The sequence below is a fragment of the Cavia porcellus genome, unplaced genomic scaffold (genome assembly GCF_034190915.1).
Source record: "Cavia porcellus strain 051 isolate PalLab524CR breed Dunkin Hartley unplaced genomic scaffold, mCavPor4.1 scaffold_4, whole genome shotgun sequence".
NCBI lineage: Eukaryota > Metazoa > Chordata > Mammalia > Rodentia > Caviidae > Cavia > Cavia porcellus.
Window position 1 is genome coordinate 77,463,770 of NW_026947487.1, and position 288,358 is coordinate 77,752,127.

The 288,358-nt window shown below is 36.5% G+C and overlaps 1 protein-coding gene across 18 annotated transcripts; it reads left to right on the top strand.

Annotated features, from left to right (window-relative positions):
- The first annotated feature begins 20,577 nt into the window (after window positions 1-20,577).
- Pdlim5 (PDZ and LIM domain 5) lies at window positions 20,578-235,938 on the top strand. 18 transcript variants are annotated; one of them, XM_063247282.1, is made up of 15 exons: window positions 20,578-20,708; window positions 23,673-23,804; window positions 101,114-101,265; window positions 151,292-151,334; window positions 152,765-153,183; window positions 158,972-158,986; window positions 161,123-161,140; window positions 161,404-161,576; window positions 161,913-161,949; window positions 189,800-189,987; window positions 210,982-211,156; window positions 227,204-227,384; window positions 228,478-228,598; window positions 231,761-231,876; window positions 232,753-235,938. In XM_063247282.1, the coding sequence occupies exons 2-15, from the start codon at window positions 23,709-23,711 to the stop codon at window positions 232,840-232,842; spliced, it is 1,824 nt and encodes a 607-aa protein (XP_063103352.1). In that variant the 5' UTR covers window positions 20,578-20,708; window positions 23,673-23,708; the 3' UTR covers window positions 232,843-235,938. The 18 variants fall into 18 exon arrangements, with proteins under 18 accessions (XP_063103352.1, XP_063103354.1, XP_013010257.1 ...); XM_063247284.1 differs by having other exon boundaries at window positions 153,092-153,183; XM_013154803.3 differs by lacking the exon at window positions 152,765-153,183 and adding an exon at window positions 155,729-155,745.
- Window positions 235,939-288,358: the final 52,420 nt, after the last annotated feature.

The window sequence follows — 288,358 nt, forward strand, 5'->3', positions numbered from 1 at the left end:
AGCATCTACGTAAAAGAATCTGATACTGAATTATTAATAAGAGTTGGTTTCCCTTTCCTAATTCTTCCTTAGCCTGAACAGACAGATAGAAAGATTGTTCTTTTTTCTTGAATTTAAAACATTTCCTGAATTCCTTTACTAGTCAAATTCTAGCCACTAGCGGGTAACCTTGGACAAACATCTTAATTTTTCTAAGCTTCAGTATTCTCATCAGTAATTGTGAATAAAACTGTAGCCAGCCACTTCATAGGGTAATGTGAAAATATGTATATAAAAAATTAGCCTAGTGCATTGAACGTAGTAGGTACACAGTGAAAAAGCAATTATTTTTGTTCTTTTTCATATGCCAAATATATAAAAACTGACAGTTACACTGAAAACCACATACATTTGCTTATTAAGTAAATATTTAATGAATATCAACTATGTAACTATCACTTGCAAAGAGCTAAGATGTGTTAGTGAATGAGAGAAATAAATTCTGCATTTATGTGCTTATGAGAGTCTAGAAGGTGAGAGTGGTATTACTAATTACTCAAATTACTATGTAATTATTGTCATGAGTAGGGCTATGAAGGAAGAGTAGAGGTGCCATAAAAATATTAATATAGTCCATGGAAGGAGTAATTTTCTCTGAAGAGTCAGAGTACAATGCAATAGTTAAGAGACATTTAAACTGAGATATCAAGTCAAAAAAAAAAGAACTGTAGGTAACTTTAAATGTATTAAAGACATGCAACACATTTCATTATAACTGAAGATGTGTTTATTAAAAATTGAAAAAAAACTAAGTATCCTTACACTTTGAAACTATTGTTGTAAGTTGTTAGATTTAATGTAAACTTAAAACATCATATTGAGTGGAATAAATTAAAATGGACTGATTTATTGGGCATTCAGATGTTGCATGTTTAAAGACCTAGACTTTAAAACTTATCCTTACTGAAGATGAAGTTTTTAATGATGTACTTACATGAAAATGGATAAGGTTTTATTTGCTTTGGAGAGTTTTCTGTTTGCTTGTATTTTTAGGCATCGTTGTGAAGTGGAAAGAACACTCAACCTGACGTCAGGCAGTCTGGGTCCTATTTCTGACTGTTAATGGCTTGCGAGGAACCAGAAGCGAGCATTTATTAAAGCGGATAATGCTTACCTGCATCACCGAAGCTGCATGGAGGAGCTCTGTGACCTCAGGAGACAACAGTGTGGATTGGGGTCAGCAGGTTCCTCAAACATTGTTTTTTCACTTGCGCACCTTTTTACTTTTTTTTTCAGTTTAACAACAATTTTTCTGTTTTGTCTTATTACCCTAAGATTGGAAGGAAAAGAGACAGAGAGAGAGAAAACACTAGTTAACCAGTATAGATAATAATGTACTAAATATGCAGAGCCAAAGTTGAGGGGAGAGAAGAGGATATGATGGGGATTATTTATCTCTTGAGTTACAAAACAGCCTTTTATCTTCTCAGTGGTGCTTGAGGTGCTGTTGCCTGAAATAATCACATTGGTACAGGAGCTAACCAAACTGTTCCTCACTTTCTTAGGATTTCATTTTCTCCATCTTGCTGTTTTTTATAAGCAACTACCTGCTTTCCCTCACCCCGGTCCTTTTATTTTATTTAGTTCCTTGACTATTGTCCTTTGTTTTCATCTTTTTTCTCCTACTCTTTTCATACTTATTCTACTTTCCTCTTTTGATTGTTTCATCTAAAATAATCATTAAACCCTTAATAAACAACTAACGCAAAAATGTGTATAATAAAAGCCTCAAGAATTATATTCAGGTGTTATAACAATATAGTAGAATAACAAATTTGCCAACAAATAACAGTCAAAGGTCATGTCTCCTGAACCCCAATACGAACAAAATTTCCGTTTGTAAGAAAACTATCCTATCACTCACATGTTGGGATTTACAATTTTTTAAGGTAGAAAGTATGAAGAATAATAAGCTCCATGTTCGTGTTCAATGTCTAGGGCACTAAGCTAAATATAGCATGTTCTCATATTGTTTGATATTTTATTTGTCATGTTGTAGGCAAACATTTCAAACAAATTGTTGTAATTAGGTAGAATAGAAAAACAGGTAAATAGATCTGAAAAAAAAGATGGCTCTAAGTTTTGTAGAGTAAACCAGGGCTTTTTGTAAGCTTAAATTTTTAAAAAATGAATTATGTTTAGTGAAATTATTTATGTACAACATTATATTTGTTTATAAGATAGCCACATCATTATTCACATGGCATTATTCACCGAGGCATGAATGCTACAACAATAAAATTTCTGTCCCCATTCTGTCACTGTCTTAGCCTAGCATCGCAGAACAAAGTGGCAGAGCACTAGGATCAAAATGTGCTGGCAACTAACAAATGTCTACGTAGCTGTCTTCCAATATTATCCTTTTAGTTGGAATTGATCTTGGACTTCAATCAGGACTGCAGCCCCCAAGTTGGTTCCTTAGCTTTTGAGAAAACAGCTGAACCAGAAAGAACTTTTTTAGCTCCCACCTTTTCTATGGATAAAAAAATTTTTCTGACCTTCCTCTAGAGGGTCACAAAACTCCTGCTGTGAGGCAGGCTTCTGGAGAGCCAGCAGAAAGGTGTTCTCATTTCCGAAGCCAGGTGAGGCAGGGCCGAGGCTTGCTGAGTTCCTCCAGCTGCTTACTGTTTGGTTTGTCCCATCAGATTTCTCTACAACTCTGCACTTTGTCATCAAACAGCATAAAAATACATAGGTTTCTTTGTTTCTTGATTCTTCCTTTTTGAAGGCTAGATCATAAAAAACTTGCATAAATTTGTGTGCTTTTGTGGTTGTTACTGTTGCTAATCTGTGTTTTATTATTGGTGCCTGGCCTATCACCCTAACAATAGGTGAGAGAAATAACCTTGTCTTCCCTACAACAAAATAGTTGCTCAAATTAAATATTTATGGATCTGCTAGGGTGACCTCTGGAATGGAAGCCTCTTAAAACAAATAAATGCAAATTCTGGCTCTGTTGAATTCCTCTCATTGTTCCTCAGTTCATTTAGTATGAGAGTGCTAATGAAAATGTTATTTATTTGAGAAGTCATGAGATGGCTTTAATTTTCCACTTTTTAATAAACAAGAGACCATACAGTAATAATAAATTAATAGCATATACACGTGCTAAGGGATAAAAAGAATCTTTTATTAATTATATAGAGAAACAGCTACTGAGTCATCAAGCTTACAAAAACACTGGAGTCTTTTCTCTGACATCTGGGAAACTGGAAAAATATGTGCTCGTGTTTTGCCAGTAGTCACATCTCAGTGACCTGAAGGATGGTAGATAGTACTCCCTGGGGAGAGGCAACCTTCTACATTGGTGTGGGAATGAATGTAAACCAGTGCAAGCACTCTGGAATTCAGAACGGAGGCTCCTCAAAACACTGAAACTAGAAATTTCATTTGATCCAGCTGTTCCCCTTTTAGGAAAGAGTTAAAGACATCATATTACAGTGGGCATGCTTACGCATGTTTAAAGCAGCACAACTGACAATAGCTAAATCTTGGAAGCAGTCTATATGTCCATCAACAGATGAATAGATATAGAAAATGTGGTATTTATATACTATGGAGAACTACTCTGCCACATGTAGAAAAAATGGATACACCTAGTAAAATAAGACATACAAACTTAAATATCATATGGTTTATCTTATATGAGGAACCCAAAGTGTAAATGCAAAATAAAAGACAGATAATAGGAAAAAAAAGAGGTAGATCTTTTTCAAAAGAGAAGGGGACCAAGAGATGGAGGCGGGAGGGGATTGAAAAAAAGATGTGTTATTACATGTATCAACTCCCCACAAGGAATGTAATTATTATGTTCTGCTTATGTGTACTAATAAGAAAATAAAAACTAAAAATAATAGCTGCTGAGCATGTTTCTTTCTGAAGTTTAGCAAGAGTTCTAGTAGTTTGCCTCAAAATGAAAGGCATTAGTTTAAATATGTCTCAGATTGTATAGCTTTGCAACAAAATGTTTTAGTCATAAAAAAAATTGTCATCCCTGATTTCTTCAAAAATATCCTTTTAATACAAGTTAACAAACTAAGTTCCTCGGTTTTTCATCAGCTCTTCTAGTAAGCTTTCTCATTAGCATGAATGAGTCCCAGAAAAGCTTTCCATTCCATAGTTGAAGTAACAAAAGTGAATACTCAGTCTTAATTGATGAAGAACTCATAAAGCTAGAAAACATTCTGTCAAGCATTTTTTTCTCCTAGTACAAGGGCTTGAATCCAATGCCCTTCTTTTTTCTTTTTTCTTTTTCTTTTCTTTTTTTTTTTTTTTTTTTGTTTTGAGACAAGGTCTTGCAAAGTCACTAAGTTACCCAAACTGGGCTCAAGCATCGTCTTTAGTAACTTCTTACAACGTGAATGAACTAAAAAATACACCTTTTTTAATTTCATTTGAAAAATAGTTTGTGAAATTTTGTCATGTATAGCACTTGGTTTTGGTTAAGACAACATGTAAGACTTTATTTTAGATAATATCACTGATTGCAATTAATTAATACTGCATAATGGATATAGCAAGTGGAGGGGCTCATTCTGTCATTTGATTTTGTGTCTGACACTTCCATTATAAAATGCAAAGTCAAATGTAAAACAAACAAAGATGGATTCAAAGAACTTTCTAATGTGATTTGTTCTCTGCCCAGATTTTCAGTGCATTTGTCTCCACAACAAGCAGCAGGGGAGCTCCAGTTACTGGGCTATCAGGTGTCTGGCTCTGTTGCCCGCCCTCTGCTGAGGCTCAGCCAGCAGGCGCTATATTTGGAACGGTGTGTAACAGTTGATACTTTGGCTCCAGCTGTAATGAACCCCTCATTGCTTTTCCAGGAGGCATGGATACTTGTTTGCTCCTGTTTATCCTATTAAAATAGCTGTGGGGAAAATTTTTCATTTTCTCTTGGTTGATTCTGTCCTCTTGATAAACGAAATAGTTTTCCTGGTATGCCTGGAGGTCCTTCAGTTTGCTTAGAGCATTTCTTGTTCAAAACTTTACATCTTCTTGTTTTTGGAAGAAACACTTCAGGGTACACAGTCCAAGTTCTAAAATAATAGCACATTGATCATACTGTATTGAACATAACAAGAATATAAGACTTTGTCAAGGAATCTTACCAGGTAGATATAAAAACAGTAACAGATACAGTCAGTTCTGTTTCCCTAAAGACAAAATCCTACACAGAGAGATTGGTCAGTCTCATACATTTCAATGAGGGAGATTTTTAATTGATGTTAATTTGGAAAATGTGATATTTTGCCTATGTTTTACATGTACAAAGTCAACCTTATATATCTTCAGTTTCCATATCCAAAGAAATTGACCAGTAACAGATTGAAGCATTATTTTAAAACGTGCTTGTACACTGAACACATATAGATGCCATCTTACCGTACAAGATTCCCTAAAAAATACGGCAAGACAGATGTTTACATAGTATTTACATGGTATTAGGAAAATCTAGAGATAATTTTCAAGTAATAGGAGAGTGTATATAGGAGAGTACTTGTAAATACTGTACCATTTCATAGGAGGGACTTGGCAGCTGTAGATTTTGGCATCCACGGGGGATCTGGAAACTAGTCTTCCTCAGATACTGAGAGATTGGACTTGTTTGCTATTTCTTTGACTAGTATGTTCAGATATTTGCTTAAGATTATCAAAATTGAATTTTAATATTTAAGATAATCATTTTAATTAAGACTGCTTAGGATTGATTTAAATGTCTGTATCAAATACATTGGTTAAATTTTTAAAAATCCAACAAAATGTTATCTATCAAACATGTAATAGTTTGGTTTTCCCTACGCCAAACTTGTGAATATTTTATTTTTCAGATTTGGTTTGGCTATTTTACATGTGTTGATGAAACAACCAAATATTTATTGTATATGTTCCCATATTTTCTTTTCTAGAAGAAGTTTACAAAAAAAAAAAAAAAAGAAGAAGAAGATAAAGGGAGAAAGACAACCATTGCGTGAGAGATTTTAATTTTTTTCATTCATTTTCTTATCTTGAAAAGTTATTATCACAGAGCTATTTTCTACAGGGAATACTATAAATCTCTTAACATCAATAGTGGTTTAAGGTTAAAATACTTGAAGAAAAAACTTTTACAACATGTTTAGAGATTTCCTTCTCAATCCTGAAATGACTTATTTGATCAATCTTTTTACCTTATTGCGGTTCTCCTAAACTTCTATGTCATTTATACAAAAGCATAAAGTCTTAAAGAATTTTATCATCCTGAATTACAATCACAAGAATGAAATTTTCATAAAAAGAAAGTTTCAGAGCTATACATCTCTATAGTATACACTCTGTAAAAGCAGCCACATATATGTTTGTCATGTTCAGAGTTAAGTGTCCTACAGTAGTGTCCCTCTGTGAGCCATTTTGTAACCTGAAGCAAGGTATATAACCTTGCCTTCCTTACTTGCAATCAGCTCATAGGACTGCTGTGAAGATGAAATAAATCAAGGAACAAGGACTCAGAAGAGAATTTAACTTATTTGGTGTTCAAGTGATGATTATTATTCCAAATGTCAATTGTTCTAAAAATATCTGTTATATGTACATATAAACTTATATAAAATATGTATGTCTTTAACATTAATTTCCAGTTTATCACAGAAGTTATTTTTATAGAAAAATTGAAAAGAACAGATACCAAATAGAAGTAGGATAGGATTGCTAGGTGTTGTGCACACATGCAATCTAAACACTCAGAGGTTGATTGCTGTGAGTTCCAGGCCAGTGTAGGCTACATAGCAAAACACTGTCTTAAAAAAAGGATAAAAAATACATTTATTTAACCACCCAGAGGCAACCACTGGTAACATTTATATCTAGACTTTTTCCAGAGTTGTGAAATGCAAGTTTTAATGTGTAAAGTAACTAAGAAAGATAGACTTTGTTATTTATACAAAGCAAAACCACAGTTATTTGGTCAATGCCTTTAAATTCTGAGAAGAAATGGGCATCAAACTTGAGTTCAGCTATTGTTTAAAATGTTTTGTCATGTAGAATAATAAAACCACAAAAATGTTTAAAGGTTTCAATTTCATATCTCATGGATTTTTCTTGAAAATCTTGTTTATTTCCTTTAGGAGTTAAGCTTGCATAGCTGAAAAGAAGTGGCTTTGAGGAATTTCCCAGAATTAATTTTATGAAATTAAGTGCCAGTAAGTGTGTATATTACAGAGCCTTTATATAATGTGTAAATTAGATTTTGGCAGTGCAGTGAATTTTAGTGTGGGTATACATTATTGATCTATATTTGTTTCTTCATATTATTATCTTAAAAGCCATCTATGCTAATCATATTTTGCTGAATTGATTTGTAAATCAGCACCACATCCTTTATATGCACCCAGAATGACATGCCTTTTTGCATTCCACTGTGACTACAATGTGAGAACTTTCCAACAAAAATATTGTTTCCTAGCTTTTCCCAGAATATATAAATGCATTTTTAAAATGCCAAGTAGAGGTAAATCTTTTGGACACAAAGTTTACTGTAAATAAAGCAAGTTATGATAAGATTTACTAAGGATCTTTCCAGTCCAAAATAACATTGTCTAACACCTGAATGTACAATAGTTTGGGCAATAATTATGTTTCCAAGCTCCACCCTTGAAAAGATGCCGTGGGAAAGCAGGAGAAGTCTTAAACACAGACTGCCTGGGTCCATCTAAGAAAAACTACCCCAAGAATCAATAGTGCTTAAGTAAGGGAAGGGAAAATTATACTTAAAGAAATTAAGATTTAAAAACTAATTAATTTAAAGCACTTCCTTTGGGTGCAAGGCAGGAGGCGACCCAGTTGGCAGCTGCTGAGAATCAGCCATGGTGGAACCCAGGCAGCTGAGCAAGAAAGCAACTTGCCCGCTGTCTTGGTAAGCCCTCCCTTGGGAGCGAGCCAGGAGGAGACCCAGTTGGCAGCTGAGCATCTCTTGGGAGGATGACTGCCATACAGCAAATATGGGGATTTCCTTCCATCTTCTGTTTGAAGGCAAAATTTTTTTTCACTGTTTTGTTTCACTACGATTAATTGTTTTACTCTTTTCAACCTTCTCTTTCCAATGGTTTTATAATGTTCTGTTTTTTTATTTGATTTCACTATCCCTAATAGACTGGACAACTGTTGTGAAGACAACAGTACTATGGTACTTATTACTGTTATCCCAGTATCCTGATGTGAAGTTCTGTACCAGTCTCACTGCATTGTCTCAATTGGCTTTGTTCTGTTGTATTTGTACTATCTTCAAAATAAAAATAAATAAATAAATAAAGAACCATTTGTTTCCTTTTCTCAAAGAAAAATAAAAACTAATTAACTTAAAATTCATTTGGAGCTAACAAAAATTTTATATTATAATGAATTTAGTCAATTCATTTAGTTTAATAATTTCTGTTACTGTATTCTGTTATATAATATGTATCCTTTAAAATACAAAATATAGAAAATTATAAAGTAAAAAATCAATGTCCTCAGAGTCTTGTCTCTAAGATATACAATATATACATATAAAACACACAGATGAGATCTAGAATAGAAAGTATTTTATTTGTGATTCAGAATAATCACATGTGCTACTTGCTCTTTTTATTGGTTAGAAAGTTAATCATTTTTAAATGACATTTATTTCTTTACAATTTTTTCATTAGTACGTATTTGCCATACTGATTGACCACATTCACCACAGAAATTTGTGCCTGTACATAATATATCTTTTTTGTTTTACTTTGTTTGTTTGTTTTGGTACCGGGGATCAAATTCACAACCTCACGTTTGCCAGGCAGGTACTTATGCCCCTGAGCTAAATCCCCAGCCTATGTAACATATCTTAATTCTTCTTTTTTCCCATTCTGCTCCCTTTCCTTCAACTCCTTCCCACTTATGAAATTTTTGTTTCTATTTTTCCCTTCCTTCCCTTTTCCCTCACCCTTCCTTTTTTCCCCTTCTCTTTTGAAAATGTTCTTGTTACTTTGTTATATCTATCTTCTGTTTTGGTCCTTATTTACCCTCTGAGTTTCTCACACAAGAGAAACAATGTGATATTTAAAATTGTGTCACTTAAAATTAGAGTCACTCTAGAAATGACTCAACTTTATCTTTCTTTATGGAAGAGTAGTACTTCATTGTATATAAATACTACATTTTCTTTATCCATTCATCTATTGATAGACATATGAGCTATTTCCAAGATTTAGTCATTACAAGTTATGCTGATATAATCATGGGTATGCATATATTGCTGTGGTATGATGCTTCTAACACTTTAAGGAAGATGCCTAAAAGGAGAATATCTGAATCAGATGGGTTCTCCAGTTTTAATTTATTAAGGAAATGCTAATTTCCATAGTGGTTGTACCAACTTACACTCTCACTAACAGCAGAGAAGGGTTCCTTTCCCCCCACAACATCAGCAGCACTTGTTATTGGTTGAATTATTTATGATAGCCATTCTTTCTGGGGTGACATGAAATCTCAGTGTTGTTTTGATTTGTATTTTTTGAATGAACAATGATGGTAAATATTATTTTCATATACTTATTTGTTGTACTTCTCCATTTGAGAAGTGTCTATTCATTTCAGATCCCATTTTTTGTTAGGGTCTTTAAATTTGGGAGATCTGCTTTTTTTAGTTCTTTATATATTCTTGATATTAGTCCTTTGAGGAGTGACTGATAAATTTTTTCCCACTCTGGATTTTCTCTTCACTCTGTTGGTGGTTTCTTTTGCTGTGCAAAAGCTTCTTCATTTCATATGATCCCAGTTGTTGATTCTTCGTGCCATTTTCTGTGCAGTCAGGGTTTTGTTCATGAAATCTTTGCCTACTCCTGTGTTTTCAAGATTTTTACCTATTTAATCTCCCAGCAGATTGTTTCTGTTTTTATATGTAGATATTTAGTCCATTTTGATTTTTGTTTAGTGCATGGCAAGAAAAATGTACCTAGGTTCAATCTTTGGCACGTAGATAGTCAGTTTTTCCAGCACCATTTATTAAAGAAGCAATCTTTCATCCAAAAAAACTCATATTTTTTCCAAATTCTAAGTGATAATGGATTGTATCACACTTTCCTCTTTCTATTCCCCTTTTTCTTCCTTCCTTCCTTCCTTTCTTCCTTCCTTCCTTCCTTCCTTCCTTCCTTTCTTTCTTCCTCTCTCTCTCTCTCTCTCTCTGCCTGTCTGTCTGTCTCTCTGTTTCTTTTGTCTCACTATGTAGTACAGGGTCATGTCAAACTTGCTATGTAGCCAGGCTGGCTTGGAACTCAAGATCTTCCTGCCTCATCCTCCTGAGTGCTGGGATTATAGCATGGACCAAGAAGCCCAGGGCCTATATCACTTTAATATAGGAGAAATGCTTTTAAAAATCTTAAAATGCCTAACTTTAAAAATTGTCAGTTCAAAATTCTATAAAACCAAAAATTGCAATATTCTACAAAAACATTCCTGTTAAGAATCTCTTATACTCACAGAGTATGGGGGCTCCCTAAATAAGAGTACACAACATTGTAGTGATGTATTCTTTTGTTCCACTTTTCCCTAGGATTAATTAGGGGTCTTAGAATAGCATTGCAACTTTCCTGTGTTTCCCTCTGGATTGCCAAATGTTCATCTATTAGAAAACAGTTAATGTTTCCTCTCCATTCTAGACTTTAAACATTAACTATTTATCCATATGTGTGGTTTATTCACTTTTCAGGAGTTGGACTTAAAAGTTAAATGACTTGGTAATGTAGAAACTTTTTATTAAAGACTGTCAGCTTATAGTTCATTGGATATAATTGTAGAAAGTTGTCAAGGCCATTCCACATTGTAATTAAAAGTTTCTGTTATTTTTGAAGTACTGCAAGAAGTTCTGAGTCATATTTTGGATAATAAAACGTTAAAACAAACATTTATACACTTAGGTAAATACTGTGCTTAGGTGGAATATTCTAAGAACTCTTCCTGCCAAGTCAGTTAATATTTTGATTTCTGTTTTTCTCTCCCTCTCTCTGTATGTCTCTGTCTCTGTCTCTATCTCTCTCTCTCTTTTTCCCTACTTTTCGTGTACTGATTTTGATGAAGTTTTGATGGTTTTCTTTATGATCAGTGTCTCATTGCTTAGCTTGGAAGGGTTAACAAGCCAAGGGTGGTGGCTTGACTTCCCAGTGAGTGAGTGGTCTTCCTGCTGGTCTGAAGTCATAAACTGTCCTTCAATTCGTTTCATAAGTGATGGGGAAGGGGAATGAACCAGAATGGTGCAGGAGTGATTCACTATAAAACAAGCTTAGGCACATGCTACACAGGAAGAAATTCAAGAATTTTATCTTTCTTCTTACACAGATAAGTTAGCATCCTTTTTAAAATATAATTTATTGCAAATTGTACTCTTCTGTCCCCAACAACTCTCCTTCCTCCCACTCTTCTACTGACTTGCTCCTCTCATTGTAACCGAGTTGCTTTTCTTCCTGGACTTACCATGGGCTACAGCTTGGTGAACCCATTGTAAGCTGCAAATATCACCAGTAGAAAATGCATTTAACACTCTTAACCTAGCAACTATCACAGCTTAGCAACATAGTACACTGTGGAAAGTTTGTGTAGTCTGGTGATTTCATGGTGTCTGAGTTACTTTTTACTCGTCCCTGAGACAAAATACCTGATAACCAAAGTTGGGAAAGGACAGATTTATTTCTTACAGATTTGGAGGTTTCAGTCCATACTCAGTTGGCTCCAAGGCAGGGTGGCATGCTGGGGCTGCAGTTAATGGTGGCTGCAAGCAACAAGGCAGAAACTGGCAAGAGAGAGAGACACACCTTCTTCCTGCTATCACCTTGTACGCTGGCTCCACCTTATGTGGGTGTAACACTGACACCATCAATCCAAACTCTAGATAATGAACCAATCATAAATGCATAATGCAAACGCTTGAGGCCTGGGGGCCACCGACATAAATGGTGACACATGGTTTTCAGGGAATTGTAGCTCCCGCCTGACTCCTCTCTAGCCTCTTCATAGCAGCACCTTGACAAAAGGCCAGAATTCAAAATCAGAGGCACCATTTCCCTAAATGAGTATCACTTGAAGCCCACTATTGTAATTTGTAATTTGTATCCTCTGTAGAAGTCAAAGAGCTCTACTCAGCACTGGAGACCCCACTGTGGTCTTTCTACTATATCCCCCCCCCCGAAGACCAGATTGTGCTCATTATTAAAAGACACAATTTAATTCAATCACTATTTATCATCAATTCTGAAGAAGGATAATTTCACTTTTATGGTCGTTAGACAAGACCTTTATAGGTAGTAGACCTGGATTGTCTCCAGATCTACCAGTATTTTGTCATCTGCATTTGAAAGTACCTGTACATGTTTTGAGTACATATTGTATATGAAGTGCATGTAGTGTTGTAGCAGGATTCTTGCAAAGAGAGACAGGACACCAAGACTTTTTCCCAGGAAATAGCAATTATTTGTGCCAGCATGAGCCTCAAACATGCTGGGGGTTTGCATTTTATACAATTTTTGTGTCTTTGTCTTCCATAAATGTTAACACACCAATACAGTACACCCCAGCTGGGTAGAGTCTATGTCACAGAACAGTGCTTAAGGACACTAACAGGGCTACACTGTCTTCTTGGTTCTAAAAAGGATCCCCTCTACTGTATTCCTTCTGGAGGGGCTGGCCACACTCCAAGGGGAAGGGTCCTGCCCCTGCAGAATGTCTATTTCCCACAGTTTTCCAGAATATTTCAGTTATTATTCAATGTTCTCTCAGTGGCAGGTCAGAAAACAACTCACAGAATTCCACATGTAAAAGGGCTTAGTTGGCTTATTGTGTGAGGATGCTGGTGTGAGCATCATGGCCGAGTTCTTGTGCCCTTGCAGATGCAACCCCAAAGGAAGAAAAAATGCCTTTTAGAAGAGAGAAAATGGGGGCTGGGGATTTAGCTCAGCGGCATAAGTGCCTACCTTGCAAGCAGGCAGTCGTGAGTTCGATCCCTGGTATGGATAAAACTGGTATGGATAAAAAGGAAAAAGACCAAAAAAAAAAAAAAGAAGAGAGAAAATGCTTGTGTTTTAGAAGGGCTGTCTTTTAGGTTGCACATATTAAAATGAATGAATGAATGAATGAATGAATGAATCCAAAGAGGGGCTTTAGGTGAATAGTTTAGGGCATGTCCCCACATTTTAATTCAATTGTAACAGGGCAAAATGCGGTAGTAATTGTCAATCTAAACAGACAAACTGACTATGTACTTGTTTTAGTTAGAGGGAAAGCAGCAGGGAAGCATGCAGGTGGAAATAGCACATACCATTATAAAGCAGAGCTCTTGTGCTCAATTCATACTTTGACTTAGCCAACCCTGCACAGTGTGATGTGACCAGATATGAAAGAGTAATGGAAAGGCCTAAGTGAATATTTTGCTAGTGATTATACTAATGCTTTGTAGCACGTTTAGTTGTTTGTCACTGTGTATTTATAGGGGCTTTATAATCTAAGGGTGGGTTTATTCTCCAGCCATACTGGCCTTATGGTAGTGCTTATCAAATTTTTTTGCTAATGTTTTCTGAAAGCTAAAAAAAATGATAATACAACTAGGAACTTAGGGAGACAAAAAATCATATTTATTTGAAAAATTTCATGTTTTATCTAAACATTCATTTGTATTCTTTCTCTCCCTTTAAACCAGATCACTTATTGAATTTGGCAAGAGAATGTTTTGTGATGAATAAAACATGATTTGTTTTAATTCTGTCACTAGTTAGTTGTGATTTATTTTATTTTTGAGATAGGGTCTCATGATATATTTCAGCCTGGCTTTGAACTCACCACGTAGTCCAGGTTAGCCTCAAACTCCTGGCAGTCCTCCTGCTTCAGCTGCCCACACGATGGAACTCTAGGCATGAGCCACCACACTTGGCCAGTTGTGATTAATATGAAATAGATACATTTCTTTTTAAATTTATTTTTTATTTTAAAGAGATTAGGAGGACATAACAAAGCAGATCAGAACAGAACAATTTAAGCAACACAATATTTCACCACAAGACAACCTGAAATAACAGTAGCTACCATAATGTCTCTTTCCCGGAAATTGTTGAGCATACTTTCATACACAATAGTATCAAACATAGCAAAATAGTATAAAATCATTAAAGAGGATGAATGTATTACAGGGCATTCAGAACCAAATAACAGAAAATGAACAATGGTTATTATATTTTCTCATTGTCCATATAAAATTTGTTTATACTACTACACATAATAAAATCCAGTAAGATACAACATGATAGAACCAATGGAAACAGACAAACAAAAGTATGGTAGGACTTCAAAACAAGATGATATTAAATCAGCACTGGCTATTATAATGTCTTGTTTTCTTCAAAATAGCTGTTTATACCATCACAGATAATGAAATCAAACAACCCAGTATTAAAACCATTCCAACTAATGAATGAAAACATTATAAGGCTTCAAAGCAATGTAATGGGGAATCATGATTGCCACAAACTTTTATGTACTCTTACCATTTCTTACACTAGGGTAAGACTATATGGTATTTATACATGTGAGTTTAATTTATTTCACTTATGAATATTGTCTCAATTTGCAACCATTTATTTATAAATATCTCAATGTGGTCATTCTTTATAGCTGAGTGGTACTCCATTGTATAAAAATACAACTTTTTATCCATTCCTCAGTTATTGGACACTTAGGTTGTTTCAAGATCTGGCTATTACAAATTGCGCTGCTATAAACACGGGTGCACATATATCCCTGTGGTATGATGTTTTCAGTTCTTCTAGGAATATGCCAGAAGCGGAATAGCTGGATCAAATGAGACTTTCTTGGTACATTTCTTCCAACATCAGACAAGATCAGGCACATTCAGGGTGGTATGGCCATAGACAATTGGTACATTTCTTAATCTCTAAATTTCTCCTTCTACTTTATAAAGTTATAAGAATGAGATAAAATGAATATACATAAAATATTAAGAATGTAGCCCTTACATCACAAATGTTGAAGTTCTCTACTTGTCTTTAATGACATATAAATCAATCAGCTGAGAGTTTCACATGATTACCATTTAACATCCACTTGGTGGTAAGCATGGTGTGTTTATATATATATTAACCCTTTGTATTTGATGGTTATATATTTTATATATGGTAATATATATTGTATGGGATATATATGGCAATATATTATATGTTACCCACCATAGGTGATGAAATATATATATCTGCTCCATATCTGAGGATTCTGTTAGAATGATTTAATCAAACATGAGTGAAAAATATTAGGAAAAACTGTAGTTATTTGGAACTTGTACAGATTTCCCCCACAATATAGGATAGTAACTATTTACATAGCCTTTACATCCCATTAGGTAAGAAATGATTTATACAGAAGGATGAATGTAGGTTATATGGAAACACAGCACCATTTTATACAAGAGGCTTGAGGGTTCAAAGATTTTGTTTTCTGATGGCAGTCCTGGAACCAATTCCCTATGGATGCTGAGGGACAACTGTGGTATTATTTCCATTCTTCATGAAAGTCCCACAAGGTTATTTATAACCATAATTTCCTTTAAGCTGAGGAAACCAAGATAAATTGCTGTTATCTGAAATATGTAGTTATCACCTAACCACTGTACACAGTATTTTGAGGATACAGAAATATTTTGGAGGGAGTAGTTTTTAACTGCAGGATGTAACACTGGACTACACCAACCTATCTCATACTTTTCTACTATAAATTTGTACTTTAGCTGTTTCTGAAGAATACAGGACGCAAACTGTGTGTTTGCCCACTCAGTATGACAAATGGCAAGATGTGTGCACACTATGTGGCTAAAACTGGGATTTTTAGCCATGTAATGCTCCATCTAACATATTTTTCATATGTTTCTCTGAGCATTACAGGAGGTAAAATACACCGACACCACTCCTCTGTTGTGTAAACATGTATTTTTAGCATAAGTATGGGTGTGACTCAAAGGCACTGTGCCTGGGGAAAGCAAAAACCCATCTGTGCATTCATCCACTTGACAGATAAATGGCAAGGTGTGCACAAGAGATTCAAAGCAGCAACAGATATCTGTGAAATGTTCATTTCTAAATATCTATGTATTTAGGACTTTTTTAAAATTAGGGTTTGTTCTTCAAAAAATTTTCCTTTTATTTTTTTGGTAGAAGTATCCCAATTCAGTATAATGGCATATGAAAAACCAGATTTGCAAGTTTTGGAGGAGGTTGAAAGTGAATCATCAGATCATTCATACATGGATGATGAGGATGATAATGACTTTGATGGTGGCTGTGTGAGCCAAAGTTCCCATGACAGTGTAATGGAGCAAGAACCAACTGATACAGACTCAGAGAAAGCAGACCTCCTTGATTCAGAAGACAAAGAAGACAGAAATCTGAGTATATATTTGACTAGTGTACAAAATGGTACAAAATGGCCACACAACCAAATGGAATGACCCAGTATTAACACTCGTTCTGAAAACATAGTGAAGATCTTGGTGGGGATGAAACATATTAGATAGAATGCCAACACTGGTATTCACTGTTGGAAATTGTTTGTAATAGATGAAATGCTCCACGATGTTGTGAAATACTTAAATGCTGAAATACAAGTAAAATGTTCATATTCAAACATGTATTTATTATGACATCTCACTAGTTGAACTGAAAACATTCATAAATCTGTTGTACTTAGCCAGGCTTTCTCATGGTAATTGCAGGAATGTTAGAGATTTATGGGAAAGTGATGGATGTGGGTGTGAGGTTTATAACATAATGACGATGCTGAGATTTGATTTCTTTCAAAACTTCCTGAGGTTTGATGACAAAACCACTGGCTAAGAAAAAGAAATGATAATCTGGCTTCTATTGCTCATTGTTTGACAGCTTTGTTTCAAGATGATGAGCAATTTATATACCATCTGAATACATGACTATTCATGAACAACTTGCAACATTTCGTGGTTGCTACATCTTCAGGCAGAATATACCAAAAAAAAAAAAAAAAAAAAAAACTCCTTCGAAATATGGCATAAAAATTGGTGCCCTTATAGATGCAATGACTTACTATGCTTTCAATTTAGACATTTATGGCAGAACTCAGCCATCAGGTCCTTACTCATATAGTAATAAACCAAATGATGTGAACAGTTGCTCCCATCTCCTGAACTAATGGGAATGTGACATTTAAGAATTAGTTTTTCAGTTTTCAGTTGAAGTTACATTTGCTAATAGAGCACAAGTTCACCAGGGTAGAAATTATATGAAGAAACAAAGTAAAAATTCCAAATAAAATGTTGCAATTTCAAAACAGAGAATTGTATAGTACAATCTTTGGATTTCATAAAGATATAAGGTTAGCATTATATATGGCAAAGAAAAATAAACTGATACTGTAGATGTCAGCATTGTACTATGATGCAAATAAGGATAAAGAAATCTTAACAAAAAGGAGTGGTAACTTTGTACAACAAAACCAAAGTCTGAGTAGATGATGTTGATGAGTTATGTAGTAACTATGATGTCACTCAAAATATAAAGTATTGGGACCGGGGATTTAGCTCAGTGGCATAGGCACATGCTTGCAAGCGCGTGGCTGTAAATTCAATCCCTGATACCAAAAACAAACAAACAAACAAACAAACAAAACCCACAAAGTGTTGGCTAATGGTTGTGTTTTACTCAATCCTAAACATGTGTGGCATAAACAGTTTAATAATTTACAAAGAAAATAAGAAATGCAAAATATCATAGAGAAATTTTCTTAGAAGATTAGGACTAGAGCTCATAAGGGATCATTTACAGTGGAAGAAAAACAAAATATTTCTGCCCAGGCAAATACACACAAAAAAATTGTGGCACACACTGGGGATCTGATGGGTGAATGGGGAGGTACAGCATTATAAAGATCTATGATGATAACAGGAAAACAAAAACAATGTCAGCTATGCCCTACATGAAAGGACAGGAAGACAAAATATAAATGCTATCAGTATAAACAATACTTGTGTATGGAACATGCAGTTGTCATGTGTGAAAACTGCCTTGCATGTAACAGTTGAAGCAAAGATTATTTCTGTGGTAGACTTTTATTTGTATTTACATTGTAGTTCATGTAAATTTTATTCCTGATGCTATCTTTTAAGTTTTGTAAGCAAGTACACAGTTGATATGAAAATGTTGATGTCTATTCTAAGTACTCATTATATATTTGATATTATGCTTTAATGATATCTTCTTTTCTTGCTAAGTGCACATTGTACAATATAGCAGGAAGCTCCTGGCAAAGCAGGTAAATGAGATGTGTACATGGAATACATAGTTGTCATTTGTGAAGACTGCCTTGGGTGTTACAACTGAAGTAAAAGTTCAAGACTGAAGTAGCATTCTATTGATATTTTCATTGTAGTCATATAGGAATTTCTATTGTTACTTTTTTTAGGTTTTGTACACCAAAAATCAGTTGATGTTGAAAATTTTGATATTTTTATAAACTCAATAAATATTAAAAATTCAATAATTCTGATTTTTTTCCTGTTAAGCACTCAGTTTAATGTAACATTCATAAAATTAATAATTCACTAATAGAAATGTTCAATAAATACACCCACAATAATTTGTCTCTATTACAAAATTGGTGTTATGTCCTTTGGGCTATTCAGTGATGACTGGGAGGTAGGATAGAGAGCCCTTGTTAAAAGCTGATTCTGGGGGCCTACATCCAAGGGCTCTAGGTTTGGATGGGACCAAGTAAAATGCAACTCTGACAAACTACTGAATCATTTGAATGCATTTACTTTAATTACCTTAATGCAGTTACCTTAATGCAAACTATCTTAATTTGGTTTATTTTCTTTGTGTTGCTAGGTGATGGATGGTGAACCTTACAACCCCTGCAGCACAGTCCACAGGCCTTATTTAATAAGAGGGGAAGTTTGGTGGCAGGTTTGTAAGGAGAGCTAAAATTTGATTTAGAGAAGTAACACGCTGCTTTCCCTCACCTCTTTCTCCTCACCTCGGAATGATTCTCTCAGGCAATACCTCTAAAGATTTCCTGCAGTTCTTGATGTGTTTAATGAACCTTCTTTGATCCATTTAACTTTCAGTAGCAAGCAAATGAGCAGAAGCTGAGAGGCAACTCTTGCAGACCGACTGCCTGGCCTTGTCAGACTGTTACAAATTATAAGGTCCTGTAACCTTGATTTTTTTCTATAAATGAAGTTGACATTTGTCTTATAAAATGATAGTAAGGCCTACCACTGCCTAGCACATGGTTAAATATCTGTAAATGGCACTGTTACTTTAAAACTTATTTTTGAGTGAGATGTCAGGCATTCTGTGAACCAGGTCTCATGCTAGCAAAAACTTTCCTCCAGATTATTATTATTATTATTATTATTTTGGAGAATGTAATGAAAGCTATAGACCAGCACTGTCCAATAAAAATATAATGTAAGCCACAAATATAATGTTGTCTAGTATCCACACTTTTAAAAGATGAGCTGAATTTTAATACTGTATTTTATTTAACCAAATATAAAAATAGAATTACAGCATACCAACATAAAAATTATGGGGTTTTTTTCATACTGTCTTTGAAGTCTACATTTTATATTTCCAATATATGTTAACTTGGGTACTAAAATTTCAGCAAGTGAAATGTCCTACCCAAAGTTGAGTTTAACGTAAATGTTATCCTTCCTCCTTTTAAAGTTAATGAAATTATATAAAACAACAACAAAAAATGGTCTCAGTCCCAGTGGCCATATTTTACTTTTGCCATATATAGCTAGGGGCTACTGTTTTGGACAGAGCAGACTTTAGTCTTTTCTTGAATTTTGTTTGGACTTCTAAGACCTCATGAAGTTCAATTGTGCTAACAAAGATCCTGTGGTTAGGAATTGTGGGTTTCATCCTTAACAAGCGAATTCACAGTGTGACAGTCTAGAAGCTCCTTTTCATGTGAACTCTGAACATTCACGTTTGCTAGTCAATCAGGCTACATGAGGCAACTTTTTTGAGCAGGGAAGTGGGCTACGGATTTGCGCTTCAGAGAAACCAGTGGAGAGGAGAGTGGCTTTATCACTTTTGATCACTGCTTTCTGTCACCATTTCTGGTGAGGACAGATTTATTTATTTAACCTGTATTAGGTTAGCCACTTTCACTTTCCTAACAAGCAAACTTCAGAGTTCGCACTTCTTAGAAGATGAAGGTCTCTCCCCAAACCCGGCAGGGATGTATCCAAAGCCCCTTTCTATTTTCAGCCAGGCCACCGCTCACCATCAGGTTTCCGGAGACAGAAACGCAGCCAGCCACAAAACAGATACTCAGAAGGCTGAACCTCTGTCTAGGACCGCGCGAAAACCCCTGGGGCCACTCCCGGCGAAACTCGCCAGCCAGCGTTTTCCGGGGTTGCCCGAGCTTGGCCCGCCCCATCCCCCCACCCAGCCCAAGCGCTCAGCATTCTGTGAGACGCCGGGTCGGTGGGCGTGGCCTGATGGGGGCGTGGTCGTGACGGGGGCGGGGCCGGGCGGGGTAGGAGGCGGAAGTTCCTTGGGCCTCCGGACCGCGCGCCTCGCGAGTCACTTGTCAGCGCTCGTCTGAGGCGGAGGCAGCGACGCTCGCGTCCGGAGGTGAGCGGCTGCCGGGCTAGGGAGTCTCGGCTTTCGGGCAGGGCTGGGAGGAGGGTAACGCGGGGCCGACGGCCGGCGAGGAGACGGAGGAGGGGCGCGCGGTGGCGCCTCAGGTGCGACGGCGGGGGCGCGGCTGGGCGTGCGGGCCCCCGGCTCAGGACCTGTGCGGAACCTGCGGGCTGCTGCGATGGCGCGTTCATGTGTTCTCGCGCGCGCTCGCGTTCTGAGAAGAGTAGGTGTACCCTCAAGACTCCCGGCGCTGGAACCTGTTTCAGGAAAACTTCATTGCGCCCGGAAATAAAGCTCTCTTTATAAGTCCGTCACGAATTCAGATTTAGGGTTCACGGGCGTGGGGCGAGTGTGAGACGGCGCCTTTGGGGCGCCTGACAGTCTGTGGGAGAGGGGAAGGAAGGGCGTGTGGACGGCGAAGCTCTGGAGCACAGGCGTAGCCGGCTGGGCAGGGCTCGTCGGGGTGCGCGCGACCCCAGATCCCTCAGGGCAGTCCGGGGTGTGCGTGACCCCAAGGCTCTCAGGGCAGGTCCGGGGAGTGCACCACCCTAAATCTTTCCCTAGCCTATCTTCCCATCCCGCTTCACAGTTTTATCTGGGACTAGGAGCGAGTCTGTGCTGGAAAACTGCTTGGCTGCCTCCTCCCTTGCCTGTGGCTTTAGCTCTTCGGCTCTGCCTCCATTCTCTGCGTGGGGAAAAAAAGACCATCTCTAGCTATTTCTCTGTAGTTTCAGGCCCTTCTTGTCACTCTGCACTTGGCTCATCAAGAGTTCGCTCCCTCCTCCCACCTGTCAGAGAAGTTGGGACGCAAGTGTGGGAAACACCAGGCTTCTCTCTCTAGTTCTAGAGCAAAGACAGTGAGACTTGACAACTACAGGAAGATCCACAAACACCCAGAAATTCCAGCGTGTTATATGTGTTTGAAAGGAGAAGAGACTGCTATTTCCTGCCTGTTTGGTATTTTAGGACAGGTTTGGCACTAATAATCAGATGAAGGAGACCCAGGAAAGGCCACTGCTTAGGGATCAGAATATTTTAAGACAAATGAATTCCAGGTGAAGCTGGCAGAAGGAGAATCTAGGAAAGAACCCACGCTAGTTTTGTAGTGTGTCTGTGACTTTTCCAGTAGTAGCAATTCTGATAACAAATGGGACACATCACGAAGGGAACACCAAGTTAAGTTACCTGTATGTGGGAATATACATTTTCATGTAGAGAAAAATGAGACTAGGAATTTATGCCTCTCACATTTTTTGCTTGTCACAAGTTGAAGATTAAAAAAAGAGGACAGTGGCCTGGGAAATACCACTTAGCTTTTAGACACTTCTGATTTGTATGTCAATACTAAAACTTTCTCTACTAGTTTCATGAAAGTCTCTCTTCATAGTGGGAAAGCAATTAACGTAACATGTTATTAGCTCTCAGATGTTTGGTTTTCACCGTGTAACAGTTTGACTCCTGATGTGGCCTTTGGATCTTGTCTGCTTTGTGTTTTACCATCCTGTCATTGGAAAAACCTATTTACTTTCTAGGTAGATAATATCTGCATCTGCTCCTATGAATTTGATGTGATGGGACAGAAATTTTGAATGGTTTTAAGAAATGAAAATAAATCTGAAGATGGTTAATAGCATAAGGTAGGGATTTGGTTTAAGAGCTCAGACTTTCTATGAGTCTTAAACAGCTTTGTTTTGAAAAGTGTCTTGAAATTATAATTTTATACACCTGGTGAAACTTTAATTTTTGTTTTTGAAGCAGGATCTCTGTGCAGTTCAGGCTTGGACTCACTTTGTAGCCCAAACTGGGCTCGAACTTGCAAGGCTCCTCCTGCCTCAGTCTCCTGAGTGCTGGGATTACTGGTGTGTGCCACTACATCCAGCAACTTAAGGGAGCTGTTATGTTTCTTAGTGTTACATTAAAAAAGACCCAAAACATCATTCCTCCCCCTATCTCCTACTGCTGTAACTACCCATGCGAAATTCCAAGTCAGACTTAAAAAAACATTTAAAAGTATTACCTTAGAGTCATCATAGCACATTTACAGCAAAACAGAAAAAGAAAAACACTGAGGCACTGGTTCTATTCTAAAGTTCCAGTTCGACTTCATGCATTAAGGTTAGTTTTGTACCTCTGCCATTTTTAGTCATTGTCTTTTTCACTGGGTGGTAAATGCTTACTGTACTTCGCCTAATGAGGTGCATGTGTACAACACAAAGCAGGCTGTGACTAATATATCTGCTGTGTTAAAGGCTTGCCTATTATTGCCCATTGGAAGGAAGAGCAAATATCTAAGTGTAGAAAACACTGTCCCTATACAAAGAAATATGAATTGTAGTTTATGATTGGGAACAGTAGTTTTGTGCATTAAAAGCCAAGTTTTCATTTTAAACAATTAAGTATTTAGAAAACATGGATGGGAATCTACTGATTTTTAGTCCTTCTCATGTGTTGTAATTTAAGTGAACTTAAAGGTCTCTTGCCAGTACAGGAAGTGTGAGACACAGGAAAAGGGAAAATAATTTTGAATAAGATCTGCTTGTTTTTGGACTGGAGCTGCGGCTTGGTGGTAGAGTGCTTGCCTAGCATGTGCAAGGCCCTGGGTTCAACCTCTAACCTGTCCTACCTCCCTCCCCCAGACCTTGTTCTTCTGTGCTTAACAGCATTGTAAAGTACATTAATTGAAGTTTGTATTCAAGAAACCTCAAAATTGGATTATAGCAACTTGTATCACAAAAAGTTTTTAGACTAAAATTGAGTGTAAAAGTTTTATATTGTTTAGATAATAGATTTCTCTTCCTAGACTAAAATCATGAAGAACTTAGTAGACTTAATCTTTCTATCCCTTACCTCTCCCCAGTACCGAACATAGTTTAGTTGGCTTTGTATTAAATACATTTAGATATAGAAGAAGGTTTCAGGGAAACATTTTTTGTTAACTATCTAATTTTTTTTCAGTTTCCTTCATTTCCTGGTGTTTGAGCCTTTGGAACCATGAGCAACTACAGCGTATCCTTGGTTGGCCCAGCTCCGTGGGGTTTCCGGCTGCAAGGTGGCAAGGATTTCAACATGCCTCTGACAATCTCTAGTGTAAGCAAACTTTACAGATTTTATTACAGATGTTCATTCAGTGCTCAGTCCTGTACCTTAGTCCTATACCTTAGAGCTGAGTTATGTGTTCTCTGTTGACTTGTACTATGTTTATTACAATTGTTTGTGGGATGTTTTCTTGGGAAATTTAGTTCTCTAATAAAGGATGGGGGAAAGGGAGTGGCAAAGATAATTTATTTCAGTTTAGCTTATTTTCAGATTTCTTTATGTCAGCAAAAAGTAAAATGGAAAGGCATTTAAGTAGGGAACAGAGTCTAAAATTTTGAGCTGCTCTCAATTTGGGGAATGCTTTGAGCCTTGATTTCTTCATATGTAACTTTATTAGTATGTGTTTGCAGTACATTATGTTTACATTGATTTGTTGTGGGGAGTTTGTGCATGTACATTACACATCTTAATGTTTTTTTGTTCCCTTTCCCTCCTGACTCTCCCCACTCCCACCAAGTCTTCTTCCCCTTTTAATCTGCAAAAGCTGTATTTCCTTTTTGTAACTCTTTAAAAAAATCTATTTTCTCTTTCTTCCCTAATTTCTCTCCTTCTGTCTCTTATTTCCATTCCAATTTGAAAAAGATTGTCCTACTTTTTAATATCTGATTTTTCTTTGGCTCTTTATACTTTGAATTTATGTTCTTTTTAGCTCCAAAATGGTTTGATTTAGAATTATTGATGAAATGAATAAAATGCCCATTTTTGGTATTATTTCCTCAGCTTACTTTCTGATGGATGTGATAGTCAACAATAAAATGGTCAAAACCTGCTTAACTTTGAAAAGAAAATGAAGAACTTAGATCTTCAACAAAATAGATTATGAATAACTGATTGGGCATTTTACTTGTTTGTGTATTTAATTGAATATATTCTGTGATATAAAGAATGTGTTTTCTTTTTTTTTTGTCTTTTTCCTTTTTATCGGTACCGGGGATTGAACTCATAACTGCCTGCTTGCAGGGCAGGCGCTTATGCCGCTGAGCTAAATCCCCAGCCCAAAGAATATGGTTTTCATGGTGATGTTACTGATGAGGGGAATAATTATCGCTTTTACTTATTGAGCCTAAACTGTTTGTCAGGCAGTCTCATTCATCATCAGTGGATAAGTATTTCTGTGAATTACTTGTGTAGCTGTTTAAAGATTTTGTGAATCGGATAAATATGAATTTCTTGTTTTGAATTTTTAATGTACATAAAAAAACTTTAGATCGTGCATATTAATGGAGTATCATACTATTTTGATACATGTATGTATTTCATAATTTTAAATTAAGGTAAAACAATTATCTCCACAGACATTTATCATTTATTTTTATTTATTTATTTTTTTGAGACAGAGTCTCGCTCTATAGTTTGGGCTGGCCTTGAACTTTGTAGCTCAAGCTAGCTTCAAACTCAGTGATCCTCCTTCCTTAACCTCCCAAGAGCTAGGATTATCACACCCAGCTACATTTATCATTTCTTGGTGGTTAAAACTCAAAATGTCTTCTGATAAGTATCAATTTCTCTTCTTTGCTTAGTCAAATAATGATATCTTATATGGGATTCTATACTTTGCTTTTTTTTTTTTCAACAAGCTACCATGGAAGAACTTTCCCTATTAATAAATAAGGAGGTTCTTTTTTGTGGAAGTATGTTTAATCCACTCTGGCTTTTGTGTTTCCAACTATCATCAACAGTGCCTTAGTAGATACCATGTATATGAATATATAGATCATTTTGAGAAATTGTACATTTGTGTTACGCATGAACATACCCATCCATGCTCCTTTTGTTCAAGTTCCAGTCTTACAAAGACTTCTTGGAATTTTTTGCCAAATGTTATGAATGTGTCATCTTACTTAATTTTTACAACAATCTGAAGTAGGGGTATTATTCCCCTTGTAGAGAAGTGCTATGAGCACATGGCTGCAAGAAGTTATGCTAGGCTGCCTCTAATAATTCACTTTATATTAAATTTAGTTAGACTTCTCTAATAAGATATATAGACCTATAAATATATATATACACATACATTCTCTGTACCTTCATGCCTCCTGTATATATTATCTTTCATATGATTTTGAATGATTAAAACTGTTTGTACCACCTTTCATATCTCAATTAAAATACTACAGGTACTCTTTTAACTAGTGCAGTTTTCATAATTTTTTGTAGATTTTCGAATAGTTATTTTTAATTTATCACCCATTCTGTCATGATTCTGGGTCATCAGATTTTGCAAGGAAATATTCTGTAAGTAAATTAGTCCTCAGTTTTAAGACCTTTTGTGGTTGGGTGAAATTTTAAATGAAAAATTTCCTTGTTAAAATATGTATTGTGATTTATTTCTGTTTGGGACAGGCAGTGTTTTTCTTCTATTGAAGATCTGTTATAAAGACAGAATAATGTCCTCTTTTGTTTTAGCATTATTTTATAGTAAGTAAAGAAAGGTATTGTGTAGTATAAAATATTACAGTTTTTGGCTAAAGAAAAGTCCAAAAACAAATTGATGCTTATCTGAAACAAGTGTAATTATTATTTTGTTTTTCAGCAGTAGAGATATAAGTGATTCATGTATGTTGTGTGATACCATGGGTTGAAACAGTTTCAGATGCTTTAGTTCCCTGGCAGAAAATTTGAGGAGCTAGTTCCATGTTGTGATGCTGATACAACAGAACACTGTGTACATACATATGTGCCCTTCCCTGGCACAGCAAAATGCTTTCCTTATGTAGACAGAGTGCTAATTAAAGGATTTTGAACCTACTGATTAAAACAGACTAAGGTAACAAAGCTGCTGAGTTATTTCTGTTCTCTTACAAAAGTCTCTGCCATGTACTGTGACCTTTTTGGGCCTCGTGCAGTGGGGCATGCAATTCATTCTGGACAGGAGAGGATTGAAAAAGGAGGGGGAGGAGAGAAGGGAATGTTGGCTCAATTGAGCTGCTAGGCTGTTGCCCTTTCAGTTTGGTTATTTTTAACCCCTAGTGTGGTTTAGTTTAAACATGCCTAGTAACATTGCTTAATGATGATTTGTGCCTAATAACTAATTTATATTGTGGTAAGATTATTAATGTTACACATTTTAAACTTTAATCTTAATTAATCTTCTGATTATATTCTGTTTTATTATGTCAAATTACTAGGCTGTATTTTAGTGGTCACCAGTTGCTTTAATTAACAGTATCAAGAAGCAGTTAACATCTAACGCATGCCTTAAAACATGTAATTTAGTGATTCTCTCATTTTAAAGATGCACGTGAAATTCTTAACAAGATTTGGCACACAGCATTTGCTACTTTTTAAAATAATACAAAGTTAAAAAAATTATTTACAAGTTGGAAACATTAAGTTCCCCATGTATGAAACATAGCATTTTTTTTAAACTTCTAGTTTGCTGAAATTTTAAAAGGAAAAAAATGTCAGATGTTTATGTTTAACTGGAAATCTGCATTTTTGTTTTTGGAATTCAGAAGTATGTTATTTTTCCTTTGATCAGGTATTTTGTGAACTCCAAAGGGCTATTTACATTCTTTTATAACATTGGAACTCTGGGGCATCAAGTTGTGTTTTGAGATAAATCACTGGCAAGGACTTGAACATTTCTGTTTTCTTGAGGTTTTTTTTGTACCTGCATATGATAACACTGAATAGCACTTGTTTTGTAATGAATATAAGCTATAAAATTTTACATGTCACTCATTTTTTGGTCAGATTGTATGAGTTTTACGTAGTATTTGGTGTGTGGATTTCTCAGATGGGGTGGGCAATTCCTCCTGTTTTGGGATACCCTTGGATCTGCATGATCTGAAGTACATGATCACATGTCCTTGTCTCTAATTTGCTGTCTTTAAAATGTGGTGCTGGCTACAGGAGTTTGCAGACTGTCTTTTTATGACCCTGTGTTTATGGGAATGTCTCTAAAGCCGTGGAATGCTGGGATGGGTCTTCCTGTAGCAATGTGGGTTTGTTGGTCTTTGCCAGTATATTTTATAAAAAGAAATAGAAGACTTGTTGCTCAGTTGAGGATATACTTTGGCAAGTTGATGTTCCTCATGATGAAATTACAAGGAAGATTATATATTTGTGAGTAACATCTTTTAAGTTCAACATCCTAAAGCTGAAATAGTTGGTTGTGTTATTTTCTGATGTATCTGTAACATTAAAGCTTTTTTTCTTCATTGTCAGTATTTTGATCTACAGAAGATACTTGAATTCTCTATAAACACATTTTGGATGTTTCTTTAGTAGAACAGAATGAAGTCAGATTTGATTCTTGAGTTAAGGGAGAGTAAATTGTTACAGGTACTGAAACTTTTTTTGTTGTTGAATTTGAGAAGCAGAAAAAGAAATTTCATTTCTTGGAGTATGGAGCCCTATTTGGGAATATAACAACAGAATAGAGTAAGACAAAATTGTGAAACACTTTGAATTTATTTATACAGTTAGTTTGGGAGTACTTCATGGATGCCACTAAAGGTTGGTAATAAAGAAATAAGCAAAGTACTATCATGCTAATCAGAGTCTTAGGGCCTGTCACAAGACAATATCTAATGAAATGATAGATAGAGTGTTTCTCACTTTCAGTAGTTATAAATTCTATGTGTAGGGATTTGCTTCCGTCAGAAGAAATTGATTGAAATGGTTCTTGAAAGAGGGAATTTGAACACCTGCACTTCAGCATTTTTCTATTTTAAGTGCATATAAAGGTGAAGACTTTGCTTTCCATTCTTTGAGTCTTAGTAAAGCTGTGAATATATTTGAATGATTCTCCAGACATGCCAGCTGCAGAGTTTTCCTTCTGGAGGACAGAAAGACTTTCAGTCCTTTCAAGCAGAAATGGGACAACTATCCTACCTTGAATAAATGGGCCCATTGTTAATTTTAAGCTGTGAGTATTTTCTTTTACATTCCCTCCCAAATACCCTGTCAATATGCCAAGTTGGCAAGTTAATTTAGTTTATGTAACTACATAATGTATATTTCATATGTATGTTCACTTTCCACTGTTAAAACTTAATTGCTTTTTGTATGTGGCTCAGAGACTTGTCTTTTCCCATGAGGTATAATTTTTTTTTTTATCACTAGTGGGCAGAAATGTCAAGAATTTCAAGATAATTCTGAAGATACTTTTAATGGTAAATAAAAACCTTATTGTGTTTTATTGAAAATTGGTTTTAGGAAAAAAGACTTAAATTTTAATGTTTGTCATTTGGAGAAGTTATATTTAGAGAAACTTTACTGATAGGTGGACCTTCATATTTGATGGAGAAAATAGTACAGGAAGGGTTGAGTAAAATAAGGATAGCAGTTTAGACCTGAGTAAAGAAGACCGTCATATAATCTGTTCACCTACTTATGAATTAAGGATAGTATCACTTAAACTGAGAATATAGATTGAAATAGTAGATTATTTTCTGTTACTTTTGACAACTTCTGAGAAAAAGAGTTTGTCTTTATGATGACCATGGGTCAGGGTGCCTGTGAGTGCACAGCTGGTTGTCTTCATCCACAACATCCTGTTTGCAGTAGTTCTTACCCAGACTCCCATATCCTTAGGACCAGTCATATCCTTTTATCCCTGTTACCACTGCAGAGAGGGGAAATCTGATATTATTTAGTTAATCTAGAAGCAGTATTGCTTTGGTTAGAAAAGGATTTGTACCTTTGGCATTTTATAAGGAGTTATTATGTTTTTCAGCTTTGGCAGGTGAGACTCTAGACATTTATTTTAGTTTTGAGATGCAGAAAATATACTGAGTATGCAATATAGAAAGAGACACTAGCATGTGAAATATCAGTATACCATTGTATATGCGTTTTCAATAAATGATATGATGGAATGAAAAGAGAAGATATTTGCTTCATTTACAGATGAGTACTGACTGTGGTAACAGTGGATTCTTGGAGTATTCTAGGTGCAGAGTCACTGCATAACCTTGTTGAGAAGAAAGGTTTGCATTTTGTTGTTGTTGTTGTTTTCTTTTAGAGTAGGAACATTCATTGGAGAAAAAAGAATGGGAGATAGGAATAGCTCCAGAGAGGAAAGACGATCCCGAACGGGTTGCCAAAGGTTTTTTTTTTTTTTTTGTCTCTTTCTTTTTTATCGGTATCGGGGATTGAACTCACGACTGCCTGCTTGCAAGGCAGGTGCTTATGCTGCTGAGCTAAATCCCCAGCCCAAAGGTTTGGTTTTTAATCAACAGAGAAAATCAGGATATTTTGTTAGGTGACAAATGCATTGACAAAATAGTATTAATGACAGTGAATTCATGAAATAGTATCATAGGAATATTTGAAGCTTGGTTTGGAGGAATTTTTTCTGATGTGTTTGACTGAAGTTTTTAAATCTTCCTCACCTTTTTTCCTGTTGAATAAGTGCAGTTAACTCACTTTTGGTAAATACTCAGATGACTTTTATAGCTCACATTTTTGTCGTCCTCACCCATTTCATGTGATAATTACCTGGACAAAGTTCACCAGCCTATTGGCATTTACAGCAGTTCTGAGAGGGCTGAGCAGGTGTAGTGAATGCTTCTGTTAGGCCTGAGTAGAGGATGAACTGGAAAAGTTAACCGGAGAGAACGAAAAAGGAAAGTTAGTTGTCAGGAGGAAAGGTCACTGTAGAAACAGTTATTTACTAAGTCAAACCTGGCATTTAATAAATCTTGCTTACTCTTTCACCCCACCTTGCTTTAAATGTTTCTTTAATTTGTTCATTAGGTAAGATACTTATATGGTTCTTTTCATTCATATTTTCCTACATAGCAAGTTTCAGTTCCTTCAGTATACTTCCAGAAATAATTCATATTAATATATGGATATAGACAGAGACACTTCTCATTTAACTCTCATCATAAACAGTATACTTAAAAAGAAAAAAACAAATTTATTTGTTGGAATTTTTCTTTTTCTTTTAATCCAACATTGTAAATATGTCTTTACTTTTTTAAAACAGCCACATTGTGTTTGGATTTGTCATAATTTATTTAACCAGTTCCTATTGATGAACATTACAGTTTTTTTCTATTTTGGTTTTACTGACACTACAGTGTAATTTTGCACATGTGCGTATATGTGAAGTATATTTGTCAGATAAAGTCAAAGCATTACATCCATTTGTACTTTAGATTTATATTGCCATTGTCTCTACAGTATAAAAATACCCACCCACAATATGAGAATACTTTTTAGCCTATCTGGACTAGCTATGAGTTTCATCAGACTTTGATCTTTTCAGTTGGGCCAGTTTGTGTCTATATTTGCTTTTCTCTTTCTCTCCCCATTTTCCTCTTCTTTTCTCCCTTTTTCTTTTTCATCTCTCTCTTTTTTTGTTTTGGCTGTCAGCCAAAGTTGCCAGAGACTGAGTTGTAGTTTGCAATCCTGCCTCAGCTTCCCACTGTGCTGGTATTACAGGTGTGAACTACCATACCTGGCTGTATCTCTTGTATAGGACTTAATCACAAGTATTCTATTAAGGATTCCTTGTGTTTTAATGTGGTTCACTGTTTTCTAATTTGTAGGAAAACATATAAAGTAAAAGAGTAGTGCTCCTCTTTAAATGATACGATTCAGTTCTTAGGGTTCTTTTAATCTCTTCATCCAGAACTTTTATCAGTAATTATCTTGATTTATTTATGTATTTTAAAAAGAATAAAAACAAGCAAAATAAAAGAGATGAAAGCCAATCATAACAAACTAGTGTAAGTAACACAGGACTTCAAAAACAGTACGAAATCAACAGTGTTATCATAATGCCTCTTATCTTTAAAAACAGCTGTAAGTACCTTCAGACATATAGAAATAAAAAAAAAATGGTACAGAATAGAACCAATTAAAAAAAACCCCAATAAATGCAATAAAGGATTTCAAAACAAGACAACGGTAAATCCAAAATGGCTACCATAATATATCTTGGTATTTTTGAAATAGCTGCCCATGCTATCATATATAACAAAATCAAACAAAACAGAACAATACAAAACAGTGAAACCCAACCCAACAAAACAGTGAAAATGACACAGGACTTCAAAACAAGATAATAGGGAATTAACAGTGGCTTTCATCTTTATAAGGAGATCCCCATAGATGCCAGACTGTTTACTTTTATCCTCTGAGTAGATGATCAGACCACCTGCCCTAGGACCTGCAAAGTTAGTGAAACACCAGACACCCCAAGCATCAAATTACATTTCACCTCAATAGCTATTGTTGCAGCCTGTGTTTCTTGAGATCAGCAGATGGCTTATAGGAGTGGAGGGGTAGCAATGGTTGTTGGCTCTTCTTGTTTCCTAGCCCTGGCACCAGAAGGGGCTGAGATCTGGCTATCCTCAGGCAGCAGCAGCCCATGCATGGCACCGGTTCACAGTGGGGACTTGATTCTTGTTGATTTCTTGTTCCTTTTCCCCACCATCCACAAACGACCTTGTTTGATAATATCAAAGGATTTTTTCTGTATGTTAACATATTATTCCCAATTACCTGGCCAAAATTTTTTTGTTTTCTTTTTTGGGGACTGCTTTTTGGCAAATCGTATTGTAGATTTCTTGAAAAATTAAGTAAATCATGTTATGTTTAAGGTTATTATCTCTGGAGCTTCTTCTCTCTAGCCAGGTATATTGTATGGTTTTACTCTAGGAGTTGACCATTATGAGGTGTCAGATACAGTTGTGGGATAGTAAATTCACCCTTATGAGACTTACTGTGATTTTATTATCAATGTTTATTAGTTAGTGAAGTTTTAACTGAAGCTACAAAGGTTTATAGAGCAAGTCAGATATGTGAAGGTACTACTAGTGTATGGCATAATATATGTCTTCATTTTAGCTGTGTAAGTAGTAAAGTGTATATTTTGGTAATAACAGAAAACGTAGAGATACCAAGGAAGAGTGTATTTTATGTGGTAAAGATGGATGAAGGAGGAATTTGTTTTTTAATATGTTGCTGTAGGTTTCTAAATGTGAAAAGAAGAGTTTCAAACTAGATAAAGGATTTAGATCATATCAGTGAATTATGAAACCCCTTTTGCTCCAACATCCAAAAATTGATTTAACAATAGTCACTATGTTTCATGATAATTATTCAGATAAATTTTGATGTACCAAAGAATAACTAGTTATTTTAATGATATTTAATGATTGAATCACATTTACCATTGACTGGATCAGGAATTTGAGTGTTGTGATTGAGCTCCTTTGGGAATTTGTCAGTCAGTATTCTGTTATTGTAGCAGATAGCTAAGATAATCAGCTTATAGGCAGAATTTTATTTTTGCTGTTTCCAAAGGCTGGCTTTTAGGCCTCTGTTTAGATGCTTGCACAGCATGGCAAGAGCACATGGCATGGCAAAATTGTTTACCTAGTGGCCTGGACATGAAAGTGAGGTAGAAAAGAGCCTGTGTTCCCGATCACATTTCAGGAATTGGAAGACCTTGCTGGGCCCCTTGTTATTTCCAGCAAGTAGTGCTAGTCTTTAAGGCATGGGCCTTTGAGATATGAAAGAGCCAAACTATAGCAGGATCTGATTAATAGCTCAGTATTTTTTTTTTTTTTTTTTTTGTCTTTTTCCTTTTTATTGGTACTGGGGATCAAACTCACGACTACTTGCTTGCAAGGCAGGCACTTATGCCGCTGAGCTAAACCTCCAGCCCCCAATAGCGCTTATGCCGCTGAGCTAAACCTCCAGCCCCCAATAGCTCAGTATTTTTCAAAGGATTTTCTGAAATACTAACTTCTAGAGATAATAAATGAAATGTAAAAAGCTAGAGATTGTTTTCAAAGTATTTCTTTCTTGAGAAAAGGTACAAGAGGAAAGTAAATACGCCTTAGGAGACAGATGCTTTATCTTGTACATAAGCTCCATTAGAGATGTTCTAGAAAAAGAAGTCTGTGTGTAAATACAGGCAGTTTACACAGGTAGGTTTGGCTATTTCCTTGAACTGTGTCTGTGCTAACTTTGAGGTATCCTACAAGTGGTTCTTTTGATCTTTTTTTATACTAGGCATTTTTACTTTATATGCACCTCTGTACATTTCAGAAAATTATAGTTACTTGATATTTATTACAGTCTCAGAATAGTACTTTGATATTTTAGCAGACAAGGATATTTCCAAAATCATGAATGCTTATCCCTTCCTTGGCCAGTTCCTTATCCTAAGACTGGCATTTTGTCCTGATAAGAACTTTAGAATCCTACATTTAATACCTTACTGTTACCTGTTAAATTACTGCTAAAACCCCTCTGCCTGACTTATTTAAAACAATCGAATTTATGATTCAAAATGCTAGTTTTGAACTCTGAAGTCTCTTTTTATTTTATTTTATTTTATTTTTTTGGTACTGGGGATTGAACTCACGAATTTGCGCTTGCTAGGCAGGTGCTTATATCACTGAGCTAAATTCCAGGCCTGAAGTAATTTTATTTTAAAGACAAAAAAAAAAATCAAAATAAGATAATAGGAAACATTGCATATTGCTATCTTTAAGTTAGTTACTCAGAATACAAGATACCTGCATTTAATTGTCCAAACTATTAGCATTAGAGCTTTCTTCTCAGAGAACTAAGAGAAAGTAGTATAACTATCTTAACTGTCATATATATGTATTTTGCTTTTTTCTTCCTTCTGTTCTCCATTTCCCCATCCCAGTTTCTCTTTCCTTTTGAAGTTTCTTCCCATTTTATAGTACCTTGTTGTATGTTTTGGATCTTATTTACTCTTTCAGCTTCTCATACTAGATAGACAATATGATGTTTACAGATATGCATCAGATTTGCTTCACTTACAAGTATGGTTTTGAGTTGTATACATTTGCCTATAAAAGTTTCAAGATTATTCTTTTTTAAGACTGAATAGTACCTAATTGTATAAAAAGACCACATCTTTTTTTTTTATCCATTCTTTGGTTGATTGGTATTTGGATTGTTTCTAAGATCTAGCTATTACAAGTTGTGCTGCTATAAACGTGAGTATACATATATTGCTGTGGTACAGTGTTTTTAATTCTTCTGGGAAGATACCCAGCAGGAGAATAGCAAGGGACTTCCAGTAATAGTTTTTGAGGAATCTCCATGCTGATTTCCACAGTGATTGCAGCAGTATACACTCCCACCAGCAGAGAATAACGTGAATTCTCAAGTGTTTAATGTCATCATTCTTTTTACATGTTATTTTTCTTTCTCCTTGTCCTACAGCTTGATCTGTTATTCAGGGAACATCTGTCAGGTGCTTTGTGAAATGTTTGACTATTGTAGCTCACTTTGGCTTCTTTCTTTTCTATGTTAACTAATGATGAAAATATGCTAACATTTATCGAACATTTGTCATTGTCTAGGATCTGTTCTAGATGTTTTGTACATATCTAATTATTTAATTCTTATAGCATCCCCATAGTGAAGTACGATTTTGAATCTCTGATTTATAGATGAAGAGTCTGAGGCACAGAAAAGTTCAATAATACGCCCCCAGTTATATCATGTTGTCTGTGCTCAGGATTTTAAACCAAATTTAGTAAGAATGCTCTTTACTTTTATAGTCTGTCTTCTAAAAATAGATGGCAAACTTGTTGACAGGTAGGTATGTGTGTGTGTGCGTGTGCATATGTGTATCTCTGTTCTTGAAGAATAGATACTATGAAATTGGAGACTTACATATATGGGAATAACTGAGAATAGTAAGAAAAAATTGTGACGAGTTTCCAGACTAGTTTTTCAGATCATCTGTGAGATTGTAAAATTTACGATTCTAGGAATTTGCCTTAGACTTTGAATTAAGGATGTTTAGGGATTCAATATTCTGTACTTTTAAAAATAATTTCTCAATGTTTCTTGTGGATCACTTGGGTTTCATTTTATATACTGATAATTGGAAACCACGTGTAGAATTATTTTTTCTAAGTTATTTTATTATAGAACTGTTGATACATCCCGTAAGCAAAAAACGTTAAGCAGGGCTAAATAACTTGAAATCAGAACTGCCATGGACTAAATAAATTGATGGACTTCCTTTTTCCCAACTACTAGTCTTTTCTTGACTTTTTAGAGCTCAGTTAGTATGTGTGAATTTCCTTCTGAAAACAAGTAGCATTCTTAATAAGCAGACTTAGTTATATGATATAAGCATCTTTTTGACAAAAGTGTTGGGGGACTTTAATGTGCTGCTTATAATATGATAATACTGTAAAATGTAATAGTGAATATTAATTGGTAAAAGAATTATGCAATGTTAATTTGCTATATTAAGTTTTATAATACAGCTTATGATTAAGCTAACGTACATGAAGTATAAAAAGACTGCTTATATTTTTTTAATGTTAATGCACAAGAGACATTTGTTCAAATTGGTCTCTTAGATTTCTAAGTAGTGGAAGTTAAGTACATAGTATTAAGACATGTATTTTGTTAAATCATGAGTTTAATTAGAAAACCTACAGTGAACCTTATTTATCCAGATTACATTAACATTCCCAGTGTAAGACCTAGTAACTAGTGATTTAAGGATCATAATTACTAAATAGAAGACAGATGGAAAGCTGGGTTGCGATCAGATTTCTTTTAGATTTGTTAATTTGCAAAATTGATAATTTAATGGATGATGAATTTAATGAAATATCCCTCTCTGTTTCTTTTTTTTTTTGAGACAGAGTCTTACTATGTAGTTAAGACTAGCCTTGAACTTGCTATAATGTAATTATGGCTGACCTCAAACTTGCAGCAGTCATCCTGCCTCAGCCTCCTGAGTGTTAAAATTATTGATATTAGAGCATGTGGAACATGAAATATGCGAAGGAGCTTGGAAGTGGGACAGAATGTACAGTTGATCCTCCATATCTACCTATACTGCATCTGTGGATTCAACCAGTCCAAAAAAAATACATCTGTACTGAACATGTACAGATTTTTGGGGGAATCATTCTGTAAATAATACAGTATAGCAAGTATTTTTGTGTCCTTTATGTTGTATTAGTTATTATATGCAATCAAGATGATTTAAAAGTGTACAGGAGAATATGTGTAAGTTATATGTAAATACTATGCCATTTTACATAAGGGACTTGAACATTTGCTGGTTTTTTGTTTTGTTTGTTTTGTTTGCTTTTTGAGCAATGGTAGTGCCAGTGCTCTGTAGGTACCTTGGAATGCCTGTATGCATAATCAGACTGGGAAAAGGAAAAAAGGATTGTTAACCCTACAGTCTGTGGGGGAGTCTAAATTACAACTTACAGAACCCATGGAGGACATGCAGAATTTGCAATACTGTATATTTGTACCTGTGGATGCAACTGTTTATTCAGTATCTTAATTGAGTGCTGATCAAAGGCTTGGTACTGAAAATACAGAGGTAAAGTAGAACAAAGTTTTGAACCTTAATTTCTAAAATACAGAGATAAGTAAAACAAAGGTTTGAACCTTTGTATTCCAGAAGTGATTGATACTTCAAAAGTATATCCATAAATAAGCAATGTAGCTCATAGAGTAATGTGCTAGAGACAGTAATTGGGGAAGGGATGTTGATGCTGGGGAGCAAGTTGTAATTTAGATTGGGCAGTCCAACTGAGGAACAACATTGACTATAGAAAAAAGAGCCAGTCATGAGAAAGAACAAAGGAAACTCACACAGGCACAGAAAATAGCAAGTATTGTACAATGCCTTGGGATAGGAAGGTTGGGTCAGAAGCATGAGGGAGGGAGAGTAGATGAGACTCGAGGGATAAGGTATGTCTAGCACTTGAGGTAGTGCAAGGGTACCATTGAGGGTGAGAGAAGGCAGCTTGGGAGATTTGATACAGGCTTGATGAGATCTGAGCCAGAGGAAGGAGGTTGCTGTTATTGTGACCATACCACATCTGCAGGCTGGCGTGTTTTGTAAATGACTTTTGATAGAAATTCCAGGGGGAAAATTCCAAAAGTGTTTTTTTAAGCAAAGGAACAACTGTGTTTGTCCTGTAATAGTCCAGGTGATTATTTGGAAGTAAAACAGTTATTTTAATATATGTTTGTTTAGAAAAATTATTTGTAGTTATAGCACATCTATGATAATTTTCATTATTTACACACTGATTACTTGTTTTATTTTGTGTTCTTTCAATTTTTTATTGTAAGAAGTAGCTTGTTTCCCAGATGGCTTCTGTTTTCATTTCCTTATGATGTTATGACCTTTTCTGCTCTTAATAAAGAAATGTTGCGTACACATTCAGAAGTTGTTTACAAATTGCACTGGGAGCACATTTGTTAGACTCTGCCTCAAAGACAAAATGAGCGTTAGGGTGTTTATTCTAGGTCAGGTCTTTTGAACTGAAAAAGACTTTAAAATTTGTCTATTTTTATAAAGAATGTTGATTTTGTATCGTCATGCTGTGAAATCCAGTAATGCTTTTGTTCTTCAGAGTAGTTTTAGTCTGTTGTGTATTGTTTAATTTCAATATACATGAAGATATTGGCAGCTGTTTTGAAGAGAATCAGAGACATTATGGTAGTCATTGTTGATTTTCCTATTGTCTGGTTCTGAAGGCCTTCATCACTCTGTTCAGTATTATACTATTTTGTTTTTTTTTGAATTTATTGTGTGTGAAGATACAGACAACTGTTTAGAAGAAAACAAGAGACATGGTAGCCACTGTAGATCTTCTGTTGTCTTGCTTTGAAATCTTTGTCGCTTACATTGTTTTCTTCTGATCTGCTTTGTTCTGTTTTGTTATGTTTAGTTTTATCCTCTTTAAATTTAAAAAAAAAAAGAATGTTTTGGTCTTTTGTTCAGTATCCCCAGTGACAAGACTTTCATTGTGTGATCTATTTGTTATTTCTAATGGAGACTCTTTATAAGATTTAATGAATTGTTTTACTTTTGAACTTTAATTTTTAATATTTCTATAAGTCTTACACTTTTATTTAAAAATGTTTATCAGTATATGTTTCCAGTTTATAAGGATTACATTGATTGTGGGGAGTTGGTAATTATATTTTTTTTCCCCTTCCCCTCCACCCCTATTTTTAAACTTTTTTGGCCAACATTAGGTTTATTTAAAGTCTTTCTTAAGTTAATAGTCATAAATACAGATTAGCAGCCAAACTAATAGGACCAAAACCATATAAAACACATAAACAATTATATTAAATCAAGGTACACTTTTAGATACATTAGAATCAAAGGGTTCTTTTTCCTCTGTTATCTTTTATTTTGTGCTTTATGTACTAAGTTTTTATATAAGAGGAATCATGTGATATTAAAGCCTGTGTATCTGATTTTTGTCATATAACAACATTGTGGTCTCAAGGTATACCCATTTTTGAACAGCATCTTTTACAGCAGAGTAGTGTTCCATTGTACACAGTATTTTTTTTTATCCATTATTTGTTGAGGGACATACAGGCTGCTACCAAGATTTAGCTGTTGTGAATTGTGCTGCTATAGACATGTGTCTACTTGTATCACTGTAACATGATGTCTTTAGGAAAGTTACATAAAAGGAAACTGTCTGGGTCCAATGGAATTTCTGTTTCAGGCTTTTTGAGAAATCTCCATACTGATTTCCATAATGGTTGTTGCAGTTTACACTCCAACCAGCAGTGAAGGAGGATTCCTTTTTCTGCACAGCCTTTCCAGCATTTGTTATTGTTTGATTTCTTGAATATAGCTGTTTTGTTCTGTGTTTTTTGATTTGTACATCTCAAATGGTCAGTGATGTTGAATATTTTTTTATGTATTTATTGGCCATTTGTACTTCTTTATTGGAGAAGTACATGCCCAGTTTTTTTATTGAGTGTTTAAATTTGAAGGGTCTAATGTTTTTGAGTTCTTCATATATTCTAGATATTAGTCCTATCAGAATTAGCTGGTAGCTCTTTTTTTCCCCCATTCTGTAGGTTGTCTCTTCATTCTGTTGATTGTTTCCTTTGTTGTCTTTTTTGTTTTTGCTTTTTATGGGTACCAGGGATCAAACTCACGACTGCCTGCTTCCAAGGCAGGCACTTATGCCCTGAGCTAAATCCCCAGCCCCCTGTTTCCTTTGTTGTGCACACTTTTTTTTTTTAATTGGATGCATTCTGTTTATTGATGCTTGGTATTATTTCTTACGCAGTCAAGAGTTCTGTTCAGAACCCTACACATATGCCTTCAAGAGTTTTATCTATTTTATCTTCCAGCAGAGTAACTGTTTCTCTTTTAATATGTAGATCTTTGATCAGTTTTTAGTTTAGTGCATAGTCTGGTTATGAGTCTAGTTTTTATGTATGTATCTATGTATGTATTTATTTATTGGTACCAGGGATTGAAATCATGGCTGCATACTTGGAAGGTAGGCACTTATGCCACTGAGCAAAATCCCAGGTCTATGAGTCTAGTTTTAATCTTCAGTATGTGGATAGTTTTCCCAGCACCATTTGTTAAGGGGGCTGTCTTTTACTTCGGAACTTTTAGAGAACTTCTTTGATTAATGTTAATACCTCATAGAAGACCGATGGATAGTTGGTACTTCAATAATTAATTTCTAAACTGAAAGTCTATTTTAGTGCTTATAATAATTTTATAATTTATAGTGATTTTATGATAAGTGGTCAGACATTTGTGACTGTTTTATCATAACTAATGCATTAGTATTATATTTTGTATTGATTTTCTCACAGTGATCTTGCAGTATTTATATTTCCTCCTAGCATTCCACTTTCAGATTATATTTTGTACTGGACTGTTTTCTACATGTCTTTGAGTGTACTCGTGGGACAGCTCTGGAGCAGAATGCTTATGTGAGACCTGGCTCCATGATTTACTAGCTGTATGTATTTGGGCAGCTGTACATTACTTAGCTATGCCTCAGGTCTACCTGTGAAATGCAAGTAAAAATTGTATTTATATCATTCGGTTTTTGAGAGATTAAATAAAATAAAATGTGTAAAGTCCTTAGGACAGTGCCTAACACCCAGTAAGTATTTAGTTAAAGTGACCTAATGACAGTAATAACAATAAAATTTACATTTTTTAAAAAACTACCCGAACCCAGGGTCTTGTACATACTAGGCAAGTATTCTGCCACTGAGCTACATCCCTACACATAGATAGTAAAGGAAACAATTATTAAAATGGTATTTCACTCTTAATTAGTATCTTTGAAATTCAGTTCTAATTTTTTTTCTTGAAGGATATGTTAGCAGCACTCTTCACAGTGTGTGCTCACAGGCACCTATGTGTCTCCCCTACCCCAAAGTTTTAGTGGAATTACTTCATAAAATGTCTTCTTTATAATGCATGCACATTAAATATTTGTTGAATGAATAATCCATTTCCTTCTTTCATTTGTTACAGACTGGACTGGCATAGACTCTCAACTTTTAAAGGAGAATTGGCACCTGTAATACCTGCAATTAGACATTCCACAGTGATTACTATTCACTGTAATATTTTTTGTTTTTTTTTTCCTTTTAAGGTAGCGTGATATACTATATCGCTGGTGAAAGGCACCTGCTTTTTTTCTCCAATGAAGGATATATTTGATTATAAGAGAAAATATATAAAGTGAACTGCGGACTAGACAAGCTAAGCAACACATCTATAGTTTGTGCTTTTGTTTTCCAGGGTTGTTTACAGTGCCCCTAGCCTTTGGGTGTAAGGTGCTATGCTCCTTACCTGCTATCCTGGCTATAGCCACCTGGATGTGGAATGGGTGCCTAACTCAGATGTACATTAAAGACAATGTTAGATCTCTGTGTGATTACACTCATTACAAGCTCTTTGAATTTTAGGAAGTATAAAGTTTAAAAAATCTGAACTTTAGCCTTAGTAATAAATGTAAATTAGTGTTTATTGATTTTGTTTAATTCTCCCTGCAAATATTTTTTGAACATTTGTGATATGATAAATACTGTCCTAGAAGCTGGAGACCTAGCACTAAAAAAGTCTGTTTTTTGCATCTGTTTTAAGGAGATGGCGAAGAGATACAAAAAGTTGGTTATAAAATGGTATTGACAAAACAAAAGGAGTATGGAGAAATTAGTGGTTGAATGAGGATTACTAATTTGTAGAAGGTGAGCAGATAAGCCTTGACAGACAGGATGACATTTGAGCAGAAACAAGGAATCAGGGGAAAGATATTCCAGACAAAGGGAGAGAGACTGCTTGTCTTGTCTCAGGAGGGGCAAGGTGTGAATGGCTTGAGTAGACAGAGAAGAGGAGAGTGGAGATGTGTTTAGATGATTGAAGGTAGTATCTTGTCAACATAAAATTTTGTTTGTTTCTGGTACACAGTAAGTATTTTCTCTTCAAGTTTGAAACATTTGCTGATGAAATGTTTTTTTTTTTAGGACTGTTGTTAATTATTAACAGTATTTGAAATTTCAAAGAAAAATTTGGTGTTTGCTTTCTGGTGCTGTTTATTTGAAGAAAGTGACTAAATGAGCAGAGAGGTCAGGTTATGTGTGTGAATCTAATAATATGTAGTTCAGTGGTAATAACTTTTATGAGTTGGCGACTGCTCATTTGTTTTCATTACCTTCATCCTAAAAATACGCACTTTAAAAATTAAGGTGAAATTATTTTTGTCTTTATTATAAGATTTTTTCTTTAGCCTTTTCATCTTGAAAGAGGAGGCCAAGAAATTTTAGTACCTGCTGAATAATCTCCAAACTAAGATTCAAATTATTAGTGGTATATTAGTATGTAAAGTATTTTAGGTTGTTTAGAGATTTGACAAATAACATCTGAAATTGCTTTTTACATTTTCTTTAAGACTATTTCCTGGGAAACTTTGGTCTCCATTCAGTGTGAATGCTAAAACTTTAACACCTGGGGCAAATGACCTTTTGAAGACAGCAAATTTACATAGTGAGCTGGAAAACATAGGTCATTTGTTTTGGCCTCTCTTACAGTTACTAAACTTCCTATTGAAATTTTAGGTGAAAAAATAGTGAAATATTTTCTTTGGGAGGGCAGTGTTTCCAAAATATTTTTGTTACCATCATTAAACCTCTGTTCCTTTTAAGATAAGTTTTCTTATTGCTAGATCTCAGTTACCTCAATTAAAAGCTTTGTAATCAGCTGTGCTGCTCTTTGCATCAATCCCTCCTCATTTTTATTTATTTATTTTTTTATGCCCAAAGAGGGGCAGGAGCAAGAAGTGTTAGAAATTTCTTGGAGGCTGCTGTATAAAGGAGATAGAGAGCTGTGTTTTCAGTTCATTTGGATGATAAAGACAACTGAATGCAGATGATATGCTTCTTCAGGGTTGGTAGTTGTTTTAAAACATAATATACAGTGATTTTCATGAAGCAGATAGTTTCTTCAACAAAATCTGAAAGTTGATGTAATAAGCTGTTTAAGGTTTCATAAGTTTTTTTTTCCCCCTCTAATTTAGTTTTGAGTTTCATAGTGAAGTTTGGCTTTCCCACAGATGATTATTTGCATTGGAACTAATTTTCCTTTTTTTTTTTTTTTTTTAATTGCTACTGAGGATCGAACTCATGACTGCCTGCTTGCAAGGCAGGTGCTTATGCCGCTGAGCTAAATCCCCAGCCCCATAATTTTCCTTTTTAACTTCACATCACAGTGTTTCTTTAAAAGCAAAGTAGAAATAAATCAATAGGAAAAAACCAAAATGATAGTTATCAGGGATAAAGGGCGGAGGAATAGGTTAGTGGATATAGTTTCAGTTGTGTAAGATGAAAAGTTCTGAATCTGTTGCATAACAATGAATATATTTGGGTCTACTGATGATGCACTTGAGGATTAAGGTGACTAAATGGAAAAAATATGAAAGATTTTTTTCTTGAAGCTGCCAAGAAAATTTATTTAAAAGTATTTAGTTAAGAATGAGCAGGCAGCAAATTATTACTGATTCATTAAATTGTGGGAACTAAAATTTTGCATCAGGTATTGATGTAGGAATGGTAATGTGATTTCTTAACTAAATTGAATAGATTTAGCAGGACATGGCCTCTCTTTTAAAAGACATTGTAAAGTTTGTTAGAATTGGAAAAAAATCATTCTCCAGTTCAGGAATTCTAAAGCAGTACAGTTCTGCCTTCTGTAGAAACACATATATAATACCATAAGTATTTGATATATGTTGCTTTCAGGTGATTGACATTATTAGATAACTCTTGAAGTTGTGTCATATCTAAACTAAAATTATGTCATAAATATACACATGTGTGTATTCCCTGGGTATACTTTATCATATGCCTATAAACCCTGCAGTCTGAGAGGCTGGAGCAGAAGGATTGCAAGTTTGAGCTCATCTGGGCTTAGTGACTTAGAGGGTCTGTCTCAAAATTAAACAGACAAGTAAGTAAGTGTACTAATGATATAAATCAGTACAGAGGCCCTGTGTTCAATCCGTAGTACTGTACTGCCAAAAAATTCTTAATCTATTAATTAAAGATTTCTGTTTCTCCCTTGGATGCACGCTTGTTGTTCTTTTTTGGTAAATAGTAATAATTGAGAAATCTTGTCAAGAAGAAATACTTTAATTTACTTTTAATTACAAAAAGCACACATATATTACAACTGAACTACACAGTAACAAAAATGCTCAAAACAAAACAAACCCACCCCACTGTGCCAGAAATTCAGCTTCTAAGAAAACTACTGTGCACATTTTCATGAATATTTTTAAGCATAGACAATTTACTGCCATTCTTTTTGTAATGATACATCTGGGGTCTTTCTCCAGCATAACTAGGTGAGGATCTTTACTTTTGTTTTAGTTGTATCCTATGCTATAGTATTGGTTTTGTACTTTAAAAAAATTTTTTTGATAGTTTAAAAGAAATAGGCATAATATTATAGCACTTAATAAGTCTGTGAACTCTGGAGCCAGCCATTGTAGGTTCAAATCTTGATAGTAATAGTTTCTTGCTGGGTGACTTTGACTAAGTTACAAAACTTCCCTGAGCCTGAGTTCCTTCACCTGTGCAGTGGAGTGACTAGCTATTTCTGCTACAGGCTTTCTGTGAAGGTTTAGTTCATATTTTCTAAGCACTTGAAACATTATTTGGTAGAGACTATATCCAGTATAAATGTAGATTATTTTTATTGTTCTTAAGGATGGTATAGTTGCTAATAGTTTGTGATAGAGCTATATTGCAAATGATTTTAGGCATTTAGTCCAAGAATCCTTATATAATCCTTCCCCAGCTCTCTTGTTTCTTTAGAAGTTTATGCATGATAGTGTTTAATGGCTGCTGGATGGAGATGGGCTGAGAGGAGGACCACAGAAAGGAGGTTTTGGTTTCAGAGACCTAGTTAGTTATCCAGGCAGTTATCCAGGTTTTTCTGGCCATATTGCCTCTGTTATATCTTGGGTGACCCAAGTATAGCTGCTCTAAGTAGTAGAGCCAACCTTTCTCTATCCTGGATGATGAGGAAAAGCTATTTAGCACAGGGCCAGTAAAAGACATGAAGTTAATGTGAGTTTGTAATGGGGTCCAGCACAGAGATGCAATCTGTAACTTCACTGGATATTTTTGATTCGTATGTGTTTTTTTAAAGCATTAAAAGTGGCTTGTGACCTGAGAGACCTTTTTATGGCTCTTTTGGCCAACTTTTTTATTTTTTAATTTTTTGGGTACTGGAGATTAAACTCAGGGCCTTTGTACTATGCTGTACCTTTCCCCTTTTTATTTTGAGATAGTTTCGCTAAGTTGACAAGGCTGGGCTTGAATTTGCAGTGCTCATCCCTCATCCTCTCAGAGTGTTGGGGTTAGAGGAATGTGCCATGTTTTTCATTTTAAAATGGTTTTAAAAAATGGTCAGGAGTAGGTAAAATGTAATGAAATAAAAAGTTTTAAGCACATTTGGCCTGTGATTATATATTTATAAAATATTAGTTTTCCATGAGTATTATGGTTTATATAAGTGTTCCCCAAGGGCCTCTGTATTAAAGACCTGGTCCCTAATCGGTGGCACTACTGGAAGATGATGGAACCTTTAAAAAAAAGGCCTAACAGCAGGTGTTGAGGTAATTGGGGCATGTCTTTAAGGAGGGGATCGTAGGCCCTCTTTTCTCTCTTTGGTTTATGGCCATGAGATGAATGATTTTGCTCAAAAGCAACTGATTATGGACTGACACTTCAAAACCGTGAGCCAAAATAATAACCCTTTTCTTTTTATAAATTCATTATCTCAGAGCATTTATTATAGTAATGAAAGGCTAACAATATTTATAACTTTTGGTATAGTCTTTCATGAATATCCTAAAAGATGAAAAAAAAACCATTTGTCAAACAAATCCATATTCTAATTATGGCTTCACTTCTTTCATAATATATATTTTAAATGTCTCATTTTATGACTCAGTTTTTATGTATTCTTATTTTGCTCTTAATAGCAAGTCAGGAAGATAAGAAGTGAAAGGAAGCTCCTGTGCCTGAAGAATGTGGTTTGGTGTGGATTGCAAGTACTTAGGTCACAGTGAAGCTCATTGGGCTTGATGTGTCAGCCCACTGTCTGCAACTTACAGGATCAGTGACTTCAAAAAACAGAGATGTCTTTCATTTTGTAAAACAACAAAGCTATTTTTCAATTTTTTTCCATTTTCCTTATTTAGTATCTTTCCTATTTTTGGTTAGTCAAAATGGCCTGTTGAAGGAGTTTCGCAAGATCTTGTATATTGGATTGTATTCAGGGAAAAAAAAAAACACAATATGCTAAAACTACTCTTGGATATTGTCTGATATGGAAATATAGATAAGACATAAATACGGATAAAAGCATCTTTTAAGTATATTTTTCACATTAAACCTATTTATTTGCACTCATAGTGTCATCTTTTTATGGATTTATCTTTGTTTTTGATTTTTTAAAATGTCAGATACTGGAAAAAATTGCTATAAGCTTAATTTTCAAACTTCTGTAAATACCATTTTCATTTTCTTTGTGGTGCTGGAGTTTGAAATCAGGGCCTTGTACAAATGAGGCAGGTACTCTGTCTGAGCTATATTTATCCAGCTTTTATTTTGCTTATTGAAAAATACTGGGGGAGAAAGGAAAAACTAAGAATTTAGAAGAGTCTAGACCTAATTTTCATTTAATAGTCACCAAATCAGCATCTCTCTATTTAATTTTTTTAATGTGTTAAAATAATTTCTCCATATGATCACTTTTAAAATAAATATGTGTGGGGCTGAGGATTTAGCCCAGCGGCATAAGTGCCTGCCTTGCAAGCAGGCAGTCGTGAGTTTGATCCCCGGTACCAATAAAAAGGAAAAAGACAAAAAAAAAAAAAAATGTGCATATGTTCTGCATCTTTTCTTGAAAACTGTCGTTAATGTCTTGCTTTGAGAACTAAAGGAGTCAGTGTCTGATTAGGAAAATGCAAACAGTCTTGTTTTTTGTGTTGTTGAGGATTGAACCCAAGAGAATGAGCTTCATTCATCCCTGGCCCTTTTTAGTTTTTATTTTGAGCAGGGTCTCATTAAATTGGCCCAGCTGGCTTCAAATTTGTGATTATCCTGCCTCAATGGGATTATAGGCATGTGCCACCATGGTAGGCACTGCAGATTATTTTAAACAGGAAATTTTAATATAAGGAATTGGTAAAGTAGGTTTTGGTAGAGCAGAGAAGCCAGACGGCATATTTAGTGAAGTAATCTAAAGATGAGCAGCACTGTCTTCTAAGGACCAGAAGAGATAAAAGATGGTGTGGTACTACCCAGGACCAGGATGCTGGGGCTACCTGGCAAGAATGAAAACTTCAGGGAGGGCATAGGTCCCGAGTTGGGACCATGGAGCCAGGGGTGTCTAATGAGAGGAGGAACCATGGGAAAGATTCAGAAAGGGGGAGATACAAGTGCTTCTTGCCTCCTACCCTTCAGGTCTTTTATTTATGATACCTGTGCAGAAGCCAGTGAGGAAGGGAGCCTGGAGAATGTAGCTTCCTACCACATAGAAAGGGCAAAGACAGGGTCCAGATCTGAGAGTAAAGAGGCAAGTAACCAGCTTAAGAAATACAATAAATGCTGGTTTTTCACCTACCTCTGCACTCCCAAAACTGATATTGTTAGTGCTTCAAGATTCCTTGTATGAGAAAAAAATAATTACAATATACTTGGTCTCAGTTTTCATGAATCCTTTCTATTAAAAGTATTTAAGTTTCAATTTTTATTTGCTGCATATATTTCTATTAGTCTCTTTTTATTCATATATTTTTAGCTTTATAGAAGTTTATCATTTTCATGCTGGAGGGTACTAAGTGGTAGAGTGCTTGTCCAGTATGTGCAAGGCCCTGAGTTCAATCCTGAGTACAACCAAAAAAACCCCAAAACAGTTTATTATTTTCATTTGTTAATATCTTTGTTCTTTTTTAAAAAGTATTTCTTTCAAGATTAGGAAGTAGTATTCTTTGAGAGCCTTAATATCTTTTTCTAGGTTCCAATATTTTAAAACTCAAATTTATCTGAAGTTAGTTTTGGTGTGAATTGTTACCTTATTTTAATGCTGCTTAAAATGATTTATTTTAGTTTTTGAAAATCTTGACTATAAAAAAATTTGACCATAAAACGTACCTCTATTTTAATTGTTTTTGAAAGCTATCCAAAAGTATTATATTTCCTTTTTAAAAAGTAAAAGGATGTCATGTTGTGACTTGAGCTTTTGATATTAACAAATAGCTACAATTCAGTATTGGTATGTACATATTCTGTTAATGTTTATATGCAGGTTTGGAGAGATCTATCATAATTCTCATTTTTTATTTACTTTATTCTTAGGGAAGAGTAAAGTTCGACTATTGAGTATTGAATTATGAGTTTTGAACTTGGTCTTTTAAATAAGAAGCTATAATCAGGATTGTTTTGGTAATTGTGGAGTGGAGCACTGTCTAAATTTAATGGACAGCAGCTCCCAAGATCTGGTCATGGTGGAACTTAGACAGCTGCACAAGAAAGCAATTTGCCCACTCTCTTGGTAAGAGCCTTCAGCGTGAGCCAAGAGGAGACCCAGACAGCGGCTCCTGAGATCAGGCCATGGTGGGAACTTAGGTGTCTGTACAAGAAAGCAATTCACCTGCCCTCTTGGAGCCAGGAAGAGAATCAGTCAGCATCTCCCATGAGCCTACCTGTATGCGGGCTGAGAATCAAACATCCCAACCCTCCTTCCACCCCCTCCCCTACTGTTAGTAACTGGAGACAGAGGTCTCCAGCATCTCTTGGGAGGATGACTATATGCAATACAGCAAATATGAGGGATCTCCTTCTATATTCTGTTTGAAGGCAAATGTTTTCACTGTTTCATTTTGTTATGATTGTTTTGCTCTATTCAATATTCTCTTTTGATTGCTTTTTTTAAATTTGTATTTAAAGAAAAACAGAAAATAAGTAGAAATAATACATTCAGAGAAAAAAAATACAGTAAGAAATCACTAGTTGATGTTTACATATTGTTGTTTTACAAATAGTTGTTCAAGATACAAAAATGGAACATGTAAAGTGGGAATTCAAAGCGAGACTGCAAACAATTCTGTTCAACTGTCCAACAGAAACTTAGTACCGTGGTTGTCAATCCTATACACTTAAACATACATGCAGTTATCCGTATCTTCATTTATGTTCAGATTAAACAAACTAAAGCAGGTTAAAATCATTCTGAACAAAGAATAATAGTATTGTCGGATCTCACATCATGACACTCCATGATCAGCACTGGGTACTGTAGTGTCTTTTTTTTTTTTTTAAGTTTAATTTAAAGAAAGACTAAACAAAACAGAAAACAGGTAGAAATAATACATAATTTCAAAGAAAAAAATAAACAGAAATCACTAGTTGATGATTATAGATTGTCTTCTTTTTCTTTTTTTTTCTTTTTTATCGGTACCGGGGATCGAATTCACGACCACACACTTGCAAGGCAGGCGCTTATGCCGCTGAGCTAAATCTCCAGCCCCATAGATTGTCTTCTTGAAATAGTTATTCAAGATACTAAAGTGGAGCATATAAAAGTGGGGATTCAAGCAGTGAGATTGCAAGCAGTTCTGTTCAACTATCCAACAAAAACTTAGAAATATGATTATCAATCCTATACACTTAAACATACATGCAGTTATCCATATCTTCAATTATGTTGAGATTGAATAAGCCCAAGCAGGCTAATATCATTCTGAACAAAGAATAATACTATTGCTGGGTTTCACATTATGACACTCCAGGATCATCACTGGGTATTTTAGTGTCTCTTTTTCTTCATAGTATCTATTCATTTTGTCATGTGTCATAAGATCAGTTCTCATAAAATGTTTATAGATACTACGCATGCATGAGTCTTAACATGTATTTCTATCCTTTCTATATTAGAGGGAGAAACAAAACAAAGCAAGGCGAAACAAAACATATTCCTATAAACACATGAGATGAAATAAACATATAAGATCATTGTACAAAGAGTTCTACCATGGTTCCTGTGTTGTCTCTTGTTATCTCCAATAGAATTGGCTGTATCATCAGATATAGTATAATTGAATATATCAGTGCATAATAGTATTAATAAAAACACAACTTTGTATATAGTATAGAACTTCAAAAACCGGCAGTTATCAAACCAGAATGTGTATTGTAGAGTCTTGTTACCTTCAGTGTAGTTGCCTACTCTCAGACTTGATACTATCAATCATATCAGTTTTATATGAAATCTTCTCTGCCTCATTTCTGTTATGTTCTTTTTTTGCCATCAGTTGTCTGCTTATCTTCTTCATTCTGTTTTCTGCTCCACTCATTGAGGCCTCTCTGCCACTGTTCCTGGAATCCTAGTACTTTTCTCTCTCTTTAGACTGCCCTGCAAGTATTCTCTGTATAGTTGGATTGGTGGTCGCGAATTTCTCAAGTTCCTGTTTGTCTTGGAAGCATCTTGTTTCTCCATTAATTTCTAGAGATAGTTTAGCAGGGTAAATCAATCTGGGCTGGAGGTTATTTTCTTTTAGGCCTTGGAATATTTCGCTCCAGGCTCTTCTTGACTTTATGGTTTGTGTCGAGAAGTCTGCCGTTATTCTGATGGGCCTTCTTCTATAGGTTATCTGTTTCTTGTCTCTAACAGCTTTTAATAGTCTGTTCTTATATTGAATTTCTGGGATCTTGATTATTATATGCCTGGGTGTAGGTCTGTTTCGGTTGTAGGTGGCCGGAGTTCTGTATGCCTCATATATCATTATGAGGCATTATGAGGCAATATCATTTCCTTTTTCTATGTTTGAGAAGTTTTCCTTAATTATTTCTGTGAATAACCTTTGTAGTTCCTTTGTTTGTACCCCAGCTTCTTCATTAACATTCTTTATTCTTAAGTTATAGATCCTTTTGTATCTTCTAGCCTTTGTATTGTTACTGCTTGTTTCCTTGTTATTTTTAAAAAGTTTTCCCTTTCATACTCCCACACTGCAAAATTGTCCTCCAATTTGGGTAACCTATCCTTAGCTTCTTTCAAGCTGATTTGCCATCTTTCCATAGAGTTTTTAATTTTCTGGTGATCTCTTTGAATCTGCTTCATGCATTCTATATTTTTTAATATTCTTCATCAAATGGTTCTCTCATGTGTTTGAGTTCCTCCCTTCTGTCTGTGTCTGCTTGAGGGTGCTTAGTATTTCTTTTATTAATCTTCTTATATCTTGCTTTATTTGGCTAAATATTTCACTTTTGAACTTGTCTATGAGGTCCCGAATATATCTCTTTATGTCCAGTGGCACTATGTATGATATTGCATATTTGCTGTTCTCATTCTCCTTTGTATTTACCTGTCCTGGGTCCATGTTTTCAGGGTTGGGACCTGGGGACTTTTTGTTGTTGCTTCCTCTTTCCATCTTTTTTACTTCTTCCAGTCGGCCCCAGTTTCTTTCTTTGTTGGTTACAATTCTTGTGAAACATACTGGCTAGATGACCCTTCACACTGCCCTGTGCTAGTGAGTTGCAGACAGGGACAGCATATGCTGGCTCCTCCCCTCTGGGTCAGTCAAGCTGCATTGGCCTGTATTGTATTACTTTGCCGCCTCCCCTCTGGATTGGCGGTGGTGGTGGAGGCAGTGTTGGTATTGGTGTTGGTGGTGGTGGCAGTGGCGGTTTTGGCAGGGCAGGGGTGAGGTAGCCGATGAGGGCTGAGTCATTCTGCTCTTCTAGCCTCTGGCAGGCCTGCAGCAACAGGTCTCGCTGGTGGCCCAGAGGTGCAAGAGGCTGTGGTGTTGGGATCAGTCAAGCTGCTGTGGTGTGCACTGTATTTCTTTGCACCACCTACCCTCCTGGTCAGTCAAGCTGCTGTGACCTGCACTGTCAGTCAAACTCCTTTTGATTGGTTTTATAATCTGTTTTTGATTTGGTTTCACTATACCTAACTGACTGGACAACTTTTGTGAAGATAACGAGATATACTATGCTATCTATCACTGTTATCCTGGTATCCTGCTGTGAAGTTCTGTACCAATTCACACTGCATTGTCTCGATTGGCTTTGTTCTGTCTTGTTGTGTTGTATTTTTACTATCTTCAAAATAAAATGTAAAAAACTAAATAAATTTAGTGGACAATGAAATAAAAGCCAAAGTGTCAAAAAAGGAAGATTTTTTATTAATTCTGTGTCTTTTCCTTAGTGAATTTATTGATTTGTTTGTGCATGTTGAAAGCTTTGAAAATATATAAACAGAGAGGGCATAGCTTTATATTTATTTTTTTTCATTTTGAATCAGGGTTTCACTATGCAGTTCAGGCTGGCCTTTCACTCACTTTGTAGCCCATGCTGGCCTCAAACTCACAGCAATTCTCCTGCCTCGGCCTCCCAGGTGCTGGGATTACAGGCCACCATGCCCAGCTCTGCATCACTTTCAATATTATTTCTTTATATCACATAGTATACTATTATGACAGAATTAGTATAGTGACTGAGTGGTTAAATAAGCCTTTTTGAAAAGTTGCATTGTGTAAGAAGATGAATGAGGACAGAGGATGTGTTTAAAAGTGAATGATTAGAAAATCTAGTCTTTCATATACTTTAAACATGAAAGATACTTGTTATTAATTCCTTTATGTTCAAAATTTTAAATTCTGTTTAAAAGTGGAAACTTTCAACGCATACAAAAATAGTTCCATTTTCAGTGGATCAATGAACTCATCTCTGATAGTACATGCTCAATTATTTTTACTTACTTTCATTGACTTCTCTACTTTCAGACTCTTTTGAGGCAAATTCTATTACATCATTTTATCAAATATTTTAATATATATCTCAGAAAGCAAGAACTCTAAAAATCAATTATAGCACCATTAGCACACCTGAAAAAGTTAACAGTATTTCCCCAGTATCAGTGTTCTTCCTTCTCTGGACTCATTTGTAAGTTTTTGCTCATGTGCGTGTATAATTACTGTTTTAACTGTAGTATTTATGTATGGTCTATATTTTGGGTTTGATTTGTAAATTTCTTAAATCCATTTTAATCTGTGAGTTCCTCTTCCATAATTATTTCTTATGATTTTATGTTAAGGAACCTGGTCATACGTTTCATGAAACATTTTGGAGGGATAACTTTATTATAGAAATACAGACATTACTCAACATCAGTGTTTCACAATTTGTCATTTGTTTACTATGCTCATGATTATTTCCATATCCCACATTTGTTGTTTGCTTGCTACTTTCATCATTATTGCCATTTTTAAAACAAATTCATGTATTTATATAATCATTGTAATCGTTTATATTTGCAGAATCTTGAATTTGATGCATTTATTTGTCTTAAACATGCGACTATGAAGCTTTAGCCCTTTGTGCATTGCCTAAAAAGATCCTGAATGCCACTTTTTAGGAAATACCATTTTAATATTCATGCCTTTTCTTATGCCTTGTACTCACCTCCTGTGTTGAAATCTAATCAGTTACCCCTGGAGGAACCATTTTGAAACCTTAATACATTGTTTGTATGTCTCCAGAAACGATACATTCTGTGCAAACTATGGTTTTATTGTCATACTGCCGGTGAGGTATGTTACCAGTCAGAGGATATGGTCTCACCTGCCCAGCATCTTTGTCTTTCAGGTTCAAATTCTATTCTATGTGGAATTTACAGACAAGGAAATTATAACAGGACCCTGATTCTGGGTTGTCATTGAAATCTTAAGTTTATTATTAATGCATGAAATTAAGTGAAGGTTAAAATACCTTTCTGTATTTCTGTTTTCCCTAAACAGAAACCTGTATTTCTGTTTAGGGAAAGTTAAATTTGAAAACAATAAAATGAAAATCAGTGATGTTTGTTATTTTAATGAAGTTTATTGGTATAGTTTAGAGATACATAATGATCACATTCATCATACAGTTTGTACTTGTGTGTGATACATCCTGATTCCTTTTTTTTTCATTTCTCCTTACTCCTTTCAGCCCCTTTTTTGCTCATTTACAAAGCTTTGTTTCCATTTTATCTTATTTTCCCCATTTTTGGTTTTTCTTACTTTCTTTCTCCCCTTCCCTCCTTAGTTCCCCATTCCTTTTGAACAATTTCTTCCTATTTCACAGTATTTATTATATATGTTACTTCTTTATACTTTCAGTTTTTCATATCAGAGACAATGCAGTATTTACAGATGTATCCAGTTTATTTTACTTGAGAGTATGGCCTGAAGATGAATTCACTTACCTGGAAATACCTCAAGTTTATCCTTTTTTATGACGGAGTAGTGCTCCATTACATAAAAAACCCACATCTTTTTTATCCGTTCATCAGTTGATGGCCATTTGAGTTGTTTCCAAGATTTAGCTATTACAGACTGTGCTGCTATAAACATGGGTGTGCATGTATCACTGGTACGGTGATTTTAATTCTTTCAGGAAGATACCCAGAAGGGGAACAGCGGAGTTTAATGAGACCTCTATTCTTAATTTTTTGAGGAATCTCTACACTGATTTCCACAGCGGTTGTACCACTATACAGTCCCACCAGCAGTGGGGAAGTGCTCCTTTTAACCCGCAGCCCTGTCAACATTTGTGATTGGTTGATTTCTTTTTTTTTTTCTGGAATGAGACTAAATCTCTGCATTGTTTCCAGTTGAATCTCTCAAATGAACAGGGATATTGAACATTGTTCCATATATTAGTTTTTGTTTTTTATCTTTTTCTAAGAAGACTGTATTAATCTCAGATGCTCATTTTTTGATTGGGTCTTTAAATTTGTGGGGGATGGACCTGATTATTTTCAGTTGCTTACATGTTCTACATATTAATTCTTTGATGAACAATTGGCTAAAAATGTTTTCCAACTCTGTAGGTTGTCTGCTGGTGATTTCTTTTGCAGTGCAAAAATTTTTTTTTTATAGGATGAGATTCATTTGTTGATTTTTGTAGTATTTCTGTGCAATTGGGTTTTATTCAGGAAGTCTTTGCCTACACCTATGTCTTGAAGAATTCTGCCTATTTTACCATCTAGCAGATGTAATTCTTCTGTTTTAATATATAAATCTTTGATCCATTTTGATTTTATTTTAGTGTAGAGTGAAACATGTATCTGGTTTTAGTCTTTGGCATATGGAAAGCTAGTTTTTCCAGCACTTTATTAAAGAGGCTATCTTTCTTTCAGTAAGGTGTTTAACCCCTTTGTCAAAGATTAGGTGGTGGGTTTGGAGTTGTTTCTGCATCTTTTAATCTGTTCCATTGATCCTCAGGTGTTCGTTTGTTTTTGCCAGTGCCATTTAAAAAAATTTTTTTTTAAAATTTTATTTATTATTATTATTTTAGGATTTCAGGGGCTGGGGATTTAGCTCAGCGGCATAAGCACCTGCCTTGCAAGCAGGCAGTCGTGAGTTCGATCCCCGGTACTGATAAAAATGAAAAAGACAAAAAAAAAAAAAAAAAAAAAAAAGAAAGAAAAAAAAAAGGATTTCAAAACAAGCTGATAGTAAATTAACAGTAGTCACTGGGGAAATACACACATACACACACACACACACACACACACACACACAGGATAGCTAAGATAATGGTACTGTTGATCCTATTTGTTCAGGGAAAGAAACTGTGATTGCTTATATTATTTGATCTGTTTTGAATGCCCATATCTTGTAGTATGAGTACTATTTTGAAGATAATTTTTTTAAATCATAGTAACTCTGTAGTATAATTTCATGTCAGGGATTGTTATCCATCCTGCCTTGCTTTGGTTGCCCAGAATTGCCTTTGGTATTCTAGGTTTCTTCTAGTTCTAAATGAATTTTAAGTTACTTTTCTCTAGTTCTGTGAGGTATTTTAATTGTATTTTGATTGAGATTGCATTAAATCTGTATAACAATATTGGGAGCATAGTGATTGTCACTATGTTGGTTCTTCTTCCCTAAGAGCAAGGAATATCATTCCATTTTCTGATATCTTCTTCAATCTCTTTTTTCAGAGTACTGTAGTTTTCTTTTCTTTCTTTCTTTCTTTTTTTTTTTTTTTTTTTTTTGGTACCAGAGATTGAATTCACGATCTTCCACTTGTCAGGCAGGCGCTTATGCCTCTGAGCTAGATCCCCAGCCCTGTAGTTTTCAATGTAGAGACCTTTTACTTCCTTTGTTATATGGATTCCTAGGTATTTCTTTTTTCTTTTCTTTTTTTGATGATATTGTGAAAGGTGTTGTTTCCTTAATTTCTCTCTTAGCAAGTTGTTAATTTGCATAAGGAAATGCTGTTGATTTTGAGTATTGGCTTTGTATGTAGCTATGTGACTGAATTTGGTTATTAAATCTACAAGTCTTCTGTGGAGGTTTTGGCATCCTCTCTTTAGAGTGTCATGTCATCTGCAAATAGTGATAATTTAACTTCTTCCTTTCCTGTATTTATTGCATTTACTTATTTCCCTGGCTAACGTTTCCAGGACTGTGTTGAATGGAGTGATGATAATGGACATCCTCATCTTGTGCTTGATTTTATTTATTTATTTATTTTTTGTCTTTTTCATTTTTACCGGTACCGGGGATTGAACTCACGACCGCCTGCTTGCAAGGCAGGTGCTTATGCCGCTGAGCTAAATCCCCAGCCCCTTGTGCTTGATTTTAGAGTGAAAACTTTCAATTTTTGTCTATTTAGTATGATGTTGGCTGTTGGTTTTTATCAGATGGAGATAGAGACCATCTATTTCAAGTTTTTTAAAAATTAAGAATGGAGGTTGAACTCTGTCAAATGCTTTTTATGCATTTATTGTGATGATCATGTGATTTTTGTCTTTGGCTCTGTTGATAGTATATTACATTTATTGATTTGTGTAAATTGAAACATTCCTGTATCCCAGTATGAATCCTGCTTGGTCATTGTGTGTAATCTTCTTGATGATTTGCTGCATTCTGTTTGCCAGTGTTTTACTGAGGAGTTTTGCACCTATGTTTATTAGAGAAAGTGGCCTGTAATTGTCTTTTTTAGTGGGCCCTTCTCTAAGTTGAGTATCAGGGTAATACTTGCTTCCATGATTGAGTTTGGGAGTATCAGGACCTGGACTTTTCTCTGTGGATAAGTTTTTAATTACATGTTTAATTTCATTGAATGATATTTAGAATTTTTATATCTTCTTAATTCAGCTTTGGTAATTCATATGTATCTAAGAATCTGTCTAATGTCTTCTGTGTTTTTCATCTTACCAGAGTAAAGGTTCTCAGACTAGATATTGATGATTTTGTGGATATCTGCAGGGTCCATTGTAATATCTGCAGAATCTGTTGTGATAATCACCCTTTTCATTCCTAACTGCATGAATTGAGTCTTTTCCTTTTTTGATAAGGTTGGATAAGGGTTGATCAATTTTATTTCATCTTGCAAAGAATCAACTCTTGGATTCATTGGGTATTTGTATTTTTTTATTCTCAGTTGCATTAATTTCCCCTTGATCTTTAAAATGTCTTCCTTTTTATGAGCTTTGGGCTTGACTTGTTCTTTTTCTAGAAGTTTGAGGTTCAAAGAAATTAGCTTCTGTTTTCCTGATTTGTGAATTCACTGCTGTAAAATTTTCCTTTTAGTACTGCTTTTATTGTGTCCCATAGGTTCCAGTATATTGTATCTGTGTTATCATTTATTTGTAAATACTGTTTACTTTTCTTCATTAATTTCATCTGTAACACACTGGTTATTCAGGAGGGTATCAGTTTCCATATATTTCCTGCAATTTTTTTTGTTTGTTTCTTTTGCCATTGATTTCTAGTTTCATTGCACTATGCCCCTGATAGTATGCATGGAATAGTTTCAGTTCCTTCACATTTACTTAAGCATGTTCTCTGGGCTAGTAAGTGGTCTATTTGGGGAATGTCCTAAGCACAGCTGAGAAGAATGTATATTCTGATGTTATGGCATGGAGCACTCTGTAGACATCTATGAAATCTATTTTGTTCACAGGTTTGATTCAGTTCTGATATTTCTTTGTTGATTTTTTTTTTTTTTTGATCTGTTTGATCTATCTGTGACGGTGGGGTATTAAAATATTCTATTACAACTGTGTTAGTGTTTATTTTATTTTTCATGTCCATTAATATTTGTTTTATATAGTTGGGTGCACTGATATTTGATGCATATTTATTTATGATTGCTACCTGCTGTTTTTAGAGTTTTCTCTTAGCAAGCATGTAGTGACTTTATCTCTTTTGACAGTCTTAGTTTGAAAGTCACAATGTCTACAAATAGAATAGCTACCCTTGCTTTTTTCTAGGTTCCTGTCACATGGAATATTGTTTTCCATCCTTTAACTCTGTCTGTGAATTTCTTTTTGAGTTAAATATGCTTGTTGAATGCATTATATTGTTGCATCTTGTTTCTTGATCCATCCTGCCAGTCTGTTTCCTTTGACTGATGAATTCAGACTTTATATTGATGGTTATAAGTGATACATATTGGCTTATCCTTACATTGTTTTCTTGCTGTTGGTTCCCCTTTTTTCTTCTCTGTTTAATTGCTGCCCTATCTGGTGGCGTTTTTCTCTACTGGTGTTCTTGGAATTGTGGTCTTTGCTATTCTTTCTAAAATATCTTTCAGAACATTTTGTTGAGCTGGTGTTTGTCCCTGAATTTTTTCAGTTGTTGCTAGTCCTGGAAGAACCTTTTTTCTCCATTGATTTTGAAAGGTAGTTTTGCAGATTACATCAGTCTGACTTGACAGTTGTTTACTTTCAGGGTCTGAAATACTTTACCCTAAGTTCTTCTTGACTTAGCAGTTTATGTTGAGAAGTCTGCTGTGATTCTGATGAGCTTTCCTTTATTGGTGATTTGTTCCTTTTCTCTGACAGATTCTAATATTTTGTTCTCATGCTGAATTTCTGGAATCTTGACTATTATATACATTGGTGTAGATTTATTTTGGTCAGGGCTACGTGGAGTTCTATATACCACACTTACTTGTATATCAAATTCTTTTTGCATGTTTGGGAAGTTTTCTGCCATTATTTCTCTGAACAGGTTTTTTTTGGCATTTATGTTGTCTCTGGCTTTCTCATGGACTCCATCAGTCTTAGGTTGTTTTTGTATTATCTTGCAGCTTTTGGATTGACTTGTCATGGTCCCTTGCTATTTTTTAGATATCTTTCTTTCGTGGTTGCTAACCACAATTCTGTCTTCTAGATCTGATATTCTGCCTTCACCGTCATTTAGTCAGTTGCATATATATTCTGTTTCTTTTATTTTAAAGACAATAAAACAAAACAATACAGAATAAAGCTAATCAGAACAGAACAATGCAAGTGATATAGAATTTCAAAACAAGATAACAGGAAATCAGCAATGGCTAGCATAATGTCTCTTATTTTTTTCAAAATAGCTTCCCATATCACCACACACAATAAAATCAAACAAAACACAGCAAAACCAATCTAAACAAAAAAATGAAAGCATTACAGAAATTCAAAAAAGATAACAAGAAATTAATAATGTCTACCATAATGTCTGTTGTTTTCTTCAAAATAGCTGTCCATACCATCACACAATAAAACCAAACCAAACAAAACACAACAAAACCAATCAAAATAAAAGAATGAAAACATTATAGGACTTCAAGACAAGATAATGGCAAATGAACATTGGCTACTATAATGTGTCTTCTTTAGAATAGCTGTCTATACTATCACACATAAAAATCAAAACAAAACAATAAAACCAATCATGATACAGGAATGAAAGCATTACAAGTCTTCAAAACAATATGATAGGAAATCAGTGGTGGCTACCATAATGTCTCATTTTCTTCCAAATAGCTGTCCATATCATCACACATAATAACATCAAAGTAAAACAGAATAAAACCAATCAAAACAAAAAAATGAAAGCTTTATAGGACTTCAAAACAAGATAATAGGAAGTCAACAATGGTTACCATAATATATCCCTTATCTTCAAAACAGCTACCCATTCCATCAGACACAGTAAAATCTAACAAAACAATAAATCCAAACCTAATGAAATTATGAAAACAAGAATTCAAAACGATATAATAGGAAATTAACAGTGTCCCTTTTTAGGCAGTTCTCCTATCACTTTCATAGTATCTGTTACGATTTTTGGATTGTACTAATTCCTGGTTTTTATGCTAGGGAGATAACTTGGTGTTCACCTGTATGAATCCAAACCATTTCATCCATGAGCATGATCTCCAGTTGCATCCATTTACCTACAAAAGCTTTGAGATTATCCTATTTTATACCTGGGTATCTTTGCATTGTATGTATTGCCATATCTTTCTTATCCATTCTGCAGTTGATGCGAAAGTTACCCTTGCTTTTTTCTGGTCTCCTGTCACATGGAACAATTATTTCCTCTCCTTTGATTTTTAGTCTGTGAATTTCAAGTTAAATGTGTTTCTTGTATACAGCATATTGATGCATCTTGTTTCTTGATCCGCTCTCTCTTTGTTTTTTATTGGTGAATTGAGGCCATCTACATTAATGGTTACAACTGGCATGCATTGATTCATCTCTGCCATGCTATCCTTTTGCTGTTGGCCCTTCACTTTTCCTCTTCATTTAATTGCCTGTCTTGTTTGGCAGTCTTTCTCTGCTGCTGCTCCTGGAATCATAGCCATCTTTCTTTCTCTCTAAGAACATACTTCAGCACTCTGTAGGGTTGGTTTAGTGGTCATGAATTCCTTCAGTTGTTCTTTATAGTGGAGTGTCTTATGTTTCCATCAATTTGGAAAGATAGTTTTTCAGGATAGATCAAGCTGGGTTGGAAGTTGTTTTCTTTCAGGATTTAAAACACTTCACTCCAAATTCTTCTTGACTTGATGGTTTGTGTTGAGAGGTCTGACCTGATTCGGTTTTCCTTTATAGTGATCTGTTTCTTTTCTCTTAATTCAGCATACGAATAAAATATTAAAAATTATTAAGAATTTCTGGAATCCCGACTATTACATGTCTGGATGTAGATTTATTCTTGTTATGGTTAGCAAGAGTTCTATATGCCTTACTTATCTGTATGCCAGATGTTTTTCCCATGTTTGGGAAGTTTTTTGCTGTTCTGTAAATGGTCTTGTTATTTAATTTGTGTTGACCCCTACTTCTTCACTAATACCTATCACTCTTAAATTATTTTTGTTTGTGTTGTCTTTCAGCTGTTGAATTGTTATTTCCTGGTTCCCTTTTATTTTTAAGAAATCTTTCCTTTCATGATTGCTGTCTTCAAGGTCTGAAAGTCTATCTTCAGTCTCTTTCAAGTCATTTTGCCAGCTTTCAGCTGACTTTTTAATTTCCTGAATATCTCTTTGACTCTGTTTCCTATATTGTTTATTCAAGATTTCCATTGTTTTCCTATTCTCTGTTTTTTTAAAGTCTGTGTCTTCTTTGATATGCTCTGCAGTTCTTTCATTATATTTGTGATTTCTTCTTTTACCTGAGACATTTTTTCTAATCTTTTACAGTCCCATGAAGTTATCTCTTTAACTTCAGTTGCTATCCTCTCAGATTTCAGGTGTGTGGCTTCCATTTTATTCCATGACTATCTCCCATACATGTTCTATGTGGGTTTGAGATCTGAGATTGCCTTTTGCTCTTTTGTCTTGCCATTCTTCTGGGTTTCTCCCAAAAAACCTGATTGTGGGGTCCCAGGAACTTTCCAGACTGGCTGCCCCTCCATAGTGTAGGGAAATGGGACAGGCCTCTAGGTTTCTCTGAACCCAAGGCTCCCAAGGAGGTAACAGGGTATAAGGTGGGTTTTTTCAGACCTATGCAGCTACTCTGAGGCTTCTTCAATGGCCAGGGGGGTGTGGTGGTGAGGCTACTGCTTTTCTCAGACTGCATATCTACATTAGAACTCCTCTGATGGTGACAGTTACACAGGAGTGCGCGTGTCTGTTTCTCCAAGGAAGCCAGGGTCTTCAGTAGTGGCCTGTGGTGTACTGGGCATATCTGGCTGTGTCTCCCTGCCTGCACTGGCTGCCTACAGGAAGCAAGCCTTCTAATGGCAGTAGTGGGCAAGTAGAGGTGGCTCTCTCTGTCCATGCTGGCTGCCCACAGGGGGTGTATATGTTTTCAGTGGAATTTTTAATCTCCTGGATATCTGTTTGAATCTATTTCATGGATTTTATATCTTTTCTATGTTAGATCTTCATGGTTTCCCTCATTGTCCTTAACTTCTTTCTTTTTAATCTATATCTACTCTAGATTCATTGACCAAGTCCTTTATTGTGGTTGTCGTTTCTTTTTTTTAATCTGATAGATTATTTTCTCTATTACCTCATTCATTTGGTTTTCTTTTTCTTTCCCTTTTTTTCTTTTAGTCTTCTACTGCTATCATTTTAGAATAATTGAGGTGGGTGGCTTTTGATTCCCTTGTTGTCCTCTGGACTTGTCCTGGGTGGGCTGGAGGTCTGGGGTGGCATTTTGTTTCTTCATCTAGTCATTTTCTATTTTTTAAAATTTTTGTTTTTGCGTTGATGCCTACAGATTTTTTATGGTCCATGACTTTATTACTAGTTTGGAGGTTTTCCTAGGAAATGTCTTTTCCTTAGGGAAAAGGCATAAGTGATTCTGTCCCAAATTCCTACCTTCCCAAATTAGGAAGGATGACATATTGCTATCTATTTGCCTCAGCACCCAGTCCTTTGGTACTGAACCATGGTGATAGTTATTGCCTCAGACAGATACAGTATGGTATACAATTGATTACAACAGATATCGTGTGCTGGCTGAAGTAATACAATTAGGAATAACAATAGCATCAAGAACAGCCTATCACTGTCTGAACAGGGGTCTAAATAGTGATTGAAAGGCATTCTTATATTTTCTAATTTCTTATATTCTTATATTTTCTAATTCAGTTTTTGTGAAGTCCCCTTTTCTATTGATTGGACACAGCAACTTAAAGCACCACATGGTTTCTTTAATATGAGAAACCCAAATTATAAAGAAAGAGTAAAATAAAAGACAATAGGTAGTAAAGCAGTAGATCTTTCTCAAGTTAGAAGGGGATCAAGCGATGGAGAAATGGGTGGGAAGGGAAGGGGATTGAAAAAAGGAATAAAGTGTGTTATGCCCATGTACTCATTCCACACGAGGAATGTAATTGCTGTGGACTAATAAAAAATTTACAAAAAGTAGTCTAATTAAAAAGAATAAATTAAGTTGAGAAATTAACCATTTTTTATCCATTCAGTGAACTTTCATAGAGCATGGGGATGAAAAATTTAAAAAATAAAAAATTTCATTTTCTTGAGTAGATCATGGTTGTTGGTGAAATAAACTTTAAAAACATAAAGGAGGGATGGATGTAGGAGTACAAGCCTTTAATCTGGCTGCTCCAGGGGCTGAGGCAGTTAAGATGGCAAAGTTGAAGCCAGCCTTGTCAACTTAGTGAGACCCTGCTTCAAAATAAAAAATAAAAAGGGTATGATACACAAATGAAGTATAGATACTCTGGGTTCAATCCTCACTCTTCCTTCTAAATTGTAGGAAACAAAAGTTTGATATAATTTGAACATCATATATCATCAAGAATCAAGTGAATCAAGACCATTATCCTCCTAAATTATAAATTGGAGAAAATCTTAGATCCAGATAGGGTCTTTCAGTTTGGTTTGTGTAGGGAGTGGCTCAGAATGGCTGCTGCTGCCCTGCTCCTCCCACCTGAGGGCATTTTGTGTGTCAGCCTACATTTCCCATGATCCTCACCTTGCCTACAGTGCGCATGACGTGAGCAACTTCCCGCTTCAGCCTACTTCTCCCATAATCCCATCTTGTTGACATCACGTCCGCTTACCTATGTGCCTACGTATGACTTCCTGCTAGTCTGATAGGCCCACTGCATATGAGAAGATCCAAGCTGGCCCATCCTGTAAGGCCACGTCCCCTTTGACTCTATATAAGCAATGTATACTTCCTGAATAAAGCAGACTCGATTGGAATCTCAACCTGTCTCCATCTCTCTTTTCTTTTGCCCTGCCCTTCATCCCCGTCCCTTCTCCAGGCAAGGCCTACGGACCGATCCACGGGACGGATCAGGTTTGTGTGTATTGTTTGCAGTTGTATGCCTCTTGTCATGTGGCCATTCCTTACAAGATGACAGATACTGACATGGATGGCATATTGCATGTATGCCATTAAAAAGCAAAAACTGTTTGGTTCTTCCAGATGTCAGCCTCTCTTTTCTTTGTTTAAAATACTCATTTGGAATAGATACTCCATAGGGTTTTTTGGTCACATACTTCAAAAATCCAAGTGTTGCTTTATAGACTTTGAATAACATGAAGTTGTGATGGGAATATTTAGGCTTTCCTGTGAGTACCTGTGTATAGGCTTGTGCCTCAGTCACTTTCTTGTTGCAGGTACATAATAACCAACACCCACAATTTAAAGAAGCAGAGATTTATTGTGGTATATGCTTTTAGTTGCTGGATCTAAGGCAGAAAGGCATGGTGGAATGATCTGGCAGTGGAAAGCTGCTCACATCATGGTAGACAAAAGGCAGAGAGTAAACTGAGAGGCCAGGGAAGGAAATACACCCTTCTAGGCACTCCTTCAGTGACCCATGTCTTCCAGGTGCTCCCCCCCCCCCCAATTCCAAGCAAGCTGTAGTGACAACTTCTTAACCCACTCACTTTCAAGAAGCACCAGGCTCTGAATGCAGGAGGCTTTACGGGACATCTAGACATAAACCATAACAATCTCTATCATTCTTTCTGGTTTTTGTTTTGTTTCGTTTTTTTTTGACACAGGGTCTCACTGTGCAGTTCAGGCTGACCTTAAACATTGTTCTCACAGAGATCTAACTCAGCCTCTTGAATACTGAAAGTACAGGCATGGGCCACCACTCCAGTAGCAGTCTGTCTCTTAAGAAATTTGAGAGGATATGGGAGACACTTTGGAGCTTGACTCACTTGGCTGTGTTAATTAGCTAGAACTCTTAATAAAAATAATAGATATCTGTGCCTTACTCAAGATTTACTACATTAGCATATATAGGTAGAAGTGAGAATCTGTATATCTAACAAGCAGTGCAGGTTATTTAAGGACAGTTTGAAAACACTGCCTTGGAGCATTCTTAGATCCTTAGCCTCGAGTGTGTGTTGTTTAAGCCTTGTTTTTTGCATTGCAGTACTGAATCAATATGTTGCTTCTGCTTTTTGGTGTTGATTTTGGTACATTCTACCTTGCTGAGTGGTGGTTCGATATGTGAAACCAATTTTTAGATTGTTGAGTGCTTTTGTGTGAGGAAAGTAGTTTTTAGTGGAGTAATTGGTGCTATTTTTTGGGAGCGGGTATGTGGAAACAATCTGGTTTCCTTCAAATGACCATGGAATAGCTTTTCCTTTAATGATGTTTAAGTGACTTGCCATGTTCATATTTTTTTCAGAAATTCTTGATAGTTTTGTTTTATTGGGAAAACTTTTCTTTTTTCATTGATAGATTCTTTTTAGTCATAAAATGAAAATAGAGCTTTTTTGAAATTAGAAAAGTATGTCATTCTTAAAATACCTTGATTTTACTTGGGTTAGTTTTGAAACTGATCCAGTTTTGATTAGTGATAACAGTAGTGTCATATGTATAATATGTCTTGCCTTTGCATGCATTCTGTTAGTAGCCATAAAACAACATCTTTTTTATGCAAAAATTTGGCTTTCAATTAAATACATAAGCAATTACTATTATATAATGGCAGTTTGGTTGGTGAGTGTTTTTGAGGGCCCCTATAATGTGCTTTGCATTGTTCTTTACCACCCTCTTTGTTTATTGGGTTATTTTATGTGTCATAAAATACTTTACTCTTTACTAAAGCAAATGCTATAAAGGATCTGCCTTAAGGGCAATTGCTTCTGCATGAGTAAGGTGAAGTAAGAGTGTGAAGGAAGTGAAATAAATAGCACAGCTCATTTCCTTTTGTGGAAAGTTTTTGCAGAAAGAGTAACTTTGTCACATAAAAGGGCATTTTCTGAAATACCTGACTATTCATGGCCATAAAGGTTTGTTTTCATCTGTTGATGAAGTGTAAGTAGACTTACAAGATTTGCCTGTGGGCTCTCTTTAGTCATAGAGGAATAGAAGGGTAGCTATCTTAGCAACTGTAAAACAGGCCTACATCAGTCTGGGATATTCTGTCCCTCATCTTGCCCAAGGAATGTCTGATTAATCATCTTGAGTTTAAAGTGTGTAAATCTTACTGGTGAATATTACAGTTTACGTGCAGATTTCAGTTAAAATTAATAAAAAATTTAAGTGACCTAAGCAGTTTTGTCAATAATAGCTATTTAAATATGGTAAACTGTATTTATTAATGTGCTTATGTATCCTTGATTGTGTATAAAATGGTATTCTAATGATTTTAGGTTGCATTTTTTAATACTATAACCCTTGATGCCAGTAAATATGCTTTCCATTCGTTTTTTTAATATCCTATAACTTTTTTCTGTACTTCATGTGAATGTAAATTTTATATTCTAACATAAATGACTATATAGCATTGTTTTTTGTATATCTACCTGTCAAAAGCTCTTTATGTTACACCTGTGCCATAAAGCAATTTAGTGGGAAGATTTACATGCTACTGTATACCTTGCTTGTTTGCAAGTAATCCTAATCTTTGCTTAAGGCTGTGATCACTGTTTCATTATGGAAACAAGTAGTGTTTATCACCATATTCAGAATAAAGCCAGAAACTGGTTCTGACTACTGAGGGGATTTATTTAACTGGCAACTGAGTATTTGTACTAAGATAAGAAACTTAACACTCTTCTAAGTTCCTGAAGTGTATTCAGGTTTTTGGGTAAGTTATTTTCTTGAAGAATTTAACTCTGATGTGGATTAGTATCTTTTTTTTTTTGGATACTGGGGATTGAACTCATGACTTTGTACTTGCCAGGCAGGCACTTAGGCTGCTGGGCTAAATACCTGGCCCCTCATATGATATTTTAGAGTTAATGTACCATATTACAGAACCTTTTACTATTTCCATTCATATTTAAATCTTAGAACAGTTTGCTTTTCATTTTAGACTAAAAACAAATTGGATATTGACTAATCTCTTTGGAATATGTCTTCAGGACCTGGATAACGTGCCATAATCAGAGAGAGGAAGTAATATCACTTTTATAATAAGATAGAGGTCTTTAACCTGTTTTAAAAATGTCCAGTGTATTCATCAATATTACTTGAATTGACAAATTATAGTTGTATACACTTGTGATATACAGTGTGATGTTTTGATAATCTAAAAACATGGAATGATTAATTCAATCTATTTATATCCAACACCTTGCTTATTATATTTTATAGTGAGACATTTGAATTTTTTTTTTTTATGAGATACGGTCAGGCTGGCTCAAACTTGGGCTCATGTGATCCTTCTGCCTCATCTGCCTGTTAAATAATACAAGAAAAGTTGCCTTCAAAAGAAAAAAAAAATTTGCACCTAAGCATAGTCTTAAGCAAGGCTTAAATCACAGTTGATTTATTTGGTATTTATTTACTGTCATCAATAAAAATTTACAGAGCAACTCTACACTGTGATAGAAATAATTTTTGATAAATATTTTTCTGAAACTGAATTTGTAGGATTTTTAAGCTCTCACTTTTACAAGTAAGTTAAATGGACTCTGAAGTAGGCAGTGAACTATGAGGGGTTTCTGTTTCTTTATATCAAATATATACCTGGTAAGCTATGAGCCTGTCTGTGAGTTACGTTTTTCACTGATGAGACAAAATACCCAGTTAAAGGGAGAAAGGTTTATTTTGTTTAGTTTGTAGTTTGTTTCAGTTCATAATCAGCTGTCTGCAAGGCAGCATGCCATAACAGAGGGACAATAGTTCATGGTGGCAGAAGACAATAAAAGTAATGAGAGGAGGAGGAGACAAACTTCTTTCTTTCCTGATATTGTATCCAATCTATCAGGATTATGGTGTTACAGAGATAATCAGTGAACTGATCCAGGAATCACCCACCCTTACAAGCATCATTAATCCCAGCACTGCAAAATGAATGGTTTTTGTCTAGAGGTCCCTCTAAAGCCTCATGTGGTCATGGGGTTTTTGGGAGGTGGCTGAATCTAGATAAAAATTCATATACCTATATTGGTATCTTAATAGAGACAAAAAAGTGTCATAGAAATGTGGTTATCAATTTTATCATACAGGATTCATTTGGAAAGGTAAGTGGTCTATTCTTGTTTGTTAAGGTATCTTTTAGGGATGTTCATTACATTGCTACTAGATGAATGAGAAAAACATCTTAGTTAATTGTTCTGAAATTCAGGCTTTAAAGCCTGTTTGTAATGTAGCTTATCCTGTTTATGTGTCATTAAAAAGATTATACTGCCAGGGATATAGCTCAGTGGAATAGCACTTGCCTGGCAAGTGTAAGGTAGTGAGTTCTATTCCTGGTATCGAAAGATTTATTATAAAGACCCTGAAACACCTTCATATACTATGGAAATCTGTTTTGTGTTAACCATATATATTATTGCAACAGAGAAGAATGTGTGCCTAGTTGGCTATCTTGCAGTTCAAATCAGAAGATTTTGGGCTACTGTTAACTATCCACAGTTTTCTTTTTAAAATTTGTAGACTGTGTAGTTATATGTCACTCAGCTGTCTGAGGAGGCTGTAGTGTGACAGAAGGAACACTAGAACTGCTTGTGGGAGAAGTTTTAACTTGCTTCAATGACCTGAGAAGCAAAACTATATTGTTACACTTATTGTTGGAAAATCCATTCTGTAGAACTGAGAGTGTTATCACTGTTCAGTGAAACCTGTATATTGATCCAGTAATCCAGATAAGGACTAAGGACGTGTGTGCTTTAGAAAGCAAGCTCAGGTGGATTGTATTTGTGGTGAAGACACTAGTGTAATGTTTATTTCTTACTCCAATTCAGAGGCTAAGTTTAAAATTTGGGTTCCTCAAGGGATGATTGTAGAAGTCTGCTGCCCATAGCTAAAATATAAAAATTAATAAGATGCTTGTATGCTTTCATATATTTTATTGACTTAATTTTTTTTCTGTTGTAATAATGTTTCCAACTCAGAACCTTCACACATATGGATCTTCTGTTTGAAATTCTTTTTTTGCCTGACATTTGGACTTCCTAGTTGACTCTTAGACCATATTATTCTCACAATATCTTACATTTAAAAAGGGCACATTCATATGAGACGTATTGTAAATACTGCAGCTTTACTAAATACTAAATGAGTTTCCTTACTATACCACACAAAGTAAAAGTTGCATTTTTCTTGTTCACTTTTCTTGAACATTATTATTATGGTTTATATCTAGATATCTCCCAAGAACTTCTTGTACTCATAGGTAGAGCTTTTGGAAGAATATTAGATTATGGGGGTGCTATCGCTAACTTGCTGTTAGGAGGTTGGTTCTGGCTGGAAGAGGTGGTCACTAGGGGCATGACCTGGAAAGGTATATTCCTTTCCCTGGCTTCTCTCTTCATGCCAAGCTTTCTTACCACCATACAGGTTAGCAGTTTTCTCTCTGCCCATGCCCTTCCATCCTGCCACTGGCCGTGAAAAGACTGAAATTTCTAAAACATGAGCTAAAATAAACCTCCTATTCTGGAAATTGTGGATGGCAAGGTATTTTTGTCCCAGTGAAGAAAGGAAGTGACTAAGACACCATTCTCAGTTGCCTCCTTAGTGTTTAATGGATATGTATAGAATGGATGATGCATGCATGCACCCATTCATTGTAAGATAAGGAAGAGGAAATTGAAGTGGGAGGGAAGGTCTCTGAAAAATACATAACTTTTCGAAGTTTGTTTTCCTGTTACATCCATATTTTGGAAATAGTTTCTCCAATTCCCAGTACAGCAAATTAAGTTTTTGATGAGTTACTTACACTGTATTATATGACTCCATAATTATAACTTTCCTATACTTTAGTCTCATTTAATAGAGAGTGCAAAATGCTTTAAAACTCTTAATGGTGTAAATATAGCAATTACAGATTATTCATGGAATTTCTTATGCTTGGGTACATCTACCTTTGGTAAAATTCTATTTCTATGAATGAGAACTTGACGACCCTACTATAATTTGAGATAAGATCATTTGGACCACGTAGTTATATATGTTTTAAGTTAAAAAGTGTTTACAGAAAAAGTTAAATCTTCTCTAAAAGTAGACATTTCTAATAATAGAGTTATATATGTTATTACAGTTACTGCAGAACTTTATTTGATTATAAGAAATAGAAAAACATAAAATGGGGATAATTATTCATATTTTCTCTCTTTACTTGGATATAAGCTTAAATTTTAAATATTTATTGAAAAGTTATGAGTTTATAAGGTCCAATTATCTCTCTTCTACCTTTGTCCCTGTCTGGTCAGCTCTAAATAAGCAATTTTTTATCTCTCTTTCTCCTGTATGTCAGTCTTCAAATCAGTAACTGTGGCTAAATGATACTTTGAGTATCTTTTTAGAAAAAAATTTTGTGCATAGAGAGGCAGATGTAAATTTATTTCCCTCTCTCATGTATATTGTGCACAGTATTATTGTCTTGCTTTTTAAAAGTTTAACAGTAGCTTTCCCATATGATTTAATAACTTCCTTGTTATTTTACAGTTGCAAGTAATTTTACTATTTAGTTGTTCCATGCATATATTGTCAGCTATTACAGATAATGAGACATATAGTGAAGTTTAGTCATGTTTATTTTGAAGATGTAAATTTTCCCCCAAATGATGGCTAACACAGTATTAGGGAATAATTTGCATTTGCTTATATTTTGTCTGAAAGAAGCACTAGGTGAATGTGAGAAAACTTAACTATCTAAATTCAACAATAGAGGAATACACCAAACATATACTTGAAATATAAATTCAGTTCACCAAATGTGTTTATGTGCTGCCTCATTTATTCATTTATTATGTGCATCCATATTTGATGTTGTTAACATTCCATCTAACTTTAAGTAACTCTATTTTTGTCATGTCACAATAGCTCCCAAAGTGCAACCCACTTTCATTAGCAAACTTCTGGTCTTTTCTAAAGGTAAAGTTGTCGTGTTCTGACTTGAATGTTATGATTTTTTTATTGTATATTTTTGCATAATACAGTGATTTTTCAGAATGCATAATTGTTACATCACCAGAACTGTAAATGATTTCATCCATAATGAAAGTAGACCCGTAAGTTCCCAGAGCTAGAATTGTGACATCAAAGTATATATATTTAAATTTGTAATTTCAATGCATGGTATATTGCCAAACTATCTGCCAGTAATGTTTCAGAATGTCTCTTTCCTCAAACTTTAGCAACATGCTTTTACCACATTTATAGATCTCTGGAGAGGTGAAAAATAGTAATATTTAGGTTTTTTTTTTTTAATCTGTTAAGACCTGTGGATCGATCATTTTGTAGAAAGAATTTTTAGTGTAAGAACTTTGTACATGGAAAAGAACCTAGAAGTAATATTACTTGGATATTGATAATTTGTGTTTTAATTAAAGTGTAATTTTTTTAGCATAAATTACTGCTGTGCAAAATCAGCTCTTTTCAGAGAATCTGTAACCTTGTGAGATAACTGAAAAGCCATGAACTTTATTAATATCCATGACTTCTTTCATTAATTTTAGCCAGAGGGACATGGGAATATACTATTAACATTTTAACAATCTTCCAAAACTAAGGTATAGTATTTGTAGCATTCAACTTCAGGAAATACTAACTAAGTCATTCGTTTTTACACTGTGGAATTGAAAGTAGAGCAAGGAGGGGAAGAACAACACAGAATTAAAAAGAACAGTAAAGATGTTTGGAAAAATAAACTAGAAACTACAATGGAATTTATTTTTTAAAGTTTTATTTACTTTTAGCTATTTTACTTATAATTTTTAAAGCACAAAGAATAAGACTTTTTTAAAGTTGCTCATAATCTTATCTGTGCTTTTTGGGTAATTCCTGTTGACACAGAGAAATTTTTCTAAATTCCTTTTTTTTTTTTGTTCTCTCAGATTTGTTGATAGTTGGGGCATAAATCTTGAGTGTTCAAAACTGGCAATATATGGGTTTGTCAGTTTGTGATAATCTACATTCAGAAATTGAGAACTAGAACACTTCATAGATACGACAGTAATTTTATGTTGAATTGAGTGAAAATTTAGGACTTGTATTTTACATTTTTTAAAAAAGTACCTTTTTCTTGAATTTCTTTTTGTTGTGTCTTTCTAATACATTGTCTAAACAGGTTGGAGTTTTGAAAGACTGGTTTTTTTTACCGATCTGTGGAGAAGCTGTGCCCCATGTTTCACCAGTCAGTGATAATGAAGCTCCTTGCTCTCCTCCTTCACCCAGCCACCTCAGACTTTATCATCATTCATGAGGGCATATGAGGGAAGGTCTGCCTACCAGAGGCAATGTTGGGAGGAAATGAGTCATGCCCCATTTGAAAGACAGACTCTGGCTAGGTTTCTCTCCTCCCCTGGTGAGCCTCTTAGTGGGATTATGGAGTAAGATTCAGGAGACCTGCAGAGATTTTAAAATGAAGGAAGGAGACTTTGAGAGGTCTGTTCTTTTCTACCCTTTTTCTGTCTTCGCTTCTTCCTTAAAGTCCCCCCCCCCCCCCATCCTCTGTATCCTTCATCTCTTCTCTTTTGGTTTGGATAGTTAGTAGAAGTTTTTTTATTTAGCCTTTTTTGTAATTTATATGATGTTTGGAAATATCTTTGTTCCTGTTGGAAGTTAGATGATCCTTAGAGTTAATAAAGGTAGTAAGTTAAGCTAAATTTTAGAGAGGAAAGATTTCCCTCCTGACTTACCCAGCAAACTCTGTTAAGTAGGCGGAGCAGATTGATAGGATTTAGGGAATAGACTGTTCATGAATAAAGCATGCGTTTGTCTGGAGCATGGAATGTGTTACCTCAAGAGGGAGGGTGACGGATGTTGGGGGGGCAGTCTGGTGTGGTGGTCATGACATATGCTTTGTAATCACAGTGCTGGGGTTTCAGCTCCAGCCTTAGGATCTTTTGTAGCCTTAGATTAGTAATTTAAACTTTCTTTCTCTTGTTTCCCTAATTATAAATTGGGAATAATAGTGCCTACATTATAGTTTTTCTGAGGTTAAATGTGTTAAACATGTAACACACTTAACTTTCTAGTGTTGGGACCCCCCCCCATTAACATCAAGTGCATACTGAGTGGTGTGTTGAAATAGATATCAAAGTGATTATTGCTTTTAGTGTAGATATTTACTATTTTGTAGGGTGGATAAATGAGGTTTGATTCTCTAATTTTTCATTTTAAAATTTTTTTTGTCTTTTTTCCTTTTTATTGGTACCAGGGATCAAACTCACGACTGCCTGCTTGCAAGGCAGGCGCTTATGCCGCTGAGCTAAATCCCCAGCCCCAAATTTTTGTTATTTTAAGTCAAACAATATTTAATAATGATTATCTTTATTTTCAAATTTTAAGAAATTAGGAAATGTTGGGTGTTTAAATTATTTCCTATATTCTTATGGAATTGTTAGCCGCAAAGCAGGCATAGGAAGGTGAATTAATAGGGTAGTAAGACATCTAATGTAAAGTACCTCCCCCCTTCTATTTTTGGTTAAATTTACGAACAAGTTCAGGTTAGAAGAGTTTACTAAATGACATACTCAGTTCTATAGATAACCTCATTTGAAAAGTTGACTCAACATTTAAATTATAACGAGATGATTCTTTAAACTGTCTTACAATTTTTTTTAATACTGGGGATTAAGCCCAAGACATTAGCCCTGAGCTATGGCTCCAGCTCTTTTTATCTATCTGTCTATCTATCCATCCATCCATTTTTGAGCTAGGGCCTTTCTAAGTTGCTGAGTTGATTAGGCTGGGCTTGAACTTGTAGTCCTCCTGTGTGCCTCCTAAGTAGCCTGTAGATTTTTAGTTATTTAGTTTAGTTTTTGTTTGTTTGTTTTTTGGTACCATGGATCCAACTCACTGCCATGTGCTTGCAAGGCAGGCGCTTAAGCCACTGAGCTAAATCCCTGGCCCCAGTAGAATTTTAGAATGAGCAATTTGGATATTTTTTCTTGACTTCTTTGAATAGTCTTTCCTCATATAGGAGGAAGATAGTTTCCATAGTGGGATTTCAGAGTAGGCCAAAATAACAGTGATATTGTTCAGGTCATATGTAAATGTATTTTAAAGATCTGCCAGTATCTCCTTCTACATGTTTGTGTCACTGGGCCATCAATTAACTAAATTTCTAATGATTTCTTGTTTTAAAACAGAATGTCAGGTTATCTGTGCCAATTTGTGATCTCAGATTTTATCAAATAAGAAAGGTCTTTTGAGCGTGTAACTAGACCACTCAAAGTTTTGTCCTTTTGATGTTTCATTTTGTTCTGCTTGTTTCTCTTAGCTCCTGAATAGCCTTTGTGATTTTAGCTAACAGCAACTTACTTAACACCAAAGTTTATATTTGTTACATGTGTAATTGTGTTTAGTTTTCACAATATTGAAACTTTAAAATGGAATCATTACTATTACATCTTTTTGAAACAATTTAAATGTCTTGTATGTAAATAATTTACCATACCCTGAAAAATCGGAACTCTAGCCTTTGAGATTGCCTATAGTTTTGTTTCTTTAATTTACTGTAACATCATAGTCTAATAGAAATTTATTTTTTTTCCTTTAAAACTATGTTTATTATTAACCTATTTAGATACTCCAAACTCTAGCTAGATTTGAGCCTCACATTTCATTTTATAGCATTTGTTACAAAAAACAAAAAATGTTTGCAATGTGACTGGAAGGACTGAGTTGATGAGAATTAGAACTTGATGGTTGTACTATTTTAATGGAGAGAGACTACGTGGGGTAACTAAAATTGTTTAATGATGTTCTGTCTGGTCATTTATGGGCTAGTACCTTATTGAATACTGTTATAGTTTAGATCTAAACTACCCCTAAAAGTCTTATGTATTCAGAGGTGGGGATTTTGAGATATAATTGGATCATGGGGGTCCCTACACTTCATCCATGGATTAATATCTTTCTCTGGCTTTTCCTACTTTTTTGCTTCCTGGCTGCCATGAGTTGAGCAGCTTTCCTCCCTCAGGCCGCTTTCTATGTTGTTTCTACATATGAGCTAGCCAACCAAGGATTGAACCCTCTAAAGCCATGAATCAGTTAAACTTCTGCATTAAGTTTCAGGTGTCAGATAATTTGTCCTAGCAGTGAGAAAATGACTAGTAAAAGTACTCTGTTTCTGACTTTATTTGTATATTCCTTGTTCAGTATCAATCAGCCTTCTTTTGAGGTATACCCTGCAATAGAAGTCTTCTTACTTTGCAAGAAGTATATTTTATTTCTGGAATGTTCTAAATGTTTCCAAGCTTTTAACTGTGCTCAGAATTAAAGTTTTTCCATTTGTAGGTATGGATCCTAGTTTTTAGATATGTATTACTTGATTTTGGGTCCTCCTTTAGACTTTTTTTTTTTTGGTCTTTTTCCTTTTCATCAGTACCAGGGACCAGCGGCTTATGCCGCTGAGCTAAATCCCCAGCCCCCTCCTTTAGACTTTTAAAACTTCTTATAATCCATAATTTTAAATAAAATAAAGCAGACACATGCTTAAATATTGCATGGTTTTTCTTATATGTGAAACACAAAATATACATAAAGAGCAAATAAAAGATAGGAAATAGGAAGATAGGTCCTTTGCAAATGGGAAGGGGACAGACATGGAGGGGGGAGGGAGAATTAAGAATGAGGAGAGGGAGAGGAAGGGATAAAGATAGGGAGAAGGTGAGGAGAGCTAAAGGGGATGAAGAGACTCGAGATGTGCTATGTATGCGTACCAGCTCCCCACAAGGAATGTGATCATTATACTCTAAAAAATGTAACAAAAATTAAAATTAAAAATATTAAACAATCCTCTTACAATGAGTTTCCATTGTCTGTATAAAAGACTCAAGGCATTTTGAAAGATAGTAGGGAAAAATTCAGAACCAAAATACTTTTTCCTCTTCTCACATTACTCAACAGAACACTTTTAATACCAGATGTGTGCAGTTACCACAAACCAAGCAGTCAGTTGCCCAGAATACTAGCTGAATATCCTCCAGTTCACTTCAGTTCTGATACTGCATATTAGAGCATTGGCTCTTACAGGATGAAGGTTTAGGCCCAGCAGTGTATAGCAGTGGATTTGTCACCTAACTTTTGACAGACTGGCTTTATTTACTTATTTATTTATTTTTCTATTTTGAAGAGAAAAAAGCCAAACGAAATAAAACAGAATAGAGTCAATCAAAACAAAACAATGAACATGGTACATGACTATAAAACAAAGTACAAGGAAATCAATAATGGTTACCATAATGCTTCTTGTTATCTTCAAAAGAATTGCCCATCTCATTAGGCATAGTAAAATCAAACAAAATAGTACAGAATAAAACCAATAAAAGCAAAATAATGGAAACAGTATAGAACTTTAAAACGAGATAATAGTAAAACCAGAATGGGTACCATAATGCATTTTGTTATCTTTAAAGTAGTTGGCTATAGCATCAGACTGATTTTATTTAAATCTGTTATGTTTGATAGTAGCAAGTCTGAGAATATAGGCAACTACTCTGAAGACAGTAAGATTCACAATGATACCCATTCTGTTTGATTGTTACCCTCTTTTGAAGTCCTATAATGTCTCCAATGTTTTGTTTTCATTGATTTTTGCTCTGTACTGCTATGTTCAATTTTATTGTACCTGATGATATGGGTGATTCTATTGAAAATAATAAGACATCATGGTAACCATTGTGGATCACCTTATAATGTGGTTTTAAATTATGTAACTATGTTCATCCTTTTGTTTTGAATGACTCTGTTTTTTTTCTCATTTGGTTTATTCTTTTCAAAATTAAAAATAGAATAAAATCAATCAAAACAAAACAATGTAATACAGGGCTTCAAAACAAGCTAATAGAAAATAAAAATTGGCTACCACAATATATTTTATCTTTGAAATAGCTGTCCATGCCATCAAATATAATAAAATTAGAGAAACTAAAACAGAATAAAACCAAAATAAACGGAACAATGAAAACAATATGGGCTTCAAATCATGATATACATTAACAGTGGCCACTGCCTTCCCTTTTTTAGACACTTCTTCCCCTTTCACTTTCATAGGTTGTATTGTGCATTTTGGATCCTATTAACTCCTTTATTTTTTATACTTGGAAGACAACACCATATTCACCCATGTGACTCTGAACCAGTTCACCATGAGCATGATCTCAAGTTGTATCCATTTACCTAAGAGCCTCAAGGTTATCTTTCTTTACAGCTGAGTAGCTTTCCATTGTATAAAAGTGCCCGTCTTTTTTAACCAATTTGTAGCAGATGGGCAAGCTATCCCCACTTCTTTCTGGTTCCCTGTCACATAGAGCATTGTTCTCTTTCCTTTGACTTTTAGTCTGTGAGTCCTCTTTTGGGTTAAATGTGTTTCTTGTATAAAGCATATTGATGGACTCATCAATATCTCCCGATCTACTCTACTTGTGTTTCTTTTTATTGGTGAATTGAGGCCAGCTATATTGGTAAATATGGCCAACGTGCACTGCCCGTCTCTGCCATGCTATTTTCCTGCCGTTGGTTGCCTACTTTTCCCTTCCATTGCATCATCTGCTCCACTCGGTGAGCCCCCTCTGCCACTGTTCCTGGAACCATGGTGTTTTTTTTTTTTAAGTCTCCCTCTAGAATGTCCTTTAGTATTTTTTTGTAGAGTTGGTTTAGTAGGCATGAACTCCTTTAATTGTTCTTTGTCATGGAAGTATTTTATTTCTCCATTAATTTTGAAAGATAGTTTTTCAAGGTACATCAATACAGGTTAGAAGTTGTTTTCTTTTAGGACTGAAATAAATCACAACAAGTTCTTCTTGATTTGATGGTTTGTGCTGAGAAGTCTGTTGTGATTCTGATGGGTTTTCCTTTATATATGATCTGTTTCTTTCCTCTGCTAGCTTTTAGTATTCTTTTCATGTATTGAATTTCTGGGATCTTGATTATTATATGTCTGGATGTAGAATTATTTGGTTATGGCTAGTTAGAGATCTGTATGCCTCAATTATCTGAATGTCATTTCTTTTTCCTGTGCTTGGGAAGTTTTCTCCTATTATTTCTGTAAGTAGACTTTTAATGTCATTTGTGTTGACCCCTGGTTTTTCATCCACATTTATTATTCTTAAGTTATGTTTCTTTTGGTTGTCTTGCAGCCGTTGAATTGTTAACTTCCTGATTCCTTGTTATTTTTAAGAGATTGCAAGCTGCAAACCTGTCTTCAAGTTTTGAAAGTCTATCTTTGGTTTCTTTCAAGCAGTTTTGCCAGCTTGTGATTGAATCTTTAATTTCCTGGATATCTTTTTGAATGTGTTTCATATATTCTTAGTTTTTTATATTCATTCAAGGTTTCCCTTATTTTTCTATGCTCCTCTATTCTTCCATCTATGTCTTCTTTAGAGGTACTTAGCAATTCTTTTATTATGTTTTTTCTTTTTAAATTTTTTTATTTTAAAGAGATTAAGACAAAAGAGGACATAACAAAGCAGATCAGATCAGATCAGAACAATGCAAGTAACAGCATTTTACACAAGACAACCCATAATTAACAGTAACTACCATAGTGTCTCTTTCTTTGAAATAGTTGAGCATAGCTTCATATACGATAGTATCAAGCATAACGAACCAATATAAAACCATTCAAGAGAATGAAAGCATTATAGGGCTTTCTGAACCAAATAGCAGAGAATGAACAATGGCTACTATATTATCTTATTTTCCATAGAAAATTTGTTTATATTATCACACATAATAATATATGATAAGATATAACAGGATAGAACCAAAGGCAACAGAAAAACAAAAGCATAGTAGGACTTCAGAATAAGATTATACTAAATCAACTCTGACTATTCTAATGTCTTCTTTTCTTTAAAATAGCTGTGTATACTATCACAGATAATAAAATCAAACAAACTAGGATAAAACCATTCCAACTAATGAATTCAGACATTATAAGGCTTTAGAGCAATGTAATGGGTGATCATGATAACTATAAACTCTTATCTACTCTTACCACTTCTTACACTAGGGAGACTATTCAGTATTTATACATGTGAGTTTGATTTATTTCGCTAATGAGTATGGTCTCAAGTTGTGTCCATTTATTTATAAATATTTCAATGTGATCATTCTTTATAGCTGAGTAGTACTCCATTGTATAAAAATACCACAGCTTTTTATCCATTCCTCAGTTGATGGACACTTAAGTTGTTTCCAAGATCTGCCTATTACAAATTGGGCTGCTATAAACATGCGTGCACATATATCACTGTGGTATGATGTTTTCAGTTCTTCTGGGATATTATGTTTTTCCATTTCTTCTTTTATCTGAGATAGTATTTCTGTTCTAATTTCTTTTTTCTTTTTCTTTTTTTGGGTGGTGGTAGGGATTGAACTCAATCCTTTTGCATGCCAGGCATGCAGTATACCATTGAGCTACATCCCCAGCCCTTTTAATTTCTTTTGTAGCCTCATGAAGTTGTTTCTTTACTTCAATTGCAATTAGTTCAGAAACTTCATGTGTGACTCCCAATCTCTTTCATGTGTATATCTCCTCGACCAGCTCTGCATGGGTTGGAGGCCACACACTGCCTTTTGCTTCTTTGTCTTGACATATTCCTGGGTTCTTATGGACAAGTGGGTAGTGGGGTCCCAGGCACTTCCCATAATGGCTACAATTTCTCTGAAGCGATACTGTTTGATTCTTCCAGCCAGACCTGACTACAAGTATCTGATGGTGACCATAAAGTGTGCTGGTGCAGAACTGTCTGCTGCTTTTCCCAGCCTGCTTTGGCTCACTGGTAGCTGGTGGAGTGTAAGCAGCAGTGAGAGCTGGCCGGTGTCTCCTAACTGGTTACTGGTGGGGATCTATGATGATGTTTGTCAGGGTGTGTGTGTGTGTGTGTGTGTGTGTGTGTGTGTGTGTGTGGCGGGGGGGACTGGCAGTTGCCTCCCTACCTACCTAGATAACAGCAGGGAGCCCCCACCATGGCTGTTATAGTATGCATGGAGGTGGGGCTGGCCATTGCTTCCAGGCGGAGCTGGTTAGGGTTATGGTTAGGGAAACCTTACAGGCTGTCAGAATGTGTATAGAAGTGGGGCTCAGTCCAAGCAATTTCCACTGGTCTGTTCCAACTAGGAGCTGTTAGAGGGAACCAGCTGCAGTTCTGTAGGTTCCAGGCTTATCCTGCCAGACCTCAAAATGGCTCCTGGCCAATCACTCTCTTATTTGGGAGGATTGAGCGCTCTGCACTCACTGCCAGTGTGGTCCTCTGCATCCGCCACTCCCAACTACCATCACGTCTCTTTGCAGAGGCCTTTGTGCTGGCCAGCCACCACTGTCCCTGTGACCATGCATCCCGTGGTTCCAACGACTCCTCTTGCACAGTGAGTCCAGCTCCAGGTGAAGGTGCCACCAGCTACCGCTTTCTTCTTTGTTTAAGTTTTTATTTTTTACTCTGTTGGCTTCAGTTCTCACTTTAGGTTCTTCCTGGGTGCAGGGGACCCACTTCGTTCTTGTATTCCCCACAATGCTATATTCCAGCATCTGATCTGTTTCTCTCAGAGAAGCTGTTTTTTTTCTGCTGCTTACTATTCCACCATCTTCCTGGAAGTTGACAGACTGGCTTTAAATTGAGGATTCCCATAGTGCCCTCCTTGAGTTGGATTGATATACTAGAATAGCTCACAGAACTCAGGGAAGCACTGCTTACATTTATGCATTTATCATAAAGGATTTGTAGGATACAGATGATCTGATGGAAAAGATGCAGTTTTTGTGCCCTTTCTGGGCATGTCCCTCTCTAGGTTGGCTAGAGTACTTGGCTTTCTGGAAGCTTTCCAGATCTAGTCTTTTTGGACTTTCAGTGGAGGCTTTGTTACATAGGAATGATAGGTTATTAAATTGGCCATTGGTGATCAACTCAAACTTCAGCCCTTTTCTCCTCCCCTATAAGTTCACAATAGCGCTGAAAATCTGAATTTTCAATTATGTGGTGGTCTTCCCATTGACCAACTTCCATCCAGAATCTATCTAGGGCCCCTGAATTACTAGTGGTATCATTAGCATACACAGGGTGTTCCAGAGATTCCAGGGATTTCAGGACCATGCCACAAACCAGCGATGAAGATCCCATGTGTATGTGTATGTGTATGTGTATGTATTTTTTTATAATACAGTTTGATCAGCCAAGTGTGGAGAACACAACTTTCTAAAACACTGCATAAAACACAGTAATTCTAGTTTATTCTTTATAGTGCACCATTCATTTCAAAACCATCTATTTTAAAAGTAATTCCTGGTATGATATAATTTCTAGATTTTACACAGTTCTGATATAAAGTTACCTTGATGTCTCAGCCAAAGGGCTGACAAAATACCTTAGATTGGATACTGTATAAACAGAAATTTTTCACACAATTCTGAAAGTTCCAAGAAATCTAAGATGGCAGTTAATTCACTGTCTAGGAAGGACTTACACTGCTTCAGAGATGTTGGCTTCTGGCTGGGTCCACATTTGGTGAAAGGTATAGAGACTAACAAGCTCCTCAGCCTTCTTTGAATGAAAGACAATCATTCATAAGGGTAGAGCCTCTAGGACCTGATCACTTCCTGAAGACCGCCCCCCCTTGTCTTAATACTCTTTTGGAGATTATGTTTCAATATAGATGGGGTGGTAGGTGGGGTAGCAGAAATGTTCAGACCATAGCTTGCCACAGTAGCCCTTAAAATCCAAGCCAAAAACATTCATTATAGGCCAGGAGCTCAAAATGTCTCGTTATTCCGATATTAATCCAAAAGTTTGAAGTCCAGAGTCTTATCTAATTATCACTGAAATTAAATGAGAATGACATTCAAGGTATGATTTACCCTGAAACAAACAAAACAGTGTAAGTGATACAGGATTTCAATAATTGTTCCATAACTGTGAACCTATGAAATCAAAAGATGTGTGCCTTCAAAGTATAGTACTATTGGGACATACATGTAGTAGGCATTTTCATTCCTAAAGGAAGAAACAAGGAGAAAGAAAGGATAACTGGCACCAAGTAAGTCTAAAACTTAACAGGACAAATAACATTAAATCTTAAGGCTAGAATCATTTTTTACTTAGTGTCTTATCTTTTGGACCTACTGGAGCTAAAGTTGGGTCCTTACGGGTTTGGGAGCTGTGGGCTCCTTGTTTTTGCTGGGCAGATCGCACACTACAGCTCTTATCAGGTTGGAGTCAGGTGTCTGCACTCTCCCAGACTGGAGTTACATACCTGTGCCCTATCTCCATGTTTGCACAAGGTGTCGCTCCAGTGAAGACCCTTGGAACCTATCCTGTGTAGATAAGTGCGAGAGGCTATTATACTTCCTTATTTCTGCCAACATTCTGCAACCATTTAGACAATGTTTAAGAAGATTGAGCCTTTCTCTGAAGCAGTGCCCTTTGGAGCCTTCATCAGAATCATCCATAGCACTGCATTTAAAGCAATATAGGCTTCTAGCACGTACTTTCAAATTCTAGTTCCCAAGCTTCTTCCATGTATTTGTCATTGTAGCATCCCACCTTTTGATACTTGTGTTTGCTTTTCATTCTGACTGCCTGGTAATTTATGAACAACAGAAATTTATTGCTCACAATACTGAAGGATAGAATGTCTTACATTAAGATACTAGCAGGTTAAGTGTTTGGTGAGAGCCCATTTCTCATGGGTGGAAATTTGTTGCTGTGTCTTCACACGGCTGAAGGGCAAAATGGTTGTTCGAGTCTCTTAAGAGTGATGATTCTATTCATTTGTCCCTGTATACTTTGTATTTAAGTCCATGAAGAATGTTTGGGTCTTCCTTCCATAGTCCAGCATTTTCTCTTTTTCTACCCTGTTTATGCAAAAATATTTTTTTGGATATCTACAATGTGATACGCATACCTCCTAAACTATAAAAATATCAGGGTAATAAATATTTAAACAGCTCCAAGAAATAGGCTTGTATTACAGTTTCTTATTGGTGTAGAGCTTTTTTAAAATTTATTTTTAAGAGAATAAAACCAAGCAAAATAAAACAATAAAGCCAATCAAAACAAAACAGTGTAAGTGATACAGGATTTCAAAACAAAGTAATAAGAAATCAGTAATGACTACCGTAATGCTACTGTTGTCTTCAGAATAGCTACCTGTACCATCAGGTATAGGAAAATCCAACAAAACATAACAGAGCAGAACCAATAAAGGTAAAACAATGAACGCAGTATGGACTTCAAAACAAGATAATGGTAAGTCCAAAATAGCTACCATAATATGTTATGTTTTCTTTGAAATAGTTGCCCATGCCATCAGATGTAATAAAATCAAATAAGACAAAACAGTAAAATGCAGCCAAACAGAACAATGAAAAAGATATGGGACTTTAAAATAAGATAATAGGGAATTAATAATGGCTACCACCTTCAGAAGGTGATACCCCATAAATGCTATACTGTGTATTGTGACCCTCTAAACAGATGATCAGACTACTGGCTTTAGGCCTGCAAGTGCAACACCAAATACTAAACACTACAAGCATTAAGTTGTATTTTACCTCAATAGCTATCATCTCAACCTGTGTTTCTGCAAATCATCAGGTCATTCATGTCTCTCTGTGTGTGTGTGTGTGTGTGTGTGTGTGTGTGTGTGTGTGTGTGTGTGTATGTGTGTGTGTGTGGTTTTTGATGCTGGCAATCAAACCTAGGGCCTCCCAAATGCTAGGCCAGAGTTTTACCAACTGAACTGTATTCCCAGTCCTGATTATACTTTTAAATTGAGAATTAGGAAAGCACATTTCATACATTAAAATATCTAAATATAATCCTAAACTTTTAAATAAAGAAAATAGATATACTAAAGAAATTCATTTGAATTAAGATTGAGTTATGTTTGCCAGTTTTTGTTGTTTTGCTTTCACATTGCTTCAAGGAAAAAAGGTTTTGGTTTGCATATGACTTTTTGTAGGGTAAGATAGCTAATGTAAGATGGCTAATTCTTTCAATTAAAACACAACAAAAACAGTTTATTTGAAAAAAATCATTACCCTTGTAGCTTTCTATAACTCCTTGGAGAGTAAATTCATGTTACTATTCCAGTGATTTTGTGACAGAATCATTTTTTAGCCTATGAACTGTGCCAGTGATTAATAACCATCTTGCAAAGAATATGTTTCCCATCTGAGTATTTCTGAGCCATTAGACATTATGTGCCAGCACATTAGAATGTATTCTTGATATGTAATATCAAGCATTGTATTTGGAGAGCATTGTAGTTGGAGAGCTCATGAATCAAGAGCTTTTGCTCCTGGTGTGAGTTTTTTCTAACTCGATATTTTGATGTTGTTTTTTTCATTTTGCTTGGAAGTTGAGGAAATGGCTTATAAAAATTGTCAGCAGAGAATTATTGGGAATGAGCTAGAGATCATTCACACTAATGGAGCCAGCACAAAGAGTGCCCGAGGAAGGCCCTGAGGCACTGAGTGTCTCAGGAGAATGGGTGTTCCAGCTCCAGAACATGGCATGAGAAACCATTAGATAGAGTGATGTCACTTGCTACCCTACTGCCAGGGATATAAATGAACACACTGCAGTGCTGAGCAGTTCTCTTCACCAACAGGAAAGAGGGTTCCACCGGATTCCTGCCTTCTGTGTCTTGTCTTCATTTCTTCACTTTCTGCTGCCTTTCATGGTTCTCACTGAGGGAACTTCGAGAGCTGTATGGGCCACACAGCAGGGAATAACCAAACTAAGCAGGGGCTTGCTGAGTTGATTTTCTTGGAATTATATTCCAGATGTTGGGGCTTTTTTTGGTAGATGTTTGTATATATTGAAAAAAATGTTCACACAAAATGGTAACGTGAGTCAGAAGAGCAAATGACCTTCCTAAACATTTATCATTTTCTCTTGCTATACAGTCCTTGCTATCTTATCTAATGGAAGGCATAAAGACTGTAGGAAAATGTCTAGTATAGTACTGATAGGAAGTGATCATTCAATGAGTGGTAGGTACATACCATTTATGTACCTACAATGGTAGGTGTCTGTTGATTATGCATACTTTTAACAGTTAAAAAATGTTACCTATTCCTGCCCTTCTGCAAACATACACTGTATCCTGACATCTTGAATGCCAGTATGTGTACCATCTGCAGAAAAGTAGAACTCTTTGCCAAATGATTATAACCTACTTCAGGATTTCACGATTATAGTAAAAGATTAGTCTCCCTGTAATCAATAATGGTATAGTATTGATACTTTTTATATACAGAAAGAAAGCTATAGATTTGTCTGCAACCTCTGTGATTTGGATTCTGTAGTAGTAGTGGCTTTACTTGTACCCTTAGGTTGAGTGACTGCAAGGCAGAGGTGATTTGAGTCATCAAACAGCAGACATAATGAGTAGGAACCAGGACGAAAGAACAGTTCATTGGCACCTTTACCAGGAACCCCAAATCTTAGCCCTTTCTATTCCCTCACTCTCACCCCTGTACAGACTAAATAAATGGGAGCTCTGGCATTGCTTAATAGGCTCTCTCTAACTGCTGTCAGCACCCTGCTCCCTGCCAAATCCATTCTTGCCAGAGAACAATAACACACAGTGTACCACACCATCAGAACAGGAATTGTTCAGTGTTGCTCCAAATGATTTTATCTTAACTTGAAGAAGTAAAAAACTGAGAGAGCAGCATTGATGTGTAATGCTTCTTTCTGTGTTTAGATGTTTGTGATTATGCATTTGATTTTCGTAGAGGGAATGAAACATGTAGAGTAAATATATGCTTTGTGATTAGAGAGAAAGTGGGAGATGGAATCTACCAAAATTTGGTAAAAGCTAACTGTGCAGGTTCATTTATTGGGAGAAGAGGGAGATGGGACTGTAAGAAAAGGCACAGGAGACCCGTAAGGCATAGTGGTGGCAGTTTTGACTTAAATAGAGCTGGAAGGAAAAGGATCCCATGGGAATATAAAGCTTGGGTCCTTAAATCAAATGTCGATGAATGTTCTTAGCTTCATACAGATGTATGTGGAATCTGAGGCAATACTTCTGAGGGGTTGAAATAGTATGAAGACCTCCCCATCTTCTCTAAGCAGTATAAAAACATGAATAGTTAAAAAAAAAGCATTGGGAAAATCCAGGAATTGGCAATATGGATTTCTTGGGAAGAATATGGCATCTAGGAGTGGTAATTTAGACTATAACCAACCTGTTGTAAGGAATGAGATCACACTAGTTAGTATGAAAGTGTCTGATATGTTAAAATTTTTCAAAAGTTATTTCATGTTACATACTGTGTCCTTCATTACATGACTTTGGGCAGCCCTGTTATTCTTTTTTTTTTTGGTCTTTTTCCTTTTTATCAGTACCAGGGATCGAACTCATGACTGCCTGCTTACAAGGCAGGCGCTTGTGCCACTGAGCTAAATCCCCAGCCCCAGCCCTGTTATTCTTAACTCAGTTTCCTGATGCTCTAGACACTTTTAATTGCATACTATTCCTTAGAAATAGGAGTCCTTTCATCCTTTAGTTTTTATTGGTGGTGGTGATGATGGTGATGTGTATGTTCGTTTTTGTTTTTTTGAGACAAGGTCTTGTTGTGTAGTTCAGGAAGGGCTTAACTTACTATGTATTCCAGGATGACTTCCAACGTTCTGTGTTTTTTCTGCCTCAGCTTCCTGAGTGCTGGGATTACAGGCGTGTGCCAACACGCAGGTCCTCTTTTCAGTTTTTGTTTTTGCCTGGAATACATAATTCTCTTTGGTTTTGACAAATTTCAATTGATATTTCAGTACTTACTGCAATTATCTTACAACTGTCTTTGAGAAACCTTCCTCATTCCATTGTAGTTTTTTCCAGCCTTAGTGCTAATGATAACTTTTATATACTTGTATTCTCAGCATTAGAAACCTGGAATATCCTTTTCACTGCTTACCTCTACCAGGAATGCTTTCCCTGTAGATACCTGCATGGCTCTATCTTTTACTTTGTTATTGCTTGTATCTCCCTTCTTGACCAAATTTAAATTCTCTGAGAGCAAGGATTTAAGTTTGCTCATTGCTGGTATCACTTGCCTAGAACAACTTGATACGTCATAGATATCTATCAAGTATTTACTAGAGGATAAAAGAAATGAGTTCTTTGCTTCTTCTGCAGTAATTCTTTTTTTTTTTTTTTGTATTTTTACCGGTACCAGGGATCGAACTCACGACCACACGCTTGCAAGGCAGGCGCTTATGCCGCTGAGCTAAATCCCCAGCCCCCAGTAATTCATTTTTAAAGTGATTGACAGCTGTTCCTTGTGTAATCACTCAGCAAATGTATGGTACATGAATGTATAACTGTATTAAATGCCAGATTGTCTCAGCTGCTACCTATGGAAATGAAATTGGATAGTCATTTAAAAAAAATTAGAAGTCTGAAAAGATGGAAAAATTAGAGGCCTGAAAAGATGCAAAGTACTATCCAAATAAGATCTGAAACTCCAGTTATTTGGGTTTTTAATATTGGTGTGGTTTAAGGTTTTTGATTATCACCATGTTTGACAGAAGAAACGAGGAAGTCCTTTATAAAATCTATTAAAATATATGTATATTATTTTAAAGATTACTTGTTAAGGATATCCTAGATATTTTTGGGTGTACTATATGTTTGTAATGACTCCCCAGTTTTGCCATTTGGTGTTTCCGAAACTTTGTTTACTGTGCTCTTTATATTTCCTGCATATTTAATGCCAAATTCTAGATCTTTTAGTAACTTTAGAAATTCCAGATCTATATTCTTAATTTTACATCTGTTTTGGTCACTTTCACAGTGATCTTGTCTTTTCTGTTTTAAACCCAGATCCTAATCCCAAGAATTCTGTTTAATACATATCTTGAAGCAGTTGGAGAATAAGGTAATTTGAGTAACCAAGAATAAATGGATACTAGTGATAACTGTTTAGATAAAAACTTACAAAGTATGTATAAATATTTATGATATCTTAGGAGTTGAAAGGCATCCTAGAAATAGTGGGTTCAGTCATCTTGTACAGTTGAGCAGAATGAGGCCAGATATGCAATAAGTTACTTGCCCAGAACTGTAGGACTTGTTAGTGGTTAAGCCAGAGTCTTACTCAGGTTTTCTTTGTAATACTGAGGATTGCAAGGGTATGAGTGTCATGTGCTTTCAACGTGCTTTGTGGAATTATAAATGTCCACAGATATTCTAGTAGGCACACTAATGTTATAGAGAAAAATTTAAACTTGCACATCTATTAAGAAAAAATTTCTGGAGAAAATGTCATAAGTTTGCCAAAATAAATATCAATATTATCCATCACTTTATGTTTAATATAAGAGAAAGGAGTGGGAAATGATTTAAATTACTAAACAATAACCTACTTATTAAATATATTAAATTTGCAGTGTGGTAATTTATCAGAGGTCTAGTATATGTTTAAGTCCGTGTATGATAGACCTAAGGTAAACATAGTCATTGTGTAGAAAGAGCAGATTCAGAGTGTTTGTAGGCCAGCAGCACTGTGGGATACACATTCTTTGGGATGAATTGGATAAGAAGGGAGAGAATATAGAAACTTTCACAGTAGATTTACAGAGTAATTTTGTATTTGTTGGAGCTTAAAATTAATAAATGTGGGCAGATATTTTTGTATGGATCAAGTTTTTTGTTGTTGAATAACTTTCAGTTTTCCCAAGACTCGCCTGAGGAGAGATTGGAGAAGTCATCTTTATCTCAGATAGTGTAGGGACAATTGGAGAATTGTATGCAAAAGTGAAACAGTATAAAATAGTGAGGAAAAAGGGCAGAATCTGTTCCTTTACATCTTTTGTCTGAATTGAAGTTAGTACCTTATTTTAAAATAGGCTCTTATTAAGTGTTGATTTATCCTATGAAGTTTATATATAAAGCTTTAAAAATTGAGTACTTGTTTTTAAAGCAGTTTTTCTGCTGTTAGCATGTGAAATCATGATTTTCGCATCACTTTAAGTACTCATTCTTCAAGACTTATTTTCTTGATGCTAATAGAGTTTTTGTTCTGAAACCTCTTTAGTGTATGTGTTTAAGGGCCTGGATTTTCCCCTACTGTTACAGAATTATGCTGGTAGTTAGGAACCACATTTTTAAAACATTGTTCTAAAGTTTCATTAACTTGTAAGGTCTTGAGATTTTTTTTTCTATAAATGTCTTTGCTAATTTGGGTCACATTATAGTCCCACACAATGGAATGAGTAGAAAAATATATATATGTTTTGTGATAGGGAATGTAGTTTTAGAGGATCTATCTCATCTTTAAACAGAACCTAGTCGGGAGGAAGAATTGTACCTTTGGTGTAATTATCAGTTTGTTCCCCAGTAAATTAGAGTAGCCTAATTTACTTTTAACCTTTTAGTTATTTGTGATTTTTTTTTTACCATTTCCTTTAATTTTCAGAGTGTAGTGCATAGAAGCACTGATTTCTCTATATGTAACAAATTTATTTGATTTTGAGATGTTTGTAGATATCTTTTTCTAAACTACAATATTTTTTACATTTCTGGTAGAGTAACATTCATATATTAACAGCAAAGCACATTAAATTTTTGAATGTGCTAATGTGGGTTAGCTATAAAATGAAAATGTGTCATTGTAGCAGTGAAACACTTTAAGAAGATATGTTTATATTATACTTAAAGTACAATAAAATACTATTTCAGTAAATGATAGTAAATATAGTTAGTATTCAAAAATAATACTAGTACAAGCCCTGTGTTTGAGGTAGGTAGTTCAATGGCTTTATAAGGAAAGAGACATGATCATCCCTTTATTTCTGTTTGGTTTTCTAAGGCCTAGTGACACATGCTTCAAAATATTCTCCCCATTACTAACCATATAAAGTATGTTCAGTAACTTTTGGGTGAAAGTGAGTACAGTTTGACTCATAACCCAGAAAATAGAGCCTGTAGTTAAAGTGAGCACTTTGTGATCACTCTGTGCCACTGACTCATAGAGAAGTTGTCAGCAATTACTTGTTTTGTCTCCCTGCTCTTTTAACTTTTAAAAAACTCAAGTTAGACTTCTGGGAGAACATGGTGGACAGATAACAGCAGCCATGGAGGCTCTCTGAGATTACCAGTTTAGAATCCAGGAGTGGTGCTGTGTGAGGAGTCCTACGTGAGGGGAGATGTACCTTGCCGACCCAGGAACAAACTAAGCTGAGAGAAACCAACTGGAAATGCAGTCCTGATGCTATAACAGGAACAGATAAAATCTCAGTGCAGAAGCTGGATCCCACGCCATTGGAAGCCGCGATTTGAATTTCCTGCTGCTGATACTGCGTCCCAATCCGCATGGCAGGGAGAGAGACTTGCGAAAGCTCTGAGAGCTGGAATTGGCGAACCAAATGGTGTTGAGAGCGGGACTGGCAGGGAGCCCTGCATTGACTTGCGGTGAGTGAGAGAAATGGGGACCCTTTCATAGAGTAGGAGGCTCCAACAGAGGACCTTTTGGGAATGAGCAGACTAGGGAACAGGGCCCTAAAGTGACTTTAGTCGCATATTCCCCTCTCAAGTAGGAGTGGTGGGGAGCGCTTGGCCTGGTGACGCCGCGGACTAAGATCCAGTAAGCTAGCCCAAATCGGGTCCCTGCGCCTGGTGGTGCACCCTAGCAGTGAAGCATTCAGTAGGTTGACCTGGAGGGGCGGGCCCAGCAGAGGCTGCCCAGTTCTGTGTCTCCCTAGTATACTGAAGTGGGTGGGAACACCTAGCCGGTGGATTCAAACAAACTGTAACAGACAAAGAGAGAAAAAAAAAACTGGGCCTCCTACAGACGCTTGTATGGAAGGAATAAAAAGTATGGGAAAAGGGAGCAACAAGAAAGGGTCCTCAGTCCCCAGTCCTGAGAACACTGATCCAGGAAAGGTAAATGCAAAACAGAATGAAGACAAAAAAGAAGGGGCTGGGGATTTAGCTCAGCGGCATAAGCGCCTGCCTTGTAAGCAGGCAGTCATGAGTTCGATCCCTGGTACCGATAAAAAGGAAAAAGACAAAAGAAAAAAAAAAAGATAAAAAAGATGCAATATCAGACATGGCACCTATAGACATAAAGTGGTATCTCCAGAGTCTCATAGATGAGTTCAGAAATGAAGTATTTAATGAAATAAAGCACGAAATAAGAATAGTTAGAGAAATGCTAAGCACCACCCAAGAAAAAACAGATGGTGGAATGGAAGAACAGAAAAAAAGGGGAGAATTGTTTGATGGAGAAAATAGAGAAAACATAGAATACATGAAGCAGGTTCAAAGAGATTACCAGGAAACTAAAAACTCTATTGAAAGCTGGCATAACAGCTTGAAAGAAACTAAGGATAGATTATCAGAACTGGAGAACAGATTTGTAAGGTGGGAGCATGAAATGAAAAACTTCTTAAAAATAACAAGAAAACAAACAGCAATAATACAAAGACTAGAAGATGATAAGAGGATCTATAACTTAAGAATTAAGAACATAAAAGAATGGGGGCTGGAGGTTTAGCTCAGCGGCATAAGCGCCTGCCTTGCAAGCAGGCAGTCGTGAGTTCGATCCCCGGTACCGATAAAAAGGAAAAAGACCAAAAAAAAACCAAAAACAAAAACAAAAACAAAACATAAAAGAAGAAGTAGGGACTCAAACAAATGAACTACAAAAGCTATTCACAGAAATAATCCAGAAGAATTTCCCTAATTTAGCAAAAGGTAAAGATACTCAGATGTATGAGGCATACAGGACCCCAGCCACCTACAACCCAAACAGAGCTACACCCAGGCATATAATAACCAAAATTCCAGAAATCCAATATAAGAACAGAATGTTAAAAACCATGAAAAACAAGAAACAGATCACTTACAAGGGAACACCCATCAGAATTACAGCAGACTTCTTGGCACAAACCATCAAATCATGAAGAGCGTGGGGGGAAATAATTCAAGCTTTGAAAGATAATAACCTCCAGCCAAGATTGATATATCCTGCACAACTGTCCCTAGAAATTGATGGAAAAACAAGGTGAATAAAGAGGAACTAGGGGAATTTGCAACCACCAATTCAACTCTACAGAGATTACTGCAGGATATTCTAAAAATGAAAAATACCAAGATTCCAGAAACAGTGGCAGAGAGACCACAATGAATGGAGCAGAAAGCGAAATGAAGAGGACAAACTGACAACTAATGACAGAAAAAGAGCTCAGCAGAAATGAGGCAGAGAAGGTTGGATGGTAGGAACAGCCATTTTGGAGAAAATAAGGCATCATAATAGGTAGTGCTGATTTAATATCCTCTTGTTTTGAAGTCCCATCAAACTTTTGTTCTTATGTCTCCGATTTTAACGTGTTGTATCTTATTGGATTTTATTATATGTGATAATATAAACAAAAACTTTCATAGATGAGATTATACAGAAACCATTGTTCATTTTCTGCTAATTGATTCTAAATACCCTGTAATACTGTAATTCTCTTGAACGGTTTTACATTGTCTTGATATGTTTGATGCTACAGTATACGAAGTTATACCCAAAGATTTTAAGGGAAGAGACACTATGGTAACTACTATTATGTCGAGAATATCTTGTGGTGAAACACTATTTTGCTTAAATGGTTATGTTTTGACCTGTGCTGTTTTGTTGTTATGCCCTCTTTTTTATCTCAATCTCCTTTTTATTATCTACTTTTTCATTTTTATCCTTTTAATTAAGGGAAAAATAAATAAAAAATAGCAGGATATATTATAGTAACCCACTTTGATTTCTTATTAACTTGATTTGAAACTCTGTATTGCTCTCACCATCTTGTTTTGACTGATTTTCCTCTATTCTGTTATGCTTGATAGTACCAAGTTTGAAAGTATAGGCAACAACTATGAAGACAATAAGATTCATTGTGACGCTCATTCTGTTACCTTCTTTTGCAGTCCTCTAATGTCTCCAATGTTTTGGTTTTATTGGTCTTATTCTTTACTGTTTTGTTCAATTTTATTATAACTGATGATATAGGCAATTCTTCTTAAGATAACAAAAGGCATTATGGTAACCATTGTTGATCACTTTGTATTGTTTTTACATTATGTATTATGTCCATCCTTTTGATTTGACTGACTCTGTCCTGGTATGTCCATTTGGTTTTACTTTCTTCAAAAAAAAAAAAGTAATAAGAACTGTGGGAGCAATAAAACCCAAAATGTGTAATTGTCATTGTACAAAACAAAGGAAAAGAAAGTTCTCTAAAATATATAACTGCATGTATATTTAAGTTTATACGATAGATAACCATATTACTGAGTTTTGTTGGATCACTGAACAAAACTGTTTGCAGTCTCACTGTTTGAAAGTCCCCTCTATATGCTTTAATTTTGTAACTTCAACAACTATTTCTAAGATGACAATATGTAATTAACTAGTGATTTTCTACCGTTTATTTTTTCTGAAATTCTGTATAACTTGTACCCTTTTTCTGTTTTTTTTCTTTTTTCTCCTTAAATTTAAAAAAAAACTCAAGTTATTTTATTTTATAGAGAAAGAGCTTAAATTTTCAACAGGCATGTTTACATTAGACATCTGTATTTGTTTCTGTTACTGTAACAACATACCTGAACCTGGGACTTTTATAAAGAAAAGATATTTATTTACCTCACAATTTTAGAGAATGAATGTTAAAAAGCAAGCATTTCCTGGGGATCCACATCAGATGAAGGCCCACTTGGCTGGTTGCAATAAGCAGATAGCATTATGACATGAGTGTATACAAGGTAGGAAGCCAGAGTGTAGGGGCAGGCCAGTCTTACTCTTTTAAACTTCTCATTCTTGTGGAAACTAACTGGAACCTCAGAAGCTACAATAATCTCTTCCAAGAACCGTGCATCTGCAGACTTAACTGCCTAAGGTCTTACATTGCTGTCCTGAGGACTATGTTTTATAGTATATGAGCCTTTGGGGACACATTCACCCCCATTACAGCATCCATGTAAATGTATTTGAGTACCACCTATAGACTAGTTGGTTGAAGTGCCAGCACTATAAGAACGCTATAAGACAGAATGACATCACATGTCCAAGTGCAAAATTGGAGATAGATTAATAAGCATTGGAGAGATAGCAAACAAATTGGGATTTAAAAAAAAAGCTTTTATGGATTTTTAAAAAATACCATTTAATGAAATTTTTTTTACTTCTGCCCCAGTTGCTAATAAAAACTCCTCTGGGACTTTATTTATTCATGATATTTTTGTGTGTGTTTGAAATAGTACCTATCACTGGCAGGAAAACAAGTTTTGTATAAGTTCTCTATTACAAGCATAATATAGTAGCTATACATTCTTAGATGTTTGAGGGGAGGCAGTGACACAACGAGTCATATTTATGGTACCCTGAAAGTATACAGGAGACAGATCAGTGCCTAGAAACTTTCAACTACAGTCTCATGTGTCTGAATTCAAATATTTTATTCTACAACCAGTACTGGAAAAATATGTGGTAAAATGAGATTGAAGATTGCTCATTAGGTTTAAAAAATGATGCTTTTGTCATTGCTTTCTCTGCCTCAGGAAATCCTGTTAATTAAATTGATTTTTTTTTTTGGTACTAAGAGTTGAACTCAGAACCTTGTGCTTACCAAGCAGGCAAGCCCTTGATATATTTATCCCCAGCCCTTGATATAACTTTATTAGCAGAGTTTTTAAAATTTTGGTAACAGTACAGTTAGAAAAACAAAAGCCTTTTATTTTCTTGTGCTTGGTTCCCATGGTTTTTTGACGTGGGAAATTTCAGTGTTTCTTTCTATAGCAATCATATTTATTGTTCCATTTTTTACATTTACTTAGTCTTACGGCATTCCAGCCATACTCATGGTGTTAGGGTCATGTATTTCCAAGCATTCCATATTGGTTGAAAATATGCTGAATGTTGGACACTTATACTTTGGTAGTGATTCCTAAGATAGGTGCCGTGTCTCCTGCTTGTTATTCATAGTATAGTATTGGATGATTACCCAAGTGTACTTCTTTTGAATTGGCATGAATTGTTCTGTTTAGTCAACATCTAAGAATTAAAATGTTGTTATGTATATTTAAAAACATTTTGGTAGTAGACTTTGGACTCATATTTTCAGTAATTTTTGTTGCTGTAATATGCTTTTTTAGTTTTATAAGAAAGGTAGATAGAAGGACTTGTGTGCATATTGAGCATTTCTTGTCATTTTTAAAGTTAAATACCTTTTATTGGAGAATTCCAATACATTATTAGAGTTATTTCTATAGCTATATATTTTGCTTTTGTTGTAGAAAAGTTTAGTGTAGTATACAAATTGTGAATAATCATTTTAAGTAGGAATCTTAAAACTCAGACTTTTAAAAAATCCTATATGCCATATTTATTTTGTTTTTAAAAAATTTTATTTAAATAAAGACTAAACAAAACAGAAAATTGGTGGAAATAATACATTCAGAGAAAAAATAAACAGAAATCATTAATGTTTGCATTGTGTCCTTTTACAAATAGTTGTTCAAGACACAAAAGTGGAACATATATAAAGGGGGAATTCAGACAGTGAGACTGCAAACAGTTCTGTTCAGCTATTCAACAAAAACTTAGTAATATGGTTGTCAATCCTATACACTGAAACATGCATGCAGTTATCCATATCTTCATTTATGTTTGGATTAAACAAACTAAAGCAGGTTAAAGTCATTCTGAACAAAGAATAATAGTATTGCTGGATTTCACATCATGACACCCTGGGATCAGCACTGGGTACTGTAGTGTCTTTTTAAAAAAATTTTATTTTATATATCATATTTAGTTATTATTTTTTAAAAATGAAAGTTCTGTTGCTTTGTTTCTGTGATTGAGACCTTTTGTAAGAGACAAAGCTATGGGCTGTTAGTACAGCAGGAATATCTAGTACCTCATAAATCCTAAATAGCATACTTCTTCATTGGTAAGATGTATATTTTTTTGTTTATATTTTTCAGCTATTTGTTTTAATGGTCTGCTGTGATATGAGATATTACGTTTTATTTTCAGTGCAGCTTTGTAAACAGTATGGCCACCTCTTCTCTTTTGAAAAGTTTTTAGAAGAAATACTACTGGAACTACATACATATTTGTATGGAGATTAAGCATTCTTGGTAATTGTATTTTATTTTTGAGAATAACAAATTAATGCTATCTTGAAGGATGCATTATTATAGGAGAGTTTTCTCTAAATAATACTTAACTAATTATCATCAAGTATGTTAGTTTACCAACATAAAACAAAGTGTAAAATCTTTTCTATAGTGACTCTGTTGTTTTCAATTTGTGTATTATTGTGTGTGTGTGTGTGTGTGTGTGTGTGTACAACATAGCCAGAAGCAAGGCATGGATCTGGTTTTCCAACACTTGAGGTACCTCACAATTTTATTTTCTCTCATTGTCTGTTTCTCTACGCTGATACATACTGATACCCTCTTTTATTTTCCTGTATTCTCTGGTTTCCTGTATTCTCTGTATTCTCTGTGTATTCTCTGGTTTTCTTTCCTTCTTGACCTTTCTTGGTCACTCAAGGGACAACACCTAATTCTTTTGGGAAGTGGAAAGTAAGGTCACTATTCTGAGTGAAAGGAGTTTGAAAAGCCCAGACTCAGGTAGTACTAAGCAGTAAAAGAAGACACCATGAATTAGGATTCTAAGCCAGTGGCAAGTTCATCTCTATTGCTGAATGAGGGAAGGTTTAGGCTTAGAAAAGCAAAGGGAGGAGAAGGAAGGAAGGAAGGAAGGAAGCACCGTTGGTCCATTTGAAAAGCTTACTTCTTTACCCTGCAAGTTCTTGAAGTATGTTTCTAGCCTATATGAACTTTGTTGCTTAGTATAATGATGAACAAATAATAAGATTTGTTGTGCATTTTATGGTATGTGCTGTGCTAATGTTTTATTCAGCAGTTCTGTGAGACATGTAAAATTATAGTTCCTATTTGCAAGAGAAATAGCTAGATTTCCAGAGACCAAATTCCTGCAGTTCACACAAGCAGCAAATAGCAGAACATGAATATGAACTCATATTTGCCTAACTTCAAAGTCTTTGTCAAATAATATGTTCTAACTTGGTGTATGGGTGTAGCAAGCCACTTAACCAATTTTCAAGCTATTCAAACTTGTAGAAGTAGCAAAAGATGAACTATGCAAATAAGTGATCTTATAGTCTTTTCCTTGGCTGCTCTTAATTCATAATAATGCTGCACACTTCCCACTCAAGAGAAAAGGAACATTTGTGCTTCTGATGAATAAATGGCTTAGGAGGTGGCTCTGTGAAAAATGAAGCTCGCAGGGTATATTCATTGAGGTGGCTGCTACCTTTTCACAAGTCTTAAATTTGTTTCTATTAGCATTTCTCACAACATACATACAGGATTAGTTTAGGCTCTTCATGCCCTGAAATTTAATCCATGTGAGTAGGAATCCTGGGTAGGGAGTAAGGAGATTTATAAAAGCAATCAATGTTGAAAACATAGTATGATTAATATTACTAAAAACTGTAAACAAGGAGTTTATGTGGAAATTTAAATCTGTGAAAACCCACCCTATGAGAAGGAGAAAAAGCTGATATCTCTTGGGTGACTTCTCCTTGTTCTCATGTAACATTTTAACCACCTTCTGGTACTTGATCCAAGAAGAAATGCTAGGGCCTCTAGACTGTTCCTGCTTTACCTCTGAGCATCAGATACCTCGGGTTACATCAGTTTTTCCCTCCCAGTAGATCCTGGACTCTGGTAGTACCAAAGACCATGGTGCTGGCAAGAATAAAGACATTCATTATCTATCAGGATCTGAGCTCAAGAAATGCTCATCACTGGCCAGGGTGGGTCTGCATCAAAGATGGGATAGACAGACAGGAAGACATACGGACTCCATGGGAGGACTGTGAAGAGAGGTGGCGCATGCAGGTGGTTGGTGCAGGGCAGGCTGGGGCAGGTGGGCCAGCTCAGAGTGGCTGCTTGCTCCCCAGATCCAGGCGAAGGCTGTGGAGTAATGGAAACAGGAAGGAGCCACACCCACTCTTTTCTGCTCAGGGGTGCCCTCAGGATCTCCTTCCCAAGGACTGGAATTATTCTGGTCTGTCTCCCTTATAAAACCAACAAGATTTCATCATGGGGAGCCTGCCCGGTCATTTTACCCAACCTTAATCACTTCCCAAGGGCTCCACCTCTCAATGGCAATCACATTTCAGCACATGAACACTTGGGGACACACTCAGAGCATATGCAGACTCTGGTATCCACCATTTGGAAATGTGAACATAGAGGAAAGAGAGGATTATGTACAGTTTGAAGGTAATGAATACTATAAGAACCTTATGAGGGGTAGGGATATACTCCACTGGTGTGAATATGCGATGCCCTAGGTTCAATCCTCGTTGTCTCTGTCTGTGGTCTCTTTCTCTCTCTCCCTCTCTGAAAAAAAGAAAGATGAAGGAAAAATTTTTGTCAGGGATTTAGTTCAGTGATGTAAATGCCTGCCTGGCAAGTGTGAGGTTCTGAGTTCGAAAGGAAAACTTCTCATGATAGCCAAGTAGCAGTAGAGAAAACCTGTCTTTGTGAATGATGATCAGGATGTGGGCTATCAAGAGAGAGGAAAGTGAGAATTGACAAAATTTAGTCATTTTCCTATATTGATACCCAAGAAAGGGGCAGACTTTAAGAAGCTGTGTAGGGTTTTGAGCCTCCATGGTCTAAAAATACGGGTGAATGAATATGAAAATAGCTAACCTGCAGAGTTTGAACAGTTTGAGAAAATAAGATCTCTTAGGCACTGGTTCAAAGGAATTACGGTTCAAAGGAATTATATCCAATTATGACATTTTTTTCTTGTGCTTATTTTCTTTCTCTATTGTTTATTACCTGTGTATTACTGCTGGGCTAGGAGTGTTTAAATTGTTTCTCTTGGGTATATTCAGAGCAAATGTCCCTCAGTTTCAGTGTTTGTGTTTTTAAAGATTATTTCATGTGAGAACAAATAGTTGTAGTTCTGGTTAATTTTTCCTGTACTTTCCCTTGGCCCACATAAAATCTAAGAGAAACTATTATGTTTGTATTCTCCCTCAATATCAGGTCTCCAGAATTTAATTTTTGTTGTTGATTTTATCAGGGGATAGATATTCCTTTGTTCCATCAGCAAAATGGAGCTTCCAGACTTGACTCTTTGTTTTGGGATTAGACCTGTGACTTTGTACCCATAGTTCACATAATAGACTTCTAAAACTGGCAGGAACTTAGAAGGTTTTGCCATCACCTAGCATAGCCTCTGCATTTTAAGAATAGTAATGTGAGGTCAAGGAAATAATAGTAAACCTTTTATTCAGCTATTGTCTCTTACACTCATAATAGTCTTTTGATAGAAGTGATTTTCTCACAGTCACGTAGAAAGTGGTAGGCTAGCTGGCTGTAGGAACTGTTTCCTTTATAAATGTATTTTAAGTAGTTTAGTTTTGTGTAAGAGTTAGTGTTTTCTACTAGTAAATAGTTCCTCTCATATTTAATTAATAAAATACTAATTCCAATAGATTAGACATTATTTAATCAGTAAAATAATTTATGTCATATAGTAAAATGTATATATTTTGTGAGAGTCTATAATGTGAGGAGGCAAGACAGATATGGTTTCCTTCTCCATGGTTCTAGCAGTCAATACTGTTTTCTTGATTTTTGATCGAAGTGCATGTTTTGTGTCTGAGATTGGTCTTAATCTTTATTTATAATCAGAAATTTTACTAAATCACTAAGTTTTTAAAAGTTAATTATTTTGATTATTTTATTTATTTACTTATTTATTTTGGTACTGGGGATCAAACCTATGACCTTTCACTTGCCAGGCAGGCACTTCTGCCATTGAGCTCTGGCCCCTGTTTTGATAATTTTAAGCATACAGCTCAGTTGCATTAATAATGTACTCACAATATTGTGTTACCATCATCACTATACTACCAATTTATAGAATCTTTTTATCATCAAATCAGAAACTCTTTATAATACTTTAATTAAAAATTCTAGAGGATTCCTGGGTATTTTCTTTTTTTGGTTGGGAGACTGGTCTCTCCCATCTTTTAATAACTCAATATGCAGTGTAATCTGTGTGTATTTATTAAATGTGGAGCTTATCATTTGAATTGGAATAGTTTCATTTGATTTATATATTTTTCATGTGTTTGAAAATTGCATCTTTTTTCTTTTATTGTAATTTTATAATTGTTTCTTTTGGAGTAATGAAATATGTATGCATAAAGTTTGAAGGAGATTAAGGTAAACAATATAAACACAAAGGAAATTTTATTGAACAAGGGAAGAAAGATTAGGGAGTAAGAACTGTGATACACAAAAAATCTGGCAGTCTCAGATATAAGGAGTTTCCTTCCTCTTCTGTTAATGCTTGGAGCAGGAAGCACACCCAATAGTAAGGATATTTGATCTAAAAGAATTCAGCCCATAAACACTGGGTATGAACTGGATTCAACAGGAAAGACTTCCTCCCTCTGTGTGATTTATTGTGCTCAAAAATACAGCTCTTTAAAGGGGTTAAAAAAGTTATTTCAAAGAGTATAAATACTCCTTTGAGATCATATTTTTTTTTCTTCTGCTCAAATGTGATGTTTCTTTGGCTACTTCTCTTTCTCATTCAGAAGAATCACATACTGCCTTTGCAAAATAAATAAATGGAGAAATCAGAAAACATTTCTCATTTAAGAAAATAGACATGAAAATCATTTGAATTTTAGGTTTACATATTAAGCAATAGCATATTAACATAGTACATAAATGCTTTTCCTATACTAAAGCAAAAGTGTGATTTTTATCTGTGTTTTTGTCTTTTAAAAATGACACACCTGATATAATGTATTTATTCCAGCTAAAAGATGGTGGCAAGGCATCCCAGGCAAACGTGAGGATAGGTGATGTGGTCCTCAGCATTGATGGAATAAGTGCAAATGGAATGACTCATCTGGAAGCCCAGAACAAGATAAAGGGCTGTACTGGCTCCTTGAATATGACACTACAAAGGTAAATTGCTTATGGTGTGAGAGAGAAAACAACATGGAGGAATATTTTTGTGTCTGATGCATGGTGTTAACTAAGAAGCATTGCTACTACCAGTTTTTCAGGTAGATAAATAAAAATATATAATGACTTTTCATTATATGGGTAATTGAGCAGTATGAATATTGCTGAAAGTTATTTGATTGTTTCTTCATGTAGAGGCATATATTCACATACTCTTGAAAATTAGTTTCAGAGAATTCAAGAATTCCCTGAAATTTCTAGTAAAGTATACAGGCTAAACATTCTTATTGTAGGGTAGTACTCATGTTATTATTTTCAGCAACATATTAGACAGTACTGTTTTAGAATGCAGTTTGCCTTTTTTTTAGTTTACCTTTTTCAGTTTTTATTCTGAATAGAACACATTCAAAGTCTGGGTTTTAATAAAAATTTATTGTTTCTCTTAAAGTTACTCTGACTTCAATCATAAAATAGTCATCTTATTGATCATGATAGTGTTTATCTGCTACTTTGACTATCTCAACGTTTGACCTGAATTGAAATTACCTGCAGTATGTATTAAAAATACAGACACTATATTGAATCAGAATTTCTGAAAGTAAGGATTGAGAACATATTTGGTTTAGTTACCTGAGATTATAACGAATTATAAAAGTGGAAACACTATAGTATCTTAGGCTTAATTTAAGGTAGGAGGATAAAGGAATGGAGATAATGTGATTGAGTGATACTTCTGAACCGTTAGGCTTATAAGGAAGGCATGACCATTTTACCATGTGGCTATGGAGGGTTTTAAACAGTCTTATTTTTGATGATTATAAAAAGTGTTCTGTCTTCTGTTAAATTTAGAAAATACCACCTGCCCCTAAAGTATCTTATTGTCTTCTATTAATTTCCACACATATTTTGACTTTCATGGAAGAAATAAATAAGTGGTGCCTTTCAGAAGTATTTGACTGTGTGACTGTGTTTCTTAGTTTTTTTTCTTTTTGTTTTTTTTTTTTTTAATTGGTACTGGGGATTGAACTCATGACTCTGCATTTGCAAGGCAGGCACTTATGCCTGCTGAGCTAAATCCCCACGCCAGATTTGACTGTGTTTCTTAAGCCTCTCCTGGATTAGTGTCCTATGGAAAGCATTTTAGAAAGGCTTCTCTGTTCTATGCTACTGCTCTTCTAGGGACTGCTATTAAAAAAAAAGTAAAAGGCTTATACAGGACAAGATATACTTGCTTGTCTGGATAAGTATCCATTTAAAATTGAACAGAAAAAAATTTGTAACACTGAGACTGACTTACACTTGTAGATGCACTTTGATGTATCATCACGTTCTAATGCTCTTTGGGGTCTTTATTTAGTGGGAGAAGTTTCTTTCAGTAGGTCTGCTGAATCAAGTGTTAAATAAATTTTGATTGTTATTAGCGATATATTTTAATACATAGAAAAGTAATCAATGAGAAAAAAAACCAACTGCTAAAATTCTGTTTTAATAGTGTCCCTGTGTTCTGTATATTGAGATATGTACCATAAAAGTTGTTACTAATTAACTGAAGACTTGAGGTACATTTTTGCCAAGTCTGAATTTTGAAAGGAAACTAAGAACGTAAGAAGCTTAGCTTGTCTGAGATATCTAGAAAACAGTTATAAATGATGATGAAGTGTTTTTCATTCAAAAATTGAAAACGGTATGCACACTTTCATTGGGCTATTTTTTTTTTCATGCTAGCCTGCTTGTTTTCACATTGTGCTTCTTATTTTATAATGAAGAACCCAGTATCTTATTTTCTATTGAAAACACTCTGTGCTTCATAAGAGTAGATGAAAACCAGATGTTACTCTGTTTGGATGCATTTCCAACTTAAGCGGTCTGCTACTGATTCTAATAAAGATTCTTTTAAATTTCTAAAGTACAAACTCTAACAAAGCAACTCACAAACTCAACTCATTACAGACATTTGGAGATTCTACTTAATCTTATCTTCATGTTTCAGGATGTAGATGTTCAAGGACCTGATGTGAGAGAGAACTATATGGTAATTCTCTTTGCGGTTTTAAAAATTTCTCATGTTTGGAAATATCACCATTTTTGATAGTACATATATATATGTATATGCATATATCTATATATATTTAAGAAAATTCAGCAGCATAACATTGACAGTGTTGTTGAGGAAATACTTTTCCTTTTAAAGGAAAAAACTTTGCAGAGTTATGTTTAAATCGTTCCTATACTGGGACTGTTTTGTCTTTTCATTCTCGTTTTTGCTTTCGTAAAGCAAGTAAGTCTGTGAATTTGAGCAATGTCCTTAACTGACCTCCATTCACTTCTTTACCCTTCACTAACCAACTGTTTTGATTCTAAACTGAATTATATGGTTTCTTTCTATAACTTTTTCTTCATAAACATGTCCCTTTCTTTGTGAATATATAATCTCCATTGTAGACTTGTGTTGTGATAGTCTTTTCCCTAAAAGCAGAACCTAAGATGGGGTTTTTCTGCTAGTGAGACATAAAAGATCTCCTTTCAGTTATTACTTGTAAGAGTAAAGCAGGGTCAGGAGGAGGGGCAACAGAGATGAACAGAACTGTGATTTCAGGGGATTGCTAACCTCACTGGATCCAGCAGAAAACTTAAGAAATAAAATTGTGTTGTAGAATCTGTCTTGCCTTAAGGCAAAAGAATTTGGGCTTTTGTTCCCCTCTTGCTCGCATTAGTGCTTGGCTTGCATTAGCTGTTTAGAAGAGAAAAGGGAAGTGGGGAGAGGACTAGGAGGTAGTTTTTGTTGCTTCCACAGAAAGTTGCTGCTGTGCCCCTGAATAGGATCCAGGATTTATGTGGGGGATGGATGTACCATACTGGTAGATGAGTCTTTAGATCCTTCCCACATGGGACTCCTTGGCTCAGGAGCTGATGTTCTTTATAACCTAGTCTCCTTCAGACTATCCTATCCAGATCACCACTACTCATCTTTGAAGACCTTCCATTCTGTTTAAGATAGGCTTCCTTGTCTCTCACGTCTTTATGCTCTCATGAAATGTGTTTCATGTGGAATGCCTGCTACCTATTCACTGACATTGTGTATCACCGTATCCACAAAACCAGCATCAAATCTAATCTCTTGCTCATTCCTTTTTAAACCCTCTGAACTAACAGGAAGCAGTTTTTATAGCCTCCTTTTCACTAATATATAGTAAGTATAAGTAAGAATAGTAAGGTTAGTTCTGTGTGTCATATACAAATAAACCTAATTAGTTAATAGTCATACCTATTGCTGCCTGTGTGATTAACTAATGGTGCCACATATATTGATCCTATTTCTCTAACAAGGCTTTTTGAAAGCAAAAGCCCTGTATTTTGTACTATTTGTACCTGACAACATCTGGTGTAGCATTCTGTTTTTGATAGCTAATGAGTAATTATTTAATATATACCAACATTATTTACCCCAGACTTGGAGTCACTTACATCACAAGTGTAAATTGAACTTTTATTATGTGTCAGGCATTGTTATACATAATGAGGGGCATAAATGTGAACAAAACTGACAAAAGTCCCTGTGCTTGTAGTATTGGCACTTTAGTGGACAGATAAAAACTAAACAGGAAAGCAGAAAGCATAGTATATCAGGTGGCAGTAAAAATTATGGGAAAAAAATAAAGCACATAAGACAGTGCAGAGGTAGGACGTTTCAATTTAAAATAGAGTGGAGAGGAGAGCCACAGAAAGGTTGTGGGCTGGAGCGTCCCTAGCATAGGGTTGAGTTAGTGCATGGCTCCACTAGGGCAGAACGAGTTAAAGCAAACTAGTAGGAATTGAAATCAGAGAGATAATTAAAATTTTTTCCTGGGTCTATGAAGGTAATTGTGAGAAAGCTGCTTGGCCATATCTAGAGCAGAGTTTGGGAGACCAGTGACATTATTGGGAGGGGTTACGAGAGGAAGTACAGATGAAGCGTCTCCTTATTCTTAGTGAGGCCTTATGATTACCACTCTGTCAGATGCTACTTCCCTACACACAAGAATGGGGGGCAGGCATGTAAGAGAGAAAAACCATGTTTTTAAAAAATGAAATTTATCACTGATTTTTTTTTTGCATTAAATATTATTTTGTATCACTATTCAGTTTTTAAAATTGGGTGTTTTGGAAAATTTGCCTTCATTGATAGGTTCAAAGTCAAAGTAAAATGGATTTAGATAAGAAAAAATAAGACAGATACTTGCTTAAAGTTGTTTATAACTGTTCTATCTAATCCAATTAGAAGGCATGTTATAAAGCATATTGTTCTGAGATAGCCTAAAAAATAACATTTATTCACTATAATTTGGGTATCTAATGAATACAGAGCTGCAAAAAATTTTAAGTTGTATTTTTTCCTTGAAAAGAATTGTTTTTCTTCTGTAATTGGATCTAATTCTAGGAATACTACAACTAGAATATTAAAAATCCTTGTCTTGGGGAAGTTGTTCCTAGCTTCTAGGGTCCTAGAGAAATTACTTTCAAGTTCTTGGTGTCTTGAACCAAGATTTGAACAAGACATGAAGAAAATATAGTGATGATTTAAATTTGTTAAGGGTAGAAAAGAAATATATGCTCTGCCCAGCAAGAGTGGCATCATGAGAAGATTAGTAGCAGCTTGAGGCTAACTGCCTAGCTCTTGTCTCTCTTTTAGGTTGTGTGTCTCCCACCTGAACGTCAGAGTGGGGACAATGTTCTTGTCAGAAACGCCCTGGGCCTGACCTCAAATCCAAGCTCTCCTATTAGGGGTTCACTTGGTTCAAACCAGATGTAAATGAGAAATAAGAAATGGTACTTTTCTGGTTGGTCCCAGCTGCAGAATTAGGGAAAGTAGTGTTCTCTCCTGGGTCTCTGCGATTGACTGGTCACACCTACTTGTTCAACCAGCTTGCCTTGTCCTAATCTCCTATCTCAAAAATCAGGCAAATAGCAGTATGTTTATTTTTCAGTATTGAATAGATTTTTGTCTGTGCCTTAAAAATACTTTTTTGTTCGTTCATTTTGTGGTTACTAGGGATTGAACCTAGGGAACACTGAGCTGTACCCCAGCTTGTTTATCTATTTCTATCAGTCTCTTCTGGGTATTGAACACAGGGCCTCACACATATGCTAGGCAAGCACTATACTGTGGGGCTACTTCCCCAGCCTTTGTCTGTTTTTTTTTTTTGTTTTGTTTTTTTTTTTTTTTTTTTTTTTTTTTTTTTTTTTGAGACAAGGTCTTGGTAAATTACTCAGGCCACCCTTGAATTTGCAATCCTCCAGCCTTTCTCTTCTGAGTAGCTGGAATTACAGGTGTGTTCCACTACACTGGCTAGTTATGATTTCCATCCAAGACAAATTGAGTCATCTTTTAAATTCCATTGTTTCACTTAATAAAAAAATTACATTCAAGAGCTTTGCTGTCAAACAACGATTGATTACATTAGAGTTGGATTCTATGAGTAAGATTTTAACTGCATTTATTTCAGTAAGTTTTTGCATGGAACATAGAGAAACTTGCTATTAATACAATGAGGCAAGTCACTAAACTTCTGGGACTTAGTTTTCTTGGCTATAAAAATGGGTGAACTCATGGGTGATTTCAAAAAATCCCTTTTTGCCATAAAAAATTCTGGTTCTTGTTTTGAGTTTTCAGCTGTAAATGGATAATTTCCTTAGAGCTTGCCATGGATCAAACCAATTTAGTTTGCTTGTTTTGGCTGAGAGAATCGGGAAACTGGATTTTCTTCATTGGAGCTATCTTAAACTATGCCAGTTAACAGTGACTTGTATTGCTCTGCTGACTTTAAGGTGAAAGGTAGGTCACATAGATATTAAAACAGCATTTACGAATCATTAGGAAAACACCACTTTTATATCCTTAATTTTGTATTTTAATATGTATCCTTTGGGATCACAGCCTTTCTAATCTTCCTTGGTTTTTGTTTTTTACGTTATTAGTAGAGGCATTTCTGTGGATTCTTTTTGATTTTGTTCTCATTTAGTTTATATCTTGTTATGATTGGAAATGAAAGATCTAGAAGGGCTGAGTTTTGAAAATATTGATGTACTCACTTTCTGCCTCCCCTTTCTTTATTCTTTAAACAACAGATAATTTGCCAGATGCCCAGTAACTATTACTAATGAGTGACAAATTGAATACTTTAAAAGGAACATTGAATTACAAGAAAAAAGTATCTGTTTTTATAGCAGACTGAAACTATTAGCCATCTCTACAGGATTGCTTAATATCCTCATACTCCTAGCTTAATGGGTCTAATTCTACTTTACTTTCACTGTAAAGCATTTTCATTGAGGCAACATTTGGGAGAGTTTTTTTTTTTTTAATGAAAATTTCAGTTCTTTTTCTGGGATATTTCAGGTAACGTGAGTTAAACATTTAGTTGGATTATCTTTTGTTTTAATCATCATCTCATATAGGTTACTCTTTCCTTTTTGGTATTTTGTATGTCAGTTTTGTAATTTGGTTTTGCTTTTTTTTTCTTCTGTTGGTTTTGGTTTTTAGTTCTTAGATTGAATCTCATTATATTCCTGTACTTCCTGTCATTCAAGTTAGATAAGCATGTATTGACATCTGCTTTATGGGTATCTTTTTGTGTACTTAATCTTTATTTTAATCCATTGAGAAAGGAGTTAATATACTGACTTTTTAGATGAGCCTGTATGGTAATCCCAGGCTGAAGCAGGAGAACCACAAGTTTTTAGAGCCAGCCTGGCAACTTAGAAAGACCCTGTGTTAGAAATTATAAAAGAAATTTCAAGAAGGGATGAGGATGTAGCTCAGTGATAGAGTATTCCTAGGTTTGAGCTGTAGTACCACAAAAGAAAAAATACCATACTCTCATTTTTATTCTCACCTGCTACTATTCTGTAGCAGACTATAACTAAATTACTTGTGGCTTTAAAAGATCTTGAGTATTAAAACAAAAGGCAATGGGAAAAAATGCTAACTAGGTTAGTGAGCCACTAAATGAATTGGCATATGCTTATTGAGTTGTTGATGTGGCTGCCGATTCTAAGTTAGAATGTCTCTTGCTTTTCTCTACCAAGTTTTATAAGGCTAAGGTCTATATTTATAAGTTATTTCTATATTAAAGTTTGAAGACTTAGGTCTTTATTAGACTTCTTTGTGTGTTCAATGAGTAGGAATCAAATATTTTAAAAATATGTTTTTAAGGAATCCTTGTTCAATATAACACTCATTGGAAGAGAGAAGGAAAGTGTCAAGAATCAACCATTCAGAAAAGTGTTTTTAACTTATGTATCTTTTTCTTCAGTAGGAATAGAGACAAAAATTCTAAGAAACAACACATTTAAACCTGTGTAAGTGTTGTAATTTGTTTGAGCTATACCTAAAAAACTCCTTGTAGAAGAAAAAAAAATTTTTTTGTAGAAGAAAATTTTTAAATGTAGAACTCATTGTAAAGAAATTTTAAAGAAGACCATGCAATAGAGATTAAAGAGGTGGAGAATGGCAATAACATTGGCTTTCAGCAAATGTAATACAAATTCTGCGTTTATATTCTAGCTGAGTGCCTTTAGGCAAGCTATGTAACTTTCAATTTTTCTATAAATAGGCATAGTAATACTTGCCTTCTACAGCTTTGTAACAGTTAAATGAAATAGCATTATGTAAAGAACCTAAGACACAGTACAAGTGTCTTTCCTTTGTTCTTCCCAGTTGATGAGTATTGATATGGTATCTATTATAAAATTATTTCTAGAAGATTATTTTTGTTTTGTTTCTTAGCAAGAAAAATGAATGTGACTAAAAGGATACAGGAAGAAAGTGAGAGAGAAGTCAGGTAGTTAATTACTTGAGATTCTTTAACCAAATAAGTGCATTTGGTCTTACAATTAAAGCTTTTTCAAATAGCGTAATGGATATGAACATTATGCTATTAGATATAAATGTTACTGGTAACTATTGCTTTGGTTCAAAATTGTTGTCTTACCAAAAATGTACAGCCCATATGGCAGGGTATATAGTGTCACAAAGAGAAACGAGGGTTGTTTATTTTGTTAACTTCTTTTGTTCTTATTAGAAGAACAATTCAGATGCAATTACCTTTTCCTGTGGGTTAAGTCAGAAGACAAACCAAAAAGTGGGGTTTTTTGGTTGCACTTTCCCACTGAAATTTATGTTTCTTCTAAAATAATTTTCTGACAAGCATATTAAAATCAAATGAAAGATTTGAAAACAAAAATCTATGTAAAGGTGTTACAAAAACAGTCTAAGAGTTTAAATTCTTATTTGATTTTTTGTAACACTTTTAGATGGGTTTTGTTTTCAAATCTTGCATGCACACTGTAATTATTGAGGTTTAGTTCAAAAGTCTTAGATTCAGGCTGGGCGGGAGGATCGCTGTGAGTTCAGGACAAGCCTGGGCTACATTGTGAGTCAAGACCAGTCTGGACTACATAGTGAGACCCTTGTCTTAAAAAAAATAAAAATAAAAATTTTAGCTTCATGAATAAAATTTGAACTTTTCCTTCTGTGCTGGCCACTGGGCAGAGAAAGGACATCTTCATATCTGCGCTCAAGGAGCTCACAGTATAAGACAATGGTTTCTGACCTTAAGGAAGAATCCTTTTTTCCTTTTCCTTTTTTTCTTTCCATACTGAGAATCGAATCAGGTATACGCTGCTAGGCAAGCTCTCTACCACTGAGCTACAGCCTCAGACCAGAGTCTTCCTTTTTTGGGTCAACTCTTTTCCCACCACAGTAAGATAATAATTGTATTTTCAGTAATTGAAGATTTCATACATATTGTATTTCCATTTAAATATAAATTTTCTATATTTGTATGCATACATATCTACATTTATTTTAAAGTCCATAGTCTGCATTAGACAGACTTCATTCATGGATCGTTTGTGAAAATAGAACTGTGCCAGTTATTTCCAGCTGCGTCAAGTGTAGATCAGGTCAGGAACCACTGGCCAAAAATACCTCAAGCCATTCAAATATAGAGGGACAGGAAAGTGGGGTAGGTGCAGTGTGAGGATGGCTGGAAAATGCAGACAGAAACACAGATCACAAGACAGTGGAAGTAGAGAAATATGAAAGGATTCTCTTTGCAATGTCTACTTGTAAGCAAATTAAACAGGAGGACACTATAATCCTGGATTCCACCAAATTAGCCTAATCTTTATTTATTATTTACAAGTGAAGAATATCTTATTAGCATGAGAAATAATATTTCTTTATATGAAAATAGCACTCTGTATGTGAAAGGAAAAGCATGCTCATTGATTAAGTGGTAGCAAGGACACAGCCATTTCTTTCTTTTTTTTTTTTTTTTCTCTTTTCCGGTACTGGGGATCAAACTCACAACTGCTTGCTTGCAAGGCAGGTGCTTATGCCGCTGAGCTAAATCCCCAGCCCCAACCAGCCATTTCTTTAAGAGAAGATATATGCATGTTTATTACATCCTCCCATGCCTACCATGTAACTGAAACATAGCATATTTATTTGCTGTGTACATGTTTACTTGCATAGTACATATTTATTGCCCAGGGTGTTAGCTATTAGTGACATAAAGAATGACACTCTGGCCTTTTGTCAGTATTCAATGGTAGGAACCTCCTTAGAGTTCAGAGTTAAGAATTTGTCCATAGCTTAAAGAGCTTTTTAAAATGACTGAAATTCAAGTCATTCCTGTTTTCCAAGGACTGCTATTGCTATTATAGTCTCAAAGAGTCAAATAGCTTATGCTTTGAGTTGAAAAGTAAATGGGAGGAGCTGGGGATTTAGCTCAGCGGCATAAGCGCCTGCCTTGCAAGCAGGCAGTCGTGAGTTCGATCCCTGGTACCGATGAAAACGAAAAAGACAAAAAAAAAAAAAAAAAAAAAAAGAAAATGGGAATGATTTTGTAAAATATGTGTGGCAGAGTATTTATATTGTCAGACACTGTCTACCACTCATTCTGGGGATTGTACTCATGAGTGGGCATGAGGACCGCTCCTTTTTATTTCTTTTGAGACAGTGTTTTGCTAAATTGCCCAGACTGCCTTTGACTTTGTAGTTCCCCTGCCTTAATCTCCTTAGCCATGTACCACTGTGCCTGATTACTGTCAGATTTTTTTAAAAATGCATTTTAAAGAACCTATGTTCACCAGAAGTCAACTTTATAGACTTCCACATGTCACCAGACCTTCCTAATAATTTTTTACCTGTTATGATCCCTGATAAGTCTTTTTCTAGAATTAAAATGTGTGTGAAAAATTCTTTTGTGTGTGAATTTTAATTTCTTGGGTAATACAGTAAGGGTCCATTTCTATATTACAAGAAAAATCCACAGCTGATAATCTTGAATTAAAATACTCTCACAATCCAGTCTGCTTTTATTTTGGCTATTTTGGCTGGAGTTCTTAGCACTGTTTTCCTGTGTAATTCATCCTGTTATATGAATGTGAAGGACTTTGCAGATTCTTTTCTTTTACTAAAATTACCTAATATAGACAAGGCTTTAAAATAATGAATTACTTACTGGTCCCAAGTGTGCTTGTGGTTGTGAGGGTAGTTTTGATTATAAAAGTATTCTTAAAACTAAACAGAGTATTTTCACTTTTTATTTCTTTTGGTATTGGATATGAAACTCATAATCTTGCCAGGCAGGCACTTAGGCCACTGAGCTAAATCCCTGGCCCTATTTTTACTCTTGAAAGATAAGCCAACTGCCTCATTCTGGGTAGAATTGACACACTTAACTATGAAACAATTTCTTTTTTTCCATATATCAGAGACTATAATGTTGGTGTAGATTTCACTTTCTAAAGAAGAGCTGTGTATTCTAGGGATTCAGAGTTAGCTGTGAGGCATTGAAAGTGAAGTCTGCCCAAAGTGGAGCTTTGCTATGTTTTTTATTTTTGCTTGTGGTTTCTATTGCAATATGTTTACAGTTGAAATCATTTTAGTATTATGCTGAAAAGTTTTCCTTGTTTATTTAAAGAAATAGCAATATTTTTTAAAAGAATTTTGTTAAATACTGGGTTTTCTTTTGAGACATAGGGAAAGTATTAAAAGTCATTAGAGAAGCAATTGCAGTGTTGTTTCTGCATAAATCCATAGGAATTTAGTCAGTAAGCAAAGCGAAGTAAGTAAAACTTGTACTTTAAATTCTCATTCTAACAAGGATTACTAACCTAGCAAATACATTATACATCACATCATTTAACCTATTACTGTTAAGCAATTTATTCTGGCCAGTATTATAAGGTCTGTTTCTTTTCTAAAGTAATAGTTTTCCTATATTATCACATTCTTTAAATATAGAACTTAAAGAATTTTTAAAAATTATAAATGCTTCAAGTCTGAAAGTTCATTTTGCTCTTTCAGATATACTACAGTAAGGTTTTTCCATTAGATATTTCATCGGAGGCAGAGAAAGGAGCAGTTACAGAGACATTTATTTGATATTATAATTCTTTCCATTCCATGGACAGTACTAGCAAGGACTCAATGTTTGAAAAATTTCACAGTATTTACAGAATATTCTAGTGGCAGTGTTACCTTTTTAATTTTTCCTAGCAGCTCTGATACATATATTTTCTCCAAATAAGTTGAAGCATCTGTAATATTGTTTTCATCTGTGAGTTTTTCAGTTGAATTAAATGTAGAAGACACCATTAAATATAGAAGACAAACTTCATAGATTTGTAACATTTTAAATTTTGAAGCACCTCAGCTGTCAGCCAGTAGTACACCAATTACTTTGTCTCAGTTTACATTTTTAAAAAAGTGCATATTTGGGGCTGGGGATTTAGCTCAGGGCATAAGCGCCTGCCTTGCAAGCAGGCAGTCGTGGGCTCAATCCCCAGTACCGATAAAAAGGAAAAAGACAAAAAAAAAAAAAAAAAAAAAAAAAAAGCATATTTATGTTTTGAAAAATAAATACATTTATATTTGAAAATACATCTTTAGAAAAATCCATATGTATATTTTAAAACATTTGAATATATATTAAAATAATATATGTTTGTTTTGCACTGTGCCAGCTCTGTGACACTAGAACTGGTGTTTTGCAGTAGAGGAAGAAAAGAAGGGCTGTAGGCATTAGTCTACCTTCTCACCTATCTGCTTGTTGACTTTTGCATCTCTGTGTTGCTTTTGCATCTCTTTTGTGGTCTCATTATGGTGTCCTCTTAGCTAATTCGTCAGTATCTTTATGCTAAGAAGGACACATTCTAGATTTACCAGTAAATTGGTTTATAGAAATACCATCACCGTTAAAGAAACCAACACGTTTCTCATTTTCTTGAATGTTTTCCCACACTTTCTTGAAATCCTCCATTTTCCTGTGTTTCTTTCTTTGGAGCCTCAAAGTATCCCACTTGACTGAGGTGTCAAAATTGCTTTTCCTATCTGTATGTCTAGAATTTCAGTATATCACATGTGTCATGGTTTATGTCTGTGTCCCCCAGGCCTCATGAGTTTGCATTGTGTATTTGGTGATTGGTTCATTGTCTAGTGCTTGGATTGATGGTGTCAGTGCTCCACCCACATGCGGGTGGAGCCAGGATGTGATGTAATGGCAGGAAGAAGGTATATCTTGCTCTTTGCTGGTTCCGGCTTGCTGTTTGCAGCCGCCATGAAAGGCGGGCCAGCCATGCCCGCCTGCCTGGGAGCCAACTGAGTGTGGACTGAAACCTCCAAAAACTGTAAGAAATAAACCTTTCCTTTCCCAACTTTGGGCTTCAGGTATTTTGTCTCAGCAAGGAGTAAAAAGTAACTAAGACAACATGTAATTGCTGAAATAGGAAAAAAATGTTAACATAACTTACAGTGGAAATAGAAACCTTAAAAATACTGAACTACAGTCCCTCCCTTATGGATTGGCATGAATGATGGTTCAGAAAGGACAAAGTAATATTGTTTAGACCTAAAATGACCTCCCAAACTCTTGTGTGCTTACAGGTGGGGTTTTGAATGTGATTGGATTGTGGGGTGATGTGCTTTTCAGACGGTTCCTCTACTAGAAAGCTTAGCAGCTGCCTTAGCTGTTAGGAGGTGGGCCCTATTTGAAGGTGTTCACTGGTGCGTGGCCTGGAGGGCTGTGTTCTTGTCCGGGCTCCTCCCTTCTCTCCATTTCCTGTCTCCATGATGTACACAGTTTTCCTTTGCTTTGCCCTTCTACAGTGTTGTTTGTACTTCACTGCTAGCTGAATATGGACTGAATACATGAAACTGTGAGCCAAAATAAATCTCTCTTGCTTTAACTTGTAGATATTAGGTATTTTGTCTCTTGACAAGGGATTAAGACACCTGATGTTTTGATATTTGAAAAAAGTTTAATTTTTTAGACTGTGGACAGTGAGAAAGCCAGGATTCTGTAGGAGACAAATCCTAGTTCAGAGAAATTCTGTGTTTAAAATACAAGACAAATGTAAGTTGGTACAAAAATACTCTCGATTTTGCAGGAATCAAAGTGAGATGAAGTAGGCTGGAGGCTAAAATCAAACGTAAACTAGGTAAAGAAGTTTACAGTGTTTGAAAAACTTTGGCAAAATGTTGATAAGTGACCGGACAAGCTGAGTTCTCTGTGGTTTACATTGTGCATATGTAGCATACAGTTTGTACTCTTAGATTCCTTTGCATAGAAAATTGTATGTGTGCTTTAGGGTGCTGATTGAACTTGACTCAAAAGTACTTACAAGGAAATGGAAGAATATAGGGAGAGACTGGGGTAACAGAATCTGTGATATATTCTGCAAGCATTTATTTAACTACAGTCTGTGCTATAGTAGGATCAGAGATACATAAATGTATCTCTTCATTCCAGCAGTCAAAATATTAAGAAATAGTTATGTAAACTGACAGTTTTAATAATATAGGTCAGTGATTTTCAGGACGTTAGTATCTACAGGTATGAACTGTAGCATAGAAAGAAGAATCTGAAGGAGTCAAAGATATCCCAGGAGGTAATATATAAGTTGAAACTTGAATAGACAGGGGGCTTCCTAGCAAGAGATAGTAGAATGAAAGAGTTTGCGCTTTGCAGAGCAGACAGCCTAAGGGAAGCCATCTCAGTTCCGAGAATTTGTCAATACTGTCATTGTGTGTGGACAAAGTATAATTTTTCAGAAGATGGGTAGAAAGGGTGATGGTTAGAGAGTTGGAAGGTTTCAGATTATAAAAGATACTTGCCTTCATAAATAAAAAGTTGAATTTTGCCTCAGAGTTAATGAGAAACTACTGAAGACCTTTTTGGTAATAGAATAATAAATTATTTAATCATGATAATAATTATTGAGGGACTGGAGATAAAGCTCAATGACACAGCACTTGCTTGGCAGGCACAAGGTTGTGAGTTCAGTCCCTGGTACTGAAAAAAAACAACAATATTGAGTATGTTGTATGGCAGGTAAGGTAAGTGTAAAACCTGTACTTGAGTCAGTGGGAGGAGAGGCCATCAGAAATGGTATAGCTTCTGGAGGGGCCATGTGCCATTTGCCTTTGTACATCCTCTTCCCTTTGTATTTTGAAAAATAATTGAGATAAATTCATCTGGAATTTAAAGGGAAAGGTCAGCATGTGGCTTCTCTTAGTGCTATTAATGTGCATTAGGGATGTAGAACACTTCATATCCCCTAACACACACCCCTTTGCAGTTTCCCAACATCTTGACCTTGAGGGGCGGGAAATCTTAAATGTAAAACCTAATTCACATTTGCCACTTGACTTATCTAAGGGCCATCTTGTTTTCAAGTATTGACACTTCCTACAAATTTACCATGTGCTGTATGCTAAAATAGTTGTTGAACCAAATGTTGAATCTAAGGGTGAACATTTTCTAAAAGTGCTTCCATTAAAAAAAATTAAGAAATCGGTGTGTAGAAATGAATGAGGCTAATGTGTAGAAGTTTGATGCTAGACAAAACACTGACTTGTAATCAGCAGTTAACAGGAACAGTTTTTGTTGTTGTTGCTGTTTTTGTTTGATTTGGTTTGGTTTGGTTTGGTTTTTGTGTACTAGGCATTGAACCCAGGACCTTTCTGCAGAGCTGCATCTTCAACACACTACTCCCAACCCCCTTTCTGAGATAGAGTTTTTGTTAAATTGCTTGATCGCTCAATTGGGCTCAAATTTTTTATCTCAGCTCCCAGAGTGCTGGGATTATAGAAATGAACCTGCACACCTGTACTGTGGTTTTTATCTAGATGTCCTCCAAGTCTCCTGCATGCGAAGGCAGAGCTTGTGAAAGGTGATTGGGTTATGCAGCATGCCTGAATATGATACGAGGAGGTGGGGCCTGGTAGCCAGGGGTGAGTCACTGGGAAATGACCTGGAAGGGTGTGTCTTCCTCCCCAGATGCTCCTTTCGCTCCCTACTTCCTCACTGCCATAAGGCGAGCAGCTACCCTCTCCCCAGGTCCTTGCCCTATGACTCTTCTGCCTTGGAGCTGGCTGGCTGTGGACTGAAACCTCTAAAATTAAACTCCGCTTCCTTTAGTGTTGATTTTGGCTATTAGTCCTAGCAACAAAAAAGTGACTAAGACACCCAGTTTACAATAAGAACAACTTTATGGTCAGTCTCACATGCTTGGTCTCTCTCTCTTTCTAGAGAGCATAACTTAATGTTCTCATTTTTAGATCTTGATTATGTATCCAGTTCCTTATTTTAGCCTTTACTCCCTGCTGCAGAACATGGCCTGTGCTATGCCTATAAGTTTCTTCCTGGAATGCACAGGTGATTGGTTCTCACTTGGTAGTAATTGAGTCACATTCCCCAGTGGGTTGAGTGGAACAAATGGTATTGATAGGATCAGTCTGTTTAAGTTCCACTTTTTTACCTTCTGCCCTCAGGAGTTACATATGCCCTTGGGCAGGGGATTAGGTCTGGTGTTCTCTTTCCCTTCCTATTCCCTTTCTGTTCTTTTGTTATTTACTGTTTGAATAAGTATGTGAAATCATGGGATGGAGAATTTAAAGCAAGAGGCTTCTCTTTCCTCCAACATAAACCAGAAGACCTGCATTTGGACCCTTACAGGAGTCTTGAATTTACTGAAAGGTTAATTTGTTTCTCATTTGCCTACCGGTGTTTGGTAGCCCTAGCCCTATAGAGAAGGTGGCTTCAAGATATAGCTGACCTTTTAGGTGAGAGAGGTTTGGTCCTGCCTGCTAAGTAGACTACATGAACTCCCTGAGTAGTGGCTGTGCCTCTGTTAGAAGAAACCATTGTGCTTTATTTGCACTGTTGCACTGAAGCAATATTGCACTTTTTGGGATGTGACCCTCATTTAGTAAGCTACCCCCATTTTTCTAACATCAGCTTTCTTGTGACTGCAGTATGAATTACCACAAACAGACTGAAAACAAAAATTAGGCTCAGTTCTAGAGGTCAGAAGTTTGAAGTTGAGCTGCTGAAAGGGCTGCATTCCCTGTGGAAGAATCTTTCCTCACCTCTTCGAGCTCTGGGTGGCTGTGACCACTCCTTTATTTTTAAAAAGGTTATTTTTAAGTCTTTGAATAGATAAATAAAATTTATGTATTGTATGACATGCTATTTTAAAGTATGTATACATTGTGGTATGCTTGGATCAAGCTAATTAACGTATATTAACTCACATACTTAACATTTTTGTGGTGAGAATATTTACACTCTACTTTCTTGGTAATTTTCGAAACTACGACACATGGTTATTAACTATAATCACAATGTTGTAGAATAGATTTGTATTCTCAGAGTGATTTTGGAGAATATGATATATTGTTAAGTATTATCACTGTGTTGTACAACAGATCTTGAACTCATTCTCCATAATTAAAATTTTATATCCTTTGACCAGTTTCTTCCCAAATCTTTCTGCCCTGCCCTGCAAATACCACTGTGTTCTTTATTTCTATGATTTCAACTTTTTTAGATTCCACACATGAGAATATGTGCTGTTTTTCTGTGCCTGGTTTTAGTTGCTTGAAATAATGTTCCTTAGCTTCATTTTTATTGTTACAAGTGGCAAGATTTTTTTTTAAAGATACTTAAATGGTAGAATATATGCTTATTATGCTCAGGGCCATGGGTTCAGTCTTAAGCATTTATGGGTGCACATGCAGGCGATCATGCACATACACACACACACACATACTTACACTATCCCTGATCATTTTGTGGTTCCTTTTCTTTATCCTTCCATCTGTTGATGGATACTTACATTAATTCTATTTTCTTGTTTATTGTGGCTAATACTGCGGTGGGTGTGGGAGTTCATTTGCCTCCACATGCTTATTTAATTTCCTGGGATATATAACCAGTAGTGGTATTATTGGATTAACTGTGGTACTATATTTTATTTTGTGAGAACACTCCCTACATAAACATTTCTCTGATGGCTGTACTGACTTACATCCTCACTGACAGTATGTATCAAGTCCCTTTTCTTTGCATCCTCATCAGGGCTTAGTATGTTGGCATTCAATGTGGTTGCATTATTCCAGTTTGTGCCTCTGTAGTCACTTTGCCTGTTTCATTTCATGTGTCTGTATCTTCTCTTCTGTCTCTTAGGAGGACATTTATCTTTGAATTTGGGCCTACCTTGGTAATCTAGGAAGATCTTACCTCAAGAGCTTTAACTTAATTACATACAGAAAGACCCTTTTCTAGAGAGTTAACAGTCACAGGCAGGGACCTGGGGATTTAGCTCAGCGGCATAAGCGCCTGCCTTGCAAGAGCACAGTCTTGAGTTTGATCCCTGGTACCGATTAAAAAAAAAAAAAAAAAAAGAAAGGCACACCATTTTGGGGTCTTCTGTTCAACTCATGCACACCTAGGGAGACACTAAGTATGCGTCAGATCTGGCACTAGCGAGGCATTCTTGCTGCATGTCTTCACCACTGCACTGTGATGCCATGCTAACATATTATACTTTATTTGGAGATAGTTTGTTGTGGGACATTATCTGTATGACATCTAGTTTTTAAATTAAGGATGAATTAATAGCTGCTTAATTTTTGTTATTGGTTGTGTAGCCTCTGTTTAGGGATTATATATATAATGATATATAACATATATATGATTTATTGATAAATCTGTTAATGTAAAGACATGTTTCCTTGTCATACTTAACTCTAGCAAGAGAAAAGGCAGCTTTTTACTTGGATAACAGTATTTTCTGATTTATTGAGAATAAAACATCAGATTTATAATCCTGAAGATTCATCAACTATGAGGAAATTTTATCAATTTTTAGAACTTGGTTTTAATAACCCATAAATTGGGACTTCCTATTTTGTAGTTTTTTTTTTTTTTTTTTTTTTTTTGTCTTTTTCATTTTTATCGGTACCGGGGATCGAACTCACGACCGCCTGCTTGCAAGGCAGGTGCTTATGCCGCTGAGCTAAACCCCCAGCCCCTCCTATTTTGTAGTTTAAAAAATAAAGTATATGATAAGTAGTTTCCCTAAATTAATCATATAAATATTTTGAAGACTGTAATTCTAATTCTATGAATTTCTTCAGGCTTATTTATGCTGCTGCTTCTTTTTTTTTTTTTTTTTTTTTTTTTTTTTTTTTGTCTTTTTGAGACTGGATCTCTCTCTGCAGTTCAGGTTGGCCTTGAGCTCACTTTGTAGCCTAGGCTGGTCTTGAACTTGCAAGGATCTTCCTGTCTCAGCCTCCCGAGTGCTGAGATTACAGGTGTGAGCCACCATGCCCAGTTTATCTATACTTCTAATCTAGAAATAAATTCTGCACTTTTCAAACAGTTCTTTACAAATGATGAAACTTACTGCTTTATATTTTAAAAATTTTAATAACATCAGCATCTTTCCTTAACCATGTACATATATGGTATCTTTTTAGAAGCTTAAATAATATTTTCTTTGCCTATTTGTGGTATCTCCCTCAACACACATTGGTTTTATTGTTTGTGCGTGTTTTTCCTTAAGGGGAAGAAAAACCCCTTCCTCATGTCCAGTGCGTGACATACATACCAAAAGGGGAAAGATTACAAGGGAGAATGTTGTTCAGATCACATCATTGGGTTATTGAACTTTTGACATTTATGAGTGATAGCTCCTTCTTAAGGATGGAGGTCATGGTTTGTTTTTAAGAACTGTGTGTTCCAATTTTGAATATTTCTTAGACAGGAAACAACCATCTTTAATTTTTATTGTTGTATTTAATGTGTACTTGCTGAGAATGTCAGGTGCTGGATTAGACAAAGTGCCCTCATGTAGTTGTTATCACTTAACTCTCTTTTCCGCAGTTTCGTAGGCCTAGTTGATAGTCATAATTGTCAGATGTTTTACCCATTTTTTATTAAAGAAAATTGTATTCTCTTGTCCTACTAAACTGCTGATAACTGAGCAATTTTCAGGAATATAAAGCAGTGTTTTTTGAAATATATCTTATTAGCATCGAATAACAACCCTTGGACTCCAGTTTTAATGTAATTTATCTACATAGAAATATTGATTAAATAACATAAAGTTCTGTGACATTTTAAGCTCATTTGAAAAGTGAGTTTCTGGGGCTGGGGATTTAGTTCAGTGACATAAGTGCCTGCCTTGCAAGCAGGCAGTCGTGAGTTCCGATCCCTGGTGCCGGTAAAAAGGAAAAAGACAAAAAAAAAAAAAAAAAAAAAAAAAGTGAATTTCTTACTCTTTGTGCAGCAGATACAAATGATGGATACAAGGTTTGTTTTGACCACTGGTGTTTATGATACTTGCCTCAGGAAGAGTTTTTAGTGATGAATTATTATGCCCCAAGTGTGTTACATTACCAGTATGGTCTTTGCTATTAATTTCCTACTGGAATTGAAAAAAATTTTTTTTATTTTGAAGAGAATAAAACCAATGAGAAAAAACCAAAATGGGGTCATTCAAAACAAAAAGATGGACATAGTACATGACTTGAAACCACAATACAATAGTTGTGATCTAAAATAGTTACCATGATGTCTCGTTATGTTCAGTAGAATTGCCCATATCATCAGGCACAGTAAAATTGAACATAGCAGTACAGAACAAAATCAATAAAAAAACATTGAAGGCATTATAGGACTTCAAAAGAAGGTAATGGTCAAACCAGAAGGGCTATCATAGTGAATCTTACTGTCTTCAGAGTATTTGCCTAAACTCTCAGACTTGATCCTATCAAGCATAACAGATTGGAATAAAATCAGTCAAGACAAGACAACAATCAAACGAAATAGATTCAAATAAAATCAGTAAAAATAAGACAGTGAAAGCAATACAGGGCTTCAGATTAACTTAATAGGAAATTAAAAATGGTTACTGTAGAATATCCTGCTATCTTTGGAATAGCTGTCTAGGCCCAAATAGACAAACTGGAACAGAATGTTACCAAACTAAACAGAACAATGAAAGCAATATGGGTTTCAAATCATGATACAAGATTAACAGTGTCTTCTGCCTTCCCTTTTTAGACAATTCCTTTCACTTTCACAGGGTACATTTTACATTTTTATATCCCACTAACTCCTTTAGTTTTTAAATTCGGAAAGCAACCCGCCATTTACCTAAGTGGTTCTGAACCTTTTTACCCCTGAGCTTGATCTCAAACTGTATCCATTTACCTACAAGAGCCTCAAGGTTTTCCTTCCTTACAGCTGAGTGATTCTCCATTGTATAATAATGTTATGTCTTTCCAACCAGTCTGCAGCTAAAGGACAAGCTATCCCACTTTTTTCTGGTTCCCTGTCACATAGAGCATTGTTTTCTCATCTTTGACTTTCAGTCCATTAACCCTCTTTCAGGTTAATTATATTTCTTATATAGAGCATCTTGATGGACCCTATCTCCTGATCCACTCTGCTTGTGTTTCTTTTTATTAGTGTATCGAGGTAATCTATGTTAGTGATTTTGGCCCACCTTCTCTGCCTCATCTCTGCCATGCTATTTTTCTGTCATTGTCTGTCTATTTTCCCTCTTCATTCCAATATTCAGTGAGCCTTCTCTGCCACTGACCCTGAAGCCGTGGTCTTTTTTTCTCTCTAGAATGTCTTTCAGTATTTTTTGGAGGGTTGAATTGGTGGTCATGAACTCTCCCAGTTCCTCTTTGTCATGGAAGCATCTTGTTTCTCCATTAATTTTGAGAGATAATTTTTACAGGGTACATCAATCTGGGTTGGAGTTATTTTCTTTCAGGGCTTGGAATACTTCACTACAAGCTCTTCTTGATTTGATGGTTTGTGTCGAGAAGTTTGTCGTGATTCTGATTTCTGTTTCTTTTCTCTGACAGCTTTTAATACTCTGTTCTTATGTTGAATTTCTGGGGTCTTGATTATTATATGTGTGGGTATAGATCTGTTTTGGTTATAGCTGGCTGGAGCACCTCATTATCTGAATATCATTTCCTTTTACTATGCTTGGGAAGTTTTCTTCAATTATTTCTGTAAATAGCTTTTGTATTTCATTTGTGTTTATCTCTGCTTCTTCACTCACATTTTTTTATTCTTAAGTTATAGATCCTCTTGTCATCTTCTAGTCTTTGTATTGTTACTTCTTGGTTCCTTGTTAATTTTTAAGAGCTCTTTCCTTTCGTGATCACACGTTGCAAACCTGTCTTCAAGGTTTGATAGTCTATCTTTAGTTTCTTTGAAGCAGTTTTGCTAGCTTTCAATGGAGTTTTTTTTTTTTTTTTCCTGGTAGTCTCTTTGAATCTGTTTTATGTATTCTAGATTTCTTTTATATTCTACATCGAAGATTCCCTCCTTTTTATCTTCCTTTACTTGTATTTATATTTCTATTTTGAGTTCTTATATAATGTCATGAAGATATTTGTTGTCAGATGCTGCTGCTTCAGAAACTGCAGGTGTGCAATCCCCAATCTCTTCTAAGAAGTGTTTACCTCTCCTGAGCCAGTACTGTTTGGGTTGGAGGCTTGAGACTTCCTTTTGTTTCTTCCTCTTTGTCATGTTTCTGATTTCTTCCAGACAAGTGGATAGTGGGGGGTCCCTGGCAGTTCCTGTATTGGTTACGATTACTCTGGAGCAGGCTGGCTAGGGATTGCTGCCCTTCCTAGTCTGCTGGTAACCACTGGAGTACAAATAGGAGCAGGCAGACTAGCCCCACCCTTTTGAGCTGGTCAACCACTGGGAGTTTTCACTGCGTTAGTGTGTGCTGCACAGACGGGGCCTAGCTTCAGGGAAACCTAGTCCTTGGCTATTGGATTGTATACAGGGGCTGGACTCTGTCCAGGCAATTCTCAGCAATCTGCTCTGTGCTAGGAGTGGCTGATTGATACCACTGCAGTCCTGGTTCCGGGCTTATCCTGCCCGACTCCAAAATGTCACCCAGCCAGTCACCTACTCCCATGGGTGGGCTGAATTTCCCACATTCACCGCGAGCTGGTGCAGATCTCTGATCTGCCACTCCCTTTTTTTTTTTTTTTTTTTTTTTGTCTTTTTCCTTTTTATGGGTACCGGAGATCGAACTCACAATCCCTGCTTGCAAGGCAGGCGCTTATGCCACTGAGCTAAATCCCCAGCCCCAGCCATTCCCTTTTAAGACTGCATCATCACGTGGAGGCCCTTGGGCTTGCCAGCTCCCAACTTCACCTTGCCCATGTGTCTTCGGATTCTAGTGGCATTTCGCACACAGTCGGACTGGTTCCAGTGAGAGCACATCTGGCTACAGCCTTCTGTCTATGTTTTTCTCTTTTTTTTCTTCTTTCTTTTCTTTTCTTTCTTTTTTTTTTTTCTTTTCGCTTTAGTTTCTTCCTAGGTCGAGAGGATCCATCTTCTTTGATCTGGTCTTCTCCAGGATGCTGTATTTCAGCATTTGAACTGTTTCTGTCAGAGAGGCTTTTTATTTTGCTTATTGATCGTGATCTTCCCAGCTTCTCCTGGAATTGAAAATATTTTGTGCCCTATCACAGACCATTTAAACATCATTTTTTCTACTATCTGTGTACTCAGAATCCTGTTCCAAGCAGAATAGTTGCAAATGAAAGTGTCATTGTAGAAAAAGAATACAAGCTTTACATGGTAAAGTATATATAGATTTTTTCTTTCTTATATTGATATTTGAAACTGATATCAAACAAAGCTCTTGCTGTTTTTACTTAATATATTCAACCCTGGTATTCACTACACATTTAATAGATTTAAGTTGCATATGGGTTGTATTGTAGTTATATAAATTAGCATTATAACATCTTAAGTTTTACATTTAATTGTTAAATTCCCCAGATTTATTATTTTACAGGTTTGGAGGCTAAGATCTGAAATGATTTCATACAGCTGAAATTTGGAGGGTGGCAGGGACCATCTTCCCTGGAGAGGATCCAGGGCAGAACTTGTTCTTTTGCCCTTTCTGCCTCTAGATACAACACTGTATGTGTTCCTTGGCTATATGCTCTTTACATTTTCAAAGGTGGCAGTGCTGAAGTGTCTTATGTGGCATCATTCTAATCCTGAATCTTTCTCCCATTTCCACATATTTTTGTGTTTTTGATTTTTTTGATACAGGACCTCATTATATATTCCAGGCTGGTCTTGAATGCACTGTGTAGCCTAGGCTGCCTTTGAGTTTGTAATTTTCTGGCCTCTGCCTCAGTCTCTTGAGTCCTGGGATTTAAGGATTCTTATAATTACAGATGACCCACCTGAAACTCCAAGAAATGTCCTCTTCATTGTAGAACATTTGATTAGAAACTTTAATTCTATGTGGTAGCCAAGTTCTCCTTTGCATGTAACATACTCATAAATTATGAGGAATAAAGAGAAGGATATTTTTGGGAGGCTATCATTCTCTCTGCCACTTGGGATGTGTGTGTGTGTGTGTGTGTGTGAATTGAATCCAGGACTTCACGACTTCACACTGAGCTATATAGCTCCAGCTATTTATTTATTGTTTTGGGGGAGAGGTCTCACTAAGTCCCTAAATTTCTCAGTCTGGCCTTGAGCTTGTGGCTGTCTAGAACAGTGAAATTACAGGTGATTGTGCTCTGTTCACACCTTGCCTTCTGCATATGGAATCAACTGTAATTATTATTATGTGAGACAAGCAATCCAGCTTGTGTTTTCCCTGTCACTGTCTATTGACCAGAGTGAGATTCAGGGTTCTGTGTCCCCTTATGTAGATTAGTTTGTCTATTTATGCAGATGACTGCATTTCTCTCAGAGATTTTTCTGCCTCACAGTCATCAAGGGCTCCTGTTAGAGAAAGGTCAAATTTCACACCTTTTCCCACTCATAGGAAGTATAGTACTATCAAGTAGCTTTTCAGTTATTTGCTACATTGCCAAACAAGGAGCAAGGTCTGTTCTGCTTCTCACTTTCATTACTTCTCTCACCGTGGTCACAGCTGATATTGCTGATTCATTGAGTGTGGCGGTGTTTGGATACTTCTTACCTTAAGAGTTTCTAGTTTTACCCTGGTTGTCTTGCTGCTCCCTACATCTTCAGTTCCTTCACATGTTTTTTTCATGTGTACATGAACACTTTTTTTAAGATGAAGAAAAGAAAGTGTGGATAACATTATACAAAGTACTCATTGGTATCTCATTGAGGAATTGAAACCAGGAGAGCCTACACTTCTAAAACTGAATTGCTACCTAACATGCATTCCAGAGTGTGTTTTCAGGCATATTAGTGAATCTATGATTTGCCTTTCAGTTTCTTATTTTTGCCATAGGTAGTTTGGTGCTTTGTTTAGTGAAATATGTAGTAAGAACTACTAGTTCTTGTTAGAGAATTGAATTTTATATTGCTATATATGATGACTGTGACCATTGCTTACTTTGAAGTACAAATTGAATAGTGTCAAATTAATATAGTTTCAGCATGTTTTGTTGAATCAGTGGTAGGACAATGTTATCTGTTTGTGTAGTTTTCTATTTAATCTGTATTTATCATAAATTTAAAAAAAACTTTTGTATACTTTTCAATAGATAAATAGAAAGTAAACAAAAAATACTTGTCATGATTTTAAAATATTTTTTATTTTAAAGAGAATAAAACCAAACAAAATAAAACAAGCATAAAGCCAATCAAAATAAAACTGTGAAATTGATACAGGACTTCAAAACAAGGTAGTAGAAAATCAATAATGGCTACCATAATGCCTCTCATTATGTTCAAAATAGCTGCCCATACCATCAAACATTAATAAAATCAAAGAAAACAGAACACAATAACTATCCAAAACAAAATAATGGCAGTGATACAGGACTTCAAAACAAGATAATAGGAAATCAACAATGGCTACCTTAATATATCTTATTATCTTTAAAATAGCTTACAGTGCCATCAGATAGAACAAAATCAAAACAAAACCAAATAAACCAAACAAAACAATGAAAATGATATTGGACTTCAAAACAAGATTATAGGAAATTAACAATGGCTACCGCCTTCAGAAGAAATCCCCCATAGTTGATATATTGCCTGTTGTTATTCTCTAAATAGATGCTCAGACTGCTGGCTTTAGGTCTACAAAGTCAGTCAAACAATACAGGCATTAAGTTGTTTTTTTAACTTCTATAGCTATCTCAGTCAGCCTGTTTTTCTCTATATCAGCTGGTTGCTTGAGGAGGTGGTCAGCACTTCCTGTCTCCCATCCCACACACCAGCTGGCTCTCAGCAAGGGGTTAGCTGCTGCTTCCTTTTCTTCCTGGGCTGCATCTGTCATGACATTTTTATGAAGAGGTCTTTTCAACCAGAAGAAAAATCATTGCTTTTACATTATTTCCTATTGGGAAGTTAGGAATAAGATAGAATAATATTTTTATTCTACCTCACCCATTTAGAGGTCCATTCTGCTGGTATAGGGGCATGAAATCCCCAACCTGCTAGCTGTCCAAAATGCTGAGTTCATGTTCTCTAAAATTGAGGAATGAATTCTAGGAACAATGGAACCGGAGGTTAAGAGTAGGGCAGAAAGAAAGCTTCTGTCTGAGAGGGACAGAAGAAGGCCCAGAAAGTGGGTTGCCCACCCAACCCTGCTTCACAAGGATATTTTATTGAGCAAAGCTACAAAGTGAGGCAGGTCTACAGTGGCCAGAACTATAATCAATCAATAAGGTTACAAATATAGTCACTTAGATAATGTTGATACAAGGGCAAATTATAGAATGGGTCTGAGGTGGGTCAACCAGTAAGTTTACAACAAGTGTAGTCACTGGGGTTATATTGATTAAATGGGGATCAAGTGGAGAATAGACAAGGACTTTGGGAGGGGTAGATAAGGAGGTTTGGTCCTCCACCCCAAGATGATTGATGCCTACTTAGAATATCAATCACTGCTCTTCATTGTAGGGCATATGTATGGTAAGAAGTTCTTTTTCTTAAGCCTGGGTTTCAGTAATTACACCTCCAACCCCAGTTGTCTTCCACATTGACTTCTGGAGGGCCTAGCCCTATCTGACTTCCTACAATATCTCTGCCTAACTTAGCTATTACAATACTGCTACCTACATTTCAGTAGATTCAGCAGGAATAACTCATATGCATTTAATTTTTAATTTAGAATGAGATAAGGAATTTAACTGTTTTCATGACATTTTTCTAAATGAAGATAAAGCAGAAAATAATTGGATGACCTAAGAGACATCAAATATGAAATGCCTGCTTACTCCCTATAAATAACTCACATGATTTTGCCTTAAAAACATGTTAGGAATTCATCTTATCTTCTGCAGGGCACACCCACTTTCCTTCATCCTGCTGTAGTTCACTGATAAATTGGTCACTTGCAGCTCACTACTTTTATTGTGTAGTTATGTTGGTAGTAGTAACTTGATGTCTGGTGACTGACCAAACTCTTCCTACTGATCTCAGTTTCTTCCTTTTATGAATAAGTATCTGACTAGCAAATATGTTACTTACACCTGAACTTTCTATTGCCTGGGTAGTGGTCAAAAAAGCTATTCAGAGTGCTAAGCAGCTACATAATGCTAGTCATCTTGTCCTTTATTTCATGTTTTGCTTTACTTGGTTATTTGTCTTAGTTTCCTACATTCTAAGTTCCAATAAGGAATTGGTTTGTGCATGTTTACTCTTGGTCCTAAAGTTTAGGGCACTGTATGCAGTGTGCGGAGATAATTGTCTTTCATATGCACAGCAGCACTACAGGGTATATAATGCCTGCAAGCTTTGTTTTCTTTTCTTTTTTTTTTTTTTCCGGTACCGGGGATCGAACTCATAACCGCCTGCTTGCAAGGCAGGTGCTTATGCCGCTGAGCTAAATCCCCAGCCCCAAGCTTTGTTTTCTGATATGTGCTGAAGTGGAGTCTGTACAGGGCACCTGGTTAGTTGCTAAATGACTTCCATACTCATCTCTATGCTTACAGATCCATTTTCATTCTCCTGTTAGATTGACAGGCTGATAAAAGCCATGTATAAGAAACTCACTGCCAACATCACACTAAATGGAGAAACATGGAAAACTTTTTTTAAATCAGCAAGATAACAAGAATATCCATTCACACTTCTGTTCATTGTGGTACTCAGAACTTTAGCTAAAGAAGTCAGACAACAAAAAGAAATTAAAGGAATGTGTACAGGAAAAGAAGAAGCCAAACTGTCCTAATTTGCAGACATCATGATTCTGTATAGAAGTACAAAATAATTCCACCAGAAGATTTCCTGAACAAACAAATTCAGCATGGTAGCAGAATACAAGATTAACACAAAAAAGACAGTAATGTTCCTGTACACCAACAGTGAATCCACCAAGAAAGAACTTACAAAATAATGTCATTCACAGTAGCTTCAAAAAATTTTGAATATTGGAGAATTAATCTAATAAGTAAATAAAAAACTTCTTTAATGAAAACTGTAGTACTATATCTTGAAAAGAGAGGTTGGAAAGGGCAACAAAAAAATGGAAAGATGTACCCTAATCTTGAATAGGCAGAACCAGTATTATCAAAGTGGCCACATTACATTGTCTATTTATGTGTGTTCCCAGAAAAGGCTTTTGGTACTTGTCCATCAGGTCTGTTCGTTTCCAAAGGTGAAGAATGGTTATACCCTGTCACTTGCCAATTCCATATGTAGAAATTTATTCTGTTGGTATTCACTTGTATGCAGTGAAGCATGTCTACAGTAAATCATTAAAGCGTTAAGAGCAGGTATTCCTCACTAGGAGGCAAAGTCAGTATATTTTTATTCATCCATGTAGTAGAACAATATATATTTATTCAAAATGAGCAAGTTTTTATTATGGTTATAAAAAGATCCCCAGGATAAGCTGATTTTTTTTTTCTTGTTGTTATTGGTTTGTTTCTTGAGACAGAGTCTTGTTATGTAGTTTAGGCTGACCTTGAACTCACCATGTAGCCATAGCCCAGGCTGGGCTTACGCGCATGGCTATTCTTCAGTCTTAGTCTCTGAGTGCTGGCATTACAGGTATGTGCCACCACATGCAGCTTGATAGGTAGAAAGTTATCTTAAAAAGCAAGCTATAAGGTTATGTACATGCTACTTGCATTTGTAGATACACATCCAAGCGCTCTTTGGATGGTATCAGTATTCAATTGATGTTGTTTCTCTTGATCTTTTTTGTCACTACCAATAGAGCTTATTATCCTGTAGTATTATTTTGCTGTTAAAAAATCTTTTCTATTGTATCAACTATTATTGATTAGCATTATGTAGTAGCTGTAAATCTATTAACATACCTTGCTCGCTAGTGAATTGAAAGTCACTTTCTTAGCTGCATTTATTTGCTCTTGTTATCAAAGGTATCAGCAAAGGTGCTGATAGAGGAATTTGTCCCCCAACTACTTTTTCCTTCTTAAACATTTATTAAGTATCCCTGGGCCAGCTACTTTATAACTGTAAATTGGAAAGGTATAAGCATGATCAGAAAGCTGGGAGTCTGGTGATGTGTTATACACATTATAATTCTAAAATTCTTGTGCCTTTTGTAAATTTTTAGTAGAGTGATGATACCAGCACCTCATATTTGTATAATGATTTGTAGAATATAAAACTTTTTTTGATGTGCTGGAGTCAGTAGTATTATCTAGCATGTACACAATTTTATGGGAATTGTATAATAATATATATAATGATTCAATAGAATTTTTATCTGAATATATTTTCTTTGCATATTTTTAAGGTTTAGGTCAAAATAACTCTAAATTTCCTACCATAATCTGCAATTGCATGTATTTTTCTTTCTAAAATATATTTTTTCTCAGTTTTTAAACCCCAATTTAGGGCATTTGAAATAGATTGATGCATTGCTAGTAGTAGAAATTGTGAGTTATTGTGTATATAGAAATTAATTGAATCACAGATGAGAAATTCAAAAGACTTGTTAAAACCCATGTTTAACATGCATTATTTCTTAGTAAGATTATTTTAAACTGTAGCTGTTATTATACACTGAAAGATACAAGGAAACAATGTGGCTTTGGCTGCAGCTTATCATCCATTCTCAGAATAACTTTGGTATACAATACTATCTCTAGTGGCATTTTAACTCAATTGGTACAATTCAGAGTATCCATCAGAGACACCACAGATTGACATAAGCTTTGATGATCTAATTTTGGAACTCTGAGAATTTGGAATTGTAGAGCTCTAATTTTGGAATTCTAGAGTGTCCTAAAAATTCTCTTTACTTGAGGGGCAAAAGAGAGTAGTTCTGATATTTGTAAATAATGATGGTTTTATTTGTTTTACTCGAAATTACCCATCACAGTATTTGCACAAGCTTTATTAATGAGATTCATGAAAATTGTATAATTGTATGTAACTTTTCTTGGAAATGTATTCTGCCTGGAGTGAGATTAAGTCCTTGTGGGAATAAAATTATGTAGATTTACAACTAGCAGAACAGGAAATAATGAAGAAACAAAATAGAATGAAGGGTTGACTTTCAATTTGCCGATTTCAACATTTATATCAAAGATCAAAACTCAGTAGGAGGTTAGAAATTTTTGCAGAACTCTATCATACGTTGAATTGTAAAGCTGCGCACAATGAAATCAGTGGTCTGTACCTGCATGACCTTTTAATGTTTCTGCTGGAGAACATTATTGCCATCTCGAGTTTTCTACCTCATCTGGCTCTAGCTCAGTCAAGTCTACAGTACGTTTTTTTCTTAAGTGAAGCTATTTCATTTATTAATAGTTTTAACGAGCTCATTGTACATTTGTTGTATGTCAATAATGCTGCCAAGGGCTAAGGGTAGGACAGTTAATCTGAAGATTGATAGAATTTATTCTGTTTGCAGAACTTCTCTGCTCCATACCCCGCTTAAATTACTTGTGCAGAAGCTCCACCGTAATGAATTTGTAAATGTGCAGCAAATCAAAGGCCTCCCTTAACTTTCTCTAAGTGACATCAGGGCCCTGAAACCTTATGAAGTTAAGGGAGGCCTTTGATTACTGAGTTCCACCCTTAGAAGTTGAGATCCCAGAGTCACACCCTATAGATTCAACCATGTTTCTTTCTATGTGTTCATTTCATCTCCCCAGATAAGTGTTAAGGTCCTTGAAAGGATGCACTTCTTTTTTTTTTGTACTGGGGATCGAACTCATGACCTCATGCTTGACAGGCAGGCTCTTATGCGGCTGAGCTAAATCTCTGGCCAAGAATGCACTCTGATTCAGCTATGTGGTACCTCATTCAATACCCACAGCAGAGCCTTGACACATAGGTCATGTTAAAATGTGCAAACTTGAAGGATTAAGTCAGGGCAGCATAATGATTCTGTAATCTGCCTTTGTGTCTGATGTATGACAGGTAAAGGAAAAGGTGGTAAATGCTGAGGTCAGTTCAGAAAGAAAAGTCTTTCTGCACAGCTAAGACTGAATTGTTCTCTCAGAGGCAATGGAGGAGTTAGAAGATGCTTCCTTTTTATTTTGCTTTAGAAAATGTGTTATTCTCTACACAAAAAGGCCAACTGACTTTCTTCTGTTATTTATATTAAATAGCCAAAGAGATTGCATAGTAAAGTTGTTTATAGAAAGGTAGACTCTTTGACTGTACCTAAAAATTTTGGAGTTAATCATTGCTCAGTAGCTATCTAATATCTGACTGTAATTCTGCAACTGAGATAACCTGTGGCAATATACTTTTTTTTTTTACTGTGTCAGTTGTAAAACAGATATTTTGATGGCTGTTTTTTATGTATGGTTGAAGTTAACTATTTCAGTCTCAGGAGCTTAATCTGGAATAAGTCATTGCGTTTAATGACAACTATTTCTTGACAATGTAATGCATACTTTTGTTTAATTTTAAAATATGCTCAAGTTATGCAGAGTGGCAGAGAGATTTGTTTAAAGAAATATGAACAACATTCTTGTGGTTGCAAAAGTAGGGGAAAATGAAAGTATTGTTTAAAAGCTGTTTTATTATGAAATGGATAGTACATGAGATTTAGAATCTTTTTAAAGTAAAAATGAGCAGATTGAATTCTAGCTGTGTAAACACTGTGTATATGCATTTAAGAGTTCTGAATTGTATTGAAATTAGCTTCTAATTATGTGTTATATGACCTCAGATGAGCGTTGAATTGAAAATAGGTACACATACTCTCTTAAATATAGTAAAGTGTGCACTGGGTAAAAATTACATTTAATGTAATTTTTTCAGCATACATATAAAGCTACAATATGAAATTTTCCATAAGAAAAATGTAGAACTGGGCTGCAATCCATAGCATGCTAGGGATGAGGGTAGGAAAAATAAAGGAGAAAAAAGAGAAATAGAAGGAAAAAATGCAAATAAAGCTTTTGTAAATAAGGAGAGGAGAGGGAATGGAAAAAAGAGAATCAAGATGTATTATATACCAGTTACAAACTTCTTAGGTTGAATGTGATCATTATGTGTATCAGAAGTATATCAGTAAAATTAATCTAAAAAGGAAAGAAAGTAAATTCACAGAGAAGGACAAGATCTTTTTCTCCTAGATGTCCCTCATAAAATAGTATTTGAAATTGGCTAAAAAAAGACTAATATAGTTTCGTATGGTGGCAGTAGAAAAAGCCAACAGAAAATGCAGTGGAAAAAAGTAACGTCAGTCACGTGATCAAGCCAAGATTTTAAAGTATTTTAGTTTTTTTAGTGCTTCCAAAACAATAGGATAATACCTTTAGAATGTAATGAAGGTGATGTTGGCTATTTTATTTTTCAATGGATAAAAAATTTGCCACATATTTTGTATGTGATATTGATAGGAGCCATAAATTATTTTACCTATTGATAGCAATAGGTAATTAAACAATATTGTGAATGTTTAAATTTTAAAAGTTTCTTACAGTAAAAGACAGTGCCTCTAATTATCCTCAGAGTGCTCCCCACCTTCAACACACTTACCCTTATCAGTTTGAAATTGTTTAAATTATTTTTGAAAATAAATACTAAGTCTTTCATTCTTTTTTTTTTTTTTTTTTTTAAAAGGAAGTGTTTGTTTCAGCTTACAGTTTGTAGAGGTTTTCAGTCTTATGGTCAGCTGGCTATAAGACAGGATGGCATGGCAGAGAAGCATTACAGATGAAATAATTCAGGGCATGGCAGAACAGGCAAAAGGCAGAGAGCAGCAGCAAAAGCAGCACCAGCACCACCACCAGCAGCAGCAGCAAGCTTGCTTTCTTTGTGTCCATTTATATTCCATGCAGGCTACATGCCTATTGACTGATACTAGCCATACCCAGAGTGGTACTTCCATTTTCCACACCCTTAATCTCAGTAGCACACCCTTAATTCATAGTCACACACCCTAATCCTGCCACCTTCAAAATTTTCCACATATGAGCACATTAGACTTTGGGGGAACTTACAGATATAAACCACAACATTTCACTCCTGGCCCTCAAAAGATGCATGTACAGCCCTTTATGCAAAAGACATTTAGTCCATGTCAGGTTGCCAAAATCATAACAATTTCATCATTGCTAAAAAGACCAAATCGACCTTGAGATCTAAGGCAAACTCTTAGCTGTAAACCACACTATATAAATAAAAGGAAATTTAAACCCGCACAGTGGCACAAATAAACATTTGCATTCCAAAAGATACAATGGGGGGTAGAAGAATGGGAATAAAACAAGACCTAAATCCATATCTAGTATCTGGGGCGATCAGTGGCAAGATGTGAACTCCAAAATGTTAGGGTGGCTTTGCTCTTGTGATATTGCTGTTGGTTATAGTTCTAATGACTTCTCTCTTGAGCCAAATTTGCTTGCTCCTTGCAAATTTTTTCAGACCATCCATATTCCTGGATTCTCCAATTTTCTGGGGTCTCCTCTATACCTTTGGCTTCGGTGTACAGCCCTGTCAGCACACTGCCTGGCCTCTCAGGCCTTCTCAAACTGACTCCACTGCTTTTGTGTTCTACACGTAACTAAAACCAGCACCCTATAGGTCTGCCACCAGCTGGAGCAGTACCCAGGCCTTCTCCTCTCTTTGCTGTATGAGTCAGTTGCCTGAGTGCTGAACACTGTGAACCAAATCCTGAGGAACAACTTCCCTAGCCTATGAAACGTGGCGCTCTAGGGCTCTCTTTTCAAAGCAAAGTTGTACGCCTTCGCAGTTTTGAGGCTGCCAAGGCTGGAGCCTTTATGGCTCTTGTGGTGTCCTCAGGTGATTTTTTGTGTTTTCCTCCTCAGCTACCAAGTTCTCCTATGCTCCATCTTTGCAGTTCACAACTTTAGTAGAGCTTCCTTTCTGCCCAAATCAAAATGTTTTAAATCATCCTGCTGGGCTCTTTGCTCTTGATTTTCAACATAGATCTGGCTGAAAGCCCCCAGCTGTAGTCATGCTACCTCAACATTAGATTGTTTTGAAATTTTTTTCACCTGATTAATTAAACCACTACACTATTCTCCTGAAAAGTCTCTGGACATGAGCAAAATGCAGACAAATTTTCTGCCAGAGGGTAACACACATGATCTGGATTCCAATAACCAACGCAGACTTCATTCCTAACGGAAACCTCCTGAGCCTGATCTTTAACAGATGCATTGCTATTAGCATTCTGATCTTACCAAATATACCATCAAATGTTTTGGTTTACCACATTTCATGTCTGCTTCTTCAACTGACATCACTAAACCTCTGCAGACTCTTTCTACAAACCAGTTCTAAAAGTTCCTGAACCATGTGGTCAGCTACAGTCGTAGCAATGACATGACTTTCAATACCAAAACCTGTCTTAGTTGTTTTTCTCACAGCTGAGACAAAATACCCAAAGTGAAGGGAGGAAAGGTTTACTACAGCTCATAGTTTGTAAAGATTTCATGGTCCACTGGCTCCAAGGCGGGGTGGCATAGTAGAGGGTCCTCACAGTGGAGAAAAAGCTCAGGGCATGGCAGGGCAGATAGAAGCCAATCTTTTCATTCTTTCTTATGGCAATGTCAGTATTCGTTGTGGAGTCAGATTGAAAGAATTCAGTGTATCATAACTGGAGAGAATCCATAGAGTTCATAGAGAATACTTGTGTTACTGTGTGTCTGAAGGAGTGTGTGGCCCTACTCACTGTGTAGACTACCTTAGTAACTCTAATCCATCTCTTTTCACCAGAATTCAGAGCACTCTGTATGCCATGTTTAGTATTTGTGTGTTTGAAATTCAGTTCTTATAAATACAAAGAAATTCAGCTTTCCACAGAGAGCATATATAGATTTGTCATTGGAGTATGAATACATTCAGTAAGCTTATGGATCATGTGAAAATATTTCCTAAAAATACATTTAGAGGATAACCTCCCTTCATATGCCTAGTACACTGATATTCTTGCACAGTGTTGTCTCTATAGATAGGTCTTTCTAAGACAAGTCATGAAAGTTTTTAAAGAATGAAATATTTAGCTGGGTGTGTTAGTTCATGTCTGTAATCCTAGCACTCTGGAAAGTTGAGCTAGTGGGGATCTCATGTTTGAGCCAGCATGGACAATGTAGTGACTAAGTGAGACACTTTCTCAAAATAAAAAATAATAAGAGCTGGGGATATAGCTTAGTGTGAAGGACCTGGTGCAATCCCCAGTGCTGTAGAACGATGAGACAAACAGAGGCTGGGTCGGGGGATGGATACTGATTCATTCCCCCCTTTGTTTTTGGATTTATTGTCATTCTTTTACCCTTATACACTTTTTCATCATTTTATTAAAAACTAGTTGGGTTTTTTTTTTGTGTGTTATCTCTTTTCCTGGGTATAAGTGGCAATTCATCTCTAGGCCATCTTCTATCAAAAGATTATAAAATCATGTTAAAGTAGCTTTTCAAACTAATGCTATTATCTTATTTAATTTTTTTATTCAAGTATTTATCTCTTTAAGAATCAATTTTGTAACTATTTTCTGTTTGTAAAACAATTGCATATTTAAAAACATTTTGGAAGATACAGCAAAAAGCAGTTCATATGCCATACAGAGAAAATAATTTTGTTAGGTATATAACCTTCTAGTCTGTCTTCTCATTATGTACATTCATTTCTGTGTGTATATACAGACATACATAGTCATATATATATATATGTACATAAACACATAGGCTATGTATTCTTTCAACACACATAGGAAGTCAGCAAAATAGACAACAATGTCAGTTAACAAAGAAGACATGTTGCATAATTATTTAGTTGCAGTTTTTACAAATGCGTATGCTATGCATGAACAGTTTTAAGGAAAACATTATTATCAAATTTGATAAGGCTTTGTCACTTTAAAAACACTGTCATAGTATATAATAAAATGCCTTTGCCTTATTCAATATACCGGTTGAATATTCATGGTCCAAAAGATCTGAAATTCAAACAACTCAGAAAGTTTCAGAATTTGGAATATGCCAGACCTTGACTATCAGATCAGACATGTCGAACCTGTAAAGCATATACAAATACTCTGAAATCTGTGGGATCTGGAAATCTTTTGGTTTTAAGAATTACATATATATGTGTACTCAAGCTGTATATATATTTCATATGTATATACATGTGTATGTATATATGTGTGTGTATATATTTGGAAAGAAAATAAATCCCTAATGTGTGTAATTTGTCAGATGTTATCTCATTATGTAATTGTGGTCTAGTTGAATTGAGTATGTGAGAAATCCTTTTGCTTTTACATTTACTATTAGCTTGTAAAATTTTTCTTTTGAATCTTTCAGCCACTACTGAAAAGCCAGAGTGATAACATTGATTGCTAATAATTTGCTCATGAAAGTTCAATTTGGTGATCTTAATGTTAAGTAGATTCATTTTATAAATAAATGGAAATGACAAACTTTTGCCCATTTTAGAAACACTAAGCAAACTGTAGCCTATTTTATTAATCACCAACAGGCTGTCAATACAGGGTAAGATAATTTATGTGTATTATATGATTTAATCCTCCCATTATCTAGTAAAGTAGGTGGTATTACCCTCTCACAGATGAGGAAATTCAGAGAAATTAAAATGGGCTAATTTACTGGTGTTAGGATAGTATTGAGACCTGTGTCTTGCTTAGTTCCACATAAAATTCATAATCTTATTTTCTTGACATTAATTTCTTTGTAATGACAAAGGAGATATGTAGACATTATACTCATTTCTCAAATAGCCTATGCATTCCTCAATCTTACCTTAACAATCAAGATTAACTGTGCCAGAGTTATTACTTATTGTGTACCCAGAGTCAGACATAAACCTAGGAGATTCTGAGTTTTAGAGATCAAAAGAGCTATTGTCATTTATAATCAAACTATGGAAACAATCTAAACCAGAGGTTGGCAAACTATGGCTTAATAATCTAGCCTACTGTTTATTTTTATGAATAAAGTTTTTGGGAAATACAACCATCCCTACTCATTTAGGATTTGTCTGTGTCTTCTTTTTCCTACAGGGACAAGGCCAAGTATGAAAGAACCACATTGTCCACAAAGCCTAAATTATTTACTAGAGCTTATTATATTCTTTATATAAATCCTTTTTTGAAATAATATTTTTGCTATAATGAAATTTTATTCATATTAAATTTGAATTATTTTAAATTTGAGAACATCTGATATACTATAATCCTTCTAGTCTTCTTCTTTGATGTAACTTTATGAATAATACTGGTTAGAAAAGTGAAGATTTTTTCCTGCTTAAATTATTTTAAAGTTTTTTTTTTTTTGAATGCGGATCTGAGGTGTAAAGGATAGATTGATTTCTCCTCATGAAATATTACTGAAATAAAAGTAGAATGAAAACATTAGTATTCTCCCACTCAAATCAAGTACACTATTCTGAAATTTTACACATAATTGAAAATACCTTTTAGAAAGGTGCACGGACATTACAGAATATAGAAAAAGATTCTTTTTTCCACAAAAGATACTACATGAACTTTATTTGCATGAAAAATTCTGGAAAAACAGACACATGAGAAGAATTGGGGATCAGAGGCAGGGGAGAGATATATTTTACTTTAAAATATAAAAAGAAAGTCTTTTTAAAAACTATGAAACATTTTCAATTAAATGTTTACTTTATAACTATCTTAACTTTTTATAAACATATATGTATTTTTTCTTTCAGCTTGTCACACTAATGAAACAATACCATTTTTACACATATGTGTCTTATTTATTTAGGGTTGTTTCCCAGATCTGGCTATTATAAACTGTGCTGCTATAAACATAGGTTCACTTGTATCACTGTGGTGTGATGTTTTTAATTCTTTTGGGAATATGCCCAGAAGGAGAATAGCTGGGTTGAATGGGACCTCCAATCCAAGTTTTTTGAGGAATCTCCACATTGATTTCTACAGTGGTTGCACCAGACTGCATTCTGACAGTGGAGAAGGGTTCCTTTTTCCCCCAAGCCCCTGCATTTGTTATTGGTTGATTTCTTGATAGTAGCCATTCTTTCTAGGGTGAGGTGAAATCTCAGAGTTCATTTGCATCTCTTGAATGACCAGTGATATTGAACATTTTTTCACATATTTATATACTGTTTGTATTTTTCCATCTGAGAAGTGCACTCATCTCAGATGCCCATTTTTGGATTGGATCTTTAAATCTGGGAAGACTGATTATTTTGAGTTCTTTATATGTTCTCTATAGTAATGCTTTGAGTAACAGCTAGCAAACATTTTATCCCACGTTGTGGGTTGTCTGTTCACTGTGTTGGTTTTTCTTGCCGTGCACAAGCTTTTCAGTAGGTTGAGACACCAGTTGTTGACTCTTTGCGATAGTTCTGGGCAATCTGGGTTTTGTTCATAAAGTCTTTGCCTACACCAGTGTCTTCAAGAGTTTTACCTACTTTATCTTCCAGCAGATTTAATGTTTCTGTTTTGATATTAAGATCTTTGATCTATCCTGATCTTAGCTTAGTACATGGTAAAACATATGGATCCAGTTTTAATCTTTGGCATGTGTAGAGCCAGTTTTTCCAGCACCATTTATTAAAGAGGCTATCTTTCTTCCAGTGAATGTTTTTGGCACTTTGTCAAAGATTAAGTGGCTTGGTGTTTCTGGAGTTTCTGCATTTTCTAGTCTATTCCATTGATCTTTAGGTCTTTTTTTTTTTTTTTTTTTTTTTTTTTGCTAGTACCACACTTTTTTTTTTTTTTTTTAAGTCACAGTAGCTTTGTAGTATAATTTCAAGTTGGGAATTCTGATGCCCCCTGTCTTGTCTTTGTTGACAAGGATTGCCTGTACTATTTTAGGTCTGTTCTGGTCCACGTGAATTTTAGGATTGTTTTCTCTAATCCCGTGAGATATGCTATTGGAATTGTGAATGGGATTGCACTGAATCTGTATAACAGATTTGGCAGTATGGTCATTTTCACTATATTGGTTCTTCCTACCAAAGAGCATGGGGTGTCTCTCTGTTTTCTAATATTCTCTTCAATCTCCTTTTTCAGAGTATTGTAGTTCTCATTGTAGAGGTTTTTTATATCCTTTGTTAGATTGATTCCTAGGTATTTCATTCTTTGGATGCTATTGTAAAAGGCATTGTTTCCCTGATTTTTTTTTCTCAGTGAATTTGTTATTCATGTACAAGAAGGCTGTTGATTTTTGAGTGTTGACTTTGTAACTTGCTATGTTACTAAATTTGAATATTAAATCTAGAAGTCTTTTGGTGGAGTTTCTGGGGTCTTCTAAGTAAAGTATCATGTCATCTGCAAATCATGAAAGTTTAACTTCTTCGTTTCCTAACTTTATTCCTTTTATTTCTTTCTTCTATCTAATTGGTCCAGCTAAAGTTTCTAGGACTATGTTGAATAAGATAGTGGACACACTTGTCCCATTCCTGATTTGAGAGTGAAAGCTTTCAAGTTTTGTCCATTTAGTATGATGTTAGCTGTTGGTTTGTCATAGATGGCTTTTTATCAGATTGAGGTAGATACCATTTATTCCAAAATTCTGTAGGTTTTTTTCTTATCATAAATGGATGCTTTTGTTTGTCAAAAGCTTTTTCTGTGTCTATTGAGATGATCATATGATTTTTGTCCTTGGCTCTATAAATATGATGCATTGCATTTATGGATTTAAATATGTTGCACCATCCCTCCATCCCTAGGATGAATCCCACTTGGTTATAGTATATAATCTTCTTGATGATTTGCTGCAATCTGTTTTCCAGACTGAGGATTTTTACATCAGTGTTCATTAGAGAGATTGGCCTGTTATTTTCTTTCTTAGCTGAGTCCCTCTCTTGTTTTGTTATCAAAGTAATGCTTGCTTCCAGGAATGAATTTGGAAGTGTTGTTTCCCCTTCAAGTTCACTAAAGTGTGAGAAGTAATGGTGTTAAATTTCTCGTAGAATTCAGCTTGAATCCATCAAGGTCTGGGCTTTTCTTTGTTGATAGGCTTGTAATTATCTTTGATTTAATTTATTGATAGTGGGTTATTTATGGTTTTTATATCTTCTTGATCAGTTTTGTTAATTCATATGTACCTAGGAATCTGTCCATTTCATCTGTGTTTTCCATCTTATTAGAATACATGTTTTCAAAGAAGGTATAGATGATTTTCCGGATTTCTGCAGGGTCCATTGTGCTTTCACCCTTTTCATTCTTAATTTTGTGGATTTGAATCTTTTCTCTCCTTTTTTTTGATAAGGTTGGCTAAGGGTTTGTCAATTTTCTTTAATCTTTCAAAGAACCACCTTTTCAATTCATTGATTGCATTGTTTCTTTTAGGGTCCAGTATGTTAATTTTTGCTCGAATCTTTATAATTTCCTTCTTTGTATGAGCTTTTGGTTTAGAATGTTCTTCTTTTTCTAGAAATTTGAGGTTCAAGTTAAGTTGTTTATATGTGCTAGCTTTGTTTTCCTGATACGAGTATTTACTGCTATAAATTTGCCTTGGAAGACTTAAATTTCATTCCGTCCTGCACATTCCAATGTTGTTATCATTCTAGGGTAAAAGCTGTCTAATTTCTTTAATTTTTATATAGGGTGCTGTTTAATTTTCATGTGTTTATGAAGTTCTTGTGGTTTCCTTTGACATGTATTTCAAGTTTCATTGCACAGTGGTCTGATAGTATACATGGGATGATTTCAGTTCCTTTGCATTTACTTAAGCATGTTCTCTGAGCCAGTGTAAGATCTGTTTTGGACAGTGTCCCATGTGCAACTGAGAAGAATGCATGTTCTGATATTGTGGTGTGGACATTATAGATATCTACTAATGCCATTTGCTCAAAGGTTTGATTTGTCTTTTTGTGACAATGGAGAATTGAGGTCTCTCAATACAATTGTATTAGGGCTTATTTGATTTTTCATGTCCTTTAGTAATTGTTTTATATAGTTGAGTGCACTGGTATTTGTTCCATATATATTTGTAATTGTTATCTGTTCCTCTTGGATTGTTGCTGTTATGAGGATGTAGTGACCTTCTTTGTCTCTTTTGATCAGTTTTGGTTTGAAGTTCAGTTTGCTTGCAAATAGAAAGAATTGTTTTTCATCCTTTTACTTTCAGTCTGTGAATTTATTTTTGAATTAATGTGTTTCTTGTATGCAGCATATTGTTGGATCTTGCTTCTTGATCCATTCTGCCAGTCTATATCTCTTGACTGGTGAATTGAGACCATTAATAATGTTGGGTATAACTGATATGTATTGACTTATCCTTGTCATGTTATTTACTTGTTGTTGGGTCCCCCCCCCCTTTGTTCCTTCCCTCTAATTGTTTGCCTCCCTGCTGGATTCCTTCTGTTGGGTGGGTTGATGGAGCTTTAGTCCTTATTATCTCTTTCTAGAATGTCTTCCAGATCATTTTGGATTGCTGGTTTGGTGGTCATAAATTTCCTCAGATGTTCTTTGTCATGGAAGTATCTTATTTCTCAATCTATTTGAAAGATACTTTTGCAGAATGTATCAATCTGGGTTGAAAGTTGTTTTCCTTTAGAACTTGGAGTACTTCTCTTCAAGATCTCCTTGACTTGAGAGTTTGTGCTGAGAGGTCAGCTGTGATTCTGATGGACTTACCTTTGTAATTTGTTTCTTTTCCCTAATACCTTTTAAGATTCTATTCTTGTGTTGAATTTCTGGAATCTTGAATATGATATGCCTGGATGTAGATTTTTTTTGGATCATTGCTAATTGGATTCCTAAATGCCTCACTTACTGGTATGTCAATTTTTTTTTCTCTACCAGAAAAGTTTTCTGTTGTGATGTCTGTGAACATTTTTTAATGTCATTTGTGGTATCTCCTGCTTGTACATTGACTCCAAATAATCTTTAGTTAGTTTTTATCTTATCTAGCAGCTGCTGGATTGATTTCTTATGGTCCCTTTCTATTTTTGAGAAATTTTTCTTTTCCTGTTCACTAACTGCAAGCCTGTCTTCAGTATCTGAGATCCTGTCTTCACATTGGCCTAATCTGCTTTGAAAACTTTCAGTGGTGTTTTTATTCTCCTGGAAGTCTGCTACAATCTGCTTTATGGATTCAATTTGTTTCCTATGCTGCACTTCCATAATTTGCTTAAGCTCATCTATTTATTTTTCTGTGTCTGCTCTAACATTGCTAAGCATGGTGGTGTATTTATCTGAGAGACTATTTTTTATTTCATTTTTTCTAGAGCCTCATTCAATTGCTTTGTTGTTTCCATTTCAGAGAGACCTGGTGAGGCACTTTCTGATTGTCCCACCTTATTGCCCCATGGATTTGCCTTTGGTGAACTGGATGTCTTGGGTTGCATCTTGTTTCAATGTCTTCTCATTTCTTTTCATTTTTTAGTTTAATTCCTGGGGTAATGCTTATAAGTTGCCTATGGTGGGTTGCTTTATTTATAGTATTTAGGATCCTTAGGTGATGCTACTTTTCTGAGATATCTTTCAGGTGTTGGTTTTTGGATTTTGAGATCTTACCTCATCAATTTGTTGGACATGAGAAGGTATTGCTCATTTGGCCTACTCCCTGGTTCTTTGGCACTGTGCCACAGAATTTTCTGTGATCCTTAATCTCAGTCATGGATTATCAGGACCAACAGATATTTAGAAGAATTATGTCAATTTTGGCTGTAGTGGGACCAATAGCATCACACAGCCTATAAAACAGTAAACTCAGCTAACCCTTAATTTGCAAATTTTAACTGTATGGACTAGATTTGTGATTGTATAACAAAATATGCAACAAACCAGATAATTATGTGTAACATATATGTGTAATGTATCAATTTTGCCCTCAAGGTTAAAATTTAAAATGGATTAAGGAGAAAATAAAGAAGTGAAAGAGGAGAAACAGATTTACAGGTAAAGTTTTAGGACAAAAGTGGTTCATACCAGCTTGGGAAAGCTGGTGCATTATACTAAAGGAAAAGAGAGATGGAAAAGATAAAAGGAAGTGCAGAACAGAACCATACCCCCATAGAGGTTAGGAACTACTCTCACACTCATGAAAAAATAACGATGAAGAAGAAAGAGAAAAGAAATTAAAAACCCAACTAAATAAAACAAAACAAACAAAATGAAATAGAAAAACAAATAGTCTGCTTCTAGTATTTTCTCTGGTTTCAGAGACAGCCTATGGAGACAGACCCCCCAGTTGTGGCAGTATATCCAGCAAGTCAGCAGTTGCTTTGTGGCAGAGTAGACAACCTTAGCAGGCCTGCCCTGAGACCAGTCTCACTGGGCTCACCGCAATCAAAGCAATTTCATCAGGTCTGTACCCAGCTCGGAGCTGCTAGAAGAAGCCAGCAGCAGTTCTGGTTCTGGGCTTATCTGGCCTGATTCCAAAATGGCTCCTGGGAAATTGCTTTCTCCTGTAGGAGGAATGAGTCCTCTGTATTCACTGCCAGCCAGTGCTGTCATCTACATCCACTGCTCCCCTCCACTGCCATATGTCTCTTGCAGAGGCTGCTGGTGTTGCCAGCCGTCACTGTCACTGTCACCATGCGTCCCCAGGTTCTAACAGCTCCTCTTGTGCAGTGAGTCGGCTCGGAGAATGCACCACCAGCTACCACCTTCTTCTTTGTTGAAATTTTTCTTTTTACTCTCTCTGTGGGTTTCACTTCATACTTCAGATTCTTTCTGGGTCCAGGGTACCCACTTCTTTCCTTCTTGTCTTCCTCAACGTGCTATATGCCAGTGTCTGGACAGGGACCTTCAGAGAGGCTATTTTCTCTGTTAATTATCTTGTCCCTATCTTCCACAAAAGTTTATTCTTAAAAGTTTAACTGGTTCCCTCAGATTTCATGACTCTAACTTTATAAATATCACTTTTCAAATGTGTTAATTTTAAACTCATAACAGAGTTGTCCAAAGTACTGTATTCATATTTTGGGCTCCAAATTTTCCATCTCTTTTAATGATGTAGACAAAGCCCAACCTGAGGTTTGCTGTCAGGTATTATGGCACACCATGCACACAGCATATTGGCATTAATTCCAGTGCTTCATGCAATCAGTGGCTGTAATACATTCAGACAGAAGGCATGACTTATTTTTTGGTTAAAAAATGTGACAGCTTTTTACCAGGTCCTAATCCAGGGAAATCCCTCAGTCCAATCTACAGATGATGATGAGCATCCACTGACCTTCCCCTGGCCCAACACCCCAGAGGCCTGAGCCACACCACTGCTTTGGAGGACCGCCAGGGTATCCAGCCATGCATTTTCAAGTGTTAGCTAGAAAAAATAATGCATAATCCTTTCCTTATATAAATGTACCTAAGGACAACAAATGATGCATCCTAAGGTAAATTACTCTGGATATTTCAGCTATCCCCAATACGATTTAGTGAAATACTAACCAGATTGATTTGGCTAATGCCCAGTTAATTTGGTTCTGAATTTCCTCTCCATTGTATACACGGCATTGGAGTTGATTCTTCTTCTTCCAGAGCAGTGTTCTCTGTATTTTGGATACAGTTACTTTTGGAAGATGGTCTGTACTCACATCCATGATGTGATTCTCCTACATGGTGAGGTTTTGGAAGAGTGGGTATTTTGGAAAAGTTTTTTGCATGGATTGGTTCTGAATTTAGAAATGGAAGCAATTTTTTCTGTGCTAAAGAGCAAAATATTTGGAGATGCCTGGGTGGTAACTTGTCTGCTCCTCCTAATCAGATGGGTGACTAAGGAAAGCCATTTTGTCTATCTGGGTTCTAGTTTCTCATCTGTAAAATGAGACCATAATACATATATCATGGGCTTGTAATGAATAAAGTTCTTATAATAAATTTAAGGTAGCTCTTATTTGTAATTTACAGTTCCTCTTACACTATTTAAATTTGCTTGAGTTACTACTTTGCAAAGTATTTTCTTGCTTAGAGACTTTTAGGTATTTAGATATTAAATTTTTTTTTTAGATATTAACTGTTAACAAGTTGAGGTAATATCACTCACACTCAGAAAGTACTAATATTGGTTTTGTAGCGCAGGTACTATATTCCAACTTACTGACTTTTTGATTATCTGTTTCCCTTATTAGAATGTAATGCAGGGACCTCTTTTGACTTGTTTACATCTGTACAGTATTTCCAAACTTTAGAACACTATCTGAGGCTGAATAAATACTTGATAAGTAGATTGATAAAAAGAAGATGTAAGTGAGGGATGTTAAGGGACATATGAGACCGGTGTTAAAGCTAGTTATTTGAGCTGATGAGTATACAGATTGTGTTTTCAAATATAACATTGAATTGAATTTCAGTCATAGAAAATAAAGCAGTATGCTATGAAATAAAGAAATTTTTATTAAGGAACTAGCATGTGTTTGTCTTGAGATTGATATATTAAAAAGGAGACAATATGGACATTGATATTAACCTTATTAGTGGTCCAAGTTATTTTAATACTCCCAAGCTTTCTTTCCAAAACCTAAGACCCCAATAAATGGCTATAATGCTGACTTTGACACTTATTTTTACTTATAATAATGGCAAATACTTATTTAACTTTTTAAAATTTAGCGGAATAGCTCCACTCTTCCTGCTTGAAAAATGGTGTGACCATTTGGGTCAGGGGACCTAGTAGAAGTAATTTTCCTCCCTTCCTTGTACCTGTCCATCACTTCTGTAGCTTAATTTGTAACTGGTTAATGAATAGCTCTTTTTACACCTTATTCAACAACTGTGGCCACTTGGAAAGGATTATGACAACAAAAGCACTCACACTGTCATAAAAAAGTAATTGCCAGCTGGTCACTTGAGAGCCAAACCAGATTTAAAGCCAAAACAGGTACAGGGTAAATATAATATTTACATGTTCTCAAATCATTAATAAAAAAATCACAGAGAGATTGTCTTAAGTTATCTAAATGTTGGAGTTTTGAGGACCTTAGACTGAAAGTTCTGTAAAATGTGAATAAACAGTTTAAAGAGACATCCTCTGCAGTCTTGAGGGCTCAGTTATTCTCCTGGAGTTGCTTTGTTACTGCAAATTGACAGCTTTGCAATTAAAGTGATTAATGATGTGCCCTAGTGTTTATGGGTCCTAGGGTCAGTGGGCCCAAAGATGGCCAGGCTATGGGAAGCTTACATAGAGCTGATGTCATAGAAGATGAACCAAAACTCTTCATTCTTTCTGTTTGACTGTATATATGTTAGATACTGTTGCAGGAGCTGTGAGACTGAGTGAATGTATTACAGTGTGCTCTGTTTCCTGATTTCTCATTCTTAAACACTAATGTGAAATTTTTTGGCAACTTATTGATGAAAAAACATGTTACTTTGTAAAAGACTTTTAGAAAAATGCATCAATTAGTTAAAAGCATAATTTAATGATAGTACCATTTATTGTTCATAAGAAGCAGTTTTGCTCTATTCCTTTGAATCTAATGTATGTTAGAACTGTTACTAATTTAAGGTTTTTTCTATTCATTGTTCTAACTATTGCAATTTTATATTGCAGTTCTAGGTTTCCATAACTCTGTTAGAACTACTTTCAGCTGTTTTTAAGTAGAAGTTTGAAACTGATGTTATTGCATCAGGGATCTTTAATTTCATTAGTACTTTTATAAAAACCAGCCAGCTTTAAACTACAACACTTCAGCCTGATTGCTCATCTTTAAGTCTCACTAGCTGTGGATGGTAGTGAGCAGAGGCCCTGGTGTCTCACCATCATGGCTTCCTCCTGTACAGTGATTTCTCATGAAAGGAGTGAGAACAATAAGCCAATTGTTGAGCTTATGGCTCCAAGCCATTACCAGGATCTCTTTTGAAACTCACAAAAGTGACTTGTGATCTCTGTGGTTCCAAAAGAGACAGATTATCCTATTGTGATTTAAAGAGAAAAATGTAGGAATAGTTTTTTATAATTGTACCTCAGTTTTTAATTATTCACTTACTGATCTTTTAAATTTATTTTTTTTTCATGTAATGCTCAATATATTACTTGTTTAAATAAAGGAAAGATAATGATACATTTAATTTTGCGTTTCCTTATTCATATGTTAGAATTTTTCCCCCCTGGAAAACATTGAAAATTAATTTATTCCACAGTGCTATGAAGGAATGAAATTTTTTTTCTCTAAACATTGGTTAAATTATATTCACAGTCTTTGAGTATCTCACAACACATAAAGTTGTTGTGTTTCCATCCACTTTTTCCCCCATATACTTGATTCTGTTATGTATGCTTGGTATCACAGAGGAAGCATTTTATCATGCAGTGCAGAATTCTAAGAATACTTTTAATTATTGCACAATGTTTTATCATGTGCTTGTTATAATTAACCATTTGTTCATTGCATATTTAATAGATTATTTCCAATTTTGCACTAGTACTTTAATTTTTATACATAATCATTTCATACCTTAGTTTATTTTTTTATAATAGACTTCCAGAAGTTAATTATGGTAGAGAAAATGATCTTTCTTCAAGACTTTTAATACTCAGTGTTTTCTAGAAGAGCTGTACAAATATACAAATCTCCCAGAAACATTATCCAGCATTTTAAAAAGCATTATTTTTTTTAGCATTTAAAAAAATCTTTACACAATTATACTGAAAAAGTGTTACGTATTTTCATTCTGTTCTTTCTAATAGTAGCATTTGTTTTTTAAAAAACATTCTGTGTGTGTGTGTGTGTTGTAGATTTCACTAGTCATGTATTCTAAGTTTCCAAAACCATATTTTAAGAATATGTAATTGGTAGCTTGGTGGAACACGTCTGTAATCCCAGAACTCAGGGAGGCAGATGAATGATTACAGGTTCTAACACAGGAGTGAGTTAGTGACACTTTGTCTAATGGAAAAAGAGAAGAGAAGAGAGGAGAGAAGGGGAAAGGAGAGGGGAGGAGAGGGGATGGGAGGAGGGAAAGGAAGGGGGAGAAGGATGTAGTATAGTGCAGAGTTTCTGGGTTTAATCTCCAGTGCTTAAAAAAATATAACTTCACTTATGCATTGGATTTTGATATTCTACTGATGTAAAATGTGGCCAATAGATGTTACAGATTTTATGTACATCTCTTGAGTATTAAAATGTTTCAAAATATTTTTAATATGAATGGCTTGATTCTTGTTTGTTCCAAAAAACAAAGCAAAGCACTAAGATAAAGACCACTTAACAAAACAGTTCAAATTTTTGCTGAAATTATGAATTTATATAAATATTTATATTTATATAATATAAATTATATAACAATCCCAGTTGCCACATAAGACAGTAAGGAACCTTTTTTCAATGTTTAATGATTCTATTACACATTTGGTGGTTAGCATTTAAAGTAAGAAAACTAATTTTATTGCATCTAGTGTTAAGTATTTTATTTGAAATTTAATTATAAACCTATCTATCCCCTCTTCTATCAAAGCTGTATGTATAATGGATTCAACCCTGGAATTTCAAGGACATTTTACTCTTCTTTCCCTTGGTACTTAATTCATCTCACTGCATTTGAGAGAGTTCTTTGGAAGTTAAACATACACAAATTTTGTGTTTAAATTTTTTTGGGAATTCAAAATTTTAAATTATTATGTGAAACATTCAATTAATAAAGTAAGTTTGAAAACCTAGTGACTATCAAATACCATGTTCTTTTTTATGACTTATTTTTCTGTTAGTGGAATTGTTCCACGTATCTTAAAGTATCCAGATACAAAAGAAAATTGGCTTCTCTATTTTGGCCGACTTTCAATAGTGTTTTGGGTGGTTTTTAATAAGTAGATCATTTGTGATTACATCTTACTGTGAAATTCCAATAAAAGGAAGATTCTATCGTTCTTGTTTCCTTTGCTTGTTTAATAACCCTATAAGCTAAAAGAGAAATTGCCTGTTGAGGAGTACACATGGAAAGTTTCACAACTCTACAAAGTGTAACCCATATTGCAGTAACCAGATATTAGCATCCATTGTGGCCTTTCATTAGGTTAGCCAGTTTTTTTATCATAGCTGACATAGCTAACCAAATTATCTGTTACTGGAAAATTTAGTTGCTGCTAAAAATGTTGACCAGATTTCATTATTAGGTTATACTCATAGAGACCTAGTATCCTGTCAATGTCTTCTATTTGTGTTATTTTTATAAGTAATACAATCTCATGGTTTGTAGAATAAAATTAGTATCACTCACTGTCTTCCTGTTATGCTTAATTTCTCGGATTCTGCACTTGATATCTTATCCTTAGCCTGGAGTATATCAGGGCATCTTGCATATTGAAAATAACATGTGTCTTAATGTTAAACAAATAGTGTTTAAAGCACCAAAGGCTTTCTCAATTGTTTTATTAACATATTATAATATAGAACAACAGGAAGCCTCAGCTCTCTCCTAAGCAGTTAGTTCGAAGTTCCTTATATATGAAATTTTTATTTGTATTATTGTCATCATTATATGGGCTGAATGCTGCAAACCAATTATTGTTAGAGCTTAGTACATGCTAACCAGAACATACATACTGCAAAAAAAAATAAAAGTATATATTAAAAGTTCATTTGAAATGGTAAATGGTCAAGTTGTACAAAAGGATTTTTGCCCGCTGCCTTTGCTCTTTCACCATTCCAGATGATGTATTTTGTGTCAAGAACTTTGCTAAGACAAAGATACTGATAGGATGATAGTCACTGCCTTAACTGAAAGTGTAGCCTAGTGCAGAAGCAGGGAACCTATGGCACACATACCACAGCCAGCTGTTTGTTAGCACTGAAATATCTTAAGAGGTTCGCCATCACTGGCCTAGTGTAAGAACTTACAGTTTTAACATACCAAATACATTTATGTGCATACACACTTAAGTATATAAATAGAGAATACTCTTAGGGACTCAATTCAACCAGAATATGCAAGTTTTTATATAGAACATACATGCATATAGTTTCTTCACAAAGAGACCTAGTTCCCCATAAATGTGATGATAAATATTAGAAGAGGCAGAAGCTAGTAGAGATTGAAAATTAGATTATATGACTGAGGAAACTCTGAAGGATAAGGAAACAGTATTATAGTTTGCCTTAAAGATTAAAAATGGATGTGTTAGCAAATAAGACTGGTGTTTGCCTTTCTTTATTTGAGTTTGTAAGGAACCAACAACTAATGAATACCAAGTATATAAGGACATTGGGTTTTGCAGTGTTTCGTTTACATGAAATAATTAGAAGATTGTGATGATTGTGAATATTCTGAATTATGAATAATCAAAAATAAATTCAGATTTAGCATATTAAGATATGTAATATTAAATTTTCATTGTCAGTTTCTAGAAATTTATGGTTTTTTTTCATTTTTCCTCTAGAGCATCTGCCACACCCAAGCCTGAGCCAATTTCTGTTCAAAAGGTACGTTTCTAATCTAAAATTTGCTTGTCTCTCCTGAGCCACCTGTAATTTGTTTCTCTCTCAGGCTGTACAACTATTTTATTTAGAATCTCAGTGCAATTTTTCTTGTAATTATTTTTCAGAATAAAAATAAATACAAACAGAATTACTATTGTAGTTGTGTCTGCATCATAAAACTTTTCTACAACCATAGATTGTCAGTCATTTATGTCCAATTTTCTTCTTTTATAATTATTTTTAATTTTTCTATCTTATGTATTTAAAAATAATATGTAAATGCTTATCTAAAATGAATATACAGTATATCTTTAACAGCATCAAGAAATTATATTTCATAGTGTTCTTGGATTAGGTTATTGGCCATTGTCTCTTTTTTCTTGTATGTGTCTTTTCTTGCATTTTTTGAGTAATTTATTATATTGATGTTTAGCATTTTAAATTACCTATTTTTTCAGTTTTCTTATTTTTATAATGTTAATTTAGAGTATTTTTTTTTAAGTAAGCAGTTGAAAAGTTGACTTTTTCTTCTGGGACAGTAGTGAATAGGATTTTATTTTGAATATCATTATAGAAAGCTTAATCTTTTTTAAAACTATATTGTATGAAAATGATGTACAAATACAATTTACCACAATTCGGTCATTTTAAGAGGAAGTAGTTAACTTTTGTTCAGTTTCTAGCAATACAGAACTAAGTATTTTTTCCTTCATGAAACTACCGAAGCATTTTTTCTCTCATGAAACTATTAAATACTTATTTTTGAAAAGGGAAAAAATTTTATTCTCTCAGTCATATCTTAAAACATTCATAGAAAAACAGAAATGGGTTATAGAAAAAAGCATTGATTTGGTTTTCTTTATGTTAAATTTTTTCTTTTCAAATTCTTGACCCTAAATAACCAGAATGTACACATTCCCGCGTTAGATGAAAATTATCTTATTCTCCATGCTTCTTTTTTTTCAATTGAAGAATTTAAAATATTTTAATACTTCTATATGAATCATATAATTGTATTGTGGAGAGAAATTAAACATGTTTGAAAGAATTATAATTAAGGTGCTGAATGTTTTAAAATTAAAAAAAATATTTAGCAATATTTTGTTTATTGTGGGGATATTTCAGAACTTCTACTTTGGAGAATATATCTAAATACTTATGATAGCCTTTAGGCTTTTTGATAGTTTTCCTGCTATTTCCTAAATATTTTGAAGCTTGTTTCATTTTTATACATAAAAATGTGCTTATTATCTGCTGTTATGCATGATGGGACCAATTAGCATGCGTGTTACCCTGTATCACTGGAAATGTGACATTTGAGCTGCTAACTTGATTGTTTGTCTTTTTAAAAGCCAGCCGTGTGCTCTTTTCAGTGGATATATTTTGCATGTATTTGGTGTGTTTTTTTGTATGTTTATTTTTATTTCACATAGGGAGAACCTAAAGAAGTAGTTAAACCTGTGCCCATTACATCTCCTGCTGTGTCCAAAGTCACTTCCACCACCAACATGGCCTACAATAAGGCACCACGGCCTTTCGGTTCTGTGTCTTCACCAAAAGTCACATCCATCCCATCACCATCGTCTGCCTTCACCCCAGCCCATGCAACCACTTCATCACATACCTCCCCTCCACCTTTGGCTGCTGTCACTCCTCCCCCATCCTCTGCAACTGGACTGCATGTCAATGCCAGTCTTAATGCTGACCAGTGTTCACCTGCACTGAGCGCTGGTAAAGCTGCAGTTAATGTCCCACGGCAGCCCACAGTCACCAGCGTGTGTTCCGAGACTGCTCAGGAGCTAGCAGAGGGGCAGAGAAGAGGATCCCAGGGTGACAGTAAACAGCAAAATGGGTAGGTGACCAAGGGTGCTTTCTGTTCTTCAGGCCATGTCCAGGAAACAACTATACCTCCCCTCTAATCAGTTGTTCTTTGCAGGGAGAAGTTATATTTGCTTCATTAACATGTGGCCTAATATACACACAGCACTTTCTCTAAAGTATTCAAAACTTAATTGTGCATTTTGATGTGTTATGAGCACATAGCATACTCTGTATTTTTTTCCTCCAACTCTTGGCAATATTAAGCAGCTGGCACTTATAATGCAAGGCAATCTTGGATTTTTTTTCCTCAAAATTTCCATCCTTCTGTTGGCCTCGAGAAGTGATACAGGTTTCTTAGCTTACATATGTCCATCTAAGGAGAAAAGAAAGGAAGAATTTATTTATTTTTTTTTCTAGGACATAGTCTAGAAAACAAATCAGTTTTTGACTCTGGGTGAAGTATTAGATTAAAGCAGAAAACATTCTTTTCAGATAAATTTAGACTAGGTTTTACGTTTTAAAAGCTCACTATAATAATGAAAACAGCACATGTTTATAACACCTGAAGCACTATAGAGATTTTTTTAAAATGAGTGAACATTTAATATATAATCTTAGCAGAAATTTTTTAAAATTATAATTTTTCCTTTTGGAGGTACATTTTAAAAACTTGTTGAACCATACACTTATAAAGATTGTACATTAATTTTCAGCAACCTTCATTCATAGATGCTCATTTAATTTCTTTTGGAATTCAGTGAAGGTACTTTTAACAGGCAAAATCACTTACGTAAAATTATTTTGGTTGGATTTATTGAGACATATTGTACCTTGAAAGAAAAAGAGAAATAATCTGCACATGTGATGGTTTTCTTAATGCCCATTGCCAAGAAAGTGTAATTAAAATATAGTTGTGTGGATAGGTCTTTTCTATGAGACATAATCCCTTCTGAATGGCAGTTCACATCAGAAAGAGGCTGTGCTTTCTGTAGCACTGCTGTCATGGCAACTGTGAGGCTCTGAGAGAAGGTGGCAGGGGCAGAGCTCTGGAAAAGCAGCTGCTGGCTGTACACATGGCTTTATGGGTGGAGGTGGTTTTTAAAGTTAAGATGTGTACACCAAGGAAAACCAGTGTATCTCAAAGAGTAATTTTCTTTCATGTGAAGAGAAGAAAGAGTATATAGTGCTGAGGTATATTGCGTTGTAATTTTTTTTCTGTGTACCTATTTTTAAGATAATAGATTATAGAGTAATCAAAATAGGTAACTTGAAAAGACAGAGGCTGCTGGTCAAACACCTCACCTAAAGCTAAAACAAAAAGTTCAATGCAGGTAGACAGTGTTTAACTAAAATCTTTTCTCCTAAAACTGTTTTATAAGACACATTTTCTCATTGGAAAATTACACAGGTAAAAATAAATTGAGGTTATGGAAAATTACTGGTTTTAAAATGAGTTTCATCTTTGTGCTTTATAAGCACAACTTTGATGATTAAACTTCAAATGATTTAAAGCTTATTTACAAGCTAAATCTAGTTTCTGGGCCTTTGTGTAGCTTCTTAATCAGTCAACAAGTGTTTATTGAACACATGCCTGATGTTCAGCATTGTGCGTAATTTAGGAGAAAAGGGATTGTTACATGTTTTGCATCATTAACAAGCAAGTTACTGCTTTGCATTTGCAGAGAAGTCTTTAAAAATAGCTTGATTTCAGATGTTGTCCAGATGTTAGGACAATGAAATCTTTACTACTCTGAAAGCAGTATAGTGTCTGTGAAATTCTGTGACAGATTTGTAACGCTCTCTCACTACATCTAGATTATAAAAATCAAAATATATCCCCCACCTAACTAGTTGAGGAATTTGTCACCAAGAATAGGCATTTTCTGGTACTGATGGATGCTTTTTTCTGTATCAGTTGTGAAACTGCTTTCCTGTCAAACTTTTACTGTTCTGTTTCCCAGTTTTTTATAATATTAGCAAAAACATCTCTTGAAAGTTGAGAATTGTTGCTTTTCATTGGTTTTTATTTTTAAAATAATCTTGTTCAGAACAAGAGATATCTTTTGACTATCTCACCTAAATTTGTATACAATTAATAAACGTAAAACACAACCAAGACTTACTAAATATCATTACTAAAAAATAATTAGCTGTTCTCATCTAATAGTATAAAATGTGGAAATTATATTGATAGCTTCAGAAACTATAATACTGTATAAACTATCTTACTCTTTATAAATAATAATAAATAAGACACTAAAATTTTTAAATTTTTCTTCTACATGTACAAATTATTGGTCTTGACATGCTGTTTCTTATACACTCCTTACTCTGTGAAGAGTAGAAGGGAAGTTCTTTTATATCAGGTAGTTTAACCTATTACCTTTTTTATTTTGCTTATGTTTTTGCATTATAATGTGCCACTGCTTTCAGGAGGTAAGTTTTTTCAGTATCCTGTGTTTCAGTTGTTTTGAACTGCATTTCTTCTGACAGTCCTATGCTGAAAAACTGGTCATGGAAGATCTGAAAAATTAATGGTGTAACAGATATATATTAAAATGCTTTTTTCTTTGCAGAAAATACACGTGACAAAGTTAGTATCCACATGACTGGAGAGGAAATATGGTGATTTATATATGAGTAAACAGCATGAACACCCATTTTTTTGCAAAATTAAATTAATTTTGCAAATGAATTATACGCTAGAATGAACATAATAAGTTTGGTTTGCATTGCTGTGTTGTGGTGATTTGCTTTATAGTAATAAGCAGTAATATTGAAGTTATGTTATAAAATATGTGTGGGATTTGCTGTGTAATTCAAAGAAGCATTGAAAAGCATTGCTTGAGGATTATGTTTATCGTAACTATTACAAAACATACAGACACAAAAAAAGCATTAACATTAGCAAATAGTATTGGTAAAACAATTGATTTATAAATTGAGAAATCAGTTTTTCATCTAAAGTTCTCTAAGAACCTCTTTGATTTTTCTGGAGAGTTTTAATTCAATGTTGCTGGAAGGTTTATACTTTTTTTTTTTTTAAACAGTTCTACATGTAGAATTGTGTAAGTGAGAAAGTCCATGTACTTTGTAATTACTTAAGAGAAATAATCACCAGCTTATTAAATGTCACAGTTGGTATAGGTATTGAAAGTCACTATGGTATAAGTTTTAATCTTTTGTATTTTGTTCATATTGAACAAAATAAACTGTCATATTAAACTGACTAGTGATTACTAGCTTTAAAACTGGATAAAAATCACATTACTTAAGAATTTAAAATAATCTTAAGAAGCTGTTTTTTTGAACATGTTTTGAAATAGGTTTACCATCACAGTATAGAGTTGTAAATATGGAATATCTGTCTTGACATAAAGAATTAACTTTTGAATTACTAATTTATTTCTGATTGACAGTGATGTCATAGATTATATATGTATGGGAATACTACACACCAGTGTATTAATAAAACATCCCCAAACCTTGATCTTGTCTCTTTAAAGTTAGCTTCTTATACACAAAAACTTTGACTAGTTGATAGATTCCAGTGCAACAATTTAATCTGAAAAAAGATTAAAATGGGATTTGAAGAAATAAATTTAAGCCTTTTTTGTTAAGTATTTTTAAAACCAAGATTCAGGGGGCTGGGGATTTAGCTCAGCGTCATAAGCGCCTGCCTTGCAAGCAGGCAGTCGTGAGTTCAATCCCTGGTACCGATAAAAACGAAAAAGACAAAAAAAAAACACCAAGATTTAGATTCATAAATGTATTAGGCATTAGTATGTGATGATGGTATTAGTTATTGTTATACATTGTGCTAAGTTTATAATATATTATTTTGTCTAATTCTCATTTAATCTGAATGCTAAAATTTCCTCAAGTCATACATCTTTGTAATTATAGAGCTAAGAGTTGAACTTACGTCTTGAAATCAACTTTCGATGTGCCTTCCACTATATTACCTGTGTATTTCTATTACTTTAACTTAGTCTTTGTTTTTAATAACCAGAGTTTATCAGGGACTATATGTGTAGATTGATGTGCATAAACTATGGTTGTCTCACAAAGTACTCTGAGTACTTTGAGTAGTCAGAAGCTCTAGCTCCATAACAGACCGGTGCTTGTTTAGTTTTCAGAGTGCCTTCAAATGTCTTCAACATAAGCGCTTATAGAAGTTTGAATCAGGGGGCTGGAGATTTAGCTCAGTGGCATAAGCACCTGCCTTGCAAGCAGGCAGTCGTGAATTCGATTCCCCGGTACCAATTAAAAAAAAAAAAAGATTGAATCAGAAAACCAAACAAAAAAAGAAAACACAGCAACACCAAAACAAACAAAAATTTGAAACAGAGAAATTTCAGTCCATTTTACATTTGAAGAAAGTGAAGCTTACACAGATTGTAACTTGTTGGGGCATAGAATAGTGGACAGCCTAACCAGGGCCAGGTCATCTGGCTATCACTTTGGTGTACCTGCTGCTAAGGTACATAAAGGGGTGTCCCATTTGAGCATGTTTTCTAAAACACATGAAAGTATTTGACATATTCAAATTGTTATCTTTGTGTTGAAACCAATCCACTTGATCTCTTTGACCAAGCTACATTTTTGCCCCAACTTCATGTTAATATGAAACACTTTCCCTCAACTTTAAAATGTCTAACTGATCAGGAGAGATTATTTTGCAAACTTATTTCCCTGCTAGTTAAAATAGCAAGGCACAGCGGGAATGCTTTACGTTGTAAATAGGGAGAAAGTAATCCCACCCTTGTTCTGTAAAACTCTACCCTTTGTTGAGTTTATGAAACTGACTTTGACATATGAATATAGCAATACTCACCAGTCTTACCATTAAATCAGAAAGCAGTTTTCTTACTATGTTCATAATGAATTATTATTTACTCTGATTAAAGTTATTCATAGAATTTAAGATTCCTACAGCATGTTCTTTGCCAAACTATACATTTTCATTATACATAATGAAAAACAAATACATTTGTTTTAAGTAATTCTACTCCTATTGGGCCATATGAATGCATTTTGTTTGAAAGTTCTTCAGATATTATTAACCACTATCAAATAGCAAATCAGGTATACCTTTCTGGCAAAATTATGTCATGTGCAAATAGGACTATGGAGCCCTACATCTGGGTCTTAAAGTTATGGAATAGAGGCATGGAAAGAATTGAAAACTGGGAGATAACCTGTTGTAATGACCTTCTGTGCCTCTTACATTTTTATCATACTCACTACATTTTAAGAAAAAAATTATATAACGTTCTCTTGTATGATCAGAATAATTTACATTATAGAAGTTACATGTGCTGTTAATATATGTATGTGAGATTAGAAATCTTTTATTTTAAAAATGATTCTAAACTGATCCATTTCATCATTACATCAAAATATATTACTCTACCTTTTGTTAGAAATATAACAAGAATTTGGACTCATTAAAATGAATTTTGTAAAAACTTACACTTTCTAGAAAGCTGGTAAATCTTGGTATTAGTAACTTGAGTCGAACTGGCTTTACATAAAATAGTTGTAACTGTTTTCAGGAAAATAAACAGATAAAACGGTTGTTCTAATAATGTAACAAAACTCTCACTAACATTTGTACCTTTTTAATTGTCTGTGTTTATTTATATGACTATTTTAAAGCATGGTGTTTGTGTAACGTCTTTACTTAAGTTCATTGCTTTGAATTTTGCCATTTCATTGTTTTCTTTTTCCCCCCTTCTCTCTTATTTTCCATCATCCTGGGGAACATTAATGTCTGCTCTATCACATCTTTGTTGTGTATATTATTCCTTCTTCAGTAACCCTGGCACTGTGTAAGTACTTAACTAAGGGTTTATTTTGTAATTTTTTGACTCTGTAACTATTCATCTTGCTTTCAACTTACCACCACCAGCAAATCTTGTTAGTATCATTTCATTTTCAAAAATGTTGAGGAGCATGAGAAACATTTTTCATGCTAGAGAACTTCATATGACTCAGTGGGTGTGTTTGGAATGGCATACACTTCTGCAGTGGAAAGACAGTAAGCTGACTTCAGGGAGATAGGCAAGAATTACAGATTTTGCATGTTGGAGTTAAAGATATACTTTGGGCCTCCCTTTTTAAATTTTTTAAAAATTAGTATCCTTTTCAACTATTTGTATTTTTATACACAGATCTTTTACTTGAAATTAGCACTATTAAATAGTAAATTACACTTCTAATTATAGAGAAATAGAAAACTATAATATGTTTAGTACCTGAATATAAATTTTTTCAAATACTTTCAGATGATAATTTTTTCTCTTTTGCCAAAAAGATGTTTATGAAATAATCTCAGTGTATTGCCTAGTTTTTAAAAAATTGTCTATTTTAAAAAGAACTAGTTTTAAGTATTAGTAAAGGCCTTTTAAATAACATTACTATAAATTATATATTACTATGCATCTATGCATAGTATTTTATGCACTTTATGCATTTATGTTGTTGATTCTGTTTTTTTTAATATGTCAATAACCCATAGTTTTTTAAGATGGAATTGCAGTTGTTTTTCTAGTTACCGTAAAAGAACAAATTATAAGTTAGGATTTGTGGAGAACACTTCACATACATTATCTATTTTATTTATTCTGGAGGACAACCTTTAAGATCCATTTTCATTACTCAAATGGGAAACTGAAGCTTAGAGAAGCAGTTTGCATTAAATATACATTGAGTGGAAGATGTAGTGTTGGAAACTGACTGACTCCAAACCCAGTGTTATTAACTTTAATTCTATCATGTTCTGCATTGGGAAAAATCTTTAGTATACAGAGACAGTTTTTTTGGTATAACTATTAAAATGGACACAGCCATGTGGCATGCTGATAGTCCTGTGCCTTTTTTTTTAGGAGCAAGCTACATGCTAATGATGGAGTTGTAATTTGTCTGGCTTACTGGTGGGTGGCTCTGAACCACATGCATGACTGTCCTATCAAATGCCATGGAACAGTCCCATTGGGTGGTACAGGCTGCCTTATCAGACAGTTTTGCATGCATCACCAGTGATTCAAGTTGGTACGGAAGTGTTAGGAGTTTTTAACAATCACATCTGACCACATTTACAGAACCTCTCCTGCTCAGATCTTATGGTAGTTTGCAAGTCACTTTCCTTTTTCTCTTCTGAAATTAAACTCATGGCTATTCTCCAACACTTTGCATTTGTCTTATTTTGAGGAGAAAGGAGAGGAGAATATTTATTATGTTCAATAGATCTGTAAGGTGTTAAAACATATGTATTAAAATTATATTTCATTAATAATCTTTTTATTAAATGTTTAAATGATTTTTAACAAAGGCTAAGTTCTTGAACTCTGTAGTATACACATTTCTATGACATCTAATTTTGGCATTTAATTCTTAGAAGACCACACTTTTTGTGTGATATTCTTGCTTTATAAATGGAAAAAACTAAGGCTCAGTGTAATTGACGTCCAAAATCACACATCAAAAAAGCAATAGAGTCAAGATTTCAGTCTTACTCTTCTGATAAATACATCAGGGTTTCTTAATATCCCACAAGTCTTCACTTGCTGATTCTGTATAACATCTCTACTTAGGATAAGGTTATCTGTGCACATGAGTAAGAAAAATGTTGATAACAAGAATTATGACTCTTTTCAAAATTGTGTTTGGAGTTACCACTTTGGCATGTAACCAAACCATTCTTGGTTCTTGGGTCTAGAAAGCAATACAGTTACTTAATTTTGTGAAAGCCAGTACATTCTAATAGCTTACTGGTAATTGTGGTTAAATCATAGTTCATATCTTTATTTTATGTGATATTGATAAGGGATATAAGTAACTTGAAATTGTTTTATTTTACTACTATAGATTTTTCACTTTTCAGTTTTGATTTTTCTTATTCTTTTCCTTTCCTTTTCTTCATGTTGGAAATCTTCTTTGTGCTGCCTTCTTCTTTCAATTAAAAGGAAATTTCCACCTAAACGGTAATCTTCCTATCGAGTGCATTCTTATAACAATAGTTTGTATTAACATTATAAATGTATTTTTTACTAAATTAAAAAAACTTAATCTATTTTAGAAAGGTGTTTTTAAAATGAAAATGAGGCTGCATATGCAAGCTATTTCCATAAAATTCTACATTTGAGGCTTAAATGTATAAAATACAAAATAATTCACTAGAGAATGTTTTATCCTTTTAATAAAATTAAAGATCTTTTAAGCCTTTTTTCTTTCTTCTTGTCCCTAGCCCTCCAAGAAAACACATTGTGGAGCGTAATACAGAGTTTTATCACATACCCACTCACAGCGATGCCAGCAAGAAGAGACTGATGGAGGATACCGAAGACTGGCGTCCACGGACTGGAACAACTCAATCTCGCTCTTTCCGCATCCTTGCCCAGATCACTGGGACTGAACATTGTGAGTGAATTTCTAGGGATCCTAATGGATGAGTGAGTGTTCTGTGCCCTAAACAGTAGCACTTAGATACATGAGCAGTTATTGCAAAACAAGCCTAGAGCAGTGAACTTTTAAATTAGGCTCTGCATAACATGGACACTCTAAAGAAATCAGTCCATGAGAATTATACTGGGTAGGGGAAGCGTGCTGACTGGTGTACAGCCAAAACCTTGTTGCATGGAATTTTTCTTAGTAACTCGATGAGCCTTGAACATTCGATACTGATTAATGCATGTAATTGATAAAATGATTTTGAAGTTAAAAAATAAATTAATGCAGGATATTATTGTATTCCAGTGCAAGAATCTGAAACTGACAATACAAAGAAGGCAAAGTAAGTTTTATTTTTTTGTAAATTGAATGTTTTCCTTTCACAAATGGTCTCAGTTTGGTTTGTCAAATTTTCAAGTATAATAATTGGGCATTTGATCTTTGCAAGTAGAAGCTAGGCATTTAACCTTGGTGCCATTAGTATAACCTAAATGTACAAGTTCCAATTTTTAAGTTAGTAAATCTTGTCTACATTTTGTGTCTGTTTTATCTTCCTTAGTACTGAAATAAGAAGTGGGCAGAGGGCCTGGGTGCTTTGCTAACAGTAAATCTCTCTGAATGAGCTATGTTGTCTTTCAGTCACTTTATTTGGGATATAAAATGGTTGCTTCCCAAGGACTCTTTAGATTAATTTCTGTATTTCTAAAACTGTTCTATCTTTAAACACTTGCTATTTAACAAAACAACTACATGAAATTAAGCTTTTATAAGGCATGTTTTCTGCATGGTGGAGTTGGTATATAGTCCTTTCTCTTTCTTATGACTCTTCTGTCACTCTTTTTTTTTTATTTCCACAGGGAAAAGATACCCCTTCACGTCTTTAGTCCCAAATACACAAAATTACGTGACTGGCACCATGAAGTTTCAGCTCGTGCTCTTAATGTACAGTGATTTATGAGCCTTGCCCCCAAGCAGCCAGCACACACCTTTTCATTCACTTTTTCTTTTTCAACTTCATAGCAAGATCTGTGTTTATTTGCCTTCTGGAAAAATAGAACCTTTTCTATTCTATACTTTTCTAGCAATTTCCTGTTGTGAAACTGAGGATGATAAACATGTGCTTGTTGGTAACTCACAAATATAAAACTAAAGAAAAAAAAATGAAAGGATTAGACATAATCAGTGGATTTTACACATTTCCATTGTTATGATAACACTGGAAAAGGAATTTTTGTAAGTTGAATGTGTTTGGTTGAAGCAAAGGTAGATGAACAGATATCTTTGTCTAATTTGGAAAATATGTCCTTTATGTTATTACATATCCCAAGATCATTTTTAAGTTCATTACTATGGATAGTTTGGAATTGATTATAAATTATTTATGTAAACAAATGCAAGGAGACAAGCATAAAGAGATTTTTCTACTTAGTGAAACTCATTGTGGGTTTAGGTAGCCTTTAAAACAGGTTCTATTCAAGATGGCTTCTTCAATGTGAAGAAGAGGCCCCTAAAAGAAAGAAGAGAACTCTGCTATTTGCAATGAGAATATAACAATATTCTTTTGGTTTGGTTAGATTCAAAATCCTGTTTTCTACTAAGAAACCTATACATAAGCTATTGAATTTTTTTATGGTATAGTGAATTTTCAGATGTTAACTAGTAAGGTAAGGAAAGATAGCTGTGCTTGGTTTTTAAGTTAGAGGAAAATAACATAAAATAAATTATAATATGAATGATTCTGAGTTACCAGAGAAATACTTTACTTAGTGTTATAAAGTACTATGTGTTGCTGCTATCTCTAGGAAGCTGTTTTTTGGCAATATGTGGAAGCTAAATACCTGACCAGAAGTGCTTTCTTCCTTGTAATATAATGTATTATATATTAGATCTAAATTCAGTAATGAATGCGTTTTGAATTTGGAAAAGTATTGTAATAAAGTTGCCTTTAACTTAGCTTTATACTTGTTCTGTTTCCTTGAGGCTATTAACTGTATCGTCCAGGATTTGTTACAGTAGCAGGTAAAATAATTATCATGGCATTTCACTTGGACAAGATTTTTAGTTTGATGGCTTCACTGAAGTGTATGTATAAAACATGACAAAGGCCTTTGTTTGTTTTGTTCTTCTCCTGAACTGTTAACATTATTTAAGGTAACAACCTTAAATGTGTGCTTAGAATATAAGATCCAGCTAGACTGTGGTGCAGCATGAAAGTGTTCTTCATGTGAAAATGATTACTGAAGTTTCTTACCTGTGTTCAAGGATTTATTTTTATTTTTCTAGGCATTCTATACTTTAATGCTACCATAGACTGGAACTGTCTGATAACTTGGAGAAACTAATATTCATTTCAGTTGTGAATTCACTGCTATTTAAAAATTGACCTGCCAAATGCATTTAAAAATAATTCTAAAATTTACTGTACTTCATGATATATAAATGTCTCTTTTTGTTGTTGTTGTGCCAGACATTCAGATGCAAAGAGATCTTGCCTGCTGTTGCTTTTATGATCCTGACACCAGTCCCAGTTATTACTGTGTCTCTGGCCTCTGTAAGAAAATCTCCTTTTTAGACCAGGATTTCAAAGTCCTAATAATTCTTTCTTGATCACAAAAGATAATATCTGAAAGAAAATCAAATTAAAGTCACACAAGAATACATGATGTGGGAGAGTAAGCATAGTATTTTCCGTCAAGAATGAAGTTTCTAAAATAACTGCAGAACTGAAAGAACTAGAGTCTTAGATAAACAAAAGCATTTTCCTTACTACAGAGAAGAGAATGTGTACAACTTTGTATATTGAAATAAGTCCAGTTGAAAATAAGACTTTGATACTTTTCATAATTAAAGTATTTAATGTGTTGTGGAAAGTGTGGACTTGAAATGATCCATATTTGAGGGTAAGGATAAGGGTAACTGTTCAGCCAGGATCATGAAGGACATTCATTCCTTTTGATCCTGCCAGAAGTTAAATTCCTGAATTCAGTGAAGCTTTCAAGATATCTTACATTTCTATCTAAAAGCTAGCCAAAAATTGTATAAACTTCATGCAGAGATATTATTTTTAGGCCTAATGATTTAATTTATGGCTTATTTTTGTTTGTCTCTCTTATTCAGACCTTATTGTAGGCTTATTATATGAAATCAGGGAGTTGCCCTTAAGAAATTTTAACTTTTCTTGGGTAATGTTTTACCAGTCAAAAGATAGAATGTGTTTCACACACAGTTAAATATATTTTTGTTACTTCAAAAACCATGTTATTGGTGTAAACAGAAACATACTTATTTTGTATATCATTATGCTATTTAATAAGGTTCAGATATATAGACAGCTTATTTAATAAGTTATATTAGGATACAGACATGCAACCTCTTCTGTTATTCAAAATCATTCAGAAAATAAAGAATAAATGGCTTTATCCATACAAATAATTTTTCAATTGCTTTGTTTTTGATTTTTATTCAAAATCATATGAATCGTTAAATGTCTACTCTTTGTCTATGTTCATTCTTTAAGTAATTGCTGAATACTCAAATGTCAGGTGCTAATCCATGTGCTAAGAATGCAGCAGTGGATAACAGACAAATATATAAACAAGATGATCTGAGGTAGTTTCCTTACCAAAGTAAAAAAGTAAGTTAATGTGAGAGAAATGTGGTTTATCAGACAGGATTAGTTTAGATTATGTGGGCTTGTGAAGAGATGAACAGAAGTCAGCTGTGTGCTGATGAGGGCAGTGTGTGAGCAGAGGAAGCAGGTGTGGAGTGAGCATGGCCAGGGCTTGGCTCAGCCGTATGCCTGAGTGTGTAGGAGAGGAAGCATGAAATAAGCTCGAGATCCTTAAGCAAGCAGGAAAAGAGTTTACGTTCTCATGACTGTCTTCAGCATTCATGGTAGGAAATTATCATATCTAACCACTTTCAAGTAAAGTAGAAAATGAAGCACTAGAGGGGTTTGCCAACTTTCTAAATAAAGTGCATACCTCTTATGCCAGCCTTGATTATGATCCATTCAGGGTTGGAAAATTTGAATTGAGAAGGCCCAGAAAATGGAGGCATAAATATTACTATGTTTTTAATACATGTAGGGAACACAAACAGAAACACTGTAGAGCACATATGATATCATGCAAAAAGGAAATTTGGATGTCTGAAAATTTCCTAACATGCACTATTTGTGATGAAATTTATTCCATTCTAGGAATTTTTTTAACCAAGTAAATTAACTTGATCATTCTTTCCTGAGTTTCTGCTTGTTTAAAATGTGAATTTAAATCTGTGGTAGACACTGTGATACCCACCCAGCCATCTTGGAGAAGACATGATACCACCTCTGCTAGTAATGTGGTGGGCAGTCAGCCTTCCTGGAACCCTCTGCTGCCCGTGTTCACGTGTTGGTTTGCTTTTGGGTGGGGCTGGGGAAGTGGAAAATGTGGCTCTTGTAACCCAACGAGGCACCCTTGGAATGGCTGTTCTGGCTCCAGAGCTGCCCTGGATTTGGCTGAGGCTGCCTAAGTCCTGAATGGCAGACAGCTTAGGGTCTGCCCAGTTCTGCTCTCTTTCAAATCTATTAATCCTAGAAGCACTTCTTTTTTTAAAATTCTTTTAATTTTAAATTTTATTTTATATTTGAGACAGAGTTTTGCTATGTAGTGCAGGTTGGCCTGAAGGTGCTCCTCCTGCCTCAGCCTCCCAAGTGTTGGGATCACACGTGTGCATTGCCACGGCTGGCCTAGAAGTACTTTTTTTTTTTTTTTTTTTTTCCTTTTTATCGGTACCAGGGATTGAACTCACGACTGTTTTTTTTTCCTTTTTATCGGTACCAGGGATTGAACTCACGACTGCCTGCTTGTAAGGCAGGCGCTTATGCTGCTGAGCTAAATCCCCAGCCCCTAGAAGTACTTCTTGATAAGCAGCCTCCATGCTAAATTCTGTCTTGGGGTCTGTTTTCTAGAGAACCTGACACATAACAAAATCACCGTGGTTTATGTCCCAATTTAGACACAGCTGCACAGGTTCTCCTCACCGTGGTCCTTTATTTGTCTCATCATTTTTCCTTTCTTTACTGTTTCCCGTCCCTTCTCCTGAAATCTTTAACCTTGATTGTAAGCACACCATGTAGGGAAGTCTAAAGCAAATGATAGGCAAAGGATACAGGAAAGCAAACCTGCATTTACTTATCTTTGTCCCAAGTGAAGAGGATTTGTTGAGGAGAAATGGGTAGGGAAAAGGTATTTAGAAATCAAATATAGTGAGAGCTGTAGTATGAAACAATGAAATGAGAAGCTCAAAATGAGACTAGGACTGAGGAAGTATAATAATAAACACAGAAATAAAGCAGTACTCAAAATGATATTATCATTTGCATGTTATCATTTCCATATGCAGTATTCCCGATATATACTAGCTGTTTAATATGTCACTTTAAATAAGTTTTCTCTTAACACATCTGCTGTTTTCCTCACACCCTTAAGTTTTCCTCCTGAACAGGCATGGTGGATTACCATAGTAATTCCAGAAATCTGAGAGGCTGAGGCAGGAGGATTGCAAGTATAAGCCCAGTCTAAGTACCTGGTAACTCAGAAAACGCCTGTCTCAAAGTAAAAAAATAAGATTTGAGGCTGGCTGAGGATATAGCTCAATGTGAAAGTCATAAGTTCAAATCCAGTACTTAAAAAAAAATCCTCAGTCCTCTGCCAGAGGAGATGCTGCTGCTGTGGGTGTTGAGAAATGTGTCAGGCAATGATGCAGTCATGCAAGACAGGGTGCTGCTGTGGGGCTGAGAATCCTAAATGTCTTCAATTCAGAGTTCATCCTACGGATGAAGAACCCCCAATCCAAAATGTCTGTGGTGTGCTACTGAGAGTGACTGGGCTGAGTGCATGCACCTTTCTTTCAAAGGATTTTATTCCTCCTCCTAACTCCAGGTGCACATTCTTATTAACAGCATACTCTGTTCACCCCACCAGCTGCTCACAGTGAAAGTAATCATTTCCCTTTAGAACTAACAGACCACCAAACAAATTCCTCTTGTGGTGTCTCCTTTTGTGATTTGTATTATGAATATTGGTCTATGTGTCAGTAGAAGGAACTCCGTAAAGGAAGAAAAGACACAGTACTGTATTTTTCCTGGGTGACCCTGTAGCTGTGTAAGTAAAGGCTTGTGTGTTGCATGACTCATCTTGAAGGTGAGTGTTACAATTGAACAACTCACCTCTGTTAATCTGCTTGTTAACCTAGGAAAGTACTATACAAGGCAGCTGTACCAACAAGATATACAGAGGAATGACTTAAACAATGGACATTTATTTTCCTCCTAGTTCTGGAGACAAGTCCTAGATCAAGATGCCAGCACTGTTTTCTGACCAAGTCTCTGTTCCTGGCTTGCAGTGGCTCACTCTGCGAGCTCACAGGAAAGGGTAGTGTAAGACAGGTCACTGAAAAGGATACACTCAGCATCTTAATCTTTATTTTCCTTTTCCTCTCATAAGGATGCTAATATACTGAATTGGGTCATTCTGACCTTTATGACCTCTTTTCACCTTTATTACCACTTCAAAGGTCCTGTGTCCAAATTCAGTGCACTGGGAACTAGGACTTCAGTATATGAATGGGGGGCACATTCAGTCCATAATGTACATTGCCTGCCGTCTGTACTTGCACTAATTTGACAGATTAGCACTTAAGAAAATCATTCTTAAGTAGAACCACCACATTGGTCCCAACTGAAGGATTGCTGTTAACTCTGTTATGATGCTTCCCTTTCCACTTTGGATATTTGTCTGTGTTTTATGAAAGCATTTTAGCCTCTCTTGCCATATTTGGTACATTATTTATTGTATATAGTTGCCTTTTTTTTTTTCAGTTCCCTAAATGCTGACTTTTAGGATAGTTGACAATAGCTTGGTATATAATATTCCAGTTACAGAAAATATTAAGAGTATTAATAGTGACTGTAAAGTAGAACCATCCATACATTGCTTGAAAGGAGAATTACTATACTTTGAGTAATCTAGTTACCCAAAGTTAACACTTTTCCCTGTTACTTTTTATTAAGTAGTTTGGAAGAGTTTTTTTCATTAAATGATCATTTGTTTCTGAATGTTACTTCCTTTGTGTTTTTGGAGTGTTTAGCATGAATGGCAAGGTGACTCCTGGGAAGAGAAAATAACTAATCTTAGAAATAGGTATATAAAATGCTTAATGCACTACTCTGAAAAACCAAATTATATCACTACTAAGGAAATATTTAAAGTTTCAAAATATACTGTAGTGATTTTAGAAAAACAAGACTGGGAATGTAGCTCAGTGGTAGAGTGTGTGCTTAGCATGTTCCAGGCTCTGTTAGATCCCGAGCACATAAATGTAAATTAAGTAAACAAAGTAGGCAAACCATATTATTAGTAACATTTTTAATAGAAATAATAATATGTAGCCCACCAGCATAGGGAATTGTGACAGGCCATAGAAAATTTCACTTAAAAATAATTATCTCAGCAAATATGTACTTAAAATATATTACTTTGCCAAACATAGTACAATTTATTTATTTGCTTATAGTACTGGGATTGAATCCAGGACCTTTGTACTAAGCTGTAGCTCCCAATCCTTTTTAAATTTTTTTTTCTACTACTACATGTCTTGTAAAAATTTCACGTATTATGGAAAATTGGTACATGTACATAACATATCTCAATTTTTTTTAACTTCTCCATTCTCTCTCCTCCCATTCTCTCATAAAATTATTTTGAGATAAGGCCTTTCTAAATTGCTAGGTTGGCCAGGTGGTTCTCTTGCTCAGCCTCTTAGAGTGCTGGAATTACAGACATGCTCCACCATGCCTAGCTAAACTTTTAAAATGTTTGTATGGTTTATATAAGTAGGTATAAAGTAGCATTTTAGTTTATGAAAAAATTTCTCTAAAATTAGGATAAAAATACTTTTATCAGTCTTTCATTTTTCTTAAGGAATGATAGATTTTGATTTTCCTTAGATTATGGTTATATATTGTAATACATGATTATGGCTTCCCAGTTTTCAAAGTATGAAGAACAATATTGTACTTAGCAATGGGAGAGTTACTCTTTATTAGCAAAATATTTAAACTTAGGTCAACAGTTATAGTTCGTGAAACAAAAGGTTAGGAGGGAAACTATCCTTTTATAGGCTTCTCTATAGCACTAATGTGTACTTGACTTCTAGTTTATGACGTCAGAATGAAATTTGGCACTAAAAGAATAGATCTTAATTTACTACAGGAACAGGAACTTATCACCTTTGTGCTGACAACTTAAAAAGCAAAATTTACATAAATATTTTTGAGATAAATACTTCTAAAAGTTTTAAAATTTTTTTAGTTTTCAGATCCAATTATCCTAGTATAAAGGAGACTAATGAAGAAACAGTTTGCCAAATGATCCCACTTTGTGATCATTATTGTTTCATACATGAGAGACATACTAGTCTCTTTAACCTTACCTATGTTTTAATATAGTTATTACCCAGAACTACTTTCTTCATAAGCTATGCAGAGAAAGTGATAATTGTACCCCCATGTGACATTCACACATATTTTTATGAGATAAAAATTAAATCATACTTGCCCCAAAAGATAGCACCAGTAACTTCCACAGTGTACTCTTAATTTTTAAAAATTATTTTTTAAAAGCCAAATAGAATCTTTTTAACTAACATCATATATATTTCACAAAAATTGTCAACCAGGAAAAAGATCATGGGTCCAAAAATAGGGGATAGAGTGTCATTTCTGTCCATTGTAAAATATGGAATATTTGTACTTGATCTGATTTCATTTTCTGCTGCTGGATCTTAGTTAAACTGTCGTGTAAACATCGCCATCTATTGAACATAAGGAACGACTACACTTCAGTTCCTTGCTAGACTAGTACTTGAAAATTATAGGCAAGGACATAAGTTTCTATTCTTTGTTTTCAGGTTCAAATTGTTTAACTTTCTATTTAATTCTTGCATTTCTTGTTTGCTTTTATTAAATTAAACTTGAATTATTGCCACTTACAAAAATCTTGACTTTACAGACGTCAGTGTTTATAACATGGAAAACTGATTGTCATAATCCCAAATATGCACCAAATCCCTTAGAAGCAGAATTTTATCAGACAGTAACTTTTTTTTCATGTTGCTGTTTGGAGTCTTTCATTTTTGCCTTTAGAGAAGCATATACAATAAAATTGTTTTAGTGAATTAAACAAGAAAATAGAAATTTATCTGTATTAAAACAGTATTAAACAAAATGCCTAGTTTCATTTCCTAATTTCAAAAGAAATTACAACTTGAGAATAATGAATTTGGCTCATTGATAATAGTTACTTTTCACCATGATGGAAATTTTAATTTTAGTCTTCACACATCTTAGTCACATTGAAGTTTCCAGAGACCAAGTTCTGCTTCTACGTTTATCTGATGGTTTGCTCATTATATAACTTTTATAAAAGAAATTGAACTAATGTATTACATGATATAATGTAAAGCAATTGACCGGTACAGATACGAACATTAATTTTCCTTTTCTTAAAGATCTATGTTACATTTATCTTAAAATCGGGCTCAGTTATTCCATGTAGGTATTCTTTCATATTTTTCTATTATTTTATATCTATTAAAAGTTACTTGTTGAGTGCTGCTTCTGTGTCTGACTTTATGATAGGTGTTCATCTTGCAAATGCACCTAACTGCTCCTAAAGAATCTAAATTTACCTTCTTAATCAAAAAGTGTGGTAAAGCCTAGCATAAAATCTGGAGTTAGGGCTACATACTTACTCTTCTTGTATATTTTATTTTTGTATTCTAGTAATTCATAAGAAAAAATTTAGAGATTTCTGAAAGATTATAATGGCTTTATATAGCTTTATATCATTGGTTAGGCAAAGAGTGAATTTGAGGTTTCAATACAGAGAAGTAACACTTTTTAAACAAACAATGGAATCATCTATTCTCAGGTTGTATCAGTGGAGTCAAATATCTTTTGTGTGAATCAGTGATTCATTTAATAGGGCTGTTGCATCCACATTAGTTGATGTTCAGAAAGTATACATCTACCACTTCTTCCCTCTCAAAAAAATCCTTCTAATATTTGACTAAAACAACAAACCTTAATTTAAGAGATTAAAAAAAGCGAAAAGCAGAAATGGCATCGTGATTGTGCTCATTTTTGAAAGACTTTGTTAGCAAACAACCCAAGCATAGAGACAAATACTGGAAAAGTTTTAGTTGCTATAATCCTGGAGGGAATTATATAAGATAACAAGTGATTTTTTTAATTAAGTTTTTAGGTATACATAATGATGACATTCATTATAGAGAATTTGTAGCTCTGCATGGTATAACTTGATTGATTTTTCCCCATTCCCCTCCCTCCCTCCCATTCCCCATCCTCTCCTTATTTTCAAAAGCATTGTTGCCATTCTAAGTGGTTCTCTCTGGTCTTCTTTTCTTCACTGGTTTACAGCCCAGAATACACAGAAGACTTACAGATGAGATTTGCTAAGTAACACTGTCTGCACTTTTTAAATCCTGGAGAATGGGAAACAGAAGAGTTGGAAGACACAAACATACTGCTTTTCACAAAAGCAAAAAATAAACTTGTAAATCATAAACTAATTTGAATTTGAGGCCACTTGGAAAAAATTAGAAAGCATTCTTAAAAGCAGAGGGGAGTCTATTGAAAGGAAAAAGACAAAATTGCCAAGATCCAGAATAAGTTCTCAGAGGTAGATCACAACCAACTTAACAGATTTTGGATGATTGAGGGAAATACTAATTTTAACAAATCATCAAAGAAAAGCTCTTGAGATCTTTTTGAATTGAATAATGAAATGAGGTGGATTTGTAACAGGTTGAGGAATTTAGCTAAAAGATTCTGTTTAAAGAATCAATGGTGCTTGAAGACTTTTACAACTTTCTGGCTATATTTATAGGAAATACAAAGCAGGAAGCTATAGCATACACATTCTCTAACCAGATCATTCTTCAAAAGTGTATTAATAATGTAAGAAAGTGGACAAAATTTAGTTAAAAAAAATGAACAATGCAGTGTAATTATGTGCAGTTTGAATGAAAACATTTCGCTCCCATGCAACACCTGGATCAGGGAGGATAAGGCATGTGGGCACCAGTTTATATAGGTGAGTCAGAGTGCTGTCATGGATTATAGGAATAGATGTACAGTGAAAAGGGAAATGCAGTTTCAGATTATGATTCATTCTATAAAGAAGTACAGTGATACGATTATAATGAAGGGATATAAAAGTAAGATCATTGGATGCTAGTTACAGAAGAGGAAGGTATTTACGCTAAAACAGGAATGATCTGGACAAGTCAGTCATGCAGATATGGAGGAGCCACTCTGTAGGCCCAGAAAACAGCACAGTTTCTAAGATGGCCATCAGCTCAGGGAGTTTGAGGAACTTAGAGAGGGGGGACTATGAATGAAGTGTGATAAATGAGTAAAGTAACTGAGGACCAGATCCTTTATTGCCTGGAAGGTTGTGTCATAGAATTTAGATTTTTTTTTCCTAATTAAATGTGAAGCACACTCTAGGATTATAGTTGCAACAGTGACATGTGATATATGTTTCTAAAAGATCACTCTGAATGTTATGGAAAACTAATTGTAAAGGGGGAATAATGGAAGCAGAAGACTGTTCTGAGTAAGTATTCCCATAGTTCAGGTAAGAGAAGACAGTGTCTTAAGCCAGTGGAAATGAAGAGAATTGAATGGATTTATATTTTAGAGGGAGAGATGGCAGGGTTGTAGAAATAGATTGGAGAATGGAAAAATGATAAGTCATTGAATTTGGTAGAATTCAGTTGGTAAGGATTAGTTCAGTTGAATAGAGCTAATAGAATCAATAGAGAGAAAGGAACATGCTTAACATTTAGGTTTTAGATGTATTTTACTTGTTGGAGGAAAAAGCAAAGGTAATTTTAGAGTATATGGCTGAAGTGTTTTTGGTCTAAGGATTAATCTTCACAAAATACATCACTAAAATGAAGAAATCAAAGAATTCACTAACCGAGTTGATTGTTCAGTGACTTAATACAATAGCATTGAAATCATTAAGGAAGATTGTAGAAATGTGTAAGGAGGAAGGCAGAGAGCCAGGACCTGAAGCAGGTGGGGAATGGGGTAGAGGCTAGACAGTGAGGTGGGTCAGTCAGTAGTGAGTGGTGTGGCCAGACGGCCTCTGTGTCTGGGGTTTTGAGGATAGATGATGATTGTTAGAAATAGTGATGAGGACACTCACTCTTCTGTGTCAGATGAGCATTATAAGGCAGGAGAGAAAAAGCCTCTGAAGGGACAGCACAGAAAGCATAAGGATGTAGGAGAACCATAGTTTGTTGGAGCTGAGAGGGACAGGAATCAATTAGTTTAGGAAATGCCCAAAGCAGTGAAGAAATGAGCGTCCAGGAAATGAGGGATTTCTAAAAGGATTTGCACCTGACAATGCAGTAGGTAAGCAGATGCTGAGAATCTTTACGATCTGTTACAAGAAATTGGGCACTTGAATGTAAGCTCTGTGAGGGAAGGAAAATAAAGTGGGCACATTTTATGTGAAGGTACTTGGCACAGAAACAGGAATTCAGGTCATTATTTTCGTTGTTGATTGTTTTTGTTGGTAATTGTCATTTTGTCTAGCTAGAGCTAGAGAGAGTTTCCACTTGACTGTTGCTCTGTGATGCAGTAGAGCACTCTCACTGGAGTTTGCATTGCTGCAATGGCCTTTCCAATGACTTTTGGTTGTGAGAAATTCGGACAGACTCACATTTCCACATAGATGATAGATTGACTCAACACTACCAAATAAATTGTTTATCCTGAGTCAGATACAGATTTTCATAATTCTATTTTAAAAATAAAGAAATAGGAAATTTTTACCCATGCAAAACTGTCTCTATTAAGTCTCTAAACTCATTGGTAGGTAATGACCCAGGGAAGAAACTGACACAGAGGGGCTAAGGTAAGTGTGAGGACCCCCAAGTTAGTGAAGTCAGGCTCCTATCAGGAGACTGTTCTAAATGGTTTTTAAGTTGCTATTATATGTTAAAATCTGCATATTATATTTTTATACATATAAAGTGTTTTCATCTTTGCCAGTTTTGTTTTTAGACCTCATAGAACATTTTCTCCATAGAGATAAAGGAAAATCCTAATTGAGTTCACAAAATATTAAGACTGAACACTTAATAATGGGAAGCTACTTTAGGGAATGACAAGAGACACAGAAAAAAGTTAAGGCAGTGTCTCAAAGGTAAGAGAAAGTAGAGTATATCAGCCAAGAGAAAACTCTTCTCCCAATATAAATATTTGGCCTGCTATAACAAAAGTTATCAAACTGAGTCACTTATAAATATTACACATTTATTTTTCATGGTGTTGGAGGCCAAGCAGTGTAAGATCAAAGCTCTAGTAAAGTCAGTGTCTTATAGGATCTGCTTCCTAGTTCACAGAATGCTATCTTCCTATGTGCTAACCTGGCAGGAGGAACAGGAACTTTCTGCAGTATCTTTTATGAGTGCCAATCTTACCTGGAGAATAAGGTAGTAGAGCACTTGTGAGGCATGCTCAAGGCTCTAGATTCAGTCCTCAGTACTAAAAAACTAAAATGCTAAACAACAATAACACCACCACCAACAAAAACTAATTCCACTCCCATTTCCTATGACCTAGTTGCCTGCTTAGTATCATCAACTTTAGGCTTTCAACAAATGAATTTGGGAGTGAAGCACAAAGTTGAGTATATAGCCACAAATAGTTCCAGTTCCTTCCGCAATATCCCTTTTTGCTTTCCTATCTTTTCCTTGCTTCAGTAAATGTGAAGCTCCTAAAAAAAAGTAATTCTTTGGGCCAGAGATATAGCTCAGTGATAGAGTGTTTATCTACAATGCATGAGGCTGGGTTTCACCCTCAGCACAGGGAGGAAGGGTCCTTTTGCTCTCAAAAAAAAATGAGTCCTTTTTTTGCTCCCAAAAAACATGATTTGGGATAGTATTTTTGTGTTTGTTAATTTACTTCATAACCTTTCAGTTCCTTTTAGTTCCAAACGCATACTCTTCTGTTTGCCACATCCAAAGCACAAAGATGATTAAAATCAGTTAATAAAGTTAGCTGTGATTCAAAGTGCTAGTACTTCACACTTGAGTTTTATTTAACTTTATAGAAGGGAATCGTAATTACAAGTGACCACACATATTTATTGTGAGAAAACCAGTAGAAGATACTCATTTTTCTTGATGACTACCATTTTCTTTGGCTAAAATAAATAACTGTGCTATGTCATTGAACCCCTAAAAGGCAGAATCCAAGCATAACCTTGATATACTTCTAGTTTCTGCTTTAGCAATATTACTACCTGAAAATTTGCTTTATGGAAGAGTGAAAATACGAAGGACATTTTGTTCACTTCCATCTTCACATGGTATAAAATACATATTTTAAGATTTGTGAACTTAGTCTGCTATTGAAAACTTGCAAGTAAAGAAATATGTCACTAATATTTTATCACATTTATATGGAAAAAAGTGGCATTTAATTTTTAACTGGAGACTACAAGTTTCACTGTGTTTTACTTCTCCATATTGGGGATTGAACACAGGGCTTTTGTACTGAATTGTATCCCAACCCTTTATTTTAATTTTAGTTTTGAGACATGGTATCTCTGAGTTTTTTAGGGTAGGCTTGAACTTGAGATCTCCTGTGTCAGCCTCCCAGAACTCTGGGATTACAGATATGCATTACTACACCTGGCTTGGATGTTTTTATGCTGCTGAAGACAGTTTCTATACTCTTTCTCACTTTTTTTTATTTGTTTGTTTTGTTTTGTTTTTGTCTTGTCTTTGAGGCAGGGTTTCATTATTAAAATATAACCTATAAGTTAAATACTGAACTAAAATGTAATCAATAATGTTATAATTAATAATAGCCTAAATTATGGAAGGATTTTGTTCAAGCCATTGGAAAATAATCTATTTTGAGTGGAGCTTCGTTTTAGGAATAAAACGAAAATCAATGTGGGAAGATACTTGAGAAGTGCATCGGGAATGTTAAGGATTTTGGATATTATGCTAAGTTCAGTGAGAGTCCTTTGCAAGGTTAAATGATTACCATAAAATGTTTCATTTTGTTTTGCTTAAGGCACTCTGGCTGTCCTAGGCCATGCCAGACAAAACAGGGATTTACATATGGCAGGATTCAGCAAGAGGGTAATGAAAACACAATTCTCAAATCACTGGTGTTAGACAGTGTTTATAATAATCTAGATGAGAAGGGGAGATGCATTTAACTCAGCAGTATAAGTGCCTTCCTGGCAAGCGCAAGGTCATAAGTTCAATTCCCGGAACCAAAAAAAGAAGGGAAGGTGTAATAGTGGGATACATCCAAGATACAGTTTTGAGGTAAGGTAATTGGGACATGGAGATGGATGGCTTTAGGTGGTGAAGAGTGGTAAAAGATTTTTAAAATCAGGTTTCTAGAAAGAGGAAACACATCAATTGGAAGAACACATTTTGGGAAAGGTCTTAAGAGTTCATTTGAGAAGAGTTAATTCACTTATGCTATGATCCATTTATTAAAATATTCAGAAATCATTCAGAATTTTGGCTGCTGCACATAGAGAGCTGAGCTTGAGTTTTATAAATCTGGGACACTAGTGTGAAGAAGATATTTAAAGCTATGAAGGAGTATTATGTCACTCTACTAGTAATGGTAGGATACTAAGAAATAGGATCTAGATCAGAAAAAGATGTGTGTGGGGCTGTGGTGCAGAAGATAGGAGGAGGGGTAATCATTTGGTTCTGGTGAGACTCAGTGAAATGAGGAATGTGCACAAAACCCTAGACAATCACAGTATGTACCTAAATTAGCTGGTTACCTAAATTAGCTGAGGGAAGAAGAAAAGGAAATTGTTTAATGGGCAGAGTGTTCCAGACTTGCAAGATGAAATGGTTTTGGAGTTCGGTTTCACAATAGCATAAATACGGATATATGTTTAACTAGACAGAACACTTAAAATGACTAAGATAGTTAAATTCTTTGATATGTGGGGTTTTTTTAACTACAGTAAAAAATGATGAATACCCATTTTAAGTCAGACTTATCCAAGGTCACCGGTGACGAAGAAAATACAGTTTTATAAAGTGTTGGAGCTTAAAGCACAGTTGAGATGGTTGAAGTATAACAGGTTGATGATATACTGTTAGTTCAAAATTTGGCTGTAAAAGTAGGAAAATAGAAGGTAAATTTTTTAAAAGAGAATCTATAGCATTTTTAAATGGATACAAAACATCCAATGCAAGAAGGAGAGAGATGTCAGTTGACACTTTCAGGAAAGGGAGGAGCTACAGTATGTGACATACCAATATTATTTGATAACTGTCAGGACTGGGGGGGGGTAGAAAAAAATCCCACTCATTTGGTCCTAGAGGACTGTAGTGATGGTTAGTTATTAAGATGACATCATACCTGATTGCCTGGACAGAGTGTTTATATGGGTCCATGTTAAAAAATGTAGCCACAGTACAAAGGAAGACACGATACTCACATAGCTCTTTGTTCATTTTTAAGAAAAGCAGGCCAACATACCACAACCCAATTCTGGACATATCTGGGAAGGAGAAACTCATCATATCCTCATGTTACTCTGGTGAGAAATGAAAATTCATTTAAGCAACAGAGAAGCAAGTTAGGCTGCTGCAGATGTATTACTAATCAGAGCTGCTTCTAACCAAAAACAGATACAGTGTATGAAACTGGTGCAAGTATGTGACAGCCTTGGCTGGTGTGGGGAGCCATGAAAGTCTCATGGAGAATTGAGCATTTATGCAGAGGTCTGAGAGCTGCTTAGTGTGGGTGTGGGAGAGCAGGAGGTTAGAAAACAGGAGGTAGGAGACTGGAGTCCTGCCGTGGGAAACTACAGAATTTGTTTCAAGACGGGAAGGCCGGATGTCTCACTGAGCAAGTGAAAGAGAGGAACACTTCATGAGATGGCAGAACACAAGCCAACCAAGATCAGGGTTGTCCCCCAAGCAGACATTCTAGCAACAGCTGTAACAAAATGTATACTTTTGAAAGTTTATTCTGATGGCTGTTTGGGGAGGCTTTCTAGAGGACAAGGCTCAGCAGTTTTTTTCTCCAAAATTCCAGGTATTAAAATACTTCAAATGTGTGCTGTGTATTGTGTCATAATTACTCTACTGTCTATAGTATGAAAGTAGTCATAACCTGTAGAGTTTTTCAAATAAAACATCAGTTATGGATGCTGAGATTAGAATTCCCTGTGTTTTTTCATGTGTGAAATTATGTGAAATGTTCTTTTGATTTAAAAATGAAAAATATGAAAGCCATTCTTAACTCTTAGGCTGTACAAAGTCTGATGCAGATCATATTTGGCCTTTGGTCCATGACTTGCTAACTCATGTTGCAGAATATTTCATATTTTAACTTTTTCTCTCTACTTGAAATATTATAGTTCTACAGTGATACTTCTCTTAAACTGCATACATTTCCTTCAGTACTTTAGTAAAGGTGTGACTACTTCTAAATAAACAAATATAGGTTCTCCTTTCGCATTTCTTCACCTTAGTATTATTTTCCACTTAAAAATCAATACAAAGTGACTTACTCTTCTATTTTTTATCCATATACTTTAAAAGAAAATTATAATTTTGTATTTTTCATGTCTCCTTCCCACATATATTATATGTTGTTATCTTCTTTGAACCTGATACTTTTTTCTCTTTGCTTTACTTGGCAATAATTCTAAAGTTAATTCTGTTATTCTGAAGAAAAAAAGATATAGGTATCAAAAAAACCAAGTGAAATACACTCAGATCATTGCAGTTGCATGTAGTCATGTACTATGTGACTGAATAGAATACTTGGTTTACATAAAAATAAGCAACAGCCACACAATTTCAGAGCTACAGATGCTGCATTCTGACTTGAAAGGGAGTCTCTGGTTTCTTTCTCATCATTCATTTGGGCAGCTGTACCAGAAAGTGCTGGAGTCCTGTTTAGTGAAAATAGTACAGGCAAAGCTGGCTCAAGTTGCATCTGACCTTTCTATATAGGGCATTGGACATCTTAATTTCTTAGAGTCAGAGTTTTCCTAAAGTATTCATAATATGTGTTCTATGAATGAGATTTCCCTGTGTGTATCTTTTATCACATGGAAATAGCCCTGTTAAAGGATTGGTGGGGAGAACAGCTCATATTTTGTGGTGTTTGAGAGTACTAGTTGTGCTTTGAAACTTTTGCAGATATGAAATTTAAAAATAACTACCTGGTGATAGCCTCAGAATTGAATTAGTGTACATTTAAAAGATTGTATAGATGCTGAATGCCTTTTGTACTTTTAATTAATGTTTCCTCTGCCTTGTTTCTTTTACCTCTGAACTTAGGTTTAACAGTTCTCTGGAAGACCTACCTAAGAGTGGACTTCATCCGCCTGCCACTCCTCAAATGTTAAATATTGGTAGTCAGGTAGCCACACTTTCTAAAGTAGCAACAACTTCTTCTAGGTAGGGTTTTTCCTTCTTGGTATGTCTAAATTTCAGTGCTGGTAGTAAACCTAAAAACGAAAACTATTTGACTAAAAAACAAAACATGGTCATCAGTTACAGACCTGACATTAATATGTAGAATGCCTGGTTCTCCACTGCAGAGCACCACTCCTCACTGCTTTTGTATTTTATGGATGCTGAGACTTGGGTTTCTAACTTGTAATGTAGAATTAAGAAATTTATGGCTTTTGCTTATTCACTTTGTGATCTATAAGTCAGCTTACTGAGTTTCTCATAAATCTGATCTTCTGAATTAGACCTTTTATAACTCTTAAGGAGAGAAAAGGTCAAAATATGTTCTCAAGTACCTAAATATATTCTAAATACTTTCAGATAAATGATGCCACTTGTAAAAAATTGCTAGATTCTGCTGATGTAAGCCCTTTTGTATTACTATATTTTATATACAGTATGATGAAAGAAATTCATTAGTTTCCTTTTCTTACTAGGAAAGAATAATTTAGCTGATAATTTTATTTGATGTTTTTATACCTAAATTTATAGTTTTTATTATTTGCTACTGTTTCCTCCTAAATAGTAACCATTTCCTCAGACATGCAGAATTTTAAGAAACTCTAAAGTCAATCACTAGGTAATGTTATTCTTCACCTTAGTACTTGTTGCTCTGCTCTGCTATTGGTAACATCTTTATTTTCTCTCTCTAGCTCCTATTTTTCCTTTTCTAATCATTCACATAGTTGTTAAAACATAACAATATAGTTCAATTTACTGGATAGACATGCACAAAATTATAGAGTTACAATTCTTTACAGTTTTTTGAAAATGATTGACTACTATTTCTGCAATTTTCTGTCCAGTGGTTTGTGCAGCTATATTGTATAGAGCTAGATTTAATAATATGTCATATCCTTCTGACAGGGAGAGAGAACTTATACCCAATCTCAACAGGTTTGACATTTGGGCTCTCACTGTTGCTAAATTTGGCAAATAATTACTTTATGGGAGGTGGTCACTGCTATAAACATCTGAAAAAGTGGACATACCATAGTGATGATCCTCACTAGTAACTTAAACCCATAAATAAAGAAGAGAGACAAATTTCACACAATGTATTTGAGATTATTTTACTTAAAAGAATTGTTAATTGCAGTTTGATGACCAATTTTAAAAGTCTTGTAGTCATACTAGGTGTTTAACCTTTTCTAAAAGACCAAGGGAAAATTACTGTTATTTAATAACATCTCTGAAGGTGGCACTTAATTCCAGCATTTTGAAATCTTTGCAGAGCTATAAGAAAATAGAAATAAGGAACCCTGCAAAGAAGTTAATGTTTTGGTTGTGTTCACTGTAACTACTGTTTATTTTTGCAGAAGTGCCTGCCCTCTCCAAAGAGCTCTGCTCTTAATATTTTAAATAGTTATTTCTTGTTCACATTAATCCATATTGCTGTTTCTAAACAAGCACCCAGTTGTACCTCTTCCTCCTGGAAACACATGTCTCATTAAAAATGTCACATTATTAGTATATATCATCCCTATGGTAACATTCCTGACAGGAATTTTTTGGAAAAATCCACTTACCTTTCTGTTTTTTTTTTTTTTTTAACTTATCTGTGCTTATAAAAATCCAGCTTTATGTATAGACTTAGTTCCTACTTAACTGTTGGCAAATCAGTCTTCAAGTGCATGTTACATGATTTGCATTTAATTTGAAATAAAATTAGAGACCTTCAACAGTCTAGAATGTTTTTATGTAAAACTAAATTTTATGTAGAATCATACATCCAATTTTAACTTCTTAGAAAAGCCACAGTTGTAGTAAATAAATAATTTGAACTAGTACATCTTGGATATTGCATACCTTTAATAATATCTGTTAATGTAAAAAGACTGCTATCTTATATTTATTATGCTTTTTCTTTTGTATTTCTTTCCTTTTTTTTTTCTACTTATCAGTTTAAGCAGCTGATAAGAAATGTGAAAGGTTTTCAAAACTTTTCTATTTTCTCTCCTCCTGCTAGATACAGTGCTGCAGTTCTAAGCAGTGCGGCTGCTATAGTGTCTGCTGCCATTGCTGCAAAAACCAGGTGAACTAAGTGCATGTGTGGTGTCTGTCTGACGTGACCCCAGCACTCACCATCCTACTACCATTCAGAAGAACTGTTTGAAACAGTCACAGCTCCCCCGTGACTCCTTTAATGTACAATAGCTCGTTCTCTAAGCCATAGTGGATCCCACAGTGTGTGTTACTGTTGTTTTTAAAAAGATCATCCTCAGTTTTTCCATTGATAGCATTTGTGTACCTCTCACTGTGTGGATCCATGGCATGTAGTTACTGACTAGGAATGCTGTAATTTTCAGGTTTTGTATTTGAAACAGAATCAAGTACAAATTAAGATTCTATTGACATTGTCCTCTACTCACTGTCTTCCACTAAAAAGGGAAAATTTGTTTTGTAGGGTTATTTTATTATATAACTTATGTAGTCTATATGTTTTGAGTATTTTCTGAAAGATTGCCTTGCCTACCTTTGGTAAAAATCTATTATGTATTATTGAGTAGAATAACAGACTTACAGTCCTTCTCTTCATGCTCTTTCACTGTTTTACCCTCTCCTCCTCTACTCACTCAAAGGAAATATATCATGGACTTCATACTACTGTCTACCACTGGTAGTATGCATTTTTTCTTTTTAACTCAAAACTCTTTCTAAATACTTGCCAGGTTCTGCAGTCCTGAAACATCCCTCTCCCTTCTGGGTGCTCTGTGCATCCACCCTGTGCCCACACCTGTAGTTCTCTCCTATCTGCAGTCCTCCTGGAAATCAGCTGGCTCTGTCCCTGTTAAGAAAGCAAGGTACTGTGGGAATGGATACAGTAGGTGGTGGCTTGCTGTAAGGATACTACTTTCTCTAACACTCATTGCCATAGTAACAGGCCAATGAGTATTCCTAGAGCTGATTTTTAATCCAGTTTCTAGTTAACTATAACTTCAATGAAGTGCTCATGTACAGGCCTATTATTTTGTGTGTTTTTAAAACTATTAACTCACCTTTTAATTCCTTGTGACATTTTTAATTAGCACAGTTGATGTTTGTCATGAGTAGTTCCACCGGTGTTTAAATTATAGTGGAATTCTGCCTAATATTGCATGGACATATCTTAGTGAGATGTATCTTTTGAAACAAGTGAAAAAGCATAATTTGATTTTGATTGGCTACTGTCATATGAGAATTTTGCTTGAAAACTCAACTCAATTTTCACTTTTTTTTTTTTTTTTTTTTTGGTGCCAGGGATCGAACTCATGATCTTGTATTTGCCAAGCAGGAACTTATACCACTGAGCTAAACCCCCAACCAGTTTTCACTTTTTGAGAAATGTTTGTTAGTAAGCTTTCCATCATTGTGAAAGAATACTCAAACAGCTGATAAGGAAGAAAGGTTGAGTTTTTTGTTTCTTTTGTTTTGTGTTGTTGTCACTGTGTTTTTGTGAGACAGTCTTGCTATGTAGTTCAGGCTGGCCTTGAACTCACCATGTAGCGTGGGCTGGCCTCAAACTCAGTGATCCTCTTGCCTCTACCTCCCAAGTGCTGGGGGTACAGGCGTGCGACACCACACCTGGTGGGAAGGTGATTTTGTCACAGAGGTTTCAGTCCACGGTCAGATGGACCTGTGACGAGACAGAACATCATCGTGGGGAGTGTGCAGTGGAGCAGAGCTGCTCACATCACAGGTGACAGGGGAGCAGAGGGGAGGGCCTGGGGCCCAGTAGTCCTCCATGATTCACATACCTGACCTACTTTCTATACTGCTCGATAGATCCTACTGCCTCCCAGTCAGACCATAGGCTGGCACCAGGGCTGGCAGAGACCCTCAGGGGATTATCCCAATCCCCGTGAGGCTGACACAGCAGTGTCAACCTCACAGTTAGAATTTCTCCAACCTCGCGGTTAGGCCAGAACTGTTAGCCACAATGTGGGAAATAAAAACACCCCAAGCATTCATTGATGTATCATCTCAGTGTGTTAACTACATAAAATTACTTATTTTACTTTTTAAAACATTTCATATGAAATCATTTTTGACAGAATATAAAATCAGTGGCCAGAGTATATAACTAGGATTGTCACCAGGAATAGCTTGGTACAGCTGGGCTGGCTGTCACTGCTTGTGTTTTACCCAGTGTTTCAGAGGTTTTCAAGATGTTTGATTTTAACTTTAGGGTTATTTTTACAGGTGGTGTTTAAATGGGAGAGACATCATTAAAAAAACCGTTACCCATAATTATTTTACATTGCAGAATTGTGAGAGTTAAATAAGCGGAAATCTTGCCTTGGCAAGGCGAGGTTTATGCAGAGCTGGATTACAGGCCACACTTCAACACTTTAGGAACCTGGTGGAATGCTACGGGCCAGTGATGGTGAACCTTTGAGAACTTTCAATGATACCAACAACTCGCTGTGGCAGGGGGTGCCATAGGTTAGCCACCAATGCAGTAGATCTCTCCAGAAAAGTGCCTTATGCTCTTACATAGGTCTTCTGTCCAGATGGGTACCTATTCTCACACGTTCAGAACTGGGTATGCAATTAAGGTCTGGGAAGTTATTCATGGACCCATTTCTAAAGCAAGTGTTAGTAGTCATTGTCTTTAGTTTTTATTAATAGCGTTAGGATACAGACAAAACATACTGGATGTTGAGAGAGGAAAACAATTCTTGACAAAGTAGGCTAGTTGGCATTCTGGAAATCAGGAATGTAGGTTGCTAAGAAAACTCTTGTTAATTTAGAGGGTTTCCCAAAAGGGCAATGTATGACACAGTGTCAGAGATGTTTTATCTCCTTGCTTTGTGTGGCCACACCTTTCAAATTATAAGTGTAATATAATACCAAACCTTTTTCCATTATAGTATATTTAGGTCTGTGAGCCATAGTGCAAAAGCTGTCAGGAATTTTGCTTAGGAAAATAGAAAACTTTTATTATAAATGCAGATTCCTGGGAAGAAGGACACTTGTGAATCCCTGTATATCCAGATCCTTTTATAGAGTTCTCATGGAAGAGTTCTTTAAAATATAATGTTCCTTGGAGTTAGGGCCCATCCAGAAATACTCCTTGTCTGCCATTTCAGTGTCTAAATAATACTGTATAACATTGTTGGTAAGACTTTAGCTAGTGACTATTTAGCTTAGACACTGATTATTAAACCTGTGATATACAAATGCCTTTTTCCTTATTTAAACATGTAATTGCTTACTTTTCAAGCAGTTTTCCCTTTGATAATAAACTTAAAATTGACAACTGTTGCCAATCTGTAACTGAACTTTATTTTGTAGTAGGTAACACGGGAGAAGAATGTGAACCCAGAGTAACCAGTTGCTGACACAAATATTAACTCTTGATCCTTTTTCTTTTCCCCTCATTTGTTTAATTTTGAAAAGAATCATGTACTATACTAGTGCATTTTTCTCCATTTTTAGTTTCTAAAACATGAAACAAATTTGACTTGCTTTCATAGTAATTATTTCATTTTAGTCTTCATTTACTTGGCAGACTTGTGAAAATGACCATATTTGATTTTCAGCATCTGTGGTATTAGTAGAAGTTCTTTGTGAATTTGTATTGATTTCCTTATTAGAGTCCCTTAAAAAGAATTTTGTGTAGAAGTTTGGTATACCTTAAGAAACTTTGAGTTTTGAAAAATGTATTTAAATAATGGGCTCAGAAACACCATAACCATCAAAGTAGTCACCATGCTATCTTAACAAATTACATACTAAGTTTAGAGTGTTTTGCTGCTAGTAATTACAGATAATGTTTTATTTCCAAATATAAAATAGTACAACTAATGTCCTTATCAATAGTAGCCAGTAGTTAATCATTAGAAAAAAGAAAGTTAAGATTTTTAGAATCTTAGACATCATATATTTAGTTACATGAATATCTAGATTAATATTCACTCATTACTGCATTAAATATTTTACACAAATAAGGATCTTATTTCCTCAAGAAAATTGAACTGTTGATCAGTCCTGAATTTAAGCATAAAAATGGAACAACTTTCTTGCTTATAACTTAGTTTTATAATTTTTCATAATATGCTTCAAGCACTTTTTATCTAGGAAAGATTGAAACCTTTTGCTTTGCGGGGAACGAATGCATGCAAGCTCTTTGGTAGTTTAGACCTATAACAGTGATAGCGAGCCTATGGCACATGTGTCATGGAGATCTCCAAAAGGTCTGCATCACTGCTCCACAGTGACCCCCAGAGGCTCGTGTGTTCAGGGAAGGGCTTTGCATCCTGGAGGCACCATGCTCTTCAGTTCAGAGTTGAGGTGAGGTTAGGAAGTGGGGCCTGGTTAGAAGAGGAGGGTGCCTGGGCCCATCGGGAAGGAGATTTCTCCCTTCTGACTCTTCCCTTCACTCTCTGCTTTTTGGCTGCCATGAGCTGAGCAGCGTTTCCCCCACCAAGCCCCTCTGCCATCCTGTGTTGCCTAAGCTCATTGACCATGGACTAAATCAGTGAGGCTGAGATGTGGGTGTTGTTGGGTAGTTTATCCCAGTGATGCAGAAATAACTAAAACACCTGTGTTCAAAGGCTACATTCAAAATTAAATTTTTTGGCTTATTATACTTATTGCATGGAATCTAAGAAATACTATGTTACTTAAAACTGAGTTGACAAAGCAAGATTATATCTGGCATTAAGATCATAGGCTCAAACTACCACAGACCACATATAGCAGCAAAATTAAGTGTTTATTTAGTAAAAGCACCTTTCAACTCTGAACTAGATTCAGGACTTAGAAATAATAATACAATCCCTTTCCTTACTTTAAGGACTCTGTGCTGGAAGTTGTGCTGAATACTCTTTAGCATTTAATTTCATTCTTAAACTTATAATAAAAATGAGGAAATTTATCAATTTTAAGTAATGTACCCAAAGTCATAGTAAATTCCCAACGTTAGGTAGTTTACAATGTAGTAGAGGAGATAAGTTACATAAAGAAGTTTCTATTAATAATTTAGAGACAGTTATTACAAGTCAGTGTAAAATTATATTTAATTCTATTAATAAGTGCCACGAGTTAGAAGGAATGGCTCTACTTCTAAAAACTTGAGTAGTTAAATAGTATTTGTTACTTAGGATGGAACACAGTGCAACATGGATATTGTTATTTCTGTAGATCATGAATAGGACTTGAATAGGTACAGAGAGGGAAGGGAAAATATGTAGTATGTAAAGCTTGAAAGACATGCAGTTTTCAAGAGAAAATAGGAGCAGCCAGAATGGAGTTCCTGTGACATAGTGAGAGACAACATGATCAGGCAGGTAGATTATGACTTTTTTCAGAAGGCTTTGAGTACCAAGCTGAAGTGTATCTTAGCTCCCCAGCCTCTTAGTAATTCCATCCATTCTATAGCCTTTCCATCCTTTACCTAGAGTTAATTGAGTATCTTTGGGCGCTTTCATGTAAAGCATTATAAGGAACAGAGTTTTTCCTTTGTACAAGTTTTCCTATTAGGAAGCACCTCCTTTTCCTGCACCAAATCTGTAGATTCAGTGCATTGGTATTAGACACACAGCAGGCAGCCTCCCGAGTGAATCCATGTATCAGGTGTGTGAGGGTTGATCTCATGTGTCTCGAGTTTTTTCGTACCATGGTCCAGTCCTACCATAACCAGACTTTACTGGGCATGGCATTGAATTCCTGTCATCCTGCTTGCTCTCCTTCTAAGTTTATGTCTGGCAACTCTTCTGATTAAGGTTTAATTCCTTTACATTACTAGCAATGAGATGATGATAGTTTTTCTTCATTTTTGTTTCACTTATACCTTGTAATATGGCTTGATTGTAGTTTTCTTCTTACAACTGTGACTATCTAGATTATTAGTTATTTTTAACAGATCATCATAAGGAATTTCATTTTAGAACAAGAATGACTTGTACATAAGTATTTCAGAATTACTTTTTTGTAATGAGCAAAAATATAGGAAAGAAGTCTATTTGAATAAATCAGTTATCCTTTTCATATATTTATATTCTGTGCCTTAGAGTAGGCTAAGTACTTTATACATAATCATCCTATTTAAACTTCATGGAAGTATTACCAACAAACTATTATCCCCATGTAAAATTTAGGTAACCAAGACTTGGAAAAGGAAAATAATTTTGTTAACAGCACTCTTAAAAGGTGCTCGTTTAACAACTATGCAATAACGTTTGAATTGTTTCCATTAATGCTTTTTGTGATAGTTGTTTTCAACATTCCCATTAAGCAAGCAATTTTATACTTTTTATGATTAAAAATTTTTAAAGTATTACACATTTCATTGTATTTTTCAACATCAAACAGGGTTTTGTTTCTCAATAAACTGAACAGAAATAATGAGATGATGACTCTGTTTCACTTGAAAGGACAAGCATAAGAAGCAGTGTTTTATGAAAGTTAAAGCTTTTATAGTTCATTTCTCAAAATTGTTTAGTGTTGAAGTGCCCCAAGACTACCCTCAAGTTTTGTGTTTCCCTAGACTAACCTAAAGGAGTCAGCAAATAATTGCACTCTTGACTAAGATTTACCACAGTGAAAGAATGCAAAGCAGGATTCACAAAGTAAAAAGTTGCGTGGGACCATGCCTAGAAAAAATGAGGCTCAAACTTCGCTCAGGAGTCAGATGGACATGCTAAATCCCTCCAGCAAAGAATTGTGGCAAAGTGCTTTATACCAGAGAAGCTCATTGGAGGCCAAGGACCCAAGTTTGGGGCGGGAGACTTGTTACACGGGCACTCTCTGCCAATTTGTACCTAAATTTCAGACTCTCACAAAGAAAAGTAGTATTCAGTATAAACTATGCTGTCTACAAACAGTTTAGGCACCCCTGAGTCACTCTTATCACATAGAGAACATTTTATATTGCTGCAGGGAACCATTTATCAACTAAATTCCTACATGCCATTCAAGGGTCAATTTCCAAACTGACCTTTGTAAGAAGAGAGAGTCACACACCTACTGTGTTAGTTGTCACCTGAGATTCAAGAGGCACTACGGAAATTATTAGTACTATTGAAAAAATAATTTCTTTATTGTAGCTTTCCAAAGCGTGTGTTAAATCATTTGTGCCACCTCAGATTATTACTTTCTGTTGTTTATACAAATATAAGTAACAAGTGACTTGGTAATGTAGGCCATATGATTTCTAAACCAAACTAGGACAGATAAGACCTCCTGTTAGGCAGGTGACTAGTTGAAAGATTGTGGTAGTGTAGTCCCTACACATTCTGTTAAGTAGAGATATTGTCTTATCTTTATCACCATATGGTGCAGTATCTGGCCTGTAGTCAGTGTTTACATATTACTGAGTGAGTGTGCATGTGAATATAATATTTGATGGGCTGTCAGAGAAACTTAATTCATTTCAGAGATTATCAGGGATTCCCTAATAATTTATTGTTTTAATCCACTTGGCTCTTCTGAAATGTTGAAATTAGTTTATTACTTAAAGTGATGGCTTACATAAGCTTTCAGCATCTTTCATAAGCTTTCTCATCTTTCAAAGAGAATTCCCAAACTGTAGAACAAGTGCTGCCTCTTTTTATTTCCCTTATTTTTTCCTGTTTTAATTTTATTTATTTCCTTTGCAGTAATATTCAGGAGCCTTCCCAACAGTTGGCTTCATCTGCAGCTTTAAGTCGGAGTGGGCTGGGGAGCGTAGAGAGCACCAGCTCCAGCAAACCGGGGGTGACCAGCCTCACTGCAGCTGCCACCTTCAAGCCTGTGGGCGCCACCAGTGCAATCAAGTCTCCCAGCTGGCAGCGGCCAAACCAAGCAGGTACTGCAGAGAAATCGCTTAGTCCTTGCTTTTTTTCACAGAACTGGGTTTTTCACAGAACTTTTTCACAGAACTGGGTTATGGCATATGTGGTAGAAACTCATTCTCCACTGTTTATGGTTTTAAAAGACCATAAAAAATAACTACATCCTTTTTGCTGTTTGAAATCATAAACGTTCTCCTTTTGATACTATTGCTGTTTGATACTCATAATTACACAGTTGCCACAAGAAGCATGATTTGAATTGTAAATTTGGAGTCTTATTTCATAACAAACTATATACTTAGAAGATTATTCCTGGAAATATGACATTTTTATCTTGATGATAAGTACAAAATAATTTATTGCCATCAAACAACTATTGAACAATCTTTTACTTTCTGTTTGCTGAAGAATTGCAAAGCAGAAAGAGAAGTGGTATTAGAAAGAGAATATTTGATGGGATGGAACACCTCTGGTTCAATTAAACCTGAATTCTCATTCACTTCTACAGATAAGAGCTTTCAGTAAAGTCACTTAATCTCTTTGACCCTCAGTTTTCTGATCCACGAAGTGGACTCTAACTCATTTTCAGTTTTACCCAACATGAATAAAGTTTATAACAATGCCGAGTTTCTCTGTTAAGAGAGAGATGAGGATAAACTTCAATGATAACAGTTCTAAACTTACCTTCATTTATTCTCACACTTTAAATGCTGTCTTGACGATTCTCATCCAAGTTCATTTTGCTCCGTAACCACTGAGAATTTGTAGTCCTCGCTCTGCTGAGCTCCATATCCTCAAACCCATTGAACTTGCTGTCTACTGGAGCACCTCAAATACAGTATGTTTGAAAATACCATTTCCTATCTCGGAATGCTGCGAAAGCACATGTAGACTTTAAACCTCATTCCGCATGTTCTAGCAATAGCTAATACCACATTCTCAAATTTCTATCATTGGAGCCATTGTCTGAGTTCAATTCCCTATTGTAGTATTCTCTATACAGTTTTTCATGGTGGCGTGTTACATGTTGCTCATTTTACAAAGAAGCCAAAAGTGACTCTTTGGCATCCAAGTTATCCCTCAGTAGTCACATAAAATTGCTGCCAAGACTCCCTGAAGAGATTGAAATCTGCAAATCTCAAGTCCTTTATTTAAAAACATTTAGTATTTGCATATAACTCACACATAGCTCCCTACATATTTTAAATCATCTCTGGTTTACTTATTATACCTGATACAGTGTAAATGCTATGTAAATAGTCGTTACACTTGTATTGTTTAGGGAAAGGTGATAAGAAAAAAGTCCACACATGTTCACTACAGACAGTTTTGTTTTCCCTGATATTTTCAATTTGCTGTTAGTTGCTTCCCTGGTTTGAAAACTGCAGATATAAAGGCCTGGCTGTGTTTGTGTTGTAGGAAAAAGATGATAGCCTATTGCATATCATCTGGACTGTTCTAAAGGAAAGACTGTTTCATTACATTTAAAAGTTTAAAATGTTCAGACTAATGTCATTAACTTCTGAAATTCCTAGACTACTGACTTCTTTCTCTTGAGGGAAATTGCTAGCAATACTCAGCCATGCTGAGTTATTTCCATCTACCAAAGCCTTCGTGCATCCATTTAGTACAGAAAGTAACCTTCAGAAAAATTCCTTTAATGTGGTATTTGGAAGCTAACAATGTTTTGTAAAATAGCAAGGAAAAGACTACATTTCTGAGGTTTAAATGTAAAAAAAGGCAAAAGCTGTATGTGTAGCAGAAGACAAAAGTGTGTGTACTTCTTCAGGAAATTCAGAAGTTTATGACCAAGGAAACCTCTCTGCTCGTTAAATAGAAGAGAGAATTCCAGTTGGTTCTACATTCCTGGAGAATGCAGTCCAACAAAATTACCAGAAGAGGGCGATGGAACCCTTTATTCTGGGAGTCTCTCTCTGAGTCATTGAAATAAGATAAATTGCAACAACTATAATAATCATGATTTACATAGTTATATTTAAAACATGTTTTTTTCCAGAATGTTTGTCAATTTAATAGCAAAAGTGTAACAGTTTAAAACAGTATATGTAACATTATAAAACCATATTTTAAAAAGAAAATTTGTTTCTTATATGAAGTCATAGTACATTGTACTCTTTAACTGAAGTCACAAAATATTTCCTGAGCTCCTGCTGTTTTTGTTCTAGATGCTGGAAATAGGCAGTTGCAAAGTTTTATTATGAAATTTACGTTTTTGTAAAATTTAAAAATAAACACAAAATTTCCAGTACCTCAAATTCTTTTCTTCCTTGCCCAAGATACATTATCTTTTTAAAAACTTAGTTTTTAGGCATTTTACAGGCGCTCCTGCAAACATAAAGATTCTTCTGTTTTGGGTGATGGCTGTCTTGTGGTCTTTGGTATAACAGTCCCCTTGTGAAAATGACAGTGCCAGTACTTGCGGAAAAGCCAAAAAGCTGAGTTACCAGACTAGAGTGGGCTCAGGAAAAGCATTGTGCATGGGTTGTGTACAGTTTGCACACTGCACAATTCAGGTGACAGCATTCATAGAAACTAAGATGCAGACAGTGGGTAGTGTTGCCTTCTACCTTGGTCCTCCTGCCTCAGCCTGCTAGAGTGCTGATATTATAGGCACGTGACATTACTTCTGTCATGTTGAGAGCTTCTAGCTTTTTCTTGAATATGTAGTGTCATTGGGAAAAGAGGAAGAAATTAATTTTGACTTCTCTCACTGACACACCACCAGAGCATTGTGATGACAGTAAATTACTTTAAGATATTTTCCTTAACTGAGTGGAGAAGGGAGCAGAATCACTAAGTTGCAGTCAAGGACCCACTTAGTTGATGCTGAAGTCATTTGATTGGAGTGTAGCTAGCATTTAATTTTTATTTTTAGTTAGATGTAATATGTATCATTAGTGACACATTGGGCTAATTCAGTACATGTGTACAATATAATGATTCAATCAGAACAATAAGTACTTCCATCTCTTCAAAGACAACTTATCATTTGTTGAGAATTTTGTACTCTTGTATAGCCAAATTTTTAAAAGAATGAAATGGAATGGAATAGGAAAATATAACATTTTAATGAATAATTTTTAATATATGAATAGGCATCATTTTATGAAAAAAATGAGCTTTGGTAGACATATACACAGACACGTGGATATGTCTAGGGTAAAAAAATAAAGTTACTTCTTACTGTTATACAATTTAAAAATAGTGTTTTAAAAAAATTTCAGTTTACCATACTTCTGTTTATCAAGTGGTAACTAAAGCATTTTTGAAATAATGGGTAGGGAGAAGATGGCATTGAAAGAGTTGTTTAAAATTTTAAGACATACCCAGTGTATTCCTAGCCCGTCAAGGGTTTCTATTACATCTACTGAAGTTCTGACTTTAAATCTCAGATCATTTCACTTGTGGTGTCATATAGCCTATATTACCAGACATCTTCAAGAATGCAGGAATGCTATGCCAGCTGATAAATAGGAACTAAGTGTATACATAGCAGCATTATAGCCGAGGTCGTATTATCATCATTTTCTCAGGCATATAGTTTAACATATGCAACACATACAAGCTTGCAGCAACTCAAAAAAGTTAAATATTTTAGGATGCAAGATAATCAAAAGTTCATCATCTGAGTGAAACAAAAGATACAAAAAAAGTAAAAGTCCAAACTTTAGTTTTATGTAAGCTAGCAGTACTACTGTCCACTTGCCCTGCATCCTTAGTAACACTGTTTCTGTGAATAAGATACAACATTTGCTTTAGAAACTTTGACTTAAATCTAGAAAAATATATATGTTGAGATTTTTGTTAATTTTTAGACCTAAGGATTTATACTTCTTTTAACTTGTATTTCAATTTACTGTACTTGTTTTTATTAAAGTTTTATGCTTGCAGCTTTCATATTATTATATAATTAAATGGTTTGATAAGTATTTTGAAGCCTTTGTTTATTGGCAACAGTTGAAAAATATATCTCCATGTTTATTAAGTGATCTGTGTTTCCCACATTTTTTATAAGTTATGGATAGCTGATTAGGTAAATGTAGCTCATTAGAGGAAAATATATATATAAAATATTACTTCCCTACAAGATACAGTCAGGTATTTTTCACAATGGCAAACCCAGTCAGGTATTTTTCATAAACCCAGTCATAACATCACAAAGAGCCACTATATGTTGACATTTTTAACTGTCTGGTTTTAGCTCAGTCATACACAAAATGAAAATGATTCAGCTGCTAGAGAGTAAGTAGTGCATTGCTAGATCTTCCATTGTTTGACTGATATGACCCTGAAGATTAAAAGTATGTGCTCTGTATGGTATGAGTTTTAGAAGACTAGCATTTTTGAGCCTGCAGTTTTCTTATCTACATAAGGATCTAAAAAGAATCCACACTAGCATCATTGTGAAGACCAAGTGATATAACGTATCAAAGTGCCTGGTGGTTAGTGCATACTCCAGAAATGTTAAATTTCTGATGTGAGGGCAATGTGACTGCAATGTCTGTCACACTCATTGATGACCAAGGTTGATTTGGCTGGTCTGGCTGGCTGGCAGGTGTCCTTTTCCTCCCTTACTGTTCTGTGTGCAACCTTCCCAAACTTGCTCCAAGAATGGCCACCTTGGGTAGACAGGTGTCAGGGGTATACAAGTAACTGTGCCCCTTGCTAGAACTTGAAAACACACTCTTAAGTAAACTTAAGGTTTCTACCTTTCCTGATAGCATTGATAACACATACTGTTGCCATCTTGTCATATAAATCTTTGGTGATAGTTTTATCACAGCATTTATTATGTTCATTTTAATTATTTATATATGTGTCCTTTAATGTTGTAAATGTCAGTGAGTACCTGAGAGGTAGCTAGGTCGGTTTCTTTTATTTTGGAAACTTCCTGGAATTATGGGGGCACAGTACTCATTTGCCAAGATACTGTTCCGTCCTCCTTGAAATTCCCTTAAAAGCCAGTGGAAGCACTATCTGCAAAAGAAGCTATTAAAAAATTCTGAATTGTGAAGGGTAAGGGGACTCCAGTCTCCTGAAACATTGAACTAACAGCTAAGGTTGTGAATATAAGCAGCATTGTAATTAGTACAATATTATTTAAATTCATTAATTTAAAAGATTAGTAACTCTGAATGCTTTATGGTAATTTTTTTCTCCAAAAAATATGGTACTTTATGGAATTCAAGGAACCAAGCATGCAAAGGGAACATTGGAAATACAGACTCACTTGCTTTATCTAATCTGTGTGGACAGATTAGTTTAGATGTAAACCACCAATACATAATATAGAAATCAGTAAAGGAAGGAAGGGAGAGGGAATGAGAGCAAGAGATGTGCAAAGCAAAATTAAATGAGATTGCAAGGTCCATGTTAGAAAGTATGGAAGTCTGACTAAAGAAAAGAGGACAGAAAGGATAAAGTTCCAAGGATACAGTTCTGACGTAGAGTATGTATTTGTGTGTACTGAAGTCTTGTTTGGGAGTAAGATTTTAATACTCTGCCTAAAGCAAAACCACATTCACCTGAAGTAGTCATTCACCTGAACAAGTTGGAGATAGAACAATGTGTAACCAAACTCTTGAGAGTCTAGTTTCTTAAAGAAAAGATGTGTAATTCAGGACTGTCTAATCGCAAGGAAGAACATTGAACAGATTAATGAGGGGCCAGGTCAGGAAAGAGTTTACGTACCAGACAGTGGATTAAAAGATTTGTAAGCTAGGTAGTAGCAAAATCAGATTTGTATTATTAAAAGATTATTATAGTTCTAATGTGTTGAAGAGATCATTTTGGTTTCACTACATAGACTAAGGTTGGAGTCCTGGGTATCATTTGAGAAATATTAAGCTAATCCAGTATAGAGATGGTGCTAATTACCTTCAACAGTGACAGTGGGGATGGGGAGAATTCTATGATGAAAAGAACTGCAATGTACTTACACTGTAACTGACTGGAAGACAAATTTTAACAACTTGTCCAGGAAGTTTGATTTCCCTTGGGGTACTGCCCTGTCCTCTTTAAACACTAGAAGAGAATTGCGTTCTGCGTAGAGAAACTACACAGCCCCAGTATCTAGGGGTCTACCTCCAGGGATTCAGCCAGCCTCATAGGGAAATAATACTGGGGAAAAAGTGTATCTATGCTGAACATAAACAGGATTTTTGTAGCAACTGTTTACATAGCATTTACATAAAGTATCAACAGGTTGATTTAAAATACACGAGAGGCTATGCTTCGTTTGTGTTCAAATCTAGTGCTTTCTTACACAGGGGACTTGAGCTTGAGCAGATTTTGTTGTCCATAGGGCTCCTGTTGCTCAAGTATGCCAAGGGCTCTGCACATCCTGTTCCATGGCGAAGAAATCAGTGAAATATGTATGAGCTTTTTTCTTTTTAAGGAGTGTATCAAATTGCAATGTAAATCTGAATTGATTCCATTTTATACTGTAATTGAGAAATAAGTTAAAGTTTATTTTTATAACATAATTATGCTCTTTATGCGAGTTTTTTCTCATATATATGCGCTCATTTTACCTCAGTGTTTTCTCTTTTCTCTTTGAAACTATTTGAGAGGCTTTGTAATGGTAATAAGTATATTAACACTGTGGTATATCTTTAATAAATAATATGATTTCTTGCCAAAAGTCATTGAAGTGTATATTAGCTAATTTCCTATTGGCCATTTTCTATAGAAAACAGGGTTACCGTATTTCATGGAACCACTTAAAATAAAATGCTCTCTGCCTTCTTCACAGACACGCTTTCTGGCTGCAGAAAGTTTTGTCTGTTGTTCTCACTCATACCACTCCTGTGTATTGGAAAGCCGCTCTGCGGTGCCTTCTCTGCTGTTCAGATAGCAGCTCCCAGTACAGCCCTGTAAGTGCTCATGTCTCCTGATGTCAGCAGAAAAACAGTGGATTTCTTTTCTTTACTTCTAGTATTAAATGCGTTCATGAAGGCAGGCATTCTATTGAAGAAAATAAAGGCATTTAGTTGACATTATAGTAACATATTCTATATACCATAGTATTACATCACTTAATACTTGAAATTCTTGTTTTTTCTTTAAGTTTTCACTGTGCAGTTCAGTCAGGTCTTGGACTCATTTTGTAGTTCAAGCTGGCCTCAAACTTGCAGTAATCTTCTTACCTCAGCTTCCCAAGTGCTGGATTTACAAGTGTGTACCACCACCCATGGCTACATTCAAAATTCTTAATCTCTGACTCCATATTGAACAAATATTAATTCTTCTAAATTCTTGAGATATCATTCTCTTTATATGAACCAGGTGATTTATATGTAAGCTTTTTATTTGTGGACTTTTTTTCTTTATGGAAACAAAAATGTGATATGTAAAAAAGAAAAACATTAACAGTGATGTAAAAACATAAAAACTGTTGCTTTTTAAAGGAATATAAATTGTTTTATGTTTTCAAGATGCATGAAAAAAGTCATGATCATAAGTTTCTAAGTTTCTTTTGGTCACATGGAAGCCAGGCATGGTGGCATACATCTGTAATCCCAGCACTCTGAGAGTTTGAGGCAGCACCTTAGCAAGAGCCTCTCTCTAAAGGGGTGGGGATTTTTCAGTAAAAACTCCCTGGACCTAGTCCTTAGTACCACAAAGGGAAGAGGCACACAGACTCACTTTTCAAAATCCTTAGTCGGGGCTGGGGATTTAGCTCAGCGGCATAAGCGCCTGCCTTGCAAGCAGGCGGTCGTGAGTTCGATCCCTGGTACCGATAAAAAGTTAAAAAAAAAAGTTAAAAAAAAAAAAATCCTTAGTTGACTTTAAGCTCCCTCTGCACCCTGCCTTAAAAAATATTCACCGTCTCTCTTCGGGAACTTGGAACTCATGATCTGGTTGGCAGCCTAGAAGGGAACAGACTGCCTCATGTAACAGTAAATTGATGAGTACCATTGCCTGACAGTAATAACTGTTTCTATAACATCTTCAATTTTCATAGTTCACATTAAGTAATGCTACTATGTTTAAAATCTTACCAGTGAGGTAACAGCATATTAGAAGGCAAAAAATTATCTAGAGTCCTATAGTGAGATGAATCATTATTTTTACTCCAAATTTTGTGTTTCCCTGTGACACAACATAATATCAGTGCATATATTTATGGGGAACTAGATATCATAGGGATGGGGTAGAAAGGATGCTTGCCCTTGATAGGAAGGATAAACTAAGTTCCTGACAACTGTGAAGGTCTGTTTATCTATTCAGGTAACATTTTCTTTGCATCTAAACTTCAATTTTTAAATTCAGATGATTTAACTAAGGTCTCCTGGTGTGTGCCACAATTTAATAATGAAGAAAAGCTTGTGTACTTCATTATGGGCAGAGCTTTTAGAGAGATCTGATATGTTCTTTGTTTTTTCTTTTTTCTTTTTCTGGTTTCCTTTTTGTTTTGAGGGTGACTTAGATATGTTTATGAGATTTGATTAGATCAATGACTGAATGATGTACATCTCAATTATAAGTGGATATAAATTCTTTTATTCCAAGCCTAAAAAAGATAGGGGTGAGAAAGGAAATTACAGTTTCTACAACCATCCCAAATTTCATTGTAGGCTTTGTGCTATACTAATAAACTGAGATAACTAAATTTGCTGAGCTGAGATGGATAGATTTATTGCCTCCATTTAAAAATTTTTATGTGAATAAGTAAACTGCTACCAGTTGCATGTATTTCATCTCTTCTAATAATGTTTTACTGCCATCTGCTCCCTGCATTTTGACGTTATTAAACTAAACAGTCCACTTGCTAGAAGGGCCTGAGTGGAGCTGTCCATTGTTAGAACTGGGCTGTGAAGCACATAAATAAACATGCTCTCTCCACCCCTCCCCAGCAAGGAGACTTTTGTTTAAATTCATGATTACCAGATAAGAAAGACTAATAACAACCATTAACAGCCTAATTTCTTTTCTTTTAAATGTTCTTTTATTTTAATTCATTTCTGTTTTGGAGCTCTTCAGTGTTGATATAAGTGCAAATCTGTGAAAGCATTTATTCCTCCCCAGCTCCTTCCTTTTTTTTTTTTTTTTTTTTCTTTTTCGTTTTTATCGGTACCGGGGATCGAACTCACGACTGCCTGCTTACAAGGCAGGCGCTTATGCCGCTGAGCTAAATCCCCAGCCCCGCTCCTTCCATTTTGACGCTTAACACAGTAGTAACCTTTTATAAATGATATTTAGATTTGTTCATAAATGTTTTCATAAAGGGTTTGTCACATCTTATTGATGTATGTTGTTTAGATCAGGTATTGGCAAAATATAATCCTTGGTTGTATCTGGCCCACTACCTGTTTTTATAAATAAAGTTTTGGGGCTAGGGATTTAGCTCAGTGGCATAAGCGCCTGCCTTGCAAGCACGCGGTCATGAGTTCGATCCCTGGTACTGATAGATAAATAAATAAATAAAGTTTTATTGAAGTACAGCAGTGCTCATTGCTTCACCTATAGTGTATGCTTACTTTAATGCTGTCGTGGTAGAGCTGAATAGTTAAAAAGTTAGACCCAGCATTCTGGGAGACAAAATAGTAGGATTGTAAGTTCTATCCCAGCCTGGTCAGAATAGTGACTTAGCAAGCTCCTGTCTCAAATAAAAACAAACAAATTATTAATAAATAGGGGCTGGGTTCAATCCCTGGTACTAAGTTTGAGCCATAAGAATCTGAACAGTTTTTGCTACTTAGTTATTTGTGCAGAGTAGGTGCAGGTTCTATTGGGTGTGTCTAAGTACACTGTGTGCCACTAACCCTGAGACATACTGTTGCCCATCTACTTATCCGCATCACTCTGCAAAAGGCAGACTATTAGGAAGCAAATGTCTTTCCCTTGGTTGTATCTTTTATACCAGAATTCCTAAAGTTCAATATTGTGTGTATTCTCTAAGTAGTACTTCAGTAATGTTAACCATGTAAGGTTTTGTGTCAAGTGTAATAATAATAATTGGCTTTTATGAATCATTTATACATTCAAGAAGCTATAAATAAATGTTTTCTTTAAACTGCCTCATTTAATCTCCTTACATTTTTGAGGCAGGTATTGCTGTTTTACAGATGAAAAGACAAAGGCACAGAATGATGACATTTCTAATGTCACAGCTTAAAAATAGAACTACAAGCCTAAGTGTTTAACATGATATCATCATGCTACATATATTGCTCTCTCCAACATTAAACATCTGAGCAATAATCTCTGCTTTTAAATGACATGAAATACAAACATAACTTTTTATAATGATAATGCAGTTTTATTTCAGAGATCTAATGACTTCAGTAAGAGAGATAGTTTAGAGAATAAGTAGTAATGATAGAAATGTAAGAGCTGAGCACAGTAACATCTGCCTATAATCCCAGCTGCTCAGGACGGTGAGGCAGGAGGATGATGAGTTTGAGACTAGCCTGGACAATATAGTGACACACTGTCTTTTTAACAACAACAAAAGAAATAAGTTAGAAATGTAAAGAGGATCCTAATTTTAAACTTTTAGAGAACTATATTCATATTTTTTTCCTTTCTGCTTCAATGTTTTGCCTATGTGATAAGTATCCTACTTATGTAATTCAAACCATAGGTACCTTCTTCCTTTGTCTCTGAAATAAAGCCTTTTGATTTATGTAAGAAATGGAAATTAATGGGAAAGTGGAAAAAACCAAATCCATTTTGGTTTCCTGTTACTTTGGAAATAACATGTCAGGACTCCAGATTTATCACATTCACGATGGGACTATAATTTACATATTTCATGTTGGGCAGCTTAAACTATTGGTGGTACATGCATGGTTGTCCTATGCATGACTGTGCCACTTTGACCACTAGTGATACAAACTGCTCAGAAACATGTTAATGTGACTGTGAAATCATTTTAATGTATATCCTTACAAGTATTCTCATCCAAATATGATCAAAATTCTACAAATTTAATATTTCAAGTTCTTAGCTTATAGAATTTGTACAACTGTACCAGTGATCCTATTTAGTATTCCTGCAGTTATGAATTATGCCTCAGCTTGATTTTGTAATGAATATTTTTATGAATTTTTTTAAGAAACATGAATCACATTGGCCTCCCACGTTTAAAGTGCAGACATGTTTTCCTATTTTAAAATTATAAATTGGGAGGCTAAGGGTTTAGCTCAACAGCGTAACTACCTGCCAGGCAAGTGTGAGGTCATGAGTTCAATTCACCATATCAAAAAACCCACAAGTATATAAAATTACAAATTGGAAGTGATATTAAGAAGATTATTTAGAGACTCTTGTATGTACTGTGATAAGTAAAATAATTTATTACCTGTAATTGAACAGTGGCAAAACCAGATATGTTACCGTTTCTTATCTTTATGGGCAAGGTATCTCCTCTGTTTCTTTTACTTGTAACTCGGACCACCAAATGGAAGTTCTCTACATGAGGTCTGTTAGTAGAGAGAAAAAAGCAAGTCTTTGTGTAACAATTTTGATGATCTGTACTGTATGATTAAAAAGAGAGCTGATCTTAATCCAAGTCCCCAACTCACTTTAAGGCACTCTAGATCCAGTTTAATCTGGGTTCATAAAGTTGAAAGGCCAATTGTAAATGGAAAAAACTAACCTCTCAAAGTTGTGTAAGCACTTGATACTTAGCTTTGTGTGCACCTGTTCCAATTCTTTATGGCATACATACCACCATTCTCCACTGCGGAGAGAAATGATAATAGTTTAATCTGACCAATTTTGCTTTTAATCATTGAGTTAAAAGTCCTGTATTCTACTTAACAAAAATTGCACAAACCTCTTCAGAATGTTTTTGATTTTACATCTTGACTTCTTCCATTTCTTTTGGATTTGATTTCTTGCATAGATTATGAAGAGTAGATTGTTGTTTATACTTTCAGTGAAGGAGTTTGACAGGCAAAGTGCACAGATTCTGTGCTTCTCTTGGCCACCATCTGTTGGAGACGTTTGGGGAAGGGCAGAAAAGAAACCACTTGCTGCACACAATAATTTGCAAGCATGTTGCCCTCACTGCTGCTCAATTTAGTATGTGTGACATTTCTACCAAACCTTGGAAAACATATTTTGAGATGTTGAATTACAATACTTTGTTACCCCAGGAGTGCCAGAATGTGACTGTGATATAGCCCAGTTGTTTATACAAGTACAGCATTAGCAGTAGTGTTTTTAACTGGAATACCCCTAGCAGCTGAGCCGTTGTTTTTTACACAGGAACTCACATGTGACTTTTGCCTTGTTGTAGCTGTAAACATTTGTATTTTATTGGGAAAAGGGAAGGTATTCATATTTGTTAATTTTTCCCCCTGGTACTGGGGATCATACCCAGGGTCTTTACACTGAGCTACCTCCCCAGCACATTTTAAATTTTTTATTTTGAGACAGGATCTTGCTAAGTCACTAAGCTACACGGGCTAGGTTCAAACTTTGAATCCTCCTGCCCTACCCTCCCCGAGTGCCACTACCCCTGGTTCACTGATATTTTCAATATTGGCTTGTCTTCTGACAATGAGAATGAAATCTTGTCGTGATTTTTAAAACTATTTTATCATTCATCTAGATTTACTTCCATAACTTACTTTCATGTTTTGTCTTAAGCCAAATGTAGTAGTTGAATTATTTACAGCCAGTGGGATTTGTACAACAAAATGGAATTAAGTGATTGAAGCCTGTTTGGTCTTTGCAAAACATTAAGTCTAAATTATTTTTCTGTCATATATCTTTCAAAACCTGAAATATTCAGCTTTATATCCATATGTTTTCAGGGACTTTGTATCCAGTAGTTATAATTAAAAGAATAAGTAGACTTATGGAAAGAAATATCTCTGTAGAAAACTAATCTTTTGCAGAGTACATGAGGGCTTAAAGTGATAACATAGGCCATTAGGAATACCATGAAAGAAAATTTGCATATTTAAATATTACATGGTTTTCTCTGATGTGAGAAGGATAAGTAAGGACCAAAATGTATAACAGATAGTGGGAAGAAAATGTTCAAATGAGAAAGAGAAAAAGGATGAGGAGGAAGGGAAAGGAAAAAAATATAAACAAAGCTTTTGTAAATAAGGTGGAGAGGAGAGGTTGAAGAGAGGGGAGGGAGTTAAGGGGAGAAAGGAGGATTAAGATACATCATGTAGAGCTCTTGTAGGTAGATGGATGCAATTTATGATCATGCTCTTGGGTGAAGTGATTCGGTCTCACATAGGTGAACATCATGTTGTCACCCTACTATAAAAAATTGAAGGAGTTAGTGGGCTCCAAAATGTACAATAGATACAGTGAAAGTGAGGGGGGAGGAGATATCTTAAAAGGGACGGTGGTAATCACTGTTAATTTCCTATTACTTTGTTTTGAAGTCTGTCATTTTCATTGCTTTGTTTTGATTGGTTTTACTCGTTTTGTTTGATTTGATTTTATTATATGTGATGGCACGGGCAGCTATTTCATAGATAACAAGAATACATTATGGAAGCCATTGTCAATTTCCTATTATCTTGTTTTGAAGTCCTATATTGTTTTCACTGTTTTGTTTTGACTGGTTTTATTTGATTTTATTAGGTCTGATGGTATGGGCAGCTATATTGAAGATAATAAAGCATTATGGTAGCCATTGTTGATTTCCTGTTATCTTGTTTTAAAGTCCTATATTGCTTTCACTGTTTTGTTTTGATTGGCTTTATTCTGTTTTGTTTGGCTTTATTCTTTTAAAAATAAAAATTTTTTGAAAAAGATACATGATGTACAGGTACAAATTCCCTATGATAAATGTGATCATTATGTGTATCTAAAATGTGTCAATAAAATTAATTTTTTAAAAAATAGTAAAGCATAGAAAATATGCAGTGAGGTCAAGGTCTTGAAACTTGTTAATCACATTGCTTAGGATTTAAATAAAGACTCCTGACATAAAAAGGAAAAATAAAAACTGAAAAAGTTTAAAAATAATGCAGCTCTAAGTTATTACTAACTTTATGGTAGTAGGCCTAGTAAGGAAATTAAAACAGTGGAAATTAATCTCAGTTATCATAGGCCCTATGTTGAACTGGCAAGGAGTTCCAGGTTTAGGTCACATTTGCAGAGATCTGCCTTCTTATTATAATGGATCAAAGTAGTCACAGGCAAAGCTTGGCACATGGTTGGTACATAATGAAAATTTTTTATGGATAAGGATTAGACTTTGGTATAAGTCAGGCATGGTTTGGGATTGCAAATTCTCCATTCTTCCTTTCATTGCTTCCCTGGTTTTTCCTCTTACTTCTCACTCATTCACTAGGTGTTCATGTTATTTGCTTTCTGCCTCAGAAGCTCTTCTGTTTCCACACTGTATTTCCTCTGAATAGTCTCACCCAACTGATATGACTCAAATGTCAACAATATGCTGGGGACTTCAGGCAGTTCTCTCAGATATTTCTCTCAAGCTCACATACTCAATAGATTATACTGAGAGGAGCAATAGGTACCTCCTTAGAAAAAAAGTACTGCTTGAGGGCAAAGACCGTGCATGTTCATACAGAGTACGCTGTCCGATACATCATAGGTTTTCAGTGTATACTTAGTGATTAAATGGCAGGCACTGTGCCACTGAGCTATACATCCTCAGCCCATGTTAGCTTTCTTTCCCATAACAAAATACTTGAAAAAAAATCAACTTTATTTTGGCTCCTTGTCTGGTCAGCTGACACCCTTGCATGTGGGCTAGTGGCAAGGTAGTCCATTGTCACAGGAGTGTGTGGCAGAGGAAACCCATTCACCTCATGGTCAAGAATGAAGGCAGGAAGAAAGAATCCCACCTTCCTCAACACAGTGTCATTATGATCTCCCATGAGGCCCTACCTCTCACAGGTCCCACTGTGTTTTAGTAGTGCTGGGAAGTGGTGACTCCAAGGTAGTGCACTTGTGCCTGTAGGGCCGTTATGGATCTGGAGTGTAACAGCACTGTAACACAGTTTGCTGTATATGGTTCTGTAACCTCTGTGAAGATTGTCATGGGTCTTGTCCACAGTGATTAAGCCCACACACTGCTTGATGCATAGTAGTTGTTCAAAAATAATTGCTTCATTTCTTTGTCCCACAGGCTCTTGGGCGAATCACTTATCCTTTCTAAATTTTATTTTCTTGATCTGTTAAATACTGACAGTAACACTTTACTAGTGTTATAACAGGAAGCCAATTCAGTTATTCTCTATTTTCTTTTTACAATAGGAAAAATACATACACAATATGCACATACACATATTGGTCATATTTGGAAGACTTTAAGGAACCAGTTCATTACTTTAACAATTGGCAACAATTAATGAAAAATCAAGCTTTGGTGATTATGAGTTCATGTTCTGATCAGTATATATGCTTTCATTTCTTCGGTGTGTATTTTGCAAGGGATGGGGAAATGGATTATAGATGAGAAGAAAGTTAAAAGATACAATCGAGTATAAAATATGAACCTTTTTGGGATTCTGATTCATACTGTGTTGAAAAGTATATTTCTCCCCTAAATGATGTCCATGTTCTAGTACACAAAGCCTATGAATATGTTGTGCTATCTGGCAGGGGAGAATTAGGGTGCAGATGGAATTAAGATTGCTAATCAGATGACTTTGAGAAAAGGAGGTTATCGTAGTGAGAATCGATGTAAATCACAAGAGTCTTCAGAAAAGGAAGAGGGAAAGGCTGAAGTTGGCTTTGAAAATGGTGGCAGTGGCCATAAACCAAGGAGTTTGGGAGCCACTGAAAATCTGAGAAATGCAAGGATATGTTTTCATAAAGCCTTTAGGAAAAACAGTGTCCTGCCAACATCTTGAGTTTGACCCACCATTATCTTTTTAGGAGAACTATAAAAAAATAAATATGCCTGTACTGTCTTTAAGCAAAGAGTTGTTGATAATTTGTTATAGAAGCAATAGAAAACTAACACTGGGAACAATCAGGAAAAAATGACTATCGACTGGTTATTTTATGTTATTGAGGAATATTATTGCTTAAGTGTGGTAATGATTTTAAAAGTTTTTTTAAAAGAGCACTCTTAGAGGTCGTACTGAATATTATGGATTAAATCATGTATCTTGAATTTGCTTCAGAACAGTTTAGAGATGGCAGAGGAATGAGTGGGATGTACATGAGATACGATAACTCACAAGTCGTAATTGTCAAAACTTGGTTCTTTTCCTTTGGAAGCCTTATAAATAACAATTTTTAAATTAATGAGAGACTATCACCAACACTATTGGTTTGGAGAGTAGTGATTTGTCTTGAATTGCTAGAAGAGTTCTGTGATGCTGAAATATATTTAGTACAAAAGAAAAAGATTTTAAACCAGTCCCTGTAGCATAGAGATTACCCACAAGAGAAGCCAAATTTAATGGAAGTTGCTTAAGATTAAAGTTGAAAAAGGAGTCAAGAGTCAGCAGTTCACTTCCTGCCAGTGTTCTCATTGTGAACCTTCACTGAGTCATCTGGATAAGTCACACTTTTCTGTGACTTTGATTCCTAGATTGTGAAATGGAGCTGACTCAGTGGTCTTAGTGGAACTTAAAAGAAAACATACCTTTTATAACAAATTGGATGTCATCTCTAAGCTATCTCTAAATGGACTGTTTTTTCTATGTAAAATAGAAGAGTTTTACAGTGGGTCCCATAAATTTGAAGCATTTTGATCCCTATGCTACCAGAAGAGACTGGTTTTCTCTGAATCATATAATGGTCTACAAAGTGACAGTGGAATCAGGGCTCATTTTGTGGTGTTCCTCTCCCGGGGACCTCTCCTCCTTATACCTTATACCTCCATCACCCTAGGACGCCAAGGTAGCCAAGGCAAGGAATGTTGGCACCTGACTGTTTAAAGGTTACCTATTTCTGTCCAGGCATAGTGAAAAATGCAGTCCAAAAGGATCAAAACATTACTTTGTTTATATGAGAAATAATTGAGCTTTGGAAATGTGCAGGACATAGTAATTAACAGGGCTGGTGTAGCTTTGTTTGGAGGCCAATGTGCTAGCAACACAGCAACAAATGGAGGCGTGAGAATTTCTCTCATATCCAAAGTCGTTTAAATGGGGCCATAACAGAAAGCAAGGCTTTTCTCCCTAAGAAATAACAGCAGTAGAGCTTAGAGCCTTTTTATATGTGCTTAAAATATAGTCAAAATGTTTATGCTTAAGAATGGATTCTCATGTTAAATTAGTTCCCCATATATCTCCTTGATGCATGGTCAGATAGATTGTGTTCCATCTTACAGTGCTTGAAGGAGAATTACCATACTCTTTTATTGCTAAAAATATCTCAATGACTTAGTACGGCCTTATGTGTAGATAATGTGATAAAATAAGGGCATATGGTAAATAAAAGAAATTGTCTTTCTTTGTGGCCTGATTTTCAGATTTTCCAACTGGAATGTTCTTATAATTTAAAATCTTGAGCCCGGTTCACATTTATTAAGGTATCTATCCCCATAGTTTAGTTTTGTTTTGTTTGTTGTTCTTGTTTCTTCTTGTTATACTGAGGATCAAACCAGGGCCTTTGCACTAAGATAACCAGCCCTTTTTTATTTTTTTATTTAGAGACAAGTTCTCACTAAGTTGCCTAGCTGAACTCAAACTTGCAGTTCTCTTGCCTCAGCCTCCCAGGGTGCTGAGATTATAGGTATGCGCCATCAACCCTGGTTTCTGTACACTTCTTTTAAAAGGCAAAAAAAAAAAAAAATCTTTCCCATTCAATTAAACATTTTTTCACCTCCTTCTAAGGCAGTTTTCTGGTAGTATATACAGCTATAGAGTTTGTACCCATTTTTAAGAGTAATAATTAACTTAGGAAAAGGTGTTAATAGCATATTGCTAAATAGCACATGAATTATACAAGCAGGATGTTAATATAGGTTAGGGGAGCAAGAAAACACTTCTGACTGGTGATCAGAGGAGGTCTTGGAGATGAAAATGGAATTTCTGTGAGCCATGTGGAACTGGAATCTATGGCTGCCAGTGGAGAAAGGAACATTTCTTTGGCTGAGGTCATAGAAGCAGGGTCTGCCTAGCATACTCTAGGGACAGTGAGTCAAATACAATGTGATGTCCAAAGCACAGACTGGGAAGACACAACTCAGGTTCAGGGCTGCCCATTCTTGGTTTGTGACCTTGGAAGTTTTCTTAATCTCTCTTTACCCTAGTTTCTTACAGAGTAAAAAAGTAGTATTAATCATACTGAAGTTGCAGTGCTATTGTAAGAATTTGGGAATTGTACTTTCAAATAATGATTGTATAAGTTGCATATTAAGTAAAATTAATGTGGTAATGGCTGTGAGATCTCAGGAAGCATGAAGACAAGGTTGTGAAGAGTGGAGTGGTTTGCTGCAGGGCTTGAGTGGTCAGGACACGTACAGCATGCACTGAGGAGCTGCAGAAGCCTTCCGTGCAGGAAAGTGCTATCAGAGTCAGGATTCTGGGAAAGTAGTCTACAGAATAGATTGAAAAGAGACTTGTGGCTGGCAAGTTTACTGTAATAGTCCAGACTTGGGGTACCCATGACCAGAGCTCAAATGATAGCTACAGGGGTTTGTATTCGCAAGGAAGGACTGGCTTGAAAACATTTATTATGAAGCCATTGCTAGGGTCTGGTGTGCAGCATTGGAATACAGGCACAGAGGAGGTGGAATGCCATGGCTGCCTGAGGGGGAGAATTCAGATTATAGGAGTTCTTCAGAAAGCTGGTATATATATATATATATATATACCAAAAGGAGAAATCTGTTTCACATGTCTTGAATGTAAAAACAATAACTAAACGTGGTGTTGAAAATGTCCTTGAAAACATTTGTCTCATGCCCTAAGAGATACAGTCTGGGGGAAGGAGATGCAGAGGCAGAGATGAGCATTGTGTGCTGTAAGAGAGAATGAGGTGAACAGAAAAAGCTGGGAAAGTGAACATTGCAATAATTTTCTTTCCATTACCATAAAAGAAAGTGTAAATCTAAGAGGATGAAAACATGTTTCCTAGTCCAAAGGACTCAGCTTGAAACATGGGCAGTAGGAAAGCTCCCCAACCAGCAGAGCGCCATCTCACAGACTGAGTGGCAGGCATAGCACTGTGAGGTGCAGGTGCCTGGGTCTGCAGGTACACATCATTGTAAACAGGCTTTATTCTGATGATTGAGAATTACCCTTAGAGTTGTCGTAATTAATTTTATCCAATTCTAACCATGCCTTTAATACAGATACTGTCAAGCACTATGTATGTTCATGTAGATATCCACATACATACATACACTGTTTATTTGCATTATTTGTCAGGTTTGAATAAGCTTTTCCTTTTAAATCATACAAATGTGCACTTTTTCTCTTCAGTTAGATTTTTTTTTTTTTTTCGGTCTTTTTGAGGTAGGATCTCGCTATGCAGTTCAGGCTGGCCTTGAATTCACTTTGTAGCCCAGACTGGTCTCGAACGCACAATGACTCTCCTGCCTCAGCCTCCCAAGTGCTGGGATTATAGGCACACACCACCACAACCCTAATATCTAGTTGATTTTAATATCCTTTGCTTAGGAAGATCTTTTGTTGGTTCCAATCTTGTGGTTTTTGTGTTCATTCAGTTACCTATTGATTCCAGCCCATTCGTGCTTTTCAGACACTGCATTAATTGTGAGGGTGATGAATAAGACATAATTCTTGGGAGCATACTCAATAACTGGGGAAGAAAAGACAAAAGTGTGTAGTAGAAGCTAATAAAGACAGTCACAAAAGTATGAATATTAGCTAGCCTGCCCATCACTGAGGCGTAGTGCCCAGCACCCATAACTTACATGTTCACAGGCTCCCAGACAGAGGCCTCAGGGTGGAAGAACAGAGCAGAGCTTCTTCCTTCTTGGTGGCTGGGAAGCAGAGCTGTGAAAAGGACCGTTACAGGGGCTATGTATATAGCATGCAGGGTCACCCATACATGCCCAGAAGCGTGCTTCACTGATCTGTGTAACATCTTCAAACAAATTGACATGTCAGGGTTAACACCACAGGGACATGGGATAGAAACGTATGATCTGGGTTATGTGGAAAGGCCATGGGTAGAGGTAGCTCACGGAGAGGTTTTAAAACCACTGACTTCTGAGGTACGCCTTAAATAGTAAATAGTGGTTACCGTGCAAATAGGAAGAAGGATGGTGAAATGAAACTGAGAGCAAAGATGGATCTGTTCTTAAGCAAAAGTGTGACACTTGAGTGTTGCTGTAGAATCAAGTGAAAGGCAGAGTGCTGATAGATGAGGCTGCTGAGCAGGAAGGGAACCCTGGAGCAACTGTGTGTAGTGCTTGGAGGTGTGAACAGCATTGGTCAACACAGGACAGGGAGACCCCAGGAAAGCTTCGCTCAGAGTTGTACTTGGGTGAGATTTCAGCCTCAGGTGGCAGTTGGGAGGATGAACTTAAAGAAAATAAGACATTTGGCAGCCAATCCTGGTGGAAGACATGAGACACCTACACTAGACAGTGTCGTAGGAATGGAAAAGAAGGACAGAATCAGCAATATCTATGATCTGAAGTCAGCAGGGCATATTCTTACCAAAGATGAGGGAGAGGAAGGAGCAGATATGATTCTAGACAGCTACTTTATATGCCCGCACAGCAGACCACACAATCATAGAAAATACAGATTGGAAGAGAGAATATAAGGAATTTGTTTTTGTCTTCCACACATTGAGATTTTTATGTGACAGTGATAATTTGGAATTAAATCTAATGAGTAGCTAATGAATAACTAAAAATACATCACCATTGATATTCATTAACCTTGTCCCTTCTTGGAAGAGAGGAAGCATCCATATACGTGTCGTAACCCTTGCACTGTGTTGTATGTAATCCTTGATTTTCTTTTCTGTTCTGTGTAATGACAGTATTGTTTGACTTGTAACTTTACAATGTATATGAGCAAGTGAGAAGTAAGTAGATTTTCAAATTACGTATTTGACTTACTCTTCCTGTGCTTTTTCTGTGTGTTAAATCCCAGCACCTTCTACTGGAAAAACATCAAACAGTATGACTTTCTCAGGAGCAGGGTCACCAGCCAGCTCAGCTGCAGGGCAGCCCCAGCCAAGTGACCAGGATACTTTTGTGCAAAGAGCAGAGCACATCCCGGCAGGGAGACGAACTCCAATGTGTGCCCACTGTAACCAGGTCATCAGGTCAGTTATTTTTTTGAAATTTTCTTGCATATACTTAATACCAGTGTTAATGTTTAAAAAATATTCTGTAACATTGCAAATTCATTAGGAAAATATTGTCATAATTTTATGGAATAATGCTACAGTCAATAAATATATTTAGTATCCGGGTTGTTTTGTTTTGTTTTGTTTTGTTTTGTTGAGATAGGATCTCAGTATGTAGTTTAAGCTGGCCTCAAAATCTGTGTAGCCCAGGCGGGTCTCAGACTCACAGCAATCCTTATGCATCAGCCTCCTGAGTGCTGGGATTACATGGACTCTGTTTTAATGAGAATTAATTCTAGGATCTGTGAAAATAAAACTAAAAATACCCATTATTTGCATTTCTAAATCCTATCAGAACTAAAGAAAAATAGTGATTAATGTAGCAGAGAATGATAAAATTTTAAGACGAAGGGACAATGAGCATCATTTATCTTATCTTCATTATTTTGCAAATTATAAAAGTGAGAGCTTACATTTTAGATTTAAAACAAAACAAAACAAAACAAAAAAAAAAAACAATGTCAGATAAAGACCTTTGAGCCCCAGAAAAAAGAAAGTTGGTTTTTCAAATACCTAATCATTAAAACGTATTACCTATCTTCAGATCTATTCATAGATACTTTAAATGTTAGGTGAGACTCTAGAAGGCTGAAGCAGAAGAATTGCAAGTTCAAACCCACCCAGGTTATTTAGCAAGACCCTCAATCAAAATATTAAGAAGACTGAGGACATAGCTCTAGGCAAAGGCCCAGAGTTCAGTCCTCAGTACCTACACCGAGAGATAGGCAGAAAGAAATTAGTTCATGATCTGTTTCTTTAAAATACTTTTTGTCTAGATTTATTTAATTTCTGTTAAACTCCCAAGAAAGAGAAAAAATAAATACTGATAGATGTTGAATTGGTAGTTGACTTTTAAGATGTTCTAAAGTACATGCAAGGTATTGCTCCAGAAAGGCTTGTTACCTTTCATGAGTTGCCATGTTGGCAGTGACAATAAATGTTTGACATTATTGATCATGCACTCTTCTTTTTTAATTTATTCTATTTTGAAACAATTGAAGCAGTGGTTTCTCTAAGCTGAATAAGGTTAAAACATTTTTCTTTCCTCTATTACATACGTATTACTTAGTTCAATATTTCTCTGTAACACTTTAAAAATAGAACCCAGGAAGCCTCATGTTTTAAGAAGTAAACAAATACTGTCCTCCTTAACCTAAAAAACAGTATGTCCAAAACATAGCAGTCAGTATAAGATTTAAAGCAAAATAGTATTTTTAACATTAAATAAAAAATTAAAGATGGTGTTCACTATAACATTTTTAAAATATAGAAAAAAGAGAGCAAAACATTTATGCATAAAACTCACCTCTCACAATAACTATTATTAGTGTTTCAACTCAGACTTTTGAAACATATACACATAATTAACAATGGATATTATTTTACATAAATGAAATTTGATGTTTCAAACTTTACTGCAGTTGTATTATTCAGAGTGAATGCCTGATTTTTAGAATTTCTTATTTTTATTTTAAAGACAATAAAACCAAGTAAAATAAATCAGAATAAAACAAATCAAAACAAACCAGAGTGACACAGAACTTCAAAACAATACGAAATAAACTATAGTTACTATAATGCCACTTGTCTTCAAAATAGCTGCAGATAAAGAGACAATATAGAAACCATTGTTCATTTTTCTGTTAGCTGGTTCTAAATACTCTACAATGCTTTCATCCACTTGAATGGTGTTACACTGTCTTGATATGTTTGATGCTATAGCATATGAAGTTATGTTCAAATATTTCAAGGAAAAAGACACTAGGGTAACTACTATTAAGTCGGGTTATTTGGTGGGGAAGCACTAGGTTGCTGAAACTGTCATGCTTTGACCTGTATTGTTACATTGTTAAGCCTTTTATCTCAACCTCTCCCTTATTCATTAAAAAATTACTTAATTTTTTTTTCTTTTTTAAACTACGGGGAAAAAATAAAAAAAATTAGCAGGATATATTATAGTAACCTTCTTGATTTCCTATTAACTTGATTTGAAGTCCTGTAATACTCCCACGATCTTGTTTTGACTGATTAGACTCTGTTCCGCTCTGTATGATAGTATTAAGTATCAGAGTATAGGCAGCTACTATGAAGGTAATAAGATTCACTTGATGCCCATTCTGGTTTGACTATTATCCTCTTTTGAAGTTCTGTAAGGTTTACAATGTTTAGGTATTATTGGACTTGTTCTCTACTGTTTTGTTCAACTTTATAATACCTAATGAGATGGACAGTTCTTCTTAAGGAAGCAAGAGACATTATGGTAACCATTGTTGATAACCTTGTACTCTGTTTTTACATCATGTGCTATGTCTATCTTTGGTTTTGACTGACAGATTTGTTTTGTCATGTTTGATTTTATTCTCTTGGAAAAAAAAGTAATAAGATCTATGGGAACAATAAAACTCAAAATGTGTAAATTTTGTTGTAATAAAGAGAGGGAAAAAAAAGTGCCCAAAAAGATACAACAGCAAGTGTGTTTAGGTGTGTTAAATAGATGACCATATTAATATTTTTGATTGGATCATCGAGCACAACTATTTGCAGTTTCACTATTTGAATGTTCACTTTCTATGCTTTGTTCCTGTGACCTGAATCACCGTTTCAAAGATGATAGTGTGTAATCTATTAACTGGTGATATCTTACTGGTTTTTTTCTTTTCTTTTTGTAGTTCTGTATTACTTGTACCCTTACACTGTTTTGTTTTGTTCTGTTTTTTTTTCTCTTTTTCCTTTAAAAAAAAATACTTATAGCACTGTGAAAAGAAAATTTTCACAGTAGTATTTGCTTACTCAAACATCAGAAAGTAAAATCTAGTTCATTGCAATTTATTTCCCTGTCTCCTTTTCTCTGTCATCCCATGTTAAAATATATATCAGTCCTGGAAGGCATTGCCTAGGAAAAGCTCTAGATTTCTTTTGTTATTATAGAATTAGGTCTTCCACTCCTTGGTAAGACAGGTATCATCTGTGTTCAATGACCTGTGAATTTGCTTTCTGTACCCTCTTCGTTTCTTTTAATACAATGCTGACTCTTGAAAAAAAAAATAGCTGCAGATACCTTCAGACATAGTAAAAAACATCAACACAGAGCAGAACCAATAAAAACAAAACAATGAATATAATAAAGGACTTCAAAGAAGATAATAGTAAATCCAAAATGGCTACCATAATGTATCATGTTATCTTTGAAATAGCTTCCAATGCCATCAGATATAAGAAAATCAAACAAAACAGGACAGAATAAAACCCAACCTAACAAAACAATGAAAATGATACAGGAAAATGATACAAGATAATAAGGAATTAACAATGGCTACCACATTCAGAAGGAGATCCCCCATAGATGCCACACTGTGTACTGTTATCCTTTGAATAGATGATCAGACCACCGGCCCTAGACCTGCAAAGTCAGTACAGTACCAAACAACAGAAGCATCCAATTGCATTTCACCTCAGTATCTATCATCGCACCCTATGTTTCTCTGAATCAGCTGGTCACTTATGGGGGGTCTCTGCTTGTTTCTCAGCCCAATCACAGAAAGGACCTGGGGTCTAGATGCCCCCACAGAGGTCTGCACATGGTGCCAGTTCACAGGGAAAGCCTGCTTCTTGGTGGCTTTTTGTTCTCTTCCCTTGCAGTCCGTGAATGGGGCTGACTCACTAGAAAAGGCTGGGAACTGGCTGTCCCCCTAGTGACCTGCGTATGTTGCTAATTCACAGGGAAGACTTGCTTCTTGGTGACTTCTTGTTCTCTTCCCCTGCAGTCTTCAGAGTAAATACTTGCTTAATAAGAATTATCTAGTAGCAGTGGTGGTCCAAACAGTGTTACAAGAAAGGACAAATAAGTAAAGGTTTCGAAAATCTAGCATAGTATCCAATACACAGAACACTCAAAATAAATGTATAACCAAACAGACTATGTGTGTCTCAAAGCCCAGTCATAGCTTAGTCATTTTGGTTATAATGTCATTTTGGTTAGTCACTTTTTAAAAAATACTTCTCTATAGTTACTGTCTTAGAAAAATAAACTGATATAAAATCTAATATGGTGCTGCCTTTTCCCAATAAAATAAATTTTTATTTTTAAATAGTTTCTGAAAGTTATACTATTTTGGTTACCTACACTGGTGTTTCTGGATATTGTGTCTGAATAAAAACACTTTATGGAAAAGGAAGTCATTGCTTTTATTTGTGTTTTTGTAACCAAGTAATTACTAGGTGAGTTTAAAAAAATGTCTAAGGCCAGGGATTTAGCTCAGTGGTATAAGCACCTGCCCAGCAAGCACAAGGTATGAGTTCAATTCCTGTTACAAAAAAAAAAAGTCAAACCATATCATCTGCTGATTGATGCTATCTGATCATCAAATTCTGTGATATCTTATGATCACCACTTCCAAAAAACTTTCTATGGAGAAAATATGAAGATAGTTTACTACCTCTAGTCACACCTTGGTTCTAAATTTAATGCTAGGCCAAGATGTAATTTTAATGCATAGATATCTTGCCATGTGAAATAAGTATATATTATGCTGTATGTGTCTTTGAGTGGCCATCCATTATTGCTCCCTCATCTGTTAAATTTTATATTGTTCTGTAATATCCAGCACTATCAATTGCACATTAAGGATTCATTCAGGGTGGAACTTAATAGGAATGAGGATTAGTTCATGTTGAGATCATGTAACAGTAATTAACATAGCACATTGGCCTGGTGCTTCAAATACTTAAGCAGCTTGAATAGATTGTGGTCAGTGCAGAGCCCTAGTCACAGCATAATTCCTGTTCCTAGCCTCCATGTCAGTATTGCTCAGCAAAGCAAAGAAGCAAGAGATCAAATGACATTCTTGTGGACACCTGTTTAAAAATGAGTTGCAATTGCAAACTTAATACTTTCAACACAGAATATCATACCCTGACGAAGTCTGGGAAGTGTGCAGTGTATTTGTACTTTATAATTGTTAGTTTTCTGTCATATTATATATTTGTTCTCATTCATATTGTTTTATTTCAAAATTTTAAAAATTTATAGAGAGGCAAAAACTAAGGCAAATATTTTGTTTTATTGGGGTTTTTTTTTGTTATTTTAGCAGGCTTGATTTCAGAAAATGTTAAAAACCTGAATGTTATTGTTGAACTGGTTATCTATCAGGTTATAGAATATAATATAAAATTTCATAATTTTATTTCACACTAATTACAGATCTTGTGGTTTATTTGAATCTTTTCAAGGTTCAAAATTTAAGATGGATATTTTCATGGATACTTTATATAAATGATATTATGGAGGAATTACATTAGCTAGTTGTACATGGAGTTACATTTTGGGGGCTTTCACTGAAGCTTTTAGGTTTGCTGTGAAACATTTTCAATCCAGCTGTGTTGAAGTACCATTTCTTCACCTCTTACACTTGTGCGTAGATTGGTTGTTAGAGTGCTGTGTAATAAGCAGAAAAATCAGACCAACATAGTGAAAACTAGTTTTTGTTTCCCTGTAGAATAGGCTTATGAACTTTCTGGCTTATTTCTTGAGTATTACAGCTAGTGAGTGGTGTTAAAATCTGTTGATCATGTATTAGCCTGAGCTAACTGAACTGTTTATGTTTAGCTTCTTAGTATCTTTGTGAAAGAAGGGATTTATGATCCTTGCATTTCTTCCTACATGTAGAATAATTCTTTACCAAAAAAAAAAAAAAAAGATATCACTCTGTCTGTGGGTACTACAGCACCAGAATAATCATGTTCATGTAGTTCATTGTTTATTCCAGTAAAACATAGAATTTTAACATTGTTGATACATTTGTTTGCTCAATGTTTTTCCAACTTTTCCTTGAGAGCCCTATGGAGTTATTCAAGGGAAGCCAACTTACCTTTTTGCTTCTCTCCACCCAGTGTTCTCTGAACTCCCTTATGTTTATCCATCTTACTTACTGTTCCCTCTGGTTAGGATATTACTTGAAAATAAAGGATTTCGTACCTTAATGAATTTGGCCCCTGAATTTAAGGGAAACAACTAAAGACACTAAGAATTTACAATTTACTAATGTGAAAAATTGGTATGAACATAAATATTTAACTATATAATGTAATACTGTGGCACCATTAAGATCCTGTTTTTGCTTTGAGATACATGAAATATGTGTAGTTTAAATTGTCTTCTCAACAGTTTGATCTCAGAGACTTAGCCAACTGCTAAAATTTCATGCCTATTAATTAAATTAAACATATCACCAACAGAACCCATCAGTAGAGATTTGAGACAGGGTCTCACTATGTAGTGCAGGCTGGCCTTGAATTCACTTAAGTAGTTCAGGCTGGCCATGAATACACAGTCACCCTCCTGCCTCATCCTTGCAGTACTGGGATTACAAGCATGTGCCATCAGCCCAGTGACAGTTCCTATTTTTACTCCATTACCTAGATAAGACAATTAAGGTACAGAGAAGCTGCATATTTATCAGAAGTTGCATAGTCAATGGTAGTATGTGATCCTGAGTCAAGATCACACTATAAGAATTGTTTTTTAGTATTACATTAAGATGGCAAAAAGAAATATAGAACTTTAAGGTGTGTTTCCAGTTTTACATAAAGAAAATACATACCAATATACATATTTAAGTATAATAATAAAATATTATTTATTGAATATTATTATTTTGCCAAAAACTTGGTTTGTATTATTCTACTAGATCTTCAGAATAATTCCGTGAGGTTCATATTATTCTCATGATATTTTTTAGATAGAAAAACTAGAGTTTAGGTTAATTTGGCCAAAGTCACAAAACTGATTAAGTAGTGGAGCCAGAACCAGACCCCAAGTATTTTGATTATAAAAAAAACAGTAATTAACTCAGTAAATATTTACTCAGGATCATACTAGGTACCAGGAGTGGCTTTTTTTCCCCAAGAGTATTATAATAAAGAACATGTACAGCCCTTTTGCTTTAGGAAAAGTTCAAAAGAAACTATACCCTTACATTAATGGTTATAATAGCTAGATAAATTGATTTCATATGTCTGTTTTCTTTTTACTTTCTGAACTTTCTGAGTTTCAAAATGTATGTTGGTTATGGATACATACACAGATCATATATGTTACTGTACGGGCTCAGGAAAATGTTTTTTTAGGAGAGCTGCTATAACTTGAATGTTTACTTTGTTCATAATGTAGTAAAAAGGAATGGATAATAAATATGTTGAACAGTTGAACATTCTTGCCTCCCCTCTGAAATATTTTCTGTCACCTGCAAAGGCTTCTTAGCTGTACAGTAGTCACCAAGATTCACTTTCCCAGTTTCTCACCTAATAAAGGGTTATACTCATTCTATGAGCAGTGCTCCTGTTAGCTGCCACTGATACAGAGACGGAAGACTTCCTTCCTTCCATACACAGGGTTATTCTTAAGAACTAAATCATGTCTCCCTCAACTCATATGTTGAATTCCTAACTCTCAGCCCCTTTAGAGTGTGGCTATATTTGGCAGAGCATTTGGTCTATAAAGAGATAAAATTACATTATTAGGGTAGGTCTTAATACAGTAAGTAGTACCATTGTAAGAAGTGATTAAGGCACTGACACATACAGAGAGATGACCGTGTGAAGATGCATAGAAAAGATGGTCATCTGCACAGCAAGGACAGGGACCATAGAAGAAGTCAACCCTGCCAGCCTCTTGATCTTGGATTTCTATCCTCCATAACCATGAGAAAATAAAGTCTTGTTATTTAAGCCATTCAGTGTATAGTACTTTGTTATAACAGCCCTAGCAAACAGTTACACTCTAGTAAAAAATGGTAAACCTAATAGAGATATATCTAAGATTGTATTTGTGTAAAGAGAAGTAAGCATTATATAGCTTCTCCTGATAGGAATGTCAGGCAATATAAATAGTAATATACTTACCAAATTAATACTTATGTACAGTTGTCTATTGGTAAAGTTGCATGTAGGCTGCACCATGGTGCAAAGAGGCATCCCTGTCCTCATGTATTTCGTCATCTAGTAGAGTAGCTAAGCCCTAGCACAAATGATGATAAGGTAACAAAGTAAATGCCATGAAAGACATGTAGTACCCTTACAGTAATTCAAGATAGTCTCTTTCCCCTTTTCTTTCTTCTCTCCTTCCCCCCCTCCACCTGTCCTCTCCCTTCCCTTCTTTCTCTTCTCTCCCCTATCTTTCCCTCTCTCTTCTCCCTCCTTTCTTTTTGCCCCTCCCCTCTCCCTAGATAAAGGAAAGAAGTGCTTACTAGGGCTCCTCTTGACCCCAGTTATGGTTATGGGAGGGTTTTGCAGAAAATGAAGTTAAAACATATCTATAAGAAATTTAATTTGCTTAACTATGACCTCCCAGGGTCTGTCTCAGGAGATGGAAATATCCACTGACAGGGCATTGCAGATTGCCCCAGGTACCTTCAGTCTTTAAAAGAGATGAGGGGTTTTGTTGGCCTGTCCCCTCTCTGGGAGCAGTGCCAGTCAGTCCTCCCATGCTATGAATCAGGCATATCAGCTGCCCGACACTTGGAGCAGGGCCTGGGCGGTGGCTTGGTATAGACAATGATATGCCCACTGCCCAGTGTTCTTGCAGGCTTCAATTGCCCGTGGGTTATCCATTGGATAAGTTGGATGTACTTAAAGCATTGCCAATTGTGACAGCCATAATGCTGGCTCTTTTCACCCTGATCTGAAGTCTGATTATTGAACACAGAAAAGGCTGTGTCCAGAAACTGGATCATAGCATCAGCCATAGAAGACAGCTAGATTTTCCCCGTTGCTATCTATGACTCCACACACCTTGTCATCATTAACAAATTTCTTAATGCACATTTCACTTCCATGATAAAGAGCAGCTATCGTGTCAGGTGTCATTTTTAGCCCATTGCTAATACTATAGTCCCCGTTGGATTCTTTCAAAGGGATAACAACATCTTCAGAGTAGTTTCTGTCCCTTTTTAAAGCTTTCTGTTTACAGAAAGTGGCCAAGATGAATTAGACATCCCCTCATGGGTCAGAAGTAAGGGTCAAGGATTGAAACACATTTACAAACCTACTGGGATCCTCTGAAAGTTGGCCTAGCTATTCTTTACATTGTTGGACATCTGGAACTGAAAAAGAGACCTGGACTGAGGTAGTCCACTGTGAGCCTGGGGCCTTTCTCAGGGGCAGTACAAGTTGTGAATTAAAGTAGTAAGAAACACCACTCCAAGTACATCCTGTGTGACTTCAAGCTGTCTGAGGAGCATGGTAAGCGGCTGACAAATACTAGGTTCCGGTGGGACATTGTGCTTTAGTGGACTTTCTGAACCACTTGAAAGGGGTGGCACTTAGTTACTGGCCTGAAGATCGAAAGAAGGGTCAAGAGACCTCCCAGTTTGGTTGTCTTAATTAAGTAGATGGGAGAGACTCATATCTTCTTGAGAGACAAGTGAGCATCCAGGGACACGATCATCAATGATGTCCCTCCCTCCTTTAGAGGCTGTGCTCAATGCCTTACTTTTGGGGCATTTCCATGGTGAAAAGCCATAAAAGCCTGACTGTATGGGATTTCATATCATCTTCCTTGCCTTCTGTAGAAGCAATCTAACTGAAAAATAGTATTGTAATTTAAACTGCCATCCTTTCAAGAAAACCTTCAAAGGTTCTAACAAGGATCGCTTTACTTGTGCATACTCACAGCCACTTGAGTTCTGCTCAGGCCATCAGCATGTTTCTAAATTACCTGAATTTCTGTTAGAAGAAACAAGGTGAGGATCTAAACTGATTCAAAAAAGAGAAGAGCGAAAGAGGCCCATATGTTCCCCAGAATTGGAGGTTTAGCTCTTGTGTATAAGGGTGAAATTTCCTGATTATCATGAGGCCAGTTGAAAAAAAAAAAAGTTGCAAACAAACATGGAAGAACCCTGTGAGCACATCACATGGCTAATAAAATGGCCATATCTGTGTGACCAACCCACAGGGTAAACCAAAAGGGCCAACAAATACAGTAAAACGGTGACTGGAATGAGACAGGACCCTGAAAGTGGCTCATTAAGGACACCCAAAGGTAAAGGGCCATCTAGGAGAAAAGCACAGAGATAGGACTTTGAGCACAAAAAGCAATAAACTGGGGTATGCAGTTGCTCAAGCACAACGGGGTACCAATAGCTATTTTTCCCAAAAGAGCAAGAAAGCTAAGCTATCACAGAAAAATTGTGAAACATGAGGACAAAAAGGAATACTCGGCTTCAGGTTGCATACGTGGAACCTGAACAGTCTGTGTGTAACTGTCTTAATAGGCTTTTTGGCAGCTCTTAACTGGCTCATAGACTCAGTGGGTGACTGAAAATGGGGACAAGAAGAGTGAGAAGGGGAGATAAATTTGAGGCAGACCTGTAGGCATCTTACTGTGGGGAAAACAGAAGCCATGTGCTTCCTCCCCCCACCACACACACACAATGGGATACCCCAGGAAACTGCTCCTGGCACCATAAGAAAACTTCCTGAGTCCTCAGCCTGGGGCGGAGAGAAAAAGAAACCTTCTTGGCCATAGATCTGAGAGAAACAAAAAAACATGCACAAAAAGACTTTAGCTAATCGGTGATTCACCAAGTATGTTAGTGAACTTGGGGGGTGCTAGAGTCTCTTAGAGGTGGTTTCTAGATTGTGTGCAGAGCACAGAATTTTTCAAGACTGCTACAAAAGGTACCAAGACTTTACGTTTACTAAAGATCAGAAAAGAAACATGCTCTGCATGGCAAATTTGGGCTACGTAAAAAGTACAAAAGGCAGGAGACTGTATAGCATGAGAACAGACTAAGAACATAGTAGTGCTGGGCTCGATAGCAACTGTCTTTTTTTTATCTCACACTCCTCAGGTCTAGCCCATCCTGTCCCAGACTGCTTGAGTTCAAATCCACATGCTATGCTTTGGGAATTGTTTGGCCCATCTGTCTTGCAACTTTTCAATTACAGGAGATGCTCACTTTCCCAGCCAGCCTGCATGCCATGTCCTAATTTCCTGCCTTACCACACCTAGCTGCATCCCTAGCCCTGATTGTGAATGAATGAATGATTTATCCTGATTGACCTTGAACTTGCGATTTTCCTGCTTCAGCTTCCTAAGTAGCTGAGATTACAGGGGTACACTACTATGCCTAGCTGCTTTTTACTTTAAAGAGCTCACTGGAGTAGGTCTGACCTGTTCAGGATAATGTAACTTTTGATTGAGTCATCTGAACTAACTAGAGAATGAAATTACATGGGCATAATTTTTTGTCATAAAAAAATATTAACAGTAGGGACCATATACTCTCATATTTAAAGGCCAGGCCTTTTAAAAAGCCACAAAAGTTCTTAAATTCTTAAATAAGACCAAATATTTCATTTACTTCATTTACTGTCCCTCACCACCACATTAGAACAGAGTAAATTCCATCTAAGTGTGGCTTTATCCAGCCTGTTCCCTACCATTCTCGTTGTTCCTAAAGTGAAACCTAGCACATACTGCATTTAGTGAATTTGTTTGGTTGATGAATAACCTTTTTTAGAAAATTTCTAGGATGTATGTTTATGTAAAATGAAATTTTATCTCACTTAGAGAACCACATTGCTCCCCTTCTGATTTTATAATCTCAACATAAAAAATTGACTATAGGGGCTGGGGATTTAGCTCAGCGGCATAAGTGCCTGCCTTGCAAGCAGACAGTCGTAAGTTCGATCCCTGGTACCAATAAAAACGAAAAAGACAAAAAAAAAAAAAATTGACTATAGTTATCTCCATAATACTTTTTAAAAATTGTCTATAAACCAAGCTTGGTGGTACATGCCTATAATCCCAGTGCTGAAGACTGAAGCAAGAGGGTGGTGGATTTGAAACCACACTGGGATACACAGTTCAAGGGCAACCTGAGCTACAGAGAGAGCTACAAAAACCCACAAAACAAAACCAAAAACATTTCTTTCTTTTAGAATTTATTTTCTTCTTTATCCATGCATTCATTCTTGAAGAATAAGTTCTTTATGCCAGGAGTAAATTATTTATGCTACATATAAAAAAGTAAATAGTCTTTTTTTTTAATTTTTTTTTAACTTTTTATCGGTACCAGGGATCGAACTCACAACCGCCTGCTTGCAGGCAGGTGGTTATGCCACTGAGCTAACTCCCCAGCCCCAATATTTAATCTTTTTAAGTAAAATATCACATTTAATTTTTGTTCTTAGCAGATGAAAATTTTTAATGTGACCTTTGTAGACTTTTGTTTTTACTTATTCCATGCAACAACTTTTGATCAAACAAAAACTTTAATCTCTGTGGCCAGCATTTGGTAGAACCTAACTTTATGATTCCGTCCTTTACATAATCTTAGGAAAGTTGGCTCACCTCTGTGATGTTTTCTTTAACTACAAGATGGAATTAATTTCCCTGAAGCTGTTAGGAGAATAAAATAACAAAGCAAGAAATGTTTGACTTAGAAGCTCGGTCCCTACTAGATCCAGCCTGTTGAAATTTGCATTTCCTTTCACCTTTCTGTTTGTAAGCTTCGATTTTTCTCCAACCTCTTCCTTGGCATCCTTGTTCCTGCCCCTCCCCTTCATTATTCCTTTTTGGTTCAAGTCACAGAAGATAAACAGGGTAAAACATTTCATGCCATAGCTCCTCTCTTTCAATGCATCAGATGCTTTAACCTGCTCCCCTCCTTTCCTTTGTCAGTCAGCGAGTATTTAGTAAGGGCTCAGGGTGTGGAATACAGTAAAAGGTAGCTGAATATTTAGTTCCACTTTGCAGTATTGAAGCCTGTTGTTCCAATTCACAAATGGAAACCCAATCCTACCTGGGAGAAGATCTTATTTAGTGTTAATCCTTTGTTAATGAATTTGTTAAATTAGTCTTTGCTGACACAGAGAAGAGAGCACTTTGTGATACACAAGAGCTCTTTTGATTTATATAAAACTTCAGGAGCTAGTGGGAAAGATGCACATTCAGTGCTGCAAGAAGTATGATGTTAGGTGATCATTAGCCCTGCGTGTGCTGTGTGGGGAGAGATCTGGCGAGAGCAGGAGTCCTTTTCAACTCCTGTTTTAAACGCATAGAGAAAATGCTTGAATTCCTTATTTGCTTAGCTGACTATACCTTACAGAATATACTCAATAATGGTAAAATTCCTGCCCCTCCCCTTCCATAATGGTTTTTAGAGACATTTAAAAATATGTGAAATATAAAATCACCCTCTGAATTACAGAGAAGGTCAAATGAGTGAAGGTAATGGGTGGGCCCCATTGTGGAGATAGTGCCTTCACAGTGACCTACACAGCTGCCTGTGACTAGGCCACAAATCTGGCTTTTAGCCTTGCAGTGGTCAACCAAAAAAGAAAGCTCATTTTGTAGTCTACTGCACAATATTTTTGTTGCTCAATAGAAGCAAAAACTGTTCCTATTGCAAAAATCTGATAGGAATTTTTCCAAAGAATCCATGTGTGTGAGCCTGTGGGAAGAGCAAAGGAGCAGTCTGTTTCCCAAGACTGCTCATAAAAGAATAACCAAGCAGTGTGGCCCATGCCCAAGTGATGTGATTCATAGAACCCAATTCTCTCCATCTGCCTGGATCTCAACACATGTGTTAGAAAACAGACAGTGGATTGTGTGCCCGTTAGTCGGTTATTCTTAAGTATTGTCTTTTTTCTTACGTACGCTTCATCTGATAGTATTTGATAGTTCTACAGACATATTTCGAGAGCAGGTTTTTTTTCAGTATTCTTACTGCGCGTATATACCAAGTTACTCAGTAGTAGAATGCAGTTTGAGGTTGGGCTGATTTTCTTTGACAACTAGCTGAGGAGCCCAATCAGCATACTGGCCACCCAGCCTGTGGATGAGCTGAAGATGTAACTTCATAAAAAATGCAGCCTAGTACAATAAATTACTTTGAATCTCTTTTAATATCCATAAAAATTATAGTATAAAGTCCCAAACTTCTGTCATACAGTATGTTATAGGCAAAATAAATTTAGCCTAGCAGATTTTTATGTGTGTATTACAAGAGAGCTACCTGGTGGAAAAGCTCATAATACTCATAAAGCTTTGTCCAACTTTGAGTAGAGTGACTTCTTGATTTATGTTTGAAAGTAAACTGCTTGCCAAATCTACACAGAGAAGAATGTGTTGAGTACAACTGTAAGCCAGTTAAAAATGCAGAGACAGTCTGCAGAAAGTAACAGGTAATCTGTAGCATTCCTTGTTAGTCATAACAAAACTGGAATCCCAAAGTTTGAAAAATAATAATAAATTATCTTCAGTGTCAGAAAACCGCATACACAGGCTAATACAAAATAATATTACTAAGAAATAAGTTAATAAGCTGAGCTATGATCCCAGCACTCAGAAGTCTGAGACAGGAGGATCCCTAGAGTTCAAGGCCAGCCTATGCTACATATTGAATTCAAGGCTAACCTAAGTTAAGGAGTGAGACTCTGTCTCAAGAAACCCCCCCCCCAAAAAAAGAAGCAATTAACAAAAAGTGGAGCTAAAAATATGGTTATGTCCTACCTGAAAAAAATTTCACTCATTCACAAAACTTTCTCCTTTCCTTTTCAGAATTGCCAATTCTGAAAAAACATGTCTCTATGCAAAAAATTTACCAGTTGGAGATAGTTACAGAAGAGTGATGTTTATGTTATTGTCAAAGTTTAAAATCGAGTGGTGCTCATTGCTGTTTATTGTCTGCCCAGAGGTGCAGTGTCTTATGCTGTTACCTTCTAGTCATTTCAAGATTGTGGTTGATGGTCATGAGTGTTAAGGCTAAATCATGATAGACTAGAATAGTATAGTGAAATCAGGAGTCTCGGCTTCTATCCTTGGCTTTGTCAGTGATTTTTCTAGTGTTGGCCATATTTTTTGAACATTCTGTATCTTAGCCACTCCATCTATCAAAACCGAGTGTAATAACTGCCCTGGTCTATCTCATAGGAATGTTACAAGAACAAATTAGGTAAATGTAGCAGTGCCTTGGAGGGAAAGCCAATGTAAATGAAAGTCAAGGTGAGGAGCTACTGAAAAGCACATTGCATTGGCCAGCATGTCTCATCTCTGCAGCCTTCATGACTAGATAGAGCATCATAGTGGATTCCTGTCAAGCAACCCAAGCCTGTTGTATCAGTTCATCACTATCTAGAATTCAGTGAAGAAAAAAATCCCTTTACAGACACGTTACCTTGATACAAATGTGCAATAAAAACCAGTGGTGTTTAGGGAAAGGAAGGGGGGAGTTGTTAAGCAGCGGGTATGAAATTTCATTTGTGTAAGATGAGTAGGTGCTGGAGATCTCCTGTACAGCAGCAGGCCTGTGACTAACAGTCCTGTGTTGCATACTTACCCATCTGCTGAGTGGGCCTCATATTAAATGTACTGACCACAATAGAATGGAAAATTTAAAAATCAGTCATATTTGAATCAAACTACACTTTTCCAAGTATTTACTTTATATATAGTTTATAGTTTCCATAGTCATTTTGGAGGGTGGAGATTTGATATGTTTAATGAAGTTAAGAAATGAGCACATGATCACAGTGTATGGGGATAAGAAATTGACTAAAATATTTTCTTTTACTATTGCTGTTTTTAAGACTGACATTTTTGCTTTTACTTATTTTTTAGAAACATCAAGCTTTTATCTCTGTTTAAAGCTGATGTTGTTCCGGTCACTTGGTCTTCTGTCCCTGTTAATATCCTCCTCTTCAGCTCTAAGGATGCTGTGCACACTGACACACTGACACTGCCAAGCCCCTGAAGACAGGAAGGACTAGGTGGCCTTTCTTAACACAGCCTTGGAGGGCTCTTACTCCTTCTCCTCTTGTCTTCACATAAATGCAGAGTCCCTGTGTACACTGGAGAAGAAAAGCTTAGCACATACTGTGTTTGATTGAACATTGCATAAGGTCCCATCCAAACTGGCTACTTTTTATTTTTAACCCAATTGCTCTGTTTTCATCTGGCAGAGGACCATTTCTAGTGGCACTGGGGAAATCTTGGCACCCAGAAGAATTTAACTGTGCTCATTGCAAAAATACAATGGCCTACATTGGATTTGTAGAGGAGAAGGGGGCACTGTATTGTGAGCTCTGTTATGAGAAATTCTTCGCTCCTGAATGTGGGCGATGCCAAAGGAAGATCCTTGGAGTAAGTATTGGAAGCTGCTTTTTTAATTCTTAGCAAGTTAAAAACAAATGTTTTTATTATGAAATTTCTATCTTTTTTATTTTCTTCTTGCTTTATCAACACTCCCACCTTTCGTCACTGTTTCAAAACAAATTAAAAGGCCTCTTTAGGAGTATATTGGACTCATGGGGTTAGATTGTCTCTGGTTTTGTCTCACTGAGTGTTGGCTTGTAGGATAAAAGTCTAGCCACTGCAGGGGTGGGGGAATAATTTACTATGGGTGTGCTACCTCAACAGGACTTTTGTTTGCTCAGGAATGAAGAGGTCGCACAGGACCACACACACCGGAGTTCTCAGAACTGACACCTTCACTGTTTTAAATTAAATTCCATAGCTTTTATAAGAGTAGCATTCCCCCACTTGTCAGGGTTCAAGCACAGGACACTGACCTCAGAAAGTACATAAAATGGGAGGCTTATAACTGATACACTTTCCTGAAATGCACAGAATGTTTAAAAATATGACCAGTTTTATGAGGGTATATAAGTAAGTAATAGGGAAAATCATTTCAAACCACAGGGTTTTTTTGGGTTTTGGGTTGTTTTTGTTTTTGCAAAAAAATTTTTAAGAATCAGATACATAATAAATTGGGATGAATAAATGAAATTTCTGTTCCAATCACAGAGCTTCATTCATTTATTATGGGTGACCAGAGGCTAGAATTTGCTTTTTGAAGAAGCAAAGATTCCTAACCTCATATAAAAGTTGGCTTTACTGAGTTCTAACTGATACCTTCAGTGTGAAAAGTTAATGTGTCTGTTTTTATTTTAAATGGGTTAAAACGTTGAGAACACTTTATAAATATACCACTAAAAGTATTTCTCTATTAATACTTACAACATGTGGAGAACAAAGGAGAACTCTTCATCCTGCACCTTCCTAAATGAGGAAAAATAGCAACATATACATTAATACCATTTTAGTATATAAAATGTGTATTGTGGACGCAGGATTAATGAAGTCAAGTGAGAGTTGTTAGAAGCAAATAAGCTTTTAATAGCACATATATATTTATTCTCATCTTTGTTTGAATCCAATTACTTTTCTGTAACAGGAAGTCATCAATGCTTTGAAACAAACCTGGCATGTTTCCTGTTTTGTGTGTGTGGCCTGTGGAAAACCCATTCGTAATAATGTTTTCCACTTAGAGGACGGTGAACCCTACTGTGAGACTGGTAAGACTATGAGCCATCAATTGCTGCAGTTTTAAGTAAAGGCCAAGCATTAACCCTTGTATTGCTTATAAAGTTGAAATAAATGTTAGGCCAAGTAGATTTCTTAATTGCTTTGAAAATATTTAAATATTACTCTAAATATATGACAAAAATTGTTACAACTTTTTGTTGACTTAATCAAGACAGATATTCTCAACTTCATTATGATAATTAAGAATTGTAAGTATTACTTAATAGGAAAATATTTTGCACAAACAATAGTTTATATATATGAATCCTGCTAAATCATGTACCTAAAATTACCTTTTATGGATTAATAGTGAATTTTGAGTGGTTATTAACATGAGAAATGTTCAACTCTAGAATATATTACTGGTTTAAGGCAATTGCTTTGAAAATAAACTTGAACTCTTTTGTTACTTTCACTGAACAGGAGGGTAATCCTGACCTGGATTGCTCCTTTGGTAAAATTATTTTCATTAAACTAAGCTATAACTAGGATTGGAACCCATGTGACCCAGCTGTTCCCCTTCTGGATATCTTTCCAGAAGAATTAAAAACATTGTACCACAGCAATGTTTGTGTACCCATATTTTTAGCACACAGTTTGTAATAGCTAACCTTGGAAATGACCCAAATGCGTATCAACTGAGGAATGAATTTTAAAAGTTGTCTTTTTATACAGTGGAGTACTACTGAGTCATAAAGAAGGATAAACTAGAGACTTTTATAGGTAGATGGATGCAATTGAAGACTGTACTTCTAAGTGGAATAAAGCAGACCCACACATGTAAACATTCTACTGTCACCCTAGTGTGAGAAGCTGAAAGAATAAATAACATCCAAAGGGTACAATAGATGTGAAATGGAGAGAGAAACTGGGATGGGGGAAAGGAGAAAAGGAGAGGAAAAACAAAAATCTACATAGATATATATAGGATAAGAATACTACCAGTTTCTCTTAGCTCATTGAAAAAACGGTTCTTGCTAATGTTGTTTGAACAATTAAATGCCGATATTTTATACTCTGATTAACTAATTTACAGATAATAGTCACAACGTATTAGCCATTGTTACTTTCCTATTATCTCATTTTGAGATTTTATTTTTCTTTTTAAAGTAAGTAAACTAAGCTCTAAGGATCTGACAGCTCCATTACCTGAACTCTGAACATTTCCTTTTCCTTTTGAATAGCTGCATGTGAACTTGTATAACACTTATTTCTTAATAACCCTTTTACTTAGATGTGACTACCATAATACACATTTTAAAATAAGAAACATTTTTTCTCAAACCTGTCTCCACTTACTTCCACTACCTTCCTCCTGCTGAGTTTTACTTCTGCTTTACCTTAAACCCAAAGTGTGTTGCTGGAAGAAAGGGGCAGTCAGGGTGCAGAAGGGCCAGCTTCCAAGCTGACCCTGGCCCACTGACTTGACCCTTCTTCCCAGTCAGCCCTCTCTTATTTTCACCTTTCCTGGCTCCTTAAATAGGAGAGTCTTGGATATACTCTGGCTTGTCCACTGGAAAGCCCCAGAAATATTTCATACTTTAAAATTCTACTTAATCTTTCTGAAGAAGAACCTACTTTTCGTGATGATGGTGGTTTGGTTAGATGGTAGGTTTTAGAAGCTTTGTAGGACATTTTGATTAACTGGCAGATACTCCCTCTCCAGGCAAAATATAGAAAGCTTTCCATACTTAGTATCATATTTAATGTATTCTAAGAAGTCATGCTTTAAATACACAAAGAATATCTTACAGAAATGGAAAAATATTATTGAATATTCATTTAAATGTTGCTTCTAACCAACATGGTCTATTTCTGTTTTCTTTTTCTTTCATCTCTCAGACTAGTTCTGAACTCAACCTTGCCCACTGTCTCTTACCCCAAAATCTATAGGCCACTTTGAATTCTGCCCTTTCCCTGTCCTTACCATGGCCAACCTACCAGGTAAATCTTGGCAGTTCTGCCCCCAGTGTAATGAGGATTTATTTATTTTCTTCCATCCCAGCTGTCCTCACCAAATTCAAATTCTGTCATCCTTTGCCTGAGCATTATAATCATCAGTTAAACTATATTCCTCATCCCCTTAGAACAGCCTCAGAAAACTGCAGTAGTGTTTTTTAGAACGTGGATCTGATTGTGGTCATGCATGCCTCTAATCCCAGCACACTGGGAGACTGAGATAGGAAGATCACATTCACGCTCAGCCTGTTACCCATGAGGTATACCTGTTACTTCCCCAAAAAAGCCTTTCTGACCCTAACCTTCCTAGGAAGTGTAAACACACATTCCCAAATCATTCCATATCATACTGTTTTATTTCCTTCATGGTACTTACACAATCGCAAATGACATCTTTCCGTGTACCTTCAATACTCGGTAAATGCTGGCATCCTATTCCCAGTGAGAATGTAGGCCTGAGGAAGCATGTGTGTCTGTCTTTTCCACCGCTGTGTCTCAGGGTGCCTGGACTGCTGCCTGGTACACAGGACTCCAGCAGGGCTCGGGTGCATGGTGGTACAGGTGACTCAGGACTGCTGGGAGGGGAGCACCAAGTAACTTTCACCTGCTTTCACCCTCAGCCCAGGTCAACCCCAAGTCCACACAGCAGGCAGAGTAGCTGTGTAAAGAAAATGAAAATGCTGATAACTTTCTAATGTAATCACCATTAAAAGGAAAACATACTGAAAGAAATTTTGGCAAGTATCATTGTGATACAGTCTAGCTAGAAACTCAGCCATGGTACTTATTCATGAAAGTTCCTGTATTTGTCTTTCTTACCAGGTCAGATACACTGTGAAATTTGCTAATGTCAGGTATTTGTTCTCGATTAGTTAGTTTTATTATTGTTAATTATTGAATACTTTTATTGGAATAATATTCTTTTATCCTTACATAAAATAGTTGGGGGGGAAATGCCATGAAAAAGATGATAAAGAATGTCAAATTGTGTAAATAGTTTGCCAAGAGAAACATGAAATGTCTGAAACATGTATCACAAGCCAAATTTTACACTATTTCCTGAAAATGTTTCTAATTATATAATCTTGGTCTTCAGCATCTCATTTAATTCCAGTTTTATTTCTGTTGTCTATGAACTATCACTCTAAGTTTCCATCTCATTTAAATGACATGACTCCTTGGTCCCCATACAGATTACTACGCCCTTTTTGGTACTATCTGTCGTGGATGTGAATTTCCCATTGAAGCTGGTGATATGTTTCTGGAAGCTCTAGGCTGCACCTGGCATGATACTTGCTTTGTGTGCTCAGTAAGTAATTAGCCCTGAAATTCTCTAGCTACAATAGTTCAGGACGGCCAGTTCTAAATACTTGATTTTCCAGTTAAGAGTTAATAGATCTGATAGTTAGTGCCCATCACATGAAAGGGGGAAAAAGTGATATTAATTAAAGTTAAGCGATTTCTCCAAACATTGTACCTTTATACCCCATCTTGTTTATCTCATCTATCTTTTAAACTTCATAAAAATCTATAAAAAAGCAGTAACTTGTGATTTGCTAAGTGTCCTCTGGTAGAGATGCTTATGAGCATTGTAATTAATAAAGAAAGCAGGAAAGATAAGGTGTAAGTGTGGCTAGCTGATGGCATAATCCCCCAGCAGCCTGGCATTGATGAGATTTTTCACTGTAAGAAATAAGTGAATTAAGGAAATTCATTAATGTGTTTCATGAATGAGTTCGTTAAAGAAGTGAACTGAAAGTAAATCTCAGGTATTTGGCAGCAGGTTGTGGGGTTGGAAATGTCTGTCAAAGCAATCGAGTTTTCCTTTTGAATGCTTTAGTTCTCTACAGTAGGAAGCAGATTTAAAGCACTGATTAGAATTTGGGGAGAAAAAGTCCATTTAATGCAAACACTTCGTATTAATTTTTTCATTGGACTTCCTCCCAATAAAGAAAAGCAATGATCAGTGATTTAAATGAATTGGAATATATTCCAGGAAAAAAGTCATTCTTCATTGCTTTTCAAAGATTGCACAAAATGTCATAGTAATCATAAAATGTCAAGGTAGAAACACAACCATCTAGAGCTCTTTGTCATAGTAATCATTGAGGGGAAAAATCATCTCCCCCTCACTAGCATACTTGATTCAAATAATAATATTCTCTCAAATAACTTTCTTTCTTAGGTGTGTTGTGAGAGCTTGGAAGGACAGACATTTTTCTCCAAGAAAGACAAGCCACTCTGCAAGAAGCATGCTCATTCTGTGAATTTTTGAAAGTCAACAGATACAGAGAAGAAATTTGAAGAAAAAAGAGGAAAATTTACATTACCAATTAATTTTTAGATATAATATTTATATGGAGTTCTGAAAAATAATAGTGGCCCTGAGGGATAAATTCCAACATTAAGAACCAAGTTTATGATGAAATATTTGACATTGGAAAGGAAAGAGACAGTTTGGCATTTTTACTTTTTCCTATATTTTCTGCCCATAAAATAACTTTTATAAAAATCAATTTCCTGGTTGATTATTAAATTCATCTCAGAATAAGTTAGTAAAAAGTTAAATTTTAGAATAAAAACCCCAATCCCTATGCTGAAATAATTACATTTTCTTTCCTTGTTAGGTAGTTAGAAACAAATCTACAAAGAGCAGTGAAAATCTCTTAAACTTTACTAACAAGAGAATCGGTGTTTTTTTTTTTTTAAACTGGTTATCTTTAAAACAGCAAGTAGGAGTTTAAACCGAATTTTATCAGTAGGAGGTGTCAATTTTTAAACAAATGAGTATACTTTTTTTTGCTTTCTTTTATTACAATTGATCATTGCAGTAGAAAAGGCCAAGGAAATGTTTGATCAGAATGTGTCATGCCTGGGAGAGATGCTCCACTCCCCTTGTCACCTCTCAGTAGTGGTCACATAGTTTATGAATCTCAAATGTTTCCGTGTATCAAGATGGGCCTGTGGCAGTCGTGTAGTCTTTATCACTTGTGTTAGTTAAGCTTCAGTTTTTTCTTTTCCTCATACTGAGACAGAGCTCATGAAATAATTTGGGCTTAGTTTTCTCTCTATTTAAAAAGAATAAATAAGAAAAAAGTATATAGTTGTGAATTATGGTGATAAGTCTATACCTGTAAAAATGCAAACAAAAAATACATTTCTTCCTTTTCAGATAGTAACTCAGACCATTTTTAGAGTTGTGCCGCTGACCAAAGACTGGAGAGCTTACTTTGTAGAGTCATTTTTTTTCCCTCATTCTGTATTAGAATTGGCTTAGAATTATCGTGAAATCTAGCCCTTTTTTGCTTGTTTGTTTTAGTGGTTTTCTCAGTGATAAGTGTACCACTTCCAAATATAATCAAGAGGTCCAGAAACCTTTTATTCACAGAGGTTTGGTCGTAGGGTGGCAGTGTGATTTTAATTACTCACTGGCTTATTATTTGTTGTCCTCTTTCGTGCAGAGAATTATATAAATACCACATGGAGGTAGAAACAGCCCTACTAAAACTGTGGGTCATGTTTGTACTTGCCCAGGGAAAGGACAGGTGGACAGCTGCTGATAGTTTCCGTTTGTCCCCTAGAACGGAGGAAAGCCCATGATAACTTGAACTTGTTTGGGGCATTGTGCTTTACGGTCCAGAGGAGTCCCCTTCTGCCACTTACTCACCAGGAACTTCACTTCTATTGTGTGCCTGTTTGTTATAGAGGAGGCTTTAGGCTGCAGTATTTATTTAACCTCCCTAAGAACTTGCAAGGCTTCTGTGCTAAGAGCTGTTTGCCTAGGGTCCAACAAGTTTATTTTATATGCAGATAATAATTAACTGGGGATAAAGAATAGAAGGGGTGACACAAAGTAACAAACTGGTGCTTCTCCAATAGCACCCTACCTCCTCACCCTGCATTTTGTAGGAAGGCAGGAAGTTTCTTTTTAAAAAGTGCTGGAACTTAATTGTGCATTAAATCTCCCTGCTGCTGAAACCACCTACAGATGACTTGCTGGCCAATGTGTGACATTACAAATTTCACTGTTTTTTGTTTGTTTGATACCGGGAATTGAACTCAGGACCTTGCATTTGCCAGGCAGGCACTTGTACCACTGAGCTATATTCCTGATCCATTGTTACATATTTTAATGTCAGTCTTTTACTTTATGCATTACAAAATATTGGTGGTTTTATTTTAATATGATATTTTGTTCAGTTTTGCCATTATAGAATTTGACATTAATGGCATTTGATTTCCAAGAATTGCATTTGATCTGGTTTCTTCAGTTATCTTTCTTTAAGGTTATCATTTTTATTAGACCCTTTATCCTACATGTTATTCATGAAGCATTTCTCCACATTTTAAATCCTAAAATAGTTGCTTCTGAATTTATCACTTTTCTTTGCATCTTTTCTATCTTTTCTAACTGCAAGGCTTCAGATCTGTTCCTAAAGCAGTTAATCCTGTGAAACAGATATTGACCACACTCCAGAAGAAGCTCTGTATTTTCCAGTGGGGAATGGCATATTTAATTCACCAGCATTACCCTTATAATAACTGGCAGAGCATTTTATTCTTCTGGTGGGCTCCCTGAGTATTTATTTTTCTGATTATAAATATACTGTCCGTAGCATTTTTATTCTCTACTGTAGAGCACTGAGTTTTAGTCTCTCTGAATGTATATATTGGGATGCTGTACTTGGTAAAACAAGCATGAAAACCATATTGACTCTAAAATGCCCCTACTCCAATTTATTATTTTCAGAATTTTAGTAGTGGTTTCAGATGTGTATTATTTCTGTAGTCTAGACTTACATGTTGCCCACTGAAGTAGCAAATTAAAAATTATCCCTTCTGCTCATATTTATAGTAACATACATACTTCCTATTGATTAAGTTATATTTAGAATTTCAAGCCAAAACCTAATCATTTGGTCACATAAACTAGAAATAATAGGTAAAATCTTTAAAATGTTAGTGCAGCATAAACTTCTAAATTATCCACAATATATATGTGCCATTTTCAAGGAGTACTATATTAGGAACATTGTACAGGAAATAATTCCTTTCTCCCCTCTATTCAAGAGTAAATCCAAACTTGAGTTTTTGTAGCATTTGACATTAATTATCCAAAAACACACAGAAAGGTTTTACACCAGTCTAACCTGGCTTCAGTTTGTCCTCACCCGCAAGTGTTTGAATTGGATTCTTAATGTATGATTTGCTTTGTCTGTTAATCTGTCTTCTGTTTAAATTTTAAGTTTGTATATGTCTGCTATTTTGCTTTTAGTTACACTTTCTAATGAAAAATCACATGAGAAATATAATCAGTAGAGTATACCTTAATGTACACATAATAAATAAATGACTGCAGTGATGTAGATAAGCTCTCCTGGTTTTTGTTTTTGTTTTTGTTTTTCTTTTAGGGCAGAAAGTGGTTTCCATTGAATTGTCTAAGGGGGGAAATTCTGTTTCATAGTCACAGGTTAGGATAGACATAATAGTTTCTTGAAGAATCCATTGGCCCATCAGAATTCCCAGATGCAAAACATTTGAAAACAGTTCAATTATTGTTCCTTGATACATTGTTATGCTCTGTGAATAGACTATGCACTGTGTTTGTGAATTAGTAGATACATTTTGTCTTTTAAAAAATGTTTGTTATTGAAATTACTTATTAGAATAGCTTGGAATAGCAGAGGTACTATCTCATAGATCATAATCAAACTCCATAAATCATCGTCTACCTTTTCACATTTCACATTAGCCAGGGTACACTGCTTCATGCATAACTCATCCCAATCTTATTAGCTGACTGTTCATAACTTAGTTGGCCCACTTGTTTGTTTATTGATTGGGGTGAGATTTTTTTTCCAGCTGTGTAAAGTTAAGAAGAATGTTTCTATTGCAGGCTGTATATTGGGAATAAGAGAGAAATTCAAGTCTATTTGCTCACAGTATATTAAACTCCAGAAGCCAACCTTTTAATGGCATCAAGTCTGCATCTGACATTTTAATAGTTGCTGTTTGGTTTCTATCAATCACGTCATTGCACATTAAAATGCACCGACAAAATAAGAGATCTGTCATTCCTTCGTTAAGAAACAGTAATCCGGTACGAGATTTATGGGCTTAGGTCTCAACTGTGTGTTTGCAGTAAATCCCCATTCAGTGCTCAAACTAGAGCAGGCCTCCCTGTCATTCAATGTTTTCTGGTCAAAATATCCCCAATATAAAATTATCAAAGGTTTTCTTACTGAATGACATATAAAATCCTTTTACCAGAAAAAGCTCAATTTAGGTTGAAGGTTTCCTTTCTTGAGTACTCTCAAACAAGATCTTGGTTATATCAGAAACACATAGGTACTGATGTATTATTAGCAGGCCTGGTGTTAATTAGGGAGCATTACCAGAAATAGTTGGCCTCGTGGAAATTTATTACAGAATCACACTTGACTGATGGCAGAATAGGAGCTGCTGAGAGAGAGCAGCTCCCACTCATAAGCACTAATTAATAGGGTGCCAAAATTCCATGGGGAAGGGTTCATCCCAAGTGTGGGAGCCTCCTAAGGAAATTGGTGCCTGTGCAGTAGTTAAAGTCTAGCATAGGAAAGGGGTGGGCCCCAGGCTACCTGACAAGTCTCAAACATGCAGTTTTAGGCTACTCAAGTGAGAAGGTTTAACTGCACCAAACGCAGAAGTAAACTGCATGTGTGTCACACTGAAGAGCGATCTGTATTGTTACTGGTTCCTAAACTTCACTTCATGAAAAGAATTTAGAACAAGCTATCTTGTTTGTCGGGTATGAACTTTTACTCCTGGCTTCACAGTTTAGAAACTTGAGTAGGTAGCAAAACAGACTGAATGATAAGCAAGAAAGGTATGCCCTCTACATCTGGAACACAGAGCTGAGGAGAGCAAGGGGTTGGTGACTGGCCCAATGCCTGAGCAGCGGAAGGAGTCAAGGGGTGATGTCTTGCCATGAAAGCAATTGTTCCTGTCTAACTGCATGTAATCACACAAAATGAAACTGGAGCCATTGTTTAAAATAATAAAACATTCCATGTCAGGAGACCACTGAACACTGACCTCAGGGATAAAAACAAAATAATTTAGAATTCACAGAGTATAATTTTTCAATTTCTCAATTATGGCATATACTTCCCAGGAAAACCAGGTGAATTGATTGACACTGTGTCTTGCACATCTGTGTTTCAAAGGACAATTTCTGTATTTCTGTCCAAGCTTTCCTAACCAGATTCATAATTAGTTTTCACATTCCAAACTCACATTTACACCCTAGTTCAAATCTAATGGAGTCCCCCCATCCGCTTTTTTCTTTTGCCTATGAAACAGCTGGTGCTATTCTAAATTAAAAATCCCATTGATTTTTTAACTCATTTTAGCGGATTCCAGTACCTCCAGGCATATCTTTTGATTTTTTTTTTTTTTTTTGACTGTCACTACTGTGCCCATCTGTCCTCTTGGTGATGGGAAAGCAATTAGAACTCCAGAACCATCCAGGGGTTTAGCTCAGCAGCGTAAATGCCTGCCTGGCAAGTGTGAGGTTGTGAGTTCCATCCCCAGTACAAAACAAACAACCTCCAGAACCATAGCAATGTTGGTTTCTATATACATAAAAATCTGGTTAGGTGGTGCAAACCATGCAGAGCCTGGGAGGAGAAGCAAACCATTTCACCCTTCCAGTGAGCTAACTGCATGCAGGCTGGGAAAGAAGAACCACCAACCACTCATCACTCCTCATACCCCACATCTGGTAGGTGACCAGCTGATTCAGAGGACAGGCTGAATTGATAGCAACTGAAGTACAAAAGCAACTTAATTCTTACATTGTTTGATTGGCTTTGCAGGCCTGAGGCCAGTAGTCTGAGCATCTATTAAGAAGATAAACAATACACAATATAGCAACTCTGGGGGATTTCCTTTGGTCTTGTTTTCGAGATCCAATATTGTTCTGTTTTATTGTTTTATTCACTATTCTGTTTTGTTTTTATTTTGTTCTGTTTTGTTTGATTTTATTATGTCTGATTAGATGTGGGCAGCAATTGAGAAGATAACAAGAGACATTATTGCAGGCATTGTTTTGCTATTCTGTTTTGAAGTCCTATATCACTTTCACTGTTTTGATTGGCTTTATTCTTTTTAGAATATGCTTAAATTCTTTTCATTAGTTTTATTTTGTTCTGCTTTGTTTGATTTTATTAGGTCTGATGGCATGGGCAATTATTTAGAAGAAAACGAGATGTGGTAGCCATTGTTGATTTCCTATTATCTTGGTTTGAAGTCCTGTATTGCTTTCATTGTTCTGTTCTGATTAGCTTTATTCTGTTTGGTTTTGTTTGGCTTTATTCTCTTTAAAATAAAATAAAATAAAATAAAATAAAATAAAAAGCTTTGTTAGTTGTGACCCTGTGTTGATAGCATCTGACTCTGAAGCTCTCTGTGTCCTGTTTGCTTGAGAACTCTGACAGTTTCTGATCTCCCTGTATAAAACAGCAAAAGAATCCATGCAGCTCGTCAAGTGTGACTTCGAAATGTAAGTTAAATTCTAACTTCACACCAAAAACTCAGCATTCATTGTTCTCTGTTAATTCCTATGCAACCTGGTTTTCCCAGTGCCACTATGAACACTTATAAAATGACCTTAAGTAGGCTGAATGGGACTGAAGAGAACTCAGTACTGTGCTGCCCTGAGAAAAGACAAATCCTTGTGAATCTCTTCATTTTTTGCCCATATAGAGGGGTTCTTAATGCTCTTTAGCAATATCAGCAGGTTATAGTAGACAATATAAGTTAGGAATAGGAAGAAAATGTGGTTGCTTCATCAGTGTGGGTCCAATCGACAGAAGTTACACAGGCACTGGGAAAAACGTCAGTCTAGAGAATTATTAACCTGTCACCAGACAGCAGAGTTAACAGTGAAAATAAAAACCCGAAGGATAAGCAAGGACTGAGAGAAGACCCAAGAGAGGCAGCCTTGAGAAGAGACCCCTGTTGGGCTTGGGCTCAGGGCTGTTGGAGAAGGTGGCTCAGGCCACACCTGGCAGGGATGTACTCAGGATGGCTGAGAGTAGAGCTGCTGCAGCTGCCCAGCACAAGAAAAGTGCTGCCTGGTGGGTGGGCACACAGCCTAGAATACTACAGTGTCCACAACCCATAGCGAGGTCCCCAGCAAGCTGGTGGCCACCCACCCCAGCGAGGGATGCAGCATCCCCAAGGGACTGAGTGCACACATGGGGCAGGGCACTAGCAGACATCACAGTACAGCGTGCAGGTGATGGTCTACTCCAAAAATCAAAAGGCAGCACCTGGAATGGGGAAAGATGCCTGTTCCTCCTGCGAAACTAACACCACGATACCAACCAAGGAGAAATTCTTAGGAGTCCGGTCCGCTACCCAGAGTGGTAACAAGGGGGAAGTGGCAGCTTAGAACTAAAAGGCACTACAGCAGAAATGAATACCCTTGCATACAGCATAAAAACTAGCTTCTTGGCTGGACTGAAGTCTCCATTGTGCAGAACATTTCTTGGTGAATTAGTCAAATAAATGCTCTGCTCTTTACTATAAAAAATCCTTCAATGAATCATATCATTTAATACATAATGGTACAGTAATTGTGTTTTTCAAGGTTTGCCCTTTAAATGTCCAGCATAACTGAATAGTTCTGAATATTTAAAAGATTTAGTGGGATGTACACTAGGATATGACTGAAGGAGCTTTTTTAAATTTTATTTTCTTCTACTGTAATGCTTTCCCTAGATCAGGTGTGTTTAAGGTGGTATGGCCATAGACACATGGGATGTAATTCTTATACTTGAGTAAAACATTCTTAATTGACATCTTAATTGGGATTTTAGTTTACAGAAGTTATTAGATACAAACATTCATCCTTTGTCATATAGGAAAATTGATCATTTTCCTATTCAGTAATAGCAAGTAGATAAACATTTCCCCTTTGCAATAAAATATGAAAAGGTCAAACCCAGTGGATCTGTAATGATAACTTGAATTCATCGGATAGCCTTCATAATTTGTGTGGTATATTATCTTTTACCCTTGGGTCCACCAGTGCACTTGAAAGGTTCTAATAATTGGAGAAATGCTGACAGGTATGCTTAATCTATATTCTAGTGATGAGAAAATGAAAATATTTTCTAAAACTGAATGGCTACTAGCTGGCAAGTTTGAGACTTGGACCTTATAATAATGAGGAAGAAAATATCATATTTCATCCACATTCTCTTTGAGTCCCTCTAGTGATCAGGGCCAACTCCCATATACAGTATTCAGTTAGCAGAGGAGAGTGTTAGCAATGACTTGGTTTCCGCAGAGTACTGAGAACTTCAGAGCTGCATCTGACTTGTGAGTTCCCTGCCTCACAGATGCCGTTCAGGAGGGCTGCAACTGGATAGTCTGATCTTCCAGGGAGTTTGTGATGGGACAGTCCTCTCTGCGATGTGTCATTTGCTATTCTTTGTGTTTTCACAACACTTAACAATCCAGGCATTGTGGGCATAAAACAACCACAAGACAAATAATAAAAAATTGATTTAAAGTAGGTAACACCAAATATCTAGATGTCTCCCCAAAGCAATCGGGAAGGGGTTCAGAGTTGGCTGAATCTAGAGTGTGTGGCTGATTCATGATGCAGTGCGAGGTTTAAGGGTGCTAGGGTTAAGTGTGAGTGATTATTAAGTCGGTCCCCTGATTGGTTCGGCACTGACCTAATTCTGGTAACCTGCATAAGAATATAAAGTACAAAAAGAGGCTTGACATGTCCCTCGCTTGCTGTGCTGCCTTCTGCCCGCCTTGAGCTGTTTCTCTGTGATGTCTGCCTGCTACGGCATGCTGTATTGGAGCCAGCTAATTATGGACTGAAACCTCTACAAGCTGTGAGCTAGATACACCCTTCCTTACTTAACTTGTGGGATTTGGTATTTTGTCTCAGCAATGAAAAAAAGTAACTAAGACAGTGATTATTAAACTACTTTTAAAACTGAAGGAAATGCAATTAAAATCACTTCCATACTCAGAGGTCCAGAATGCCTATTTATTAGATATTGAAAAACAGGTCAGAAAGATTGGCACCCAATAATGTTGCCTTTTGGAGATGGTGAATCTAGATCCCAGCTGTGAGTCTGAAGAAAGAGAGATGGAAAAGATGAGATCTCATTGAGAGCAGACAAGAACCATGTGTACATCCAGTTACTGACAAAGTTGCATAAAATGCTTGGTTTCGTTCAGTAGAAACAAAACGCTTGCCACTATTTGGTAATGGCAGGCACCACTGCTAAGTTAACTGAAGCATAGCTAGAAAATCCAGCTGCCCTGACATCTGTTCTGCGTGACCTTTCAATCATCGGCAAATATTTCTGCCACCAGGGGGGGAAGTCTGGGTAGGATATGGCTGTGTGACTTTCTAAGCTATCGTTATGGAAAGCATATTGAAGCAAAATTCACACATGCCATGTTCTATGCCCAGAAATTATAGACTTGTCTGGGTGGTGTTAAGGACTTGACCTATGCAGATAGCTCACACCTGCTTCTTACATTCCAGTTGTTAATCCTTTGTTCAGAAAATGAGACATATTATGAAATATGTGAATAGGCTGCTATGATTTAAATCTTAAGTGTTTAGGCTCTCAACTGGTTCAAACTAAAATTACACCAAAGTGAGCGAGTGTTTTAGACCTCTATTGCATCTATTAAACTTCAGAAACCCACACGACTCATTTGAGATCTATGACTTGGTTTTTAGAGTGCCTGACTCTTAATCTGTAATGAAAAATTCTGAAAATGGTTACCCAAGACTTTTAAAATGAAAAATAAAAGACGTTACTAAATAATGTCTCTAAAATATTGTTACACATATATTCTCATAGTAGTAAATTTACTCTCACTTCAGTAGGATAGGGTGTCAGTATCGTTCAGTTTCTCTCAAGACCTAATAAAGCTGTTGTCAGAGAACAATCATTAACAGGAGGTAGCTGAGTGCAGCACCTAATGTGAATAGATGAGGTGGGACCTTAGGGGAGACCTTAGAGTTTAGGAAGAACACCAGGGCTGGCACCAGACAGGCACCGGGAATACAGCCCTCGCTGTGCTGGGCTGAATTTATGCACAGGGTGCCACAGGCTGGCTGACAACTGGAATTGCCTCCAAATCCGTGGTATTGCTTCCAAAAATTATTATTCACCATCCATGCAGCAGGGAGACTAAGTACTTGTGGGAAAGGAAGAAAGAGGTGGCAGGAAAGAGTGGAGAAATGGCGTCTTACGCTCCAGGCCCCTTCTTCTGCCCAGCAGTGTGGCGCTCAGCCAGGTATTGCCTGGTTTTCCAAATCACCCTCTGGAGTCTCTGTCCCTGACTCTACAGTTTGTCGCAGTCTTCCCGCCAACCTCATGGAGCACTTTCCCCAAGAATCCCTCTCTTCAACCTGTAATGTTACCTGTGATGTTCAGAGCTGCTTATGGACTGGTGTCTTGGCCATTTGCTCAGTTGGTCGGCTTGTTTTATAGAAGTTTCATGTTTAGGAAACTGCTGACCTCAGCCTCACAAGGTGGCTGTTATGACTGATACATTGTGTCAACTTTAGCAGTTTAGACCTTTAACTAAGAGACTCAGCAGGGAGCAAGGTTCTTACTTTGTACACAACCTCAGCCTCTGCAGGAGCACACAGAGATAGTGTCAGTGCTCCACCTGCCCTGGTTGGGGTGGCCTGTTGACAGCATAAGGGAGAAGAGGCTTGTTTTCCTCACTTTAGCTCAGGCTGCCTTTGCTGGCTGCTGCCTTGAAATATTGCCCCAATGCCACACTGTCTTGGAGTCAGCTGATTATGGATTGAGCCCTCTACAAACAGTGAGCTAAATAAACCTTTCTTTCCTTCATTTTGAATGTCAAGTATCTTGTTTCAGCAAGGAGAGAAGAGTAACCAAGACAGTGGTTGAGGCTGTCTCCTCACAGGTGCATCCCTCTGCCCTCTCCCAGGATACAGGTCCCGTGTCTTGGAGAATTGTTATGGCCCCTAGATGAGATCGTGTGCCTGTCAGTGCACCAACCTACACAGCCCACTCTTAGAAGACAACATTGTCAGAAAACAGATTTGGATGACTAATCCCCAATTCAAGAAATGAGATATATAATGGAATATGTGAATGTGAATGGATCACTGTAGCGTAATTCTTAAGTGACCCAACATAAATTTGAGAAATATCAACTACCTCAGAGATTCATAATGCATGTTTAAGAGTAGTCTGGTTGTAAAAAATAAAAACAGCACTTTACAAGTATATTTGACTATGAACCCATTTACTGAAATCACACCTATTCTTCATTGTACAATTTGGGAACACTTCCTATCCTTTCTCTCTCTCTCTCTCTCTCTCTCTCTCTCTCTCTCTCTCTCTCTCTCTCTCGGCAGGGGGGCAAATGTCTACACATTTCATATAAGTGCTTCTCAACCTCTGGATGGCATCAGAACATTCCCAAGGGCTTCTTAACACTAACTAGATGGCCAAACCCTAAATTGTGCTTGATGCCACCCCTCAGGTTTCTGATGTAGTTGTTCTGGGCAGGACAAAAGTCTTCACCTGCAACAAAGTCCCAGGAGGAAGGACTGTGCCCAGCAGGTGCTTGGCCCAGTGTCCGGGAAGCATTCAGGTTCTAGCTGGACCGATGTGCTGCACCTTACCATGCCAGCAAATGCCTCTGCTCTTGCCCAAGAGCTGAGCCCACTTCAGAGACAGCCTGCATGAGGATGAGGCTTGTGCCGTTCTAAGGAGCCAGTGGGCCACACTAAGGTGCTGGGTCCACAGCACAGGGAGGATTGATTCTTTTCAAAACAGCAAGGTGCCTTTCTGAGCCCACAGGAAGAGGTAACATTTCCTTACCCTTTTGTGTTTAATATCAAGGGATCACACTTAGATTTTTGAAAGCTGGCCTCACAGAACATCTGATCTACTGTGGGAATTTGAGAGACTTCTCCCCCATGTTTTCTTTCACGACCTCTATAGCACTGGTAGAAAGCAGGGCAGACCCACCAGATCCCGCACTGGCAGGCACCAGGGCTGGGCTGCGGAATTCCAGCGGCCCCTGGAGCGCAGGTGAGTCGGAAGCTAGATTAAGTCACAAATGGTAAAGTATTTCCATCACTCCAGATTAAAAGTGTTAATTTCTCTAACCTCTAATGAAAAACATTGTGAGCCAAAATATATTTGCATTTCTAACAAGAAGAACAGGGGCTGATCCAGGAGTAATGCAGTCTTTGAGCTACTAATTATTTCTCTAACCCTTGAATGGCCAGTTAACCCATTCTTTTTTTTTTTTTAAACTGGAATGGAACTCAGGATCTTGTGCTTGCCAGACAGGTGCTGCACTGCTGAGCTATATCCCTGGCCCTAGATAACCAATTCTGACCAGAGCATCCTTCTCTGTAAAAAATGAACTAGATCAGTGGTTTTCTGTCCTTTTAGAATATCTACTTTAGAACCCAGCTCCTGAGACAGGCTGGCGATGCACCCTGAGCACACTGACTTTGTTTATCAGCAGAACAACTCACAAGAACTTTGGAGGAACTCCAGATGCCTCCAGTCCTCAGGAACAAGATCTGTAATCACTCAAAGGAAGGTCTTCTAAATTTCTTCCAGTCTAACATGGGACCACCTGGTGGGTGTCAGACCTGTGCTGTTCAAACCAGATCCATCTGAGCTCCCCCAGTGGTTCTGTCTTCTCCTGAAGAACAGTTGTTGTTACTTTGTATTTTGTTGTGTTTCTTCAGTGCTTTCCTCTTCCACTAACAGCTGATTTTTAAAAAATATCTTTACAAACTATTGAAAACTATTTCAGTCTCAGAAGTGGAGTAACAAGAAAGTTTGTCCTCAGCCACTCAGGAGGTCTGAGAGTTGCTTTGTTTTCTTAGCTGTGCTGTGCAAATGAACTGAAGGTTTAACACTTGGACGCTGTTTGAAGGTATAATAAGACAGAGCCCAGAGTAGGGAGTCCAGGAACTCCAAGGCCTGCCTTGCCCAACATCCCTGTAGCACAGCTGTTCTGAGAACTGCAAAGCTAAAATTTGTTGCCATGGCTTAGACCTAAACAAACCCGTGCCTGTTCTGGTATGTAGATCATACTCTCCACAGACAGCCGTTCTCACGCATTCCATGTCCACGTGTGGGACCCATGGTGTTCCGTTACCCCTCCACCATCTCCTGTTCTGAAGCTGCAGCTTGATGCATGATATAGTGCCTTGTCACTTAGCAGCAGCCTCTGCAGGGCCAAAATCGGTCTGCCCCACCTACCTTTCCCCAGCTATACTGGAAACTCTGTCCTCAGGGGCCTTGCCGTGGGACCACCTTGCAGGCGTTAATACTTTTCCCACTAAACCTGCTTGGACGGAGGCCAACGTGAATGCTGCACTCAACCGAGTAATGGAGATTCCAGCATGCTGTGCAATTGGTTTTTAGTACTATATTCCTGCTCTTCTGTGGTCATTTTGCTAATTTCCCACCTCTCCTCTCTATCTGCCCATGCTCTGGGAGATGATTCTCCATTGGCTTTACTCTAATACAATGATATTTGATCTTTTTTGAGTTTCCTTTACCTCTAAGAACTCTAAAGCAATTTTAAGGAGTAGGAGGTCTCCTAGGAAACAGTAAAATGTGCTACTTCTAATGCCATGCAATGTGGCAAAGATGTGGAGACTGCATGTACACCGTGACACCAGCATAATGTATAACTAGGAAGTGCAAGAGCACTGGGAGTGTTAATCAGAGCTGCTTCCTGTGTATACAGTGCACATACACTCCACACACACACACACACACACACACACACACACATGCACACGCACACACACACACACACACACACACACACACACACACTTGCACTTACAGGGATATTGTTTGCCTGGCAGCTAAAAGTGTTACAGGTTCTGCACAGTCACTTTAAAGAGATGCAAATAAGCGCTACTCCAGGGAACTCTCCCAGCCCTGGATCCTTGAAGGAATTTTAGGTTGAAGCTTGCATGATAACTGTTGGATAACACAGTGGCCCAAATTTTGAATGTGGCTTGGGTAGGAAAGATGCTTGTTTACATAAAGCCGTCAGTTCTTCCTAAGAGCAAAGTATTAATTCTCATCCCAAAATGCATTTCCGTAAGGGGATAGGAAGAACAAAACCCATATGTCAGTGCTTTGTCTACTCTTTCCTGTGGCATTTATCAAATGAAGGTGTCTCAGGGTACCTGAACTTTCCCACATACAATCTGGTTACGTGGGATCCAGCACTCAAAAAGGAGTCTCTAAACTCCGGAAGCTTTTGCTATAGTTAGAGAGACAAAAAACAAATCAGCAGCTGAATATAAAGATCACCAGGTGGTAAAGGAAGAACAGAGAGACGAATCTGGGTGGGTGTTGGGAGCCTCAGTCTCAGGCAGGGAAAGCTGGGCCCCAGCGAACAAAGAGGAGTGAGGAGTCTGCTGCCACCGGAGGGCTGGGCAGCTGTGCTGTCCCACTGGGCTGGGGGGAATCTGGCCTGGACTCTAATGGAGTGGCCACTGAGTCCTTCCAGTTAGCGTGTACAGTTTTTTCTGCCTGTCTGTCTCCTTGATTCAGAGGCGAGTCGTGGGCACCTGGCATCACATTCCAGTGTCTGAATGAACGTGCTACAAGCGTCTGAGAAGCATTACTAACCCCCTTTGACTTTTCCTACGACAGGGCAGGGCTTCCTGAACACTCTATTTTTGGCTTGTAAGAAAACTTATGTAGTTTTCATCTTGATGAAATTGCACAAGTCCAACTCCCTATAATTTCCATAATACAAAATTTAGTAGTCTGATTTTTCTTTTCTTGTTTCTTGCTGTTCTTGTGCCCAAATGGAGCTCCTTCTTCAAGGTAGGCAGTGCCATGAGGCAGGTATTTGGCTGGCCTACACCAGACCCACTCTCAGGCCACAGGAAGTGACTTCCTGGAAGAGGCTTGGATGGGGCTGGGATCAGAGGACGGGCAGTGTGAGGGCCAGACCTCAGCAGCCTGGGTGAGGACCAGTGCACTGAGAACACCTTCCTCCACACACTGCCCTGAGAAAGGTATGTGGAAAGGGAAGTTAAGAACATGAAAGTCTTGTGTATTGTTTGTTCGTGGTAAAGTGATGCTCACCTGTTCCAGAGATCTGCACAGGCTGGGGAAGTCACACTGTAATTCTGCCCATACCATTTTTTCCCTGGAAATATAATGGTCAGAACTGGTGTGAAGGTTACAGAGCCTGCCCTGGACATATCAAGAATGCATTCAGGGAGGAGCACAGGGAGTGGTCAGAAGGAGCAGGTGAGCGGAACTGGACCAGTCCTACTCTCAGGCCAGGTTCAGCACTGCTGAAGAGCAGCTCCCCGTTCTTCCCGCCCTCCCTGTCCATTGTTATCTATACTTGTCATCCAGACAGAAAACATTCGAGGGGTCTTCAGAGTCCTTTCTGGCCTCCTAACAAAGTTTTCAAAGCTTCACAGACAGTTCCCTCTAAGCACACAGAGCATGCGTTATACTTAAGATAGTATTTGTTCCTTTTGTCCGCATACCTTGTGGACACCCACCCCTTGTGGGACTGGTGTTTATGATGGCTGCTAGATCACGCAGCCCGTGCAGAAGCAGCTGCACAGGCTGTGTCCCCACTTTCTACTCTCCCTGACCGTCGTTATCAGGATAATTCCCCCAAGCATTTCCGTCGAATTCTACTTCCAGATCACCACCTCTAGGTGACATCACGGGAACTTAGTGCACATCAATCTCCAGAGAGACCCATGCTGGACAGATATTGAAATCGATTGCTGCAGGATGGCGTTATTATCTCCTTGGAGTGCAGGGTTTATCACTGAAGCCAGGTTTGACGAGAAACACTCCAGGGGCTGCTGTCTACCTTAGCGAGGCCAAAGCGCTTCTCCTTCACTCTGGACATGGCCTGGGGCAAAATGAGAGCAGATCTTATTAGCAGCTTAGACAGAACCCGTGTGCGGGCAGCGGAAGCAGCTATGATATTTTGTGCTGGTTCCTCTTGTTAATGATGCTACTGTTCCTTGTGTTTAACCAGACGAACAGATGAGACTGCTGGTTGCAGATACTGAAGCGGCCTTGTTGGTACTGAAACGGAACCATCAGAACATATTCTTTCCCGAGTTTTTGAATTATCCAACAGGGAAGTTATATATACTACAGGGAGGTTGCGAGATTTTATATATAGAATGAAAATATATATAGAATAAAAATTCTAAAGTTAGACAGCCTCTGAGTGTGCTTTCTCTTCAATAATTTCTCTCTTTCAAACTCAGGTTAGATTTTTGGCAATGAGAATTAATCCTTTTCATCTTTTTCTTTGATAGCTAGAATGACACAAAGGAATGACGTACAAACAGAAAGACTTTTGGCAGAAATGGTTGCTATGGAAGATACGGCAAAGAAGTGATTCCCCTCGGAAGAGCAAAACTGCTGGGCTGCAGTGGGGCGCAGTGTGAGCAGGCGGCAGGGTAGGGGGGGGGCATATCCAAATATCCTCCTCCCAGCAGGAAAAAGGGGAGAAGCCATATCCTAACACACTGAGCAAGAATTACTCACTTTATTTTGAAGCTGGGGAAATAAAATCTCAAAATAGTTAAATCTCTTTCAAAGGTAGCAACTGGCAGAATTGGAACCTGAGTTGAGATCTGTCTTTGGAAACTGAGATTGTTCAACTCAGCTGCTGTTCCAAGCACGTAAAGAAAAGAATGGGTATTTTGCAACCCCAAGTAAGTCAGGGATATAGGATAAAACCTTGATTCTTGGAATTTAAAGGCTTTGTCTCAAAAACTGCAAGCAAACAGCTTGTCCACCTGTGCGCTATGATTTTTTTTTTTAATTAAATTCTCACTGTGTAACTCAGACTGGCCTTGAACTCACAATCGCTGGTCTCAGCTTCCCAGGTACTGGGATTCCAGGCATATGCTGGCCTATTGTAATCGCTTCGAGTTGCACACTTGTGCAGTACCCAGGGTCTTTTCACTGGGCTACATCCCCAACCTGTTTTGTGTTTTACTTTGAGGCAGGGTCTTGTCCAGTCATAAAGTTTCTTGGGCTGGGCTTGCATTTGTGATCCTCCTGCCTCAGGTGCCCAGAGTGCTGGGATTACAGGCATTCACCACCACTCAGGCCCAGTGTAACCTGAATATGGCCACCAGTATGAAGAAAATGTTATACACAGATGCCAGCTACTAAAATTATAAAGATTATACACCCAAAAGCTCAGGGCTCTGCCTTGTCACAAAGGAGAGAGTAGTTGGTCCCTTGGGGCGCGGTGGGGCACCCCTGTACCTTTCCTGGCAGGAGCAGCTCTGTTTGCCTGCCCCTCCACCCCATGTGAAGCCCTTACATCTATCCCAGAAAGCTTTATGAAGTAAGGGGTCTTTTAGTGGGTGAAGAACAGAATGAAAGGAGAATTTGAAGGAAAAAAGAGCAACAGGATAATTGAAAATAGAACTTCAATGTGGTACATATGGCACTTTATGCAACTGCTAGCAATTCTAATGTTCACTGACTTCCATTCAACTCTTCCGAAACACTTAGCCAGCTATTCTAGGGAGCGGAGTATTGCTTGTAAGCTAGTGTAGCCAATAAGTGTAACGTTAGTGTTGGGAGGTTCTTTGGTGAATGAGTCCAATGCTTGTTTTATAGTTGAAGACAGGAAACCCATCCAGGAAAAGCAGTTTACCCAGGCGTGAACAGCCGCAGAAGCAGTCTCTGTGGGATATGTGCTGGGAAGCGGCATCGCAGAGGGCTTCTGAGTGGAAGTCCTAGTGGGCTGTGCATTGCACAATGAGCCTGAGATTTTTATTCTCGTTTTCTTTTTCTTTTTCATGATTCTTCAGTGGAAAACAAATGTATAACACTTCTCAGTACAAACCTATTTGTCTGCACGGAGACTGAAAATGTGTGCAAGGCCCGGCCCCCCGCCCCCCAAGTCCTCCTGCCTGTCTGGCTGGTAGACAGCAGGGCAGATCAGGGACCTGGAAAATAGGGTCCACAGTCAGCTTTTGGTCCTGAGGTTTTCAGCTAATTGTCTGAGATTAACATTTTCAGGAAAAAATTCAGAAGTTAACAAGTTTTAGCCTGGGTATAAATTGACAACCATCAATTACTATGGAAAATAGCACATAAAAAAGAACGTTTCTACAAATCATTACGTAAAAAAGATCATCAATGTAATTGAAAAGATACAATCACAGAATAACTGAACTCTTTTAGAGGAAAGATTGTTGGCAATATCGCCTGGCATGTGTACATTTGGTTTTGCATACATAAGTGTTACTGATTTGCCTGATTTAGTTCTGAATGAGGCAACATCTTAACATCATCTAGCATTTGGGGACGACTTCTCCAAACAGCCCGCGAATACAAACCGAAATATTTTTATTGTCACTATGACTGAATGTTAGGCATTGCTGTGTTTTGGTATCTCACCATCTGCCAAGTTTCTCTGAATCTACAAGAGGTTGTGCAAGCCACTCTTACAGCAGATTTCTGTGCTAGCAGAAGTGGAGTTTTGCTATTTATAGCCTAATCTCTGCCACTGCTGGGTCCAGTCCTGAAACCGTGTGGAAAAGGAGCCGTCTGCCCCGACGCTTGGGTGCCAGAGCCTGTCTGGGGCTGCTGTGTTCATCTGAACACATCGCACACAGGAGGTGACATTTGCCTGCTGGTGGTCACGGGAAAGGCAATTATGAAGTCTGACATTATTCTTGGAATGATTTTAAGCAAAATATCATAGTTCATCAAAACCTGTCTCCAAAATGCCAACAAGTTAATAGTCATCTATGTACAGAAGGAAAAAATTATGCCTGCCAGACCACCTTCGTGAGAGAGATTTGACCATAAATTTTAAATATCCATTGTGAGAATTATATTATGTGTAAGGAAATCAGCGTCCTGCAGTTTTACAAGTGGGCCTTGGAAGGGCAGAATGCACAAAGGCCCAGTATGCATGGGAAGACTTAGCAATGGAAGCAGAATAGGCAAGAAAAGGGCACTTGTGAAACTCCCAGTGCCCCACAAGGCTTCTGGGAACGCAGGCCCTGAGCACACGTTCTTCAGAACAGAACGGCAGCCTGGGGTCCTGGCTGTGTTAAGCACCAGAGTTGCAACCAGCTTTGAGTGTTTTCTGTGTGGTCCTCTGTGGCTCATCACAGGCCGGGAAAGAAGCTGGTGAGACATGGTGCTGCCGCGCCTGGGGCTGATACCTCATCTAGCATCCCCATCTGTGAGGGAGGAGCCAGGGGGGCCTGGCCCATGTGCCACTCTCAGCAAGGTACTCTCTAGGGACAGATGGACCACAGAGGGTCACCCATGGGGCAAAGAAGGTATAAAACGGTCCCTTCCCCCATCTCCACAGGGTTGAGGGGCTTTAGCCCAAGGCCTTTCAGGGTGCAGAGAACACCTTTGTAACTAGAGAAAGGGGCTCCTTTTCTTGTGGGTAGTACTTCCCAGGCCGCGAGGCTTGGTGAGATCAGCACCAAGTCTGTTTGTTGGAGCTGCTATAACAAAAGTTCCCTGGACAAAGAGGTAGAAAAACATATTTATTTCTCAGAGTTCTGAGGCTCTGAAGTCCAAGTCAGGTTGTCAGTCAGCTGTTTCCTGACAGGCCCTCTTCCTGGTTGTATCTTCACGTGGCTGACAGAAAGAAAGGTCATGCTCAGGTATCTCATGCGGGCACTGATCGCACTGACCACTTCCTGCCCCAGTCGCCCTGGAGAGCCCATCTCCAAATGCTGTCACACTAAAGATGAGGGTTCATTGTGGGAGTCTGGGGGGCCAAATCCTCAGGTTCTTAGTGCTTCCTCCCTGCTACTTGGATGCGTTGCCCCAGGTGTGCTGGCTCAGCCTCAGTGGTCCCTGAGGGCTCGGGAGTGATCACAGCAGGACCTGAGAGGTCACAGCTCTGGTCTCCATTTCTGCAAGCTCAGTGGGACCCAGTGCACGGCTTCGCCATTCCCCATGCACAGGTGGATAGCACTCTCCCCCTGTCTTTCCTTCCCCACTGTCTGTCCATCTGGCCAATTAAATCCCAACAGAGTGACATAGCTTGGGGCCAGCCTTCACAGACCTGGAACTCCAGGGACATCATGAAGCAGTAAGGAACTAAGCAAGCAGTGAGCACACAGAGCGGAGGGTACCAGCACGAGGGACACAGGATGGGCAGGCACACGGGTGGAGCTGGACACAGACATGCCCCCTAGGTCCTGCTGAAGGGGCCAGAGCAAGGGAGGGACAGAGTACACCAGGGCAGGGGGGAGGTGTGCAGGGAGAGGCGCAGGGGCAGATCGCTGAGGACCTCAGCATAGACAGGGTGGTGTGCACACCTCTGAGCCTGGTTCTCTGGGGTGCTGAGGCAGGAGGGTCACAAGTTCAAGCCCAGTCTAGGCAATGTAGCAAGGAGCATTATCCTAAAGGCAAAGGGAAGCACTGAACGGCTCTGAGTGGAAAACAACTCTCAGTTTATCTTCCTGAAATGATGTTTTCTAAAAGAGTAATCCTACATGTCTATGTAATGATATTTTCATCACATTGTGTTAATGATTTTACCTGCTCCTTGTAATCCCTGTGTCATTTTCCAAAGCACTTTCTGATCTCCCCAACAGGGTTAGTGGCTTCCCTGAGTGTCCTCACTACTGCACCGCCCACCCCTCCTGAGTGACTGCTGGCTTCCTGCGCCCCCACTGCAGGTGCCCTGCGAGGGGGAAGCTGTACCTTGCAGAAGTGTGCAGCGAGGCTCAGGGTGTAAATGGCTGAGTATCCCAGTGGTGGCCTTGTCTCTCAGGAGTCAGTGGGAGGCAAGACTTGTGGACTCTGTGCCGCTGACCGAGGCTTTGGGTGGCTCTACACTGTACCCTGGCCTTTCCCAAGGTGCACATTTCCTTGCCTGCTATGATCTCATTGTAAATAGAGGGGACACTACTGCGGAGTCTTGCCAGTAGTCGCTGGTAGAAGCACCCAACAACCAACTATGGAGAAGTCTTCACAAACCCTAATATAATTATGTCCCTTTTCACCTAATGTTATGGGCTTAAATCAGATTGTAAGTGGACCCCGTCAGCTCAACTTAAAAGACATTGGCTAAATACTTGTATTTCTAGATATTAAATCAGATTCTGAGTTGCTCAGGAGTGGATAATCATTGTTGTTGGCTAATGTATTAGTTTTCCATCTCTTCTACAACAAGTTACTACATAATTTAGTACTGTAAAACAACAGCATAATGTATCATCATATGGTTCTAGAAATCAGAAGCCCAAACAGCTTTTCCAGTGCTAAACTTGAGGTATCAGTTGGGGTACACTATCCCTCTGGAGCCTCCAGGGAAGAACTGCTTTTCCCTTTTTGCAGCTTCTGGAAGCTGTTTGCATCCCTTGGATTGTGGTCACATCACTGTGGGCAGTGTCTCCATCATGGATGTCTCTGGCTACCCCTCACTGTCTGGCGCCAGTCCTCTTCCTCAAGACCTTTAATCACATTTTCCAAATCCCTTTGGCACATAGGTATTGTGTTCACAGGTTCTGAAATTAGGAAGTCTTCATCTATGAAGGAGCACTTCCTGGTTACCATAGCTACTACAGGCTTCTTATACTAAGTTTTTGTTTTTGTTTTAGTGTTTCAAACATGTGAGTCTGGAGTCAAACCTCATTCTAGTTCCATCCCCAGCCCTTGTTAGAAATATAACCTTAGGAAAGTCCTCAGGGCATGGAAGCCTCAGTTTTATGATGTCAAACAGGAAAGATAATACTGTCTTGTTTCCTGGGATTCTGAAGTAAATAGGCCAGTACTGTATGTGACTTTCTGTGCCTAGCAAAGTGTTTTAAAATGTTATATATTACCATTGCTAATTTCTTTTCCTTGAACTGGAAGCCCTGATAATACACCATTACCTCTGAGTAGGGAAAGTCTAGAGGTTTACAATGGCATATCATTGATTTCTGAACAAAATTGTATTTATTAACTTAAACTGTGTAATTTTCAAAAAAGGAAATCACAGAATAGTCACAAGTTCAAAACTAGTCACAGAGAATAATACACATTTTTCAAAAATAGCTTTCAATTCCAAAAGAAATGTGTTTAACTCAGGGGCTGAGGATACTCTCTGATCTGTTCCGAGAGGCTTCCTTTCCATCTCAGCGGTATCAGGGACCCCAGTGGTGCCTACACTCTGCTCTCACCAGAATCTGCTTCCCACCTCGTGGGAACCTTGGACTCTTCCTTAAGGCGTAAACTGTGCCAGCTCGCCTTGGGACAGGGTCTTGTCTCTCTATAGAGAGGCTCATTTCATGGTGCTTCTTCCCCAGCTGGCTCGCACCATCAGCTTCCTATAAACTCAAAGTGAGATGCTAGTTTGCTGAAAAAGTTTTAAGAATATTATCAGCAGCAGTCTGGGCTCATCTGCAGGCTCTATTCTATGATGTCTTTCTGCTTCTTTGCTCCTCTCAGCAGAGAGTAGGTCCCCTCTCCACAAGAAGAGTCCTGTCCTCAACTGATCAGATCACCAGGTCTCTCTGCACCATGGAAGGCTGATGGGCAGATTCCAGAAAAGGGAACAGGAAAACAGTTCAAAAGAATAAATACAGTCGCTTCTTCTCCCCAGCCCTCCAGCACACACCTGTTCATGCAGACACAAGCGCTCATGCTCACGAAGCACACACACGAGACATAAGCCCAGAGCAGAATGAGTCGCAGGACTAAGGAAGGATGCTCCTGGGAGCCACTTTCTGGACCTGGGTCCAGGGTCAGGGATTCTCGGCCTACAATCAGGATTTGCTGTCTAAGGGTGATCACTGAGTGATCCAGGCGACTCCTAACAAGTGTACCGGAGAATCCGTGTCCAGTGATCACTGCTCACCCACTCATTCCTCATCCCTGTGTGTGGTTCTGGGACTTGTTTAAGGATCGGCACTTTTGCCAATAAAAAACCAATGTGAAACACTATGATCACACAGTAAATTAGCTGTGTAATTTTACACCCGAAGGATGGTCCCTGACTACTAAGTTACATTTTGCAATTTAAGTTGTTATTGATTGCTGAGCATGGTGGTGCAGGCAGGCCTGTAATCCCAGCACTCTGGTAGACCAAGGCAGAACTGGAAACTCAAGCCCAGGCACCTTCATGACTTGCTGAGATCCTGCCTCAAAATTAAAAAATAAATAAATAAATTTAATAAAGGGCTGGGGATGGAGCTCAGTGCAAAATGCTGGGTTTACACACACACACACACACACACACACACACACACACACACACACACCCAGGGTAGTAATGCTACAGAAGATTTAAATATTATAAGCCTCCTGCAGTAAATTTTTTGTGTAACCCATATTTTAACACAGCAGTTGGAGTAGGATTGACACAGGAATGGATAAACCAATCCATGGGCCCAAATAGAAAGTCCAGTGTGAAATCCTGGAGACACGGGAGTCAGCATCTAGCAGGGTGGCACAGGTCAGCAAGAGAGGACTGTGTCTAACCATACTGTGTCTTGCTGGATGGTAAGTTTGCAGCTTAGGTCACACATAAAGTTTATTTCATGTGTATCAAAATGTAACTGCAGAATTTAAGTCCTCAAAAATGTTAGAATAAAATATAGGAAAACATTACTTTGAGATAGCATAAAAATTGTAAAATATTACATACTCAGAGGAAGATATTGATAAGTCCTTTCTCATCAAAGGTAAACACCAGGTTCATCAAAGACCATTTTTAAAAAGTGAAAAGCTGTGGTCTGCCAGAAAATACTTGCAAATTATAAATCCACAAATCAATTAGTAAACTCATATGACTGTATATGTAATAAGTGTGTAACATAAAAGAAATTTGCTCATAATACTATATAATTTTGAGAACCAACTATTTTATTTATTTTATTAGTGCATATGAATTAAACAGAGTAAGATATTTCATTGTGACTTTTTATACATGCACATAACATACCTTGATCATATAAAAGGACATTATAAATGTCAAATTTTGTGTAATTTATTACCACACATATGAATTGAGTGGAAATTAAACTACATTTTTGTTTGGTATGTTTTTTACACATGACATGTGCATATTTTTTAACCATGGTCAGCGGAAAGCATTTTGTAATATGGAGATTTAGTTCAAATGTACTATATGCAAGATCACAAGTTCCCAGCTGTTACTGCTTCCTACCTGTCTTGTGCCCGTGGCTCGATGGTTTCCATGGACGCGGGCTTCCTCGGTATTTCCTGCAGCCCATTTCTGAACACCTGGATGGACCAAGCTGACCCAGGGTCCTGAAAGCGGCCACTTGGTCGTGAACAAGCACAGCAGCCCTTCTGTCACCTGCTTTGTGCCTGGCCTTTTACAGGTGACCCCTTGTCTTTTACCAACCACTTTCATCTTCCCTGCCTTGTGGATGAAGAAGCTGAAACACACTGTACCGTTTGTTTGCCATTAAAAATGTCCACTGTCATTTTAAAAGGACTTTTGACTCAGGGAAACATGAACACTGTCATTGCTCTTTCCCTCTGACAACTTGAAGTAACAGGACTCAGAGCCGCAGCTGAGTAATGTTGCCTTCCGCAATGTGTTTGTTTGCTGAATTTGATATATTCTTTACCCTACTGTTGATGGGCTCTAGGATACATCAAAATAGCCTGACTTTAAAAAGTATACAAAGTGTATAAAATATTTTCTGATTTAACTGACAATTGAATTCTGACAGAAAATTCAAATTTCCTTTGCTTCCATACAATGAGCACAGAAATTAAATCAAAGGATGATAGCTTCCCCTGCTCCATCCTAACTTGTCTAGGTGAGCAAATTGAGCTCTTTTAAACCTGGCTGTTGGAAAAGGCCAAGAGCCCCAGCTGTGGGATGCACTGGAGAGAGAACCAGGAAAGTGCCTCCCGGCTGAGCTCCAGCTGGCGCACCCTGGTACAGTTGTGCTTGCTGCCAAAATATTGCAATTGGTCCATGCTGGTTGGAAATGGTCACCACCCGAGGCCTTGCACTCCTAGGCCAGGGCCTATGCCCCCAGCTGCCCAGGGGTCCCGGAGTCCCCAGCAAGTCCAGGCTCAGGGCTGGCATAGCACAGGCATCCTAGGCACCCGTCCCGGCCACTCAGCGTCCACAAGGCAGCAATTGTCCAGTATGTCACTTGTCACCCTTGCTCCTCCCACTCTTTATCCACAGCCCCATTTAGTAAAGCAATCTATAGTTTTGAATCTGGAATGAACAGCTGAGTAAAAAATGCTCATCTCAGCCCTTGCACAAGTCCACCGAGACTTCTTCCTCCGACTCTCCTTTCCTGTTTCCTGCTGCTCTGTTTCCTCTTGCTAAAGCAGTTCAGCTGAGGGGCCCTCTGGACCCCAGGACGACTCGGAAGGGAGATTTTAATTTTGATAACTCGTCTGATGTTTAGAAAGATACAATTTGTTGACGTACACAGAGTTTATCTCTGTACGCCGACACCCAGACAGGAGTCCATGTACTTCCTTCAGAAGGCAAGATGACCACAGGCCTTGTTTTGGGGACATTTTCTACGCTCCTATTTCCACCTTGTAAAAAAATCATGAAAAATGAGTGAGACTTCACCACAGAGAAGCAGAGACAAACTGACACTATGAGCAGGGTGATTGTAGGGTGGATGGCAGCTTCAGTTCTAGGCAAAACTTCTCCGTTCAGGTGCCCCGTGGTTCCCGATCTCAGACGATATTCTGGGTGGTTCATTTGTCTTTACTTTGGCAGGCTGAATTTTTCAAAATTATGTTAATTTCATTTACATTTAAAACTTTTGGCATGACTTTTAATCATATCTTTTAATTAGTGTTTTTCATGTTGGTAGCACGAATATTTCCGTTTTTTGACAGTCTGTAAATTACGCTTCCCCTTTCATTTTTTTTTGCTTTAAATCTCACCCTAAGCCCATCAGTAATATCACTACTATTATTATTGCATGTGGGGGGTTCTGGGAGCTGCACTCAGGGACTTTGTATTGAGCTCCATCTCCACCTATTGTTATTTCTTCTGAGGTGGAGTCTTGCTAAAGTGTCTAGGTTGGGCTTCAATTTGGGATCATCATGTCGCAGTATTGCAGAGTCCTGGGATCTGCAGTGTGCCACCACACCTGAGTTGTTATTATTACTCTTTATAAAGAGCTAACTTTTGTCTTTATTGACTCTCTGTATTATATACTTGTTTCTATTTTATTGGTATCTGCTATTTTACTTTCTTTTGTCTTGTTTTGGACTTGACTACTTTTTATAACTTTTTGAGATGCTTAGCTCATTTGCTTTTAGCTTATTTTTTCTAGTATATTTGCAGTGTTATATTTTCTCATGTTATCTATCTATAGTCACAATTTTTGGAAGTTTTTAATGATTAGTCCATTCAAAATGCTTTCAAATTTGATTTCTTCTTTGAACCTTTAATAGAAGCATTTTTTCTTATAGAGCTAGGAATAAACCAGAGCCCATGCATGATAAACAAGAGTTCCACCACTGAAGTACACCACCAGCCCAGAGACAAAGTTATTAATTTGCCAGCATTATAGAATTCCAGTTTTCATTTCTGTTATCTATGTCTGACTCACTCTATAGAGATTATGAGTTGAGAACCCACCCCATATGATTTCCATTCATTGAAATAGACTTACTTTCTAGGAAATGATGTTTATCATTTATAAATGTCTCATGCATTCTTAAACAAGTAGTAGTTTTGCTTTGACAGATACAGACAGATCCTGAGGTCAAGTTTATTTATCAGCTTATATAAATCTGCCAACCTACACCTTCTTGACCATTTTTTCTTATTATGTTACAAAACTTATTTCTTATTATGTTACAAAACTGATTTTAATATTATCTGTTTCTTTATTTCACAGATGCTAAATTGTGAGGTACATACAAATTTAAAGTTGTTGTATATTCCTGATGAGCTAAGTATTACATATTCTCATGAAACTACTCTTAACTTCTAATGATGTGATAGTTACATAAGTGTGCAACCCTGCTAATATAATTTCTTTAGATGACCAAGGTGATATGAATCTGACTGCATGGGTTAGTTACTCACTGTTCAACTTCATGACGAGGTGTGGCCCACTGGTGGCTTGCACGGGTACATGGAGAGCCCCTCTGCATGACTCTCCAGCATGCATGAGCCCTGGTCTCTGATTTCCATTTCCTTTGCCCAGCAAAACCATTTAGAAAAACTGTGTCAGCTTTTCACCCCTGTGATGAAATACTGGAGAATAATAACTCCAAGGAGACTCACTGGGGCTTACAGCTTCAGAAGTTCCAGCCCCTGGTCCGCCGGCTCCCTTGTTTTAGGTCTAAGGCAAGGCAGAAGTGCCTGGTGGACAGGAAGCAGAGAGAGCAGGGGAGGAAGGGCCAGGAACGGGAGACAGTCCCCAGGTTCACGTCCCCATCCATGCTCCTCTCCCTTCCCTGGCGCCCTCCCTCTCTACCCTTACACTGCAGTCGGCTCCCTCATGATCTGTTCTTTTCTCAAGAGCCCATCGAGGGGCTTGGGGGGAGGAGTATTTGGATCCAGACCACACCACAAACACTTACAGGGGTGAAAATCCTAAAGGAAGAGACATAGGCCATATTATCAGACTTGTATAGTCACTGAAGTACCTTTTATTTTTCTGTGATATTTAAATAAATAGTGAAATTTATTTGGAAGGGGTTACAAGAATAGTAGTCAAAAACAATGAATGTGCTTAAGTGTTATGCTTTCCAACTGCAGTTGCAAAATAATCTTTTAATAATATTTTCACATGACTAGCAAGCATATGGTAAGTGCGGAATTCAAAAGCAGACAGCCTGACTGCAGTGCCTACTTAAGCTGAATGGATACAGAGAAAATCTCATCAAAGGAGCCCGCTCTCTCCTCCCTCTCCTGGTAGTGGGGCCCCATCCCCACCCCCTGTGTTTCTGGGACTGCAGGCCCTTCCAGGAACACCTGTTAGAAAACTCAGATTCTGCCTCTCACCCAGTAACAAAGACTTCATTAATCAAGTTCTCCAGGAAACACGACAAGTCTGTTTAAAATGGTTCACAAATCCTGTTCAAATGTTTTCGTGTTGTTAGGAAGTTTTTGAACAAAATGATAATGTTCACTTTACCATTGCACGAATGTGTCACACAAAACAAATCTCTTTCTTGATTCACAAAGGATGCTTTTGTTCAATACAACAGGCCACGTTGGAAGATGCTGGATTTTCTTTTCCAAATTGCAATTCTTCATTAAAAAATCCACAGTGGGAATGTGCCGCACACCGCACAGGGCTGCATTCTCCCCAGCTGTTTACAGCCAGCCAACTGTACACCGCATTCTTGACTTTGTATGTGCTTAAGTCTCTGGGAAGCAATGAGAAGACTTTTCAGATCTTTAATTTAATTCTGGTTTTAAAAGTCTTATCTTGAACCCTCATCTTCTTGAGATAATTATTTTGCTTATGGTTCACAGTACTAACAGTAGGTATAATATTTAGAGTATTAAATGTGTGTATTTGCTCACCTATGACATTTGTATCATTTTTCAATAATAGTGCCCCTTGGAATGCCGCTCTTTCTCTCTCCTTTTTAACTGTGGGCCCTTTGATATTATTGGTTCTGGATCTAATGTTTACAAGAGGATATTTAATGGGTTGATGGCAGTTTTATTGTCCCTTAAACATTTAATAGGTTTTCTGCATAATTTCTTAATGTGTTCTTATTTGTTTACTTTATAATATTTTTAGTATAAAACTGAAAACCTGTAGTATTGAATTTTATGACATTGGCACACACCGTTCTCCAGAATTGGAAAGTAGACTTCCACTATACTGCATTCTTATTTACTGGGAAAGTTTACAAAATGTAAACTTTCCATGCAGTTTGTTTTAATCAGTATTATTAATTGGAAATGTTTTACTACATAGGTAAGATTTTAGCTCTTGTAGGTTCTTTTTGATGTTGTCATTCATTACAAATACATTGGCTATCTCTGAAACTATATATTATTATAATTTCCACATCAGTTTGATCAGTGGTTTGCCTTGCCCAGGATCCTGGCAGAAGTGCATCATGGGAGTCCGGTGCTGGTCCTGTCTCTGCCATTTGAGTGCTCTGTGGTCCTGGGCCTCAGTTTGGATGAGATTTTTTTAAACTGTAACCTGTTATGTTTAAAAAATAACCTTGCCGCATGAAAATCAGGACATATTGTCTAAAGAAGACTGAATATATTATTTTTATTAAATTGTGTTATAATTCTAGGATGATGCAGTTCACTGAAGCAAATCCTTAAGATGGATCAGAGAGATAGATACTTCCAGTGGTTTGAAGGAAATGTTTTGCTCTTCGTGGTCATTTGATTTATAAGCACAGAGAGTATAAGATTTGGAAGTGACATATAAGCCACGTGTGAACATTTTTTGGAGATAGATTTATAAAACTTTTCAATATGTGTACTACTGTCCCCTTGGTCAAAGTGTACATCAACCATTTAGTAAAAAGAAAAGAAACTTTAAAGATAAAAATCCATACCTCAAATGGGACCGGCCCTCCACGAATGTGCTGTAAGACAGCTTTTGATCTGGTATCTGGACTTCCTAGGAAGGGAATAAAAACCAACTTTTCTTCTGAGATCGCCCATGACCACGTCTTCTTTACTCCCTCAAGCTGCTCTGCAGAAACTGGCCGGCCAACTTGACAAGCCACTTCATGCATAATTCAGAGCCCATTGTCAGGCCGCAGAGTGACATTCCGCTGTGTTCCTGCCGACCCAAGTGTGACTATCTGCTTGATCTCAGGGGCACACTGGAATCTGGCTGTGCCTGTAACCTCCCTCCGGTCTGCTCCAGACCCCTTTTTCCAGGGAGCCTTTTGCACCCTGGGCCTTGTCCTGCTCCGGATCTCAAAGCAAAACTTGTAGGGCTGGTGCCAGTCATTGCCCCCGGTGCCCTGCCTTCACGGGGGTGGGGTGGGCTGGGAGGCAGCACCCGGGTTCCACTCTCCACACCACTTCCGTCTTTGCTTTTTGGAATGAATTCTACAAGAAGTTTGCATTGACACTTAAAGTCAATCTACAGTGTTTTAGACTTGATTTTTTTTTCTCCACAAAGGACCTAAGATGCTCCCTAAAATGATTTTCTTCTTTTTCCCCTTGCTGGTTTCCAGGTCAGCTAAAATCCTAGACCAGCCTTGCTTTCCCCTGACCATCTGGTGTAACTCCTCTGTGGAGGAACTCCCCAGGTACAGTTAGCAGTTTTGAGCTGTGTTTGATGTGTATGCTGAATTTATTAGCACCCAATTTTCTTCTTGATGCTTTCATGAATCATCCACAGGCAGTGGTGGGATTGAAAGGTATTTGATTTATGTAAGTGGAGCAGCATCTGAAAATCTGGAGTCACTATTCCTTAACTTATTCTGTCACTGATGAAACAACATTTGGTATTTACTCTCCCTGGGCTGCCATAGGGGGAAAGTTTACACTCTACTGAACAGGCCAGAATTACAAAAGCTCTTAAGATTATGCATTTTGCCCTCCTACCATGATTATCATATGTGCTTGTGTTTTTCTCTTGCAAAAGGACAAAAATCCCTTGGAAATATTGTTTTCCATAACTCACGAAATGTATTTTATGGTCTAATTCACATAAAAGCGTCAGCCCTTACACTGTAAAACACAGTATTATAGCTTAAGTCCCAAACATTCTCACTTGTGAGCTGCAAATTAAGAGCTGGGATCCAGTCAGGCCCTTCCAACTGCTTTTGGAGCAGGTGCCAGGCAGAGCTGGAGACAGACCGCCAAGTGCCCAGCAGCCCCGGCTGGCTGGCCCACGCAGACAGCCCGGGGTGGTCCCATGTCCCTGCCAAGCCACAGAGCTCACTCTAATCACTGTGTATTTTGAAAGCAAATGCGCTAGAATAACGAAACTTTTTTTCCTCTGTTTTTACATTTTGAAGAATAGGATCTCTGACAGTTATGAGAATTTGCTGTTTGGAGAAGAGGGGCTGTGGGGTTGACTTCAAAGATAACGTCTCTGTTGCCCTTGGTGTCAGGCCTTCCCGACTGGGCTTCCCAGGCCCCTGGCAGGGCCTCAGCATTCTCAGGTTGGTGTTCCCTGCTGTTCTGTGCCCCATGCCCAGGAGACTTTTCTTTTTGGAACACAGAATCGATAACAATAGGTCCACTGACTTCACAGGGTCAAACAGAAGAATGTGTAGGGATTTTTTTTTTATATGAAGAATCAAGGCTAGGGGGTGTTGTAATCAGCCCTGGGAACCACCAGCTGCTGTGTTAGGTGGGAATAGAAATTGGAGGGGTCTCAGGGATATGGGGCACAGGCTGAGCATCCCTTATCTGAAGTGCTTGGGACTGTAGAAAGGTTTCCAGTGTCTGATAATTTCTGGGACACATGAATATGTACAATGGACATCTTGCAGGTGGGACCTGAATCTAAACCCAAAGTTCTTTCATGTTTTTGTACAACATATACAGAGTCTTACAGCAATCCTGCACAATGCAGTATTTTTTGTGTACCTGCAATTTGACCATGACCCATCTCATGGATCCAGGTATGTTTAGATTTTGGAGCATTTCAAGTTTAGGATTTTCAGATTAGGAATGTTCAACATGTATCCAGAATACAATAAAGGTATTTAAGAAGGACAACTCTCAGAGAAAAAAAAATCAAAATCAAATTAAAGTAGCAGGAAATGAAGGAGAAAGAAGGATGAGAATTCAGAACTACGAAGCCGGCTGGAGCCTGCCGCTGCACAGGTTATTGGGTCCCAATCAAAGCACACAGGCTTCTCCAGGCAAGGAAAGCAGGGGCCGGATGAAGTTGCATGTACTTTACATGTAAGGAGGAGACAGACGGGGCTCAGAAACTCCTCAAACAAGAGCTGTCTTATCCCTGTCACCTGGTACAGACGGGGCAACAGATGTGCAAGGCTGCCCCAGTTCAAGCTTTGCAGCCTGCTGCTGGAGTACAATAAAGAGGAGCAATAGGCCAGAGATCTTTTTAGTTGCAACTCCATGATTTCTTTTGAAATTTCGCTTGGAAGTAATTTGGACTTATAGAACAGTTGCACAAATGGTGATGAGTTCCTGCACCCCTCTCACTCGGCTACTCCTGATTTTCACATCTGATATAACCAGCTATGGTCAAAACCAGCCGTGAAAACCAGTGTCGTGGATCCAACGGTATCAAGTGCTGACCTTGAATAAGTCGCTAGCTTTTCAGTCATGAGTTCTTCCATGGATTTGAATCCAGGATTCCAAAGTGTGGGGCTCACCTGCAGTTCTCAGTCTCCTCAGTGCGTGACAGTCCTCAGTCCCTGATCTTTGATGACCTTAACACTCCTGAAGGGTTCTGGTAACTTTAAAGGATATGCTGCAATTTGGGTTTCTCTGAAGTTTTGCTGGGTAAGATTGAAGTCATGCATTTTTGATAAGAATACCACCAAAATTTTGTTGTCCACTTAGGTGTGTCTTGTCAGAGTTCAAATCCCATCCAAGGTTTTTCCAGTCAGTGGTGCCGACTTTGCTCACTTGTTTGGTGCGATGTCCACCAGGCTTTCCCACTTCAAAATGCTTTCCCCTCCTCTTTTATTAGAAGTTGTCCAGTAAAGAGATATTTTCACATAATACAAATTTGTACATCCATGGATGGTTCCTGCCTTTAAAAAATATTTCAAAATGGTGATCTATATTATTCCTTTTACATTTATCAAGAAGTTCATGATTTCTTAATCAAGACAAAGCAGTGTTAATAATACTCATGTTACAAGAAAACATTATTTTTACTAAAAGCAACAATTGTTTATTATTAAAAACCAGGCTGACGTGGGAGGTGGGGAGGTGGCTGTGCTGCAGCGGGGCGGGGTCCGGGGATGCAGGGAGGGGAAGTCACAAGGCCAGGGTACAACGGCTGCACATGCCAACTCCCCTGCTGGACATACTCATTAAGTATCACCAACATGTACAATTTTTTTTTTTTTAAAGAAGCCTAGGTTAAACTCCTGAGGCTTTTTGTTTCCAACTAGTGCCTAATTTACTGACACTGAATGCCTCCAACTACTTTAGATTTGTCAGATTCCATTAAAAAAACCGAAGCTGGGAAAATGAGAAACTATTTTGAGTACATTAAAAGCTTAAATTTGTAGGGTAATGTTGTGTAATGAGGGAAAAACCCCACAGAATTAGACAACAGGTAGAACTGAAGCAGTCTTGTCCAAGCTTGGTTGACATGGCCTAGGTATAAAATGGTACATGTGCCAAGTGTGTCAAATAGACATGGAAAGCATAAAGTCTTTTTAAGAAACCAGAGTTCCCATGTGGGGATCACCTTCTGGAGTAGGGACGCTCAGAGTGTCTGGGTCCAACTTTGCCAGATCCAACCATCACTTCCATTTTGCTTAAAGCATGAAGTGTTCAGATGCTCTTAGGCCTAAGCTCTAAGTCAGGGACAGCCCTGGAGGAGGGAAAGCAAGTATCTAGAGTCACCAGAAGTAGTTAAAGAGGCAATAAAACCTCTTCCTGTAAATGGCAGCCAGGAATTGGCTGAAGGAGGTGCTGGGGCCGTGAAAAGATCCAGTAACTTAAATGTATGCATTATTTCAGATGGCAAGATTTAGTGGGGGTGACTGATAAAACATCATAAAATGAACAAAATAGTCCTAATTTATGGATTCATTGGGGGAATGAAATAATAGCAGTGGTTGACATTCAGTAAGTAGTGAATAAATTAATACTCATTTTCAAAACATCATCCTTTAAATTTGCATGTATTTTACTATTACTCATTTTGGGCCTTAGTTTTTATAATTGTAAAAGCATTGGTACTGATGACCTCTAAAGTTCCTTTTGATTCTGAAGTGCCATGACTACAATGCTGTGGGTGGAGAATTTTAAACAAAACAACAACAACAAAAAAGATACACTGTGCTTTTAAGCACAGATTCTGAAGTCTAGAAATGTTAAAACTAAATAAATAGCCCTCTTTTCCCGAATTCCCTACGGCTCACATTCTATTTGACAGATGACCAAAGAAATAAACTATCACTATGAAATAGAGTAGAGTAGGGGGAGAAAGGGTTAGTTCTCCTTGTGTGAGTGAGGCCTGGTCTTGGAGAAGACACTGGCCCCGATTCATGAAGAACAGGAAGTAATTTCCCAAGAGAGAATGGTAGATTCCAGACAGAAGAGTTCAATAAGAGCATGGAAGTGGGAATGGTATAGTGGTTTATGGAGGAGTGTAATGCTCTGGTGTGTAGAGAAGGCTGTAAGTCAAGTTAAACAGTTAAATTAGGGCAAGACTAGAATTTAACCCTTTGATCAACAAGGAGTCATGAATTTCTCTCTCTCTCTCTCTCTCTCTCTCTCTCTCTTTCTCTCTCTCTCTCTCTGTGTGTGTGTGTGTGTGTGTGTGTGTGTGTGTGTACTGAGAACTAAACCCAGGGAATTTGTACTGAGCTACAATTCTTATCCCTTTAAAAAAAACACTTTTTTAAAAATGTTGAGGCAATGTTTCAGTCACTAAATTGCCCAGGCGAGGCTTCAATTTGTGATCCTCAGCCTTCCAGAGTGCTGTGATGACAGGGGTGTGACCCCACACCTGGATGCATTGTGATCTCTCAGTTATAGAGTTATATACCAGTTCAGTACAATAGATTACAAAGTATTTGTAAGGATAGAAATTGAGATGATGAGTGAAGGCTGAGAAAAGAGTTTGAAAGAATATTTTAATAATTCAAGTAGGAAGCAATGAATGCAACTAGGGCAGAATCCATGGGGATAAGAAAGAGAGAAGGGAATTCATCAGTTTTGAAAATATAGTAGCTTCTGTGAGTGCCACCAGCTTACATATCAGAAGGCAGAAGAAAGACCAGGGACCTGGAGTGTTGTGAATGAGGAAGAAGTAGGAGATGCTGAAGTTGCAAACAAAGGCTGAGATGGAGCATAGAGCTTCCTGCCAGCAGGAGCCACGGCATCACAAGGGTGTCCTGGGAGGACCCCGAAGGAGTGAGATTACAACAGTCTGAGTCTTGTTTTCTCTCTCTCTTTCTTTTTCCCCTCCGTGATCCTGAAGATCAAACCCAGAACCTTGCACTCTACAACTAGCTACATCACCAATCACAAAAAGGGCTTCTATTTTGTGAGAGGATCTCACTATGCTGTGCAGGCCAGCATTGAATTTGCAAACCTTTGGCCTCACCTTCCAGAGTTTCTGGAATTACAGGTGTCTGCCACCACACCCAGCTTGATTTACATTTTAAGAATTTTGTTCTGTTACACGCATTGTAAGAAGCAGATTGTAAAAAGACAATGGATAAAGACTGTTTAAAAGTCCTCCTGCAATGTCTCAGTGAGAGGTGATCACAGTATGGATGAAGGTAAAGGAGAGAATTTCTTGCATGAGTGATTTATGGAGGATATGCAGAGACACTGCTCACAGGGTCCTTGCTCTTCCTTCATATCTTTTGTGGATGATATTCCTCTGCAGTGGAAACAATCTTGGAAGACAGAGGCAGTATCTACCGCTGGAGCCAAGGACAATCATGTTTAGGGGCCACTGCAAAAGACTTGTGTTCCTCAGTTCGAGGTTTCTTTGCAGTAAAGCTATCTACTATACATGCCAGTGTCACCTGACCCTTTTTTCATATTTTTTTGTGAGAACTGGGGCTTGAGGAAGTCATGGAAAAGCATGCTGATTGCTACACCAGCTATAGCTCCAAACTTTGTCTCTTACTCAAAGGCTTCCTGTCTTCTGCCGACATCCACAAAATTGAGAAAGGCCAACTTGTTGGCTTGTTTGGTGTCATTCTCAGACCTTTTAGAGTTCTTGGCAAGAGCCTTAGACTTCCTGATGAAGTAGACAGTGAATATGTGGGACATAAGAATAAGCAAGACTTTGCAAGAGGTCAGTTCCCTGTAACACAAGCAGACCCTGAGACAGAGATCTGTTGTAAACTGACACTTTTCATATAAGAGAGAGTCAACCATAAATAGGAAAACTCAGATCGTGGTCCAGGGTGAAAGGTCAGTGACATAACATCAATGTAGGATTGCAGTACCAGAATGGGCTGAGTGCTGTGTGAAGTATGCCTCGTCTAGAAAGAGGGACCATGGAGGACAAGGGCTTTAAAAGAGTAAAATCTCAGGCAGGGGAATGCAGACATAGACACGAATGCAGGAGTAGAAAAATACTGACCTACATCCCCAATCTCCCAAACGAGTGTATGGTGGAGGTTTAAATAAATTGAGACAAGTTACATGATTTTAGGGCTCCCAGGAGGGTCAAAACCCTTTAGTTGAGCTTGAGGCTCTGAGGGCTAAGACAGATTCCTGTGGACTTCCCACCTTATTTATTAGGTCCAACAACAAGGGGCAGGGAAACTGAGGAAAGTGCAGGCAATGAGCAGGACCTTGGGAGTTACTTCAAGGAGGTCTCCAAGTCATGAATCAAGTCATTTCAGTAGAACTGTCTTATCATGAAGACATGGTAGGAGTGAGACTGTAGGAGTAATTCCTGCAGCTGCAGTCTCTTATCTACTTAACTGATGTTTGAGCCAAGGTGTCTTCAGCTGTGGCCTTATCTTGCTCTTTGAGGTATCGCTGACCTCACAGGCCACTTCCGGCCTCAGCCAGGACCAGTGATTCATAGAGGCTCACTTACTATGAATCAACTCCCATCACCAGGCAAGGGGCCTCGGCCTAGGACAGACTCACAGATAAACATAGAAAGCCAATTAATTAAATTTAAATCCCGCTCAGAGCCGCTGAGTAGTGGTCTCCAACAGAAAAGGCTAGACTGATACGGGGGTGATGTAGGACCCCCAAATGATACAGGGGATCTATTACAACTCCCAACTCCTAGACATCTGACATGCCAGTTCATGTTTCCCAAAATCGAAGAAAGAATTCTAAAGAACAGAGGTTAACAGCAGGAAATATGTATTGAGGGAAAGAAAGCTTCTGTCTAAGAGAGACAGAAGGGGGACCAGAAAGTAGGTCATCCACAAGCCCATTTCTCAAAGGAAGTTTAACAGAGCAAAATCACTAAGTGGGTATGAAATTATGACATATGTGTAAGGTAGGACAAAACTATGATCAACCAACAGGATTATAAGTATAGCCATTTAGATAACATTGATCCAGTGGGGAAGTAAGTCATGTCACAAGGTGAGCATAGTGTGGGGTATAGTGTGATTAACAATAAGATTATAAGTATAGCCGCTTAGGTAATATTGATCCAATGGGGAAGCAGGTCACCTAGCTAGCAAGAAAACAACCCAGACCATTTCTGGAAGGGGTGGTCAAGGTCCTGGTCCCCTGATGAGGTGACTGATGCCTATTTAGAATGTGAAGCATTATTTTTATCCCTAAGAGAAGTAGGTAGGTACAATCATGTCATCTTTATCTTGAGTTCAGGTCTTCAGTGAATGCACCTACAGCCACAGGTGCGCTGTGTTCTCATCCTCTGCACTGACTCCTTTGAGGGCCCAGCCCTGTCTGACTGCCTAGAATATCTCTACCTAATGTAGGTGGTATGATAGGACCATGTGATAAAATCTTGGAGAAGGAGGTTAGCATTTTTTTGTAAATCTACTTGGCAAAAGCCTAAAAACATAAGAAGTGGGAGTCAAAGGAAGACATTTGTCACACTTGGAAGGATGGGAGCATGGAGTTCTGGCTGAGGGATGCTGGCCCTGTTTCAGCTCAACAAGGAAGGCCTGCAATATATACTTCCCAGAAGAGGAGGCAGGTTGTGGCTTGGGTTGTTTATGTGCTTAGTATGCTGCAAACTGGATCGGTCTTAAAACCAAAAAGTGGGCAGCTCACCTGTCGACCTAAGAAAGCCGGAGACAACAGAAATACTCTTGTGTAAATGCTCTCATGTTTCCTACATCGTCTTCTACAAACCTTCCGATGTACTTCTTGTTGGTACCTTGTTTGTGTTGTAAATAGTTAACATATACAAAGGAGGGCAGTATATATATTTGTATATATTTTGTACTGAAAACATTTTAACTGTTTCTGAGGTATATGTCCCTCATGAAACTTGTTCTTATAATTATTCTCTTTTTTTTGCTTTTTTTTGGTACTGGGGATCAAACTCATGACCTCGCGCTTGCCAGGCAGCTGTTTGTGCCACTGAGCTAAATCCCTGGCCCAGAAACCTGTTGTTAAATGCATTAACAGTGAGTTATTTGTTAGGAATAGTTTCAAGAGGAAGTAACAGATTATCTGACTTGTTGTATTTTAAGCATAAAGACATAATTATTTCATTTATCAAGAAAAGGGAAGAGTCGGGCATGGTGGTACACACCTGTAGTCCCCAGCATTCTGGAGACAGGAGGATTGCCATGAGTTTGAGGTCAACCTGATCTCCATACCAAGAATCTGTCTCAAAAAAGAAAGAAAGGGAGGAAGGAAAGAAGAGCTGGGCATGGTGCCATATACGGTAATCCCAGCTACTTGAGAGTCTGAAGCAAGAAGATCACAAGGATCCTGGCCAACTTATTGAGATTCCGACTAAAATAAAATAAAATAAAATAAAATGGGCTGGGAATGTATCTGAACGCTTCCTGGAATAAATTCACTGTACCAAAAAAAAAAAAAAAAAACATGAACAAACATAAAAACCCAAACCCCCATAATAATAATAATAATAGGCAGCAGCTCTGGTTTCATGATGAAATAGCTGTATCTCCAAGGGTTCTGAATTTCTACCTTTTATACACTCTCTTACTGTCATTACGGCTTGTTTGTGCTTTCATGGTACCAGTTTTGCTGTCACTGCTTCTCATCCAGGTCACAGCATCAGTGATAGGGAAGCCTTTGCTCACCTGTGAGGCCGATTTGTTTTCCAGAAGCAATGAGGTCTCTCTAACTCCATCCTGTGGGCTAGAAATGAGTTCACACATGGTAGCTGCACCTGGTCACATGCTGTTGGGTTGCATGCCTGTCCCAGAATAGTCATTGGTGAAAGGAAGGGGAATTCCATGATTGCCATAGCACTGCATGTCTCTGACTGCATTAAATGTTGGTATCACCTTGAAAACCTTACCAAAAAGTTCCTCACCCTTTCAGTTCCTGAGCGAGCTAAAGGTTTAGCTAGCAACCTTCACCTTTATGCCATCTGAGGTTCCTTCTGCAGAAGCACTCTAATAATTCCTGGGACATGGATTGATATTGTTTACATCTAAATGTTCTCCCTTAACCTCATGCACTCAAAGGTGGGACTATGGGGAGTGACTGAGTCATGGGTATATGATATCAAATCATGGGTGTATAATACCCGGATCATGGGTGTGATACTAGATTAGTCCACTGATTTGGGTAGCGCAGTTGTGGGTGTGGCTGAATGGATTTACTGAAAATGAAAGGCTTAATCCTAGGTAGGGGTGGCACCAATCAATAGGCATACAATCTGAATGGAATAAAAATGGAAATGAAGGCTTGTTGTTGACTGCTTTCTGTCTGCTTTTCCACTGACTGCTTTTCTTCTGCAATGCCCCTCCGCTGTGCCACCCTGCATTGGGGCCAGTTGTCTATGGACTGAAACCTCTGCAAACTGGGAGCTAAAATAAATGGCTTTTCCTCCAACTCATGGGTGTTGGGTACTGTGTCACAGTGACAAGAAAGTAACTAAGACATGAATCTTTACAATACAATTTAATTTCTCACCATGCATTTAGGATGATTATTTCTATGTTAAGTAGTGAAATAGCTTTGGCTAAAGCACATATGCATACGTGTTTATAAGGAAATAAGGGTACTTTTGTCTCTTCTGAGCCTCATGGTGCCAACTGAATATCTATAATTTCAAATATGTAATGAGAGATTATCTGAGCCAATCAGATTATCATGTTTTACTAAAATTTCTGGTAAATGGAAATAAACTGTTCTCTTTACAACCAAATCAAAGTATGACTTTATTGATGGAAGTTTTAAAAAAACAGTTCAGTCACTGTGGCTCATCAGGCTTTGCTTGTGTTCCTTTCAAGCACAGAAATTACATAGAAGCATAGAAATTACAGCCTCACCAGGTGCTGCAGGGATGCAAATGTCAGGAAGCAGGAACCATTTCAAGCTATATTCTGACTCTAACTTGCCACATAGAGACTAATCATTAGGTTCAGGATTATTTCTCTTCCTGACAACTTTTTCAAAAATTTCCAAAAGTTATCAAAATAATCATTTTTTATTAGCAATTTACTTGACGCTCTAGGCAAGGAGAATGGAGGAGAAAAATCTGATCTTCTCAGTCCTGCTCTGACTTTCAACCCAAGCCAGGCTGGGGAAAGAGGAGGCTTGTAAAACTTACATTTTTTTGGTTGGTTGATTTATGTGCTTGTTTAATGTAATAGATAAAACATGTTCATGCTAGTTTGCATTGCTTTATTGACTCTGTTCAAACGCAGAGGATCCAGGTTTCATTGCTTTGTTTTACTCTGGGTATCCTTGAAAAGGAGAGCTCCCCGGGTCAAGTTTCAGCACTGTCTAGAGCAGCGGGGTGGCGAGGGTATGGCTCAAGGGCGGCAGTGGGCTATTGGTTATCATCAAATGCTCTGAAAACCTTGCCATCACTGGGCTAGAGGTGTTTGTGGAAGCGGTGGAGGGGACGGAGGTAGTAGGAGTGGGAAACTGTAACTTGTGTATAGTTTGCAGCAGTCCACAGAACATAGAACACGTGGATTGAATTAGATCTTCATTCCTGACAGTCTAAAACATCACTGATAAATCCCAACCAAGTAATAGGTCTACACGTTACCTTCTGATTTTCTGTAAATGAAAGGATCTCAGTTCTACCTATGGCTTTCCTACCCCATTTTACTTTTCATTTATCAGGAATTTAAGATGAAAATGAAAGTGCCAAAAAGTAACAAGAAAAATTTTGCGATGTCCTAAATTTAATTACAAGGAATGGAAAGTCAGGGAAGAGAAAGACAAGGCAGCTAAGAGTTATGGCCAAGCCTGCAAAAGAACCGTTCCACATTCCTGACTGTATGTTACAACCTGACTCAAAGCCCCGTGGCCAGTCACGAGGTGTCACTCACTGTGTCCCAGCCAATCCAGAAACAGTCATTGCATCTCCCTGATCACAGACCCGCTTCAGTCCTGTTATCCTGCCCTCTCACCCAAAGCCATTGTAGGTTCATTGTAAAGGACTCAGGCTTTTCTTCCCCAAAATTTTGTTATAAAAAGCTCCTGGTTGTAGGTTCACGGATAACCTAACCCGGCTGGCTGGTAACTGAGGGAACATGTTCTAGGACTTGGTGCTTTTCTGGCTGGCATTGCTAATGGCTCAGCAGACCTCATAATTCAGAAATCCCTTAGTCTTAAGTCTCAGTTTAATAGAAGAATATGTTCTCACTTCCACCACTCAGGACTCACATATTTTAATAGGTTTCCATCCTTCTTCTTTCCTTCCTTTCTTTTTCTTTCTCCCTCCTTTCTTCTTCCCTTGCATTCTATTTTTCTGTCAATTTAAAAACTCTTTTTTAAAAAAATGAACATTGATTATAAAGAATTTAAATAAATGCTACTGGAAGAGGAGGGAGAAATCTTTCTGTCCCTTGATTTCATTTACAACTTCATTAGAATTATTATTTATTTATTGTACTTTTGAGACAGGGTCTTGCTGTCCAGTTCAGGCTGGCCTGGAACTCACTTTGTAGCTCAGATTGACCTAGAACTCACAGCAATCCTCCCACTTCAGCACTCCGAGTGCTGGGGATCACAGGTATACACCACCACACCCAGCTAACTTTGTTAGATTTTTGCAGCTGCAAACACCCAAGGTTTGAAGGCAGTATGTGTTGGAAGCTCAGCAGTATGGGTTGACTTCACAAAGCCCCTGAATCCTTGGTCTCTATTCAGCAAACTGTGTGGGAATACACACTTGCTGGAACATTTCAGTGTGTTAAATAAATGGTGATTCTTTGAATGTTATTTTCATTTAATTTATTTGTACACAATTACTTTCTTCCTTAGATACTAACTCAATGAGGAAGAAAAGGTTATAAGATTTTTTGCACATGACTGGTATTTACAAATGTTTTTTTGTTTGTTGGTTTTTGTTTTGTCTTTTTCGTTTTTATCGGTACCAGGGATCGAACTCACAACTGCCTACTTGCAAGGCAGGTACTTATGCCGCTGAGCTAAATCCCCAGCCCCTACAAATGTTTTTTATAAATTCACCTTTATAAACAACCAGTCCTAAAGGTTTCTTTAGCTACATTTTAAACTTTACAAATAAATACTAATCCTCCAAACTTTGATATCAACATCACTGTTTTTTAGTACAAATATTAAAAAGCTTGAAGGTTTGGCAACTGAAGACAGGTCTCACATGCTGTAATCACTAAGTACATATGCACAGAGGCAGCTAGTGAGTTTGTCAAGCCTTGCTTAATTGGTTAAATCTAAAAGGATTGCTATTCCTTGGTGTGTGTTTGTACTGACTGTAATGTGAAGAGATACATATATCTGGTGTTAATATGTTTATTTTTATTTGTCCTATTTTTCCTTTAAGAAATATTGGCAAAGACTGTATCTGAACACAATAATGACTTAGGGTGTGATTTACAGTAATGAATGAAAGCGGAACATGTTTCTTTTTGGAAGGGAGAGAATTTACCATTTTGTGTTGTGAGATTTAAGTTATCATTTAGTGAGTACTTTTGGTAATAACTTTTTCTCTAATACTTTTCTTGGGTTATTATTTGTAATGTGACTTATTTAAAGGAAAAGACTAAAGTGTTCTTTTTAGTCTGTATAGTTAGCCATTCAGCACAAGAGGGCCTGATTATATAGAAGCCCCTGAAAGACGGTCCAGATGAGAACAGAAATAGAGTGGGCAGTCACACCATCTATGACTTCCAATGTGTAACTAGAGAGCTCTGCACCATTACAAACCAAGAATTTCCAGTAAATCTGAGCACTTGTCTTTATTTTAAAAAAAGAATTCAAACAATGCAGAAAAATATAAGCCATGAAAAGGAAAAAAACCCTGACCATCCCAAATCCCATAGCCTAAAAATATTACTTTAATAATTAACACTGATTGAACATCAATTGAAATGTTTTTCTATGCATGTATATAGAGATAACCAGATAAGTAAAAATTCTCCTAGAAAGTTGAATGATATTTTAGGTACTATATCCAATTTAATTTTACTTGACTATTAAGAAGAAAGAAAAGCTGCAGTGGAAAAAATACATAAAAATATATCCATAAACCTATATAAACATATAAACACATACCTAATACATATATTTATGCTATATACATACATCTCAAGATACATTATTTCCTTAAAAACTTCTTTAGGGTAAAATATAGCTTTAAAATAGCTTTGTAAAATTGGTATTAGAGAACTAGGTGTGATGGTATATACCTGTAATACTAGCACTCAGGAGACTGAGGAAAGAGGATTTCTGTGAATTTGAGGCCAACCTGGCTAATAGTGAGCTCAAGACCAAACTGAACTACATATCAAGACCTTGTCTCAATAAATAAATAAACTAGAATTGGTGTTGTTAAGAACCAAAATGGTAGAGTAGCAGTCACAGCAAAAATCAGCCGCTATCAGACCTCTAGAAAATAATTTGACAAGGAGGAAAAAAATTAAGTACAGTATACACCCACAAAGTCATAGTTTACGGCCTGTCATTAGAGGAATTTTCCTTAGAACCTAATTAATAATTGTCTCAGAAACCCCTGCAATTTCATGGAAATCGAAAATATGCTGCACAATTGTTTTTTGTTTGTTTCTTTTGTTTTTGGTGGTGTATGCATTCCTGTGCACATGCATGTGCATGCGTACGGGTGGAAGGTGTTTTCAAGTAGCCAATCGAAGAGTGTTATTCAGTTTTCCTTGCTGCTGATTGGTTGCTGCCATGTAACCCATCTCTGGCAGATGTACCAGCATCCTGAATCATAACTGAGTGCTGTACACACGCAACTGTCCTGAGTTTTCTTGGTTTTGTTCTTAAAGTCCTAAGACCCCTAAAATACGGCAAAAAATGTCCTGTACCTTCTAAGGTTTTATTAACACAGTATTTTATTAAATTAAATTAAAGTAATTACTGCAGGAGGCATAGCATATGTAGGGTTTAAACTATAAAAATAAGCATTTGTAGGCACTTTTTCTGACCATATCTAAAATTTGGAGTTTCCAATTCAGAGGTGCTCCAGAAACATAACCCCAATGGAGTTTAGGGGGTCTAGTGTATATATCTGTATTTGGGAAGAAACTGTAAGAAAAATAGACTCTACAGAGAAGTTGAGATATAGACCACAAGACAAAAAAAGAATGAGGCAGTCTGGACATTTAGCCTCCCTCCTGGGAAGGAGGACTTGTCTTTGCAGACATAATGTAACCCCCAAGGCTGGAGTTCCAGGGAGAAATAGTACACCAGGCCAGAAGCACTGGCCCCCAGAGCAGCCCACAGCTGTTATGAACTGCAAAAGTAGTGCGGAGTGTCACTCCAAGGTGTCTCATCCATGAAAAGAAACAACTGAAGAGGCAATCCAGGGCAGTGCCTACTATATTGCCAGCATGTTTAATCAGGCACCAATTCTGGAGGGGTTTGATTATTTAAGACTGACACTCAGGACAAATAAAAAGAAACTTCACTTGAGAGTTACCAGTGTAACCTTCCAACAGTGTCTGGTTGAGAAACACTCATGAGAGACTGTCACATACAGGGAGAAATCTTGACATAGACTCCCTGAGAAGTTAAACCATAGACTCCCTGAGGTGTTAAACCAGGTTGGGAAGAATATAGAGTTTACCCTCTAAGGTGAGAAGCCAAGTTCAAATTGTATTTCACTCAGAAATGACTGGTCTGAAAGTGCTGGCATTAAATACAGCAGGCTGCTTGAACACTTGCCCTGCCCCCTACATCCAGCACAGATCAGAAGATTGCTCTCCCAGATATCAGAATTACCCAGGATATGCCTTAGCTTGGACAGTTACCACATCCCAGGGCAAACTGACAAGGGTCTCTACAATATGACACCTCACAAACTCACAGGGTATAGAGCTAGGCAGAGAAAAGTGACTTGCTAGATGCTAAAACTGCACATATTATAAAGAAATCACTCCTTAGAAAATACAGAGATTATTTTTTTGTTTTTCTGAACTCTTTTTTTTTTCTCTCTTTCTTCTTCAATGGTTTCTGGAGATTTGGGGGAATTTTCCTTTCTGTTTTGCTTTTCTTTTTTTTTTTTGTCACCTTATTTTTTTCTTTTGGTTTCATTTTATCTTTTTTCTGATTTATTCTTTTTTATTACCTTTAGCTGATCCTAATAACACCCTTCTATTATTTAATATGATTTTTTAAATTTTAATTTTCTCTCCTCATCTTCTATTGTTTAATTTTTCAAATGTTTTCTTTCATCCTTTTGTTCCACATACCCTCTATCATGTCTAGTGTTTCTTAACTAGTGTAAGCTTTATTAATCTTTAGGTAGTTAGCTTACTGTATGATATTATCTTTGTAGTCTCTTTGATCATTAAGGGAGGTACAGTTATTGCACTTAGTAGATAGACTGTATGTCAATATTTGATTTGCCTCAGTGTTTATAATATAATTATAGATCTTTTTTCTATAATGAAGGGTGGTATATTATTGGTTCTCATGGTATGTCAATGTCCAGTTTGTCTTTGATGATATAATTGTTGCTAATTTAATTGCTTTTGCCAGGGTGGCATAGTTGTTGCTAGCAGTAGATTTTCTATGTATGTTAATATCTGGATTATCATTTATTAACAGATTACCATTATATTATTAATAATGTAATATTATTAACTATATATTATTAAATTAATAACATTAATATAATATCATTACATCATTATTATATGGTTATATATAATATATAATATATAATATATAATATATATTATTAAGGTAATATATATATATATATATTTTTAAATTTTATTTAAAAGGAAAAAGAGAAAAACACAAAACAAAACAAAGCGGTGTAAGGGTACAAGTAATACAGAACTACAAAAAAAAAAACAGTAAGAAACAACCAGATTAATAGATTACATATTATCATCTTAGAGATAGTTGCTCAAATCACAGTATCAAAGCATACAAAGTGGACATTCAAACAGTGAGACTGCAAACAGTTGTGTTCAATGATCCAACCAAAAACATTAATATGGTCAGCTATTTAACACCCCTAAACACACTTGCTGTTGTATCCTTTAGAGCTCTTTTTTACAACAAAATTTACACATTTTGGGTTTTATTACTCCTTAGTTCTTATTACTTTTTGGGGGGATAGAGAATAAAGTCAAATATGGCAAAACAAAGCTGTCAGTCAAAACCAAGGATAGACATAGCACATGATGTAAAACAGAGTACAAGGTTATCAACAATGGTTATCAACAATGTCTCTTGTTTCCTTAAAAAGAATTGTCTATCTCATTAGCTATTATAAAGTTGAACAAAACAGTAGAGAACAAGACCAATAAAACTTAAGCATTGTAAACATTACAGGACTTCCAAAGGAGACAATAGTCAAACCAGAATGGGCATCTTAGTGAATCTTACTGCCTTCAAAGTAGTTGCCTATACCCTCAAACTTGATGCTATCATACAGAATGGAACAGAGTCTAATCAGTCAAAACAAGATCGTGGGAGTATTACAGGACTTCAAAACAAGTTCATAGGAAATCAAAAAAAGTTACTATTATATATCCTGCTAATTTTTAAAATTTTTCCCCTTAATTAAAACAAACATAAGAAATAACTAAATAATTTTTTTAAAGAATAAAGGAGAGATTGAGATAAAACAGGATATAACAATATAACAATACAGGTCAAAGCATGACTGTTTCAGCAACCTAGTGCTTCACCACCAAATAACCCGACTTAATAGTAGTTACCATAGTGTCTGTCTTTTTCCTTGAAATATTTGAATAAAACTTCATATACTATAGCTTCAAATATTTCCATATCAAGAAGAACAGAATAAAACCTTTCCAATTAATAAGTGAAAACTTTATAAGGCTTCAAGGCCACATAATGGGGAATCATGATTACCACATATTTTTATATATTTGAATCATTACTTACATTAGGGAAACTATTCGGTATTCACACATGCGAGATTGATTTATTTCACTTATGAGTATGGTCTCAAGTTGCGCCCATTTATTGATAAATATTTCAATGTGATCCTTCTTTATAGCTGAATAATACTCCATTGTATAGAAATACCACCACTTTTTTATCCATTCCTCAGCTGATGGACACTTGGGTTGTTTCCAAGATCTGGCGATTACAAATTGTGCTGCTATAAACATAGGTGAGCATATATCACTGTGGTACGATGCTTTCAGTTCTTCTGGGAATATGCCTAGAAGTGGAATAGCTGGAATAAATGGGACTTCCAATCCCAGGTTTTTGAGAAATCTCCAGGCTAACCTCCACAAAGGCTGTACCAGTCTACACTCCCACCAACAGTGTAGGAGAGTTCCTTTTTCCCCACAGCCTCTCCAGCATTTGTTGTTGGTGGTTTTCTTGATCCTGGCCATTCTTTCAGGAGTGAGATGGTATCTCAGTGTGGTTTTAATTTGCATTTCTCTAATAACCAATGATGATGAACATTTTTTCATGTATTTATGTGCCATTTGCATTTCTTCATCTTAGAAGTGCATATTCATCTCAGATGCCCATTTTTGGATTGGATCTTTAAATTTTGGGGGTCTGAGTTTTTTAAATTCTTTATATGTTTTAGACAAGAGTCCCTTGTCTGAGAGAGAGTTCACTAAAATCTTTTCCCAGTTTGTGGGTTTTCTTTTCACAATGCTGGAGATTTCTTTTGACATGCAGAAACTTTTTAATAAGAAGTGGTCCCACTTATTGATTCTGGGAAGTATTTCCTGTGCAGTTTGAGTCCTGTTCATGAATTCTCTACCTACTCCTATGTCTCCAAGGTTTCTACCCAATTTGTCTTCCAATAGATTTAGCGTTTCTGTTTTAATATTCAGATCTTTGACCCATTTAGATTTTAATTTAGTACATGGTGATAGACATGGGTCTAGCTTTAGTTTTCGGCAAATGGAGAGCCAGTTTTTCCAGCACCATTTATTAAAGAGACTGTCATTCTTCCAGTGAACCTGCTTGGCTGCTTTATCAAAGATAAGGTGGTTGAGTGCATTTGTAGTTGTGGTTGTATCTTCTAATCTATTCCATTGATCTTCGGCTCTGTTTTGATTCCAGTACCATGTTGATTTTACTACTGTTGCTAAGTAGTGTAAGTTCAAGTCAGGGATTGTGATGCCTCCTGCTTTGTCTTTGCTGCTTAGAATTGCCTTTGGTATTCTAGGTCTCTTCTGGTTCCAGATGAAATTTAGGAGTGATTTCTCTAGATTTATAAGGTATGTTGACAGTATTTTTATTGGGATGGCATTGAATCTGTATAACAGTTTTGGGAGAATGGCCATTTTCACAATGTTTGTTTTTCCTATCCATGAGCAAGGGATGTCTTTCCATTTTCTGAGATCATCTTCAATTTCTTTTTTCAGTGTATTATAATTTTTGCTGTATAAGTCTTTCATTTCTTTCATAAGAAAATTCCTAAATATTTCATTTTTTTGCTTGCTAATGTGAAGAGTGTAGTTTCTCTTATTTCCCTCTCTGTGATTTTGTTGTTCATGTATAGGAATGCTATTGATTTCTGAGTATTGATTTTGTATCCAGCCACATTACTGAATTTATTTATTGTATCTAAGAGTCTTTCAATGGAGTTTAGGGGGTCTTCTATGTAGAGTATCATGTCATCTGCAAACAATGATAATTTAACTTCTTCTTTTCCTATCTTTACCCCTTTTATTTCTCTCTCTTGCCTAATTGCTCTGGCCAGTACTTCCAGTACTATATTAAATAGGAGTGGTGATAAAGGACATCCTTGTCTTGTGCCTGATTTTAAAGTAAAGGCTTTCAATTTTTGGCCATTTAGTATGATGCTGGCTGTTGGTTTGTCATAAATGGCCTTTATTATATTGAGGTAAAGACCATCTATTCCAATTTTCTGTAAAGTTCTTATCATGAATAAATGTTGGACCTTATCAAAGGCTTTTTCTGCATCTATAGAAATGATCATGTGATTCTTATTTTTGTCTTTATTGATATGGTGGATTACATTTATTGATTTATGTATGTTGAACCATCCTTGTATTCCTGGGATGAATCCCACTTGGTCATGGTGTATAATCTTCTTGATGATTTGCTGCATCCTATTTGCCAATATTTTATTGAGGATTTTTGCATCTGTGTTCATTAAGGAGATCGGTCTATAGTTCTCTTTTTTAGTTGGATCTTTCTCAGGTTTTGGTACTAGAGTAATATTTGCTTCCAGGAATGTCTTAGGAAGGATTGCTTCCCTTTCAATTTCATTGAATAGTTTGAGGAGTGTCGGCATTAGGTCTTCTTTGTATTTCTTGTAGAATTCTGCAGTGAATCCATCTGGGCCTGGGCTCTTCTTTGTAGGTAAGGACTTAATTACATTTTCAATTTCATTAACAGAGATTGGGTTATTCAACAGTTTTACATCCTCTTGATCTAGCTTTGGTACTTCATATGTTTCTAAGAATCTGTCTATTTCTTCTGTGTTACCAAACTTTTGAGAGTAGAGGTTTTCGAAATAGGTGTTGATGATCTTCTGTATTTCTATTGGGTCTGTAGTGATTTCACCTTTTTCATTTCTTATTGCATGAATTTGAGCTTTTTCTTTCCTTTTTAAAATAAGGTTGGCTAGGGGCTTATCGATTTTATTTATTCTTTCAAAGAATCAACTCTTTGATTCATTGATTCTTTGGATTGTTTTCTTAGTCTGTATTGCATTGATTTCTGCTCTGATTTTTATAATTTCCTCTCTTCTTTTGGCTTTGGGCCTGACTTGCTCTTCTTTTTCTAGCTGTTTGAGGTGTAGCATCAAGTTATTTATTTGTATTCGTTCTGTTTTCCTGATGTGGGAACTCAGTGCAATAAATTTTCCTCTGAGGATGGCTTTCATTGCATCACACAAATTCCGGTAAGTTGTATCTGCATTTTCATTTTCTTTTAGGTATTGTTTAATTTCTTCTTTAATTTGTTCTGTGACCCACTGATTACTCAAGAGTGTGTTATTCAGTTTCCATGTGTTTGTGGGATTTTTGCAGTATCTTTTATCATTAATTTCTAATTTCAGAGCGCTATGATCCGATAACATGCAAGGGATGATTTCAACTCTTTTGCATTTGTTTAAATATGTTCTGTGAGCTAATATATGGTCTATTTTAGAGAATGATCCATGTACTGCTGAGAAGAATGCGTATTCTGATGTTGTTGGTGGAACATTCTGTATATGTCTATCAAACCCATTTGTTCACAGGTATGATTCAGTTCTGTTATTTCTTTGCTCATTTTCTGTCTGGTTGATCTGTCCCTTGGTGTCAATGGCGTATTAAGGTCTCCTGTTACAATTGTGTTACTGATAATTTGAGTTTTCATTTCTGTTAATAATTGTTTTATATAACTGGGTGCTCTGGCGTTTGGTGCATATATATTTAAGATAGTTATCTCTTCCTCTTGGAGTTTTCCCCTTACGAGTATGTAGTGACCTTCTTTGTCCTTTATGGTCATTGTTGGTTTAAAGTTGATGTTGTCTGCAAACAGAATGGCTACTCCTGCCTTTTTTTGGATTCCTGCTGCAAGAAGAATTGTTTTCCATCCTTTGACTTTCAGTCTGTGAGTATCCTTCTGGGTTAGATGGGTTTCCTGTAAACAGCATATGGTTGGATTTTGTTTCTTGATCCATTCTGCTAGTCTGTTTCTTTTGATTGGTGCATTGAGACCATTTACATTAATGGTTATTACTGTTAAATGCTGGTTTATTATTGATGTTATCTCTCTGCTGTTGCATCTTTATCTTTCTGTTCTGTTTAATTATCTGCTTTGCTTAGTGGTTTTTTCCTTTGTGTATCTAAACTGTCTTTCAATATTTTTTGCAGGGTTGGTTTGGTGTTCATGAAGTTCTTCAGCTGTTCTTTGTCATGGAAGTATCGTATTTCACCATCAAATTTGAATGATAGTTTTGCAGAATCCATCAGTCTAAGTTGGAAATCATTTTGCTTTAGGATCTGGAATACTTCACTCCATGCTCTTCTTGACTTTATCATTTGTGCTGAGAAGTCTGCTGTGATTCTGATAGGTTTTCCTTTATAAGTGATCTGTCTTTTCTCTCTGACAGCTTTTAATAATCTATTCTTGTGTTGGATTTCTGGGATGGTGATTATTATATGTCTGGGTGTAGTTTTATTTTGGTTATGACTATTTGGAGTTCTATATGCTTCACTGATTCTGATCATCAGAAACCCGATGTCGGTTTCTGATCTCATGCTTGGGAAATTTTCAGCTATTACTTCTCTAAATATCCTCTTGATATCCTTTATGTTGTCTCCTTCTTTTTCATTAATCCCTATCATTCTTATGTTATTTTTCTTTGCATCGTCTTGCAGTTGTTGAATTGTTGTTTCCTGATTCCTTGTTATTTTTAAAAGATCTTTCCTTTCCTGTTCACTAGCTGCAATCCTGTCTTCAAGGTCTGAAATTCTATCTTCACTTTCATTAAGGTGGTTTTTACAACTTTCAGTGGAGTTTTTTATTTCCTGTATATCTCTGTGCATCTGCATTATGTATTCTGTTTGTTTCTTATATTGCTCGTCTAGGGATTCTATCTTTTTGTTTAGTTCCTCCAATTTTTTATCTGTGTTTTCTTTAGATATATTCAGAATCTCTTCATTTATTTTATCATTTCTTCTTTTACCTGGGAGATTATTTCAAGTTTGAATTCCTTTAAAGTTTCCTGGAGTTGCTTGTTAATTTCAGTAGCTATTGTGTCTGATATTTGAGGTGAATGGCATATATTTTCTTCTATATACATTGCTCCTAGGGTTTCCTGAGATGGGCTGGAGGTTTGAGGTTGTAATTTGGTCTTTTGTTTTGTCATTTTCCTATATTTCTGTGTTACAAGTGTTATTTGAAAACTTCCTCAGGATCTGTTGAAAATCCCCTTCTATGTTTGCAGCTACTGAGACTCTGGTACCACGCTACCCCAAGCCACTGGGCCTGTAGAACCAATGGCCCTCCTCTGCCTGCTCAGAACTCCGCAGTTCCAGACAAGCTGGGCCTCAGGGACACTGTGCGCCCACCTGCCCGTTGGAAGCTCCACAGCTCTCCAATTGCAGCCAGGATGTGGAGGCAGATGTAGATGCCTCAAACCCACCTCTCCACTTCACTGCACCTGGAAGCCTGGAGGGACTCAAACAGTCTGGGCTCTGGGCCGAGTGTGCTGAGCACTCACCACAGGCTGCAGGGCCTCTGGAACCCACGATGCTCCACCACCTGCCGAGACATCCACAGTCCTCCAGACACACGGGGAGGCAGATGCAGGCGCCCCAGATCTGCCCAGCCCCTCCTCTGCACACCGATGGCTAGGTGCGGGAGGCCCAAACAGGCTGGGCTCCGGGGATAGCGTGGGCCCGCCCACCCATTGGAAGCTCAGCAGTTCTCCAAGTGTAGCCGGGGTGGGGAGGCAGATGTATAGGCCTCAAACCCACTTCTCCACTTCACTGCACCTGGAAGCCTGGAGGGTCCCAAACAGTCTGGGATTTGGGCAGAGTGTGCTGAGGACTCACCACAGGCCGCAGTGCCTCCGGAACCTGGGATCCCTCCCTGCTTGCTGAGATATCCACAGTCCTCCAGACACATGGGTAGGCTGGTGCAGGCGCCCCAGATCCGCCCCTAAGGTAATAATATATTAACATTATATTATTATCAATGTTATATTATTAAAATTATATTATTAACAGTGTTCCTTTCCCACAGAACTGGGTGCTGGGTCAATTACATTGCATCCTCCTCTCTCAAATTGACAGAGGTGGTTGAATCTTAAAGCAGAGGCAAAGGGCTACAGCTAGCCATGCCTAAAGTGCATCACTGAAAAATAGTTACAAACTCAAGATATCTCCATGCTAGCAGTCAAATCTTTCCACTATTAGCACCCCAAAACTGCCAGCACAAAACAAAACAAAACAAGGAAAAAACTGTGGATATGTGGGAAGACAAAGCAACAAAATGCCTCCAAAAACTCTTAAATAACCCAAAGCTGACTCTTGAGGTAAAAAGGGAAAGGAAATCAAAAGTCACACATTGAAATTATTTGAAAGGACACCAGAGGAAATTAAAAAAACAAATAAAGTGATCAGTGAACTCAGGAAAGATATTAAACAGATAAGTGGATATAATAAAAATGATCAGGAAGTTTACAGAAAATACTAATGAAAAACTAATTGAGTTAAACAAATGATACAAAACATGAATGCTCAGTTTAGAAAAGAATTATAGTCCATGAAAATGTTCTCAAAAGAAATCCAAGAGATTAAAAATTCTGTTGAAGTATATAAGACACCTACTGTTCAGAGATCCCTTAAATCAACAAGAGAAAATGAAAAGTGGATCCAAAATGTGCTAGATGATGCAAAAAAGACTAATCTAAGATTAATTAGAATGAGTAAAAAGATCAGAAGACTGCACGAGTGGCATAAAAAATCTTTTTACGGAAATAACAGCAAAAAACTTTCCAAGTTTGAGCAAAGAACTGAACATACAGGTAAGTGATACATATAGAACCCCAAGTAGCCACTATCAAAAAGAACCTGTCAAAAATCCCAGAGGTCAATCATGGAAATGTTAAAATCTATTAGAGAAAAGCAACAAATCACTTATAAAGGAATTAAAGCAGACCTCTCAATACAAGCTTACAGGTCAGGAGAGCTTAGAGTGAAGTGTTTCAAGCCACAAAAGACAACAACTTCCAACCCAGTGTTGTAATCAGGATTTGCAAGGAAATAGATTTAATACAGTATACATAATTTATAGGATTATTTTATAATATTCACCCAAAAAATCAAATGCAGAACAGTCAGAGCTGCACAGAAAAGCTAAGTGCAAGAGATCTGTCCACCCACTAAAGATCCAAACAATTTAGCTAAGGGCCTGGATCCCACAGCAACGTCCTGCACAAGTCCAGCTGAAGACCTAGATCCCATGGCAATGTCCTCCATGAGTCCAGCTGGAAGCCAGGAGCCCAAACAGTTTCTCATGGAAGTCTTTATCAAGGATCTGCACTGGCAAGGCCCAAAGGTCAGTGGTAGAACCCAGAAAGACTGTGCTAGTGGGATGAAGGATCTGTGCCAGCAGGCTGGGGGATCTGTAGTAGAGCCAAGAAGCAATGCTCAAGGTAAGAACCAGAGCTCCCCGAAGAGAACCACAGTTATCCTCTGCAACAGCAAGGATCTGAGCTTCTGTGATGATAACAACGGACTTCATATGAGGAAAATCAGGATGATAATCTTCTCTAGGAGAATCAACAGCATATCATGTTCTTCTCCAATTCTCCTTTTATACTGTTGGCAACAATCCTCAAGTAGGTCTTCCACACCAAAGACCACACTGACTCAGTTCAGCTGAGTGTTACAAGTTGGCCAGTAATTTTTCCATCTCACTCAGACCTACAAAACTATCCTCCTTCAAAATGGATGCAGAAATAAATGATATCCATAACAAAGAACACCTTAAGAAATTCATGACCACCAAACCAGCACTACAAAAAATCTCAGGGCTATCCTAGAAACACAATGAACCCAAAAATGCTAAAATGTGTAATAGAATGAGTACATCAGGTAGGGCAAGGCGCTAAGCAAAAGGCACAAAAAGAGGAAATTAGCTACAGGAAAGTTATGCGAGGACAGCAGTGAGGGCATATAGTTCAGCAATAGCTCTCCATGTGAATGATCTTGTTCCCCAATCAAAAGACAACTTATAAAACAAACACCACCGGACACAAAAGATCAGATAGACAGCAACACAATTATAGTGAGGAAACCTCAATACCCCACTGTCACAATAGGCAGAACATCTAGATAAAAAATGAATAAAGAAATCAGAGTTGGGGCTGGGGATTTAGCTCAGCGGCATAAGCATCTGCCTTGCGAGCAGGCAGTCATGAGTTCGATCCTTGGTACCGATAAAAATGAAAAAGACAAAAAAAAAAAAAAAAAAAAGAAATCAGAGTTGACCCATATCTTCAAATAAGCGGACTTCACAGCTATCTACAGAGTTTTCTACTCAGCAACAATAAACACTTTTTTTCAGCATCATATGAAACTTCTCCAAAATGTATTACATGGTAGTCATAAAGCATGCTTAAGTAAAAGAATCAAAATTATCTCATGCATATTGTCAGATCATGGCACAATGAGACTTGAAGTCAATGATGAAAACACATAGAAATATATACACATGAAAATTAAACAAGACACTCTTAAATAACCAGTGGGTCACAGAAAACTTAAGGATGAAATTGGAAATGAAATGGTAAAGCCAACACAACACAGGAGCCCATGAGACACAATGAAAGCAGACATAAAAGGGAATTTTATAATTGTGAATGCCACATCAGAAAAGCAGAGGCAGGTCTAAATAAATAACCTAGCGATACATCTCAAATTCCTAAAAAAACAAGAACAGTCCAAAGCTAGTTTGAGGAAGGAAATTAGAAAGGTCAGAGCAAAAATTAATGAAATTGAAACAAAAACTGATACAAAGAATCAATGAATCAAAGAGTTGTTTGAAAGGATAAACAAAATAGACAACACCTTGTCAATCTTACTAAAAATAGGAAAGAA

Bases quoted from the DNA above. Each gene is read 5' to 3' on its own strand.
- Pdlim5 (XM_063247282.1), top strand. From the start codon at position 23,709: ATGAGCAACTACAGCGTATCCTTGGTTGGCCCAGCTCCGTGGGGTTTC. The intron at 189,988-210,981 runs GTACTGCAGAGA...GTTAAATCCCAG, and splicing joins GCAGCGGCCAAACCAAGCAG to CACCTTCTACTGGAAAAACA. The intron at 227,385-228,477 runs GTAAGTATTGGA...TTTCTGTAACAG, and splicing joins GCCAAAGGAAGATCCTTGGA to GAAGTCATCAATGCTTTGAA.